This window comes from Anas acuta, chromosome 1 (assembly GCF_963932015.1).
Source record: "Anas acuta chromosome 1, bAnaAcu1.1, whole genome shotgun sequence".
NCBI classification, from domain to species: Eukaryota; Metazoa; Chordata; class Aves; order Anseriformes; family Anatidae; genus Anas; species Anas acuta.
In genome coordinates, this window is record NC_088979.1 from 146711425 (window position 1) to 146999782 (window position 288358).

At 38.3% G+C, this 288358-nt stretch overlaps 4 protein-coding genes and 4 long non-coding RNA genes across 11 annotated transcripts; 4 read left to right on the forward strand and 4 right to left on the reverse strand.

Moving 5' to 3' along the window:
• Positions 1 to 262: 262 nt before the first annotated feature.
• On the forward strand, positions 263 to 1916 carry LOC137850259 (uncharacterized). Its single transcript, XR_011092408.1, has 3 exons — positions 263 to 620; positions 741 to 803; positions 1300 to 1916. It is a non-coding gene; the product is annotated as an uncharacterized lncRNA (long non-coding RNA).
• A 12120-nt stretch (positions 1917 to 14036) lies between these two features.
• Positions 14037 to 73107, reverse strand: IGF1 (insulin like growth factor 1). Its single transcript, XM_068664051.1, has 4 exons — positions 72820 to 73107; positions 68291 to 68447; positions 32875 to 33056; positions 14037 to 22399 (listed from the first exon to the last, which is right to left on the reverse strand). Exons 1-4 carry the CDS (start codon positions 72880 to 72882, stop codon positions 22340 to 22342), a joined length of 462 nt encoding a protein of 153 aa, XP_068520152.1. The 5' UTR covers positions 72883 to 73107; the 3' UTR covers positions 14037 to 22339.
• LOC137846234 (uncharacterized) lies at positions 15221 to 125775 on the forward strand. Of its 3 annotated transcripts, none has more exons than XR_011090429.1 (5): positions 15221 to 15361; positions 42247 to 42314; positions 42739 to 42812; positions 45518 to 45704; positions 121042 to 125775. It is a non-coding gene; the product is annotated as an uncharacterized lncRNA (long non-coding RNA). The 3 variants fall into 3 exon arrangements; XR_011090430.1 differs by lacking the exon at positions 121042 to 125775 and adding an exon at positions 38002 to 38123 and having other exon boundaries at positions 15229 to 15361; positions 45518 to 50789; XR_011090428.1 differs by lacking the exon at positions 121042 to 125775 and having other exon boundaries at positions 45518 to 50789.
• LOC137846225 (uncharacterized) lies at positions 80761 to 90913 on the reverse strand. Its single transcript, XR_011090426.1, has 2 exons — positions 90460 to 90913; positions 80761 to 88863 (listed from the first exon to the last, which is right to left on the reverse strand). It is a non-coding gene; the product is annotated as an uncharacterized lncRNA (long non-coding RNA).
• Positions 125776 to 183998: 58223 nt separating the features above from the next.
• Positions 183999 to 282817, forward strand: LOC137846258 (uncharacterized). Of its 2 annotated transcripts, XR_011090433.1 has the most exons (7): positions 183999 to 184307; positions 185565 to 185592; positions 187428 to 187538; positions 222208 to 222341; positions 274556 to 274639; positions 274972 to 279173; positions 280464 to 282817. It is a non-coding gene; the product is annotated as an uncharacterized lncRNA (long non-coding RNA). The 2 variants fall into 2 exon arrangements; XR_011090434.1 differs by lacking the exons at positions 274556 to 274639; positions 274972 to 279173; positions 280464 to 282817 and adding an exon at positions 244900 to 248440 and having other exon boundaries at positions 184019 to 184307.
• Positions 197877 to 236165, reverse strand: LOC137846254 (tyrosine 3-monooxygenase-like). Its single transcript, XM_068664109.1, has 12 exons — positions 233784 to 236165; positions 232679 to 232853; positions 230807 to 230895; positions 227408 to 227475; positions 226161 to 226211; positions 221998 to 222143; positions 215952 to 216087; positions 215193 to 215262; positions 213436 to 213492; positions 210836 to 210931; positions 205085 to 205218; positions 197877 to 203574 (listed from the first exon to the last, which is right to left on the reverse strand). Exons 1-12 carry the CDS (start codon positions 233979 to 233981, stop codon positions 203415 to 203417), a joined length of 1380 nt encoding a protein of 459 aa, XP_068520210.1. The 5' UTR covers positions 233982 to 236165; the 3' UTR covers positions 197877 to 203414.
• PAH (phenylalanine hydroxylase) lies at positions 236295 to 276585 on the reverse strand. Its single transcript, XM_068664082.1, has 13 exons — positions 276447 to 276585; positions 272142 to 272249; positions 262222 to 262405; positions 255915 to 256003; positions 253700 to 253767; positions 250671 to 250867; positions 250094 to 250229; positions 248449 to 248518; positions 245572 to 245628; positions 244460 to 244555; positions 243970 to 244103; positions 240834 to 240949; positions 236295 to 240201 (listed from the first exon to the last, which is right to left on the reverse strand). Exons 1-13 carry the CDS (start codon positions 276486 to 276488, stop codon positions 240158 to 240160), a joined length of 1341 nt encoding a protein of 446 aa, XP_068520183.1. The 5' UTR covers positions 276489 to 276585; the 3' UTR covers positions 236295 to 240157.
• A 1656-nt stretch (positions 282818 to 284473) lies between the features above and the next one.
• On the forward strand, positions 284474 to 287110 carry ASCL1 (achaete-scute family bHLH transcription factor 1). The gene is made up of 2 exons (XM_068664096.1): positions 284474 to 285796; positions 285934 to 287110. The coding sequence occupies exon 1, from the start codon at positions 285117 to 285119 to the stop codon at positions 285759 to 285761; it is 645 nt and encodes a 214-aa protein (XP_068520197.1). The 5' UTR covers positions 284474 to 285116; the 3' UTR covers positions 285762 to 285796; positions 285934 to 287110.
• Positions 287111 to 288358: the final 1248 nt, after the last annotated feature.

Here is a 288358-nt window from a genome sequence, read left to right on the forward strand (position 1 = left end):
TAGTGTTTGTGGCTCACCCTGTTCACACAATCATTTCCTCTTGGTTGATAATCTTTTCTTCCCTCCCTCAAAATGGCCTAAAAACATTTCCTCTTTTTACCTTTTCCAGCAATTCTGCTTTACTTAAAAACAATAAAAATATATATATTAAAAAAAATTAAATCTTTCACATTGGAAGCCTTATCTCTTTACAGCCAAATGCTTTAAGGTCAGGTGAATGCAGGGAACTGAAAGTGTTCAGTAAATGTCAACAGCTGGGGCTATTCAGAATTGCCCCAGGAAACTGGGCTCCCATTTCTTATTAGAAGACTTTGTGAGGACTTCATCTCTAGTTCTTGGACCTTTAAATTTGTTGCTGTTTGTTAATATATAATATGAAAATGCTTTTTTATTTAAGTGTTTTAAAATTCCAGCAAAACCACTGACAGAAGCTATCTATGTTTTTCCCTAATTTTGGTTTTCAGTAACACTGTATCATATTTCTGAGTAGCTTCCCTTCTTCAAAATTGTTGGCCCCTGAACTATTTGTAACTTCTCAGGATAAACGTTTGTCTATCCTATTAAATGCTGCAAGTTTGAATTCTTAACTGCCATCCTCTCTGCGCTTTCAACAGATAAAGGTCTGTGAGTGACAAGAAATATAACCTCAAGTGAAAAGAACCAGGCAAAAGGCGTTACATAGGGCTTGCATATAGTAGCAAGTGCTAAATCTTAAGATTTTTACTCTGTCTTTAATTCAGCTGCTTCCTTAGGAGATGTCTCATTCTGGTCAAGAATCTTAGAATTTCATCCTGCAGAAATAGGTAAGAAAATAGGTTTTCAGACTATTTCTTGCAAATTTATACACCCACAAATTAAAGCACTTAAGAAATGATAGAAAAAATATTTTTTTTTTTCCTTGGAGTATGCCTTAAAAGTTTTATTATATTATGCAAATTGCAGTATCTATCTCTCTCTATATATATATAAAAGATACGTTATGAAATAAATCAAGGCGTTGTGATTTTCTAAGTATTCAGAATTAGGGATACTGCATCCTCACTTTTTTTCTTGTTGATTTGAAAATGCAGATACGTGAATTTTATCTCATTTTATTGTTGGTACATTCCCTTGCATTCTAAAAGTAACTGAAATGAGGCCAGTTAACTGTATCCATTACATGCCTTGTCATGGGATACAGAAAGGATAAAATAATGTAAAAATAACTTTTTGTCTTCTCATTCTTGATTCAAATGTAAAATATTTACCAGTTCATTAGAATTTATCTTCTTTCTTACTTTTTTTTTTTTTTTTTTCCAGCAATTGCTCCTATTTTCTGAAGAGTTGGAAGTAAATGTCTCAAGCACACAAGAACAACTCTTTTTTGCCAAGTCTCTTAAAGTCCATAGTGTCTCCCCACCCTTTGGTGGACTCTCTTGTCATTACTTTTTTTTTTTTTTAATTTATAGTAGTTTTATAAGAATGAAGAAGATTACCGGGTTTTAATTAAGCAAATTTAGGTATGGCTATAGTGATGGTTTTTACGTAAATTATTGGATTCTGCTATTTGACATTCTTCATATGAAATTTGAAATAACACTTTTTTTAACAAACATAGTCTTATTTTCAAAAAACACTTAAGTAAATGGTTAAATTCCTTTTTTTTTTTTTTTTTTTTTTCCTTTTTCTTTTGCCTATGTGTTTATGAGCTTTGCTAACGTGGGGAATGTGATGACAGTATTATTCATATAATTTCTTTTGTCAGCTACACAGTTCTCCATATCTGTCTTGCATCAATCACGCTAAGCCAAAATCTGTGATTTCTAATAAGTAAAGTTCTTGACTGTGCAAGAAGTTTTGCTCAATTTAAGACCTGAAGCATTTGGCCTGTATTTTTTCCTGTATTAAAGAACCTCATCATGTTTACATGAAGTAAACCCAGTATTCTTTTCTTTTCTACTGGTTTTCCTTTCCAGGATCCCCTTTCCTCTAAGACACCTGGCATGTAAAATTGGCTGACTGGAGTTTTGCAGAGTGCATGAGTCTTGGAATGAAACTCCAAAGCTCAGTGCCATATCATGAGTGTGTTTTTCATAATGTCAGGAAGGATGAATTTCCAGTTTATTCTTGTGCACAGACTCAAGATTTTTCTTTTAACAGTGCCTTGACCAGTTGTCATGTGTAGGATATAAACCTCTAATTGGTAATGTAGACAGAGCAATCACTTGTTCAATTATTCAGTCTCAAAACAATACCCCAAAACTGAAATGGTTGCTTTTTTCTCTGAACTGAATGACATGAATGCATTCAGAATTACTGCAGTGGATTTTTTCCACAGTTATGTTTATACTTACCTGTTATAAGGTTGGTGGACTGTAGAAATGCTTGCTTTGCAGAATAATAATATCTTTTTTGTAAAACTAACAAAGCCAAACTGCAGTCAACCAAAGGACATTCTTTACTTTCATTAGTATCAAAAGTTCCCATTGATCATGTTAGATTTTTCATAGGGTTCTTATGCAGGCTTATAGCTGGGCTATTTTTAGTTTTCTATTAGGAAAAAAATGTACATTTGAAATATTCAGAGCTGCTGTCACCTAATGTACATTGCACATCCAAGTGGTATTATTCTGTTAGTCAGACTTGCATTACATTTGAGCTGTCATACATTCAGCTATACTGAAGTCAGGGAGCTGCAGCTCCTATCAAAACTCTCTTGAGGTTCTGTGTCTGTCATATTAGACATTCAGGTGAGTGCCAAATTCACTGAAGCTAACAGAGCTGAATATATTGAGGCTACAATTGCTGCAACAAGTTAAGTGAAGTAAAGCTACAGAGCAAGTGGGAGTAGAGGGGACCAAAATAAGAAGGTAGAGCTGTAAGCAAGCAAGCAGAGAAAAATTTGTTCAAATCAATGAGAGGAACCAAATGTGGTGTGCTTAAGCTTCCTTCGACATAGTCTGGTCAGTCATCCCTGGTATATACTTTCCCCATGCATCAGTTTCTCCCTGATATCACTGTACCTCTTTCTTGTTCGCAGCAACCTGATATTTTCTATTATTTAGTTTCCCACTCCACTGGTTTATTTCACTTTCCTTTCCTGTCTGTTTTTCCTTTATTCTACATTATGCAAAAATTAAAAAGCTTTTGGCTGCTTCACATCCATTGGATCTCCAAGGGGAGAAACAAGATGATTTTTTTCCAATCGACAACAAATGTAACAGTGAAGTACCCTTCTAGCTGCAAATATATTTACTCTGGCACTGTGATAAGTGTGTTTAAACTTTTAGGATTTCCATTGCTATGAAGGTGAAGAACTTGCATTGATTTCTGTGTTATTGAAAGGCGACAAGCACTTAAAAACAATATTTTAGAGACCAGAACTTTTTGCATGCTGAGCGTAGACTTGAGTGCTTTCTGAGAATTTGCACTGGTGACTGAACCCAAATTAATATTTGCCATAGAAAAAATACTGAATGAAGCTGAAATCTGTGCCTCTTTCAAATTTCAGCTACAGCTTCAGCACAAAGAAAATTGTTCCTTGTTTGTCAGATATAAATTAAGGCTTACTATGTTACATTTCACTACAGTTCAGAGCAACATTTTTTAAAGATTTGAAGAAAGTTAATGTACAGTTCCTGGTATGTTGTTTTAATTAGCATATAACGTATCTTCATCAGGAAACTGTATAAGTAGTTGAATAAATCTTGTTTGCTAAAGATGATTTTTTTTTTTTTTTATTGTATCATTAAATCTATGTGTAAAGTATTAGAACACTTTTTTTCTTCAGTGTGGTCTTTTTGTATTAGTATGTGAGAAATTCCTCAGTGGCGGAGTTATAATTTTGGTTCCAAAGCATCATGCTACACAAGTGATGAGGCTTTCTAAATTGCTATATCAGGAGGCTTGTCATGATTTCTCCATCCTAGATTTTGTGCTAATAGGAAGGTTAAACAATAATATTTAAAATAGTTGTCATGTTTTTCTCAAACTTTGAGTAGATATTTACAAAGTAATTTATCATTTCCAGAGTACCAGAGAACATATTCTCACATATCAAGTGACTTTTTTGTAAATTTGGAATCAGTACAACTGTAAAAACTAATCAGATGGCAGGCCAGGATCCTGTGAGATTCACAGAGGATGTAAGAATTTTAACAGGATATAGCGTATGGCTGGCTTGATGTATAAAGGAATTAGAAAACATTTACCATCAACATTTAAAAACTATGATAATCATCTTCCATACATATGTTGTAGATTTTAAAAGATTTGTCTCATTTAATTGTAGACATTTAGATGTTCGTGCTGCTTCTGTTGACAGTAAAAAGAAGAATCTCAGTGGGAAAGTTCATCCTATGTACAGCAGGACAAAATGATGATACTTTCAGAGACTTTTTAGGCATCTTCTGTTGCATACAGAGAAGGCCTGGAAAGTGAAATTATCAATGCTGACATGTAGGTGAAAGGTATAAGTTTGAATTCACAGAGGAGAGATATGGAAATTTCTTGTAAATTCCTCTCTCTATTTTCTCTCTAGTGAGTCAAGTAGATGCTAATATAAAGCTAAAAGTTATTGTTAGCAGAAATGGATCCTAATATAGAAATCAGAAATTACTTCAGTCTCCCATAGTGTCTCAAATTCTAGAGTTGGAGGTGTACATTTTCTAATATGGATGGCCAAAATTACTACTTTAAACCCAGAGCTCTAATTTGGCATTTAGAGATTTCCCTGGATCTGCAGCATTTGTCTTTGAGTTCACATTATGAATTAGCTCCTCTGTATGATCTAGAACATCAAAATGAGATTTTTAAAACTTCTTTTTTATCACCTGAAAATGATGATTTGTCAATACATAAACTACACACATAATACTTCATGTCAAAATGTTTTTTTGAATGACAAATTAAATTCTTGAAATGTTCCATACTATATTTTCCATATGTAAGATTGGGGCAGTAGTCTGATTCTTATTTATTTTATTTATTTATTTATTTTAAGTAAGAAAATGTGCACTATAATTTTTTACTTATGAATCTGATCTTCTTCAGATTTTTAATTTAATGTGAGAAAAAGTTTTCCTTCAGTCAATAATCAGATGCTTACATGTTTTTACATTGCTTTCTCCCTAACACAATATGTAAACAGACAAGTCATTTTCAGGGCTTTAAAATGATCAAAATCTTATTCCTTTTCTGAGGAAAGTGCATGATAAACAATTGACACATGAATTTTGTGTATCATCTTTTTCCTGTTCAAAAACTGTCCAAGTCTCATTTGATTAAGCATAAAAAACCTTTGTGAATGCCAGTAAGAGTATGGATGAATATTCAGTTTTTTTTTTTTTATTTCTGTTTGTATCTTGATACATTATTAAATTGTCTGTTAGTCTTCTTATATGAATATAGGTTTATTCTCCATAGACTTAAGGAGTTGTTTTCATGCTGAGATTTTTTTAAGCATTTCGTTTTTCAATTAAAGTTGGAAACTTTAGTCAGATAGTAATTTAGTGCATACTTTTTAGAGACTGTTTGTCTGTGGCAACCTTCTCTTTTCTCCTTCATAATTACATTGCAAAACTTACCAACCACGTTGTGATTAGAAGAGGGGTCTCAGCAGTGATTCACAAAGTATTTGTTTGTTATCTTCTTGAATTAGCCTGTTTTTCTGGTTTTGACTGTTTTAAAGCTTTTACCCTTTTGCTGAATGGTAATATCTATAGTGTAGCCCTACTGAAAGAACAAGTGTTGAGAAATACGGGGTAGTTGCCGATTCCTCCCAATTCAATGTCACTTGTCTGCTTACATGATGTAAATTCTTAATTCTTATTATCTAGCCATTGATTTCTCAAGAGATTATTAAAGAGAGATACCAAGCCCCTTTACCACCTCTTGTGGTAGCTGAATGTTTTACCAGGAGACCAATGAGGCTATGTTTTTGCAGAAGAGTAATAAAAGTTAACCTGCTCACGAATATCTACATAACCTAGATTTCAGTCCAAAGAGCTGCATAGAAGAGTTTACAGTGTTCAAAAAAGAACAATGACTCTTTTTGTTTGGAGGACTTTTTAAGAAGTCTGTGATAAATTAAGATTAACACTATGTAGTGCTTTCAATATGGCTTCCACAATAATGTCAGAACACTAGTTTTGGAGCCTCCACCAATTGGAGACTTCCAGGCCTAACTTTAAAATTGGTATGCTGAAAGTTGCATAAATATATTCCATATATATATAGACATGATGTGCTTACATAACACTATGTTCAAATGAATGTAATGGCTTAATTTTTCTTTGAAGTTACTTTGAAAAGTATGGGTTAATTTATCTAAGTATTTTAGTACACAGGTTAAACTCTTTATTGACAAAGTTGAATCAGCGGCTTCAAGCTACTGAAACACAATATAATATTAAAGAAGAAGGTAGCAAATTTATGTGTATGAAGTAGCATTGTCCCATAATATATAATAGATAATCTGTATGTAACTAGAAAGGGATGTCATAAACATTTCAAAGACCTTGATATTACTTCCTATTGATTTTAGTAAGTTTATCATCAGAGCTATCTTACATATGAGGCTTTATTTCCCAAGTCTAGAATAATGGAATACCTGTAACAAGATACTTGTTTTTAACAGACTTGGAATTCTCAAATGCTGCACTTGGTTCTGTTATATTTTTGAACAAATTAACTAGAATTTTGTCCTTCACTTTCCTCTGATGCAAAATGAAGATAATTCTGCTTCATTTTCTTCTGAAAAACAATCTGAGATGTTCCTTAAGTAGAAAGAATTATTCATTCATGATCTCATAACGTAATTATCTGTGCTAGTTGCTGTCATTTTTTTTATGTTATGTTCAAATTATATGGCATACCACCTTGATAATAAGTTCAGTCTTCAGTAATCTGAGGCACCACATGACACTTTTCTAAACTGAGAGTTTTAGAGGGGCTTTCATCGTAGGGTATTATGTAATTACTGTTATGTTTCAGCTTTTACAATTTTGCACGTGGTCTTTCAGTTTCCTGAAACTTTTGAGGTTAACATTTTTCTTTCTTTCTTTTTTTTTTTTTCCTCTTTTCTCTTCCCATGTATTATCTCTAGTTATATGTAACTAGATTATGTAACTACATTAGAGATTATGTTTTCATGTAATGTCCTTTTAAAATAGAAGGGATACAGCACTGGCTATTTTCTTCTCATTGCTTTTATTGCCAGGCCTTAGCTCTTTACAGTCATGGTCCATGAAAGTTTGAAATGTGTACACTTAAACTGGACAAGTAATAGCTGTTCCTGTGTTAGGGGGCAAGCTGGATAGGAAAGAATCCTCCCTATTATTAGAAATTCTTGAAGAATGTTTTTATCCAAATTTTGAACAGAATATTTTAGAGTGGGATAGACATTCCAAATGCAAGTTACATTTGATTCATTGCATTGTTGACCTGATAGATTTATGAACCTTTCAAAGTTTTATCTTACATTACATTTTTACCAGCTTTTTGTGCAGTGCAGTATTCCTCACCTACATAAGCTTGTGCTTATGTAAGTCCATGTAATTCTAAAAAACTGATAAATTTTACAGTTGCTTGAGTTAATCTCCCCAAAATTCAGAATCTGTTAATCAGTAAGAAAACAGGATCAGGTTAATGGGATTATGTTTTCATGTAATGTCCTTTTAAAATAGAAGGAACACAGCACTGGCTATTTTCTTCTCATTGCTTTTATTGCCAGGCCTTAGCTCTTTACAGTCATGGTCCATGAAAGTTTGAAATGTTTTCATAATACAAAAATATTGTCACTTTCAATTTGTTAACTAGATACTCTTGGGTACGAGAACTTTATGAGCTTGCCTGAAGTAATGAGAAATTTGTGGTGGAAAAAGAGCAGAACCCTTTATAACTTAATGAAGTGTTCATATCCCAAAACTCCAGCAATTTTCAGGAATACTGTTCCAGATCTTATTAGCTGATTGCCTTCAAAGAAAAGGTATGTGTGCTTGCTTTTGCCACACACTGTAGAGAGAATGGGAAAAATCCTGTGCAATTGAATGTAGTAAGACCTGTGGACCACTTGTACTATGCAGGTAGTTAAGAAAAAGTGGAGAATATATTTGTGAAGAGGATGGAAGGAAAACATTGTGCCTTCTTGCTCTGGTAATTTTCCTTTGCCTGCAGGGAAGTTGAAGTTAGAGGTAGCTGGAAGTAGTTCTAAGTGATGATAATGCTAGGAGTATCTAAATCGAAGTAAATTCTTAGATGCTCTTGATTGTTACCATTTCAAATGCTTGAGGGAATTTAAGGAACAACAATAACAAATCAGAAAGAAATCAAAGATCCTGGAGAAGCACCATAGTGGCATGGGTTAAACACTGATTTGCTAATCAGGGTACCAGGGTCAATCTGATACTTGGAGGCTGAATGATACTGGGGAAGTTGTTCTGTCCAACCAAAATAGAATTAAAACATTGCCATTCATTTCCCCCATTTGAGGATTCTTTGGAAATTTTCAGCTTTAAGTGAATAAATTATTGTTTTTATCTGCTGCTGGGAAGCTTGAAGGAGTAGTGAGCACTGCAAAGGGGAGGACAAAGCTTCTTCCTCATGACCTAGACTTACTGTCTCAAGCAGAAGCCAGATAGCATGGAAAATACTCTCTCGAGAGATTCTCTGTATGTATAATTACTAGAGCATAAGGGATGGGGAAAGAATGTTTGGCACTAACAATTTTTTGTACAAAGAAACATGCGCAGTCATGAATCAACATTTGAAAAAGAGAGAAATAAGGTGCTTACAGTACCAATGAATGCTTGAGATGTGCCCAAAGGGATGGTTTTAGAAGAAGATACATAACAAATTACATTTTCTGAGGTAATAAATTGCCAATACATTGGAAAAGTGCTTTCAGATGAAACATTAACTACACACTTACAGAATATTCTTATCTCAGATATGTTGTATTAGCTAAATGGGATTATAAGGTATCTTCTAGGAGGCTAACTTTAATAAATGGCATTGGCAGCTGCTTCATTAAGACAGTCACCTGAAAATCATACTTTGTCAAAAAATCCAGCTGTGTAAAAAAATTAAGTCTGTCCGTTTTTAGGAGGCAGTGCAAAAACGTTTCCCTGTAAAAATCCTCTTTCAAAAAACAGAGGAAATACATGGAATAGATGTTTTTTGCATTAGATAAGAGAAAAAAGGAAGAAGTAAAGGAGCAGGGAAAAGAAGTAGGGCAGCATACATAAGAATGATAACTAGGAAAATAAAATCAAATAAAGGAATTTACACCCTGACATGGCAAAGAATTGAAAGTTATGTGAAATATAGGAAGCATGAAGTTTATACTTTGTTATTAATTTGAAAGACATACAGCAATTTAAAGTTCTTAAATAAAATGAGGCTTAAATATGCCTCTTATTAAATATGATTGAAAAACCTTAGTGAAGGAAGTAAAAAGAGAAGCAAGAGAGAGCAAAAGCATAAAGAATAAAACACAGTTGCATAGGTTTCTGTTGAAGTAGCTAAAGGCATATTATGCATTAATGAATAAATATATACCTGTATAATATAATAGATTATATTATAGATATCTATTATATTATAATAGCTAAAATATAGGAGTAGACTTACAATACATGACATGGACAAAGACTCATGAAGGTATAATATCATTTTCATAATATAGGTTTTATTAAGGAGAAACATTGATTTAAATGACAAATTTCTTGTCTCACTGGAGTCCTTGGGTAGTGATAGGGTTAGTACACTGCAAGTTCAGCTATTAAGTTACCTTGTATCTGTGGTTACAGACAGCATGGACACTGACATAGAAAGAGCATAAAGTGAAACTTTATGGAGGAGGAGATGTTCTAATATTAACTGAAGCTGTTGGTGTTTTGGCTGGCATATCAATAAAAAGTTTGTATTTGACCTAAGTTTAAAAACTGCATAAAAAATTCATGCTTTTTGGATAGAAAAAGAACAGCAGGAAATGTGTTTAACAGTAAGTTGTATTTGCAGAAAAAGCTAATTCAAGTGTTTTGTCTGAAGTCAATTGCTTGTTTATTGATTACTGAAACAATAATGGGATGTGCTTAATAAACCAGTATAGGACTGTGTTCAGCATGCTAAATTACCAAAAAATTTACTGACTGATTTGGCTTTAAGAGCCAGGAATGAGTTATGTCTACTAAAAAATATTTGAAGCTGGGAAGTACCAGCAATGATAATGATATACAGATGAAGATCTGCAGGAAAGGCAAAAATAATATAAAGTCTTTTCAGAAAACCAAGGATTAGAAGAACATGAAATTAAGAAATGTATCTCTGTAGCATAGTGTGAATAAAGATTCTGAAGTCAAGAGTATACAAACATAGGTAACAGACCAATGTAATGTGAACTAGAATACAAATTTTGGATGTGATGGAAACATAAACTATTTGAAAGAATTAAAGAAAATAGATATCTGAATTGACAACACCTAGGCCAAAATTGTACAAAAATCAAGAACTTTCTTTGAGCTTATTAATGGAGGAAAAAATAAATTTCCCTGCTCTATATGCTTTTAACATAAAAGACCTGCAAGTGATTAGCAGTATTGTGATGTGTTGTACTTCCCTCACCTGTAATCCAAAGTGGGATCTGGATACCACCCTGTATAATGTTTTAAGTCTTAAAAGCCTTGATTTTATTAAGTCTTTAAGCCTTGATCTTATTGAGAGGCTCAGGAAATGCTTAACGGTGTAGTATCAGGAACCCCAAAAATGCTGACTTTTTTTTTTTTTTTTTTTTCCCAAAATTGCAAGATAATTGCAATATGTGTAGAAGGGAAATCTGATTTGATTCCATTTTCAGCCTGAAGGGTTTGACACACTTCTTGACATAGTTGACATAGTGCCCAACTCTGGGCAGACTTAACCAGGGATGCCACCCACTAGATTAGGTTGCCCAGGGCCTCCTCCACCATGGTCTTGAACACCTCCAGGGATGGAGCATCCACAGCTTCCCCGGGCAGCCTGTGCCAGTGCCTTTTCCTGCTTCTATTGAAGCAGGTCACTATGTAGCAAGAATACATGTATGATATATGGAAGAGAAGGGAAAAAAATAATACAAACAAAAGCAAAAAGAATGAATAAATCTTAGAGAATAGAGTACATTCTGAGGAGAGTATTGGGGGGCCTGATGGCTGGTGCAAAGACAGTACATTTTAATTGAAATGGTTAATTTAATTTATGGTAAATTCAATTTAATTGAAATGGTTGTTGTATTAAAGGTTAAGACCAAACACTCCCCAAACAAACAAAACTAAGCCTGTGGTAATCTGGAAATCCTGCTTTCATCTTTGTTTTATCTCAGTTTGACTAATGCTTCTCTTCCTGTTCTAATCAGTTGCTTCTCTACATTTTGGTTGTCAAAATATAGACATGACATTTGACTTCTTTTCAGAAAGACTGCATAAAATCTGTGTGCCACTGATATGTAGCACACCATGTGCAAGCTGTTACAAATGTTAATAGCTCGTCACCCTCTCAGTTGGTAAAACATACTTCTCAGAGGTAGCTACTTTTCACTGAGATGAAAGGTTTAGAATCATTACTAATCAACGTAATCTAGATATTTAACAGAGACATAGTAAGTAAAAACATAAATTCTTAAGCCACAATTAAGGTAATTTATGTATAAAGATATTTTAAACCAACCAACACTAAGACAGTAAGGGAAAAAAACTCAAGTAGCTGAATAAACTTTCCCAAGGAAAAAAAAAATCAGTTTAAATTTACATACACAATATCGACTTTATACTAGTAAAATATGAATTTCTTCCATGACATTTTAAACAGCTGCTATTGATAGTCCTAATTCTTACTAAGCTTCCGGAAGTCCTCTTGCCTCTAAGTAGCAATTGATTTGTAGATTGGTTTTTATCCTTAGCTGTGATCCAAAACCAGTTTCAATTTTGGGAGATAAATAAGATAATTCCCCAGTAAGCCAATAACCAAACCTGGTTAATCTGCAAGAGCTCTGTAATCAAATGTTCTATAAATTAAATTACCTGTATCTGAGGAAATGCACAATTGGAGAAAAGAGCTGGCCGCTAAGGCTTTGATTTGTGTGAATTATTAGTCATTGCTTCAACATTTTCTTAATCCCTGTGGAGTGTTTTTATTTTGGTTGTGTTAACATTGACATACAGTCATATTTATTAACAAGTACATGCTGTTCATGCAGGATTGGAAACTTGTGGTAATGTATGCAATACATACATTTAAAAATTATTTAATTTGTGATTAAGTTTATATACAGATGGATTTTTAAATTGTTTCTTAGCCATGTTGCCAAATCTATAAATTGCTGTGGCCTCTGTATCTCATTATCAGACAGCAAGAATTAAAATACGTTTATTATTGTTGGGTGAATATTTTTTCACTGAAATCTCCATACGTTTCTCAAGTACTATGAACGACAATGTGGGTTTAAAAATTATTGGCTGTGAATATTTGAATATAAAATAGAGAATTTTGTGTGAAAGGTATTACTTTAGGGGTTGTGGACTTACAGAATGTGTACTTAGATAATAGGACAGCTACTGTGCCAGTAGGGTAACAATATAAGAATATGGGAAATCAGAGTGAAGATAAGATAGGGAAAGCAGTCCAGGAAACTGTTTCACACTGTAGCCAAACTGAATGTCCAGGGAAAAACACTAGAAGAAGGCAATATGTAGTGAAACTTTCCTACCCTTGATTTTTTTATAATTCAGGGACTTCCTGAGCCAGAGGCTTTTCTGTGTGTGTCTTATTTGCATTTGTAGTGGTTAGGCTGTCCACAAGCCTCCCAGAACCATGAGTCTACTAGCAGAATATCTGTGGGTGAAACATTACCCACAACAAAAGAAAGAAGACAGAATTATGGAGTACTTAAGCCAAATGGAGATACCCAAGCACTTGTGCCAGATGGGATACATACAAGGGAGTTATGTAGTATTGTTGTGAGGTTGCTCTCCATCATATTAGAAAGGTCATGACAGTTGTGGGAGACATTTGATGACTGAAAAAAAAAAAGCAAATATTGCACCCATCTGAGACAACCAAGACCTGGGGAGCTCAGGTTGGCGTCACTCCCAGGGAAAGTTACAGAAAAAATCTTGGAAGCTGTTTTCATGCACATGAAGGATATGAAGATGACTGGGAACAGGTAGCATTTATCAAGGCAACCTGATTGCTTTAATATTGCCATAAACTTAGTGTTCTTACAGTTTACCCCTTTTCTGTCTAGGCAAATTTGAATAGCATGGGCCCTGGAAACAGATAGCAGCAGGATTACACATACGGTCCCCCTCCACCACTGACTGGCCAGTTTTCCTACTTTCTTTCTCTCTCTGTCTCTCCCCCTATCCCTCTCTTTTTAAGTTAGTAGTGTGCATATATGAACTTATATGAATATCCCTCTCATTCCATGACAGCTTAGTGTTTATAAAATCTTTTGAGGCAGGACCTCATTTACAAGTATTTTTTAAATCCAAGATCACTCTGCATGCTTGTTCTTTCTTCTACAGAACTCCCAGCAGATTTGAGGCATAACTTCACAACAATCATCTTCCTTTTTCTGCAAGATGCCATATAATATTTATTCACATACCTCCAGATTACATTCTTGAGAACAGCTGAACTGACAGAGATATAAGGCATACTTTAGTACCCCCTTGGAAATCTTTGAAAGATTCAGTATATGTTACCTAGTTCTCATATATCAAGGAGCTTTTGAATAAGTGGCTATGTACATGTGTTCAGATACCATTTTTTTCCTGTTCATTCATGACCTTTCATTTTGCCTATAGATTCCATAATTCCTTCTGGTGACACTTTATTTTTTCAAGGCTCTTGAGCCACCATTTAACTTTCTATGTCAGTTCTATCTTGGTAGTGAAGCCTGCTCATTCTGTTAGGTGTGTCCTGGTTTTGGTGTATTTTGAGAATTGAAATGTCAGAGATGTCAGAGAAGAAAAAAGAAAACTAAATTACTGCAAAATCTATGTGGTGGAGGAATTTTCAAGACATTTTTTATTAACCATAATCCTTTATTAGACCTCACAGAGGTGTAAGCTATACATACAAATACATTAGAAAGATACCCTCTTAACAGTAATGCTTCACATTTTGGACCTGATACCAAGAGGGCTGCAAACATTTCAGTACATTCTACAAACCAAAGGGTGCATTAGCCTTTATGTATACAGAGTGACAAAGCCCTTTACTGAAATCAAAGTAGATAAAAGTGAAAATCAGTCAACTACCTCTTCCAACCTTTACCTACCATAAAAGCATATAAAAGCCTTTAAAAGCATGAATACACTATTATTTATGGAGCAGAGTTTAGTGTTGTAGACAGCTTGTAGAGAGAGGGGAAGAGAGTCATCAAGATGGCATTACATGAACTGCAAACTAGCAAAAATTCTTGATAATTTTTTATATTTGTACATATTAGGAGCTCTGTTTTTTTGATTTATTGGTCATTACTAGAAAAGCTTTTAAGTGCTAAATGGGGAGAATAGCGCAACAAAGACATTGTTGAGGTATTTGGGGGATTCTGCAACACAATGATGTTACATACACAGTATGAAATATTATTTGTCATCAAGTAGTGACATTGTATTATGAGTAAGCACAAGAAAATAAAAAAGAAAGAATAAATCCAGTTAGAACTTTAATAGAGAGTTTAAATTGGTTTTAGTTAATGAACACTTAACACTTGTCACTGTTTGGTGATAATGACTTGAAATGTTAATAGTAGCATTATTCAGTAGTGAAATCAGAAATTCATGTATCCACATTCATGCTTGCATCATGGAAACCCCAGTTTTAGTCAGGATACCAGCTGAAGCCCAACAGTGAAGAAAGTGGGGATAGTTAATATTTCTATTTGGAAGGGTTACGTCCAGAAAAATAAGTGCTATAGTTCATTTAGCACTTTTGCATGTCTTATGCAAATAATTTGGTAGGAGAAAAAGCCCATGTATGATATCATTATCAGCAGCAGGTGGTGCTGCTTCTTCTAGTTTAATTGTTTCCTAAAATCCTGAGGATTGATAAACATGTTTAATATTCAACCCAAAGATTCCAAGCATTATGAAACTAAAATGGCACAATCACATTCTGATAAAAGCAACATGAAATATCAGACTACAGATAAAGTCGTTCAGAATATTATGAAGTATCAGTATGCTTTCAGTGGAGCACTTTATGACTGTTGTTTGGTGAGACAATTTAATCAGGCAACTATTATGATTATACAACTTTAACAATATATATTTTTTTCATCTTGCACTGGATTTCTATAGAATTCATTCAAACTAATTCTGTAGAAATGTTTATGAATCAAAAGGTAAGTTTTATCTACTGTATCATGCAGTGTAGCTTGCATGTGCTTTATTATATTCAAACTTGTCTCTATGTGGAAATAGTGAAGAGTATTATATTTCTTATATAGTATTTATTTCAAGTTGATTTGAAATTCTAATCTAAAATTAAAAAATAATAATAAAAAAGGAAAACAAAAAAAAAAAAGTGGAATTCATCCTGTGCAGGAAAGAAGGCCATTGTGCCTTACATTGATAGCACTTTAGTCTACTGGTCTTGGATTCTTTGCCTTTGATCATCACTGAAGTGGACTTTTTCATACCACAAAATTGGTTAATGACAATAAACCAGGAAAAATGGAACATTCATTTGATTTTAAAATGTACAAAGTTACATATTTCACTACAAAACACAAATTTCATGAAATCAATTGTAATTATAGTTATCTGGTTAAACCTTTCTTTAATACAAGAGAACATGAAGCATGATCCTATTTACCAAGATAGAAGGCAGTTGTTTTTGTTCATCAGGTATTTTGTTGTTGCTTCTCAGGCAATGAGATGGTAGTAACGAATGTAAAATACAGTAAGGTAGAATGTCTTTGATTTAATTAAAAAATGGTTCATACCTTTAAAAGGTGAAAAACTAAAATAAAATATCAACCAACCATATTTATGCTGTTTCTTAAGAACATGTATCAAGTGTGAATGTAAATATTGTAAATGGGTGTATATAATATTTTTTTGTGGGAAAGAATATTTAGCAGCAGAAGTATGTTCATGATTTTATGACTATTGTGAGCCAAGGTGGCAAAATAAAAAGTTATTGAAGAGATATCAAAATAGTTACAAAAATTTGAATACAGGAATTTACAGTACTAAGTCTTTTCCACTTCTCAAATATTTAAGGGTAATACAGGGAGACATGTTCTACTTACAAAGAGTATCTAATTGACAACTAAATAATTGAAGTCATGTTATTAAATGTCAGAAATCTTCATTCTTCTCTGTTTGTATTACCCATTATTATTACTTTGAAGGGATGCTTATACTTCAATAATCTCACTTAACAGAAGTGAGATTTCATTCTTGAGAAGAATGAAATAAAATTCCTAAGTCTATATTTTCAAAATAAAGTACTCAGAGTTTGTATTTTACATCCATACTCAAACAGATTAATAGATTTGCATGATGACAGCAGAGAAGTGTCTTAAAATCAGGTGTGAAAAACAAATATAGGATCTAACTTGTAACACCCATATTACGCAATGTTCTTCTCTTCTAAAATTAGATTCCAATTGGATTATTGAATATAATCCATAAGTAATGTGTGAAAAACAATAAATTCAACTTCTGCATGAGAGGAAAAAGAGGAAAAGCATAATAGACATGCACACACACATGCACATACACATACATTATAACAATTTATATATATATACATATATATAAATATACATATATATATATACACACATACACACACATTTTATGCAACTAATGTAAGATTTCCTAATGTAATATAAGCATCAGAGAGGTCCTTCTTGTTTTGGTCTCTGCTAGACTGGTATCTCTTTACTGTACTATATGTAATCAAGTTTCAGATATTCTTATAACACCCTTCATGTAAAAAAAAAAAAAAAAAAAAAAAAAAAAAAGATTTATATATCAGATACTGTGCGTTTGGACAGTTTAAGTCCAGTAGAATATTACAATGCCGTGACAAGCAAAATGTATAGTGTAAGTTTAGAATGAGTAAAAGCTTTGTGTTAATGACTTTTTTCCTCTTTTAAAACTGAATCTTAATCCAGTTACTTTTTGTAATGCTACTTCCACACATGAATTGGATAATTAGTAATCCCATGAAGGCAAATTCTTTATTTTTCGTGGATTGTACCCAAGTGGAAAAATCTTAATCACTTGAAGGCCTCATCTCCTCCTCCTTACCCCTGCCCCCCAAAATCAAAACAAAGTGAAGCAAAGCAAAACACCCCCCCTAAACAAACAGACAAACAATAAAACTTATTTTGCAATAGTGTTTTAACAAGATTTGCTGGGGGACGGGGAGGGACGAATTAATGTTGGTTTTGTATAGAAGTTTGGCATTTGGAAGACTTGCTTTTACTGAACAGTATCCTTAAAAGAGGGACCAGTATAGGTTGAGTCCCCAAATAAATTATTAGTATTCCTTTTCAGACTAAAAATAAAACATTTTAAATATATTGATTATACCTTCATCAGAACATCAGTATTCTATCTAGCCTATAGGTTCCAAGAATCTCTATTTGGGCTTAACTTACTATCATTTAAAACAAAACAAAACAAAACAATGAAATGTGTAATTTTGCACATTAAGATGTTCATAGTGACCACATAAACTTAAAAAAAAAAAAAAATAAAATTCACAGACTGTTAGCCATATATTTCAACTTTTTCTCACAATTTGAAACTGGTGAGAATTAAAAATAACATCAGTTTCACGTTAGGAACATTTTGTTCTTCATTCTTTGTCAACATCAAATGCATTTCTTTGTCCTATTTTTTTTTAAGAATATTTACTTTTGGGGGCATGCCATGAATGAGAAGGTAATCAAGTATAAAGAAAAACTTGTGCTCAATGAAAATCTTGACTGTATCATGCCACTGACTTTAAGCCAAACTCAACACTGATTTCACTCTAGAGTGTGGCTTAAAAATCTTTGGTACAATACAGGATATCCAGTAGTCTGAACAGGCTTTCATTCATATCCATTGTTCCCTGACTTTAAATGCTTTTCTTCATCTGTATTTCAGACTTGGAGTAAAGATTCAGAACTGCATTTCAAGTCTATGAATTTTTGTGGCATTTTGACTTTGTGGCATTATTCCTGCCCCATCTCCATTAAGATTTCTTTGCCATTTTCAAGTGATAAAAAGTTGAAAAGTTATGGCTAGTTGTATTTCTATTTTAATAACCATATCTATATAATTGTAATTTTCATACATTAAAAAAATATTTATGCTTTCTTTTATATTTTAGTCAAGTACTTTCTTAAACAAAACAATAGCACCACTTTGGCATTTTTGGCCAAATCAGTAAAAGGTAAAGCAAATATGCATACGCTTTTCTGAACTTGTCTTATCATGCACTTGCTTGTTAAAACAGAGCCGAGAAGACACGGTGCTTGCTTGGCCTAAAATCTTCCTTAATCAACATCCTTGATGCTAACTCAAAAAGCAGTTTATGGCGCAACTGGAAACTACTTACGAATGGAATTTACTTCTGTAAAGAAAGCTTACCACTAATTTACTTGTTTATCTCAGAAAAGGTATTGGGAATGTAATCTGTCTCAGAAAAAATATAGCTACTTTACTATATGTACAGGGACCAAAAGCAGTATCCCATTATTTGATTTTCTTTTCTTTCATTAAATGGTACAAATCAGACTCATAAAAGTCTTTCACACATGTGTACGTGTACATTTACAGGAGAATATAGAATTTATTCACTTGCCATTGAAACACTTAATGATTAATTATGGTTACTATGGAGACAAGGCTCATATTTTGCTATCTTGATGAAAAATATACATTAACTTCAGTGGGTTTAGATGTGAAGTCCATTTTGATCTAACTGAAAATAATGAAGCTTAATTCACTTTTTTTTTTTTTTTTTTAACTTCTGCACATTAGCAACATTCTGTGTGATAATTGGAGTTTTATGTCAATTCTAGAATGCAAAAATCTGTGACTTCTGTCATGTTTTACATGACATGGAAGGATGGCCAGTGGGATTTTCTTTATCACTTAAGTGATTTATGAGAATAAATTGTATCCAGTGGGAGCCCTGTTCCTAAATAACTGGAGTGCTTTTGAAAATCCAGCTGAACCCATCAATTTCTCTAATTAAGAAGTTTTTCAAGTCAGGCTACTTGTACATTTGGGAGGGAGATGTTTTGGCTCATATTTCAACTTCTTTAAGTAGAGGATTTATTGAGATTATTAAGATCATGCAGCCCCTTTCTTTCACACTGATTGGTATATCATGTGCTCACTGCCATATGACTGGAGAATTCTCATGCAAGTATGCATTTTCCATCTATGCATTCTCACCTCTACAGTGGTAGATTTAGTGTCCATTTTGTGATTTTTTATTTTTTATCTTCTAGCAATGCCAAGTGTTGGTTTTGAAGTTTCATTTGAAGCTATTCATTATTTGCTGTTGTTTCCTTCAATAATTGTAATTTGTTTAGATGGTTGTCAAATTCTGATGTCAGGTATTGCTATGAAAGACATTCTCAATGGAGATACATGATGGCATGAATGTGATTGCATGAATCTCAGGATGAGAACAAAATTTGGGTTAATTTACAGGAATTAAATGGCAAATAGCTATAGCTATTCAGAAAATCTTCTTAACATTGCATAAGCAAAAAGTTACCTATGAAGAAATTTTCCACCACAGAGATCTGAAAATTGCTTTTTGTGCTCATGGCTTTCCTCCCTCCTCCTCACAGAACTTCAGAACAGGTAGGGACAGAAGGAGTCAAGGCACACAAAATGGAAGTATGTATTATGTTTGTGACTTCAAAATAATGTGTTATTCTTAGAATGCGTTTAAGAATTCTTAACAGCTATTGAAATTAAAACCACTTCCCTCTCCATCCCTCCCACCAAAAAAAAATGTCTGTTAAGGGCTGTGATAGGTATCAGAATTGTTACCTCCTTGTATTGAATTGGTAGTAAATAATTTAGGTTACCGTTCCCACCTACTTCTCTGTACCTTCTTCCTTTTTTCAACATACCTATCTCAGTCAGTGACAGCTGTGGCAGATTCTTTTTATTCATTTACTGTTCTGCTTTTACAATGTGATAGCAGCCTATTGTGCATATAAACATGCATTTCACAGAAAGTAGAGGGCTTAAAGAATTACACAGGAATACATTGCACTTTTCTTGGAAAAAATATGAAACCCAGATTTCCTAAGGGAATAAAATGGGAACAAGCAAATAATTTGTTAGACTTTTAAGACCTAAATTTTTTATGTTTCACAAGAAACTATTAAAGAGCTGTAAAACATACAACCTACAGAAATTCTTCTCATTTGTATTTTAATCAATTCAGTCATCTACTCCCTTGCATGTAGTAGAAGGTTAGGCAAGTTTGAGCCTTTGAAGAGAAATATTGCCTTTACAGATCTGATCTAACATCTCCCTAATTGCTTCCTTTATACATTATTCTCTATGCCTTCTTTAGAGCTGACAAAGGGATTCTTCTTCCCTTGTCTGAGCTTGCTTGTGTGCAGGGTGGTGAGATGGAAGAAGTCATGTGGAACCATGCACAGGATGGAGCCATGCATTCTTCCCTGCCTCCTCTTCCTTTCTCACATACAGATTTTTGTTGTTCACCCTGGGACACTGTTGGCTATCTATCCACCTTTATTGCATGGCTAACCTAGCTATGAATTGATTTACAAAAGTGGGGCATAGGAAACAGTACTATTCAAGTTAGAAACAGTGCATTACATACCAAGGTTTTATGACAGAGATTATCTGGAAATATGTATGTGTCTCCTGTAAGAATGCATGAAATGCTAGCTTAAGTAGCAGTCTGAAGGATGTTATGGTTCATGTCTTCTTGAAGACTTTCAACACTAATTTTGTGATTAGATTAGCTTTTTCTGATTTACAGAGAGATGCAGTGGCCTAATTAACAGTCAATTCAGTCACATCAGATTTTGGGAAGAACTGAAATGGTAAAGAACATGATTAACCTTCTGTTACTTTTGAAGAGAATGCTGGTATTTGAGAAAGATTTAGGCCCTGGCACACTACACTTTGAAGTCATTTGAGGACTGTTTTATCATCTTCTCTGACCCTAGTCATCTATAATTCTGTTCATATAACTGTAAGAGAAAACACTACCATTTAAACATCTAAAAGGAAAAAAGCAAAATATCTTTTTTTCTTTTTTTTTTTTCTTTTTTTTTTTTTTTTTAAGACGGGAAAGTTATTTTCATATTGGAATCTAAAGCCATTTTAGTTCATTTAAATGAATATTCTTAAAACTATTTTTTTTTTTTTATTATTCTTTGGCTTCATATTTCCATATTTGCTTTTACCTATTACCGTTTTGGCCAGACCCTTTCATATAACAAACTATAAAATAGCACCGTTGTACTATAAAACAGAGATTTTTACATACTGTTTGATATATGTGTATTACTGATATGCTAAATTTTACATACTGCATTATATGGAGGAAGAAAGAAGTTACCTATACTGTTGCAAATAATTACCTGGAAGAATCATTAATGGTTTGAGAGCCTATGTATGCTTTAACTGCTTTTAAAATCTTTTGTCTCACAAATTGCAATTAACTGCATCTTTGCAAGAGAAAGAAAAATAAAACTGTATTAAAACAAATGTATTTATAACCCATATTCTGTCAAAATGCCACAGATGGAATTAATGGATGTTTAAAACTGTATATGTTACCTTACTGCTGCTGTTACTGGGAATGTCAAACTGTGCAAATATGAAGGGGTAGACAAACAATGTTATCAGACACTGTAAAACAAACAGCCTGTTGCTTGTATAGAAGTGCAAATAAAAAAAACACCACTTAGACAAGGCTGATGAATGACTCCAGCAGCCAGTGTTCATAGGTTAATTTAGTGCAATTGGATCCATCAAAGGCCCATAAATTTGTAGGCTTTTGAGGGGCACAGGACTTTAAGAGATTTTGTGCAGGACATTTAAAACAGGTTAACAAACAGTAATATATCAACCACAGAATATGTTAGCTCTGGGCTGGTTAAAATGTTCTGTTCTCTAAAAGACTTAATATTGGAATGTTTAGTTGCATTGTTCACTGGGAGAATGCCCATTGGTTGAGATTGCATCAAGCTTTTTAACCATAGTTTTTTTTTTTTAAGTCTTCTGATGTTTAACAAATAATTTATTTACAGCAAAGTATCCTGCAGATGGCACATTCATTCTTCATTCTTGTGGATGGCATGTTCTTACATTCTGTAGTTTCTGTTTCCTGTGTTCCCTCTACTTGTATTCTTCAAATGCACTTCCTGAAGATGTAAAAGAAAAGAAAAAAAAAATTATTCCAGATGGGTTTAAATTTTCTGTATTCTGAATGACCACACAACATAGATTAGTGAGAAAACAGTTATCCTGGTTATCCTGAATGCAATGCTGGAGTTATTAGAGCCCTTCTGCCAGTTCACAGAGAACTTGACTATACAAAATTTCTGTACTCTCATTTCCCCATTCTTCTAGGCATAAACATCTTGATTGGTGTCATTGTTGATTTGAGTAGTTACAACATTAACTATATTTTGCATAGTAAGGGTATACAGAGAAACCTTACCATACCGAAACCGTTACTTTGGAGCATTTTGGAAGAGGAAATCTCTTCATACTGGAATCTGGATGGGCTTAGATATGCAGTAGGTACCAAAAATTCTCTTTCTTTTAGAACAACGATATTTGAAAAAGGAGGATGCATAGGGGCCAGGGAAGTTTAAATTTGCAACTACAGGATTTATGGATCCTCCTGGGCTTTGGTACCTAGTGAGTAGAGGTTTTCAAAATTGCTGAGTGGGACTGTTACCTACATGTTGCATAAACTGCGTATTAGATGTGTAAGGTTTCTGTTGGATAAGGCCTTCAGTGGGGTAAAAAGTGTGGGTTCATTGCAGGATCTGCAGCCAAATCAGTTGTATTTTCATAACCAGAGTGATGTGTCAGGCAAATCAAGAGGGCTTTGGAATGAACAATGCCCTCATTTCACTCTTTCCATACACAGGCCAGGTTCCAGAAACACTGAACATTGCAATATACATCTTTAGGTTTGATTTTCTCATTTACCATGCTGGTAAATATTAGCTGGACTCAAATCTTTTCCCATTATGTACCAGACTAGAGGCAGAATTAGCAAGTGACTCTCCATATTTATAGTCCTCATCAGAAGTAAAATTTTTGGTTAACAGAAATTATTAAAAGTCTGTTGTCCTTAAAAATAAATAAATAAATAAATAAAAAGACATACATAAAAAATCTCCCTGAGAAAGGCTTCTGTTGCTCTACCACTGTATTGTCTTCTATTTTAGCTGTAGAAAAAGAAATGTAATCTCCTCTAAACTTTTAAAAGTATTGGAAATATTATCTGCTTTTCCAATAGACAGAAGGAAGATGGGAGCTGATTTGGTGTATTATGGTAGCTTGTTTTTGTTGTTTTTTTAATGATTCCTATATACAATATTCTATATACAAGTTTTCCATTGGCTTGTGGTGTCTATTAAACTTAAAATAAATCATAAACTGACAAAGGATCACAAAACTTAAGCTCGCATACAGCTTCTTGATTGTCAGTGGCTTTAAATAGTGTTCTGATGGGTATGAGTTAAATTACTATTTTTAGAATATAAAGCCAAACCAAACTAAACCAACAAAACCAACAAGCACTATATTAATCATACCACCACCAAGTCATAACATTGAGCCAAACTAAAAATTATCATCACTGACAAGCCAAATCTGTTAATAATAAAGTATTCATAACGAAGAAATTTCTTTGTTGGAAATCTGTTATTGTAGATGTTCTTATCCCAAAATCCAACACTAAATGAGAAAGAGATGAATCATCTAGTCACTATTTCTGTGATCAGTTCAATAGGATATGGGCTTTGGCTTGTCTTCATCAAATTTTACTTCTAGCATTATGGAATAATTTTCTTGGGATGGGTTGAATATAGAAACAAAAACTTCAACAGAACTCTGCTTATCCAAAAATTATCATTATTATCACCCCTCCTCCCCCCTCCCACACACAAACACACACACACACACGTTGTTTGGTCACTTGTTTCTCTTCCAGTTTTTCTAAAACTACCCTTCTGTCTTTAGTTTTCCCTAATTTGTACCTTAGTTTTGACCTTGAAGCACTCATTCTGGATGAACCCTTCAATTTTCACTGATTTTCACTTAAAGCATCATTGCAGCACTTCCAATGAGTCTTACACTGCTAAGGATCCTGCCTTATGCTACAATGGTTTGTTTAACATTTTTTTCAATGATCTATGTGACAGGATCAAGTGCAACCTCGGTAAGTTTGCCGACAACACCAAGGTGGGTAGAAATGTTGATCTGTTTGAGGGTAGGAAATCTCTGCAGAGGGATCTGGATAGGCTGGATAAATTGGTCAAGCCTATTGGCATGACATTAAACTAGAGTAAGTGCTGAGTACTGCGTGAGTGACTGGAAAGCTGCTCAGCAGAAAAGGACTTGGGGGTGCTGGTCAATGGCCACCTGATCATGAGGCAGCAGTGTGCTGAGGTGGCCAGGAAGGCCAGTGGTTCCTGTCCTGCAACAGCAATAGCATGGCCAGAAAGACTAGGGAGGTGTTTGTCCCCCTGAACTTGCCACTGGTGAGACTGCACTTCAGATAATGTCTTCAGTTTTGGGCCCCTCACCACAAGAAGGATACTGGCTTGCTCGAGCATATGCAGAGAAGAGCAACAAAGCTGGTGAAGGGACTAGAAAACAGGAATTGTGAGGGGTGGCTGAGGGAGCTGGAGCTGCTTAGAGAAGCAAAGGATGACGGGAGAGCCCATCATTCTCTACAAATACCCGAAACGAGGCTGCAGCAAGGAGGTGTCTGTCTATTTTCTCAGGTGACAAGTGAGAGGATGTGGGGAAATGGCCTCAAATTGTGCAAGGGGACGTTTAGAATGGATATTAGAAAGAACTTCTTTATGGAGAGGGTGATCAAGCACTGGAAAGGGATGACCAGGAAGGTAGTGGAGTCCCTGTCCCTCAAGGTATATAAGAGATGTATGGATGTGGTACCAAGGGACATAGTTTAGTGATGGGACTCAGTAGGTCAGACTGATGGTTCAACTTGTTGATCTGGGTGGTCTTTTCCAAACGAGATGATTCTATGATTCTAAGTGTTTATCTCATAACAATGCACTAAGAAGATGGTAATTACTTGACTCATCTGCCTTGTTTTTTCCTCATAGTAACAAAGCAAAATAGAATCATAGAATATCCTGAGTTGGAAGGGACCCTTAAGGATCATCAAGTCCAACTCTTGACATATAGAATAGCCTTATCACTGCTGGCCCTAGGTTCTCCCTTTTGAGGAAAGCTCACCAGGATACAGGAAAAGAATTATAAACTACATGCTATTTGAAAAAAGTGATATATTCTTAAAGGCTGCATACTCATGATCTATAAGAAGGAAATTGAGAGCCTTATTATAAAACAACAGCTATTTTGCATTTAAGTGATAAATTCTCTCTGATAATGTTTTCTGACTTCAAAATGGCTTAACCATTGAAATAAAGCAAATACCATGACACAGCAGGGTTTCAGCTCTGGCATGTAGATGGCAAAAGAGCTGTCATAACACACAGGGTAGCTTTGAAATTGAGGGGAGATTGCAGTTTGCTTTTAGAGTAGTTAATCTCCTGGAATCAATGTTTTGATCCATAAATACATAGAAGTGGCACTGTTGGTGGTAGCATTAACATGCATGCAGGAAAGTCCTTTGACACATCTAACATATTTTTTCAAAGTACACAATGTTGAGACTATTGAAAACAAGTGTGAATGCCTGAAATTTGCATTTACTCTGCTATAGAAAATTGTGCCTTATTTCTCTAGTCTTTGAAAAAGTAATTAAAAATAAATTAATGATCATGTCCTCTGGTCTGATATTTAGATCTGGACAAAGACAGTAAGCATGTTAAGATGCCAGTTGCAAAACGTCAACTTTGCATAAGTGTTTGTGAACAGAGAAGTACAGACTTTAAGCCTACCACCTTAAACATGGATTTTTGGAGACAGTGCAGCATTAACATTAGGATAACGACTGCCCCGCTAACAATGAAGGTCATTTAACTAAGATGAAGGTTACTGGGAAGCATACAGTATCAATCCTATACTATTAGGATGGACTTTCAAACCTCATATTAGCATTAAAAGATCTCTTGCTTTATTGATAATAGATGCGAGGTATAATGTTTGTAGTTTTGTTTAAGATATGATATCTTAGCAGTGAGCGAAAGTCGATCTGAAAGCTTTTTAGTTTTGTGGGCAGTGTGGTCAATAACAAAATAATAAGACTAAAGTAAGCAATGTGTGGAAATAATTTTCTGAAGTGAAAAAGGCCAAGTTCTGCTTTCAATTTTTTTTTTTTTGAAATTACTGAAGTGAAGAAGCCAACTTCTATCTGCTACACCTAAAGCTTCCCTCGCTGTCTTTGATGTACAGTAGCATGGATGTACAACAAATTAGGATTTGCCATTGTGCATATTTTGGTCTGTAAATGTACCTGTGAGTTGATAGAGAGCCAATTACAGAAGATACTGGCAATCTTAGAAAGAATAATGTGAAATAATGCAATATGCTATTTTCTTAATGACATTTTCATAAAGTAAAAATATTAACATATTTACCCCTCTTTCTCAGTTCTGCTTAGTATTTATTTAAATTTGATGATTGGATAAAATCTGAAAGGATTTTAGCTAGCATCTGATCTTTTGCGAGAAACCAGTTCCTGTTGGTACTTCGTTGATAATACATTTATGTGTATTTTCCACAAATAAGGCTTAAAGAAGGATAAGGAATAAAAATTTGAGGAAGACCAAAATTATATCATGAGGTACGCCTCTTTGGTCTTTTTGCTTAGGGTGCAAGGTAAGGACATGAAATTACCTGAAATTACTTTGTTTTGTTTTGTTTTGTTTTGTTTTCTTTCCTTCTTCTTTATTTACTGGATTTAACCAGCCTTTGCAGTATTGACTTCATGTGTTAATTCTCAAAGTATCTTGTAGTCTTATTGGTAAGAACTTTTTGCCACTGGTTTTATGACACTGCTTAATTCCAATTCACAGTCTTCCTTTCTATACACAATTATTGTGGAAATAGCTTGATTTCCTTTTCTTGAACAGAGAACAGTTGTTTTTCAAAGCTCTGTTCACCAGTTTTCCAAACTGCTGTTAAAACTCATTTCACTTAAGGATAAATAGACTCAAAAAAAATATTTTTTTTTAGCATTTCTCAGAAAATAGAATAATGAAAGAAAGAAAAGCTAGATGAAACCATGTACATTGAAGATAAAATATTAATTCTCCTTCTTGTTCCTCTTTCACACAGCTTAAAATACGAGACATACACTTAGTGTAAAAACAGATTAAACCATTACTCTGCCTTCCAGTTCAAAACCTGAAAGTTTCTCCCTCTTCCTTACTCACTAGCTGATACAAATACATCAGTATTTGCTCATTAAATGAGATTCTAATCTGAAAATAAGGTCAGCAATTGCTCTCATAGTTTTAGGAGGAAGAAAAAATCTTGATCTATAACGTCCTTTGGTTTTACACCTATTCTCTTTGTTAAAAGTTCAGGAACATCTCTCTTAGTTTTAGAAATGTGCTGATATATGATTAACGTATGTCCTCTTTATGAATGTTTGTTTATATATATAACTAACTGCATATATAACTAACTGCAACAGAGGTAGATTTTTATAATGGATTTGTAATATGCAGTTGATTTCCTATTTTTAACCATTCTGGTGAGATGAATAGCTAGTACATATCTAAGTATCTTATTTTTAACACTAATAATTCTAACAAAGCTTTTAAAAGAGAATTCAAGTAATGAGCAAATGAACAAAGCAAGCTTTGGATAAACCGAATTCATGAGTAATCATTTAATGACTGGAAAAGACATCCTGGAAACTGTTTGGATTGTTCAATCAAATGTTCACATTTCCCTTATTCTTTAAAAGAATAAGGAATTACTTGCTGGATTCTGATCCTGCTAAATTTTACTATTTGTTTAAATATGCAAATATTTTCATAAATATTATTTCTATGGAATTTTAACTGTTTGGTTTACTGGGATCTTGTTTTCGAATACTATCATAATTAATGATAAGTTCACCTTATCATTAATAATTAATGATAGTTCACCTTAAAAAAGGTGAACTACTGAATTTCAGTAGCTTTGGTTAGAAGCAAAAGGGATTTTAAAGTGATATTAAATTCTGTGAAATTCAAGGTATTGTGGAGGCTGAAAATAGTTTAATGAAGGTCAATTAAACAAAAAATAAAATAAAAATAGAGCTGCAGTAAACCAAAAAGCTTTATTTTGAGATTAAAATGTTTTCCTCTGGAAAAATAAATAAATAAATAAATAAATCAATTCTAGCAGTTCCATTGTGAAAAATCTGACTTTTGCTTTTCAAAACATTTTTTTTTAATTCAATATAATAATGAGACATAGAAAAACTCATGAATATTAGTAATATAAAGCATACAAATCAAATTAAATAAACAAAAGAAAAGAAAAGTCTTTATGGTCTTGGCCTTAGCATTGCAGTGGAATATAAGATAATTCTATTTCCCTTCCCTAAACAGTCCAGAACAGTTGACCTGAACATTTTTAATTTATTATTTTTTTCACTCTGAACACTAAAGTGTAAATCAAGTTAAATCACTTAGCTTTTCTTTAAAAACTTATTGGAGAAACCAATTTAATTACTTCTAGTTCTTACATATTTTATGCCATTTCTGTATTTCTGGACAGCTGCTGTTGTACTGAGGACTCTCAATGATCAGGGCAACATATTCTAGAACACAGAGTATGTTGAATGGAGATTATAGGGATAGAGCCTATTCTGTTTTACCATTGCAGCTCACGTTCAGAAGAGAACCAACAGATATAGAGTAAACAGCTTACTAAGTCTTAGCCCGCTGTGTTGGTTTTGCATAATTGCTGTTGCAGATATGATTTTTACATCTACATATGATGGCTACTGGAAAAAAAATTATTTTTACATTTTCTCATTGACCAACCATTGTCCAGTTGCCACCAAAAAATAGGAAATAACATCTCTTCTGTTTCAGCTTCAGAGCATTTAAAAGCAGAGCTGCTACTTCACTATGGACTATCATGTTCCCCAGCTTGTATCAGTTGTTAATTTGAAGGCTCAAAATGCATTTCAAATTGCAATATATTTTTTTTTTCATTACACACAGCTGCTGACCCAGGCAGGTTTGGTGACCCCTGTAGGCTACGACTGAAAGAGCATAAAATATTTCTGGGAATAGTGGAGATACTTCTTTTGAAGTAGGGCACACATGCTCTAGTGAGAGTTTGGTATCTTTTAGATAGACGTCTGAGAAGGATGTTTGACTGCTGGGCACTAACAAAAACTACATATTTCTGTAGTTCACAACTTCCTTAAGGCCCATAGTGCTGAAATCCAGCTGGAAAGATAATCTGAGTTATCCCATCTGTTCACTAGAGACTTTGGAGTGGTTAGCCTGTAGCTACAGCATTGTGCTCTGAAGCATACTTCATTTCTCTGTGCAAGCAATTATGCATGTCTGGTGCATTCATTGGCTGCCCCAGTTTAAGGTAATTTTGGTGTAGGCTGACTGTGAAAGAGCAATTAGAGAGATGGTGGAAGCTGGCTATCTAAATTAGGATAGAGTTAAGGTTGGATATGTGCTCTATTGTTTACAGCAGCTGTGGCAATAACAAAGTGCTTCTAAATACTTTATTTTTATTTTTGGTGAATCAGTGAAGCATGTTTTGTGTAATATGTATATTAATTATTTGGTTTTTAGCTTGCAATATACCTATATATTTATTTGTGAATAAAGGTCTTAGAACAGGAGAAATAACAACCCTGTAGAGAAAGAAATATTTTGTTTGTTAGCTACAAACAAAACTCTACACACACAGTCTCTGTAATTGGATTAAATCTGTTTTTTGATGTTGGCCTTACATCAGCAAATAGGCATTTGGGGATTCCCAGGCCACAATAACCATTCAGTGCCTACCCCTCATCACTGAGATTTGTGTGCGTAGTGTAGTACATTTGTTTGTAATGAAATGACTAAAGATCAGCATCAGTATGACTTATAAACAGAACAACCCTCCTCTACTGAAATACGCTTACTGAGGTTCTACCAAATTATACATAGGAGGAATGATCTGTTCAGGGACTTAAGAAGCTAGGCTGTCTATAAAAACACTTAAACCAAAGCCAAAATCCATGATTTTTCTATTAAAATGGATTATGAGCAGATGCCAAATAAAAACTACATTGGAAGCATGAAAGGCAAGAAAACCTGATTGTGTACAAAATCAGATGTTCTGTGTGACAGAACATATTATATGGTTCAGTTAATCCTGCCTTAAATGCTATACTGAAATAAGGAAATGCAGAGATCACATACACATATATTATCTTACATATATAATTCTCTATATATTTATAAGATTTATGCCTTATGTATAAGATAATATTCACAGAGAAAATATTCTAAAGCAGAACAAAAAATTGTTCAGCTTGGAAAAATAATTTGTCTTTGGTATTTTGTTGTTGTTGTTGTTAAAATCAGTAAATATCAATGTTATGAATCAGCTAAATATAATATATATATAAATATATAGTTTTATATAACACTGGGGGAGCCTATCTAAAAAAAAGCATGGCATTGTCTTTCTTTAATGGAGGCCTGTACACGGCAAAAAGAAAAATGAAAGAAAAAACAATTATTTGAGAATATGTATTAGAGCCTTTTCACATAGTTTTTTAATGCATTGTTTCATTTAACTATATTTTCCTTATTTACCATAAATCTGAATTATACTTCCTCCTACTGCTTCTGTATTTTTTATTTCCTCAATCTAATTTTACCCATGAACAGAGGTTAAGGATTTTTTTTTCCATCAGATTTCTATTATTTTATTGCCAATTTCCCTTCAAGAAGCACTTATAATTTTTCTGCTTCTATTCACCTCTCTCCTTTTCCTGTACATATTCTTCAATAGTTTTCTTTAATGTGAATTTTGCTCTAGTTTTGTTTTCTCTTCCCTTACCTCAAAATTCTGTGTTTTATGTGTGATGCAACATGTTTTATTCAGTCCTTCAACATTTCTCACTTTTTGAGCCTTTAATCCTTTTCTTTTATTTTCCTCTGCTCTACATTGCTTTTTAGTGTCCCTTTCACCTCTTGTCTTCTCTCCTTTTCATTTCCTGGATGCTTTTTTCCTGCATCTAAGTTGTCTCAATTACTACATACTCCCTCTTATTTTTTTCCCACGTACAGTTCCCTTTTGAACACCCCCTTCTCTGCTGCTGCTCCAAGATGCAAAGCCTTTCTTCTGACCCTTCTAGTTCATAAAGAAAATATTTCCCTGTCTGTCCTTTTACCAAAAAAGAAAAAGACATCTATCTAAAGAATGGCATAATTCTTAGCCCGCCATGGAAAGTGTTATGTTAGTTGTATCTATCAAAGGGCTAACAGGTATCTCCTCTCCTTTCACTTGGCGTTGCAGAATGTTTTACCAATCACCAAAGTAACAAGTATGGGAGGAAGTACGGAGATTACTGGCCAAGCTTGTTTTCATCTTTCTTTTCATCTTTCTTTTTCCACAAGACTTAGATATCTGTGTGCCCAGATAGGAATAAACCACAGGGTTTTCTTGTCCATTGTTGAGCTCTACCTGATGTAGACTTCACTTGTTGTCATGTGAGTCTTTTGAGATACTCATGTCTGAGGTGATACTTCCCAAGAAGAAGCATTCCTTTAAAAGGTTTAACACTCTTGAGGAAGAGGTGAAATGGATTCCCTTTTATAGATTAGTTTATATGAAAGAAATGGATGCTGGAACTATTACAACTGTGAACAAAAATAAAATATGTCACTGGAGGCTTACAGAAGATGACCGATAATATGTAAAACAGATACTCAGAACTCAAATGGAAGAGACAGTTGGGAGAGAGCTTAATGGTAGCCTATTCTAAGATCTGTTACCTAAACTACAGGTTCTGTTGAAGATAAATGAGATTTAACTACATATATGTACAGTATCTAATACAGCAAGGTGAAATATCTGGATACACTGAACTCCAGAACTATACAAATTATACCAATGAATATTTGAAGTGCTTGGAGAACATACATTTTTATCATTAAATCATTAAAATTAAGTATGTAATGAGTGTAGTGACTATCAAATTCATTTAGTTCAGGTACATAAAAAAATAAAAACTCAAAATAATGATGAAAGAGAAAAAAAAAAAGACTGTTCATTTACACAATGAAATGAATAACAGAAGCACTTATGACCACTCATTCTACCTCTTCCTTAGAAAGAAGGATGAGTGAGTAGTTTGTGGATAGATGAGTATATAAACACTCAGTTTGATTTCTTTTTGAAGGAATTTTTAGGTGCTATTTATGATTGGATGATGGGAGTAGTTGTCAGTTAATACCCAGAAACAGGAAAAGCTCTCATAATTACTAGCTTAGCAAATCCACTTTTTTATTCTAAGAGGTGAGATAGAACACTTTATCTCCTCCTTATTTCCTACCATGTATTTTTTTCCAAAAATACACTAATTGTTATTGTCCCTAGCAGGTAGAACACATCAGTTGTTTGCTACGTTACCAGCCTTGACACAATTTTCCTTTCCTAAAATAGATAGAGCATTTTATTTTTTGGCCTGGCCTACCTTCTGTGCTTTTGGCATATCAGTGTGGCGCTGAGCACGTACAGAGCGTGCAGACTTAGGTGGCTTTATTGGAGCACAGTACATCTCCAGCCTCCTCAGGTCACAACTCTGGAAGCAGCATTCATCCACTATTCCCTTGTGGTGTAAGCGTCTACTGCTGGATCCATACCCTGTAGGCTTACCTATTCAAAACACAAATGGAAAGTTTTTATGTTAGAAAGAAAATGCAAAGATCTCAGCAGCATTCATATTAAGTTGCATTATTTTAACTGAATCACCAATGACAGTTGTAGAGGCTGCCTGTGTGTATCTGTTCTAAAACAATGTCCTTAGATACAGCTTCCAAAGATATTCCTGGAAATGGCCAGCTTGGATCTTTGTCTATGGATAGCTGCTACTTAAGCATTTGAGCAAACTTACATCTTCTTAGAAGAGTATTATTAAAACATTTTCTTGAACTGTCTTGGCATTGAAAATTGAGAGGAAGGAAGCTGTAATCTGGCAGTTAGAAGCCTTGCAAAGGGAATTTACTTTTTAGCTTTTGGATGAAATCTAATTATTGAGCTGATTGAGGTAGCTGGTGTTATGCCTGTGCAGTAGGCAAGTATTTTCTATTGAAAAAGGCTTCATTGAGCCACTATATGAAGACAGAGTATGCTCCAAAGGGGAAATAAATATTATATACAACTGCATAGGGTCTAAGATCTGCAAGCTCAAAAACCAATGGGAAACAGGAAATGAGGTAACTCAGTAACTAATGATATGCAGCAAAAATAGGGTGATGGTTGATGGAACAGATACAGACAGTGTTTAATATTATATAGCTTTACACAAGATGGAAAATTGGACTGACAGAACATTATTGTTCCTGTGTTTTGTGTTTTTACAGGGCATCTGTGGGAAATACTTGTTTTGTTTTGTTTTGTTTTGTTTTTTAATTGCATTTTTCACTCAGCTACAGTAAAGGGTGACATTTTCATTTACAGAACTGTCAAACTCTCTCTCTCTCTCTCTTTTTTTTTCTTTTCCCTGGGATTTCTGATTTCTTTAGTAACTAGAGATTTCACTGCCATACTATGCAAAGATTACACACCCATTATTTCCTGGACTTGTTTGAATAAAACCCAGTTGGATGTGTGGTTGTTCTATTATATGAGAAATGAATGAACAGTAAATTCACACATGCACACACACACACACACACACAAAAAGCATTTGCTGACTTACTACATCTATTTTTAAATTCTGGTAGAATTTGGTTTCAGACAGTAAAATTCTGAAAAGATTAAATGTTTTGTTTTGACATTTTCAGCATTAAATGTTTCCATTTAGAGATGATACACATTGGATAAAACTCCAAAATATGGAAAAAAGGAAAGAATATTGCACCAAAATCCAAGAAAAATGAAGTAACTTGATTCAGTCAGCTCAACCGTTTTCTTTTATTTTCTTTCTTTCTTTCTTTCCTTCTTTCTTTCCTTCTTTCTCTTTCCTTCTTTCCTTCTTTCCTTCTTTCCTTCTTTCCTTCTTTCTCTCTCTCTCTCTCTTTCTCTCTTTCTCTCTCTCCCTTCCTTCCTTCCTTCCCTCCCTTTCTCCCCTTTCACTTCTTTCTTTCTTTCTTCTCTTCATTTTTATCATTGTGACTCAAATCTATTTAAATCTATTATTTACAGGATTTGGCAAGGAATTCAGTTTTAAGAAATTACTCGAGCTAAATAAAGGAAAAGAGCAAATCAACAAAGATGGAAATTCAGTTTCTCTTTGAGAAATTCTTGCCTCTTATGCTTATACAGCAAATTCTAGATTAATATCTGTGTACCTGGTCTGCAGTTGTCAATTTGAAGACAACAACTGCATTTTGCAATTCTCTGTGATTAAAACATATGTCCACTGACAAAGAACCCTTGAGGCCTCAGTACATCCGTAAATGAAAAGACCTCTAGTGGTAAAGTATGTCTAACATTTTAGCCAGCAGTACAGTCAGCTAAGAACTAACTATCCCCATGAGCTTTGTAAACCCAGACAATAGGTTTTTAAATGTCTTTTTCCAGGGACTATAAATTAAACAAAAAGAAAAACATGCTTACTTGGTATATTGCAATCCACTGAGGACCTCTATACTGTACATTGTCTGCTAAATAATTTGTTTCATAAGACTAAAGAGAATAGCAAGCCAGGAGTAGATTACGGTAATATTTTGATTTGTGTGTGTGCGTTGTTTTCTGTGTATCACTGGAAAGATACAGAGTTGGTGGTTTCTGTTTTTGTTGTTGTTTGTTTGTTTGTTTGTTTGTTTTGGTGTCTTTTTTGTTTTGTTTTGTTTTCCAGACCATTTTCACTCACTGAGTTATAAGCTACAAGTTTTTCCCTGGAAATATTTCTAAAGCCTATTAATTCTCATAGCCTAACACTTTTGAAATTCAGCAGTCGTGATAAAATCTGGAGTGTTGTTACTGTGTTGGACACCCGGAGCTCTTCAACATTTTGTCTTACTCCCATTTAAAACATCTAAGGGCAAATTCTGTTCCTGTATATGAAGGTGTAACTTCTCTTAATAGATCCAGCTGAACTGGCACGAACTGTTGATTAGTTAAGCTCACCTTTCTTTTCTCAGTCTACCAATTTGTCATAAACAAATACATCGTACAAGCAGATCAAGGGAGGTGATTGTTCCCCTCTATTCTGCCGTCATGAGGCCCCACCTGGAGTACTGCATCTTGTTCTGGGACCCCCAGAACAAAAAAGATGTAGACCTGTTAAAGTGAGTCCAGGAGAGGGTCACAAAGATGATTAGAGGGCTGGAGCACCACCACTCCTATGAAGAAAGGCTGAGAGAGCTGGGGATGTTCAGCCTGGAGAAGAGAAAGCTCTGGCCACTGCACTGTGGCCTTTCAGTACTTAAAGGGGTCTAACAGAAAGGATGGAGGGAGACTCTTCTCAGATAAATTATAGGGCAAGGGGGAATGGTCTTAAACCTTTAAAGGAGAATAGATTTGTATTAGATATTCAAAATTCTTCACTGTAGGGGTAGTGAGGCACTGGAACAGGTTGCCAAGAGAAGTTGTGGATGTCCCATCCCTGGAGGTGTTCAAGGCCAGGTCGGATGGGGCCTTGGTCAACATGATCAAGTGGGTAGCAGGCATCCCTGCCTGTGGCAGGGGGCTTGAAACTATTTGATCTTTGAGGTCCCTTCTAACCCAAGCCATTCTATGATTCTATGATTTTTCTTTTGAATGGTATTTCACATAAGCTAATAGGCATTTAGGTTTGGTTGATCCATTGACATGCTGTAATCATGTGTTTACTATTATCATCCCATGACTGATAATAGTAAAAATAAAGAGGGACAGACTATTTATTAGTTTCAACTGGCTTTCCGTGATCTTTCTACCTAGAAAACTGTCAAGCCAATAGCATATTTTAGGATTAATATTATTTTGCACTTTTAAGAATCACACAGATGTCAGATCCTCATGACATTCATAATAGATAGACAATGTTATCAGTGACAAAATTTAAAGTCAATAAGATGAAATATCTGTGCTAAGAACTTCCACAGGGTAACAACAGAACTTGATAGTAGAAGTCTTTCCTCCATGAGTAGCTAGACTCTAACTTGCAAAGTCATTTTGTAAAACAAGTGTTCTTGTTCTTTACTGAAGCCAATTATTTACTCTATAGAGCACTTACTAGGGTAATTTTTCTTAGTGGTATATTTTGGTCAGCATGTTCCTCTAGGAAGAAATATTGGCTGATAGCAGCATATTTATGGGATCCATTTGTATAAGGAAGGTTTATAATGGGAATAATGAAAGGAAATGTAAAGTTTCAAAAGTCTCAAAAAATTGTTACCTCTTTTGTTATTTAACATTGTTAACATTTAGCATTTAAATAAGCCAAAGATGAACTGGTTGGTAGAGGTGATCTTTTTTGGAAAGTCCTTCATCCTTTTTAATAATCAGTAGTTGTTCCCAATTTGTCCATGCCAAGCCTATACTTACACAACTTTACCTGTGTTTTGCCATTTAAAATTTTGCTCAATTATGTATTCTGATGCATTTTTTCCTTAATTATTTTTTTTTTACTGAAGGCATATGAAAAAAAGCAGTGATATGCAATGGGATATATAGCATTCTGTGAGTGTATCAGTATTGTTTGTATTGTGAAATCTATGACCTTCTGGTAAATATGGTCATTTTCACAGCAATACATTTGATTTGACTATACATGAAGTAGAAGAACTATGGGATGTACTGTACCTTTAATAATATATCTCATTCATTTGTGTATCATGTCTTCCCATCCACATTTATTTGTCTTCCCAAACTTTAAAATGTCCTAAGTTTTATTCACATCTAGCTACTGACTTGTGTGATCATATGCAATTTATTTTACCCTTCAGTATCTGAATATCTGTTTATAAAGTTGATAAAATACCTTGAATTGCCCATGAAGCACTACCTGCCTTATTTAGTAATCAGTAGCAACATTCCTCCCATGTAATTGTATGTTTAAATAGTTAATGCAGATCCTGAATTTTAGAATCTTTCAGGTAAAATTTCAGCATACTTCAAAATTATTTTTACTTTAGCCAGACCAAAGACAAGTTCTTCTTTATGACAGAATGTTCATTTTATCAAGAAGGATATAATGTCCTACAGCAGTTTTAAAAACCTCTATGGAAAATGTAATGAGTTTGGAATTAAATCACTAACACATCAGTGACGTGGTCAGTAATGAAACAGCATTTATTTATAGACTGAAATATTCATGTATTGCATGGCGTACTAGCTACTCATCCTTCATTAAAAGAATAATATAAATATTGTGAAGTTAAATGATATTATTTAACTTTCCCTTTAAAAAAGTTTTCCTAAGGTTTTTGAAAGACCTACCTAATCAAATATCCTTAAATTCTGTAGGAAATAGAAACTGATATTATCTGAAGTGCTGTATAGCAGGTAAATAAAGTGAATAGAAATTAATAGGAAAAAATGATTATTTTTCAGTAATCATTATTCTGGGCTGTACTTTTCAGAAGTGTCTAGTGCCTACATTAATTTAAGATCAATAAATTTGAAATTACTGCTGTCCTCTTACGTGCTGCTGTGTATATCATTACTACAGGCAAAGATGAGATCAAGAATTACAAGGAATTACTATCACTTCTGCAAGTATTATTGGTACTCTGCTCATCTTCTTCTTGAAGGACTACAGGATCAAAATGGTCCCAGCTGATCATTATCAAAGTATGTATGCAGATCTAAGAAAATGTTCAAGCTCCTGCGCAGTTAGTTGGACTAAAGCACATATTCAACATTAAGAACACGCCTGAGTGATCTCCTACACAGGGACTAATTTAACTAACAACTTAATCTGTAGACTGAAATCCATATGAATAAATAAATGGCTGTGTGTTCTGCACATTTTATATCAGTATTCTATTCCTTAATTTTTGATGATACTGCTTTAAAATACTGACTGATCCGTCTGTGTCAATATACTGGGCACCCATATAGCTCATTCTCATCCTTCTGACACAGTTTCATTGCTGCCTTCCAGCTGTTATCAAAAAGTTCCTTATATTTACTCAACCTTCAAAGTGCTGCCTGTGGACATATAACAGTCCTAGGCATTCCTTTTTGCTGATGTACACTGATTTCCTTGGAGGTTTCTTTCCTTTTTTGTCAGTTGCAGGCTCAAAAGAGGTCTCATATCATGTAGGTCAAAGTTTACTTAATAGAATTTTTGGCTCTCATTTAATCTACTGTACCAAATATGTGAATGTTTCTTTCCATGTGCTACAAGCAGATACAAAGTTTAGTCACACTGTTCTGAAGTTCACTGAAAGCAGGCCAAGTTCCAGAATTATAATAGTTAAACAGCTGGCTTCTATACTAACAGCACTTCCCTTTAAATAATGCAAAGCCAGTGGAGTAATTCAGTAGGGCTGGTTTATGCTTGATTTCTTTGTTTTCTTCCCACCCCCCAACTTCAAATATTTCATTGATGCTACCATTGCTTCTGCTAGACTGATGGCCTCAATGTTAGAAGCACTGGTGTAGGTGGACTATAAAAGTTTCAATTGTCAAACTACCTAGACATTCTTTAGAGAATTAAAATCTACTGTTGTAACACTAGCATGAGGAAATGACATGAGAAACAGCCCAGAATAAACACAAAACTAAACTATTTTTAGAGGACTCTAGAAAAAAACTGTGGTATTGTGTCCTCGAGGTTTTATGTGACTCTTTATATGTGCTGTACATAGTGTCTTTTTCAGCCCAGGAGTAGAACTCAAGAATGCTGTTTAGACTGTAATTCAGAAAAATATAATAAATCTGAAAAACAGTGAACCATATTCCTAACCTACTAATAGAGTCAACATTTGGTTATAACTGCAGCTTTTAAAGTAACATGAAAGGCTATTGACCTACTAGTGTACAGTGATCTTGTGGATTTTCTTTTTGACCAGAGAATCTCGATATGTTTCTTATAAAATATCAGGGTAATATAATTTGTACAATGTTGAAGCACTGACAGCAGTTTTGGGGTGTTTCTGTAAGTGATCCTCCAAAATGGTGTGATAACAAGCTCTTTTTCTCATTTACCAGTATGTCCAATTTGTAGCCTACAATATCTGTATGTATATAGGCATACTGAGGGGCAGTAGGTCAGCCAGAGAGAATTTGTCCATGCCTGAACAATGATGAGGCTCTCTACTGCTATATTGCAATGTAGAACTACAACATCTTGTACACTGGATCCAGGCTGGGAGCTGGTGGCTTGAAGTATTTTTGACTTCCAGGTAGTGTCGGCCTTTTGGTGGCAAATAGGGATGCTGAGTTTGCCGTTCATTTTACCCAGTTTCACTATCTGAAAATTAGGGGTCTAGTTTAAGGTAGTCAACAGGCAGGTATGTCTGAGTGGCTTAGAATGTTTTGGATGCATGACTCAAAATTAATTGTCCTCTGAAAGACCCTGTGTTCTTTCTTTGACTAGATATAAAGCTACCTGATCTTCTCTTAGATTATACACATAACCTCTAGGTAACTGAAGTCAAACAAGATGATTTTTCAGTTACCTCTAGGTAACTGAAGTCAAACAAGATGATTTCCATTGCAAGTGTTTTGTCCTAAATCACAAAATATGCTGCTGGTGGAGTATGAATCCATTTCCATTTCCATTTTAGCAATTAAATATGATGACCCATATTTGTTCCAAAAAGCATTCCATCCAGTCTGCCATTTAATCATGTATCTCCATGCCTCTTTTACTATGTTTTGTACAGTAGGGCTAGTATCCTTCCCTATTGTGCATTATAAATAAATGTGTATGCAAAATATGTGTGTTGATATCACTTTTAATCTCCTCACGATCTTAGACAAATGATTTAATATTATATCAGGAATACTTCTTGAGAGTACTCTGGAATTTCGAATCAGTATTTGGAAAATTATGAGTCAATGTTCAATCAGTGGGAAATGCCTTTATTTTGATACTTCTATGAAGTATTGAAACAAACATACAAGCAAGCAAAAAACAAATTTTATGACCTGTTGTAAAGTGCCTTAACAGAAATACCTTATGATTTCAACTTTGCAAAGTAGGCAATCTGATTTTCATGTAAATAAGTTGCATGTATTTTGAAGCTACAATATTTAATATTTAGCTTCTATTTTCCTTCAATGTTTTGTCAGTGCCAAAAAAATAATTATGCTTAGACTGATTTTTGTTTGTATTCATCAAAATAAGCATATATTAGCATTTATAAATGCTCAATGAATGGATGATCTAGCTCTGAAGTCTAATTTAATATGCATGAGAATAGAGGAAAAGCTTTATCAGTATGCACAAGTAAAATCTTCATGAAAGCGTATGCACTTGTTAATAGTGAGATATTGCAAGAGAGCTACTGCTTTGTAGAATGTTGGATCACACTAATTACTGAGTCAAGAAGGCAAGAAGATCTTTACTTGCTGTTAAGGTCCTTGTCCTTTAAAATACTAGGCAAGTAAGACAGGCAAAGCATAGGCGCTCAATTAATACTCCTCTATAAGAGAAATCTATTAAGTCTTGACTTAATTACTCAAGGAGAATTTTCCCTGAGTAATTAACATTTATAAGCTGCACCTTATGAAAAACTGAAAACTCTAACATTCCAAGTGGTGAATAAAACAACTATTTCACTTTAGTAAAGTTCGTTAGCCAGCAAATGTAGATTTATCCCAAAAGGTGTCTTAATTTTAAATTTGTGTGTCTTTGTTTACCAGGTAGTCTGTTACACAGTAGAAGAAGGCTGACTTTTCATTTAGAAATACTCTTTCAGAAGCATTTTTTTCTTCATTGTATATTAAATTGAAAAATAAAAATAAAAATAAATAATAATAATAAAAATAAAAATCTTCTTTCCCTAAACTTATTTCCAAGGTACAGCACTTATAACAATTTACTCTCACATGCAGCTGCACTGTACTTTGCTCTCTTTATGGAACTGCTGCTTTGGAGGCCATGAAGCACACTAAGCATATGATAGAGCCATTATGCTTCCTTCACACAGTAGTTCCTAAGCCAGTTGCAACGTGTGAAGAGAAAGACCTATAGTTTTTTGAGTATTGCACTGGGATATGAAATGGAAATTTTAGAGTTTAGAATTCTTTTGAGGAAAAAAAAAAAAAAAGAGCAGAAAGAGTGGGAAACAATATAATGTATTATTTTACACCAATTCAGTGCTCTAGAGGGTGAAAACCTTGCCAACCTAGCACAATTTACAAGCCTACGTCAGATTCCAGGGCTGGAAAGTGCCAGATGCTGCCAAAAAATATATACTTTGGCAAGGGAAATGCTTTGCTGGACAGAAATTCACTACTGCAAGAATGGGCAGGTTTATCGAGGTTTAGGACAAGATAATTAGAAACCAGTAGGTCATTGCTACATTTGGATATTTCCCACTATAGTGCATCCAGGAGGACAACAGTAATACAGTCATCCATCCATAATGAGAACACGTTCTTTCTTTTTCTTGTATATGCTCTCACAATAAATAATTACTACTTACCCTTGTGTGTGGTAGAAGGATGATCAATGACCTTCCATGCCTTTCTTATCTCATAGCCAATGTAAAATTCTGATTTATTTGGATTGTCAAATGAATAAAAATGCAAAAAGTGTAATTGGGTGAAATTCTAGCATCAATGAAGTCATTGGGAAATCTTTTAGTGCAGCCAGGATTATGAATCAGGTGCCAGAAGCTACTTATATAGAACCTGATCCAAAATCTATTAAAATCAATGAAAGACTTCCACTGCCCCTAGTGGGCTTGGCGTCAAGCTGATAATGAACAATTGCTTGATTTGCCTTCCAATCTTACAGTTCAGTTCATCTTAGTGGCATCTGGAGATATTTGCATGGAGTGGATGTGATGTGATTCCCTGAAGGAGGTAAGAACAAAAGAATCCTGATGTACAACGTGAAACTGAATGACTGTTTCCCGGAGTTAATCCTACTGACTGCATAACAAACAATACAATGTTTTGCAGTGTGTAACCAGGATTTTATCAAGGTACTTATTCTCAGCTGTATTCTGGGAAATGAAAGCAAATAATAAATGACAAACATGGCACTCTTATTCCTGCATCAACTAGTCAGAGGGAGAAAGTTTGAATGGCTGTTGCATAATACTGAAATTAAATCTCTCTTCTCTATCTTTCACTGTATCCATGGGTGCAGCTATTGTCACACATTACAATTTCTATTTCTACTTATATGACAGTAGTCCTTCCAGGGTGTAAGCAATTAGGAGGAGGCCACTGTTATCTAATCTATTATAGAGACAGATGTTGACGTTTTTCTTTCCCTCATTAGAAACAATATGACACCAGAAAAGAGGGAGAAAGAAGACACTAGGAAGGGCATGGCTCACTTCTCACTCATACTAGGTTTGTATTTGTCTAATACAGTTAACTTCAGCAGATTTACTCCAATATGTGCTAAGTTCTGGAACTATAGGCTCTGTTTACTGAGATCTGATATCATTGTGAAGGGCTTTGTCAGCAAGAAGCATCCAACCTTGTACACTACTCTATGAAGCAATCGAGAATAAGAAATAATCAAGATTCAGCTTTGTACTTGTGCAGTAATTTGGAAAGTATTGTCTGAGTCTTGTTTAGACTTTCAGTAATTGAACCTTTCTCTAGAAGCCAGAAGCATTAATTACTTTAAAAAAAAAATAATAAGCACAGGTAAGATGACAATGTTTTTTATGAAAGTTAAGCATGTAGTTTTCTTATGGCCAACGTTGCAAATGTGAAAACTTATATCTAATGGTCTGCTACTTTTGGGCTATTGGGATACTTTTACTCGTGAAGGTTGAATTTCAAGTTTCCTGATTACCGAGGACAAATTAACCACTGCATTCTGAAGGGGAATTAAGACAGAAAGATTAGGAGTTAGATTCTTTTATCTTCACTGATGTTTAACAGTACTTTATCCTAAATAAAGAGAGCTCTTTGCACAGAAAGATACTACTTAGTTTCAGGAATATTTATGGAATCTAGCTATCAATTCTTTGCACGGGAGAAAGCTGTGACAGTGCCAGGAACTGAACCTACATCAATTTAAGCACTAGGCCAATGTCTTAACCATATACCTGTCTTCCATTAACCTTACTTTTGACTTGTTCGGTCATGTAAAAATCTAATCTTGAAAGAAAGCATTCTTTTGAGGTCATGATGCTCCTGTTAACATGTCTAATGAGATAAAAGAAAAAGTGAAACTTTCCAGTGAAGTACATAGTCATTAGGGAGTGAGGATGAAGTCACTGGGGTGAGAGAGGGACAGTGAGTTGTATCTGGAAACAACAGCTAGCTAAAGCTAGCTGAAATATACTACTATGCTTGATTCACCTTTCACTCACACTGTTTTTTTACCAGTTTTAGCTCCATTTTTTTTTGTTAGTGATTTAATACTGCAATAGGAGCTAGGAGGATAAGTTCCAGTGACAGGGACATAAAGAAAAAGAAGGCAGTGCTGAATAATAAATGAAACTACTCTTATTCTCCTTGACAACCAAGCACACCTTCTTATTACTGAAGACATGCAGAGAGATCATAATCAAAGTAATGCTGATATAGTGCAGGCAGAAATTGGTTCCAGGATAGCATCTTATATACCAAAACTACAGTTTCTGTAGGATCATTGAAGATAGAAGGGCTTATAGGCAGTAAAGTTTTATATGAAGCAAACAGGCAGTAATCCTATCAAGGAATCAAGTTCAGCAGAAAATAAGTGGGGTGAATAAGTATGCTTACAGTGGTAGTCTTTTTAATTTATCTTATTATTACACTAATATGTAAGCTTAGTAGTGACTGTAAATGTTAACATTTTTAGGTGTGCTTCAGTCTACAGAATCATTCTTCCCAACGTGGCCAGTGACTTTGCATGTCATTATGTCCACTTCACATTGAGCATATTTTTGTTCAGGAGCTATGGTTTTCTTGGAAAAAAATAACATACAAAAACCCACAAAACTTGTCTTATGCTTACTTGGCCAGTGGAGGGCCTACATGGTATCACAGAAAATGAAAAAGTAGAATCAAGTGAATGTCATGAAGTATATTTCTAAAGAATCTTTTATTCCTGTATTGTTCATTAGAAATTACAGTCATTTTTAATTCTCAAGCATTTAACACCTATAGTTTAAAATGCTACTAGATCTCAAAGCATGATGGATTTTGAATAAAATTGTTGATTCTCTGGAAACAGATTTTGAGTTGTGCCTGAAAGTATTTCTTGGATATAGACATCAGTATTAAGGCCTTTTCAAATATTTTTGTTGAGTCTTTTGATATTTAATTTTGCATTTGCAAGTTATTAGCTGTATTTGAGATTAATAATCTAGTATTCAAACATGACATTAAGAGTCAAGCAGTACACCGCAAATTGGATTTTGGGCATACTCTGTTGGTACCCAAAACTTTACTTAATAAGATCATAAATATTTTCAAACACCTCTTCTTAAGTAGATAATTGTAGTTAGTTCTACAATTAAATCTGATATTGATATATATATACCAAATCAAATAGCTAGAAACAATACTTCCACACCAAAAAAAATGTAATCCCTGTAATATCTTTTTTGCTTCTTCTGTCTAATTTCTTACAACTAAAGGAATGGGCTAGTGTCCAGAGGAGGTTAAGTCATTTTCAACTGTAACAGACACACAGCTAGAAAGCTTTTTTATTTTTTAATAACACATTCAAATTAATTTTATCATTAGGCACTCAAATTTCATAACAAAACAGAATAATCTCTAATATATGTTTCCTCAGACTGTGCCTCCTGAAATCGCTATTGTGTAATTGTGATAATACTTGCAATCTCCTGAACTTTTAGCATTTATACACTCAGAGTGTGGTTGCAGAGGCTGACAGCATGGTGTTTCTCTCTCTTAGTCATTTAGTATCAAAACTGCTTAGAGTTCTTTCCATTCAGAGTAATTTTTGGATAAAATACGACTGTTGCTCTCACAGAAACTTTGGTCAAAATGTATACTAAATGAAAGTTTTCTGTGGTTTGGGAAAGTTGGATTAATTTTTTCCCCTTGTTTTTCATTTTACATTCCTCTGAACTCCTTTTTCCTAGCCAGAAAAGGAGGTGCCGAAATAACCTAAAGAGGCTGTGCAGCCTGGCTGGAAGAGAGAAGAGAAGTTCAGCAAGTTTAGTGAGAGCGGCTGTTCCTGTGAGATTTCCAGCCGAAGGGCCTTAACCAGGATGACACTAATTCTGCAGATCTCATTCTCCTCATTTGTGAAACTCAGAAAAGTTTCAGGTTAGCATCCAGGATAAAATCATAATTGGAAGTAAAATGAAGTCAATTTCACAGTTACATTTGTCTAAAATGAGTCTGTTTTCTCTCCTCAGCTTCTAAATGATTGTCTAAACTGCATCTCTTGTGATTTTGCTTAATTATATGCAATCTCTCCTCATCTGTCATTTGCTTATGCTTCTCATACATTCCATCTCGTCTTCTTTGTAATATCACTTAATAACTTTTCTAATGAATTTCCTAAATTCATTCCAGCATTCTAGGTATCTTTGTTTATGCCTCTAGCAGTTAGACAGCAGGTCATTAAATAAGTTGTTATCAATTTAAACTTCATAATTGTTTTAACTTCCCATCCAGCATCATAAAACTGCTATGCAGTCAACTGTGATCACTCTAAAGATTAAAACTACAAAAATAAACTACTGCATAAAGTTTTCTCTATACAACTTAAAAGCAAAATTTTTTGTAGAACAGATAAATTTAACATATATCACATTTAGAATTAGTGACAATGAAATACAGTGAACATAAGTGTCATCTTTGCTGTGCGTGTGTGTGTGTTTTTTTCTCTATTTTTCCTAATCTTAGTGATAAAAAGTATAAACCAAAAGTCTGGTGCAGGAAATAGCTGCATAGCATTGACCTGGATGAGACTGAATCTCTCTCTCTCTCTACTTGTCTGTCTTTTGTTGTGTGCATGACTCTGATCTTTTGCCAGCAGCTGCTATGCAGCTTTTGCATAGAATACCACTGGTACTACTGTGGTGTGTGTTGCCCCAGTAATGGCTTTTTGTGTTTTCAGCTGTATATAAAATGAGAATATTGCATGAATTATATGCTGTGGTGACATATATATAGAATTGTTTCTATGTCATAGGAGATAGAGAGATGGAGCTGTTGTAATGGAGTAGTATCACTAGCCAATAGATCTGATCACTGGAATTTCCTGGGTATTAATTGTATTCTAGAGTGCACTGATTAGACCTCCAGAAGATTTGTGTGATTGGCACAGAAGAGATAAAATTTAACCTGGTATTGAGGGTTTACAAAAAGGCTTCCTATTCTTCAAATGCATTGTGAAAATAGTTCTTGATGTGAAGGTGTAATAAAAAATCAAACGGTCCCTGACAGGGACCGTTGTTTACTTCTGTATCGTTCTCAAGGTTTTGTAGTATTTCACTTCGACTGGCTTTGGCCATGTAAACCTCTGGCCCCTAAACGTTAAGGGCCAGGAGATTTGACACCCGTTGCACCTGCAGGCCCTCGTGTGGGGCTGGAAGGCCCGAGGCTGGCAGTGGCCTTGCTGCGGGCAGCCGGGCCACGCTAGGGGGCTCCGGCGCCATTCGGTTGCTGCCACCCGCGGCTGCAAAGGGAAGGGGACAGAGAAGGGGAAAGAGAAAGGGAAGGAGAAGGAGAAAGGAAAAGGGAAGGTGAAGGCCCAGTATAAGGCTGTGCCCGAGCTGCAGATACACTGCGGCCTTATGGGTAGTGTGAGAGTGGCCTGTTGAAACTCAGCCTTATCCTCCTCACCGCAGGGGTGTTAAGAAGAGAAACACTAGGGAGATGCTGCTGAGCAAAGGGGAGTCAGGATTCATTCCCTGATCTGTTTATAGGTACAGATGGGAATGGTAAATGCCATATTCAATCCAGCTGGCAAACTGGAACATGTCTTGAACTTTTCTTGAACATGTCTTGAACACTTCCCAGAATCATGTTCACAAAGATTTCTGGAGGCTATTAAAAATCAAGTAAACTTGTCTTTGTATTGTTCAAGTGGCAGAGTTACTTTAATTCAAGTAGTGGGACCAGTACTTTTACACACTGAAGTAAACACTTGTGCTACCACTGCACCTTACAATAGTTTTCCTGTCAGTATTTGGATCTTGTACTGCAGTCGCTCAAGTAACAGACAAGAAGTAGAAAGTGAGAAGAAAGCCAAACTGTTAGAGGAAGGCAGCCCCCTGTGATAAATCCTCCTTTTTAGATTGGATCATTCAGATCATTTTTATTTGTAAATATAGTTCTGGAATTTGAAAAATGAGTTGGTAGGGTATATTTGCAAATCAGGAAGTAAAACACTTCTCAAATATCTGTCCTGCATGCTGTCCTTTGACCTCCTTTCTACATTATTAATAGCTTCTTAATTGTCTATGCAGAAATCCCTTATTATTAATCAGGGTAGGCTTTCTTAATTTCTAGTTTAAATGAAAAATTATGGTGGAAAATCATCAAATGTACAGACAGAATCTATCAGTGTGGTATAGCTCAGTAACCTTTTATGAGCTTTTGAAATAACTGAACCATAGCCTGTGCAACTGCTTGTGTGGTAAACACTGTTGTCCATTCAAGTAATGATACCAGAAATTGTTCCCCAAACACAGAGTTATGTTGATATTTTAAAATACTGCTACTGATCTCCACAGCTTAAGCACTTAAGCTCTACCCTGCTCTTTGTCAGCTTCGTGCTTGGGAAATGTCACTGGAGTGACAGCTGGTGGAGTGAAGGCAAAGAGCAGAGAGGAAGCACTGAAAAATGCTTGGAACAAGTCTCTGTTATTGAGAGAAAAGATACTGGAAATACAGAAAGCAGTATATGGCTTAAAATCCACCCTATGGATGTGTAAAAGAAAGGACTAGATGTAATGAAACATATCTGCACAGTGTGTGGTATATTTAACAGAACTCCTTGCCATTCTTCAATTACAGCAGCAACAAGGAAGATTATCCTTTTCCCTACTCCAGGATGACGTCACTGTACTGATAAGTAGGACTTAGGAAAGGTTTATGTTCTTAGCACTAGAATTAAAAAATATAATGCGCCTTTTAATATCATAATTTCTAGATCTACCAACTTTCAATGTTTTATCTTGCGAGATCATTAGGAAATTCAGAAATCATTTCCCTTTGGTTTGAGAGAAGCAGAGAGGGGTGATCTAAGGATAAATAAACTCTGTTAGTGTGCTACCATACCTCTGTATCGCATCTGGCAAGTATCCACAATGTTTCAAACTAATATGCTGTAAAATTGCTAAGAAGAGAAGTCTTTAAAAATTTATACATATCAACATGTCAATGTTGAACCTGGTAGTAATTATTGAGTACTATATTTGTTTCCTAATAGAACAGACATTCTTAATTTATTATTTCACATTGTAATTTTTCACATTAGACACCATAGTGGCTGAATGAATGATAAAATGAATAATAAAATATCAGTGATAGGACACTTGTTCTTTCCTTTTATTCCAAAGAAACTAGACATTGTTGCACCATGTCCCATATCTTGCTTAGATTCATTTTGATTCATTTCCTAAGAAAAATTGCTGAAACCTTTCCAGATTTCTTCATGGACCATTCGTTCATTATTGTCTCAGTGCTCTGAGACAATTATATAAAATCATACTTAGTGGATGTAGAAGAAAAAAAATAATTAAGGGTTAGTTCTTCTGGGTATGGCATCTGGTATGGCTCAAGCTGGAATCAGCAAGGGGCAGCCCAATCCCTAAGGAACAATTCGTACTGTCATATTGCACACAGAGTGTGTAAGTGTTTGAAAATTAAATATTTCTGCAAAAGAAAACTAAATATCCCATAACACTATCAACAACTGAGCAGCAGAACGCTGCTCAGGATAAAGTCTGGTAATCATAGATATGAATTATGACTGTTTGGCACCATAACATTGCTAGTGACACTAATAGTTGGAGCAGGTAGCAACACCTAAACCTCAGTTTGCCTGAAGCTTTCTAATACTAATCTCTACAACTTTGAGTTGCTATAATTTAACCAAACCTAACTGTCTGGGTTTCAAACCTTTTACATTGTGCATTTTTGATAGGATTTTCAGGTTTTTGTTGTTCTTCTTGTAAAGGATGGGAGAAAGAAAGGTGTAGCTAAAACCAATGAGTAGTTTCTGACAATAAGATTAAAAGAATGCTGATATTAAAAATTAACCTCTTCTTATTTAAAGTGTATGGCTGTTTTATTGAATAACCCTTGTACTTCCAGGATGTTAAGGTGGAATTTAGGGAGGAAGCAATAAGAAAATTACTCTGTTTCAGATATGTGCACTTAGGTTCTGCATGTTTAAATTCACCTAAAAATTGCAGATTTCCAAGGTTCTGAGTTACTTATCAGTAGAGTTAGTTGTATAGATGTAAGTATAGGTATTTATCAATTCAGTCTAAGTATCAGTTCAATTCTCTGAAGAGCTGGGCTAATGCAAGAAGTTTTGTTTTTATACCTCCCTCATGATAATTTCAAGGCATTATCATCTGGCAACTCTTCTGTTAGAATGGCTGCCATCATTCATTACTGCTACCATAATTATAGCAGCGGTCTGATACAGACTTTTCTCCACCAGGTGTTGAGGTGAGGTTTCTCTTAAAAACATTCTTTCTTGGTCTGTGTTGAGATTAAAGTTAAAAAAGATGTAGCTACTTTGAGGTTAGGTGGACTGGTGTAGGCACTTCTAAAAAGATCCTGCACAGTCTGCTTCACAGTCTGCACTAATCAGGACTGCAAGACTGGTACTTATATAGCTATTCACTGACATACAATTGCTAGTACACAGCGCAATCACTGCCCAACCCAGAAAAATTGGATGCAGTTGCATGTGCTGTGCGTTTGTTAGAGGAGAACTGTCCTTGAAACCTGGTTCAAACATGATTCACTCTCAAAGGAATCAAAGTCCTAGTTCAGGTAAGGTAGCTGCCAAATACAGAACTTTAATAGTAACTTTTAAAGGCCCCTCTGTCTTAATTTACATTTTCTTCTGATCCATCATTATTACCTCTTCTCAGAAAAAAAAAATTCTATCTTGCTTGATACAGTTTTCTCTTACTGCTAATTCTTGCCTTCATTTCTTCTGCACACAATTCTTATGTACAATGACTGCTTTTAAAATAAATACACTACAGTATTGACTGCTTTAATTGAATAATGGAGATATCAAAGCTCAGACAATGGCTTTTTTTCTTTTTTCTTTTTTTTTTTCCCCATCATTCTTGCCTTCAGAAATACTGAAACCTTTTGAGCAGAGTTTCTATAAAATTCAAAAGAGTAAAACTCTCAAATAATTTTCCTAAATCAAAAATATTTTGCAATTCTGAAAAAATAATACCTTCAAAAGTTAATTAACACAATATTGACCGAGATCTAACAAATAGCCTACTTACAGAGAAGTCACTGACTTCAGGGAAGTTAACCTGTTGGGAATATTGATAGAAACAGGGCTAGGAAAAGAGCATGCAAGGCAAGTGGGCTCTTCTCTGAGGCAACTCCTGGTTTATTGCCTCATCTCTGTGTTAGTATTGGCAGAATGTTGTGGAGAATGAAAAGAAATTGCTTAGTAGGCTTTACCACTTTACTGAGAGGATGGGAAGAAAGTTGTGTGAAAGTGGAATGTGTGGGGAATTAGAGTGACAGCACACTGTTTTGTCACTGGCAGATGTCTGCTGGGCTTTACCACTTTATTCGGGTGGTACAGTTCAGTTGTTATGACACATCCAGGAAGAAAAACAGAAAATGGGAGCTGGAAGCCTGGAGAAAATTGAATGATGATGACTCAGAACTTACACCCCGAAGTAAAATGAAGATTGAAACACCACACCAATTTGCTTAGCAGAGTAATCTGAAGCACACATGAAGAAATGAGCTTCCGATTTATTGAAGCTTTGCACTGATCTTCAGATGAAAGGGGTAATATTAGAAAGCTAGAGTTAAGGTGAAAGGCAAGGATGATTGCAGATAAATTGCAATCTGAGCTTATGTTTTTACTGCCATTCTCTTTTCAGTAAGCTCTTTTTGTTCCATGTGTCATCAGCCCTGCATCTGCTTCTGCTGAAATCCAAGGAAAAGTCTTTCAGTGCCTAGAAGTGTTATGGTTTGCTTGTTTGGGTAGGAGAATCGGTCTCCTGTAGCCTACGAACCTTGTGCCATATACTTGCAATAGGCAGTGGGACCTTCTGGGGTGATCTACTTAACTTGCCATGAAGTTTTATGTAACTGTTATAGTGTTGTTTAAAAAAGGTTTCAGGGATTCTCTGCAGTAGTATGGCATACATTAACTTCTGACTTGAAAGCAGGAGCCAATTTTTATCCCTTATGTAAACAGATACATTTTTACTGTATTTACTGAACTGTCTTTCTATGTGTGATAAACTATTACCTGAAATTTATTACCTTCCCTGTAATGTGGCATTTTGCTTAACATTTTAACACTTCTAGTGGTTGAGTTATATAAGGGTAAGTGTCTAAAAAAGTAGTGCTTGGATGGATCTGAATGGTTACCTTAATCAGTGGATTTTAAAACATTTGAAAGGTGAATAAACATCATTGCCTCATTTTCACACATGGTGAAAGTAAGACAAATACAGATAAGACACTTTGGTCAAGGTTTTTTAAGTTAGCTAGTGCTAGAGCTAGAAATAGCTATGGCCCTCCCATCTGCTTTTTTCTTTATCTGCTGCCTATCTAGAGGAGTGCTTGATCTGTCCTCTGAAGTATAAAAAGTGAGAGACAGCTTACACCAACTGGGCGTTTAGTATTCAGAATTCCTACTTCTGGATTCATGGATTGCATAGAAAGGGACTATGTTCACCATAATAGTATGCTCCTGGACATTTCAACATCTCACTGCTTATTGTTATAGGCGCAAAATTGATAAATATTTTTTCTGTACTTACAAGAAATTGGTTAGCAACAAAAAGATCATCTTATGTAGCATATGAATAAATCAAGTGAATGCAGGTTTTATACTGGAAGTAATCTGTGTCCAGAAATCTTTTGAACTTTACATAGCAGTTACTGCCAAGTGTTGAAAGACCATATGGTTATTTATGTATTTAGTGTCACTAGAGAAATTCAGGTCCTTTTGTTCATGCTAAAGAAACTCTAATTCAGTCTCTCCCAGGTGATGGTGTTGTAAGAGGCACGTTGTCCCTTATCTTGTTAAAGCATAGTCTCAAAACTCCTTGAATATTGTGCACCATTAGAGGTACAGTAAGCCTTTATTTCATATATTTATATGTCATAGGGAAAGACAATACCAGTGGTCTCCTATGTGCATCATCAAGAGGGCAGTGGATACATAACACCTCCACTGATGACTGTGGTCACACAGGGTCAATGAGTCCAACAGAGCGTCTCTGAAAAACAGTCCCAATATACTGATGTTCAAGAAGGAAAGGTAGTACGGGTAACACCAGATACTGCCTGCCACATGTCACTGGAAGCAAAGAACATGTCGTTTCCTTTACTAATACCTGGCAGTGCTGAAGTCTGTTTATCAGCAGCCACTTGGCAATGAAAACTGTGCCCGGTCAGTGCTTTGTTGCTGCCCTGTAGAGCTTCTGCCCTGGAATTTCTGCAGCCTACGGGAATTAGGTGATTTCCATTGCTGCAATGGCAGCAGAAAGAGGCTCTTGATGCTTTTGAAAGGTTTGAAGAAAAGGAGAGGAGGATTCTTAGTATCTGTTCTCCATTGTTTGTGGTGGTGGAGCCTCACATATACTAGGCTAAGTTGACCATTTACTCATACCATTTGCTCAGCACTTTGGGAGCTTGGTGCTGTTTGTTTCTGTGTGCATTTAGGTGCGCTTTGGCCTACTTGTAGTGTAAAAGCCCAAGCTTATTGGTGTCCATTAAAGTGATCAGTTGTACTGGTGATTCCTGTCTGACTCTAAGCTTCCAGTGTTGATGTTGGCTTAACAAGCTTTACATTCTCTTTCTCTCTTCTAAAAAATATAAAGAGCTCAAGTTTCAAATAAATCTCCCAAATTGTACGCTATTTAACATCTGACTGTTGAGGTTTTAAGCTGCTGAATGCTCACATAATGCATTTTAGAAAGTGACTTTGAGTTATGAGGTTATGAGTTACACAACAACATGATGTCAGCCTTCTGACTGGAGTCATGGTATTTAGCAATGCTGCTTGGACAGGAATGTTCACACACAGAAGCCTGTCCAACAGTTCTAAGAATTTTATATCTTTTGAAGTATTCAATGTATTTCTTTACGTGTTAAAGCACTGGCCTTCCAAACCCTTGTTTTTGTTTTCCAGTAATCTCAGTGAACTTGGGGTCATTGGATTGCTTGCTTTCTCACTGGCTGCACTGAAGTCAAACAGCCATCAGCTAAATTACTAGAGTTCAAGCGTGTCTAAAATGAATTCAAAGCAGTGCTTTAAAATAGCATTATGGCTCCTCTTTCTGCCTGGCATGAGGATATAATGTAAACTGAAGAGGTAGAGGTGGTTCAGAGAAAAGGTGTATTTTCTCTACTGACTCAAAATAAGAAGAATGTGACTTTCAGATTTCAACTGCCTATTTCAGCTATAATATTTCTGTGAGTGTAGTTGTTTCACTAAACAAAGAAAAAAAAAATATCTACTGTTGATACAGAATTAGGTCTTAGTTTTCCTAGCCATCTCTTTCCATCTGTTGAGACTGTACAGAACCAGCAAAATGAATACTTTAACAAAATCTTATAAATCTTATATATCTTTTAAATCTATACTGGCAATATAGCAGTAATATACTATCAGTTCCTTTGTCTGAAAAAAAGTCAAGTCAAGGACAGTTAGGATGGACTTAACCAACAAAATCGTATTTATCTGTTTAGGTTGTTCGGTTTTCCCAATGGTTTTTGGAGTGCTCATCATACAGTGTGGGGAAAGCAGGAAGAAAGAGCAAATTGTCACACAAAGTGGATTTTATTTTTTTTTAAATCAAGTTACTGTCCATTACCAGCAAAACTTGGTATATGAAAACCATTTTATTCCTATAGCTTTCCTATAGCTGTTGTTGAGAAATGCACTGGTAGTCTCTGCTAATATCTACACCATAAAATTACTTGAATGAATTCACATCTGATTGGTAGTTTCAGTAGACTTTCCATAAATGGATAAGCCTAGTTGATGTTGTCACTAGTGAAGATAGAAAGTTACTTATTCCAGCTAAAGGCTTAGAGTGTAACTCTGAGAGGGGTTTACACAATGACGGCACACTATGAATTTTTGTGAACAACCATGGGGCTTTTCTCTACCAAATTGCATCAGATGAATTACATAGCTGAAAAGGAAAATTAAAGTTTTTTGTATTGTTTATCATGTATTCATTTAAAATCAGATCTCTAGACCAAGAGATTTCAATTAGTTAAAATTTTAAATGATTTTGTACTGAATTGTTTTTATCACCAGCCACTTGGCAATGAAAACTGTTCCTGGTCAGTGCTTGCTGATGCCCTGCACAGTGTCTGGCATTTCTGCAACTCAGAAATGAGGTAATTTCTGTTGCTACAATGGCAGCAGGAAGAGGCTCATGATGCTTTGGAAGGGTGTTTAGGTTTGAATAAAATTAGAGGAAGATTTGGTTGCTTTTGATTCCAGCTCTCTTATCAAAAATGCTTTGTTAGTTCAGGTAGGATAGAGCATATTTCCCCTATATAAAGGGACACTACTATGTGACTGTATCTCTAGGTTAAATTCACTGACATTTGTATTCTGTTTTGAACATACAGAGCATGAGCAGAAATTTTATAAATACTTTGCAAAATGGATCCTTGCCATTTCCAATTGGATGTACAATTAATAGACGAAAAACCTTATAAATGGTCAGATAAACAGGTCATTTCCTGAGAAATTGTGGGATATAATATATTTATCTGAGTACAACAATCAAATACTTCTGCGATAAGCACTCTGGAAGAGTTTATGAGGAAAATATTAATTGTTTTATCTGTACTATTTGGATCCTGGAAATCACTAGGGCACAAGACCAGCTATTACCTAATGAAAACATAATAAATATTTGAATGGTTCTCCCAAAAATCACGCATCCTCTGTAACTATGAACACATTTATTTTTATTTTTTATTAAAAAGACTGTAATCATTTAATGACAGGCTATAACATTAAACTGATTTGCCTGTGGACATGTGAAGTGACAAAATTAAGGCTAACATCTCCTGATTTTAAGGGATTCATAGGACCAGTTTCAGTCATTAACTTTTTCATTAAGCTCTACTGTTTGAGTTACAGCAGATATTAAAAAATGCATTTAATTCATTCACTCCTGCATTAGTTATGGTTACACAAGTAAATGCCTTTTCATGAAAAAATGTGGATTCTCCTAGTCCTTACGCTACACTGTATATAGAATTACTGTAATAAATTTAGATGCTGTCAGATGCTGTCACTGCAGTGGAAACTAAGTCTAAGTCAGAAGTATGTGGAATTCCAAAATAAGACCTCTTGTGAACATAACTCCTAAAGAATTTTGTAAGATTTAATTATAGTTTTCAGTTTAGAAGACAAAGCAAACAACAAAATATGAATTATCTCCAAGTTCATGTAATGATAATTGTTTTTCTCATGTTCATTCTTTATCCCATACTGTTTGTGATCCCCATTCAGTCTTTGGCATCTTGGAAATGAGGTTAGTAGAAAGGTAGCATTTATAGTCCCTATTAACCACAGTCAGTTTCAGAATGCCTCTTAGAATATTTATTCAGATTCAGCCTTCATTATTTTTAGCTCACTTGGGAAATTATTAGCTTTCATCTGATGCTTCACGTACTTATGCTAGAAATAAGAAGATTTCATACTAAGCGTATTAGTATGTTTCACGTCAGAGAGGAAGCTAAGTCATTATGCCAATTCTTATTTTAAAGGGCTTTTACTAGTAAAAGCTTTTTCACAAGCATTCAATAAGGTCCATAAGCAAAATTTAAAGAAGTGGCTAAGGACTCTGACTCCTATTTCCAAAGACACTGAAGAGATCAAAAACACAGGTATTTGCTTAGGAGGAGTCTAAAAAAAATTGTCTAGGGCCATCTATTACAGGTTTTTGTGAAAGTTAGACACAATCTCCCTTGAAAATCTCTCAAGTGTCCATTTGCATCTCTAGTGCCTAAAAAACATTGAAAATCTGCTTCATCTGCCTTTGGGAACCTCCAAGGTCTCACTGACTTTTCATGAGACCCATACTCATTTTTGAAAACAGATCAACACTTCTAAAAAGTTAGGCCTTAATCTTTTAGATATATGCACCTGGCTGCCACAAAACCCAGACCAATTTAGGCATCTCAGCAAGCACTAATACATGAAGAACTGGTATTTTTTAATAGTTTATGTCATGCATAAATGGTAAATGAACTTTAAAATTACACTATGAACCTCTCATGCTGATTTGAAATAATGTTAAATATAAGTTTTTTTGCATGTGTGTATTTGCCCTCTTCCCATCAGGCACGAGTGTCTATTGATCACATAAGAAAAACCCTATTTGTTATATTATATACAGAGGGAAAAATATCAAAAGTCAAACTGGTAGTTCCTAGGAAAACAGATGACTGGTTTGAATACAGTCAAGGGAAAATATTTGTGGTACAATGGTGCTTATGGCCAAAAGACTTAGGAAAATCAATGATCAATGTTTTCTTTAGTGAACATGGATAATTCCTCAAATTAACTCACGCTATACTCAATGAATTGAGCCAAAGCCAATTAAGTCAGCAGATACCCTTGAGTTATTATGCATTGATTCTTGACTGTGGATTGTGAAGTGAAGAAAACCCTGGACAAGGCCAGCCTAGATTATTAGCATCACATACTAAATAAAATAAATAAATAAAAATAATAATAATAAAAAGGTTTCTTAAATTTAAAATATATATATATTTTATTTTTGAAGATCCATTTCCCCAAACCAACATCTGGACTGTGCTTTTAGTCATGTGGTCTGAATTTTTGGGTAGAACTGTGTGGTGTCAGGAGTTGGACTTGACAATCCTTATGGGTCCCTTCCAACTCAGGATATTCTATGATTCTATGGTTCTTGGTTGGGGCTTAATGTCTAATTTATTCAAAAATATCAGAGTATAAGTTTATATTTAAAAGGAGCAGCAGACAATAATAATAATATCACCACTTATAATTTCTGCTCATTTTATTAGGCTTCATCTTGATGATAATAGGAGATAGTTGTCTCTTACAGTATCAACTGCTACTGCTTTCAAAAACTAAAATACAGTGACTATGTAACAAAATTATAGTAGGTCACTTAAAGCCACTGGAAGTACAGTTGTAGAATTTTATTCCATTGTTTGTAAAAAGAAAAGTAAGAGTCAAATTATATTAAAATATATTCCTACTGTTTTTTGAAATATTATACTGTTTAGACCCCTACACTTTCTGAAATAATTGTATCTTGGTATAGCTATATTTTCTACTGTATCTAATTCCTTACATAAAGGTAGAATTTTAGAAGTGTATGGAAATCATTCATATGAGTATCTCATTACAAGATCAACCCTCATGATTTTTAGATCTAGAAGTCCTGTTCACATAATTGTGAAGTGAGAGAACAATGTGGAAACACTACCCTCATTTCTACTCTCTTTCCCTCAAGCCAGACTAACTGGTACAATGCATAATATTAAGGCTAACCTGAAATAAATTAAATTGTGTACCTATTTTTTCATACCAAATATAAATCATCCTCTCTGTTTGTTTATTTGTTTTTGTCCTGTTCTCTGAATGTCTTAAAATAATACAAGTTGACAGTTTCTCAAGATTTAAACAACCTGAAGTACAACTCCTACACTCATAGCTAGTTTGGAAATCTTAAACTTAAGGAAGGTAATGGAATGCAATTATCTCTGGAGTGATTCTATACTGTTCTTCTGTTGCCTTGGATGAAGAGAGTAACTCAAGCAAGAAAGGTAGAAGAACATTTGTGTTCTTAATTCAACTCGGTGGATGTCTAACTTACTTAGGCAAAGTTCTATCTTATTTATTTCAGTCATATATTTTCTTTTATAGCTAAGCTCAATATGTCATCAGTAGCTATTGTTTAAATCTTCAGATTGCTTTATCACTGAGAATCTCAAAACAGTACTTGAACACCATTCTGTGTTCTTTCTCCATCATGGTACTTTATGGCACAGCACTCTAATGGAGAAATTGCACCATTAAAGACCTACAATTTTCATGTTTAGATGTCACTCTAGGTTTTAAATATTATTATTGTCTGAATGTCTTAGAAAACTGCTAGGCCACATATATTCACAGGACAAAGAATGGATTAGTGTGACCAGCAGTGTAAAAAACTGCTTCATTATCTATGTATGGATAAGTGTACCTTCTCTCGTGATGCAGGAATAAAATAAGAATGTGTCAATTATTATGATGTATAAGAGTATATTCCATCTATTATATCAAGAAAGAAAGGATAGATAGGCTTTTCCTTTTTACTGTATCAGAGTACAGTCTCCAGCAGAATACACACTTAGTCAAATTAATGACTTGGTAGTTCTTAAAGGAGGCCAAAGATGCAAGCCTAACCTGTGTTACCTGCATGAGGTACATTCTGTGTCACTGCTGAATTGCATTATATCATGGTAGCTAAAATGAGCTTGGGATTTGCTTTGATCTAAAATCTGGTCCATATGAGTGTACCCCTATCTCCACTTCAGAGTTTGGTGATGTGTGGCTTTAAATAGATTAATTCCACCAAATGTAGGCTCTTAACGGAGGGTCCTTATTCAATTAACTAATTTAAGGATGCAGTTACTATAGCTCATTTACTTAATTTAGCAGAGAAGAACAGGTATGTTCCATGGCATATCTATAACTTACAGAAAGCTCTGAAAGATTCAAACTCCTTTCACAGACTAGAATAGGCTTGAGTGGGTTCCTAACTCTGATATCTCATTTAAAAGCCTAAAAGCAGATGGAGTGAATGTGAACTAGGATCTCCTCATGTGTGGTGGACCAAGCTCTTGATCCCTCAAAAAAAATCTTGATCCCTCAAAAAGTTTCAGTCTGTATATTGATAAATGACAATTAAATGTTTCTCACCAGCTGTCTAGAAAGAACTAAATTTAAAATAAACTTTTGTCTGAAAAGTGAAAGAAAAAATACGATCATCAATATAAAATACAAATGAGAGGTTTTCTAATTCCTCTGTCCTTCTCCATATGAATCACAGAGGAATAACATCACCTATTCTTCCTACGTTTCTACCCTCCCTTTAAAAGAAAAAAAAAAAAAAAAAAAAAAAGTCAGAAGGAATAACTTCATTTTGCTGAATTTAAAAATGTAAATAGGGTCATAATGCAAATGGTTTCAGCAATATATCTGTTTTCATTCAGTGCCCATTGATTTAGAGTATAATGCCAGAAGCAATTAGAAAAAAAAAACACATAAGTGTTCTAAAATCAAGTATGGATGGTGTTTTTGTGTTTCATCTTAGCTATATATTTCAGGAATAAACATGTCTTTTATTCAGGGCATGTATTTGCCAATAATACATCTGATTAAACTAGGAAAATTAGACATACTATCAGTAGCTTGCTCCCAAATTACACAAGAAGAAATTAGATACATTTTCAGTAGCTTGCTCTCAAATCTCTTCAGTCTATGAGTCACCAGATTCTTCCTGCCAAACTAAATATGTCTGTGAAAGGCTGGAAACTTTAATGGAAAGAAACATAAAACTTGAAATACGTAGGAAAAACTAAGTTTTTTCATGGAAGACCTGTTGACTAGTAATTCAGGAATTCAGGGGATGTAGAAACAAATTATTACATCTTACTTGACTACAGAAGTTTCAAGGTATAAAGTGTATTCATTTTAAACTTGCAATGTTAACCTGAAATAGATGTCCTTATTAGCTTTCATGTAACCTAAAGTAATCAATGAAGAGTTACAAGAAGAAGCTATAAAAATTTCATTGTAATAGTAGAAGCTTTTATCCAGTCATTTTTAGTGTCTGAGCTAAAAGAAATCTTCAGTATAGTTAATGCAAGTCTGAAAAAAACTCTTTAAAAATATTATTTTAAATACTGACTTGTTAAATACAGAGTTTGTGCGTGTAATTTAAGATTTTGTCCATTGCCTTAGTAGGAGATGGCTGTTAATGAAAATTCAGATGAAGTCAAAACAATTTTCAGTGGTATTTACTTTCCTTAGAAGCTGCTGTTTATAGTGGCTGGGGTGTTACTTTGGAGATAGAAATAGTTACTAGGTATTGTTAGAATATTTATTTTCTGAAATAAAACCATTTTGTTCACAGAACTGAGCTGAATCAGAATGGTCTGAGCCAACCCCTTCTTTTTTCTGCTTACTCAGCCTTGTACACATTTCTTTTCATCACACAAAAACACAATATAAACAAATATTTGTATACGAAAAAAGTCATATAGTTTCAGATTTGGGTGTGGGCCATAGGTTTCTAAAGGTAGTGCTTTAACAGGACACTCATTCCCTACTTCTACAGCTTTACGGGAACATAAGGAAATGAAAAGGTCTGCTGTTTGCAGACAGCAAACCCCACAGCATTCTCTTACTCCACAACAATTGCATTTCATAGACAGGAAATCTGAGATCACAGCTGAATTTCAGAAATAAGATTGTAAATAGATAAATGTGCCGTAGACTCAGAAATAAGAAAGATGAGCCCTAACAGGTATAAATTTGTGTTATTTCTATGATATATGGAAGCTGATCAGTTTTAATTAGGAAAAGATTTGGTGTGAGGTAAGCAAACAACTTACATGCTGTCTTTTAAGAGCAAGAACATTGAAAACACATTAAAGCTGACTGTACATTGGATTCAATCAGAAAATACAGCAAGTGTCTAAGACTTGTGTCTGCTTCAGATTTTGTAGGAATTTAAGTTTACTAAAGGAATTCAAAGCAGTTCTCTAAGGAATTCCAAAACACTTTTCCAGGAATTGGCATTGGAGAAGCAATCAGAAATTTAACCTACAAATCGCTCGGATAAAATCGACAAGATAAGCTCACCTGTGCAATTTGTTTAATTCTTAACGATGCTGAAACAAAGATAGCATTTCAATTTTCTTACTTTTTGCTTATAGTAAGAAAAGCAATTTATACTATTATTCTGAAACTTGTGTGTTAGGCAGTGTCTAAGGTGCCTTTTGATTGAAGTAAGCAACTTTTACTGACAGTGACAATGTAGAATTTTCTATATGTTGAAGTTGCATAAGAATCAGCATACACTGTGCCTCTCCAAAGGCTATGGATGTGTTAAAATTCTTGTTTTCAGAACCTCATTTACTAAAGCAAACATGAAATGTATCTGTCAATTAAACAATCGACCAAGTACTTGGGCTGTATCTTGTGCAGTAACTTTACATGAAACATAACAGCAAAAAAAAAAAAAAAAAAGTATGAAGTGAAGGCCTTTTCTTCCTCTTGACATGGAAGATCCTGCAGTTATTAACAGGGATAAATTAACATAAAATCTTCAACTAGCATACATTTGTGGTATTGCTTTCTTTCATCTAAATTTTTAGAATGAGAAATGAATTAACCATTGGTTACTGCTTTCATGTGTTGTCATATTTTTCATCAAGTTAAGCTTGTAACACAAGGAACTGTTGACATTTGGGTATGGGTTTATAAATAAGTTCATGGGCATCTTTTTTCAGCAAAGCTCTGAAATGAAAATGGCTTTAAGTCTCTACTTCATTTTCGGTGATGTGAGAGAGTTTGGAACAGATGTATAAAAGCTGAAGTGCTGAATAAGCTTTAGAGAAATGGCTGTATGAACTTCCTTCTTTGAACGAGTACTCTGTATAGATTGCCCTAGATGCTGAAGTAGTTAATGCAAAAGGTTTTAATTAAGAGACTGTGGTTCTGGTAAAGTGAATAATTTGCTTCGTGACAGTTCCTGCTGTTGATCAAATATTGAAAATGTGTTATTAATACCAGGACAAATGAAGAGGTCCATATGAAAAGGTTTTGGCCAATTACATAAAGTATATGCCAGAATTGGAGTCAGTGAAGGGTTTTTCTTGGTATTTAAGATTCAGTGGAAAAGTAAGAGGGGCAGCTATGCCAAGAATTAATGCTGATCTTGCCAAGTGCTTCTTTGAGTGACTTTATCCAACATGAGACTAAACATTGTATTAAATATGCATATAGCTAACAGCAGTTAAGGAATCAAATGTCAAATAACAGCTTTCTGCTATTTGAGATCAAATTTGAAACTTGGTCTACTGCATAGATAAACACAAACGTCATAAAATGCATTAGCATCTCCTATGTCTAACAGCTAATAAGGATATATAAATTTAATGTCTGGAGGACCTGTACTTATTTGGTTTGGTAGTAGGGACCTCTTGCTTCAGTATGAAATTTTGATCAATGGTTTGCTTCCGCTCAGTTCATTTAAAATTATTACTGCAGTCCCCTAATGAAATCCTTGGGGACCAGAGAAGAACCAGCTGTAGAGGAAACCTCTATGTAGAGACTAACTTTTTTCTGTTTTGGAGGCTAAATATTCCCAGACTCCCTCTCTGATGTATGGAAAGAGTAGGTGGAACCTCTCTCTCTGTTGTTACAGGGGTTGCTTAAGATTAACACTTCCTAGCCTTTCTTAATGCAGTAAAAAAGGACAAAATTCTTTTAAAGACTGGCATATTTCCCAAGAAGTTCCTCAATTCTACAGGGGGGAAAAAAGCAAACGTGTCAGTTATTTGACCATACAGCGATTATCACTCTGGATGCCACAGCCACAGACTTGTGTCAATAACTGTGCCCGTATTTCTGGTTCCTTGAGCAGTTACCGTCTGGACCTGGCTAAAGCCAGCCTTAGTTCCTTTCCAGACTACAGCTTTCCTGTAAGACATAAGGAACCTGGGGATAAAAATTGAGGAATACATTGAAGTCTTCCATGTTCACAAGATTTGGACATGGATGCGGCACGTAGCCAGACTAAGGAACTTAAAAACGTTCTCAGATCTTCCTGTGTGAACATGGCCAGGATGATTAGCATTTCTTTGCAGAGTTTTGTAAGACTGTCACTGAAACTGTAGACTATGTCTACTGCAACTTTTCAGCACTCCACTTCTGGGCTGGTAATATTAACGTTCCTTTCAATCAGGGACACACAGAGGAGCTAATGACTCATAGTTCCTACAGGTATGGAGTAGTTAAAGAACTGAGTGCCATGCCATCTCTTGTAATTACAATGATAGGTTTGACAAGCCTAGAAACTTTAATAACATCTTAAAAGCAGACTTCCCAACATAAACAAGAAGTAGTTAAAGGGAAATGGAAGAAGCAACAAGATTGCCTGTTGCTAGGCCCCTTATTTCCTCCTCTTTAAGGCAGCAGTTCCTCTATAGATATGTTAGTTCTACAAAGCAGTAAGATTCCACAACGACTCTAATTGCTCAAAGTTATGTTCACTGTCTTTTCCTGATTTCTGATTATTATAACTGAGTACTTTTATGCTGCTCACAGTTGGGGATATTCCCAAGGATGCTGCACAATTATGATTGTCTCAGTGTTACTAATAAGTAGTAAAAATATGTCCAGGTTCATCCTCAAAGCAGCTGACACTGTGAGCCTTATTCTTGAAACCAGAAAAGCCTGTGTCTTTTATGAGATTTGTACTTGTATGTATGGAAGCATGTGCCAGGTTATTCTCCACAAGCTGAAGAGTATCAGAGGAACTAGATGGTGTCAGGTATCTAAATTCAGCTTTTCCTTTTCTATGCAAGTAGTGCTTCAGGGGATGCTCTTTAAGCCCAAACTGTTTTTTAATTTTTTAACATTTTTTTTTTTTTAATTTGTGAAATTGATACTCTGTCCAATTGCTTCAAATAACTATTGCCATCTAAGCTGGCCTTTAGAAATTAAAATGACGAAAAATATCCAAAGAAATAAGAAATCTATTTCTTTATTGGCATTCACATATACTGTTAGCTAAAGTAGTATCCATTTAGGGGGAAAGGAAAATGCATATTTTCAAAGGAGAAATAACTGGATAAAAAAAGAATATAGCATTTGCTCCTTAGAGCAAACTACACTTACTGTCTTTTCTCGGGAAACAACATGAGCTAGAATGAATGACTGTCTATCAAATTCAAGTTGTATGAAGAAAAAATATCTTTTAACCTCTTTTTTGATTAACATATAAATTCTTGTGATAAGACTAGACTATTCAAGCAAAATTTGACCCCTTCCTGAGCTATCTTTTCTGTATGTTTTCTGTAATCTGTACTTTCAGTTTTTCCTGTAATCTGTACTTTCAGTTTTTCCTACACTCTTTGCCTTCAGCATTTTTATTTTTATTTTTTTTTGTAATAACAGTGGGGTAGTAGACCTTTCTAGGCATTAACATTCAAATGAACATGTCAGGCATCCCACTTTGTTTCATGACTGTTAAATCCAGTTTTTGATATTGAAGGAGCATTAACTGAGAAGAGTTGTGTCTAAGTGTAGCCACTTGTTTTCTTTTGGAGGTTCAGCTACAAGGAACAGCAAGCTGTGGCCAGGCTCCCTGTTGGTTGGCTTCTCCTAACATAAGCTAGTGCATGGGAACTTTAATGACAGAAGTTCTACTAGAGAGATGTTGCTAGATAGGTGGCAACAAAACTTCTCTTCACTGGTGAATCCTGTGAGGGGGAAGAAGCTGTCCAAGAAATAGCCAGTGCTGGCTGGAGTTAATTGTGACCAAGAGAAAAAGCAGATGTTCTGTTTCAGGTTTTCTGCAGTGTCCTCCCCTAAATAACTTAAAAAATACTCCTTGCTAGTCCACCATGAAAAACAGGAGTGATAGAAACAGCTTTTGACTTCCACTTGAAGTCAATAATTGTTTTTGTGTTTGGGAGGCAGCTGGGGCATCTCTTCAAAATCTGTGAAGAATTTCCTAGCTAGGAAAGTTAGTTTTCATGGGCAGAGTAGACTATATAAAGAAAAAAAAATCTTTTAGTCCTTGCACTAGATGTAGTCTTGTGGTTGTGGAGTACAGAGTTTCAACATAACGTAACACAATTAATTCTTCTTTGTTTCCACCCACAACTCCCAAAGAATAGTCAGAAGCTTTGACCTTGAATCTGAACCAGGAGTTCCACCTCAGCCAAAAGGTATTCTTTATGTTTGGAGTCTCTAGTGAAGAAAACCTTCTCTCACAGCTATTTCCTGAGTGAGTTAAAGGCAAACATAACCATTGATTATACTTTATATAAAGGAACAAGAGAATGAGAATAGAAGGCTTAAAATGCAATTTAAATTGACATGCACTTCACTGTAAAAGAAAAAGGTTCACTGGATTTTTACTTCTACAAATGATGTAGTCTTTTTTAAAGTATCATGAAACAGAGAAACATTTATAGCTTCCAGTAATATGTTGTATATGGAGTATATTTGGTTAAAAAACTTGCTATCCTCACAACAGTGTTACTGGACTTACTTTTCTATAGTTCTATATTTTAGATTAAGATTTAACAAATAAGAGGATAAAGGCTAAAACAGATTAAATGACTACTTCGTGAATCAGAAGTAGAGTCAGGCATGAGGCACACATTACTTAGCACCCAACAACTTTGCATTAACTTCATAAAATTCCCATTGAATCTTGTGATTGTATTCTGTTAAATACAAGACTTTCCTAAAACATGTTGGTCATTCATTTGTAAAATCTTCCATAGGCATCCGTACCAAATAAGGTAAAACTTCTTGGTGTCAACAATTGTATTAATTTCAATTGAAAACTCAGAAGGTAGGCACACACCGAAGAAAACTAGAGTGCCTTTACTGATGCCAAACAAAACTCAGCATTGGAGGGGTTATGAACTCCTTTAAAACTTCAGAAACCCACCTTCTTTCAAGTAAGGGTCATCTAGCTCAGGGAGTGTAGAGATGTGAAACAAATTGTGTAAGTTTAGAGCAACTGAGTTTTAAAACAGAGAGTTTTTGCTGATTTTTCACAATTTTTTATCTAAAGGAACACAAAGAGTATACAATTGTTGTCAGGTTGTTTGGCAGTGCCGGCCATTTTTGCAGTAAGCAAGTGTGATAGTTCTCTGAACAAGTGGCAAACATTTTGCCAGGAGACAAATAACTGGAAAAACATCTAAGATACAAGCACAGTTAAAAAAAATGCTCTTCTGTTCTAACGATATATTGTTTCATTGTTTTCTGGTGTAGGAACAAGAAGGGGAGAAGAAAGTCTTCCATTACATTCCTTCTAACTACAAAAAGAAAGTATATGTAGGCTACTCAAATAGCCCATTAGCAGTAACTCAGCTGCTGATAAATGTAACAGATTATGGTGTTCAAATGAACAAATAAAGAACTGGTGAAAAATGTATGTTGCTTTATGAGAGATTCTAGTATATTTGATATTGTGTACAGCATCAGCATGCTAAGTTAAGCAGCACTGAAGAGCAGATGCTGATTTCTGATAGCTAACACATTGAATACAGAAAAGAAGGGTTCTTTAATGAATTACTGTGCATATACAAAGCTAAGGCTCCCGGTTTCAAAGGGTAAACTTTAATAGAAAGTCTGAAAAAGAAATTGAAAAAGTTAGCAACTTGTTTTGTAGAGACTGTGTGGATTTTCTATAAATTGGAGGTCCAAGAACCTGGATTTCCTCAATTCTATTTTTATTGCAAGCAAGGAGAAAAATCTTGAAAGCAATAACTCCATGAGTAGAAATGAATAGGGATGGTGTGGGGGGAAACTGATCAGAAAAACAAAAGTGGTATCTTGGAAGGCAAGAATTATTAGGATGAAATGAGGATTGAAAAAGATGGTGTTTTTTTATTTGTTTGTTTGTTTATTTGTTTTGAAGGGGAACTGAAGTCCTGAAAGACAGATAACTTTGGACAAGAATAACCAGTTATACCGTATTGTTAGGAGTAAACACTAGCATCAGAGGCTCTAAAAGCACAAGTTCGTACATGTTTCGAATAAGTATATTCATGAATGAGTTAAATGAATGAGCTACATGTTTCATTAATTGTATGATATATGAATAACAAATAGCAGATAATTAGAAATAGATTTTCATTATTTATGAATTGTGTACTTCTTGATTTTGATAACACTTGTAAGAAGCTACTAAGAGCTTTGCACAATCTAAAACGCAACAAAGGAAAAGGATTGTGACATTTACTTTCCAAGTATAGGTCTTGCTCCAAAAAGTTATTCAAATACTAATGTATCCACACTATTACAGACTTTATCTATCATCTGTAGTGGAATTATTCTTTATTATCTCATCATGAGTGCATTTTACTTCACCTGTACTTAACTGATATAGAATGTGGATACTTGGATGCAGTATCATTCCGCTTACTGCTTTCCAGCTTTTCATTTTTCAAACCAGATGTTGAAGCTTAGTGTGTTTTAGTATGATACAATGTGTACTTAAACTGTTTACAAGTCATCTGACATAATAGGTACATGCAGTTCTGCCTCATGAATATCTTGGGTCTAGTGTGTCCTTTTATTCCCTTAATTTCAGAGGCAGGTCAGCAGAAAACAGTAACATAGCAGGTGGGATAGCAGCATCTGGGAAGCAGTTAAAAACAATGACATGTCTGAAAAGTAAAATGCATCAAAATCTCATTGAGATTGATCATGACACCTCTGTTCTTTACTGAGTCTTCATTGTCATTGAAGACTTGGGCATCTCTGAGATAGAGGATACTAGTGACACTTGGCAGCTTGGTTTGATAATTCCTATGTTTGCTTAGAGCAGTTACAAACTCTAACAGATTACATGGAAAAACTTAGGAGTTGAACGAAAAGGTTGACTTACTGAAGTAAAAGCCTCTGTCTCCACATACGAACTGAAGAGCATCAACCAGCTCAGCACCACACAGTGTTTCTGGGCCAGCAGCAACAGAACTGGTTAAGGTAAGCAAACACAGGCCAAGGTAGAAGAAATGAATGTAGGACACAGTATGCATCTTCACCTGCCAAGGAACAAAAGTACTGTGTCAGAGTTTCCCAATAGATTCCTAAAGAAAATTACTCCTGCACCCTTGGGAGTTGAGAATGCATATGTACTGTAATTTGTTAGACAATAAACACAGTATAAGGGTAGGCCTCACCATGAGGTTGCAACTCTACACATTTTAGAATATACATTTTGCAAACTGATGACTTACGTTATTGAGTAGTCTTGGTTCACATTCACAGGCAGTTAGAAAACGTTGTAGGAATTATGATTTATGCTCTTGACAAAGGAGGATATGGAATAGTACATATTCCAGGCAAAGGGATCTGGGAAGCCTAGAACAATTAGGGTAAGGAAGACTAGACAACCTTGAGTTGTTTTGTTTGGGTCCATGTAGTCTAAGAGGGAATATGACAGCTATCTGCCAATGTACTAGGGGATGTGGAAGTGGTATGTGACAGACAAGTTATTTAAACTTAAAAAACATCACTGGAATAAGAATAAATGGCTGTAAATAACATGGAGGGAAAATTGGTCCAAGAGAAAGAGGTTTTTTAATTATTAGAACTCTGTGGTTCTCCAGACACCTTAAAAATGAAAATATGAGCACAAAATGAAAGACATTTTAAGGTAGAGCTTGCTAAAGTTACAGAAGAGTCATGTGGAACCTTCCAGAGGAGGGGACCAGACTGAATGATTCTTCCTGTCCTCTGTTACTAGCAAGTAAACATTTGGAAGCATTCAAGAAATTAAGAGCAGAACTAGTTAAGGACTTTTATTTGTATTTGATAGAAACAGGTATACTTTCACTGTCTGCTTAGGTCAGGTTTGGCTATGAGGTGTGAACACAGGTGATGATTTTTTTCTCACTTGCATTTGGTTACAAACTGTTCTTTTTCTGGACTTATGATTGAAGAAGAGTCAATCCTTAGTGGGTGTAAATTTACACCATTCCATTTGTCTACTTCCTTTTGTATCAATGTATATCAACATGTCAAATAAGATAGCATTTTTCAAATAGTAGGAAAATATATATCTATTTAGTATCAAGACAGTGAAGAATGTGCTTAATGCATATTCTGAACTGATTTAGGTCATTTGCCAAAAATGTTAGTTTTAAAGAGTGTAAATCTGCATTTAATTTCATTCTATTGCAAGGCTGATGTTAGTATTGCAGTCAGGTAAGAAGTTACAAATCATTATTGCTTGGCTTAAAATTGGCTTGTGTTAGTAGACAAGTGCAAAGAACTGGGATAAAGTGATCAATCTCCTGAAGTTTCTTTCAGGGTTTCGGGGACTCTTTCCCTGATTTTTTTTCACTAAGCTTTTGAAAAAATGATGAAACTATCTTTTGTCTGTTCATATGAAAGTTGATTCAGTGAGGTATTGAGCTTTCTCTAGTTTAAGTCAATAATTTTCAAGATTTTTTTTTTTCTTGGCAAGGGATCTTAGCATCTTGCTGGATGAGTCCCCTATTCCAACTTAAGTCAAAGCTGAATAAGAGAAAAATTAGGAAGTCAGAATGTATCCCCCTTTTTTCATGATAATATTTCCACTGTGAAAATAATGAGCAAATCTAATCTCAGGATATATCATAAAAAGAAAGAATAATTATTTTTCCATTCACAACGGTCGTTAGACAACTTTGCCATGGGAAGAAAAAAAAAAAAGAAAAAAGTTTTAATGCATGGACATGACTTCAATGACAGATGGAAGAAGGTTAGATGAATGAATAATGATAACACACAACATTATTTCCTGTAATGATTCCATATCTTAACAACATCATTTTCTTTTTTCCCTTGCCATATTTTTTAATTTTTAAGATGAATGTGATGCACCTGCAGTTTAAGATGGTTCCCAGTTCCTAGTTCTGAGGAGGTAAAGCAGAAAACTGTTTAGCACACAGGCTCAGAAGGCTGAAAGACATTACAAATACAAGAACATTATGTATTTAACAGTTTGTTCTTGTATAACATTTGGTCCAGAAATAAACATAAATCTTAGACATTTAACAATTTTGTATTTTTTTAAGTCTTTTCAGCTGGGTTACATTTTAAGATAAATATCAGCACTGAACTACAACAAAACAGATTATCAACTGTTTTTCCTTTAGTGGAGGCCAAAAAGGCTGCACAGTATAAACCACAGAGAATTTCTACACTTTATCCTCAAATTTAAAAGCAGTCAAGAACTTGCAAACAAGTAAAAACTTTTTATTGGGGGAGGTGGGGGGGGGGGGGGGGGGTAGACACACGTGTTTCTACAGCTCAATCTTTCTTTAAAAAATAAAATTATTAAGTGCTGTTTCATCAAAACTAATTCCAAAACATAGTTTAAGACTTTAACTTTACCTCATCATTTTAATTAAACATAACATTAGTTGATTCAATATGTTTGTGGTAAAATCACAGTTCCCATTATGTCTGAGGGGAATATTCTTAAGAAAATACAAAGTTGTAATCCAATATTGCTTCAGGTCCTTTGCAAACAGGCAGAGTACTTGCAGTGTCCCAAGTCTAACTAGAAAGTTGAGAGTTTAAAAAGAAAATGCATTGGCATGTGGGTGGGGTTTATTGAAGAATCTAATTACATTTGGAAATTGAATACAGGTTCAGGATGAGCCTGGTTAAGCACTTCTTTTAGTTGCATAGAATGACTGACCATATTTTCACAGCTGGAATTTCCTCTTTTTTTAGTAAAATAACCAGCTTTTGCTGCATTCCTCTTTTAATAGTCCAGAAGAGTGGCACCACAGAGGAATGTCATATATGAACACTCTACATCTCTTTTGCATCTTAATTCTTATATACAAGTCCACTTCTTAGTACAAACTATCATTTGGCACAAGTTGTGCATAAGGATTCTTCACATCCCTGGTCATTTTAATAGCATATAAGGACACATGCAATAATTATAAATATCTAGAAGCGGGCAACATTTTTATGGATAGTATATGCTATAGAAAAAATCAGGTTATATTCATTTTGATATGAAGCTGTTGGATCTAATTATTGAGTCATAGTAAGACAAGTAACTAGTATGTAGTAATAGTGTTCACTAGCAATTATTACATATTTATAAAGCATATGTACTTCAGAATGGATCAAGGTTTAAATACTGCTAACCTTGATTTAAAAAAATCAGGGCTACATCTTAACCTAAATCAATATGTTCCCCTGCTTCCAAGGAAGCTTGGCAGGAAGCACTAGCTGAGGAACCAGCATATTACTTTTATATCTCTTAATGCTTTGCTCATAACCTTAAAAAAAGTCATCTTCACCTTTCAAGTACATTGGAAAGGATGCCTGTTTGAACATTAAGAGAATGGTTTAATCCATTGCAATTACAGACCTGCTCTTCTAAATCACATTAAGGAATGGGGTAAGTGTCTTTAAGTGTAAGACATTCTAAAAAAAAAATAATTAGGCCCCAAGCAATTAAAAGAGAAGAACTCTGTTAACTGCATAAGGGTGCTTACAAACCCCTAAAGAAAAATAATAATAATAAAAAAAAGTTCTTGAAGAATATAAATTTGCTGATAATGGAAAGTTGAACTAGGGCCAATTGAGAGAAACAGAGGTCAAGGCACCTTCTGAAGCCAAATTTACCTAATGACAGCTTATATTAATGAGTAGAAATTCTAGGGTCATAACATGAAACTTCATATGCAAACTTTCCTGAAGCAGCCCTCCCTACAAGGGAAAACTTGGAGAAGAACATGTAGAAGAATTTCCATTTTCTTTATATACAGTTGCTTAAGCTATACAAATATGCAAGGTCAGCAAGAGTTGCAGCTGGGTTCTAATGTAGAAAACAAACAGAACTTCAAATTTACTTTTAATTTATGAAAGCAAAAAAAAAATAAAAAAAATCCAAGTAAATGCAACAATACTGCCAGAAAATTGCTGCAAGGACAACATCACTTAAAAGTTTCAGTGTCAAAGCATGAAGATTTTATTTATAATTGTGTATATTAAAACTGCAGAAACTTAACATGTGTACAATGCCTATTTTCCTATAAAAACCTGCACCTGCAGAAAATAGCTAAAAGTTCTTGTCCAAAAGCATTAATTAACAATATAGACAATGATGTAATTGGACCCTTTAATAATGACATAACTGAAATATTGTGAAGTTCTCTGAATAGAAGTGACATTTAAGACATATATCTGCAATAGTTTACCCTTACAGTTATCTATGTAATTGCAACTATTACATACAGCCATTTTCCAGATCACATAAAATTGCATGTTCAGCAATTTATAAATAATTCTTAGTACTAAAATAATGTTATTGAAAAGTGCAGAATACTCTTCAAACCAGAAGCAGACAATACACAGTAAAATAAAACTAAAAAATTATTTGAAATAGTAATAAAGATTTACCTTCAAGAAATCACAAAAGCAGCACTTAACTAATTGTGTTGAAAGACTGTTGATTTTTTCCATTGCTTCTTAAAAGTGCAAAGTCTGGAAATGAATTTGTTAGCAGTAATGATGAGAAAAAAGAAATCCAGAGAGATGTGAGATGTTGAGAGCAATGTCACATTTCAATATTGAGGACTTTATTCCATTGCGCAGGCTCTATCTGCTCTGATTTTAGCAGTGACAGTGAGATTTAGCAAACAGAAGAGGGATTTAGAGAAAATCCTCACATTTATCTACATTACACAGACACTGTAGACAGGAAACAGCTGGGGGAGCATTTGCCTTCTCTCTCTCTCCCTCTTCTGGCAAAGTTACCGAGTAAGGACTTTTTTGGGCATGGTGACAAATAACATCATACCTTTGCATTTTAAAACTAGAGCACAGAAGCATATTTTTTTCCCTTTAAAAGAATGTGAATTAGTGACTGAGGGGTTAGCAGACAAAAAAAAAGCTTATGCTGCCACGAAAAATAAGAAAATGTATTCTGGTTAACTTTCCAATGGCTATGTGTATATTTGTATTTTTGTGTGCGTGTCTGCATTTCAAATACACAAAAACTTACATAGGTAAGGGCATTGTTTGTATACCTTTGCATTCCTCCCTCCATCTCTACATGTTTTATTTATGCACAGAGACACAGATATTTTATTTATTTATTTTAACATAGAGAGACAGAGTCAATCTACTATTTTTTTACTGCATATTTACGTTATTAAACTTGGCACGCCTATATGCTGAGTAACAATTAAACCCTCCAACTCTCTGTGCTATTAACCCTAAAATAACAGCTTGCAATTTGCTAAAAGTAAAATAATTGTTGAGCACTACTTGTAAATAGGGCAAAATTGCTTTGTGATTTTTTAGCAACCACACAGAAGACATATAATTTCCTAGAATTTACAGTACTATGAATGTAGTAACACAAGAAGTACAGCTTCAAGGGCTTCTATGACTTTTATTTTAAATGTTCTGTTGTAATTATAAAGTGATTTTCTCCCCTTTTAGTAGTCATCTTCATAGTTACTCTTGATTATTTAAGTGACTCTGGAAAAGAGAGAATTCAAACTAACTTACTTTGTTAGTTCTGTAATACCTAACTTTTGCCTTTTTATTTTTCCTCAATTATGAGTATATTATAAATAACACCAGCTGGCCAGCAACATGCTCTCACGGGTTATGATGTCATTCAAATCCCTCAACTGTGTTAGTGGCTTGCAATGTGCTCCAAGCCAGCTGTTTTTCTATTTATAATGTATGCTTGCATTTCAATGCTTAGCTATTGAGAATAAAGTTGTGATGCTGTTTTATGGATACAATTTGTACTTGTTAGCCTTTGATTTTGGAAGACGGCATTTTAAAAGTAGAGGATTAAATAAGACTGAAGCCAAATACATGTCACAGACAGTTGCATGTTGAGGTGCTAGCTGTACTCTATTATTGAAAATAACAATTGAGATCATATTGGCCTAGGTCCACTGTCAGTTTTCAGATCCACCTTGAACTATATGGTACTTGCCAGGCAGAAAGGACACGATTAGTTATTGGTGTCCTCTACAAATGGCTAATACTCAGCTCTGTGTATTTTTAAGCTGTGTATGGTTAGCTAAGCTGATTGCTCTTTGGAAGGGGTTTCCTCTAATGTAGTATAATGGTAGAATCACTGGGGGCTTTGAGGAAAGTTTGTTTAGTTGAGGTAATACCAACTACAATTTCAAGTATTCTAACACACATTTGTACTGCAGGCCCTCTGTTTTAATATCTTGTTTTAGAGTTCATTGAACTCCACACATGTTCTACACGTACCTTGAGGATACCCAATGTAACTCACAGCACATGTATCATTTATTTCACCAGCCTATAAGAGGATGTGGGAAGTACATACTACAGAGGGGTGCATGTAATTCTTCTTGCTTTTTCTTTTGAAATAACAGAAGGAATCCACACATTTATCAATTCCCCACTGCCTAAGTTTCAAACCCTCATTTCACTGTTTTGTTTTTTTTTTCTCTCAGGTTTTACTACACCTGTCTTGGTCATGACAGCAGCACGCAGTAGAAGATGGAACTTTTGGCTTTCATGGTAGCCAAAGAATCGTGTTGTCTATAACTGTTGATTCTGTTTCTTCCCAAGAAGTCATTCTGAACTCCAAACCCTCATTCTAGCCATCCAATCTCACTTTCCAAAGCGCTTCACTTCTGTCAATTAGTTGTTGTTTTAAAGTGATACTGTGAAAAGATGGGAAAAGAGAATACTTTCCAGATTTTTGGTAGTAATTTTTTAGATAGTCAGCTCAGTGCTTTTATTATTTATTTATTTATTTATTTATTTTCTAGAGAATGAAACATTCCTCAGGACATATTTATCTGAGGATCACTACTTTCCTAAAATATAGCTTCTCTTCTGATTGTAGTATTATAGCCAGTATAGAAGTGTACTGACTACTGGAGATTTTTTAATTTCTTCTTTTTTAAATATAATAGCTTTTGAATTATAAACAATTCAGAATAAGTAACGTATGATTTACTACTTAGTGACTGAGTGTAGTTGTACCTGCAAGCTACAGAATGTGCAGTAGGCATAAAAATGCTCACAAAATATAATCAGCTCACTAAAATAAAATAAAATAAAATAAAATAAAATAAAACAAAACAAAACAAAATGGAACGGGTATAGTTATTCGATATCAAAAGACACTTGCATGGATATCTTTGGTTTCTTAACTATACCTCATAGTGATCTAATATCCATAAAGATTTATGAAGTATGTGAGATAATTAGATATTTAGGAGTTTATATGTTCTCATTCTCATTATCTTTAATACTCCTATGATTCTATTAACATGCTGTAACGCTGTAATGCTCATTTTTTAGTCTTTCCAGGGAGAACTCTGTTTTATACAAGACAGCTAACAAAACTGTAATTAATCAATTACCTGAATTAATACATTATGCCTTTTAAAATTCTTCCTTAAAAGGCAGGAACATTGCCACAATGCCTGAAAAATCCAAACTATAGTAAGGCAGCCAGCATGACATCCTCTTGCACTTTCCTGTATTGGATCAATGTTACCTACATCCAGTTATTTGCTATCTGTAACAGTTGTTTCTCTTATTATATTGGGATTATAAGTCTTCTGGAACTAAGATAGAATTGACACTACCTTTTTAGGGCTAAGAGCATGGGGGAAGACAAGATGAAAGAAGACAATTAGCACAGTGGTTGGTGAAGAGATGTTCTTTATTGTATGAATATAGCAGTGATAATATCATATTTATTATGTTTTAAAAGCATTCATCCTGCGCAGAATAGACACAAATGCAATGAGATACAGTGAAGAGGTTTTTGATCCATACCGAATGCCGTGGTAATGTGTCCCCTGTTCCTCCCAAAAGGCAGAAGACCCTTGTGCAGGAATGATGTCTTATCAGTCTTCCCTTAGCCTATCGACTGGCTACTGAATTCAGTTCATCAGGTTAATGGGAACTGTGTATATTATATATATATATATATATATATATATATATATGTTTAACTTTTTGAGGTCCCAATCGTGATGCTAAGCACTAAAGGCAGTATTTGTCTAAACCTAGGCATTTACTGTCATTTTGAGTGTTGTGGGATATCCTGCATGTCTTCCAGCTTCCACTACAGAAGGATGTGTATTTCCCTGAGGTCTCTGTGTCATATCTGCTGATCCCATGTAGATTTCTTGGATACTTTGGATCATCTCAGATGGCCTTCAACACCTGTGTTTAGGCAACTGAACCCCACAAGGCGGCCTTATTTTGGCATGCTGATCTGAGATTCTTGTAAGTACAGTCTTTGGCCTGAGTATTACCTTTGGCTTCTTCATAAATAGGGATACAATGTCTTCTGTTATTTACTATTTTTGTGATCCATTTCTGAAGAGGTTTTAAAGTGGAGAATGTAACATTTCACTGAATTTCGGCATGATGTGAATGTATTTTCCTTATTCTTTGCTTAGCCTCCAACATAAGGCCTTTTGGTTTGGAGCTGTCTCTTTTTATTTGCTTCATAAATCATCTTGCTTGCTTTTGGATAAGATAGAATGTTATTTACAGTGTTAGTATTATTTCCTGAAACACACAAATGATTGTTTAGCTCTTACAGTCTCTAGTGAATTATTTGTAAAATATTATGTTTGCTATTGGAGAAGTTTAGCTTTCTTTTCTAGGAAACAACTGTGGAGAAAGGGGTGAAAGGGAGTATTTTATGAATATGGAATGTTGCACTGAAGTTAGTGATAAGCCAGGTATATGGTGGAAAAATCCTTTCATCCAGTTAAAAGAAAATAGGAATTCAAGAAATGAATTATTCTCGTAATTCATTTGAGCTAAGTAAATGTATAAAAACAAAACAAACAAACAAAAAAACTTTTTCTTCTGGTAGCCTAAGTAGCATCATCACTACATGAAAAACAAGGTACAAATTTGATGGGCAGAATGAAGGTGTGCAATTTCAGCCATCATTACATTGGCAGTATTGAAGGCAGACTAAGGAGAACAGCAGTGCCTTGAAAAGCATTTTCTCTTTAGGGCAAAACAGGGAATGTGGAAGTTTCATGATTAAATGAGGATCAAGTAAACTGAAGCCTTTTATATTCATAGATCAAGAAAAACGTGTTTTAAGAGGAGCATGAATGTGTGAGTCCAGAATTTCTGTTTATGAGTTACTACTTATGAGTAATAGCAGAACAATTGGTGTTAAGAACAGTCAAAATTAACACATGGGTCATCTGTGAACTGAAATATTGAGTACTATGATAATTTTAATTTATCATATAAATTATTATGTATATACACTATTATGTATATTGTTTGCATAATTTAAATACTTAAATTTAAAAAATAGTGGAAGTGACATTTATTATTACTAAATGGCATGAGATGATGTATAGCTTACTGGCAAAACAAAAATACAAAATATGAAAATTAATGTAAAGTAAACAAAACTAGAAAGCCCAAACAAAATGTGTTTCAACATTTTTGAAAGCATATTTTTTATTTTATTTTTTTTTTATTTTCTGTTTTGTGGGAAATTTTGAAATAGTTTGTTCTGATTCAGAATAACCAGAATACCAGAATTTTCCATTAAACTGGAAATTCCCAGTTTCAGCTGTCTGTATTCTGGCTCTCCCTTTCCCAATGTTAAGCACTGAATAGATCATCTTTGCTCCAAAAAGTTGCTTTTTTTATTTTTTTTTTTATTTCTAAGGGAAGCAAAAAGTCAGATTTAACAAAGAAAGAAAATTGGGAAATATGACTGCATAAGCACTATGCTTGCATACAGAGAAAGAAGGCAAAACAAGTGAGAATTATGATGACCTGGAATGTGTGTGTGTGTAGCTTCCTGGTAGATGAAGGATGATTTCCACTGCCACTTATACGTCTCTGTCGCCCAGAGAAAAATGCATGGCTGTAGATATTTCTTTCATTTCCTAAACTTTTACCTCCACATTTAGATGAATTCTGAAGACATACTTGTTTTCCTGAGTCATCACAAGGATGTATCTGTTGATCATACATTTTTATAAAATAAAGCCTAGCAGATATATTTTATGGTGTTAAATATGCACATGACTTCTAAAGTCTGTGTGTGATGTTTTTTGATTTTTTTTTTCCTGCTTCAGAAAGGACTGTAAAAGAGAACAAACTGAATATTGTAAATTTTATCACAGGTAGGTTGCATATTTCCCCACATACCAGATGGTATGAGAACATGGCAAAAATACCTGTACATTTTATCTTGACCTGAAGAGATCTTTCATAAATAACAATAAGGAATATTTTACATCTATACCTTTCCTGCAAGCAAACACCACTTAGAGATGAAATAAGATGTCTCTAAACAAAAAACTAACATTCACTTAGTCCATTTTTAATTTATTTAAACTACATTTATTCTGGCTTTTAGTGAGTTGCTTAGGACTCTTTCTTCTGTGTTCAGTTTTCTTCACTCCCATGATTTACTACACACAAGTGGCTTATCTCATAAAATTTATACAGTGTTTTGTGGACTGAAGCCAGTACGTTCTGCATCTTCAAAGACTAAGCCCCTTTATTGACATTTTTATTTTTTTTTTCTTCAAATAGAAAATAAAGATACATCGGTCACCTCTAATTTGACCTATTAGCTACAATGATCCTCAGGTTTATTTTTATCAAAACATTAAGAGCTAATGAAAAATTAACAGAAACCCATAAATAACTTCACCTAATTATAACTTACAGATTTTGATCAACTCTGCTTTCATTAAGAAACTACTGAATAATTTATTTAACTACTGAGCTACTGAAATTGCTGAAATTCTAATGACTGTAAGAAAGAACTCACAGAATGACAGAATTGCCACAAATAAAAGCTATGTTGATTCTTATTGATGTATGCCTCACTGTAATAAAGAGCTAACCACTGCCATTTAAAGCTTTGATTTCAATCTATATGGTAGCCATAGCATATACCAACTATCTCTGCAACTGTTACTGCATTGTATGCAATATTTTCTCATCAAACGACCAAATCACAATTCCTTTCCATCTTTCCAAATAATTTCTAAAACAGAGTATGTTGGACTGTAGCAGAATTAGACTCTGCATTTAGCAAAATAGAAGGAGTGCATCTACCTTAACTCATGCATGGATTTTATGATTCTGAACAATAACCGCTTAGTAAGTGTAACGTATTTTTCACCCCTTTATTTTCATCAGCTTTGATTCACTATTTTGTCATTGGTTATACTTTTAGTTTTTCTGAACAGTGATGGTTGCTTAGGCCATTGAGGCCATTTTTGTCTGTGGTCTCAGATTTCAGTGCATCCTGCACATGAATGCATTAAAACAAATGAAAATGCTTCTTTGATAAGATATTGATATCTAATAGATCTTGAATATGAGTGTGTTGAACTTGGCTCATATTATCATTTGCACCCCCGCATTACTGTATTACCTTAAGCCACTTGAGCCATCACTCCAATCGGTTCTCTATTTTCCCATCTGTAAAATAGGATCAGCAGTTCTGAAATGCTTTGTGATGTGCTTTGAAGCTTGTAGACAGAAAACAGAGCAAACCATGCTATGAATTTTTTGAAAAACATCATGGTGGCCAGAACAACACATCTGTACATTTATAGGAAGTGAAAGTTGCTGCATAGCCCTGCGCTTATTATGTCTCTGTCATCTTCCAAAAGTGTTAAGCACAGCTGGAAGAATTCCCAACAGATGCTTCCTTTTACTTATTTTCTTATTTTTCCTTTTACACTCTTCACAAGTGTTCTTGTCAAATACCTTATTTGACAATTTTTTTCTGAAATAATTTATTGTTTATTATATTATACTAACACTACTTTATTCCTTGTCAGGTATAGGCAACAATTTAGTAAATAAATTTTAGTCCACACATCTGATTTATTAGTGTCCTGATTCTCAGGCTCATTGGTATGAAAATTTGTTTTCAGTTCCTCAGCCTGCCCATGGGTTGAGCCATGCCCCTGTAAAGGAAAAAAAAAAAAAAAAAAAAAAAAAAAAGCAAAGAGGCTACTGCCTCTTAGATTGCTTTCTAGTGGTAGCAGCGTTGGTTGGCTTCTTTTGATGGTAATAGGTGGTTACCATTTAAGATTGGCAAGATTTCTTTGAATCTTACTTAACCTTTCCAAAATATTTAACCTAGTTTCCTTCAGTGTTATGTGGAATATCTGATAGATCTTTAAAAAAAAATAAAAAAGTCACAAATCCAGAATGTTTTGTCACATCCAAAAACACACAGAAAAAGTAAGAAAACAAGAGCTTTATCATGCTCTGTAGGCAAGCTCTGTAAGAAGTATCAAGGGATAGAAGTTTAGATGTTGGAGATAAATGAGACTCATAAGTGAACTGACTTCATTGTTTAGTATTTTAATTGTTGGTGGTTTTTTGTTTGTTTGTTTGTTTGTTTGTTTCAGAAAAGATTGAGAGAGGGAGTACACTTATCTATTTACTTAACTATATCTGTTATCTATTTAAACAGGGCTTTTATTTTTCACTACTTCCATTTTACAGCTATCACATCTTCAATCCTTATTTTTCTTGCATGCCTTTTTGTTACATAGCACATTTTATAGATCAAAGATTATTATTGTTTTTATAGAGAAGTGTTGCTGTTTAAAATCTTTCTTTTTATGGGCAACAACATCATTATAACAAAGTACTTAATATTGGTGCAATTTTGAGAGGCTTCCAAATATCAGTGTTTGGAATTAACTCCTTTAAGAGTTGAAAACTGTAGCAGTTTGAGTAGCAGATTTTATCATTGGAACGACAATCTTTATTTATGTTTAAATCAATATGTTTTTTCTTTATTTTTGTATTTCTGTTTCTATTATTTTGTTTCTTGACAGAAAGAAAAATATACATATAAGCATTCTGTCTACCTATACGTTGTACTGATTGTGGTTTTTTTTATAGTTCTCTATAATTTCATGAATGCTTCAGATTTTTACCAAACCCAATAAAGGTGGATGATATAAGTAGACATTTCAACAGCATTGAGTCCTATCTAGTGGTGGTGACAAACACTGTTGATAACCTGTCAGTTTTCAGTTTATGAATTTTTTAATATTATCTGCTTTTCTTTACATGTGAAGTGTTTAGGCTGTGTTTCTATAACACTAGATCTATATGCTAATGGGTCATTTAGAAATACAAGTCTGAGCCACATCAGCTGTGGATCACATTTTAGCTGAACAAGGCAGAGCAGATTCAGTGTTGATTTGGTTTGTGCTGGGTGCAGAAGGAGACATGATATTTTATTCTTCATAGCAGTAGAGGGGTGCCAGCAATTCTTACATGAGCTGGCATAAAGACTGCAGGTACAAAATTAACCTGTCAAAACTTAAGCAAATTTTAACAGGCACAGTGAAGTTTGTTTGAAGCTTTGTGTCATGTAAGCTTGGAATATTTTTGTATAGTATTACAGCAGTAACACCCAATATACTAATCAATGAACCACGGACATTATAGCAAGATTGAAACATACTGTCTTAGAATGCATTGCTTTTTTGTAGTTTAAAATTTATCTTTCAATCCTTCTTGCAGAAGATTAATTACAGTGTTCTCATATGCTTGTTAAGTTTCTGTTTCTTGTATTCTAATCTTTTTGTTGTGAAAGATTAAAAACTGATCATCTTTATTTTCTGCTATTCTTATTCTATAAACATATATTGTTTATATGGCAACAAAAGTGTGCTAGATCCTTTTCTGTCTACTTTTTGTTATGATTGGTACATATGAATCTATTCGTATTGTAATACACATAAAACACTATGTTCAGTGTAAAACATTATGTTCTTTTTTTTTTTTTTTTTTTACTGATACTTCTGGAACAGGATTTGTTTGTTTTGCCAGTATTTCTTCCATTGAAAACATTGCTACTATATAAAAATTATATCCTTTACCCTCTAACTTAAAAAGAGGGATTTTACTGTTGAAAAATCAAGCACATTATATGAAAAAAAAAAAATAAAAATCTACTTTTGCACCTGAGCCCTTTAATCAGTCCCCACTGTTCATTCAGTTTCTTCCCTGAAGAAGAGAGGATTTCTTTGGGGGAAATATTATGTGGTCATGTAATTACAGGTTAATAAGAGGCTGGAATCAAGGCAATATGAGCAGCCACATGTTTGGCATTGCCCAGACCACTTTCCAGTCTTGCTAAACATCCATCTGAACAGCAAAGATGCCATTTCTTGGGCTTTGAGAATGAAATTCACTCCTTTTGCTCATGCTTCATTCTCCATGCCACAAAATTACCATTTAGTACAATTCTTATTGCTTCTCCATCACTGCACATGGCATATAGTGCCCAAAGACATGAAAAATAGCCTGTGGAAAACAGGCCTGTGGCAACATCAGTGATGCTGGTTCTGGAGGCTATGCTTGCACTTGACAGAGCAGGCAACCTCGACACTGCCTTTCTTTGGAAACCACAGCAAGGAAGAGTACATACTCAGTTCTTGACTAAAGGCTCAGGATGTGTACAAGATGTGCATCTGAACGTGGGAGCTTAGATGTACTTCTCAGTTTCACTGTCCATGTGTAGTCTCAGGAACCTCACTGACTAAACATTGTCCGGGAAACAGACTCATGTATTCTCACATGGCTCAGCCTTCCAATTGACTGAGGCATGCATTACATGACCTTGTATTTTAAAAGATTTGAAGTGATCCAGATGCACTGTGTACTAACTACTTGTACTTACTAACTACTACTGGATTTTTGTGGCTGTCAGGTGGATTGAGAAGTCATCACTCCAAACATATAACATCCTTTCAGAGTTCAGAAGCCACATGGCCTTTGGCTATAATATCACTATAAATGATGAACTAACTGAGGTGTTTTTGTGATTTACCTGGGATGTTCTGCTAAGAATATCTGTTTGTTGAAATAAATGGTTTAGATGATACAGTTGTTCTCCTTAAAGGTGTGTAGGGATACACCGGTGCCAAAAAAGCAGGTTTGTAACAGATGTTAATGATAGATCCTAGGTCCCTGATTTTATCCCTGCAGTTACAGATGGCTATGTTTTTCTTTCCTTCCTGTATTGTAGTGATACGCCATGCTGTGCATAGTAAAAATGGCTGTCACTTTCCACTGGGGCTTTAGACAAGGAGACATTTTTAACATCCTTATAGAACCTTCAAGACACATACTGATTATGATTATTTATGGATTTATTTTAAAATTAATGTAGTCTGTTTTTAATATTAATCATATATGATACCCTTTTAAAGGCAGTGTTTGAATAATAGGAACAGAATGATTTAATTAAAAAAAAAAAAAAAAGAGAGAAAAAGAAAAAGAAGAAAAAAAAAAAGAAGAAGAAGAAAAACTAAAAAAAATAAAAGCTTTTGTCTTCATCCAAGCTGATTCATGGCTTACTACCTACAGACCTGTAAATATACTTACATATATGCTTAAATACTATTCAGTGTGATAAGGGAAACTAAATCTACCCTCAGATTAACTACAGGAATTGGTAAATCATCTTAAATTTAATGAAAATATTCTCAAAATCATGTTTTAAAATACAGTATCTTAAATATACACGATGTGAACATTTCAGTTGATTCATGTGTTATAAGAACCAGCTGAAGTTCATGATGTAACCATGTTAACACTTTTTAATAGCTTTTTGAGAACACAACACAATTGTGTTAATGATAATCAGTTAAAGACTCTATTTGTTCCAGATGTTACTTTCCTAAGGGGAAGAAAGAAAAAGAAAAAAAAAAAAAAAAAGATTAAATAAAAGAAAAAGAATTTCTTCTGTGTCCCTGTTTAATATCAGCTACCCAAAAAGTCCCAATGTAAACCTAATCTCTTTTTTTAGATAACATACTAGTAAGCCATAGCTTGATTTGAATAAGTGAATAGAATTGTGAAAGAAACAGAGATGCCTAGAAAAGCATTTTCTTTTTTCTGGCATGGGTCTTTAGTTCCCAGTGGCCTACAGTCCCACACCACAAAATCACTATAATTGGCATGGCTGGCAACTTATTCTCTCATTGTCAAACAGATCCTTTACAGTAAATTTGTAGGAACTCGAAAATTGAGTTAATACCAAAAGCATAAAAAGGAAAAAAGAAAGCAAGCCACACACAGATTCAAGTGTACCATCACATAGTGATTTTTGATAAAGCATAAAATTAAGTGACCTATATTAACAACAAAAATATTTGTTAGTTGCTTATATTTAAGAGGTTTCTCCAAGAGAAACTTAATATTCAGTGCCTCACTGCCAACATGGGAATGTTTTACTAGACTTACGTTAGATAGACATGTCCCAACTTGTTCAAAATGTTAAATAACTGCACATTGGTTATAACTTCAGGAAAGAAATAAAGGTTTTGCAAGGTGATGAAACATGATTTATACTTATATATGTGTGTGTGTGTGTATATATATGTGCATGTGTTATAGTAGTAGCTGGGAATTATTTTCAATCATTACAATAGGCTGGAGGAAATACCTTTTTCTTGGACTTTACCTCCCTTCATGGTCTAGGAAAAGTTATGATGGCCCAGAAGCTCTCCTGCACTAAAGCAAGCTCAAAAAACGAAGAAAGTTATTAATGCATCCTAGATTTCTACAGTTATGTAGCTCCTCTAAAATGTTCCAGAGAATCTCTCCAGTAAGGATAGCTCAGGGAGGGGACATGTACAAGGCTGCAGTGGCTATCACATGATTCTCAATCATTCACGTTCACAGGATGTCCTTGGGATACAGTCTCTTGTAACATCTCTTGTAAGGATACTTGCTCTCTTCTTTGCTCTACATGTATATCACTCTCTATGGTCTGTCATGCTGCCTTTTGTTAGAGAGCCTTCTCAGTGCTTCCCTTCAACATTGTCATTGATTTTTGTGTGACTACATGATAGGAAAGGAGCAAGGGAGGAAGCAGGATGCTCCAAGGAAGGAGGTGAACCTACTGCCCAGAGACAAAGAAACACCATTCTGCCTTCTGCATGTATGGTCACTGGATCTTGAGTACTGTGTCCCTATGGCCAGTGCTCATTCTAGTCTTAGCTTCAGATTATATCTGGGTAACTGGGTAACAGCATTTACTCAGTTCTGCCCAACTGTGTCTTGGTCATTCTGGGCATTCATTGTGAGCATCCTTTGTAATATTATACAATGAGACTGCAAGGAATTTAGCTCCAGGGAATGGCTGCCCTCATTCTGTTGAGTTTTCCTCTGGTTCACTTAAAGCACAGAGGCATTGCCTATGAAGCAGGTGGATTGGCCATGTGGAGAGAGCTATAAGGATCATTCAGAACTATGGAGTTCTTGAAAAAGCCTGTCAGGAGAGCGTGGACTGCCACTTTTTATTCCAACCCAGTGAAGATCTTGACCTTGGTAGACACAAAATAAGGGAAGTTTAGCATCTTTATCAACATATATTGGTCATTAGAACAAAATAATAGATTATCTTCATAAACAGCAAAAACAGGTTTTGTAGTTAAGTGTAAAAGTAATTTCTGCTTTCCAATTTAAGCAGATTGTATTAGACTTACAGGAAGAGAGGGAGGCTTAAAAAGTAGTGAACCCTTCATGACAGATCTTATGACAGATTTTTTTTTCCTCTGTTGTAAAACTAGAAAACTACCAATAACCAGAAGGTGTTTATGGTCAGAATTTACACGAAAATGCTATCCATATTAATTTCATTCAGATTAGATATTGAACTTTTTATGGAAATAGTGCCCTTCAAGGGCTACCTTGTTTGGATGCTTTCACAGTGTTAATGACTTTTTGCAAGTTGATGAGGGAAAAACAGAAAATTGAATATGGGTGAGATAATGATAAGGGTTTTCAAAGCATGTAAGAAAAAAAAATGTCCAATAAGAGCATCATGTGCTTCTGGAAGAACAATAGATGAAGAGTGAGTGACTTCTCAATTGTAGAGGTTGTTGACTTCTCCACTGTGTGTTCATTAAAAAATGCCCAACATCATGGTTTCTATATTCTACTGCAAATACATCCTGCCTTACATAAACAACAACAAAACAACAAATGAACAAACAAACAAGCAAAAAGTAACAACAAACTGAGGAGTCAAGGAAGAGTTACTTCTCCATGTCTGTAAGTCACCCTTTGGGAAACCTGTACCTAGCAATTACTTTACTGTTCAGTGTTGAGGATGTTCTGGATGCCTCCCCCTCTTCTTGGTCAGGTGGGTAAAATCACTCGCCCGGACTCCCCATTTTTTTTATATATAGAACTACAGCAAACAGGTGAGCTAACTGGATGGGTGCAGCCGAGTGCTTAATCATATTAACAGTCTATACTGACTATTTACTTTTTCTGAATGGTGATCTTATCTGCCAAGACTGCCCTTGTGGCTTGGTGGGAAGAGGACTGTGGCTATATAGGTAGGAGTGATGTTCCACTGTCATTATCTGCAAAGGCATCCTTAGGATAGACCTTGGTATCTGCCTCATTGCATTTCTCCTCCCAGGGAATGATGAAGTCCACTTGCTCATGCTTATCTCTGAGGACCTGATTATGCCTTTCTCCCTGTTGTGAATGTGTTGTATCCAAAGGATAAATGCCTGCCTTATGAGTTTGGTCTGTTCAGCAGGGTTTCTGAAGGGCTATATCTTGTATAGCAGCAAGGGTGTTTAGGCAGTCTGATACGACATTGTAACGGGACCAACTAGCCTTTGTGATTTGATGCTTTTGGAATAAAGGCTAGAGAGCAGAATATCTTAGCTGTGTAAGGAACTCAGAGTATGCTGGAGGACAGCTCTCAGTTTGACATAAAGGAGATTCAAAGTGCCAGACAATGTGGGCAGTCGGAGAATTTGGTCTTGAGTGTGCTGCTGAAACTCCAACAAGACAAACTGTAACTGCAACACAGCAGTTGACTCGACTCGTTCTGGCCGTAGCCCTGGCATGGCTGTTTTAACATGTGCCAAGCTGATTATAGTCTGCAGGAGACTATGTGCCAATTGAGAATTGCTGGAAGGCAGGCCAACATCAAAACAGTTAGAGGGTAAACTGCTTGTTGACTTTGTGAGTGACTTCTGGGAAGACGGGCAGCCTCTGGCAGCCTCTGAAATTGTTGAGAATGGAAGGAAGTAGTGTCCTCTCAGAAATGCAGTTTGGGGTGGTTATGAGAAAAATAACCCTTGTTTCTCTTTGAGAAGAGAGTTGTGGGAAAGATAGAGTGAGTTCATAGACTTGCTGTGGGGGAAGGGAATGAAGAAACTTGCTGGTTTAGTTAGGAAATGAGTTAGTTTTTCCTTGCTCACTCCAGTTCCATCCAGAGGATTGGGGCCCTATATGAGCCAATGAAGTCAGGGTGGTTTGGAATAGATTGTGCTTCCTTGGCTACAACTAGATAAGCCAAGAAGGGAAGGTTTTTATGTCCACAAATTTAGTAAAAATGGGCACATATCATGCAGATACCCTTTGACTTAATTCTTTCTGCAGGTAGTAGGTTGACCAATGCACCTCATTTGTTCATTGCCAGTCTTCTTAATAGGGTATGAAATTCATAAGCTCTAGCTGTATTTCTTGGCCTCATTCTGTGCTTAAAAGTGTTACAGATGAAGCAGGAGGTGATAGGTAAACTTGTGGCATTTAAATCCAGGCACTTATTCAATATGAAATGTACTTTGTTCATTAAATCAATCTCTCTCTGAGTATTTTTCCTTCTGCCCTCAATTCTCGGTATCACTACAACTAAAAGTTGTAGTGTCTGCATGTTTTTAAAATAAACAGAAAAATCCTTGATGGTGCTGGACTAGATGTTCCTGATAACATGTTGCCAACAGAAAAGTTCTCATCCTTGAAGAAAGTTTTTCAAGTGGTCATGACACTCTCAATCATGTAAGCTTCTCTTCAGAACAGACATTCGGTGCCCTCAAATGACTCTTCAGACTTGGCTTAGAAACAGGCTGACACAAAAGGGGCTAATTAACACACACATTTTCATGTGGAGGAATCTGTTTCCAAACAGATTTTTACCAGCAATATAGCTGACGAGCTGAATCTGCTAGGGCTGTTTCTTCCGTCCAATTTGAATGAAAATGGAAACAAGGGATAGGAGAGACATTTCATTCCAGTGATGATACAGACATGATGAATTCCTCTGAGCTGAACTTATGTCATGTTAAATTTCTTCTTAAACAAACCAAGGCATAAATTATTAGATGAAACAATTTAAAATATAGATGAATGTTGCATGTGCTACGTACATTGTCACAGAAAATGTCTTAGATATTCTTTCTAGAGAAGAGGCAGAAAGGTGGCCCTACATTATATCACTGGCTTAGAATCATGAAGGCAACAAAAAAATTTCATTTCTGCCATAGACTTCGTATCTGTAGACTTCATTCTGTATAGACTTCACATTCTTCTGTTTCACATCATAATAGTGATTGCAGTAGTACAGCCCTGCTCTGCACAGAGGCTTACGGCAGCATGCACACCTGTCCTGGCAATCTTGAAAGAACAGTGAGACAAAAGTGGTGAATTTGGTAGAATACAGAAATCAAATACCAGTGCCTCCACCCTCTCTCACCCCCCACATGTTGTTTAGGAGCTGTCATCCATAACTTGCAGGGACTCAGGTTCTCCTACTTACTTTCAGATGTTCCCTGTCCTTCTGGGATTGATTCTGAACCAATCACTATTTTACTGTCATCATTATGGGAAATTATATATGCCTCTCTTCCCACCATAGCAGCAACTACCAAGTGTTAATAGCTAATTGCTCCAGACTAATCCACTGCAAACACCCTTGTATCTGGCTGGGTATTGTAGTGGCTGTTAGTAAAGGGCTCTGAAGATAAGAACAGATTTTCACATGTTTTAGTGCATCACAAGGAGTCCATTGTAACATTGTGCCCTTTGGATTAACATTAGAGAAATGTTGGTGGGTTTTTGTGGTTGGTTTTTTTTTTTTTTTCATTTTTTTTTCAGTTTATCAAAGGAAAATTAAAGTTCCTTAGACATCAGTTACATTACATCTGAGCTTTTAATCATACTGACAAGAACAGATAAAGAATTTGAGCTGAAGAATGTTTTTACAGACTTAATGTTGGATTGCTGGTATTTAACTCTGGGTAAGCTACTGATTTTTAAAGGGGAGAGTTTTATCTCACCAAAGATATATACTTCTGTATCATTTCAGTTTAAAATATTCTATCCCATCTATATCTATATATTCACCCCATATGGCAGACTGGATTTTTTTTTTCTCTAATTCCAAAGACTATTAAACAATTTTCTAGAAATGGCTCATTCAGAAATCAGCTTGTTTTGCATCCATCAACACAAGAAACTCAAACACAGGTTTAGGGGAGAAAAAAAATGCTGGTTCTCAGTTACACTGCCTGGGTAGTCTTATTCCATATGGAACTCTACTTGCAGCATTACCAAATATTAACATATTGAAACCTATTATGAATGGGTACTGGACCAACTCCCAGAAAAACCCTTAAGAAAGTCTTAATGAAAAAAATGCCAAATGTGAAGCTTCTCTATATGAAAATAAGAAAATGCTAGGTAAAAATAATATGCATACAAAAGTCAATCTCATTTGTAAGTAAATTATTGTACAGTTATTTGGGATTATAGGCTTTTCCACATCTGACCAATAGAAAAATGAACAAGCAAGTTAAAGGTCTAGAAAAAAGCATGCTGGACAAACAGCTGGTGGTAATTATAAGACTATGGCAAGCTATCAACAGTGTAGATGTTACTTTCAGTTTGGAGCCAAAGGGACAGGAGGCAGTTAAAAAAATGCTCTGCAGAGAAGGAGTAGGAAATAGCTGTGAATATACTAACTTAAAGGGCCACCTTAAAAACAGAATTAGGAATAAGTAAAGAGCATACAAGGAATAGAAAATATATACATCCAAAAAAAAAAAAAAAGCACATTCTTAGAGGCAGAAGTATAGGAATAGATTGAGAGTTGTCCAAAGCCAAGATTTATCTGATAATACTAAAAACAAAACAAAACAAAACAAAAACAAGCAACCACCACCAACAACAAAACAACAACAACAACAACAACAACAAAAACGCAACACTTACCAAATTCTTATCTAACTCTTCTCTTTTACTGTTCCTATAGTGGTCTTGTTGAAACTTTTTTTCTTTCTTGCCATGTCATCTTCTCTTTTCTCCTCTTCAATTTGCAGTACAGCAAATACTTTGGTAACTGACTGTAGTTCTCCTGTGATTTGTGTTCTTTTTTTTTTTTTTTTTTTTTTTCTGACTACTGTGTACTGCCATGCATTGTCAGCTTCCTTGCCTTCTTTAAGATAAATTCTTCTTTTCATTGCTGTACTAACTGCAACAAGCTGGAGTATTTGAGATGGTGAATTTCAGGTGTAAATTGGTATACAAAAGCTTTTCCTTGGAAATGACTTGCTTCTAATTAAACAATACTTTGTCCAATCATTGAAAGACATAGGTGACATCTTGTGCCAGCAAAAGTATTCAGAATTAATATTAAGAGTCTAAAAGCCCAAAGCCCAATGGAATATAGATCTGTATGTCATGGCCACTGAAGAAGTGATAACTGAAATACTGAGATGTATCAGTGGTATAATTAGCCTAGGAAGAAGGACAGTAAGGATTGTACTTTTATGCTGCTTTAAAATAGTGCAGTACAGTACTTCAAAAATAACATGAAAGAAAAACTCAGAACAAACATGACTGGTTCTTTATATAACAGCATAGGTATTCACTGGAAGTCTAACATTTATGTTTTTTGAACAGGCTCATCCATTTGATATTTCTCATGGTCTTTACTCAACAGAATATTTTTATAGTCAGTAAACAGATATCATTAAATAGCTGTCAGGACTGGAATTACTCATCTTTAAGTTTCCATCCAACTTTTGGTCCAATGATGTAAGATGTAGTAAGTGTAGGAAGAGATTTAAGTAGTTTGCTCTTTCAGGAAGAATATTTTTTTAATGTGTGAACTCTTAAAAATGTAAGCAAGAGTGACCAGTCCTAGGCCCTGGAGGATCTATAAGATGACTGTTGTTCCCTCATTCAGAACCAAAGAAAATGATAGTGAGAGAAGGCCAATACTCATCTGTACAAGAAAAGGGGAAGGACAATGAAAGAGACTACAACCTGTCACTAAGTCTCATCTTAAGCAGCTGATGCAAAGAGACTTGTAGCTCCCCAGTTTAGTTACAATGTGAAAAATAAACTTGTATTTTAGTTGAATTTGGACTTGCAGAATTTCTGATATGCACTATACTGTCAAACTAGTTGTTTATTTTTTTCCCACTTTTTAAAAATGATTACCTGTTTAGTTTACACAGTACAATTTTTGCCTATTGGAACCACTGGTTCCAAAACCTGTCTCTGAAATTTCACAGCTCTGAAATTTCAGTTTATGATTTGAACAACAGAAGAAGGCATCGGCTATAAATGTGAATATTTTTAGCATAACATCTTACTGAAAATCCTATACAAACACTACAAAAGCTTTTAACAATTAATCTTGTAGACTGTTGAAAGAAAATGTTGAGACATGGGGAAAAAAAAAAAAAAAGACTGTTTAACTTTTTCTGTTGTATACTGAGCATGTAAGTACTCCTCTGTTTGGGAGGTGTCAAGTTTAGCATGCTATCTAACCACAGACCTTTATAGTGGTTTAGGTCTAAATTTGACCCAAGTGCATGTTTAGCCAGATGTCATTTGCGATTACTGGAATTTGAACTGACTTTCAGATAAACCACAAACCTGGATGAATGAATGTTGTTCCAGATGCATTATCTCCTAATCCTAAAGAAAATAAGATTTCAGATGAAAGGAGTATAGAACTTTTCTTTGTATGAGCTTTAAAAGCTAAGGCTAATCCTGAGATCATTGAAAAGCTTTAACTTACCACTGTGTGAAATTTTAGCCAAACAGAACTTAAGAGCCTTAATACCTTTAGAATCACCTCAAATTAGCAAAATAATATTCAAAATTAATTGAATTGGTTCAATGAACTTGAAACCTAAAAAATGTTCTCGCCTTAAAACACTTTAATAAACTACTATGAGGTTTTTAGCTTGTGTTGCTCTAGCAACATCTTGATAATATGGAATATTCTTCATCATGGGGAACACTACATATTGTGTTATCTAGAAAGATCACAGAGATACTACAATTCAATAAAACCTCTACATAAAGACTTTTACTGAATGTCTGGAGGAAAAGGAACTGGAAGAGAGTGAATGTTTTAGGAATTTTATCTTATCTCCAGTCAATTAGCAGTAAATAAATAAATAGTACAGTTATGAGTATATGTGTATTGCATGAGTGTTGCTGCCCCTTAGACTTCTGTGCTGCAGAAGGCAGTCTAAGCTACCTGGTTAGTTCACAGAATCACAGAATTTACCAACTTGTAACTCCTTAGAGAGTGTGGGTGACACACAGTATCCCAGATGACACAAAAATAGAACAGCAGCGAAAGCCTTGTATCTTCTGTACAGCTGAAGATCCACTACTGTTAATGCATTCCTATTATCTTTGATCCCAGATCAGGTTACAGTGTATTAACATGCTATCATCTGTCAGCTGAGCTGTGGCAAATGTAAGTGGGTCTTCTTAGGCTGTAGCATGAGCAATAATGTGTCTCAGTTGAAGTTGTTTTCTTTGTGGACTAAGTGAATTCACTGTACCCTCTCTTTGTTTTTAAGTGTGAACAGGCAGAGAAGACTGCAGGTTGTCTGATAATTTGTCAAGCAAGTCGATTGTTTATCTGAGTCCTTATTTAGAGATATCCTAGGCATTCTAAAATATTTTATGCCTGGTAGAGCTTATGAAGCAAGCTGATTTCTGTGCAGATACAGTAATTCACAAAAATATGCCATTTTTCTTAATGGTAGAGCATTTTAATAGATTACTGGGATCAAAACAAGAGAAAAGAATATATATCTGCCTAAAAGAGCATGAGGAGTGTTGGTTTCCCTAGTATCACCAATGTGATTAATGTTTTTTCAACTCCAGTTGTGAAAGCAGACATAGAATGAACAGTTTTAGAGGTATGGGAAACAGTGACATGGGATAAGTATGCAAGAACTGAAAATCAGTTGTGCTGAAGACATTACTGCTAATATCTTAGAAAAATATTTGGCTCTTCTCATGGTACATGTGTCTTTGAGATGTCTGTATTAGCCAAATGATGAAGAATTAGCCAGCCTACTATAGTTAGCTAATTTGTACAGGTTTGTGTCAAAAAATAATGATATTGTTTTCTTTTGGGAATTTGACACCATGTTATAGATATTTTAGAGTGTATGAATGAACTATCTTTTTGATGTCAAATGGCAATCTTCAGTAATGGCCAACATTGTTATAATGAGGATCAGAGATCTGAGTATTTATTCCTTCCAACTATACTCTTTCTGGATGAGAAGTGAAAGTCTGCTAACAATATACTCAATTATTCGCTTACCCTTCTTTACATTCAACCTGTGGCAGCTAAGTGTGTAGATACCTGATGGGAGGAAGTAAAAAAGACAAACCCATACTCTTCTCAGTGGTATCTTGTAAAAAGATAATAAGCCATGAACACAGACTGAAACATGGGATTTATGGCTGGAAAAAGTTGCCCAGAAAGATTGTAGGCTCTCCATTGCTGTAGATAACCTGACTGGACTTATTACTGAACAACCTGCTCAGAGTATGGGAGTCGTGGAGGAAAGTAGAGCAGCTGATATTGTTAGATGATTGATAGACAATCTCTAGAGGTCCCTTCCAACTTCAGTGATTCTGTGAAATCACTTTTAAGAACTATGCATCCCATACAATATCCAAAGGCACTAACATGTCTGTGTAAAATGTCATGACTCACATGACTGAAACAATCAGAGAATGTGTCTGACAAGGCAAAATATTATTTTCTGAAACACACTGTGTGAGAATTTAGCTTTCACCTTTTACCTGGTGCCTGAGGTTGTGACTAATCAGTTGGGTACACAGAGAGGAGAGAAGCGTGGTTAAGGTAGTTGTTTGGAAGAAGATTATTGTATTTCCTCTTCTAGCCTATGAGAAGTTTTTAGCAGTTGTCTATTGTTTATAGGAAACAATATACGGGGCCTGTGAAGAAGAAATTCTTGAGCATTCTTCATTTTCCCTGAGCTAACAGTCCTACAGGCTACATAGACCACATACATTGATTAATTGATAAATGAGATAGTTAATATTTGCCTTTTGATAGATAAGACTTCTGCTAAACTGACATCTTCATTCCCTATCATACCTTTCAAGGTATCTCAAAAACATAGAAGAGCTACATTTCTCATTCTCAGTATTGACTTGTTGGGGACAAAATACTCATTTCTTGGATAGATACATATAGCTGGGAAAAGCATACAGTTATTATTAACTTGGCTCAAGTCACAATCATGATGTTCAAAACTAGACAGTACATCTACAAATATCTTGCTTTTTTCACTATCTGAAGTTTTATATGTTTTAACTTCGAGCAATAAATGTGTCACTCATCCAGAAGCCTCATCCAGAAGTCTTAGTTGGCACACACTCCATTATACCAAATAATACTAAATAATGAAGAAGAATGTAGACTGATTATTAATGCAAAATGACTTGAAAAATCAAATGAATAGAATGACAAAAATAGATTAAATAATTGTGAGTCTCAGAAAGGATGTTAAAATGTACATCTTACATAAATCAAAAATGAAGTGTATACGACACAGAATGAGTCATCCTGTGAATAATGGGAAGATGAATTCAAATGTTATTTGCCAGTAGTAATAGACGGTACCACTCTGGTTCTGCCAATCTGCTAAATAATAATAATGGACCTAATACAGGAAGTCCGTAGGAGTTTTACTTGGCTAAGGAATGTAGCATAGAGCACTAGAAAAGTAATGAATTTAAATAAGAAGCATCTATTGTGTTGGCCCACATTCTAATCCTGCCTCTAGCGAATGAAATGGCAAAGTGTTTATTAGTATCACTGGGAGCAGGGAAGAACCCCCTCTCCTCTGATATGAATTCAGTCTTTTGTTAGCAACAAAGTAAAGTACAAGATAATCTGCAAATAGCCCATAACATTCTATTTTTGCTCAAAATGTCAAAAACTTTAATGTACATTTTTAGTATTGTCCATGAATGAAGAGCTAAGAAAGCATGTTGTTCTTTTTAGAGTCAGAACATTTTTAATTTTTTATCATACGCCACAGTATACATGAAATTAGTAACAAGTTTATAGAATAAGTTCCTTCAAAAAATAGCATACAGATGACACCAAATTATCAAATCTGAATAATATAACTAGGTATAGTTACATCCATTGCTGAATTTGGATATTTCTTGAATATTTTATTATTGAATTAGAAATTGGAAGCTTAAAATCAAATATGCATTTCCATATGAATTTCTGGTTAAGGATAGGATACTGCTTACAAGTCTTCATATTTTCTATTGTTTTTAGTGGTATCTGGATTGGGTCAGTTTTTAAAAGCTTCCCTCTTTCCCTCTCATACTAGGGTGAAAAAACTGTCACAATTGCTGCTGCTTTATTGTGCTTATGGAAGTGAGTTCTCAAATTTTAGCTTGCCATTGCTCAAGAAAAAAAAAATAAATAGTGGCATGCTTTTAGTTCACTGAGAGAAGAAAAAACATCAGAGAAGTAAAAAGAGACTAGAAAGACAAAGGGGAAATAAATTTGGCAAAAAATATCTTGAAGAGCAGAAAGGTCAGAACAGGAGGGAAAGCTTGGAGGAGACAGATGTGCTTGGGAACAAAAAGGGTAAATGCAATTTCTGGAGTAGAGCGAAGGCTTGGACTCATTAAAGCAGAGCAAAACAATCAAGGAGACTTTGGGGAGAAAAGACAGCAATCACACCTTGGAAGGAAAAAAAAAAAAAAAAAAAAGAAAAGGAGAAACTGGGAAGTGGGCCTGAAAGAAGAGAGCAGGGGAGAGTTGAGAAATGAGGTTTGGGGAGAAGAGATAGGGCTTTGCAAGGATGGAGTTAAGCAAAAATATTGCTAAAGGCTCCAACTCTGTGAAATGTCAGCCAAGGTGGCTGTCTGTAAATCTTTGGGTTTATTTATTTGTCTTGCCACAATATGTAAAGGAATTTATTTAGTTAGTGAAACACATTTTTATTGCATTCTGCAGTCTATTCTCCCTTCCGTGTACATGCTAATGGGAAATTGTTGAATAAATTGATGGGAGAACAGATGTCTCTTAGTAGTTTTCCATTGACAATTTTTTCTCGCTATTTAGAATTTTTAAGAATATGCAAACTTTTGGAAAAGACCACATAGAATGTACCTAATACATACAGCCTAGAAACACAGAAATTCATACCTAGCTGTGAAACATAGAGGACTAATAAATCACTAGATGATATAACTCTGAGTCATTTAATCTCTAACGTGGTCAGATTGACTGTCAGTGATGTTACTCCAAGAGAAAGTGCTCTCCTATGTGAAAAGTGACTGCACACTGCATTCCCAAAGAGTATCTTGGACAGTGAATTAAGCAGACAGAGCAGGCATGGATTCAGCTAATACTGGAATAGGTTAATCGGACTTCAATTATGGTGGCTTCAAAGAAGTAAAGAATTTACAGAAAAAGTAAAGGACTTCTGCTATCAGTATAGTTCTTCCATTGAAAGCTATAAAGTTTTGTAGATTTTTTTCCAGCTACACATACATAACCGGATATATCCCATTTGGAAAAGAATTTGCTTCCTTTTGTCATAACAATTATTATCTCACTCTTCAGGTAGAATGGCTGAAAGCAGCAGAACCCCTTGAGAAGTAACATATTGTTTTTCATATTAAGATGAGGAAGAAATAATGTGTTAAAAAAACTTCTTTCTTCATTTTCCTTTTTTTTTTTTTTTTTTTTTTTTTCAGCACAGTGTATCAGCACAGTGCTTTGAAAAGTTCCCTCCCTTGTTTAATCTGATTGTTGGCTTCTGTTACCATACTTTAGACTGAGCTAAGCCAAAGCAACCTAAATCCCAACGAATCTGCAGTATCTCATGTACTAAAACCCATAGTTTTGCAAGGGTTTCATAACTGGCTAACTGTGTAAGAACATTGTCTGTACCTGTTGGTGAATCTGTACATTCTGAAGACAAAAATCAGGAAAGCAAAATGTCTTCAGAACTACAAAAACATGATTTTTCTTCTGTGACAGTTTTTATTGTATTTTGGATAGGGATGTTATGAATCAAAGATTAACGTCCTCCTGTACTTAGAAAAAACACCTACTCTGGCATCCTTCCTAACCATGTTGTCTCCTTCTGTTTTATATATATAGTTTATATATATATATATATATATATATATATACATATATATATATATATAAGTTCTTATATATATATATATATAAGTTCTTATATATATATATATATATATATATATATATATATATATATATATAAAAGTTCTTAGTCCCTTGTCTACGTTACATTCACAAAAACACATGAAAAATAATATGAAAAGGGGGAGGATTGCACAACTTTTAGTTTGATGTCATGTGGGTAAGGAGTGCAAGCCATGCCCAAAAAGTAGAAGGAGAAGGGTTTACTGCCATGTTACTGAGTGGAAGGAAGGGCAGATTTACGTGCAGGAATTGTTAGGTTAAATGTGCTGAATGAGCTGCCATGAACAGAGTGATTTCTGGCAACTTTTAAGAAATCTGCTGCTGGCTGGTAAAATGAAGCCATAGGCTTTATATCAAAAAGAGGGAAACTGCCTGTTTGGAGTCCATTTAAATGCTAGCTATTGGAAAGGGTGTTTGTTTGTCTTTTGCAACCCAGGATGAGCAATGTCCTGAACTATTAATTTAAAATTTGGCTCCAGGAAAGATTTTTCATTATTTTGACTAGTTTCAGGTGGATGCAATCCTTATTTTGAATTTCGGCACCTTGGGGTACCCATCTCAAAATAAACTCCAGCAACTTACGTGTGGTGTGCATGACAGTAAATGACTGATGCACAGAAGAGGCATGTATCATAAGACTTGCCTTGCAATTGACCTCTCTGAGACTTTATCCACAGCCTCCCATAGGGATCTGAGTGAATACTAGACCCCCTACAGGTCAGAGAGTTCTGCCAACTTGCATCAAGTTTACATTAAAACAAGAAAGGAAAAATAAATTCTCAAACCTTTCAAATGGAGAAACATTTTTTGAATTAAGATTTATTACTTGGTTTCATAATCTGTTGCTTGACAGCGGCTGGCTATACAAAGTGTGGAGTCTATTGGATTAGTTTATATAACAGATGGTTCTGTTTTCAAATTTACTCCAAATGTTCAGATGCTTTAGTAAATTAATATTTCCCATCTGATAATACGCCATGGGCTCAGCTTTAATCTTTGGTCTTTCAACAAAAGAAGAGTTAATAAAGACTACTGGGAATCATTGACACTTGATTTGAAAATGACAGCCTGGGGAGTGGAAGGATTATGGTAAAACGTATAAGCAATGGCAGTAAGAGTATTGTACAGAGGTTTTAGCTAAAATCACAGTATATTCAGTGCTGAAGTTTATTTCTCAAAATGTTTTTATGGGAAGATTTCAAAACCTGTTTCATGTGTTAGACAGGAGTGTATGTTCCTCACACCAAACAAAAGATTCACTTGTTTAAAATACAGTCTTGAAAGTGCAGAAGGAAAGCAAGACCAGGCCAATAAATTCATTAGACCTCACAAGAGTTCTGTAAAATGTCTGAGATAATCAGTGTAACACAATACACTATGAGAAATATATAATTGTAATAAATGGGTCATCTTTACATGTTTTTGTATCATTGGAAGAAAAAAAAAAATGAAAGGGAAGCCAACTTCTAAAGACTCGCAGGCTGTAAACCGTATTGTCTATTTCTTAGTCAGTAGACATGTAGAGTTGTTCTATAGCTGCAGAGCCTTATATAAATTTTCAACAATTTACTTTCTTTACCTAAATTAACAAATAAAAATGATAACAAAGGGATACTAAAAAAATAGGTACTGTAAAAAGTGGAGTTACTGTTTCAACATAAATTTGTTTACTGTACCTCCATATGGTATGATATGTTTCAATTACTTAGCACTTTTAATTACATAGCCAAATCCTACTTCTTCCTACAGAACTCCAGCTTCATTCATGGCTATGACACGTGGTGCTCTCTGAAAATTGGTCTTTGTTCAGTAATTCTTCACAGTTTCATTTTTCAGTGTAGGATCCTATGCATTATTTATCATGTGCCATCCAAACCTCATCCTGAATATAAAACTTTCTCTGTGGACAGAAATATTTCTTCTAGGCTCTTGCATTAATAAAACTGGATAAGTTCAAAATAAGTATCTGAACTTAGAGTGGATTCCAGATACCTGGAGTTGTGTGATCAGACTCTGCATGTGATGCAAAGGGAGAGTGAAAATTGAGGAGACAATGTAGACTAACTATCAAGTTCAGTAGGTGGCTGTCCCAGGAGGACAGCCCATAAAGCATTATTGAAGACAAAATCCTTTCCGCCTTGGAAACTCTAAGAATCTTATTGAAGGGTACATCTTTGCACTTTAGACATAAGTCCTATCACCCTTGGTGAGGTATCCTAAGTTCTTACTTACAGTAAAGAGCTGGCAACGTTATTCTTTCCAACTTTGACTAGAGGATGCAGCAACAGAGTAGAGGGTACTGTTTTGGTGATGACAGTGATTCAATAGTTTGTTATTTTAGCATTCATTTGACATGTCAGAAATCCAGGTTTAGTGAATTTCCATCTCTGATGGAGGAATCAAATTTCTACTCAACAGCTATTGCACTGTGCATTCAAGTTTCACCTCATCAGGCAAGAAAGAGGACAAGGTGAAACAAAATTTCTTATGTGCAGTTAGGGAGCATGCAGCTGAGAATGAGGGAGGAAATGAGTGAGCAGCTGCTGCCTAAGACAGGCAATATCTGTTTAGCTTTTTTCCCTAGTAAGTAATCCTTTACAAATATGAAGAATCTACAGTGGCATTGAGGACTTCCTAATCCATCCTGAAGCCTACTTGTTCAGAAAGGTTATACTCATCATGCTTCCATGGTATGGTACACTTCTAAAAGGAAACAGTGCTTCTATCCTCCCTTCCTAGCATGACCTGAAAACCTGCTATGTGGAAGTGGGAAATTTTGTCTGTACCTCCTACATTTCCAAGAAGTGCTGCATGACTAGACTATCAGGTAACAGGAGGCACAACGTTCTTGGCCAGTTATGTTTCAGCAGAAGTCAATGGGCGTCACCCTTTTAATAGACACAGATGGGAGTTTCTACATTCAAAGAAGGCTTAGGAATGGGTGTATATTGAATTAAATCCTATTAACGGTGACATACCTCTCTGTGAAAATGCAGAAGCAGAATTATAGGTACTTGTTACACTTTGAGGTAATTGAGACTCTTGTGGAGACTAGACGTAGAATGGGTGGATATTGAAATGAGTATTACAGAATCTCAGAATTAGAAGTAGGCTCTGGCTTATATCTATGTGAAGAACTTATGCAATTATTTTAGTCCTTTCAGCCTGTCTGTAGCACTTTAAAACTATTAATAATTTTATTTCAGCAATAATCTTGTTCAGTGGAGACTGTTATCGTCATAGTTTATGCAATGAACTATGACACAGACTGTATCTGATATAGTCAAAGAACATAAAAGAGTCTGACATAGTCAGTTGGCGTTGTAAGAACAGCCTAAGTGAAGTGTAGAGTTGATCTTGGTCCCAGTGACCTCAGTTAGAGCAGAGAGAGTTCAGCACACTTGCTGTGTGGTATCACACTGGGCAACAAACAAAAAGCAACGATCTTGTTGACTTCAGAAAATTTCAGATTACATGACTTTCCCAGAAGTACCTAAGAGCTGAAGCAGCATCTGAGACAGAAAAGCTGAGACAGAGAAGCTTTAACTGCTGTAGCCTTGAGGACATCCTTTTGTCACCTACATGACCCAGTCTCCATATTATACTTTATAGCAAGACTCTGGTAGCTCTTCACATTCACCAGAGAGTATTGAGCATGATGAATTAAAAAAGGTCTGGCTTCACTTGGAAGAGCTGTGTCATTGCGGACATGGGTTGTATCCATATGCCCAAGAAAGTCACATCATAACTGCATAAAGCAATTTGCATTTCAGTAACAATACAGGAACAAAAATTAGACTGAAAAACCACTGAATTACCAATCCTGTGAAATTCTGTGGATCCTCACATGAGTCATCAGTGGGGCTGTTTTCTTTTTTTTTTTTTTTTTAAATATGTAACATCTGTTTAGCACTTGAACTAACGAAGTAATTTGTAGTAGCAGAAGGCTTTTATCTTCCACTAGGGGGGAATGGATGCACATACTTTGCTGGTGAATTTAACAAATCTTTGCTAACTTATGTAGAAATTATGAGGCTTGGGTGTAGTAGATTAACTGCTGTCCTAGGACAAAAATTGGGGAAGTCATAGTCTTTAAAAAAAATAAAATCACACCCCAAGAATGCCTAGTTTCTTTTTATCTGTTTCTGGATTTCTGAGGACTTTGGGATATGCTTGGGTAAAACTTTTTTTTTTTTTTATAAAAAAGGGCTTTAAGGAAAACACCAAGTGTTACAAAATGCACAGTAAAAGAGTCTGAGTAGGTGAAATTTAGTAACATTTTTGGTGACTGAAAGCAGGGTCATCAGTTCAGAACTCCTGAGCAGCCTCAACTGTAGGTAGACATCAGTTCCAGTACTACAGATAATGCCTCAAAGCCTCCTCGTGCTACTCCTCACTACAGTCAATAGCAGCTTACCTGCCAAACTGTCCCAGTGGTTTCTGCATTGAATTATTGTGAAGCAAAGGTGACAGGACCTGACATTTACTTAATAATTCCAAAATCAATAATGATGTGAAGATCCCAGTTCTGGGACATAGAGTTGCCAAAGTCGGGAGGGCTTTTGTCAAAGTAAGAGCTCTAGAGTTTCGGTCTCAGCCAGGCCCTCATTCCTGTGATGTGCTGAGGGCTGTTGGCTCCCTAATGGTCTTGGCTATGCATGCCGTTCTGACTGTGTCACCTCAGGCCTCAATTACTGTTCTCAATTTTTATTTTCCCTATCCCTGTTCATTCTTCTATTAATTCCAGTTCTCCTCCCTCCCTCTCCCTCATGGTGATGAATTTTCATTCACTGTGGGCCTCTCCAATTCCCACTGAAGTCAATGAGAGTTTTGCCATTGACTTCCGTGGGAAAAAGATCAGGCCCTTCCTATTCTTTCTCTCTCTTCACCCACCCACAGCTGTCGTCTATCTATTCTTATGCTGCTGCTCTAGGTTTTTTTAATTCTCTGTCCAATATTATAATCTTCATATTTTTTTAATATTTCTCTGGCCTCTTTATGCACTGTAATCTGAACCTTTTGCTATTTAACCTCCCTAACGTTTCACACACCCATTCCCCTGTCCCTCTTTCATTTTGTTTCTTTTCCAGATTTTGGCTTTCCTATTTTAACCTCTCTGACTGAAATAGGAAACAGAAAAATAAACGAAAATACTAAGAACTTTATACAGTAGCTGGGTGAGGCATTGGTTTGGATTCATCAAAGGGTATTCGTTTTTCAAATTTTAATAGCCTAGATAGGAATCTTGTTCATTATTCATCTCTGTTAGAATTGTAATGAAAAGCTGCAGTGGGGGGAATTAAACTTCTAGACAGATGCTTCATAAATAAAGAAACATTTCATAAATATCAAATTATGCCACTGTCTTAGCATGTGCAGGTTCTCTGTCATTATAGAAATGTGATAATTATCTCTGATTATTCATTATAATTTAAGAATGGATAATGAGTAGAAAATGAAGGAGAGAGATTCCTGTAGCATTGAAATTTTACCTTTTCTTAACCTGAGTTTTAGGGGCTTTTGCAGTATTAACTCAGCACTCATTTCAGCAGAGACAATTAGTATGTGGTGAAGTAACATCTCTCTTCAACAGTACATTTAACTGTATGTTTCACTGGCTGCTGAATAATACTTCTTCCTTGCAACAGGCTCTTTGTCTTTGAATATCACGCTATTCCCACTGGTGCTATGATAGGTATGGTCAATATTAAAACTTATTTTGCTGTTGTTTTCAAATATTTGATAGACAGAATTAAATAATTAATTTTCTCAGTTTTGTTTTGTATTCCAGACAGAAATAATCAATTCAATGCCTAAATAGGTTTCTGACAGGCAGCAGCAATACAAAGTTCTCATACTCTGTCATGCCAAAGTGCCTCCTTTTTACCTGAGGGTCCGCTTGAGGAAAAAGAGCAGAAACGAATCTCCAGGATCCAGCCATTCAGTGAAACTTCCACTGGAAAGGCTTCCATCATGTTTTTGTTTGTTTTGTTTTGTTTTTGTTTTGTTTTCTTTGTGTGACAATAAGTATTTGACAGACATCATCTACTAACTTATAAAAGGAATTGAACTACTCTTGGAATGCTCTGTGGTGGAGAATATATTTCTGTTACCACCTGCCTAATCTGGATTAGAATGTGGGTCAACTTTAAAAGATACATGAGCAGGTAATGATACCATCAGTAGTGATGGAAGTTCATTTGAAGTTTCCAGAGTGGTGGATGCCATTTTTTAGAATTCTGGAAAGTATGATGAAAGGCCTAAAGGTAAAGTAAAGGAATAAGAGAAGAGTTTGGTGTAGGAAAATGCCTCTTTGCATTCACAAAGAGGTAACAGAATACGTTAACGTATCTGCACTAGCTCAGCTGAGTTAGTACAAGTAGCACAGGTGACAAAGTACAAAGAGTAATGCCAATGTGCAGAAAATTGTACATCTGTCTTCTCTTTTCACAAGGCTAGAAGCTATCTTACTTATTTGTTTTTCCACATAGCATACCTGTCAACTCTTCCTTCCTCTTCTCTCACCTTCACACATACAGACTGTCAGCCTCTACTTAATTTTTTCTCCACTCTGGAAAACTTACGTGTAGTAATTAGTAATTATAAAGAAATTTGCATTTTTTCTGATAGGATGCTACCCTAGCTTCAGGAACAACTAAGGAAAAGATGCTGAAAGCCAGCCTTTCTCCTCTTAGTATAGGGATTGCAACAATCAGAAACTAGTCTGTTCATGAATCGCATCCCAGATGTTAACCTTATAAAGGAGTTCTCAGATTGGAGAACATCTAACTCCTGTTGGGTGCCTTCACACCCATATATTCAGCATCCACACACTATTCTCCACTGCCATCTGTAAATCATGTGATCACATCAGCTGTCAGAAATATGCCCTGCTTACTTTCCATTTGTAGCAACCAGGCCTGAAATTGCTGTTAGTTACAGCTGTCATAAGTGATCAAATATAAAGAATCTGTTTAAAATCTGAAACTGAGGATTAGAGTAGTCTTAATCATGTTAAATTGCCAGAATTTGTGAAAAGGAGGCTCATGACTCCTGGACATGGATGTTCTAGAAAATCATGTTGGAAGAGACTTTGAGAGACCATCTAGTCATACTCTTTGCAACCAGATGCTGTGAATGGCAGATGGAACATGAAACAGCTTCATGATTACTCATTTCAGAGGCAGGTTGTCACTAGGCACAGAAGACTTTTCAATGGACATGATACATGAACTAAAAAGGTTGAGAAACATTGCATTTTAGTTCAGTATTCTTTTCCTCAGCAAATTTCATGATCCTCAAACCACTCTTGGCGGAACTTTTTTAAGCATTTTTCTCTTTTACACTTAATAGACTTTTATTTCACAGCAAAAATTCTTATTCCTTGTCTGTATGATATCTAAAACATAAATAGATCTTTTACAATTCAGTTAAGATTGTTATAGAATAACAGGGTGCAAATCTTACCATACGCTGTAAGATATCATACAAAATCTGTATGCATACAATATTTCAATATCATGTGATCAGATAGGAGAACATTATTCATCATGAAATTACTTGGGAAGTAAACAGAGATCATTTTTTTGTGTGTGTGCAAAGTGCTGTAACAGTTACCTCTTACCCAAGTATTACCTAAAGTTCTATTTTGTGAATTGAAGACAAGTTTCAATTATGCATCAACTGCATGTGATATTCCTTTATCATATTAGTGTATAACTATAGCACTAGACTCATCCTTGTATTGTAATAATGTTAAGATTTGGTGTGTACAAAGGTGTTCTTAGGTATTGTGTAATTCTAAACTATGTGTTAGGGTCTAGTCAACACTTTTGTGGATTTAAATGCAAATGGTCTGGCATTTAATTTTTATTAATCACATAGTACTTTGGACGTTCTCAGAGTCTGATCTTTTCATCCTGAGCTTATTTGATCTTCATCCAAGTAACCAGCATAATTCAGTATTCTCCCAGGATATAATATTATAGTTTGCAAAGTGATTGTTAAATGCATTAATAATTTCAATGGGATCGTTAATAACACCTCTTGTCAGTGACCTAGCCTGGATAATAACTTTCTTGTGACTTGCATGAAGTATTTTTTTTTCTAGGGGGAGGCGTATCTTTTTCCAGACATTTCTAGATGTCTTTCAGTTGTTTTCCAGTGACTGAAATAGCTTTTAACCGTGGTATGTCTTGAGGTTTATGCATTCATTTCTAAGAAAATGTGATAATTGGTTAACCAACCATTCCCCTGTAGTTGGCCTGATTGCTTAACCTAACAACTCCACCAATATTTGCTGTAAATAACAATAATTATATGTATTTTTCATTATAATGTCCTGTTATAGAAATTTAAGGCATCAAGTGTCTATTTGCATAAGTCATATAATAATATTAAAATAGTATATCAAAGAAATCTTTTTGGGATAGTGAAAATTAATTTGGCAGAATTTCAGTTTGTAAGAGTGATGTGTCATCATTGTTAGTATTTTCACATTGGGATAGTCACATGATTTCAAAGGGCAATTTTATGGCTGTTGGTGTACAGTTTAGAACCTCAAAACACACTGTAACTTGGAGAAAGCCATCTCCAGAAATCACATTTATCTCCCTGTTTTCCCTTGTCAGTTTGATATACTGCTTTCTTACAGTATTTCATTTTGCAGATCACTGTATCTTCCTGCAATGACACCAAGCTGTGTAGTGGCTAATGAATGCCACATTGTCTGTATTACTCTCTTGTTTTCCTTGTGGGTAATACAGAAAGTGTACCTACTTGTCTGCAAAGAGATCACCACTGTTAACAAATGATCACCTTGGTACGATGTGTATCAATGGAGCCATTGACCAGGGTGACATCCTTTATCAAAGAAAGTGGGTTAAGAAGATTAGTTGTGAGAACAACAATATAAACTGGTAAAACAATGAGTAAGAAATCCCTGCCAAACATTGACATAACTAGTGAGCAACCTATTCCATAGTAGTTGCCTGTGTGCCTGGTCTGCTGTGAGAAAGATGGTTTCTACTCTGGAAAATGAGAAAGTCCTTAGGCAGAGCTGCTTGTAATGGTCCTTCACTGAAACATACTCAGGTTACTGTTCTCTGCTCTCTACCTTCACATGATACTTTGAGTGTTGTGTAACTAGTAGGCAGGTTTTATTATGAATTATCTATAGCAGTCACACCTCTGACTGTTTTTGTAGAAACTGAAAGGTGAGAATGGGGTCCGTAACGGTAGATTACAACATTTACTAATCTTGGACAGCAAATGAAGCAGCTAAGCTAACACAAAGCTGATTATGTGTGCAGTACCACTTATTTTACCATGTCTCTAGACTCAGAAATGTTAATAACATTTTTCAGGTGCATATTGTTATTACTTTCATGCATCCAGGGTAAAATCTGAAATGTTTCTTACCTAGAGATCTCAAGAAAGGCCCCGAAAAAGAGAGGGCACCTAGATGTAGCAGGAGAATATGCTTAAAAATATTATTAGAGTAAGTTCTTTTCTTTGGTGAAAGAAAAGTGTTAGGAAAATGCTGAAGAGTAGTGTTACAAGCTGAAGAATGAAGACTCTCTGAATAAGAAAAGATTATGAAAGGTGTGTGAGAGAGAAGACTGAGATGTCTAAGGGAGCATTGTTTCCAGAATGGAAAGAAACTGAGGATGTAATCACAGGTATCCTAACAGATGCACTTGCACAGAGATGCTCTAGGCATTTACAGTGAGGAAAATATATTGGAAAGGAGTCAGAGAAGGGGTTGGAAGAGGGAAATGGTACAGCTATTTCCATAAGCTTTCAAAAAATTTCTGTGGAACAAACAAGTAGTCTACAGTTAATCCTTAAAGAACATTTAAATGGAAAAGAGAAATTCCAGTTGGATAGTTCCAGAAACAACAATTACAAGAGAAGACAAAACAAAGAAAAAATACTCAGCATTTGTGTGTAATCAACTTTTTAGAATTGATTCTCTGTCAAGTTGCAACCTTGAGAAGCCACTTAAATGTCAGCAAAAACAGCTTGATTCTCCATTCTAGCTAATGACATGCATATCTGAGGAGGAAAAAAAAAAAAAAAAAAAAAAAAAAGAGAGAGATCTCAAAGTGGCTTGGGCAGATTTGGGGTTATCCTTAACTTGGAGACTTGGAGCTATTATTCTTCAGTCCATTCCCTAGGTCAAGTTAGAGTCACCCATAAGAGTCTATCTTAAGTCAGCAACCAGTGGGTGTAACTGAGCTGGTTATAACAGCTGGGGAATGCAGGCATTCATACAATGACTGTGTCATTGTATGCATTGGCATAAGTATCACTCTAGGAACTTTGCCCTATTGCGCTTAACATCTTCCCTTACCTTTTCCAGAAGTAAAAATCCATCATTGGCTGGTTTGGAGGTCACTTTACTCTTCTGAAACATTCTGGAGAAGCATGGCCTAAACATAACAGAAGGGTTCCCAAATCACTGAAGGAAGATTTTCCAACAAACTCAAGCTAGGATAATGATCAGAAGAGGGGAAAGGAGGCTATGAAATCTGTCTTTGTGTTACGCAGCCCCTATAAGGTGTTGATTATGCATTATAATTATGCATTATAGCTTCACTCCTGTGAAGTCCTGTGTCCTATAACTTAAGAATTTCTTAGCATGACAGCAAACTGGGTAAGTACTTATCTCCCCTCTTCAGATGAGAGGCTGAAACTTAGGTTGTTAGTATTACAGAATCATAGAAATTAAAGATGGAAAAATTTTATTAGATCATCTACAGTAGTTCATCATCTTGCCAATACAAGCATTTTACTATAGAACAATGATTCCTTGCCCAAAGCCACAGAGAGAATCAGTGTCAGAGCCAGGATTAAAACTCAAGGAGTTTCTGGCTCGCTGTTCTCTACTCAGACTGCTTGAGCATACTGCAGAAAAGCTAGATTGTCCAAACATTAACAGAAAACAGCAGGGATGATTTGATTAATTCAGTTTAGTTGCTAAAAGGCCTGTAGTGGTTTTGATTAGCCCTTGGGTCCTCACAAGGCTTTGGGGGGTATGTGTGTTAAATTTCCTTTTACCAGTATATTATCTAGAAGATCTTGAAGTGATATGTGTTCTTGAGAAATGTGCAATCAAAACACTACTTCAAGCTAAACCCCATGAATATCTGGATCTCTATCTTTATGATAAATAGGTCAGACTTAGTCCTGTTAGCTCTTGAAGGCAGGATCTGTGTTTTTTTATAACATCCATACAGTTCCTTACTGAACTCTTTAAACAGTACTGTCACATAAGTTATTAATAATTAATACTTATCTACTGGACATGAGAGATAAAGTTTGAAATTGTTTCTGAGATGTAGCTTCACTTGTTCATAAGCAGTTGCACTGATGGATTCTATATGCTTAGAGCACAGAGCTATTTGTGAGTATCAGTTGTTCTATATTCCATTTATTTTTTGCAAGGATGTGTATTATACAGGAAACGTTTATTATAATTGTTGTTATTACTATTATCAGCATTATTATTATTGCATAGTACTCAATGTTAATATATGCTCATGTAGCATCTATAGAAAGCACACTTAAAACATCAGCATACCTGGACAACAATATTTTCACTTCAACACCGGAATTTCTCATACACAGGTTTCTACAGCACAAGTATTATCAGTAGGACTGGAAACACTGCCTAATATTAAAGTTTTCAGGTGTGTCTCTTTATAAAATCTTGTTTTAATTAGCTAAACTTTAACTATTTAAGTGAAATTTTCAGTGGTATGTATCTATCTCAGACAGGATTTCTTGGAGCAAATTTTATTACAAATAGTCCACAAGTTTCTAAGAAACCAAGGGGAAGAAAAAAAAACCACACTATTTTACTGAGAAGATTTGAATCACTATGTTTTGCTGCAGGGATAGAGAATTTTTCAAAAGGTGATCTTTATATTGGGTGTCTGTCTTTTTTTTTTCTGCTTTGTACAAAAATTTCAGAATGTTATGAGTTGTTCTGGCTGATACTTTTCTTCACTTGACTTCTTCCCATTTAAAATGAATCTTTCCACTGATCTGATTCTGTTTACTCTTGAACATGAATGTTTTTACCACTTTAGTGCTCATTGGGTACTTCCTATTTGTCAGGTGGCTTCTCAGTAACTAATAAATGAGTTTCACATTGCATTTTAGCAGAGATCTGAGAATGAGTGGTTACATGCTGTGGCAATGCAAAAGATAATGAGAAGTATCTCTCTGCATGTAGCTAAGGTTGTGCTTTCACAATCACTTGAAGATGATCTAAGTACATGCTTCTGCCAAAAGTGGTGACCTCACCTATCCTCAGACAATGGTGGGCGTAGTTGTGCTCTTTGACTTTTAGAGAACTAACCCAGATGCAGACTGCTAACTTTTTGTCTGAATTAGTTTGCTGACCATGTGTCCATGTGAATGCTAGCACAGGAGTGGGAGAAAGAATTCCTGCCTACAACAGGGACAGAGAAGGTAGCTCATTTAGTCAGAAGCTGACATTATCTTAAACGAATAATAACCTAATAGCCATGTTCTTCTCACCTATCCTTCAACAATATATAATCTTTGAATTCAGTCAACAGTTCATTAATACAGAGATTAGTTGATAAGATGTGACTGGTGAACACCAAATACTTTCAGATCTACCACTGGTGGTTTTTATCTGGTGTTATTGGTAAAAAAAATATTAGAAATTACCATAAATGTTTTGTTGTATGCCTGTACTTCCTTTGTCTAATTACAGACCACCTGAATTACAAATATTTCACAATGAAAGATGGGATTCATCTTACTTTAGATGTCTGTAATGTAAACATGAACAACATGGAGGCTGACCAAGGTGGCCCCCTTTAATAATCCAAGTCATGTTACAGGGACATTTAGACTGAGACCTGTTTTCAGGAATCTGTATTTGGAAGGATTGATCATGCTGTAGAATTTTTTATCTCATTCTGTTGAACAACAACAAAAAATAATCTGCAAATGAGTAGTCACATGACAACATATACATTACATGAGATGAAGCCAACAAAAAGCAAGACATCTAACCTGGTGAACTCAGGGACTGGCTAGGAAGAAGATTTGGTCACAGACTGGGACTGGCTGGGAAATGGATGATGCAGCTGGGAATAAATGGGAGTGAAGGCAAGAACAACCATTAAGAACAACCAAATACCGGCTTCCTTAGTCTCCTATGTTAGTGATCTGTGCCATACAGAAAGATGTTTCGGCCTTACTTGTAATTCTACTGGGTATCAAAACAGTGTCAGGTGATGTGTATTGCCAATTTTGTAATGTGATATTTTTGTTTGTTTGTTTAAATAGGCATTTATTCAAAGTTAAGCACTCAAAAGAATTGCCATTAAGTTCACCCCTAAGTGATCATCATCCATGCTACACTTTCCATAAGATGCAAATCTCAGATGTGAGTTCAGATTATTCTTTTTCAGGAGCAGCACATTTTCCTGAATTTAAAGGTTGGAAAGCACACTGTTATAATGTAATAGCAAAAAGTGTTGTAAGTAACTTGAAAGGATTTACAAGTAGAAATGTACATAACAGTCTCTAAAAGCTTTATAAGGTAGCGTGTTTTTTTTTAATTGTTTGTTTCTTTGTTTGTTTCTTTGTTTGTTTTTCCAAACTAGATTTAACATCTAACTATCTACAGTAATATATTCATGCTTTGTTTGGTTTCATATATCATGGACCAACTGTATCAGAAGTCTATTTTATTATCCCAAATTAGGAAAACTTTAAGAATCCATTGAACAGAGGCCAAAGCAGCAATTTTAATATTCAGTTCAATTAAATGATATTTTAAATATAAAATGTAGAAATATATTAATTAAAAGTGAGTAATATTTAAGAAATAAACATCTGACTTCTTGGCTGGGCATTTCCAAACTTCCAAACTGCCATGTAACTAACAGTAACTTTAGTTAGATTTAAATATGTTAGATTAAAAGTATTATGCATAGGAACATGAGGCATAAGAAAAACTTCAGCATATGAGAATGGGAGATGGTCCCAATGAAAAGCAAATCTGTAAGTATTATATAATATAATTCCCTGGCTGCAGTTGAAGATCATGCCATTGTTTCTAAATAGCTCAGAGAGTCCTCCCTGTGTCAGTGCAAAGCATTGTTAAATTTTAATATTACTTCTGTGGTGCTCAGTTTTTGAGTTTTCTTGGCATACTTCACTGAGGCAGAGGAATGCTTAAGGCTAAAAATGAATAACTTAATTAGAGTAGGGCCTTCTATTACTGGGCCAAATTCTGAGGCCTTCAACTGAGCAGAACTCCCAGTAATTTGAGTGGAACTTTTGTTCAATTGACTGCATAACTTGGATTTTTGTCCCATATTAACCTCTGCTAGATTAGTCCCATTGCAAGATACACAGGGAAAGACATCTTAATCATGAGGAGCTGTGTCTTAAAGCGGGTCACCAACAGCCCTCCTCTAAAAGAGATTTTATGTTCTAGCTTTAGCTTAATTGAATATTCTCACATTCTGGTGATGCAGGGTACCTCTTTTATAATAGCTGAGGATCTCTTTCTGCGTTATTATTGCTGTGTTCTGGGATAGAAAGAGTAAAATTCTTGAGTGTTTCTCAGTAAAGGCAAATTCCAGTTGGAAATGACTTGCATATTCTTGTAAAATGATTGGTTTTGTTAATCCAACTAACTACCTCAAATTATCTGTAATTTCATAAGAGCGAGACACTGGGAAATTTTGTTGAGCTGCACTCGAGGATGGTTGTATTTCTGTGATGGATAAAGCAGGATTTTCTCCCTCCACTTCTGTTTATGACAGTTAGTAAACAATATGATCTTGAATACTTCTGGAAGAAAGGAATAGTGCTGCAAGATATATTGTTTTAAAGATTCTAAGGCTTCTAATGTGGCTGCATACATTGTTACTTTGCTCTCAAAGCAGAAATACCTTATGTGAGAACTGTTATTAGCATTTTTTTCCTTTTTTTTTTTTTTCTTGCTTAAGGAATTTGTTATTAAAGAATGTAAAGGAGAAAAACAGCCAGTTCTTTGTCAAATGTCAGCTTTTGTGAAAGTAAGGGTAAGATTTTCAGAAGTCCTCAAACTTACTTCACATTCCATCTTCTCTAGTCAGCATAAAAAATCATATTAACTTTGATGGAATTTAGACCACAATGAAAACAATAATTAGAAGTTTTATAAAATTAGAAAATTTCAACTTTCATTTTCATCTGTGTGTCTCCTAAACTGACATTTGTGGGAATTTTTCCCTTCTGTTTTTCACTGCATTATGACTGATGTTATGAGAATCTCAATCTAAATTTTATCTTTATAACCTTAGCATTAAACCCCTTTTGATGGATTTAGATAAAATGTTTTAAGACATTTTTTTTAATGCAATGACTTAAAGAGGTGAAAAATTTGACTATAAGACTTGTATGTGATTTGCTATTATCTTGATAATCCAAAATTTGAACCTTAATTTATTCTTATTTTTTAAGCTTCAATTTCTAGCTATTAGTTCTTCCTTATTTATTTATTCATTTATTTATAATTGAAAAATAAATCCACTGTTGAAAGTATTCAAATTTAATCACTAATAAATTATTATCAGGTCACCTAGTTAATTTCTATTAGACACATTAACTAGATTGAACTTTTCTGTCATTCTAACTTTCCAAATCATGATTAATTCTTATTTTTCTAGTTTGTTTTGTTGTTGTTGTTGTTGTTGTTGTTGTTGTTGTTGTTTTTTGTTGTTTTTTTTTAAGTGGGCATCAGAATTGCACACACTATTCCAGTAATGGCCTCACTGGAGAGAATCAAATGTGAAAATTGCTACAGAATGCATTATTCAAATGTTACTGTGATAAAGGCCAGATAGCACCTAGCTACCCTGATAGATACAAAAGCTGTAATAACATTCCATTCCAAGCTTTCATTGGTTTTGGTTCCTGTGATTCTATGCACTCGCCACGTTCATTTTACTCTAAGTTTTGGTTACTCCAAAACTGAAAAGTGAAACTCATGCCAGCCCACAGTTCTCCCCCTTTCTGTACCCTTAATTTTGCATTGAAGCTATGCAAAAATATGCATTTTTGTTATATTTATTTAAAACAAAAATATTTTGGCACAACTGCGCTGAAAACTGGGTCATGACTTGTTCAGAATATTTACAGCCCTTTCAAGGAACATAGGTTTTATTTAGGGCTTGTAATGAATTCAGAATTTAAAAGAGTTTCGGGTCACAGTTGTAAATATTGTCCTGAACTAAATAACTGTACTTTTTAATGTTTCAAGATATGTTAATATAAGTTTTTGTTTTGTTTTGTTTTCCTGGTGAGTTATTGATTGAAGATATATATATATATATATATTTAATATTAATATTTTGGCATTTGAAAGGGAAGTGAAAGATTGAATGTAGTTCATTTCAATTAATTTTATTTAATTTTTTAACCCTTTTTAAAAACTTTTTTATTTTAACTTTATTTTAAACTTTGTTGCAAAAATGACTCAATAGAGAATTAAACTGAGGTCTGCTTTTCAATACCATTTGTGACAGTGATTTCCCCAAAACATTGCCTTATACAAATTGAGTTCACCATGTTCAGGCTGAGGACTCTTGGCAAAGTCACATTAGCTTAACAAGTGACCATGCATCAGCAGAGCAACAGTTAGAGCATGGGGGCATGTTTTCTGCTCAAACAAATAGATATAATTCAACATGAATATTTAGGCACAGAGTGAAATTACAGAGGCTTTGTTCAGTCTTTGTTGCTGATCTTGTGTATCCTCTTATCCTGTGTCAGTCATATACTAACCCAACCTATCTTAAGCCTCAGGAAAAAGATTAAACAGACATAGACATATACAAGCAGTTCCAACAAAGGACATGAAGATAATTTAGGGATTGAAGCATCTGACATATGAGGAGAAACTGAGAGGGCTGAGATTATTTAGTCCAAAGAAAGCTTAGGTGGATCTTATCAAAGTGTATAAATACCTAAATGGAGTGAATAAAAAAGGATGAAGCTAGAACCTTCTTAGTCATATCCTGTGACAGGATAGGAGGAAAAGGACATGAAATGAAGCATAGGAAATTCAGATTAAATAAACAAATTATTATTATTTATTTGTTATTTGTTTTGAATATGAAGCATAAGAATTCTGGTTAAACATAAGCATAGGAAATTCTGATTATACATAAGAAATATATATATATACATATGTTAGAGAGAGTGGTCGAGCACTGGAACAGGTTGCCCAGAGAAGCTGTGGATTCTTCATCCCTGTAGATACTCAAAACATGACTGGACATGGGCCTAAGCAATCTGCTCTAAACTCACTCTGCACTGATGAGAGGTATTAGACTAGATTAGACCAGAGGTGCCTTCTGACCTCATTAGTTCTGTCAATCTATGAAATTATATAGGTGAGATATCCCTTCTGGTGTTTTTTTTCCAGAGCTCTATTCATATTTTCCCCAAATGGACCCACACCAAACGTCTGCATTATGGTTCCACAGTAATATATGTATGTGCTTTAAATTTCCCTTTATCTCAGTAGTCCTTAGCAGCTGTTTCTAGCTCAACCATTTCTAGCACACTTCCCCACTGCACACGTTTTCCATCCACTACCTGCTTAGGGTAGAACTCCACTGTCAAACTTTCATAGACTGTATTAGATATTTGATATTATATATTGAAGTATTGATGTTGTAGGCATCTCAGCTTCATTTCTTCAGAGATACACATTACTTCTTACATGACGAGTCAGAAAAATCATGAGCTACCTCTTCTATTTTATCTGTAGAAAATGGTAAATGACAGTTTTTCCTTCATGGCAGGCTGAAATTTGCTGGATTGGTGGAACAACTCATAAATATTTGCTAAAATAATTCAGAGGTTGATCAAATCTAAAAGGAAATGCTGAATATGTACAGCTCAAGATAGCAAACGTAATAAAGCATAGAGTGTTGCAGAAAGCAATCACTCTTCACTTTCACAAGTGTAAGACATAGGTAGAGCTAAATAAACCTGCACATGTGTTTTTTCTTCTCCATCCTCACAGCTTCAACTAAGACATACTGTTCTTCGGCAAGTCATACTGTTCATTGGTATCAGAAAAAAATATCTTCTAATCCTATAGTTAGTCAGCAATTTGTAGTTATTTCTTCTTCTCATCTCTTAACCTGATATTACTTTTTTAATTCAATATTTTTGTTAAATCTTATCACTTTGATCAAACAATCACATACTTTCCATTAGAGAGTCATTACTGTTTATCAACGCACATTGCTTCATTTGTGTTTTGGCAGCTATCTTTAGCATATTCAGATATCAAGCCACTATGCTCACCTGCTTACTCAGTAGCGAACTGGGTACATTCACAGGTTGCCACCGTATTCTTACAATTCCCAGAAAATATTTGCAGAAGTTAACTATTTGAAGTCCATGAATACGATTCATGAAGTTAATCAGGTGAAAAGACGCATGCATTCTATTATTAACATTTGATGTAAGGATCTGGCTTGTTGCTCATATAATCTTCCTTTCCATGAGAAGGCTTTGTCAACTCTTGCTAAATTGGCAAACCCTATCTTGCACAGACAAATGCCAGTTTTTGTGCTGATCCTTGTAAACCAAAACCATCATGTTTCATGGAGCTCTCTTCATATCTGTTATAATACCTAAACAAATGGGGTGAGTTGAGGACAGTGTTGCAGCCCTAACTCTGAATTTCCTAGCTTTTGTGGGCTTAAGTCATACCCTTAATGTTATTTGAAAGTATTTTTTTGTGGTTTAATATATACTATAACTTGTTCTTTTGTGACAACTGGATTTATACTGGCTTCATCCCTAATACCACTGGAAACTGGAAGCAGGTCATAGTGTGAGCCTGCCTTCCAAATATTTTAAACAGAAAGTCACCATTCTGTACTCATTGCTCTTGTTCTCCAATAAAAGTCCTGTTTTCCATATTAATTAGAATGATACCTCTTATGTCAATACCACATCCAATGTGTAGACTATTTATCCGCCTGAATGTTAAAGGTGAACAAATGAACAAAAATCTCTTTGTGTTTTTTTCTCCTTTCTTTGTTATTCATATGAAAAGGTTTAGTTTTAATGGGGGGAAAAAAAAAAAAAAGTTTTTTTTCTTACATTAGTAATTCTTTTCTTGTCTAACTTGACTTTCCTTGGTTGATTTCTTAGTTGCTCTATGCTGTGTACAAACATTTTAATGCTACATGCTGTGTTCATGTTGACAAAAGTTTGATTGTGTCAACCTATAAACAGCTTTTAATATGTCTTCACATTACAACTATAAGCTTTAATGAGTGCCTGAGTAACATTATGTCACAGAACAAAATAAGTTCCTGGTTACGTATGAATGTTGACGTACTTCCTGTGTGGAAGTTTTGCCTCCTAATGATTGCTCAGGTCACAGATCTGAACTTTTATATTGGAAGTTGAATTGAGTAGCAGAATGCTCTTCTAAATATGTACAAACATTTGTGTTTGTTTTGGAGATAAATACTTTTCTTGTCAGTTCACCTGGGTAGGACTGACTGACTGCAGAGCAAAATACATTCCAAACCCGTATGATTCTCCATAGAGGAGGAAGATGTTGGTTCCCTCCAATCAGGAGGAGATCCCTGTTTCACATGAACCAAAGGAATGGAGACATCTGTGGAAGAAAATGAGTGAGGGGAACAGGACAGGAGAACCGGAGAAGCTTGAGAACTGAAGATCTTGAAGAGGCCCTTGGTATTACTTTTCTCCTTATACAGTGAGGAAGTGGTGGTTCCAAATGCAAGGTTCACTCCACCACTATGCCATAGTCTCTTTCCTTCCCAGGGAGTGATTTTATGGTCACTATAATCAAACATGTCACTGAAATGGGCAGTCCCTCCCTTCCTAGACTTCTGACTGTGTATTCCCGACTTGCCATCTCCCCTATCCAGGCATTAGGGAGAGACCATTGATTCAGTAAGTCACCTCAGGGAACCAAGCTGGCTGTAGATGGACCCTTTTTTTCCTACCTTTTCACCATCCAACTTGCATATGAAATGGAATAAAAAAAGTATGAAACTTCATCCTCATTTGCACTGATATAGCTATATGGGTGGGTTGTTTGTTTTTTTTGTTTGTTTGTTTGTTTGCTTGTTTGTTTTTTGGTTCATTTCCATGATCTGTTTACAGCACAAAGCCAAAAACACCTGAGATAAGAATGAGGGAAAACTGAACAGGAATATAATATTTTTTCTTTACCACTGAATAAGCTGTAACATTCACATAACATTTATACAGCCACAGAGAGAAGCCGGATAAGAGGAAGCATTCTAGACACAGAGAGAGCAGAAAGGATCTTGGATAGCTTACCTGCTCTCTGTCTGACCAAAAACTTTGCTGAAGTGACTTTTGTAACACAAAAGCTTTGGTCATATATACAGAAAGTCAATAAACACTGGCTTATTTTTGGAAAGGCAACTGATGTTGGTAAAATTACTTGATTCCTTATCTTTTCATAAAGGTGTATGTCACCATTTCCAAGCAGACTGAGGCAATATTTTAGGAGCTGTGATTATCAGGCCTGTTCTCAAAAGACGCAGAAGACCTTACCACTGTGCCAAACACTGGCTAAAAGGGATTACTCGGAACACTGTGTTAGGGCTATTGTAACAAGAGAAATGCCTTTTACACAGATTTGGCTATCAGCTCAGCGATGTCTTATTTAATTAAGGAGTGCTTAAGAAAGCTTCGTTTTTGCAGCTGTCTTATTTTTTCCCCATTAAAATTAACCAGTATAAAAACAGTCCTTTGTTGTTTGATGTAGTTTTCACTTTGCAGAACATTTGTAATAGGAGGGATGAACAATGTTGTTTGTTTGTTTTGTTTGTTTTTCTCTTGAAATTTAGAGTTGCGAAATGTGATAGTAGGCATTTGACAAATTGTGTTAATCTTTTGTTGCCTTTTTGGAATGCTTTTTTTTCTCATGTAATCTCAGGTCCACGTACTTACCCCTTATATCTACCTTATGCAAAGAAGTCACACTGTTTTGTATAATATGTGGGAATATGAAACAAATATAAAACAGTAAGCCACATGTCACAGGATCTATCACCCTGTTTGGTGGCTGGCAGAATGTGTGAGGCTCTGGCTATCCTATACTGACCAGATAACTTCCTACTAACATTGATGCAAACTGGGTTAATCTTAAAGCTGTTTCATCTATATTGCTTTGCTGAGAATTACAGAAGTTCACAAGACTGTGAATTTGCCATAAATAAGGTAATATCCCAAAAGGGATATCTTCTCAGATTCTCAAAATTGGAAGACCTCACCAAAATGACATTGGCCATGTTGCAGCTAGTGCATAATAGTAACGTAGTTCGCTTGCTTCTTCTCTTAGAGCCAGGTCATCTCACTATGATTGGCAAAAGTATTACATATATACACATCTTGTCTCCCTTTTTGTGACCTCTAAATAGCAAAAAGCTAAAGACTATTGGGAGTTCATGCTTTCTACCTCCAAATACAGCACTGAAGACTGTGTAATGAGTTTGGTGTACGTATGTGTATATGTAGGTTTGTCAATATGTACACATATAAAAACATACATGCACACACACAGAGTTTAGTTTTAACTTACATTAAAGTGTGTAAGTGTATTTGTGAGACGGGAACTAACAAAATGCATAATGAAGTCCCAGCTCCTCCTAAAATTTGAGAACAGAAAGCCCTTTTCCAAGCTTTCATGTATGGAAATACCAGATGAGTCAATGGGTGTTCTCCATGATAGGAGCTTCCAGGACTTTCTCTATGTCAGCAGCATTGCCTTATAACATATTTTTAAAGTTTGCCCATCATCCACAGCCACCACTGAATTAAATTTTGGTGCTCAGTAGCCCTGAAACTGGGCTGATGGCTTAAATGATTCTTCAGGAAAGACAGTCACGCAGAAACAGTTTAGAAAATTAACATCTGGCATTTGGGTTAATATGAGATTTGCTCAAGGTGACAATTCCTGGTAAAAATTATCCTGGAGAGGAAAAATCAAAAAGAAAAAAAAAAAAAGAAAGAAAGAAAGAAAGAAAACCTGACTTACTCATAGTGTAATAACACTGTGCTTTTAAAATGTTTTTAACCACAAACAGTTTGGAGCAACCAACTGCAATCTATTAAGTTTCAGCTCACAGGGATTTTATTTTTTCCTCAACCCTTTATTGTACGTTGTATAAGTATTTATAGGAAATTCACAAATCTACTGACTTTATGAGAAATATGTAGCTTTCTGTGGAGAAACCAAATAACACCCAATTATAGCTCCTAAGGTAGATCTCGGAAATTAAAGAAAATTTTCACTGTTAATTGATGTATATGTTCTACAGTATTATTTTTCATTGTCCTGGGAGTTATTTCCTTTTAACTTCAAGGACAAATCCAGATTGATTTATAAAAGTAACACTGTGTAGGACACTGGAACTTTTATCTCATTTCTTGCTTTAGGACAAATCAAGCAAAACTTTTCTTAGAAAGTATATCTATGCAGAACAATACATTTTTCAATACCTAGCTTATATATGGCAAAGATTACATATAAAATACATTTATCCATCTTGAATATTAGCAATATTTTAATCCCGTACTGGTATTTATAACCATAATACTTCTTTATCCACACAGACCATTCAGAGGTTTCAATGAGAACTGAAACCTGTTTATCTCAGCAACAATGGAGCTAATCTGTTTTTGCAAATGAATAAAAAATCCAGTAAATTTTTCTTGCAATAACATCGTCATGTATTTTTCCATCTCAGTTTTAGGATGTGGTTATGTTTTCTGATGTGCAGTAAACTATGCTGTTTGGCTAATCAAAAAGTCAAAAAGTGATGAAATCTAATGACTAAATCCCATGCTTCATGGACTTGCCCATTATCTGTTACTATACTTTCATGGATTTATTAAATATTTTATAGCTGAGGCTTAGCTATAGCACATAGTATCATACTATGTTAGGATAGCAGTTATTGTATCTAGAAATAGAAGTCTGTTTAATGGCTGCAAGTGTTGTATAATGCTGCTTGGAAGCTAGTTAGAGGCAAACAATGTTTGCTTTGAGACTGTGATGGTTTCAAGCCTTATTAAAGGATTCATCTTGTATTCTTCCTGCCCCTGTTATTCCTTTTTTGTTGTTGTTATGCTGGACATAAGCAGATAATTTTTTCACAAGATGAAGCCTCTATTGAAGATTGTTTGTTTTATTTTCCTGTCAGGTATGCTATCAAAACAACATTGTCAGAAGACAGAAGAGATGGGGGTGTGGAGGTGAAGATTTGCCATTTCCTCACATGGTGGGGCTTGTTCCTCTAACTAACAAGTCTGAGATTGCAGGAACAGAAGAAAAATGAGCTACTTAGTGAACCAAGTGTCAATAGTATAACACCTGGGAGAAGAGACAGTGGGAATGGGAGACGGATCTAGCTTGGTAATCACTGATGATTTTGTCACCTAATCCTGAAAAAAACTATCTTCAGTTTGGGCTAACTGATGGAATCTGGTCCTGTGAAGATTTAAAAGAAAACATAGGTAGTGGACTGCAGTACTTGGGAGCGTCTCTGCCTACTACATTTGTCAAGAGGATATTGTTGGGCTTGGTTTCTATTTTATGCAAACATTGATGGGATATTATTTCAGATGATGGGCATTGAGCCTACTCTGTAATTTGGGGATGTGCTAGAATTTGTCTCTTTTAAGATTGAGTGCAAATATTGTTTTATAAACTGTGGATAATCAAGCAATAATTAATTAATTAATAATGAATAAATGGGAGATCAGCTCTTCTCCAATAAGGAACTGAACCAGTATTAGCCTGATGTGGACTGATCAAATGTCACCTGTACTATGTATTCCAGCTAAAAACAAAAGAAGCACTTTCTTGAGTTTTAAAAATAAATTACTATCTCAGTCCTTATGTAAATTCTCACAGTTTCAATGGATTTGAGGGAATTACAAGATTAATTCTGTTATTTGAAGATACACAGCAGTAGAAAAGTATCTGGAGTTTGTGTTAATTTATCTAACAATATGTTACGACAAAATTCTTACCTGTTTGGTATTGATGGTGTTTAAGAATCTAGAATCCATATTCTAGATTCTAGAATATAGACTGTGTCCTAAATGTTTACTTAGGTATAGGTACCTCTGAATTACAAACTTAAATCCTACAGGTGTCACAGAACTCATGGTCCATAGATCTGAGTCTACACTGACCTGAAAGTAGGTGCCATAAAAGGCCTGGAATTGAAAATACAATCCTTCATGATTATTTTTGTATGTTAGGTGCATCCTTGAAACTGAATCTAATCACTGCTGGGAAAGAGGAAATTTTGTTATAGCATATATTAAAGATTCTCTGTGTAACAGAGTTTGTGGTTCTTAAGCCTTTGACCCTCCCATTTACTTTGCTAGGGGTAAATTCAGACAGGAATTTATGTCTGCTACAGAGTGGCAGGAACAATCAGAAATTAAGACCATCCACAACATTCTAGACTCTCCAGATTAAACCTGATGCATATTTTGCAGGAACAAAAGTACGAGTAAGTGTTAAAATTAATTACTAATACTACTGGAATTTATCATATTAATAGAATAAACTAATTAAATTATTCTAGTAATAATGAAGATATTCTAGCATATGACATTGTCTTACAGTTCATGGGGCTTGGCATATTGGAGAATGAAGCCAAAAAATGTACTTCAGAATACTTTGGAAGCATGACATATGCAGAACATCATATTCATGCTGTAAAGCTTATCTGATATCTCCAAAAGATTTCTAGGAACTGTGTTCCTGGGTATATAAAGGTGTTAAAAATCTTCTTCTGATACTAAGATATCTGGAAGAAGGGGAAAGTTCAGGGACTCAAGAAGACAGACAGGGTGATTAACCTCAGCTGCCAAGAGTGATTTGGAGTCTTTTGAAGACTCATTCTGAGAAATAAACCATACTGATTTGATTAGATTAAAAAGGTCTGACAGATTAATTTAAAGCAATCTATACCAACCTTATTGGATGAAAAGGTGACATGTATTCTGGAATAGGACCTGTATTAGATAAAGAGACAGGTGAAATGACCTGAGTAGTTTAATGAGGCTCTCCAATCCTTCTGTATGTGTTCCTCAAGTAGATGATGATTGCCTGCCTGATAAACTAGATTTGCACATAAATTCTTCATTGCTTTATGAATTGATTTCTCGGTATCTTTTACTGTTCTATGCAGATAACTAACATTGTGACAAATGGCTGTGAACTTATTAGACCTGTCATTGTCCCAGAGAAAGCATGGGTAGAGGTTCTTCCCTGAAGTCAGACTAGCAGAAATTATCTCAAAGACCTGCAGCCTCAATTTCCTCCTGGATGGAGGGAAAATATAGGCTTCTGTAACAAAAAGAAAATGGTAGTATTTCAAGATTTAAGACTTAGAAAGGACCACTGAAAGACACACAAATGGATTAAAGGTGCATTAAACTCAGAAACTGTTAAAGAAGTACTCTGGGACACACCCATCCATGAGGATTTTTTGGAAAGAAAGGATTTTGGAAGGAGGTAAGATAAAACAAGGGTTAGATGGCTGAATGTTCTGAATGTGCCTCCCAGTTTTTATAGAATGATATAACTGAACTGTGTTTAACTCAGTTTAAATTTTTACTTTGTGGTTGACCTTTTCCAGATTAATGACACAGTTTCAGTGGTAGGACACAGGAGATTTGCCAGTTGAAGTGATTAAGTAAAAACATTAAGAGAAACTATATATATTGTTGCCTAGCAGAGAACCAAAACATTTTTTTCATGAAAGCCACATGAACTTATTTTCCAGGTCTTAAAAATGGCTGTGCATGGGACATCAATAGAAAGGAACTGGCAGAGAGAAGTGATTTGTAGTAGTTGCACTTTGGATGGTGATGATAATTATTACAATATCCCCAAATACTTCTCATATGAAAAATATATATACATATTTGAAAAATAGTGCCAGAGTATTAAGGTCACACTCCAGCTAGATACCTTGAAACATTCTTCGCTACTGAGTTTAATTACTGTCTCTTTCAGATCTTTCTACCAATTTCCAGATGTTACCTTAAATCTGATATAGATAAATGAAGGCTCTTAATCTTTTCCCTGTTAATCCCTTTTACCTTCTCTGTAGTCAATATGAATAACACCAATCTGCTTGCTCAGTCCCAGACCCTTGGCATAACCTTTGGGTTGGGCTTTATTCCAGACTTCCACATCCAGGTTCCACCTGCGTCTTTGCCCTCTGAGGCCTCCATTCTGGGCTGGGATGAATCTGTCTCTGAACACGTCTGTCTGTGCACCCTAATTATACCTAGACAACAAAAGCATATAGTTTGGGTTAGATTAATTTTTAGTGGACCATAGATGAATAAAGCAAATGTCCATATGAGATAATGAAGGTGATGATAATCAAAGATTTAGCGACATGATATAATAGCAAAACATGGAATACAAGAGATGATCTGGTGAAGGAACTTTTAGGAACATTTTGAAAGTCTAGGCAACAATATTTGTTTTTATTCTATCACGAGTTGATAACTTTCTCTCTTTTTTAATTTTTAAAAAAAAAAAAAAAAAAAAAAAGAAACACATATCCACAATTTTTGAACCTACCTCTGGATTCAGCTCCCAAGCTCTGGAAACACCAAACAACTCTAGAACAGAATGCATGTGTTGGAGGAATAGGTGGAGAAAAGAAGTAAACTAAAGTGTGAGTATTCAAACAACACTGCAGCATTTACACTAGACAAGGAATGGGGACAGTAAATAAAAACTAAGTTGGAAGATCTTGCTAACTTTTGCTAGTAGAGGGAATGAGCTGAATGTGGCAGTTCAGATTTTCTTCAGTTCTCAAAGACTTTGAACTGTGAGAGTAGTTCACCACCCCTGTAGAGTAGGATGTGTTAATGCCCTAGTAAGCAGATTTGGTATCCTATTGCTTCTGAATCAATCAATTTTGTAAAATACCAGGGCAATTCCTTCCTTTAGGTGACACTGGAAGCTAATAGTCTTTTAATAGAAACATTTTATTTTTGAAATATGAAATCATTTGGTATAAGAACTGAGTAAGTATCTGTTCATTTCATGTTTATGACAAACAAGGACTGAAATTACGTGTGAAAGAAAGAGGGGAACTTGCTTGTGTATTGTATTGTATTGTAATTTGCTTGTGTATTGTATTTTAAATGCTCTATTATATTTCTGTGTGAAAAGAAAAGGGCTTATAATAATATTTTTTTAATTTTTTAATTCTATGTAAATGATAAAAATATAAACTTCTTTCTTAAGCAAGAATTACTCAGTTAACTTGTCCTCTCATTTCTTTGAAACTTGATTCCAACCAAGACCATCTGTCCTTTCCTAAAGGTTTTCAAGTAGCTAAAGTAGCTTCCTCTTTTTTTTTTTTTATTATTTTTTTCCTTTTTTTTTTTTGTTTTGTTGGGTTATTTATATTTAAAAAATATTTTGATATTGGTGCATTTAGCAGACTGAAAATACAGTTGTTGTATCCCCCATAAAGGTAACTATAGAATATGTGCATGCAAGGAATGTATTTAAGAATTATATTTAGTCTGCACCAGGAATATATCTAGTGCACAATCATGTATCTTGTGAATGAGTGTTGTAATTCCTCCTCAAATGGAATTCTTTCTTCTTGATAATTGCCACTTCAATGTAACCAAAAGTAATTGTAGGCTGGTGGAGCCAGAGAATTCAATTTCATTAACACCAAGGCTATAAATATGAGGTATCAGTTTGTATTTGCAGATTATTTTTTGTTTTGCTTGTGTGGATTACACTTAAAATTAAAAAGGACTTTTATTTATTTGAAAGAGGCTGTGAATGTTATTATGTAGATTACCTGAATGAATACAATTTATTTAGGCAGACAAGTAACGTACATTTATCTTGTGTTTCCAGATATTTTCCTGTTCTCTGGCAATTTGAAAAATAAAATTCTCATCTGCCTGTTTAAAATGTATTGGTCTACATCATGCTATGATAAACAAACAATCTATATGAAGTCTGATTTTTATTTTATTTTTTTTTACTTTTTGAATAAATATTCTAAAGAGCTGTGTTGTCTAGATATCCAAAATCTCTATGTGCTATTCACTGCAAAGGTTAACCCAATTTCAGAAAGACTGGAGTTGTTAGATTTCACGGGCATTACTTAAGTAAAATTACCATCTAAGTGAAATGGGAAAACATCACATGAAAAACAAACAAAACTGTCTTGTAAAAAGATGTCTTAATCCCAAATGAAACAAGAATATCATTTAGTCCAGTTAAAAATCGAGGTGAAAAATTGGAAGAAATTTGCAGGGAACTTTGCCATTTTGTTTTACAGAAAGTGAATGGATATGTTCCCATTTCTGTGGAAAATTTTGGAGGTACCTCACATAATTTATAATTGATTTTCCACTAAACTGTTGAAAAATCTTTTTTTACTTCTGCTACTAAAGTGCAGCACCAGCAAAAATCCACAGAACATCTTGGCAAATTCTTCAGAAATTAACTCTACCTCAAAAACTTGAAAGTATGATGTCTTTTTTTATTATTATTATTATTATTATTTTTTATTTTGAAAAAAAGAATACCCTGAGTGTGTGGAATACATTAGTTCCATAATTCAGTAAAAGGCTATAGTACTGTAGTTATAGAAATACATTTTAGCAGAACTTTTCAAATTGGACTTTAAGGTAAACTTTGTACTTTTTAGATTTGAAATATAATAGCACCTTTTTAGAGTTCTTGGACCTAATCTGTGTCTTAGATGCCATGTATCAACAAGTGTCAAGCCTGCAGTTGGTTTGCTGTTTCCTAGATTTCTGAAAGTCTGGATATTAAAAATTCTTAAAGAATCATCTAATGGGTTTTATTATAATATAATGAATCTTTTAGTTCAGAGTTGTTGGCAATTTTCTATAGCACCAAATAATGTTTTATGATCTGAAGAGCAGTAAAGGAAATCACAGGTTTTGTTTACTGTATGAGAACTTTGCCTACAACTTGAACGTAGTACAGGGAGCCGTTAGAATTAACTTTAATTAACAACTTCACCAGGACGATTAAAATCAAGGAAAATGGCTTATCCTTTCCTCTAAAGTATAGTTCTAGCTGCCCTGTTTGAGGTCCCATGTTTAACACAGAAGGGAGCGAGGGGTATGCTTTTATTGCTCACATTGTAACTGTACTTTGGAGAAAGCAGTCTTCAGCTAAAGCTAAAAGTCCTTTGGAAGTAAACAGGCGTTGCTGCTGATGAAAGTGGGACCAGCATTTCCCCCTCAGGTTCCACAAAAACTAACCTGGAACCATTCCCAATGCAGCATTCTCATTTTTCAAAACTATCTCCACAGCATCATTTGCAAAATGACTTACTCCATAGGCTTCAGAAACAGTTAAATGTAAGGGTTTCACTTGCTGTCACAAGGTACAGACAATAAGCTACTCTTTATCTCCTAAACGCTTTAAGAATATGTTTAGTTTAGCTGTAGTATTAGATCTTAGCATTGCTTTGCTAAGAAAAACCGTCTATGGTGTACATGATTACTTTCACTGCTAATAAATTTATACATTTCACTTGTCAGTGGTGAGATTTTCAGATAGTCTTTAAAGAAATATGTCTATTTTCTGTCAATTTAATTCCATTATATACCTTGAAATGCACTATTTAAGAGACATATATATACTTATGTTTCTTATTTTCTAACGGCTAATATTAGATTATGTATTTTATGATGCTAAGACCTAGCTTCATCCAAGTTTATTTTCAAATAGAAATGCCTATTTCTATCTGTGTCTTAATAGAGATTTGAGGATGGATATTGTCATGTTTTATGAATTGAAAACCTTCAAATACATGGTAGAATATTAACAGAAAATTCTCAACTGAAATGCTAATTTACTGACAATATCATATACACATGACATCCAAGACAATATTGACTACCTTCTGTATGTATATGTTGCTTAAAGCATATGAATTATAGCAAGTTTTGTACTTCAAACAGAAAACATCTGGTTTAGAGATCATTTAGAATTAACAAGTGAATTCCTGCCTTCAAGATTGATTGTTTAGTGACTAATTTTGAAAAAAAAATCCTTCTTGATCTTTAATATAAAATTTGGGTATTTTTTTCCTTGTAGTGACTAGTCTGTCTTCTATACCAGGTATAGTTATTATTTATACCTTTGGTCCCAGGAATAAATATTAGCTTGAATGAGGTCACTCATTTAAGCTTTAAACATTTGTTTATAGGATGCAGATCAACTGAGCTTCATCATATTCAAGATAACTCCTGTCATCTTGACAAGGATAAGACAAGGATGAAATCATACCTCAGGTTAACAATCTGTTCTAGTATTATTTCAGGTTTCAAACTGGTTTCCACAGAATCTTCCATCCTCTACAATATGTTATAATGATTCAAGCTTTCTATGCTCAGAAATTTCTGCTACAGTGTACTTTGGCTGTGAAGCTTCTCACGCTGGTATTTATAAATGTGACATGGTTCCATTTACTAAAACCACAGTGGAAGCTCATTTGATTTATATATCTTATTTACAATTATGTAGGCTGCTAATTCTACTTTAAATTTTCTGAGCTGTAAGCCTTGATGGATACCATAAAAATGGTCTTTTGGGTTATTAATTGATTAATTCTAGAATAATCTGATGCTATCATATAATTAAATTGTTCCGTATGTTCACAAAGACAGGGAAAATTAGCAGCAATAGAACTCTCATCCCTTCCTCCCTCTATTCAAAAAAAGAACATTATATCCATTTTCAAATTACCATATCCCAAGGGAAAGTTTCTGTGTAACTTCTATTTTCCCCTCCACAAAAGAAAAAAAAAAAAAAAAAAAAAAAAAAAAAAAAAGTGGACAGTTAAAAATGAAGGGTTCCTGAACATGACTTCAGTACACAGGAAAATACACCAGTCTGAATTATCTTCCTTTTTTACCTCTCATATTTTCACCAGCTCTATTGCCCCTCTTTAATTTCACCTTGCCTTCACCTTTATTATTCTTTTCTGCTACACACTTTACAAATACTGTCCTATTCTTTTGGAGTCAGTTGTCCTCTTTGACCCAAATTTATACCCAATATTAAAATTCTGCAATGTGATTTGAGATGCGGAAAGAAAATCATTTGTGTTTTGTACAGGGACAAATAAATTATTTTCACTTACTCATGTGCTATAGAAGTTGAAAGTAGAAATAGCTTAAGATCTTTTGACATGTTAGAGATACTGTAAGAAAATTCTGACATTTTCTATTATAGGTTGCTTTTTTAATTGTTTATAACCTTGCTAAGATTAAACTGCTGAGGTTGGCATTTTGTTGTCTGACGGGCCAGATTTGTTCATTGTAACTTTCATTTTCTCTGAATATGTTTTATACATTCTTGTTTTATGCTTGACAATGTTTTATCCATGACAATGATCATGAGTCCACACTTTGAAGCAGGGACTTGTTATTTGCTAGAACTGTCTGAGTTTTAGATATGGGCCTTTTGCTATACCTCAAAAATTTGTCCAGCTTTGGCCAACTTGCTGTTCTCTGATTAGTCTTAATTTACACATCCTTAGTTTTGCTAATGGATTTTCACACACATTTTATCAATATTCACTATGCCTTAGGCATGCCATGTCTGCTCAGAGAACCAATTAACCATTAAAACTGCTTGAAACATCTTCAATCACATTGAGAAAATGATTCTAATGGATTCCCCATGCAGTTGTTTCCAGGACGCAGCATGATGAACAGTGTCTACAACATGCAACATTTTAGTGCTTTCTATGCTAGCTTGAGATGACTGTCTATATCTGCATTGGACAGTGAAATACTTGCCTCTATATAGGGCTGTACGGCACTTCTATCAATCCTGGGTTAACTAGTAACAGTTTAGGTATCTGCATTATTCTACCTTACCTGCTGTTTGTCCACAGCCTTCCTGTATTCACTATACGCTTACTCTTGCTCCTGAAACATCACGAGTAAGGCAGAGGGGAGAAAGGGTATTCAAGAAAGAACAGAGGAGACTAAGGCTGTACTGTCAGAATCTTGGAGGAGGAGGGAGAACAGCTTCATGGGGAGAGCATGTAGGTGAGCTGAGCAGGAAAGTCTCTACAGACTGGGACAGAAAGGCGTATAAACACAAGCAAATGCCTGAGAGATTCTAGTCCCTGCATTCCTGTGTTGCCTGTTAAGTAGGTATGGAAACCCTTAGAAGACATCATGTCTCGGCATTCATTAGTGTCAAGCTCAGAGAGAGGGTGAGAAGTTTCTACTTTTGCCATTTACTGCGTTAGCTCAGGTCATAGATGACTGTGTTGTAATACTAAATGTTGTGACGCAGTTGAGGACCAATAGACTACTTCAGGTTGGACCTCTAGGTTTTAAGGTAAATTTCAGGAAATGACAGTAAAAAATACTGCATGTGTGTAAGAATCAAAAAGTCAAATACTTTGAAGTTGTGTTCACATTGAAGATGTTTGCTCTGTATTCAGTACACTTGTGTTTGTGTATTGCAATGATGCTTTTAACTATGCTTTTGAATGTTAAACACTTTTTGTTGTTCTACTGATGAGGCAAATTTATTAATAAATAGTAGGACAAAAGCTGAATATTTTGACTGTTAGAAAGCATGGATTAAATGGCATTGGATTCTGTATATCCAAATAAGATGTAATTTAGATTTTTTTGATGAGAACATTGCTTTACTGTGTCTGACAAATGACAGGGAAACATTTTTTTACATTCCGTTCAAATGATCACCTTCAAGTTTCTGTGACAATTGCTTAAAATGAACAGGACAGCCCATATTTTTCAGAGCTATTGTTTCACAGTCCCATTATCCTCCAGAAGAAAAAGAATGGCTTTGTAAAATAAGCATGTTGGGTATTTGATATTTTGCTAACAATGAGATCTAGACAAAAACTGAGGTACTGGTTTACAAGTATAGAAAACACATATTGTAGCTACTAGACTGCAGGATGCATAAACTCTCTGTTTTACCAAGTATGCATTGCTACACAAGTAGATGAGCAAGGTAAAACACTTGGTGCTGTGGACATCCATATAGAAGTCATTGATGGCATACACATTCCAACTGGTGTCTAGCCCATGACAACTAAGATTATACAAAACCACAAAGGCTTTCATTCAGCTCTCCTATGGCCTTGCAGGACCACCAAGGAAACATTTACAGTCATCTAGAAATGCTTCATAGAAAGGCTTGACAATGGCCATGTTTTCTGCAACTCTGGCCTCGGACTGAAAATGGACGTTAAGACTTCTTGCTACAGCAGGGACAGGATCATTCCTGGCATTTGGGTACCTTCGCATTACTGGAGACACTGCATATCCCTGCAGTGCTGGAACCTGGGGGAGCATCTAGATAAACATGTAGCCCATCTGTGGTTTGTATTCTTACCATGTCTGCTTTGAAAAAGAATGTCATTTTATGTGTGGCAGAGCAGGCAAAAACATTTCCATCAACCTCCAGATAACTGGTACTTGCTGTGTCCAATATAACCTCTGTGAGAACAGGGTGAGTGGGTTTTTTTGGCAGCTGTATACATAGCTCTTCACAGCAACTGAGAGGTGCTGGCACTCATGTCTGGGACACTATTTGTGCCTTCACTGCTGATTGACATGACCACACTGAGTGTCCAGAAGCTGACTGTGTGAGATAAGGGGAGTGAGATAGGCTGCTTGTCGATGCTTTTTCTTCTGTGACAAATGACTGCATGAATGGAAAGTAATTGCATACAATATCTGTCCCTCTTTAGCTCTCCTCTCCTTTCTGCCATTCTTTCCCTGGTGGCACTTCATCCACTATTCATTTTGAGCAAGCATCCTCACTGATTCTGCATGCCCTGATAAACAGCAGTCAGTGCAGTCACTTATGATCCTTCCTGCAATTCAGTGCATGCCTGTGACTTCTGTCCAAACAGTACTCTGAAAACTTTACAGGCCTTGGCCTGAACACTTACTGCGAACAACAACAAAAAAAAGTAGTTGACAAGGTGCTTTTGATTGCCCTTCTTTCACTAGGATATATGGCAGGAGAGATATGGATATGAGGACAGGGAAGCTATCATTTGGCTTTGCATGACTGAGGAAGACTTTAGAAAAAAGATGTCTGAACAGAGTCATCTGATTCCTCTCTGTGCAGCAGAAAGGTGCCCTCAAAAAAATCCTTTCTGCCCTCATTGAAACAAGACCTTCTCTCCTGTCCCCCCTATTTTCAGTACCTCATTGAAATGATTAATCTGTCCTGTATTTATGCTTTTGGCTGAAACACCTATTCCTAGAGCTGCTACACCCTTCCAGACACCCCGCTACACCCTTAACGATGGGCCATTAACACTCCATGGTTTGCATACACTGCCTTAAAGGTCCTCACAGTGGGACCTCCTCTGTCCCAGCACTACCTCCATCCTCCCACTCACGATGCATTCAGCAGCCAAGCTCTCTGCATGCCTATTCCCCTGCAAAGTCAGAGAGGGACCACTGTTCAACAGGCCATGGCCCAGGCATGTATCTTTAAGCAACAGCCAAAAATCTGAGTGGGAGGAACACCTGCAGCTCAATGGGTTGGCAAATGTGTTCAAACAACAAAAAAAATTATATTCCCTGAGAGGGCAAACATGACCCAAAACTTGTCAGAAGATGAAGAGGGAAGGAGATTTGGGGGTGGGGGAGTGGATAGGAAAAAAGAGAGAGACAGAGAGAGAGGAAAAAAAAGAAGGAAGTGGGGGATCCAATATGCCAACCACTCAGATATTCCTTCATAAGGTAATGTGGTGCACTAGGGAATGAAAATACCTCCCCTCTCCTCCCACCACCCCCCCCCCCCAAAAAAAAAAAAAAAAAAAAAAGCAAATAAACAATGAGACAGATATTATATACTCATGATTACTGGGAGAGCTGGAGATGCCCCAGCAGATGCCCTATTTTGTGAAGTATGCCGACATACCTTGCTCTCCTTGGGTCAATTTGGATGCCTAAGCAATGTGTTTCTGAGGACTGAGGATAGACTTGTCAGGGGGATGGGGATCCCTTGTCAGGGTTCAGCTAACCTCTGGTGTCTCCTGCATCTGGCTTGCCTGTTGCAACCTAGGAGCATGGAGACATACCTATCCCATGGGAGACCAGAGGTGTGCCACAGGAGACACTGCTCACATAATTTCTCCAGAGCTTCCTGCTCTCAAGCCTCTGGGCAAGTGTGCAGCAATTTGGTGCCTAGGTGGTCCAGGAACTGCTGTGGGGTCTGCTGCTACTAGCTCTTCTTCCCATCATCTTCAGCACTCTCAGTCCTCACTGCAGGTCACTGAAGATACGCATCTGGGACTGCCTCCTGCCCGTGTCAGTGAAGGAGGAAGGGCTGCCACTAGGAGATCTTCACCATTGGACTATGCAGCGCTAAGGAAAGCAAGTCTATTAGTCCTTGATACCCTGTGAAGGTCCAGAAAAGTTCTCTGTTGCTTATAGACCTTCTTTACACCAGCAAGAGGTGTTAAATCTTGTGTCCTGTTGTTTTTACAAAGGGGAATGGTATTTGGACCATACAGCCTTGGAGGACTGCATTGCCATGACATGCTTTGTGAGTGGCTTTTTTTGGTCACTAAGACAGAAAGGGGCAGTCATACAGGGTGAGGAATAGATTCTGACAGAGCAAGTTGCTGAGAGCATGACTGAATTATATGCAAAGATATTAAAGCCTCTATAGAGAAATCAAAAATCGTGGGATTGGAGGGCTGGAGGGGACCTCAGGAGGTCATCCAGTTCAATGTCTGCCAGAAAATTATATTGGTAATTTAGAGATTTCCTCAGCTAATCTCTTTAGTACTCTTGAGCCTAAAATATAAAAGCTTGTGGGGTTGTAAATGATTAATTTTCAAGAAGGGTCAGAAAGAAGACCCTAGCAATTACAGGCCTGTCAGTCTCACATCAGTGACTGGTAAAATCATGGAGAAGATGGTTCTCGAACGTATTGAGGCGCACCTGGGGACAAAGCAGTCATTGGTCCCAGCCAGCATGGGTTTGTGAAGGGTAGGTCCTGCCTAACTAACCTGATTTCCTTTTATGATAAGATCACCCGTATGGTAGACCAAGGGAAACCAGCTGATGTGATTTTTTTGGACTTCAGCAAGGCTTTTGACACGGTTTCCCATAGGATCCTACTGGACAAAATGTCCAGCATACAGCTAAATAAAAACATCATATGATGGGTGAGCAATTGGCTAACGGGCAGGGCCCAAAGGGTTATGGTGAATGGGGCTGCATCAGGCTGGCGGGCGGTCACCAGTGGGGTCCCTCAAGGCTCCATTTTAGGGCCGGTACTTTTCAATATTTTTATAAACGATCTGGATGTAGGAATAGAAGGCATTTTGAGCAAGTTTGCTGATGACACCAAACTTGGAGGAGTTGTGGACTCGAATGAGGGTGGAAAGGCCTTGCAGAGGGATCTGGATAGGTTGGAGAGCTGGGCGATCGCCAACCGCATGAAGTTCAATAAGAGCAAGTGCCGGGTCCTGCACCTGGGACGGGGAAACCCTGGCTGCACGTACAGACTGGGCGATGAGACGCTGGAGAGCAGCCTAGAAGAGAGGGATCTGGGGGTCGTGGTAGACAACAAGTTGAATATGAGCCGGCAGTGTGCCCTGGCAGCCAGGAGGGCCAACCGTGTCCTGGGGTGCATCAAGCACGGCATCGCTAGTAGGTCGAGGGAGGTGATTGTCCCGCTCTACTCTGCGCTGGTGCGGCCTCACCTCGAGTACTGTGTGCAGTTCTGGGCACCACAGTATAAAAAGGACATGAAACTGTTGGAGAGTGTCCAGAGGAGGGCTACGAAGATGGTGAAAGGCCTGGAGGGGAAGACGTACGAGGAACGGCTGAGGGCACTGGGCCTGTTCAGCCTGGAGAAGAGGAGGCTGAGGGGAGACCTCATCGCAGTCTACAACTTCCTCGTAAGGGGGTGTCGAGAGGCAGGAGACCTTTTCTCCATTAACACCAGCGACAGGACCCGCGGGAATGGAGTTAAGCTGAGGCAGGGGAAGTTTAGGCTGGACATCAGGAAGGGGTTCTTCACAGAGAGAGTGGTTGCACACTGGAACAGGCTCCCCAGGGAAGTGGTCACTGCACCGAGCCTGACTGAATTTAAGAAGAGATTGGACTGTGCACTTAGTCACATGGTCTGAACTTGGGTAGACCTGTGCGGTCTCAAGAGTTGGACTTGATGATCCTTAAGGGTCCCTTCCAACTCAGGATATTCTATGATTCTATGAATTATCACACAGACTGCCTCATATCCTCCTTTGTTACACATGGTGAATTTTCTATCAGTGATACTTTAAGTAGATCTACAACTTGATTCATACCAAATGCCACTGAAATACCTATTGAACATTTCTGCTTTTCCTTGATCACACTTCACCATCTTGCTGTCCGAATCTTGCTATTGATTTATAATTCATTCACTGAGTTCATTTCTTCTATAATGTTTTTTAAATGCCTTACCATTTTAAATTTTTTGCTTTATAACCCATTCATTTGACTTACTGACTTAATTACTCACTTATTTCAATTTGTGGTTTATAATCATTCTCATTTCATTGCTTTTTAATTCCATATCCATATATGCATGCACACATGTGCATATACACATGTACCATATGTTTATGTATGTATGTATAAATACAAAACTTCTAGCATTGCTTTCACAAGGAAAAATACCTTCTTGGCTCAAGTATCTTTGTTTTTGATTTTGAGAATCTTGGTTTCTTGGGCATCCAGCAAGATATTCCTGAACAATTCCCAGTTGTTTTAGCACTTCTTCTGTTAAATGCATGTTCCCAACTATAATCTCAGCTATTCCTCTAACTTCCAATAATTGCAGGTTTTAAAAGATCCAAGAGATATTTCAGGTTGGTGACATATCCTGTTTGCACTTAATAAATCAAACCTCATTTCATTAGGCAATTTTTCAATTTTTATAGAAGCCATTAACTGTTCCTTATTTATCATAATGAGGTCTATTATGGTGAGTAATTGATAATGGACATTATTGAGTTACTTGATATCCCATGCAGGAATTTCTGTGTTAAGAAAGAAGTAATTTCTTTTAGAGATTTCTGGAGGTTTCTTGCCATCTGTATGGACTGAGAAAATGATCTGCAGGATGAAAGACACTTATGGTAAAATAGTTTTTCTTTTTAACTTTAATAGCCAGATTTTTGAGGAGAGGTTGTCCCATATTTTTGTGAAATATGGCAGTCTCTTGTTGTGACCACCTAGCTTGATTTTGTTAGTTTAGATAATTAATATTTAAACCATAAACACTGTGGAGTCTGCACAGTCATCCATGAGTTTCTAATAATGAACAGGATATTGGATGCAAAATGTCACCACTGTCCAACCTGGTTTTCCACTGTACCTTTTAAGGAACACATTAGACGTGAAATGCAATCTTCCAAAACCCAAGGGGCCTACTCCTTCAAGTTTATCTATTACTAATCACATAATTTGTCTTGTCCTGCAGGACTGCTTCCAACTACTGTTATTGACTCTCTAGGCACCAAACAATAGTATTCATAATACCTCTCAGCATACTAGTTTGCTTTTAGGTTTCTTATAAAAAATGATGCTTTTAGTTGGTTTATGTGCTTGGATAGGTATATCTTATTCTTTCAACATGATTCTCTCTTTTCATGTAGTTTGAGTAGATTAAGTTTTCTTGACTACTTTGTCTGTCATCCAGAAGATTGGTATTATTTTGCTGAGACAAAGGCCATAAAGTCATGTGCTCTACTCTTTTGTTAAAGGTTACCTTTAGAGGTTACTATGTTACAGAACCAAAATCTTCCCTTACTTCACCCACTACCCCAACTATTGAACTCCATTATCTTCTGTCAGTTTTCTAATCTCACTTGAAAAACAGCTAAAATTTTGAAGTATCAGCTGGTCTAGCTTTTTTCAGCTTTTCTCAGCTCCCTGGTTGATTAACATTCTTAGTGGCTGAAAATCACCTGAAATAAATAAATACCCCTAATTTCAAAGCAATGCCTTTAGTGTTTCCTGTTGGACGGGAGAAATTATCCTGTTATCTGTGCTGTATTGTGGGATACATCCTAGGCCCAGGCCCAGGATAGTGCTGGGGGCACTTCCGAGTACCCTCGTTTGAACTGAACATCATCTCTCCAAGTTTTCTTCCATTAAACTAATTAATTATTTCACACAGACTGTACTTTTCCAGTGTCTTACTCAGTACCAGGTTGTTATTTGACACAGCTGGGACAACAGACTTCAGAAACTGTTAAAATTGGCGGTAACCTGTGACATTATTATTTGTCATTGGAAGACTGGACAATCTGCTGTGATATTGACCTATCTGTTCCATTGGGAAATCCAATATATATATACAGTATATGAACTTCAGTATAATGGATTTCTCTTCCATTTTGGCTACTAGGTTGTACTTCGTATAGATTAAATCATTTCTCTTTACAAGCAAGATACAGATTATGCTAGATTTGGCATTGCTCATAGACTGTTCAACTTTGTTGCTATAGCAAAACCACATGTATACAGCAAAGGTTGTAAACAGTATTTTGCAAATTCTGATGGAAACTCTGCTGCTAGATCTTCTAGTTATACTTCAGTGTCTGCATTAACTAGCTCTTATTCACCATTTAGTCAGTCCCATCCTGTGTCAAGAATTGTCAGTGAAGCTCAAACTCTAGACAAAGTTCACATGCTTCTGGTAGTGTGTGTGAAAATCAATGATGCGTCCCTGTAATTGCTTATAGAAGATACAAAGAGGACAATTTTTCTGGGCTATATACTCATCTCTTTCCTCTCATGTCGGCAGACTGTTCAAACTCCATCTTTGGTCTGTCCCTGTTTGTTGCCCCGCCTGCTCTATAGACTGGTTCTGTTCCTTGTTGTGGAAGCATTTTGAAATCCTTATTCCTTTGTTTTCTGTGAGGCAAGATTTATAGGGAAGGTAATATTCTTTATTAGACCATTTGATTCATTTGGAAAAAATGGACATTCTTGCGGGGTCAGAGTCCCTTCATTACACTTGTTTTCTGCCTGCTTAGTTTTTCCATTTCTGAAAGCTCTGCTTAGAGAAAGGAGGCCTGCTCATTTTGTCCTTTTGAGTTGCTACATTTTCTTCCAGTGTAATAGAGAGAACACATGTACTTGTGCTCTTTTGTGGAGATTTGTGTGCTTGTTTTTCCAAAATCCAAAATAAAAATAATAAAAAAAAAAAAATTTAGGCCAAACATCTGTATTTTGGCCCCAGTATATGGAAACCTCACTCCCTCCAGGTTTTTTGGAAAAAGTCCTGGACTGATATGATCAACTTCTTTTTCTTAAAGGAAAAATAAAAATCTGATGTACCAGTTAGTTACAAGGCAGAGAAAGACCCTATGGAGAATAACAAAGTATATGTATTGATTTAAAAATGAAAAATAGAAACATTCCAAATATTTACAAATTATTTCTTCTGCTACTTACCCCCTAGGTAACAGAGAAATGATCTGTGTTGGGTAAGAGACTGTAGATTGTGAATAATTTTAAGGTCCAATGCAGCTCTGAATTCCAGACCCATCCAACTTCTCAGATGTCTAGCAGAGTTTATGTAAGTTTTGACTGAGTTAAATACCAATATATTTTTGTTTGACAGCATGACCTATACATTGTGGGCAAAGAGTTCTTGCACTCTTCTAGTAATCTCATTCTATGCTTTTTCAGTCTGTTTACTTCTCCCTGAAATGATCATGACCTTCTGCCAGATTTTCTTGAAGGTTATGCTAATCTTTATTGGCAAGAGAAACAGTAGCTGGAACAAAAAAAGTGAAAGAGAATGCCACATGAGAATGAACAGCATGCAGAGCGTGAGAAGTTTCTGCAATAGCTGGAACTGGAGCAGCTTTGTCAGCATGCAGTCCCTGGAGCAGTAAGTGGGGATGTACAGACTGAAATATCCTAGAATGAAATCTTAATTATTTTTCTGGTACTCAGTAAGGTATTTGGGATAAATCCTTTGCTAAGGCAGGTGGGGGCATCTCGGGTACTTTGTATGAAATTTTGCCCATTTCATGCAGTCCCTCATTTGGCTCCCTAGGGTGTTTCTTTTTTTTTTTGTTTAAATCAAAATGAATGTGTATATCTGTCTGTCTGAAAAAAATTAGAAAGATCTCCGTAGCCTTATCTCTCTTGCCTGAGTGTTTTGCGTTAAACACACATAGAAATGGCAAATGTGTTTATGAGCAGGGTCAGAATAACTTCCCCATAAAACTTTCTGACCTGATCTCAAATAACCACAGCTTAAAATATTGCCAAAATTAAGCTACCTCATGTTAGATTCATACTGCTCAGTGTATTTAATGATGGGAGCAATCTCATGGAGTTGGGGGGAAGGGGTTAATGATACTACTTTTGAGAGGGTGGAACTGCTGCTGCTGCTTCCTAGTAGATCCCCAGCATTGCAGTTTAAGCTACTTCAGGCTCTTCAACATTACAACATCTGTAGCATGGTTCAGGGCCAAAATGCAAACAGTTATGTCACATCTACTTTACAAGATGGAACATGGTTTAACCAAGTTGAGGGACAAGCATGCTGTAACGAGGCCCCACAATATGTTTGTTTTTGTGGAGCAGATGAACCCTAAATTAGTACCAGATGTCAGTACTAGACCTGCTGTATAGGGAACACAGCAGGGAACTAGCAATTATGTAGGAGCCACTGTGAGGCCATATTTAAGGTTGCATTCAGTTTTTCACTTACAGTGAGAACTCAGTCTTTTCCTCTTACAGTAAAGCACCATATTGTTCCTTCCAGTGTAGGTTCATGAGTGTATCAACTGTGGAATGCTGAAGTGTCTTGTGCGCTCAATCCAAGGTACTTTTTGCCTTTGCAGTGCTCAAACAGCCTATATATTCTCTATTTCTATTTGAGCTCTGATCATGAAAAGTGGTGTGAGCTTCTTCCTTCTTGGTTTGCTTCTACTGCCTTTGGCTTCAGATGTAGCTCTGCTCACATCACGGGCTGCAATGTTTTTGGCCTTGCAATCATTTTTCTGTCATTTTGCTTGTTAGTTTGTTCATTAGTTACTTAGCAATTTTCTTTGTTTGCCTGGCCTTTTTTTGTTGCCAAGACCTTCCCTCTTGGCAAACAAGGAAAAAAGGGAGATTTTTCAGTTTGAGTTAAGCCATGTGTCTTCCAATGGCCTTTAGTTCTCTGTTTCAGAACACTTTAGTTCCCTACCCTCTATGCCTTTTATGTGACAAGTCTTCAGGCTTGCACCTTTCATCACTTGTGTTGAGGATGTGTCCTTACTGTTAGGAAAAAAATCTGTTCTGGAGATTCTGCTACCTCAAAGCCCTTCTCTAGGAAAGATCTTGACAGCAGTCACTTGATCTTGCCTGTGCACATCTTCAGACACCAGCGGGACAATTCCAAAGTCAATTCCGAAATCAAGGACTCTACTCTTTTGTGTCCCATTAGTGTCTTAGCAGTTTTTCTTTGGTGAAACAGAATGAATGTCTGGGAGTTCGAGGAAGGTAATTCACTACAATATCTTCAAATTAATGTCCCTTTTTCTTCCTTGCTTTTTAACTTCCATAACTTGATGGTCCCACAGATTGGATTAAACGAGTTACAGAACTATAATATCCTTAGAAGATGTTATTGTTGCATATTAATATAGGGGAGCTATGGAAACAAATACTGCCTCAGAAGGGAAGTGGGTTCACCTTCAATGTAAGAGATGATAAATTTTAAGAATGCACAGTAGAGTTTCAGTAAAAGAGGAATCTGAAAAGAAAACATCTCTACCAAGATTTGAAGGATCTTGTTCTGGATCTAAATTTTGATAATGGTTCTTTTAGCACACAAAGGAGGTAGAGAAGTTCTTGTTTCCTCTTGCAGGTAATCATACTTCCCATGCTAGAGCTCAGCATGTCTTAATACAAGCTCCTTATACAAGGAGCTTGCCAAATTCTAATTCCATGGAATACTGGTCATCAGTGTAGATTAATGGAAAGACTTAAGGACTTTTCAGGGTTAGAGAAAAACAGGCATAACATTAATGTTGGTGAAACATATTGTGCAATTCACCCTGAGCAAATGCTTCCCAACCAGGGGATTAAAGAGCTGGATTTCTGATACTTCTGCTAATTAAATGAATGGGAGGGTATTCTGAATACTGGTCTCTTGGATGATCTTCCAGTCGATAACCATGCAGAGGAATGAGACTGGGGAATAGGGGAGATATAGGCTTGTACAATGTTCTCTCTTTTAAAACCCATGGCACAATTACAATACACTGTAACATAAAATTAGTCCTGGAGCAGTTAAATGTTTTGAGCTCACGTAACACCTAACAGCTCACTTAAATTTTGAATTGTCTGTAAGAAAGAAAAGAGGAAACTCCCTAAATAGGTTGCTGTCAGTGTCTCAGATGTTTTTGCTTTGGCTATTGTAAGCTTCTCCTGTCTGGCCCCATGATTCCTCTATTCTCTGCTTCACATCTGTCCTGAATATTTCTGTTAAAGTCATATTTGTTTCCTCCCACACATTAGCACTCCATTGATTTCCTGTCACTTGCCATGTCAAATTCAAGCTGTTTATCTTTACCTACAACGCCTTTATTGTGTGCCCTCGCCTATACATCCAGCTTCATTTCCTCTGACACCCCCTCCCACATCCCTTATCTGGAAATGATCTCAGTTCACAGGATTTGTAGCTTAAGAAATAAAAGACTGGAGTGAAATTGCCTTTAATCAAAACCCTAGTCTCTATAGTAAGTCATACCTGCTTAACTGAAGGTATGATTTTACACCCGGGCAATATATTCAAAACTGGACAATGTTCTTTGAGGTTGTTCCTTTTATCATTGTTTAAGCTTGTCATACATACATTAGTTTGCATTGGCATGTGGAAGCTGTGCTGTAAAACTAACTTGAGAGTTGGTATGGCCATTGAAGAAAAAAAAAAAAAGTAAGTTTCTTCCACTGTAAATTTTTGAGATTTCAAAAGAAAAAAGAAAAATACTAAATATTGAAGGAAAGCTCTCAAACCATTGCTAGAAATGGGAAAGATCTGCATCAGGAGCATAACAGTCAGTCATGTTAAGAAGCTTGATTTCTTGTAAATCAAGTGGAAGAAAGTCTTGATCCTGGGTGTTTTCTGATTTTTCACACTTTCCTTATTTACTAAGTCATTTATTGGTCCAGAGTCTGGAGAGAAGCTGCCTCTTCCTCTCTCATTCAATTCTTTTTCCTAACTTCCCAGCATGTCCCTTCTACTCTTTGCCTTTTCTCTTAACTGCATTTACAAGCATGGTATGGAAGAAATGGGTATGTAAGCAATATTAAGACAGGACTGGTATAAAGAAGAGCCTTGCATGGTACTTCTTACTAATTGTAGCTCTGCATTTTGCCCAGGGATCAGTTCCAGTGTAGCGATCTAATTTCCTTATTACCTTCTATGCCTGCCTTTGTAGATAGGTAAACCAATCTTTCTTATGTACTAATATGCAATATTTCTTCTACCCAATTTGTGGAGTCATTGTATCTGGTCAATTCAGCATAACAACTAACATGCAAAATAAACATTTACATTTCACTATGGTTTTTCCCACAGTGAAATCTGTGGGGGACACTGTCCTTTCTCTCCTGTCTTCACTGAAACAGAAGGCTACACCTACATGTACACAGGTAGTACTTCAACTCCTAGTATCTCCCTATTCATAGTCAAATCACCTAAATGTTTGTATGTAGGTTTTATTTTTAAGACCTGTTGATTCTTTTTCTCATTCACAAGAAGATACACATTTGGGCAGTCTTTTCATGTTTAGAGAAGAGTCAAGCAAAGGCTGAATAAATTTAACACCTTTTTTCTTAAAAATCTGCAAAATGTGTCACAAGGTGTAAGGAAGAAGACTATTTTCATGACACTCACTCTTGGTAGGGGTGGCTTTATGTCTACAGTTCTCCTGCAATAAAGCAGATGAATGGACAAGCCAAGAACATAGTGCATACTGCACATGCATGTGCATGCTACTTTGATGGTTATGGTGGTTTTGTTTTTTCTTTTTTTCTGATTTTAGGTGTTTGTTTCAAGACGGAAGATGAAAACAAATGACCCTGTCTTATTAAAGACACAATAGGTCAAATTTATCCACAATGTTAATGTGCTTTAACTTCATTAGTTCTGAGCTTGCAGTGAGTGTTTTTCCATCACATTTATCCCAGTATCAACAGAGATAAAGCAAGTTGAGGGAGAAGGGGTGGGGGATAAAGCAGAGGCCAAGGGCAGGGAGATTTTCGTGCAGCCTCTCAAACACATTGATTGTAGTTTGGGATTTTTCAAAGCTGCACATGTTGAGTAATATCTGCCAATAAACACAGCTCAGTGGGTGAGAAATCTGTCTGCCTCTTGCTGAGGATTAGAAGAGAAAAGACACCAAATGAGCAATTTCTTCACATGTGGGTCATGCCCCTCACTGGGGTACTTGCCCCTGACCTAATCCTGTTCTACTTTGTCTCTCTCACTCCCTCCTGTCTTCCTTCCCCCTTCTACTCCTCCACTGCTGCACTACTGGTGGTCTGGTGCATGCTGCACAGATGTTTTCCCCATGCTATTATAAGATTATTTTTCAAGTGGCTTCTTGGAACAGATGTTCCAGTGTGTGCATTCTCCTTCCCTTGGCTGAAAGTGCTCTGTGCAAAGAGCAGATTGCATTGCTGCTCTCCTTTTGATCTAAAGAGCGAGAGAGAAAAAAAAATCCCACACAAATGATGCTGGTTTTCATTTCAGGCTGCTTGGCAATGTTGCACCTGGGTGTGTGTCTCCTGCTTCTTTTCTCCCCCATCACTAGTGCTGCTTGCAGATGTTTTTTTCTGAGCCTTTCTTCTTCAGCCCATTTTTTTCCCTCTGTGACCCAATATTTTACTCCCACTGCTTTTAAATTTTCTTTCATCTAATACTCTGGTATTCGTGCTTCTAAAATCATTCTCTGACCCATTGCCAGCACCTCATCTTCATCTTCTCCTTCCTTTAGCAACTCCAGGACTGTTAGGATGGATTAGTCTCATGCGTTTGGGTACAAGGCCTGTCCCCTCTTTAGTCTTTTCATTTTGAGTTCAGATTCATTGTTGATGTTCTCCTTCATTGCCCCAGTGAATTCACCTGACTATTGCTGCTTCTACTTTTCATTTTATTTCTCCCATTGGGTCAAGAGCATTTTCAAGAGTAAGAGGCCTTGCAATGTCCAAGGACCATCTTTTTCAAGTGCCACTTAATTTATAGATTCAACAAAGGTATGACACAAGAAGATTGTGAAATATATGCTATATTATAGGATATTGTAGCTAGGCTTAACTCTCTGAAACTCATCTTCTGGGATTAAAAGTAAATAAATAAATCTTTATTTGATCATATCCAGTCTTTTAAATAGGCAGTATATCAGCTTCAACTCCATGTGTTGGCCTTCCTGAAAAAGTTCAGCTTACATGAATTCAGTCTTTGGGGAGAAAAATAAATATTGCAAATCTTTTCTGAGCCAATGAGATAGAATTTGAGAGTGGGTTCCTAACCTATTATTAATCAACTTCAGTTGATTCAGGATGATTTATATCTGAAAAGAAATTGGTTTGGATATGTGTTCAAAAGAAATAGGCCCATTTCTTGTTTTGATGTAGCTAGCACTGTATGAACCCATTACTTCTTTTTCAAATGTCCTCTTATAGAAAAGTCCTGCAGATTTAATAGGGAATGATAACCTTGCATAAGAATGCATAGGATTCTCTAATAGGAAAATTATTCTTTGTTGCATTCACAGACTGTCCTACATTCCTCCAAAAATGTTAATATTCTTTGTTGATTTATGGTCATGTAGAGAATTTTCTCTAAAACTGGGGTAGACTTGCTAGGCATCATACCTTCCTAGGGAATATTTAAACAATACTTACAATCTTGTGAACCCTTCCCTTCTCTATCTTCCCTTGTTTGATGGTTCTACTGCACTGTACTGCAGTGTGTATCAGCTAAAAAAAAATAAGTAAACAAATAAATAAATAAATGGAAGGATACATGACCAGTTAAATAAGCCACAGCTTTGGCAACATTTCCGAAATGTTGCCAAACTACTCACGCCTGTGACCTAAGTATGCAAGCACAGCTTATATTTGCGATTCATCACCAATCCAAATAATCCATTACAGGTAAATGAGACTGTTTTCATTCACATTTGGGACCAGTTTGTCACACATCCTCCTTCTCTTAAAACTTGGAAAATTGGCCTTTTAATACTACTGAGGGCAGCTACTTCTCATTAGCCTCGCATTCTGCACTGAGGTATTAGAAAGTTGTCGTGGCCTTCTCTGTACTGGTGGTGTCTAAAAGGGTTGTGAAAGGAAGAGGGTAAAGAAGGAAAACAACATTTTAATGCTGATTTTCAACAGATTTATGAAAAAAAATCATATGACACAAAGCATGTTATAGCAGGAAACAGGATTCTCACGGGAGAGTCCTATTTCCTCACTTTTCAATGTGTTTGGTGTAGCAAGTGACACTGTAAACATAGTTATATCTAACATGAACCCAAATTTTGGAGAAAAAAAATAATATATATATTATTCCTGTCAAAAAATAAATAAATAAAAAAGTCAAAAAAATGCTGAAAAACAGCCACATAGAAACCACCTAGGCCATTTCTTCTGACCCAAGGCCAGACCTGTAATTCTGGACAAATGTTTTTTTGCCTTCTTCTTAAAATTCTCTGTTAACAGAGATGTTACGGGTTGACCACCCTATTCCAGACAGCTCAACCACTGAACCACTGCTACCATTCACAGAGCGTTTCAAGTGCTGAATGACATCTGTGGTTGCCATTTTACAGGCACCTGCAGTAAACTTTCTTCATAAACTCAAGGCAGTAGTAGACATATCTAGAGTACATCTGCTGGGCTTTTTTGAACCTCTGACTTATATGTGAATCTATTATCTTAAAACTTGTATGAGGAGGCAGGGGTTGCTTTGGTTTGGTTTTGTTCATTTACATTAAACGATAGAGAGAAAAGTTTAGATGTCTTTATCTTCTTTTAACAAATTAAAATTTATATAATTATGTAAAATGAACTTTTTTTTTCCTCTTTTTCTTTGCCTTTCAGCATATCTAAAAATAAAAACCTGTGCAGTTAATATTTTTAAAATGTGCAAAAATTCACTGTCCGTGATAGTAATCTCTAGCTGACAAGGTTCTCTGTGAGTATGGTGTTTTAGCTGCTTTTCTTCTCATCATTATTCAAAAAATCAGGGGGACTAGACAGGGTTTTAGGCAGATCCTGCTGTTTAAACTGTACCTTTCTGGAAGATGGAATCACAGAGGGCTCTGATGAAGAGACATACCTCTATAATAGATTTCATCCTTGCTTCAGGGCTCAAGGAGTAGTTCAGTTTAAACACTCTTGACATTAACTGATCTTTACTGAACAGAAAATGTGAAAAAATGTGAAAAAACAAGATTCCACTTGTGGCTGATCTGTGTAGGGTAAACAACAATGAACAGCAGGAATCAAAACCAGCACAGCCCCTAGAACTGCTTGGAGGTTTGCTACCACTTTTTATGAGAATTTAGACAAAGTCATAATCTAACCTGAAGCTATTGGCAGTTGTCTAGGTTTTAATAAATTACCAGGTATTTTATGACTTCATTCTGTCCATTCAGTTGTTTTTAATACTTATATTGTCCAAGTTTTATGATATACTTCCATATATGTCAGTTCGAGAGTCCTTTTCAGGATAAACTGTGTTTCTCTGCCATGTGTAGAAATAACCAAATGGAGGGTGCACAGAGGATGGAGCCAGGCTCTTCTCAGTAGTACCCAGTGCCAGGACAAGAGGCAATGGGTCCAAGCTGGAATATAGAAAGCCCCCTTTGAACATCAAGAAGCACCATGATGGTGACAGAGCACTGGTCTAGGTTTCCCAGAGAGGCTGTGGAGTCTCCCTGCTTGGAGAGCTTCAAAGCCACCTGGAAAAGGTCCTGGGCAACCAGCTCTAGGTGTCTGCTTGAGCAGGGGGTTGCATCAGATGGCTTCCAGAGGTCCCTTCCAACCTCAAACATTTTGTGATTCTGTGACTCTGTAAGGTGTCTTTCCAAAAGCACTCAGCTAATGAAGGGCAGGACAGAGTGCTGGCAGCTCTCAGTCACAAAAATGAAGAGCATAGATCCCAAGTGTATGAAGTGAACATTTCAAGGAAGCTTTTATGTGGAAAATTCTATCCTCTACCATCCTAATTTTTAACAACGTTGGAGAACAACAACAAGGAAAAAAAGTCAAGAAAATATTAATAACATAAGACTGTAGAGAGTAACTTGAAATAACTCTGTGTATTGATTAACAGTTATACCTGAGAGTACTTTGAAAGAAGATCGAAACCTTGTTTCATTTCACCTGGGAAGGGGAGAAGGGGCAAAGTGATTGTAGTTAAAGTTAAGGAAAAAGGAAGTGTTGACCTAATGTGGAGTTTTGAACTCCAGTCCCTGAAGTGTAAAGAATAGTCCTCTTGGGCAGACTTTCATTTACTTCTGATAACTTTGTATCAGAGCCTCTGTCACAGATACAACTAAAAATATATAGGCACCATAGAACCCAGTCCAACAGTTTACAGGCTGTGGAGTCCCAAAGACCTAAATTTATCTTTCATAGTGACAGGTTTCTGTTTTTGAACTGAAATCTGTGCTATGCCTTTCTGAGGCAGAAAGAAAATTTTTGCTCAGACCAGCATTCTGACAAATATGATGTTCAGAATATAATGTTCCTGAAAGGTATAAGAAAGGATATTTGTTGCTACCATCATTAAGTTTGTCCTTTCTGTTTTGTTCTTTTGTTCTATAATTGCCTTTTTTAGTCTGTATGCATATTTTAACACCTACACCTTGTTGTGGCTTCAAGGTTATGGCTTTAACAGAGGCCTAAAAGACTGACTCTCACTAAGTCAGATTTGACATCCCTGTCTATCTTTTATTCTACATAAAGTGACTTCCACACTACCTATCCATAGCTTCCTGAGCCTTCCCAGGTAACCCATTCCTGCACTGTAGAATGGGCTTTGATGTGACTTGGCTTTGCTTAGAAGTAGGCTGCTAATTTTGCTTTGTAATTGCAACTACATATCAAATAGGAACAAATATGGTTAACAAAAATAAAATATAAATAATGGATAAATAATAATAAAAAATAAATAAATAAATAAATAAATAATAAAAAATAAATAAAAAAGATAATTAAAAAAAAAATGAAAAAAAAAAAGATTGCAATGATAAACCAAGATGAAGTTCTATATTCCAGAAAGTTTTCCTATTCCACCATTCTGGACACCCCCTTTCCTTCTTAGATAGTGTTGGATATTAGAAGCCTCTCTGTTTCCCACCTGCCTCTGCATACCACATCTTTGTCACACTCATCTCCAGACATTCTTCCTATTCCCATATTCTTTTTCTTACTCCTGCATAGCTCTGGACATAACTTTTCTCTTTTCCAAGCAAGCTGATCTCGTATCAGCACCAACACTAATCTTACTGGAACAGTGTCACCCCTAGAGGTGTGAGAGTGGGATCTAAAAAATAATAGTGTTAAAATGTAACATGGGGAACACAGGCAAGTGGGCAGGAATAAGGCACATCTAATCTACAGGAATTCTTGTGTCATTAGTATCCTATATGTTGTCCTAGAGAGTCATTTATAAATAGTTCTTTAGTCACTAGATGGGAAATATTTTAATCACAAACCTTAGTCTCTAAGCTTCTGTGTCCCTTCTTCCTGGACAAACATATGACAAATGATTAATATTAAACCAAACATTGTTCATTTAACAGATAACTGAAAAACGTATTATTGGTTAAAGGCTCTGTTTGGGAGCAGTGTTTTAGAATGGAACATGTAATAAAATGGGAGTAAACCCAAGTGGCATCATAGAGCATTAGGCTGAGGCTGAGGCTGGTAACAACTGCAGTCAGTCAGCTAGGGAAGGCTGTTAGAATTTACAAAGAGATGAGAACAGGTCTGTTTGATTTGGAAGTCAGGTTTTAAGCCATATTTTTTGATTGCACAATTGTTAGAATTTAACTCTTATTTAACAAGTAGACTTCAGCATTTGAAGTTGCAAAGTCCATCTGTTCAAAGTCTTCTCACAGGATCTTTTCCTCCTGGCCGGGAAGTCTTAAAAAATAACCTTTTCTTGTCACTGCAGTGCAGTTGATTTTGAAGATGCGAATGGCACTGCAGAAGTCTCCCTTTCCAAGGGACAGCCAAAACTTCCTTGGCTCACCTGCCAGCTCAGTTCTGACTTGTGTGTCACACATCTGTCTGCTCACACCACACTGTTGGACCACTACTGAGTTTATGGGAATATTTGTGACCACTCTTAATTGAGATGAAGGCAGCAGCCAACAGCAGGCAAATATCATCTGTCTGAGAGATATATGCACTCTCTTTTATAAAAGTGCATTATTGTTTCTGGCACTTCCTAGATGTCTGAGCTCAAGTGCTGGAGAATGTGAGGGTGGGACATTGTGACTCAGCTGTTTGCTGTATAGCATTCATTAATATGTTGTATATTTTTCTTGTAAGAACAGTTATAAATAGTTTTGTAGTGATCAGATGGGAAACAGTAAGCATAATCCTTACTCAGCATCACTGGGGAATAAGCTTCCCACCACTTTCTTTCTCTGACACCCTTGTGGTTTCCCAACTGCTTTTTCTACCAGGACGGTGCCTCCTGCCCAGTGCTGGCAGTGCAGGCACTCCTCGCCTAATGGGGTGAACAGGAGGGCAAAGAACCAGGAGGAATGCAGGGAGCCTGACTCTACCCTGTATCCACATGCCAGCTAGATCAAATGGCTATAGGTCTGATTCAGGGTCCTCTGAAGTCCAGGCAAATATTTGTATTGATTTCAGTGGCTCTGGATCAGCACTTGTGTACACAAATGAAAGTAAGCTTTTTTTTCCAAAAGGGGACAAAGTCATATTTTCCTTTCATAGAGAGAAAGGGAGTGTTGATGCCATCTTCCCTGCTCTGCCCCTGGGGCAGTCCATATAGATATTGCTGTGCATCTTGGTCAGTCATTAGTGTTCTAGCTGATCCCTAGACAGTCATTCTCATGTGTACCCCTCCCTTCTTGTCATTACAAAGCAGAAGGGAATGATGCACAAAGTTTGCCCAGTAGTTTTGAATGTGGAAGGGGTAATCTAAGACCAGAAACATTTCATGGAATGTGCCAGTTCCAAATGAGGGAAAATTTAAACCTTCATTACCCAAGGTAGCTGTAAGTGAGTGTGACAATGCCTTCATTCTTTAAAAGTGCATTCCACTTGTGCCATCATGCAATTTCTGTTTTTGTTTTGTTTTGTTTTGTTTTTAAAGCCCTTGTACCTGAAAGTTTTGTTGTTTAATTGATTTTTTTTCTTGGAAGAATATAGATAAGGAACTCACAAGCAAATAAACACTGAGGCTACAGTCCAGGTAAGTTCACTATTTCACAAGTCATTTAAGTTCACGTTCTTGCATCTCTTTGTGTGCATCCTCCCTTGGCATGATGTAGAATGCAGTTTATTTTCAAGAGTTAATATCTGTGGCATGTTGTAGGCATCAGCATCAGTGCAAAAATATGTAATAAGGCCAAGCCCCAGGGACCAGCATGATTTAGAAAGAAGGGCTTTATAGTCCATGATTTGTCAGTTTGATTGGCTGCTGCTGAGGTAATGGTCTGTGTTTAATCCAGCTTCTTGACTTTAATTCTGTGGTTTCAAAGTCTATCTCAAATGCTGGTCAAGCCTCTCACTATAAAATCTTGCTTTGAAATTTCAAATGTGATAACTTTCTTTTGCATGTCGTCAAAGTCATAATGAAATAGAAATTAATATGTCAGTAATTATATGGATTTAAAAAAACTATTCTATATTGTCATTTTTCAGCCAGAAAGAAAAGGTGTGAAGAGTCACTCTTTTTACTTCTGAAATGCAAAAAAGTTCAGTTATTCTACTCTTGGAGTATGTTTCTAATGATCACTTTTGGTTGGACTCTAGAATGAATCTCTGGATCAAGTGCTTCTAAATAAAAATAATATTGTTTGCGAGTAAAACATACAGTTACAGAGCTTTTATAACTTCTGCAATGTCTTCATAAGTGATGGTATTTTGACTAATGCTAATGCAATGTCTCTTGATCAATAAAATAAAATTTTCCAGGTATTTATGGAATGTCAATCCTATTTGGGGCAAAGATCTTCTAAGTGGTTATCCTCCTGAAAAAAACACCCAGTCAGAGCTACTAGAAGAAGAAGGCAAAGGTCTTTGCACTGTCAAGGTGCAAAGGGAAGGTGTTGTAGGTATACCTGTCTTCTTCACAGAGTATAAGCATGAGCCTTGATGTTGAACTTACCTCACTTTTCCATTGGAGAGAGTTTACATCCATTTAAAGTTTCTTGATGTTTCTGAAATGGGTCAGAATTTTGATATAGTAGAGTCAGAGGTTGCAGTGGTGAGGTGCAAATATATCCAAAAAAAGGGGGGGAGGGGGGGCATTGTCAGTTGTATAGTAAAAGTTTAGATTTTCTGCAATGCTACCTATCACTGAAAACATGTCCTAAACCTGGCTTCATTTAAAGTGCCCTAAAGGCCTGCACTGTGAATACAGACAGGGCATTTCAGCCAAATACCATAATGAGAGCAGTGCTTGGGAACACTCTGTTTTAGCAGAGTGAATGTGACCAAATGGTAATTCACTAAGACTGCCAGAATCCTAATGATTTCTAAAAGAGTGATTTTAGAGAGGCAAACGATATATTACTGTGGCAAAATTCTTGTACTGCCTTATCCAACTGTCTTAGATCACAGTCTGTGTGCGTAAGGGGCAAAAATAGATGTTAAAAATAATGTAAAAAATCTCTAGTATATCTCAAAAAAAGATCGTAATGATGATGGGAAATAAAAGTGAAATATGAATTTATTTGACTATGAGATTACACATTGGAAGGAGGGTGACAGTAGTAACCTATTGTGTCACTGAACACAGCTCAGTGTGTGCTGTTAATAATGAACAATTACAGAGTCTTCTGGAAAAATTTAAGAGACATGGCCATAAATCTGGTTCAAGAAGAACACTGAAGATTGGCTAAATGTCACAGAGTTCTAATCTGTCTGGGGTGTCTGGAGATAAGTCAGAGCTGGACTGTACTCTGGTCTAATGTAGTCTGGACTGTACTCTGGTCTAATGTAGCCTTGCGGAGAAGTAGAAATGGCCATATTGTCATTATTTGGGTCTTGGTTCAGGGCACAGGACCAAAATGTCACTCCTGACTCCTTGCCACAAGTGAGTGGAAAAGGGAAGGGTTGAAGTTTTGGTTATGTCTCACCTCCATGCATTCACAGTTGCCTGAATATCCTTGCAAAATTATATTCCAGTAAGACTATAGCAACCTTCTACTTTCCTAGTGCTATTCAGGTATACATTGGTCCCTGCCCTCTTTTCATCTAAGGGGAAGACATTAGTGCTGCATTTAAAATATATATTGCATAAAGTAACTGTATATTCATAATATGAAACCATGGCCTTTTTAATTAATGTACTTTAAGAAGACTAAATCTCAGTATACATTTCATCAGCACATTTATTTAAAAATAATGTCTACCAGGGTGACTGTTTCCAGTTCCTGGTACGATGGGCTTATTATGAGCACAGAACTTTTCTCCCAGAAATGCTCTGTGTGATGTTTTTGTTTGTTTGTTTGGTTGGTTGGTTGGTTTTGGTCTGTATGTGTGTGTGTGAAAAAAGAGCAAGGTATTCAACAGATACTCCTAAATGTTGAAGTCTTCTGAAGGTCTGAAGTGAGAGGGAAGGACATGGGCTTTTCTGAAATATATTCTCTAAATCAATATTGAGGAATGACAATTTCTATTCACATTGAAGATATCTTTCCAGTAAATCCAGCCTTTTAGTAGGGTTTGAACAGGCTCATCCATGAGGAATATTTCTGATTTACTCTAAATAGGAGAAGAGCTGAAATGAGGAACTCATCCTGTAATGCAACAGGACATAGTTTGCAAGGCCAGCTACAATTGCTCACATCCAAGGTAGGCCAGATAAATACCTGTAGTAATTACTCAGCAAGGACAAACTTGCACGGAATGGGGAGAAGATAACTCTGGCAGCAGTTTTGGACAAGTAAGATATGGGCCACCAAGGCATTAATAAGACTATTAATCAAGACTAATGGTTTGCAGAGTGTAAATCACTCCTCCCACAAATAAATATAAGGATGCTAAGAATTGTAAAATTCATCTAATAATTAAAAGTAGAGTAATTATTAGAGTAATAATTAAGAGTAACTCAGAATAAGGTTCCAACAGTACTGTAAATTGATTAACTGAGATAGATCGCAGTTTTAAGATTTTGAAAATGAGAATTAGAAGGGAGAACTGAGCTGAATGGTCTGGAGCCTCTAGAATGAAACCTTTGAAGAAAACTAAATTCAGGGTCTATTTCACACCTCAAGAATGTGTGAAATAGAAGTACATGGCTAGACTTGGGTCTTTTGTAGGAAATTATTTAGAATTCTTTTCCCCCTTCCCTTAATATTATGTTGTTGAGTAAATTACATGTATCCCTGTCACTTATTGGGAAACTAAGGCCCAGAAGTTCTTCTTTGCTAAACAGTGTTTTTTTCTGTTTGTTTGTTTGTTTGTTTGTTTGTTTGTTTTTCTTCTGGGACAAAACTTTGCTATATTGCTACGTTAGTATCATTTTAAAATGTTCTTCCTAACACTGAAGTATTTAAATTCTATCTATGAATACAAAAATCAGTGCAAGCATATTTAGGTGACATGGAACTAGTGAATTCAAGTGGAAGATGCTTCATTTGTGTGAGTAAAAGTGTATTTTTAAAATAATAATAATAGTAATATTTAAAGTGAAGATTAAAATAATGCATCTGTAATTGCACTGTTTTTCATGTTGAAAAATCAAAATGTTTTAGATATTGGACAGATATGTAGGACAATACAATCTTATTTTCATGCTACAAAATCTATGAGTGTTTTTTCTTATGTGAGCAACTGCATTTCAATATGTAAGACGGGTTCTGCAGACACTTCAGGATGCAACTTTGTTTAGGAGGGTCACTGTTTCAAATGAGTTGCATACTTGGGGTCAAATTCCTACAAAGGGGTACAAAAGCTATTAGTTAATCACATATATAATACATTCAGTGTAACTGCTCAGATATGGACAGACATTTATGAGTCTAAGAATTTGCAGGAGTGGATTGTAAGATCTAGATTTTATTTTAGATCCCTGTTGTGTTTATTACTTTGTCTGTCCAAAATGAAATGTATGTTTTAGCTGTTAGTCTGAATCTTGCAAGTACTTAATACATGTTTAATTTCACTGTTTCTGAAAAAGTTTTAAGGTATGTTAATATAAGAAAGATAAGGTTCTCCGGGGGAGGGTGAAAACCTGACCTTCTCATTGAATCCCTATTGGTATCAGCAGAGTCAAGATTTGCACCACTATCCCTGATATATAGGCTTCTATAAGCCACAAGGAGTGCATACATACTCTCCAGTTTTGTATTTTGTTTCAGACCTTGTTTCGGACCTTGTTTTCTGGCATATTTCCACTTTAAAACCAAGAGACAGAATGCTTATAGGAAGTAACAGCTATCTCATTTACTGCCTGGATGGTCATAATAACGGGTCAGTAATCAGAGGAAGAGCACTGAATGGTTGTTGTATAGAAGGGATATATCTGTGAATAACATTTTAGTTGGCACATCCTTAAAAGACATACAGATTGCTAATTGCCACAGCTGATTGCAATGCTCTGTTTGAATAAAGAAAATGAAGGCTGGCTGCCTCAAGGCACGCTGGGAACATGAAACCATTTAGGAAGTCTGTAAGAGGATTATCATGACCAAATCTTTGATTGTCTTTAACCTCAACAGTGAAGGAGTTTAGATTTATTTATTTATTTATTTATTTATTTATTTATTTATTTATTTATTTATTTCATCTTGAAGCATATAATTGTGCAATAATTCTAGGGGGAAGGGGCTTCTGAACCCGGATCAGGTCATTCTTTCAAGATCCAGCCAAGTCTTGAAAGTCTCCAACCTCCTAAGCATCTTGGCCTGTTGTTTGACTGTGCTAATACAGAACATTTCTTTGAGGATGTAGGAACTGCTGGGCTGCTTTTATATGCTTTCTTGGGGTACACAGGAAACCAGAAAAAGTCTTTCCTGGAAGACAATGTTGAAAGCAGTGTGAGAAGCTCAGTGCATCCTGTTCTTAAGGGTGGTAGGAGCTGGGGTGTGGAGCAACTGTAGGTCACAATGGGTATGATTATTCACTATTGTGGTATATCTGTTTTCTTCAGAATAGGTTTTTGTGATGCCAACAGTGCCTGGAGAGTAATTTTCAAAATAGCGCAAGTGAAATATCAAATAGTTAACAGAAAGGTTAGTGGCTACTTAACTTAAAACTGCAGAACTGTACATATGCAGCAAAGATAAAAGGAGTATATATAACAAAAATTATGGTACCATAGCAGTGTTAAACAGACATCACTCAGGTTTTAAATCAGTGGAAAAGAAGGTTGAATGTAATTCTAACAACCCAGAGATGGTTAGCAGATCTATTGAATGGGTCTTAAGTTGTCTTAAAAATGTGTGAATAATGGAATGGTGTGAAAAGTGCTAAGAATGTAACACTGTGCATCAATACACATCTTATTCTTCTGCTAAAACATATATGCAGTGCAAACAATCCCTTCAGTACCTTGTGGAGGACAGTGAAAGTTTAGCAGAATTAGAATGCACTGAGTGAAGTGAAGGTATGGTTACCATATACAAATACTGGGGGCAAAACTATCAAAAGTTATCTCTTAACCTGTGAAAAAAGCTGAGAAGGCAAACCTAGATTATTATTATTACTTAACTTTTATTCTTACCCTCTCTCCCCTCCATCCCCAGCCTATGTTTTTGCCATCTTAATTTAGAAGCTTCTCCTTGGGCAGATAAGTTCAAGCACTTTCTATGCAGGATTCTGATGACACATATGATGTATTAAAATCTCTTTGGAAGTAATGATTGACGATGTGCTTACCTGGGACACTATTTATTGTCTTATAAAAATCTATGTAATGTGTGCCCAGAAAAAAATCCCTAAATTGAGTGAGAACTAATATCCAATTGGGATGAGTAAGATTGGTTATTTAGGACACATACAACTATTTGTGCATTGTGACAAAAGAATTCAACTGTTCATAAGTAAGGTAATTGGAAAGATGAAGGTAAAGTGGAAAGACTTCAAAAGAAGGCTACCCGGAGATGTACAAACACATTACTATTTCCAAGCAAACATATTCCCTGATTTATCATAAATATTCAACTGAGCTTACTGCCGATGGACAATACAGAATGCTGCTGTGATTACAGGAGGATAGGGTTGAGGAGCTGAAACTAATTTTTCTCAGTTTAACAAAGAATACAAATTGATACAAGTTTATATGGATCAGAGACTGCCTTTCTGAAAGAAGACTGATCAAGGGCGTATCATTTCAACACAGACTTAACTGCAGCAGAACTATATATCCAGACTGGGAAATACAACTGCTGGTTATTGGTTTGGTTTATGGGTGGCTTCATGAGTATGTTTATAAATCACTTAAGGTAAAAACAGACCATATAACACAGGAATTTATATGAACAAAATCTACTATACAAATAGCCTTTTTAACCTCAGAAAGTGTCCATGAAATTGAAAAAAAAATCCTTCCCTTTGAGATCCAAGCTTGAAAAGGGCATGATTAGAATATCCATGATTAGGAGAGGAAACATGAAGTGGTCTATGAGGGCTCTTTTCAGGAAGGTCCTTGCCTAAGCACAGCTTTATGCAAAGGTGTTAGAAATGTAATAGAATATGCTGAGATCAGGAGGACATCACTAGGTAATGTCAACGTGTCCCTGTTGGAGAAGTGCTAATGGAATTTTAAATCATCTTTTCTGCTCCTTAGGCCTCATAATGTGTGGTTTTCTTCACTCCAAGGACCCAAGTACATTATCTGATTTTTAAGCATTAATATATTTATAGGAAACAGAATACCAAAAAACAAACAAGTGGAAGTCATGGGAAGACCTCACTCACTTTTGTCTAAACCTGATTCATAATTTGTTTGAATTATATATATATATATATATATATATAATGAAAAAGCTCTTGTTCAAAGGCTTTAAATTGTTGTATGTCTCATCTCATCAAGAAACCATTTATAAACTTGTAGTATAATCCCTTCCCTCTCCCATCCTGGACCCCCCTGCCCCTCCAGGCCCCTCTCTCAGCCCTCCCCTCCCCTCCCCCCCCCAAATACGCACACTGGATTCCAGATGAGTTAATAACTGATCATGTTCAACACTCCATAAATTTCTTCTATTTTCAGCCAACCAGTTTTGAATATTTGCATGGGTTAGCAGAAATAGTTTGGTTATGAGAATATATTCTGGAGAGTTTAACAAATTTATTCACATGAAACATTATTGCAAAACATATCATACATCTCTCTGTACAAAGATGATGTTAGAGACTTAGGGGAAGAAGAACAAAAGTTTCAGTGCCAGAATGTAATGGGTTCCTTGAACTGAAGGTGGTTAACTGTGCTTAGCCAAAAGAACTATATATCAAGAATGACAAATAGAGCAGAAAACTTACTCCAAGAATGTACAATAATTATGGTTAGCATGTCTGAGAATATTTCAAGGAAAGCAACGGGACTTCTGCTAAGGGAATAGGTTGATGATCTGAACAATGCCCTTTCTTATAAGCACTCATGATGGTTAGTACTCTCAGAAGAGAGAACACCAGGAGACAGTGGCTTTTTGTTTCTTGAGTACAAATGTAAAGAAACCAGTGCAGCCATTAGAAATGGAAAGCTACAGGAACAGTAAGTATGAACCCCAATGTGTGCTTCTGCTTTTAGAGTTGGATAGGAATCCATGGGTTTCTGAGTGTATGGCGGCACTATGATGATAAAAATTGCAAGTGATCATTGATAACAGAGAGCCAAAAGGCAACAGTACAACCTGTTTATGGGGGTGGGAAATTGAGATTTTTTTTTTTTTTTTTTTGCCCCATCTTCTATAGATATTGATTTGTGCTTAACTAAGTGGTTGAATTCATCTGTGGTACTTGTTGGTCATGGTTTTGACACTTGCTTTTTTTTTTTATCTGAGTCTTCCAAAATTCAAAAACATCTGGAGGGGAAGGGGATATAATTTAGCTACTAAATCCAGTGACCAAGCCCATATCCTATGTCTAATGCCAGGAAATACCAGCACTCTTTTGTGCTACATTACAATGTCTAATATGCTGAAAGAATATTGTCTTTCATTAAATGAAACAATCTTTCAGCAGCTCCTCAAATAAGTCATATAACCAATAATTTTTTGTTGCACAAACAGGGCTGAGATACAGTTCAGAATCCTAGTCCTGCTTAGTGGCTAATCTGCATGTTGTTGCCTTCATATTACTGGTGCTGCCTGGAAGAGGACTACCAGTGCCATGCAATCAAAGATATTCATGTGAATGAACTCTAAGTTGTTAGTATTTCCTCTGATATGTCACATCCCTTTGAATACAACAGTGCACTTATTTGAAAATAAAACCCCAAACAAAAACCAACTTGTTTCCAGCCTTCGGTGGTGTTATGACTCTTCCACTTCTCAGGTTAAAATAACTTTGCCTAAATAATCTCAATTATTTTCCAAAATATGTTATATCCAGACACAAGTACACATTGGCTGGATACAAGTACAAACTGAGAGTCAAATGGCCTGAAGAAAGGGATGTGGGGGCTCTGCTTGGCAGTGGGCTCAACATGAGCCAGTAGTGTGCCCTAGCAGCCATGAGGGCAAACTGCATTTTGGGTGTGTTAGACACAGCATAGCCAGCCAGTCAAAAAAGGTTGTTTTCCTGCTATATTTAGTACTGGTGTGACTTCACCTTGAATATTGCATGCAGTTCTGGACTCCACAATATAAAAAGGGTATTAGTGTACTTGGATGTGTCCAGAGGAGAGCAACAAAGTTGGTAAAGGGCTGGAAGGCAAGTTCTGTGAGGAGAGGCTGAGGACACTTGGGTCGTCCAGTACGGAGAGTAGAAGGATCAGAGGTGACCCCATTGCTCTTTGCAAGGTCCTGAGGAGGTGAAGTGCTGGCTTTTTCTCCCTGATAACTGGTGGTAGGACATGTGGGAATAATACAAAGCTGCACCAGGGCATGTTCATACTGGATATTAGGGAAATATTTATTTACCATGGGGGTGGTCAAACACTGGAATAGACTTCCTAGTGAGGTCATTAATATCTCATGTCTGTCAGTGTTCAAAAGGCATTTGGATAATGCTCTTAATAATGCTTTAACATTTGGTTAGCCCTGAACTGGTCAGACAATTGGACATAATAGTATTTTAGGTCCCTTCCAAATGAACTATTCTGTAGTAGCAAGTAATTGCTCATATTGCAATTTTTTTTTGCATTATAATTAACATTTTTAATGTTGCAATAAGAGTTTATTGGAAAAGACTATTTCAAAGTGTACCTCTATGGTCTTCTGCAGAGCACTGAACTTCTCATGTGTACATTGATGTTTTCTGAAAACCTCTAATATTAAATAAAGTCAAAACTTGACATTCTATTAAAAATTTGTAGTCATTAGAAAACAAGATGACTACATTCTATTCTATTTTCTAATGTAGTCATTAGAAAATAAGAGAATTCAGAAGATATTTTCTGCTCACAAATAAAAATGGAATAAACATTTTCTCCCTTACAGACATAACTACGTAATTGGAAATTATGGTCATGATGGATTCAGAAAGGTTGGTGTAGTAATTTGTCCTTACCAACAAGGCAGCAATACTAACAACAACTCTAATGAAGAAACCAGTGTCTTTAACACGGACAATAAACTTTGAGGAAAAGTGAATTTAGATTTCAGATAAATGTCTTAACAATTGATTCTATATATCTAAATTGCTGTGTGCTACAGCACCACAGATTTCAGTCTTCAAATGGCAGAATTTGTCTTATACCAGTTAAAAAGTGTTTTGATATATCCTGATTAGTTATCTGTCTGCAAATTCTGAAATTTTAGCAAAGCAGTGAAAATTTGACTTGCAGTCTAGGAGATGTAGGTTACTTTTGGAGCCAATGAAGTAACCTGGATAGTATTTGTAAGGATCGAATTGGATTTTGTATTGGATTAGACAAAATATATCTGCCCAAGTCTTCTCTCTCTGGCAGTGTCTAATGGCAGATAATTCTACTGCTATAACTCCGATACAGAAGCTTGCAGCCCCAGAGACTGTATCTTATTATTTATTGCAGCTTGAATTATTTGCATTTCTGTAAGGCTCTCATAACACTTCATGAACACACTTTTGCACTTCTTTGTAAATACTTCAACGAGTTCCACACTTTAATTACACATTAATAAAATACTTCTTAGTTCAATGGGTAGTTAACGCTGTAGTTTGGCCCCTGTCAATGAACAATGACTGATTGTGACTTACAGAAGTTCTGTGTCTTTAACTGTTATTTGTCTCTTTTTCAAGACCAAAGAGTTTTAGGTTGATTTACCCTCAGACATAGGCTACCCTGTGTTGTTGATCCTTCTTGTCTTTTTGTTCTGTTTTGTACTGTTTCTAGTTCTGGCATATTCTTTTTGAGGAGAGGTGACCAGAACCATTCACATGGTGGCTTTATAATGTTTTCTGTTTTGATATTGACAGCAGATGCTTAAGTGAATTAGAGTAAGATATCATACAGAATGACTGTAGTTAGCTAGTTAGCTAGTCTTTTTGTTGGTTAGAAAACAGCAAAGACTAACCCTAATTCTCTTATCCACTTTATTGTGTGGGCCTGCATTTTTCAGTTTTGGGGGGAAAATGGTTGAATAAAGAAATGAACTCCTAAAACTAGAGAAGCAATGTGAAACTGTGGCCTAAGAAATAATCTGCATTAGAATTGCAGGAAGAGTTACTTTTTTGTAACTTTGGGGAGGAGGTGAGGGAGTGAGTGGGGGGAGTAGAAATTCAGTGTTTGAACCCAAAATAAATAAGTACTTGTAGTCAGCCCCAAATCAAATTTTTGTGTGAGTTAAAACATCGAAACAAATAGTTTTGCCAGTAGAAATGCTCAACCCTGTATGGAGAAAATAGTTTCAGGGTTTTTAGGGTCTGATCTCAACGGCAGAGGTTCTCAACAAATATTCACTCTTTGCACCATATGCTTTCATGACCCATTGTAACCCTGCATCCTGTTGCTGTGAATAGGAATAAAGCCCTTCCTATACATGTTTTCATTTTTCCTGTTTCTGAAAGAAATGAGACGTTGTTTAACAGCAAATCTAATTTGGATGTGATTATTACTGTTGAGAGAATAAGTGGCTGGCTGGCTGGGTAGGGAGCCAAAAAAGGTTTCTAACTACAAGCAAAGAGAACAAGATGGGACTCAGCAACTCCATGCCCTTGCCAAAAGGGCAACACTGGGCTTAAGCGAAGGTCTTTCTTGCAGGCATAAAGAAAACATCATCACGTAACTAATCTGTGGCATTCTCCAATACACGATATGGTCCCAAAAGACCTGTAAGCATGTCAAGCATGTGTGAAAAGGTCATAAGCATGTAATGCTAGCATGTAATGAGGTCTGCAGAAAAAACACAGGATTATGGAGTTGTTCTTTTGTTTTTTCTTTTCTTTTTTTTTTTTTTTTTTTAATTTATTTATTTTTGTATCTCCAGAAAAGCAACAGGTTCTTTTTTTTTTTTTTTTTCCTGAGGGCAAAGACTTGGATGCTCTGCTCTGTTGTTCACAAGTGTCCTCTTGACTGTGAATGGTTTGAAGTAACTGGGGAAAAAGGATGAGTTGCTGTGTGAGAATCCCCTTCATCTTCCCCATCTTCTTAATGAGAAGTCAATAACCATACAAGAACTGCATGATTATAAGGTGGGAGGTGGTGGGGAAGAGAGTGAGGAAAGCAGGATATAGGAATTATTTTTTTTTGTGCTGCCCCACCCTATCCTTGTAAAGAACCACATTGACAAGAACAGCCAGCAAACTATAAGATCTTAGGCTCAGATAGGGAAGATTTTTAACTCCACCCTGAAATTCCTGAGTTTGTGCAGTCCCCAGATTCCTAGGTTCCTTGGAAATTTTCTTTGGCAAAGGTTTTAATGACAATGTAGAACAAGTGCAAGTTAATATAACAGAAGACTGCCAAGAAGTGTCCAGTGTATTGCGGTCAATAGGTTGTATAACCTCCATTATTCCAAAAGAGATGTTTCACTTTAGGCACAGTGGGCTTGTTCTGGGTCAGTCACAGTCTTTCTTCAATGCTTACATCTCCCCTGCATGCTTACATCACTACACTTGCAAAGAATCTTTTCAAATTGTACCATAGTTTGTACAGAGCCAGTAGCTATTGTACATGCCTAGAGTACAACTGTGAACACTATCCCCCAGTTAGGTTGAAAGGGAGAGTGTTCAGGAGTAACTCTCTCGGGAGTGACTGGATAGGTAAGTGTTACTTATAAAAATAGAAAACATTACTTGCAAAAAGAACTGTAATTTCCTGCATGCATCTGTTAATTTATAATTACAAAGAAGTCATTTAAATTATGTAAACAGTCTGGGAATACTTTTTTTTTAGAAAATTCAACCAGAAATCAAAATTGGGTGTACTTTTTAATATTCTTTAATAATAATAATAATAATAATAATAATAATAATAATAATAATAATAATAATAATAATAATAAAACTGAACTCCTCCTACAGAAATGCTATTGTAAAAAATAGTTTTGCCAGATCCCCAATTTTATATCACAGAATTTCAATAACAATGGAAAAGTAAAAATCAAACAGCCCAAAGAACAAGAAAGATCAAATGAAATCTATGAAGTGAATCTCTTAAAATGGAAGAGGGAGCTGAAATTCTATAAAGAAAAAAAAAATATTAAGCTGTGTGGCACACAACGGAATATTTGGGGAGTGTACCAAGACTTGTCTATGTCTTGTTGATTTGCTCTGAAACTGCTAAACAGCTAATGAAGCAAAAGTTCAACTCAAAAAGTTTAATCTAGAGCTGACTGAAAAAAACATTTGGAGCAAAACACTTCAATATAAAATGGCTTTTTTCCAAAACCAGAACTTTCAGGAAAAGTTTTATTTTTTTTTTTATTGGAAGCAAATATTTTGGTCTTCTGTTCCCCTTTTCTTTTCTCTTCCTGCTTTCTCCTGCCACTGAATATAATGTAAAGACTAATGCGTAGGATTACTCACTCCCAAAATTTTCATTTTTTACTCTTTTTCATTTGTGACCTTCCAAAACATTCTCAACTATGGAAATGTTAGAGAGTAACAACAACAACAAAAAGGCTTGTAACCATGTAACTTTTCCACAAGAGAAGGCTTTGAAGATTGTAGGATAGCAAATATGCTTTCTTCTGAATAACCTTAGTGATGTTCACTGAAAATGATAGGCTTAAAAATACAAGATGCATTTAAAATCTTATAAAACCATACTTCAAGCCATATATGTAATAGCAATATCAATATCTTTTGTAAAACTTTTTCCATTTTTCCCAGCATCATACATTTTAATGTTAGGCAGTATCGCCATATTATCCGGTTTTCCTGTACATGCCATTGCATGTCACCAGTTAGTCCTGTTTGAGCTTATAACTGTGCCCCATTACTGTGGGACCTTCTGGGATTGCTAGTGAACCTCTATTTTGTTCATAACCTCTATAAGGATGCTCTTGACCAGTTCCTGAAACTTTAATAGCAATAGAATTGAATAGCAAGGTCATGCTGACAGAAACATTTGATGCAGACCCCCCAGAGAAGGACAAACTAATTGCTGCTGGAGCTTCTTGAGTGACAGGTGTCAGAGCATGAATGTGCCAAGCCAGCCTCTCACCACATCACTACAAATCTCAAAGTTTGCCAGGCTTTCTAAACTGCTGATTGGCAAATAACTACTGCACAGCACCATTGTCATGGTCCCACCAAAGTAAAATCTACTGACACTGATGGAAGAATTCTTTGGCTTCCCTTAGCTGTGAACAACTTGTGTGTTCACCACCATTTGAGGATGGCTAGTGTCAGGTCTGGGAGAAGAGTCAAGGGGCACAAACACAACAGACAATGGCGCGGAGCTCTGGTTTTGAAACAGGAAAGACTTTTGCAGCATTCTAGATTTTATAGAATGAGTGCAGGAAAAGTATGTCAAGAGATGGCAACAAGTAGCTGTGAAACTAGGAAGAAGTCCAAGAGTGATTCTAGATTTTAAACAATGTATGATCAAGATTAAAGGCTAAAGGAAGAAGACAATCTCAAAGGAGTAAAAGAACAAGAGCTTTTTGTAGTTGTGAGGAAGGAGGGGGAAAATATGTAGGAGAAGAGCATTTAAAGTAGAGAAACATAACATAGGAAAGAAAAGTAATGATTTGAGAAATGTGTGTCAAAGTTGATTCAGAAATAATAGCTTTGAGTAGGTGTGAAGGGAAGAAAAAAGATCGCAAAGGAAGTGGCAGGGAATACAGAAAACACATGGGGATGAAAAAAGTATGAAGCTCAGAGAAATATAACAAGGAATTGTAAGGAGGAATGTTTTGGGGTAAAAGGCAGGCTGATGTAGGCATGTAAAAAAGCCATTATCTTTTTTTCCCCTTTTTTCTTTGTCTTTGCAATTGTTTACATTCCACTGAGGACAGTGGGATCTTTCTATCCCTGTCATTGCTGCTGATACTACCTCTGGCTTGGTTGGTTCGATAGCCATACGTGGTGGTTTTACTGTGGACAGGAATCAAGCCTACACTGACTCTAGAAAATTCAGAAATGCCAGGGAATGTTCCTGAGAACTGAAGAACACTTTTCTCTATTAAATTGTTGGCATGGATGCTGACAATATTCTGACCCAGGTCAGATAGCACTGTCCTTGACCATTCCCAAGGATGGTTCGGGAATTAGTTCATGCCAAAGGTAGTTCCAAGTAGGCAGTTTGAGGCGGGTGAGGGATATGAATGGCATTGAGGCAGCTTGCTCTCTGCCAGATGTCCTTTGGGCCAGGGAACATTTCTTAGCACATTTAGTTTATAGCATGGACGCAGCCAAAGAGTGCATTTCTTTAAATGAGAGGATGCACTCACTTCTTACCTTAGAGCAAGGTTAGAGCAAGGTTGGCTTCCTTTAGATAGGAAAAGGTAAAAAAGTTTAAAGCTACTGGAAGAGCAGCCCCAAGTCTGAGTACAAGAGGCAAGATACACCAAGCAGCAGAAGCACCTCTAGGCAATGGAAGAATGGTGAGTTGTGGAATTAGATGTGCCAGTAGAAATCTTGAGGTGAGGGGCAGAGGTGACTGAGTAGAAGATGGAGCTGTGTCTGGATGCATTGAAACAATTGACTTCCATACTCAAGAGTATTAGTGCTGCGTTTGAACAGATGATACAACACATGGAGTTATGTCCATGTTCACACTCATAGGCAATAAGGCATAATATTGTGAATGAAAGTGGGTGGTGTTTCTTGCTTAGTGTCTTCTCTAGTTGCTATGTTCATGAAAATGCATGTGGTGAATTCTGGTGCTATATGCAGGACACTCAGTTTAGAAATGACTTAGTTCTACGATGAAACATGCAAAAGCTTAACTTGCAAATTGGCAAAAGATATCATGGAGACCTGGAGATTAGGTACAACTAAACCTGAAATTACACAGTTTTCAGGTTTCTTTTCACCTACTGTTAGCATTAGTCAATGCCCATGACATGTTGAAGATGGAAGATGCTTTATAAACTTAATGCATTTACAATTTATTTAATTTTATTGGCTCATATCATTGGTTCTTTTGTATCTAGAAACAACTAGTCAGATGAAATAAAACGTTTAATTAAAAAAAAAAAAAAGTTTGTTAATGCAAATAGCACATCAATGAAGACAGTATCTTATTGGGCCAGAAGTGTTGTTCTTTGTAAGCAAGCAGAACCTACAGGAAGATCCTGAACTTTTGTAGAATGTCAGAGTGTTTAACAATGGAGCAATGTGCTGTGATTTTTGTCAAAATCCTCTGGACTTGTGTTCTCCATCTGTTTCCATTCAGGTCAAGTGCACATGCTTCTCATTTATTACTGTCTGTCGTCTGCATGACAGGAACACCTAGAGGCCCCACCTGAGATCAGCTCCTGCCAGTCCTAGATACTGTACAGAGACTGACTCAAACAGTTTACAGTCCAAATGGCTATGACAAAAAAAAAAAAAAAAAAAAAAAAAGTAAAATGGATTCAGGTGGAAGATCAAGAGCTGCAATGCAAGCACATTATGATGAAATCCTGTCCTTGTGTCAGTAAAAGTTTCATTTCCATATAACCTGGATTTGTACCCCAGCTGACTTGTCCAAATTGTCCAAAACTACAGAGGAAGTCTGCATCAGAGACAGGAATTGAACTCTGAGTCCTCCAGTGACACCATCCTTCCTGCCAAAGGCGTAAAATGATTTAGGCATGCTCCATGCATGGCTCTCTGAATGAAATTAAGGGAAGCTATATTCATGGAAGGTCTACAGTCTTGGGCCATTTATTTCTGCTGCATGCTTTCCCTTCACATCTTCATTCTGATCACGAGATGAATAAACTCAGCAGGTTCACAAAGAAGGCATATATGAATCTTTTACAGCTGGACTGTGAGTTTAGGGTTGGAATAAGTCCAAAGCCTCAAAAGGAAATTCAGTTGAAATGACCAAGTTTTGCCTGGTTTGGGGTCAAAACCTAGTGAAAACAACACTTCAGATGGTTTCTGTATAAAAACATGAAGCCACCCAGGTTTATAGAAAACCACCTCAAATTTTCTTGCTGTGAAGCCAGGTTCAGAAAGAAGGCATGGAAAATTGAGTAATACTGCCCAAGTTCCAGGTTAATGGCAAAGGTTCAAAATATTTTAAACCTGCTCCATTCTAGATTCATTTCACTTCTAAAACTTGGCATATATCCAACAGCTACCTGAAATGGTACCAAGACACTTCCCAATTATTCATAGTCTCTTCAACCAGTTTAGTATTTGCTAAACTTTTTGCTCTGTTTTGTGACGTCTACGTTACAGCTCCTTCCTCAGGGACTCACGTTGATACTGTCAGAAAGCTCCTGACTTCCAGTGTCCCTTGGTGTTTAAGTTTCAATAATTTAAATTCTAGATAGGTTCAAGCAAAGGAGATAAAATACTGAGGTTTAAATTAAATACAGTCTGAGTGTTCTCCTCAATGACATACCACCACCATGTGTCAGTGAAAATACACAGTTATAAAAATACAGCAAACCAGTTACTTTGGTAAAGCTATAGCTCATGAAGTCTTGTTCTTGCAACAGTTGATAGTGGTCAAATTTAGCTTGGGTATTCTACGAGACCTTTATGTTCTCAGTGCAATGTGAGATAGCAATCCTTCCTGTGGACTGAAACTTTATGGTATTAGATAGTGAATTAAAGATATGCAAACAATGATGTACTAGCCAATTTTGTATTGCAAGAGCCCTAGAAAATAACACTTACCTCTCAAGACAGAAGGGTCCTGGTTCAAATCACACTGAAAATACATGCACTTCGGTTCTTCATCAAATGTGAGCATGTGTACACTGCTTTAGTCTGGAGTAGACAGTCACTAGCTTTTAATCAAGTCAAATGAAAAAAATGCTATGTTTTCTATAAAGTCTTTCTCTGTAGGAAACTCTGAATGATGAAACAATAATGCAGCATTCAAAAAAGAAAGAATTGGAACTCACTAAATGTGTTTAAAAGCTCTTTGAAAAAAAAAGAAGTTGTGTTCACAGACATACTTGAAGAGTTCTGGTGTCCCATGGTGCCTGATATCTGTGATAACCTAAGAAAAACTACTCATCATGCTATTCCTGCAATATTCTCCTTTAAATCTTTTCCACCACAAATGTAAATCAGGATAGTAATGTTATTCAAGGAATAAAACACAAAAAATAACTACTACTGCATAAGGCAACACACCAGTAATTGTGTGTGTGAATTTTTAGTAGTTGCCTAGTTGTCGTTAGCCTTTTCTGAACGGAGAAGAGTTTTCATTCAAAAATAAACACTGTTTCAGTTTTATTTAAAGCCTGCTAAAGTTAGCAGTGGTTATCACATTATATGAGTACCATTCCTCTTTTATAATACTGGGAAACAAAGATGCAAGAGAAAGTAAAAAGGAGGATATATGTTTCAAGTCAACTATCTGATACCTAACCTTGAAAGGAGAGGCTCATCTTAGAATCAGTTTACTTATATTTGTATTATGTTTGCTGTCAGATGTACAATAGCTGGTAGGACACAGGTGACCTAGGAAGTTGCCTGGAGTTAGATCCTACAAAAATTACAAAGGAGGAATCATGTCCAATCTATGAGAGATTGATAAATGTTTTGATAAGAAAACTTTGATTTCATTTCAGTGCTACCATCTGGTGGGCAAAATGCAGACAGCAAAAATCACTTTGTTATTACACTGGAACATTCTGATACAGTGAGTTTTTGTTTTACTTTGTGAAGGAAACATAAGATATTATTAAAACAACTTGAACATCTGGTTTGGGGATAAAGTCATTTTGCAGTGCTGCTGCCAAGCCTCAGGGCCAAGCACAAAGAGAACAACCTTCCCTTCCAGCCTCTCCATAATGCTTAACACCAAACTGTAAAATTTCGTGTCCAACACAAATGAAGAACAAACTATACTGAAGCTATGGCTGTGCATGTCTAGAGAAATTCACCTGATAGCTGGAATGTCAGAGAACTATAAGAGATTAAAACTGCAGAATTACAAAAGCCAACAGCAGGGAAAGAGAATCTAGTTTATTTTACCATGGGTAAGTTAAAGACTAAGTTACATCAGGCATTCTGAGAAAAAGAAGAGGAAAGGAAAGTCACTAGGAAATCTTTGTAATTATGTATTGAAAGGCTCTGCTGAGATGCCTTAATGAAGAGCAGTGCTGTTTTCTTTGGTACACTTAGAACTTGCAATGAGAAGGTGGAAACATGGGGCAGATCTGACCTTCTGCAACTACTGCCTAAACTTTGAGGATCTGGAAGAGAAGTGACTGATCGTGTGTACTCTGTTCAGCCATCTGTACACACCCAATGTCGAACTGTTGTTTAAAATGTGATTGAAATGTGATTGAAATGTGATTGAAGTTGTATCATGCCATCTAGGATCATGGTAACCTTTTATCTGGTATAAATTTATGAAAATATAATCCAGTTTAGCAAAATTTAATCAATAATGCTTTTGTTGATGGTGTGTTTGTTGTTGTTGTTGTTGTTGTTGTTGTTGTTGTTGTTTTGTTTTGTTTTGTTTTGAGCAGGCGTGAATATGCCATTGCTGCTTTCAGAGTTTGATACATGAAATTCTTTGGTTTGACTCAGCAGACTTTATATAGTAATCTTCTGTGTTTAGCTGCTGATGGTGTTATTTTTTGAGTTTTAGGTAATGTAAATCTGCTACTCCAGAAGGTCAGCCAGTAGGTGACTTAATGTCTCTAAGAACTTCCACTAATGAGTACAACAGTAATTCATGATAACTTCAAGCTTGGTAAGAAAGTTCACAGAGATCTGGTCAAGCATTCAAAAACTTCAGCTTCATCAGGAAATTTGTACTGCAGTTGAATGGGAATAAATAACCATTTTCTTAGATTTGTCTCATATATTGCTCGTCCGAGTTCCTGCCAGCTTGTCTGCTAGAACAAATATCCATTCTTCCAGTATAGATTAAAGTGAATTCTATTTCTCCTACTACAGTCTTGGCTCTTGACTTACAAATGATAATGATCAAATGCAAGAAAGACTGAGATCAGTTACTATATTATATGTAAAGAAATGGAAACATTTTTTTTTTGACTCTTCATAAAATATGTTTCTGAGCTTTGAGCACCTCTACACATTTCATGTTGAAAAGGCAAAAAAAATAATTAGAAATTACAAGATTTTAATGCCAGAAGGGCAGAACAGAACAGCTGCTGTCCATTTAATCTGATTTCCTATAGCAGATATTTGAAGAGAATATGGAAGTTCATTGTGGCTTTGGGTTGTTTTGTTTCGCTTTGCTTGTTAGCTTTTTTTTTTTTTTTCCCTTAATACAAGCTTATTATCTTTATTTGTGGAAAGTTCTCCTTTTGCAGTATCCCAGAAAAGAAACTGCTCCTACTGAGACCTCCTATACATAGGATATGACACAATTCTGCTGCTCCAAGTGCACTGCAATTTTGGGGGGCCAATGCTTTTTGGAACAACTTTTGCAAAATGCTGAACTTGAAAGGACCTCGGAGGCAACCTGGGGGATTGCTACTGTGCACTTTCCCTGGGATTATCTGTCCACTAGGCATCTACTCTTCATACTTCATCATACTCTTCTCTGGGCTAGGCAAAACTTCCCTGAGCCTGTTCAGACATTTGTGGCACTGTACAGACCCAGTTAACCTAGGAGGCAATATTTTGTTTTCCCTTATAGCAAAGCCACCTCAAAACTGTTGAGCCCAGAAAAGGAGCTACTGCAATCTAGTATGACATGATCTTCCCACTGTGGGAAGCATGGCTGCATGTCTCCCAGGACTGTGACTTCAGGGGGATCTGGGAATCTGGAGCAGCTGCCATACACCAGAGGCAGCATCCTGATTCCAATACCAGCCCTCATCTCCAGCTGAATTCAAAGCTTAGTATATGCTTTAACTCCCATACAGATGGGGTCTTTGTCAGAGAGGCAACTGATTTTGCCTCTCTTTAAACTGAATTATACTGGATTCCTATCTTTCCCCCTTTATTTCAAGCCTTTCTTGTATAACACAAGCCATAAAGTATTCCCTAGGAATTCCTTTAACATATTTCTTCCTTTTGATTGCCATGGTATCTTTTAGAAGGAGATCCAGTTCTAATTTGAAGACCTGATCTCATAAGTTTTTCTTCCCCTCCTCAACATTCAGTGACCCTGATACATATGTGTGTAAGTATTTATTTATTTCTTGGCTTAGAGATAGAATAGTGTATTGCCAGGGAAAAGACATAAATAGCATGCCCAAAAGAAAAGAATGAAAAGAAAACTGTAAGGATTCCTTACTCATATTTTAGTGCCTCTTCAAGAAAAAATGTTTTTGACACTTCTCACAGCTTTTGGCTTACTCTTGTGGCAGTTTACAATAACCATTTTGAGGTAACTGTTCTTTACAGAAAAGGACTGGATAAAGCAACTCTATCAGGATAGGATACTTGTAGTACTGTAGGATCAACATTCCTTTGAGATGACTCAGGAAAACTGCTAGGTTTTCCCTTTCAGTGTGCAGTTTTTTCTGATGACCCACACAGATATGAGTACATGAAGGTTGTCCTGGGCTCTGCTCTTCCATCTGTGATCTGTTTGCCACCACTGGAATGACCTGCTCCTTCACAAAGCTATTCTGACCTTCATATTTTCTTTATCACAGACCACAGTGGTATCAGTCTTGCTTTCAGTATCAGTGTTAAGAATGCTCAGAGATATTCCCAAAAGAGGCATATGGGGCTGCTTACTTCCTCCACAGGAGATCCAAGTTAATTTTTAAACTGAAATGAGAGCAACAAAGATGGAGTCCAGTAAAGACATGTCGATATGTCTAGCAATACTGGATTTGGGAGAAGCAATTTCCTGTATTTAATGTTTTAGCATGCTGAGTGGTGAATGACTATTTTCAATAACAGCACTTTTTTTTTTTTTTTTTTTTTTTCCTAGTGGAAGATCATTCCCTTTTCATACAGCAGCTGTTTCCTACATGATGACTTTAAGGCTGCACACATTACAGAGAGGTATTTAAAGTGACAATGGCTGGATGTGCTTCAAATATGTCAGAAAAGAACCCTACTGGCCCTCAAAGTGCCTCGAGTGGGTAGCATGGCATCAGAAGGTGTAGAATTGTATTCCTTTCAGTTAGAAACCATTAGTCCATGTAACCTGGCCTTTTTTTTATTAATCTGTGCATTAGCAATAATTTCACATGCATTCTGACAGTTCCCTAGGCTTGCCTGGTTGAAGGGTTCCTTCTGCCAGATTTTTCAGCATGTTTTCTAGAGCCCCTCTCTGGGGGATCAGTCCCACCTCTGTTATGTCAGGCACTTACCTCAGTAAGTTATCAGAGCTTATACAATATTCCCCAGCAGGCTTCACTCTGGGCAGGCTGTCTCTGGAAAACACTAAGGATTCATGTTATAGTCCTTTTAGAAGCTATGGCAATATAAGGTTTAGAGTGATAGTGGGTATTGAGAATTTGATTTCTCCAGTGTTATTGATGTATATATATCAACATATATGTATATTAGTTTATTCCTCATTCATCTTTTTGTTTGTTAGTGATAGTATCCATTCATGTTATGAACTCTGAATGCTCTTATGATCCTTTTGTAGCCAGCAATGATGTCTGGCACTAGAATATTTGATTATGGACAGCAGAAGAGAAAGTGAAAATGTAACCTTCCTATAGAAATAGTAGAAATTTCATAGGAGAAGACATTGAGTATACAGATTACAGGAGAACTCTCCCATGTAACTGGCTGGCTTTCTAGACCTTTGCAATTTACAATTAATGGCACTAGGTCACCATTTACCTTCTTTTGCTGATTTTTTTTTTGAGTAGTACCACAGCATCATGAGTGAAATCCTTGAATTCCTGCACTCACTTTTCCAAGACCCAGTAGACTCTAGAGAAATCATCAACCTAGTAGAATCATAGACAGGTTTGGGTTGGAAGAAACTTAAGGATCATCTAGTTCCAAACTTTCTGCCATGGGCAGTGGACACCTTCCTCTAAACCAGGTTGCCCAAGGCCCTATCCAACCTGGCTTTAAACACTTCCAGGGATGAGCATCTACAGTGCTTCTGGGCAACCTGTTCCAGTGCCTCATCATCCTCTGAGTAAATAATTTCTTCTTTATATCTAATCTAAATCTACCTTTTTTTTCTTTCTTTCTTTCTTTTTTTTTTTTTTTTTTTTAAGTCTAAAGACATTACTCTTTGTCCTATCACTAGACTCCCTAACAAAGAGTTCCTCTCATGCTTTCTTGTAGGCCCCCTCTAGGTACTGGATGGCTGCAATGAGCAGCCCATTCTCCCCAGAGCCTTCCCTTCTCCAGGCTGAACAACCCCAATTCCCTCAGCCTGGCATTTCACCATACCTGTGGAACATGTTCTAAAGATTTTCATGAGTTTACCATTACAATTCATCTCTACAGATGGAAAAAAGAAAAGGCATTTTTGAAAGTTCTGTGGCCACTAATCCCTGCTTTGGGGCAGAACTGGTTATGACTTGACATTTTCAAATGTGAGGTTCCCCAGTGTCTGAAAGCTGCTCCCTGCACTGCTGTGATGGGACAAGGCAAAGCTTAGAGTTTCACTTTCTTTTCATTAGAACACCATTCCCATGAGTCCAAACTGTCAGTGGTATAATACAGGCAGAGTATATTCCTATTGAAGTAGATTATTATGTTTGCATGTTGTCAGTAAGAACTAAACCATGGCATTTTATACCCTTCTATTGAGAAGCTGGGTCCCTTTTTACAGTAACAGAAAAACCTCGTGTTTGTTGATTCATGGGAAATATAATGAATGGGTAGGACCAAATCTTAAATGAGAGGTAATTCTGTTTTTGGAAAGACAGTTAAAAGCTGATCTTCACTGGTCAAGTCTTCTGTGTTATGCTACCTGATTAACCCTCTACCACATCATGATTCTCATCCAGCTGGGAGAAACCAACCTTTTCTTACTTATTTAGAAGATGCAGATAGTCCCAGTAAAATCAGAGCATCTGTCTTTGCATTCTTAACCATGTTTACTGGAACTGGGCCTTGTGCATTAAAATCCTGTTGGAACACAGACGGTTACATTAAAGGACTAAAGAAAAACAAAGGATATGTCAAAAAAAAAAAAAAACAAAAAAAAACGGACCTCTCACAACAGGTTTCATTAGTGTTTAAGTCAACTCTTGGCACTCAAAACTCCTGAGGTGAACATTTGCATATGTTATGTATATATGAGCTTCTATTAAGACTAAAACACACAAGCCTTCTGACACTGTACTTGCAATTCTACATGGCTTTCCCTGTGCCTTTTTGCGTTGAAATCAGTTAAAACCTGAATCCAGGACAGAAACGTTGCCTTTCTTTAAATATTAAAAGTAAGCTTGATTATTTATTTCTTACTACTAATTAATTCAAAACACTGAAGAACTCTTTTTTTTTTTTCCTTTGGAAGTTCGTAATCCAGAGTAAAAAAAAAGAATTATGGTGCGTTGCATACAATCTGGTATATTTGGCAGAATTTTTCCTTGGTTTCAGCATCATTCTTTGCTCCCTAGGTAGCGTGTGGTCTAAATGAAGCCTTCAAAATAGAGCCTGTACACAAGCTGAACTTCTGATCTACACTTCATGCTTCAGGCTAGTTTCTTTTGGAAGGTTTAATTCAAAAGGTTTAATTCAAAAGAAGTGAATAAAAACTACTACAGACTTCATTGAACTTGGTACCAGGAATAGTCCCAGACATCTGTAATGCAGACAGTAGACAAAACTGCAAGTAAGCAACTAAACTTAATAAATAAATAAATAAATAAATAAATAAAAATTATAGACAATACATTTCCATAAAGGCAAGATAAAGTTCAAAGAGAAAGCTAGACTCAGACATTCAGTTATGAGTGATTTATGACTGTACTGGAGAAATATTTAAATATGACAGTTCCCATGCAGATAAATAAAATGCATTTCAATATCCTTATGTTAGTCTCTGTTTATGTGAGTTTATGCCAGAAGTCAGTCGAATGATAAGGATTTGCTACTGCAAATAACTAAAAATTAATCCAGATGTTGGTGTTGGTTCTTAAGGGAGTAGAAAGTAGATACATTGAAGGCAATGAAGCTGCTGTTGATGGTTTCTTATCTTTAGTATTACATTTTATAATGTGTGGTAGGGATGAAAGCAGTGTACAGAATGGATGAATGATATTTAAATACTTGGTACGGGGCAGTAAGAAGGAAACAGATTTTGTATTGGATGGTGGACAATCTTAAAGCATCCTGGCAACCTTCAGTTCTTATGCCAAATTTGGGTCCAGTCCTGTTTAACGTCTTCGTTGATGATCTGGATGAAGGGGTAGAGTGCACTCCCTCAGTAAATTCACGGATGACACAAAACTGGGGGAGTGACTGATTCACCAGCAGGCTGTGCAGCCATCCAGTGGGACCTTGGCAAGCTGGAGAGGTGGGCTAACCAGAATCTCATGAAGTTTAACAAGGAAATGCACAGAGTCCTGTGCCTGGAGAGGAACAACCCTTAGCACCAGAAGGAACAACCCTAGGCACCAGCACATGCTGGAGGTCACCCAGCATGAAAAGGACCTAGGAGTCCTGGTATACACCAAGTTGAGTCAGAAATATGCCCTTGCTACTAAGAAGGCTAACACCATTCTTAGTTGAATTGCCAGCAAGTCAAGAGATGTGATCCTTCTGCTCTTCTCAGGATTGGTGAGGCCACACTTAGAATACTGTGCCCAGTTCTGTTCCTGCGCACACACACACCCCCAGTACAAAAGAGACCCAGACACACTGAAGAGACAGTCCAACAGAGGGCCACCAAGATGGTCAAAGGACTGGAGCACCTCTTCTCTGAGGAGAGGCTGAGAGAGTTGGGACTGTTCAGCCTGGAGAAGAGGAGGCTCAGGGGCAACCTTACCAATGTCTATAAATACTTGAAGGGTGGGTGCAAAGAATACAGAGCTAGGCTCTTTTTCAGTGGTGCTCAGTGCCAGCACAAGTGGCAATGGGCACAAACAAGTGGCTCCATCTGAATATCAGGAAGCTCTCCTTTACTGTGCAGGAGATGGAGCACTGGCTCTGGCTGCTGAGAGAAGTTGCAGAGTCTCCCTCATTGGAGATCTTCAAAAGCCATCTGGACATAGTCCTGGACAACCAGTTGTAGGTGGCCCTGCTTGAGCAAGGGGGTTGGACCAGAGGACTTCCAGAGGTCCCTTCCATCTTAGATCATTCTGTAATCTTTGATTATTCTGTAAGTTCACATCTTTATTTAAAAATATGATTCTGTTTAAGCCTTTTTAAGGGAAAACTGAAGTGGTTCTGCTGTTAAGGGTTGCTTTTTGGCCATATCTGGAAAAAAAAAAAAAAAAAAAAAAAAAGGATTGCTTTTCTTTGTCAGCCTAAATACTACGTTGCAATATGGGATGAGATGTGATCCACTTGACTCTACTATAGATTATGGGATAGTGCAGGGCCAAAACAACTGCTCCTTCCTAGTGCACAAGAGGAAGGCTACTACTGATGGAGCATAACTTCCTGGGAACAATGCAAGCTGGGGGTACCATTCAGTCAGATAAAAGCACCAGTTAGTGCTTTTGAATCAGATTTGCTGAAGTAGAAACAGCAATATCAGCTAAAAGAGGCCACAAGGGGCAGAGAGTAGAGAACACAGGGAGATGAACACCAAAGCTCCATTCATTCTTCCAAAAGTTTGAAACCTAATTCCAGCCTAAATTTAGTCCTAGCCAATCAAAAATCATTGACACAGTTACTGTGTTTAGGTTTTTGAATTTCTTCTCTGTATCTAGTTCTGCAGCTTCTCTTACGTCCGATGAACTTAGAGAATCATTGGATCATCTGAGAGCCTTTGTTTTGCTAGGTTGAACATGCTGCTGTTTCAGGTCCTCTCCTGTGAGGCAGGCTCTGATCTGGGAGACTGTTCTCTGTACCTGCTTCATTTTGAATATGCCTTTGTTGCAGATGGGTGGTCAGAATTGTATTGTGTTCATAACGGAGCTTTGCCAAAGCCTTTCACAATGGCATTAATACTTCCCTTTCTTTAGTAAGACATGCTAGATTCATAGCTGTCATCTTCTTTGTGGCAGCATCTTGTTAATGACTTGTCGTCAAACCTTTCCCTCTTCTCCTATCCTCATAAAAGTTGTAGCTGTAAACTGTAAGAAAGATTTCATTGCAAGGTTATGCTTGAATATTGCTGTAAAAATTTCCAATGAGAAGTTCCTTCTGTTTGTATTTTTCATGTAAACTCTGACCTCAGTAGCCGAAAGATTTTAATAGGTGCGATATTTATGGGTAAACAGTCAAACAAGTAAAGTTGGTGTTTTGTTGTTGTTGTTGTTGTTTGGTTGGTTGGTTGGTTTTGTTTCCTTCCTGTTTTTCATCCTGTGAGTATCACAAAAGATGCAGGCAGTAAGAAGAGCAGAGTCAAACTATGATAGATGGTCCCACTACCTCCATTTTGGAAGCTGAAAAGGAGTCACCAGATGAGTAGCAGCACCATGTTATTTAGATGACCCACATCTTCCTTACAACCATTTAACTCAGTGGCTGGGATGACACCAGTAAACTACAGAATGCTCTGATGGAAAGTCCTTACATAGTGACAACAACTATGGATGAGATTGCAAGTGGTGCCTGCTCAACCCTGTGTGCCCTCCCTCTCCCAGCTACCTGTAGGAGCTAACTGGGTCAGCAGAGTTATTTCTGAACAGGCTCAGTGCCTATTCGTAAGGAATACACAAAAACTCACAGGCATGTGTAGTGGGTTTACGTGGCAAAGTTTTGGTAGCAGGGGGCCATAGGGGTGGTTTCTGTGAGAAAGATCTAGAAGCTGCCCCATGTTTGGGAAGGGCCCCATTGTTTTCCAGAGCTGAGCCAATAAACAATGTTGTTTTGCGCCTCTGTGAGAGCATATTTAAGACAGGGAAAAAACGCTGCGCCACACAGCAGCTGGGAGAGTGAAGGGAGTGAGGAACAGCCTTGCAGGCATTAAGGTCAGTGTAGAAGGAGGGGAAGAGGTACTCCAGGCGCTGGAGCAGAAGTCCCCTGCGGCCTGTGGTGAGGACCATGGTGAAGCAGGATGTCCCCCTGCAGCCCATGGAGTACCATGGTGGAGCAGGGTTCCACACTGCAGCCCGTGGAGGAGACCACGCAGGAGCAGGTGACCTGGCAGGAGCTGCTGCCCTTGGGGGAGCCAGGTTGGAGCAGTTTTCTCCTGAGGGATGGACCCCGTGGTACGGACCCATATCTGGAGCAGCTCTGGAAGAGCTGCTGCCTGTGGGAAGCCCATGCCAGATCAGTTCATCAAGGACTGTATCCCGTGGGTGGGACCCCACAGCACAGGGGACGAGAGTGACCGAGAAGGAGCAGCAGAGAAGAAGCGCTGTAGACTGACCATAACCCCCATTCCCCCGTTCCCCTGCGCCGCTTGAGAGGAGGAGGTGGAAGAGGGTGGATGGGGGGGAAGGTGCTTTTGTTTTTTTTTTTTCCTTTGTTTCTCACTTCTCTCGCTTGTTAGTAATAGGCAATAAATCTTACTATCTCCTTATGCTGAGTCTGTTTTGCCCGTTACAATAATTACTGAGTGATTTTCTCATCCTTGTCTCAACCTTTGAGCCCTTTTCACATATTTTCTCCCCATTCCTCTTTGAGGAGGGGGAGTGAGAGAGCGGCTGTGGTGGAGCTCAGCTGTCCACTCAAGCGGAACCACGACAGCATGACAGTACAGAAAAGCCAAACTGCAGTGGGGGTTTCCCCATTCTCTCACTAGCATAAACCTTGATGTTCCCTGCTATCCCAAAACACCATTTCCTCCCTAATGGGCCCCAAACCCCACCTCTCAAATTTGTGATTCCAGGATGCCTATACAACTACAGAGTTGTGGGCCATATGACAATTAGTCTTATGTCTAAGAAAAATGTTTAAATTAGGTTGTGTCATTGCCTGTCCAGGGGGGTGGAACTAGGTGATCTTTACAGATCCCTTCCAACACAATCTGTTCTGTTCCTAGGCTTTTATGGAACTGGTCTGTGTTGTTCTGCACATCACAGACTTGATAATTGCCATAACCCTGAGTTTGGGACATTTGGGTAATTACTACCAACACTAGCTGATATTTCCATCAGAATGCTGCCAGGAATACCTGGTTCCTGCTTGATGTAAGGCCTGAGATGGTTTACCTGTATTTGTAGAGGATAAATGTCCATATTGCTAGCAAGGAATATAGAGACAGTTTTCCACTAACAGGAAAGGTGAGTCCCTGAAGAGACAGGCTGGATTTTTTCTTAGTCTCTAAAGACACTTTCCTCTCTCCCTTAACCACAGAATGACAGGCATTTCCCAGACTACTTCTGTGTATCCCTCTCCAATGAAAGTACAGGAAACCAAAAGGAAACAGCTACTAGGTCAGCCCTGAGGATGGCACAGGACTGGCAGCACCTACTCCCCTCTACATTTGCCTAACTCTTCACTGGTTAAGCCCACACAATCCTCTGCACATAAATTCCAGTGTTCAAGACTTAAAATCTAGATGCAATAAGCCCTAATTAAGATCCTAGGAACAGATTAGGTGGAACCATTAGTATTCACAAGAAATCCATTAGAAATTCATTAGGAATAGAGTTTATCTCCTCAAAGCCTATTGGTATATTAATGCAGTTCTTACTACTACTATAGCCACCAGTAATAATAAACATCACAGCTTATACAGTATCTAAAGGACACCTACGGCTAATATAAAATATCACATATATTTTGGATAATTTTTCAATCGGTAATTAACCTACTGCCTGTCTGCCTCCTTTGGGCATTTGTTGTTGATGCTGGTTATCTTGCCACTGTAGCCAAAGTTGTTCTTCGAGGCATGATTCTTTGTCTTCCTCTCACGATTCATGTGGTTTGGTTTCCATTTGTTTTTTCCTGTGGGTGGAAAATTCAGCCATCAGCAACAACTTACACTTTTTTATTTAAGACACACAGCTCTGTTTTGTGGTAAGACCACTGTGTGTGTGCAAAAGTAGCTTTACTGTTATGCGCATGCTCCCATGATCCTAGAATATTTATTCAAGTCCCTCAGTAGTTTCTTTGCCACCTCAGGGTCCCTGCTTACCCTGTTTAAAGCTCCCAGAGGACTGTTTCTATGGCTGAGGAGCAGTAAGAGTATAAAGGTCTGTCCAGTTACAGTATAGTTATCTCGCTACCCTACCCAAGGCAGGCAGATGATCACAATGCTACTATATCCCCATTTGCCATCCTCTATATTACAGGAATCTTTCCAAAGGCTGTGAAGCCAGGTGTGAGATGTGTTTATGTCACTGGCCTGCAGTACAGTAGTCTTGCTGGAGCTGGCAGCCTGGCCTGGATTATGAGTGTATTCTGAGAGGCAGGCAATTCAGAAACTCAGGAGCCACTTCTCTGTGTGCTGGCCACAATTCCTGCTTCCCCTGCCAATATGCTTATGGTTTGGCATTTGTAGACACACCACAGCTGTCCAGTTGATAAACTGACACACTCTGGGTGGCCCTCATCTCCTGAGATTTTACAACTGCTGTTTGCTCCACCAGACATGAATTGAAGTCTTCCAAACTCTCCCACAGAGACTTTCCTGGTACTCTGGTGTCAAGTTCAGAACAAGAATCTGGAGCAGACATTTCATTCCTAATAGCACTTGTTTTCCTACACTGCTGCTCTCCTTCAGCTAACCGGTGCCTGTGATGACCCCACACTTTTATTCACTGATTTGGCTTGTTCAGAAGTAGTGAGGAGTATACAGTGTTCCTCCCACCCAGGAGCCCTCTACCCCTAAAGGAAAAAGGACTGTGTATGTTCTACAGTCAAATCCAGGATTACAGATCAAATGTGTTCCTGCACGTGCATATTTGTAAAATTATTGTATCAGTTTCTTGTGTTTCCTGAATGCTTGTCCAGGTGAAAGAAATAGATACCATCTACCTGTGTACAGTAAAACACCATTGAAAAACTCAATGTGCCTAGCAGAGATCTGGAGAAATACAACTCCTGGGTTGTCTGCATTTAAGGTAAATTCTTCAGTAGTTTATCGTTATCTGTCTTGATCTCTCACGCAGTACTTGCTTTATTCACACATTATTCCTGGAATATATAACTGTTTCATCTAGTAGAAAAGGAGAATTTTTGTTTTAACAGCTTCTATACAAGTTGATGTTTCAAGCACAAGGAGCTGAAATAGTTTCATACTTAAGAGGCCACCATCAGAATCTTGTCAGCATTGTTCTTTTCTATCTCTCACATAATGAGATTCAGGTAACAGTGAAAATAGATTTATGGATAAATCTAATTGCGTGCCAAGTTGACACCACAGTAGAGCAACTGTTGGATTGCCGACAGAAGGAGAGGTATTCATTTCCGTTTGCTTCTGCAGTAGATTCATTGAAATGTGTTAGCTCAGCTGTGTGCATATATGCTGATGTAATCAAGCCAGGTGCATGCACAGGATTTTCTAATAGGAGGTGGAGATGAGTCTGGATCATGTATAGAGGAGATGGAGAGCTGTGCAGGATGTTTAAAGGTCACGAGGATGCTTAATATTTTGTACCAGACACATGAGGAGGGAAAATAGCATACGAGGGCACAGAGTCATCAATGCATTGAATGGCAAGAGGGGTATGGGTTAGACATTTAAAGGCATGGAGTTCCAGATCATGTTTGGTGCAAGGGATAGGAGAGGGAACACTCAGCCCCCTTGTGAGTTTAGGTAGGAAAGGCTAGAGGGACTCGTTCTACTTAAAGATAGGGAACAGAGTAAGGATTAGCTAGGGAACATTTTACTGTGCTACTTGGACCTGACCAGACTTTTTAGTAGGCAAATGTGTTTACTGGGTCATGTTGCTTCCAGCAGAACAGACCCAGAAAGAGCTCTTGTAAAATGTATAATTTTTAATTTATTTTTTTGTCATACAAATACTGTATTCAGTCTGCTGTTTTTCAAGGGAATGTGGTTTCCCTTTGCCTTCAAAGCAAAGAGAGACAGACAGAACAAGGGTGTACAAGAGGACATGCAGATAAACAAGGCTGAGCTTGTAGAGAAATCTTTCCAGCTTGATTCTTGCCACCGGAGACTTGTATACAGTTAAACTTCCTCGATATCCTCTTAGATTGTATAAATGAAAAAGGCATTACATAAAGTGCCAGCATTTTTCTCTTTTTCACTTTAAGAACCACCCTTGTGTGACAGTTGTAAAGAATTTAGTAGGGTTGGCTCTAATAAGTTTCTGCAGATAGTACTCTGAAAATACAGACAAGGAGGAAATGATGATCTTTTGTCTGTTTTTGTTTTTAAACAATTATAGAATTCTACAAAAGGGATAAAACTCTTTTTAAAAGCTTTAAGGGGTACTGTGGAAAATCTTTCAGTTTTCATTACATTCTATTAAGCTTTCAGTATAGAGGAGATGCTGTCAGATATTTTCAGTGGAAGCGGGTATGTGTTTTTAGGTCTTGCCAAAATCTAGTTGGATTATGTGCTTAATCCCCAACCTTCCTATGATCTGATAACTACAGACTGCTTCACTTTTGCATTCTTAATAACAGACCACTACTTTGACAGAGACTGTGACTCCATCCCTCAAAGAAATATAATTTTGCCGTGTGGCCATGGGAAGCCTGTTTGTCTGAGTACATGCCCATTGACAGAAGAGTTGAATGAGTCATGTGCCTTCAGGCTGGTCATAAAATACACCACTTTTCCTCTGCCATCACAAATGTCCTTCGACCACCTCAAGCAATAATTCCATACATTCACTTTTACTTCTAGATCACAACTTCAGTCTCTTGATATTGTCAGGTCCTGAACGGCTTCAGTTAGGGATCCCAATGGAAGTGGTATGTGGGAAAGAAGAAATATAATTTTTCTGAGTTTAGTAAGTTTTGTGACCCATGAATATTTGCAAGAAATACAAATCTAGTCAATTAACTTCCATCTGAGATGGAGGTCAAAGATCATGTTCTCCCAAAGAAGCAAATTTTGACATACCGTGTAATGGACATGTATTTATTTATTTATTTATTTATTTATTTATTATTTATTTTAATCTAGAGGCCACCACTCTAGTACTCATCACTGATCTCCATGGAAGATGTGCATGGCCTCCTACAGTGGACCTCTGTCAGCAAGTCACATATGCAAGCCCTGTCTCTTACCTGCTCTACATCAGCTCTCTCTTGTTCTCCCATGGGATTACTCAAAATCAACTGAATTATGCAACAAAAACTGACCAACGTTTTTATTGGAAAATACAATTATTATGAAGGCCTTTGCATAATAATTCCAGGACTAGCTTTTCCCTCCATCTTCCAAGAAATTCAATAGCTAAAGATTATTACACTTCTACACTCCGTAGACACTGACTTTTCCAGATCAGTGACCATTCCCTTGAAAGTTTTCGTCTGCCACTGAATGTTTACAGTGACTTTGGAAACAGTTTATTCTATTGCTTTTTACCTATACCAATCTGGTATTACCAATGTTGCTCTCAAGATCAAATTTATAGCAGCATTTATCTTCATGAGTATCACCGATAACCTCTTAAGTAAATGTCTTCATAAATGACAATCTTTGTCACAGTCACTTGGAGGAGAGCAGTACCATAGACACATGCATACACACTCTGCAGCTGAGAAAAAAAAAAAAAAAAAAAAAAAAAAAAAAGAAAACAGAAAAGAAAAAGAGAAGCTCTTCTCAGCACTCTTCTTCATGTATTTTTTTGTAGCCAAAAACTAGAGTGGGAAAGGAAAAGATAACATCTGAGTTGGGATGACCAAAGTACATAGAGAGAACAATTTAGTCTCTTAAAACAATAAAAGAAGTTAGATTCCAGTAGTAATTCAAGTGAAGGCAGGGGGTTGAGCCACATCCAAATATCTATGCAGTCCCAGTGACCCAAGCTATCACATGTGATATACCTCACTTCTTTATTTTCTTGTTTATTCTGAATGACTACAAGGGCACTTGATGTGATAAAACACGGACAATGTCCTGAGTTCAGCTGGAGAGAGTCAGGATATTATCTTTCTGGAGCTTCTCCCTGTAGTAATGATGATACCCGTTTTGGGGTTAATTTTCTGTTGAATAAGCACGTCAGGTTTTAAGGCACTGGTCCAGACTGTAAACAAGTCAGTCTCTTTGGAGCCTGCTTTGGCAGCTCTGCTGAGGTTACTATTTGTATTAAAATATTTGCTAACCTATTCTTCATAAAGCCAGGTATGTTTCTGTGAAATGGAGAGGCAATGTTGACATTTGTCCTCCTGCCAGCAGCAGCAATCAGGTTACCTTGTTATCTCAGCTAACCCTCCCCCATGCTGATGTACTAAATAAGGGACTGTCGAAGCTCTGTCCCAAGGCATTTCAGCTCCATGGTCACAGCTCTGAGTATCTGTGCAAAAGGCAGGAGCAGCTTGGTCCCATCCCTCCAGTGGGACCTTAGTGCAGAGAAAAATCGGTGACAGAAAGCTCTCGAATGTAAGTTTTACATAAGGTAGAGGTTTTCATCTGTGGCTGACAAGCTATTTAAAGCACTAAGGAGGCCTCAAGATGGAGATAAGTGGTGCACATGGATACATGGACACTAGAATAATTTGGATGCATTTAAAATTTGGGATAGACAAGGAATTTGTCTCATCCCCAAGCTTTTTGGATCTGTGGCTACATTTTGGTTCTCTGCTTGTACAGAGATTTCTATAGCAAGACTGTAACCCAACTATAATAAATCATTGTAATAGCTCTGTTCATATTACAAAGTTGGGGAGTAGAAAGCAAACAATCTAAACAATGTAGGACCACCACAATTACTTCAATTGTTTTTATAGGTTACCCATAAAACTGTGGGCACTTTTCAGGCATAGAAAAAACATAGACTTGATTTAGATCTTATAGCCCAAGGCTCCAGCCCCTCGCACTTTCAAAATTCCCATTGATTGCAGTAATAGATCTAGGATAAAATGCAGGAAATCCAGAATTATTTATGCTCTTGGATTAAATGAGGTGTTTATAAGAAGAAAAAGGATTAGCTTCTGGGGGACAGAAGGTTGCTGTCTCTTCTGTATAGATGTGTAGTCTGAAGACATGGGAGGTTCTCCCATTTGCCATTGGGTAATTAGTGATATCTTTATTCTGCTTAGCTTTCCTGTTCTCCATGTCATTTCATTTGAAATACAGTCTGAGTTATGATGAAGAAATATTAAAAATAAGCAAGGTTTATTCTTAATAATAATTAAAAAGTAAATAAATCAGACACGGACCCTATTGTCTGATTTTTAAATTATGGGAGAATTACACCCACAAGGCAGGTTACTTTTATGTTGAAATAGTTAAGATTTTCAGAGCACCTGGGGCTGGCCTCATCATGCTTCCACCAAAGTGAAAGGTTAAAGCTTCTACTCACTTCAGTAGGAACAAAAGCAGATAAATGATGAGTATGTTTGGGAGCAATCCCTGTCAAGCAATTACGATTCAGCATTCTGCTGGCCAGATTCTCAAGTGATTTATCAACTAATGAAAGCTGATATGAATTCATTTTACTCAGTGTAGCTGGATCAATTTATATCTGACCTTCTCTTCCGGGAATTCCTAATTACAATATTGATGTAACAATGATGGGCTTAGTATACAGGCAAAACTAGCTCTGTGGGAAGAGGTGATATGTTTGTTGCTCCATCTTCTATTGCTGGCCAAATAGACAATCTTCAGAGTATTTAAAAAACCCTTTTTCCATTTCAGACCTGAAGTTTGACCCATATTTCTGAAGGTATGCTTGTTTTTATCTAATGGTATTAGTTCGACTGATGGAAGATATCATCCTCCTCCAGAAACCTAGATATGGAAATTTCTGCAAGACATGACTGTCTGTTGCAGAACTTTGTCAAGTATCTGTCTAACACAGGATAGCCTCCTTTTTTTCTTTTTTCTTTTCTTTTCTTTTCTTTTCTTCTCTTTTCTTTTCTTTTCTTTTCTTTTCTTTTCTTTTCTTTTCTTTTCTTTTCTTTTCTTTTCTTTTCTTTTCTTTTCTTTTCTTTTCTTTTCTCTTTTCTTTTCTTTTCTTTTCTTTTCTTTTCTTTTCTTTTCTTTTCTTTTCTTTTCTTTTCTTTTCTTTTCTTTTTTCTTTTCTTTTCTTTTCTTTTCTTTTCTTTTCTTTTCTTTTCTTTTCTTTTCTTTTCTTTTCTTTTCTTTTCTCTTCTCTTCTCTTCTCTTTTCTTTTCTTTTCTTTTCTTTTCTTTTCTTTTCTTTTCTTTTCTTTTCTTTTCTTTTCTTTTCTTTTCTTTTCTTTTCTTTTCTTTTCTTTTCTTTTCTTTTCTTTTCTTTTCTTTTCTTTTTTCTTTTTCACTCACTATACACTGCTGTTAATTTCTGCCCCTCTTCTCATCTTCACCCAACTTCTGCTCATCCCCATCCATTATGGTTCCCTTCCTCTAATCATCATGCTGAACTCTTATTTAACTTTTTCCCTTATTTGGTGGTATGGATGGGCTTGCTCTACAAAAGACAAAGTACTCCACAATATTATTGTGTTTTGACATTTTTTGATTCTCATGTAATTATAGGCTGAGTTACTTTGATATGGACCTGATCCAACATCTTAGTATTTTATTGGTTTGTATACTGTCAGTGTTAAAAGTGGCTTTTTTCTTTTAAAGTGACAAACTTCCCTTGTTTTTCCCATCTTGTTTTCATTAGCTTTTCTTGACAGTAGGTCAGGTTAGGTGCTTTGCCATCTCTGCTGCTTCTGTCATCTCCTAATGTCGAAACTGACTTTTACAGGCAGTTGTTCTTATCTTTCAGCTTTCAGAGCAATGTTTGTATGTGGGGTAGATTTTTTTTTTTTTCTCTCACTGTCTTTTTTCTGTCTCTGCTTCTTGTCTTTTTGGTTTGTCTTTGGCTTTTGTCTTTCTGTTTTTTTGGCTCAGCCGTTCAGTAGCAGAGGCAAAGTTATTGTTAGTTCTGGCTGAGAGAAAATACAAGATGGAGAGATGTTTCTTTCCTCCACAGTTTAGTTTACTGCAAGATCTTCCTGATTTTGAATCCTACCCTGACTTTTTCAGCTGAAATTAATCCACCTGAAATTGCACAGGCAAACTTCCATGTCGGACTACATTTTTTTTTTTTCTTTCATGAAAACTTGCCTGATACTAGGCAAAACATTTGGGAGATACAGAGACATTTTTAAAAGTGGGGTGATCTCACTTTTTGGATAATTTCCTAATGTTTAGTTTAAATAAATGTCATGACTCAAAACTGTCTTGACCAAGAAACTCCAAATTTGGTTTACTTTGTTGTCCCTGGCAAGAATAGGTATTTTGGACTCTTTTGGGAAGGTGGGGGTGTGGGGCAGTTATAATTTAAATATTAGTTACAACAATGTCTACATACATTAGAAACACAGCATTTTTCTTAATACCACATTCTAACTTGTGTGTTGTCTATAAACCACATACCAAAAGCCTTTGTGCTCTTTAAGCAGTATGCAGTATACACTCTTTAGGAAGCATATAGAGAAAGGCTACCAGATGCCTGAACAGTTGCTTTTCTATCAATCATGCGGGATTTAAGAAATACTCAGTTTGAAGCTTCTTCTGATCTCCACAGGAGTTTCTACAGAGTCTGTCAACTCCGTGGTCATCTTCAGGATTCTTCTGGCTGTGAAGACTGATCCGTGACTCTCTGGGTATATCCCCGTTCCTAGCCTACCATTTGCATGTGAGTATGCAGTATGCATTAACCATGGCTATTTAAGAAGCACTTTGACATTTCTCTTAAACCCCACAGTGCTGAAATATGAAATTTCCCTCGTCTAGAAGCAATGCCAATGAAAGACCAATTGTTAAAAAGACAGGTGGGGAGGTAGATGTGCTCATAGAAAAAAGGGTAGTCTTGAAAGAATGTCATATTTTGAACTCCTCAGTTAATGGCAAATTAGCATACACTAGGTACAAAATAAGGGTAAACAGGCCTTAAACATTTTTATAAAGGCAATTATTTTGTTATGCCTGAATCTCAGTATACTCAAAGGCAAATGAGCCTGCCGTGTAAGCTCTGCACAGCCTCTACATATTCTGATCCATAATTCCTGGAGTCCCAAGTCTGACTGGGTGTTCTGGGGTGTTCTGCTCTTAACCAGAACTGATGTGGGTCAGGCAAGTATTTCATTAACTGGTATTACTATGGCATACACTGGAAGAGCTGAAGGGCAAGCTTTGATTCCACTGACTTCAAGGCAGCAGACTTGGTCTCAAGTTGCAAACAAGTGCCAGAAGGGAGAAAGAGTCTGGTCACGGCAGCAGGAAAGGCAACAGAAGCTGCAAAACCCACCCAAGACAGGCAAATTCTCTCTTTACTAAGCTCCTTGCTGTCACAGAGAGACAGCTACTGGTGCTCAAGTGAGGTTAGGTAAGGTAAGTCTGCATTACAAAACCATTCTGTCCACCATGTAGAGAAATGCTGAAGCATTTAAAAATTTCTCTAATAGCAGTACCTTTATTCACAATGAGGCTGGAAGGCCATACCACTTAGTAAAGCCAGACTCCAGACCAGTAAACCAGTAAAACCATAATCCACACTGATTCAGAGTTTAAATAGTCACAGCAATGAGATCAAACTATCAAAATAAAATCCACTTCCCAAAAAAGGAGACTAACAAACCTCCAAGACATCACATTGAAAGCTTTTATTTTGAACATCACAATTGCCATAGAGAAAGTAGTGAAAATGATTCAGCACTTGGGATGGGGCAATTCTGGATGTATGTTTTGGGCACCACAATATAAAAATAACATGAAACTGTTAGAGAGTGTCCCAAAGGAGGGCAACAAAGGTGGTGAAGAATCTAGAGGGCAAGAAGTATGAGGTGCAGCTGAAGTCCCTTGGTTTGTTCAGCCCCGAGCACAGCAGGCTGAGGAGAGGCCTCACGGTGGCCTGCAGCTCCCTCACGAGGGGAGCGGAGGGGCAGGCGCTGAGCTCTGCTCTCTGGGGACAGCGACAGGACCCAAGGGAACGGCATGGAGCTGGGACAGGGGAGGGTCAGTCTGGGGGTTAGGGAAAGGTTCTGCACCCAGAGGGTGGTCGGGCACTGGGACAGGCTCCCCAAGGCAGTGGTCAAGGCACCGAGTTACTGGAGTTCATGAAGTATTTAGGCAAAGCATTAGACATTCTCAGACTTAGGGTTTAATTTTTAGATTGTCCTTCATGGAGCCAGGAGTTGGACTTGATAATCCTTATGGGTCCCTTCCAACTCAGGATATTCTGTTACTCTATGGATATGAAATGCTGTTTCTGAAATCCCTTGCAGAGCAGTGAATTGCTGAGGAAGATAAGGCTTCTTCTGAAATGAATGTACTTCTATATTTCAGGCCCAATATCAGTGTTCCACTCTGAAGGAATGAGAAACATTTAATTAACTAATGAAGTGGGTAATGGGTAGAGACTCATTAGTCAGCAGTAGAGACTTTCTGCACTCCAGTGATTAGTTTTGGGATAATTTTTTCCAGGTGAAAGCTAATCAAAGCTAATAAATCTAAGTTCATCTTCTGAGAAATATTTTACCTTTGGGAAGGAGATTTTTTTAATGTGTTAGGATTTTCTAAAACACAGACTATATCACTCTTCTTCAAAAAACAGTGTTTGCTGTTTCTTTCAAACACCATCGGAAAGCAACATCTCTTTGGGGAGAAAAGATCATTGTCTAGAGAAAAGAATACTTTGGTAAGACAAGAGGTCTCTAGCCAAATATGACAATAGTCAACATGCTTCCTTGTGTACTTCACAGTTAAGAAATCTCATTGAAAGTTCGAAAGATTGGATTAAATTCCTCTTGGATTTCCTGTGATAATCTCAGTTGGATCATCTGCTCTTACGTGTTAGAGATCAACAATGTCTGACTCTGTTAAGGAAAATTGACATTTATTAGACACAACTTTCCTTTACAGACCTTCCTCATCTGGCTGGGAAAACACATGCTATTAAAAGGGCTGCCTTACAGCTAAGAAGAATTTTGTATAGAGAACCAAAAAATAATATCAGACAGGAAAGAGCAAACTGCATTAGCCTTTTACCTCAAGGAAAACAAAAAACAACAACAACATTAAAAAGTGATTTTTTTTTTTTTTTTTTGAGTTGGCTTCTCTGTTCATACATCAGGGTCCATTTAGCCTATACTGCAATTTCAGTTCTTATTAGCAAAGGTTAAATTCATCGTGCCTTGCATTACTGCAGGATGTGGTTTGAAACATTCTTATGTTATCCAAATTCTTTACCAAAACTGTCAGAAGTGTTTGTATAGAATTGTCTTTTTCAGCAGGTTTGTGCCAGTCTGAAGGTCCACATGGAGGTTCATGACAAATAATTTGGTGAACTTAAGGGCCAGACTCCTTGGATATAGGCTTTTACTTCAGGAGTTGTCTTGTCTTTTGGTATTGAGGGATAGAACATCAGTCAAATGGACTAGTACTTCTTTTGGACACAAAAGTTATTCTTTGCATTTGTTGTTTGTATTTTTATTGAGTTTCCCCATCAGCTGTTTTTAAGATCATCTATAGTTTGAGAAGGGAGCTTATATGTTTCCTGTGTTAGAAGCTAAGTAGACAAGTACTAAATCGTCAGCTAATAGAGGTCATCCTACCTTTACTGATATTCAGTTCACTCATCTAAGGATCTGTTCTGGTCTATGTGAAGTCAGTGGAAATTCTGCTGTTGACTTTAGAGGACCAGATTTCACTCTCTATTTTAAATATTTAAACAACTATATTTAGAAATTGTGACCTTGGTGAGAGCTTTGAAAACACCTGATAAAGGAAATGAGTTTGTGATGTGTTGTTCCATGTAGTGAAAATGCATACATTGTCCTTTTGTTTGGTTTAGTCTGTTTTTATAAAGTATTTGGGGATCTTGAAGATAAATACATAAATTTGAGTAGTTTAGTCGGCTACCTAAGCAAGTGTAGTGATCTCTTTTGGGCTAGAGCTTTTTGTTTTCTGTATCTCTAATCCAGAAGCTCTCTTGTGAAGATTTACCTTTATGACAGAGGCAAAGCTTGCTAATTCTGTCTGTTAGCAGATGTGGATTTTGCTTGGGCTAGGTTAAGTGACTGATAGTGATCTGTCATGACTCAAACACAAGTATGGAAGAAAGTTTGTGCTGGCTCCCCTGAAAGAATGCCTTTGCTGATTTTTATAGGTTTCATCCAAAACCCAATAAGAGAACTCTTCAGTGCCATTAGAGAAAGACAAGCATTTCCAAGAAAAAGGAAAAAATGAATATCTGCATTTTCAGCAGTGACCAGTGTTGGTTATTCCTCAGTTTTGAAGTTCACAAACAGAGAATTCAAAGGAAACTTTGGAAGGAAGTCCAAATGAAAAGGGGCCCCAATTTCAGGTTGATGGTATTTTCTGCTATTTAAACTCCTCTTTTGATGTATCTCCAGTCAGGCATCTGAATCACTAGTCATTTTAGAACTCTCCGGCTCATTCTTTTCTTTATTCCTCATCTTTTTTCCTCTTCTCTTTTGTATTAAGGTCAAATCCTGCTTCTCCTGATGCCAATAATAAAACTCCCATTGATTTCAACATGAGCAGGAAATATGCAGTTTGCTATTTACCACAACCACCACAATGAATCTCTGGGAAGAATTCATTTACATTCATTCCAACGATACCATGAAAAATGGGCTCTTGCTATTTTATCACATCCAAACTGTTGCTCTAACTCTAACATCCTAGCTGTTGCTAACAAGTCAGTGATGATTTGTAAACCAACAATTTATGGTAACCACATTCCATCCCCATTATGATGTGTGGTTTGGAAATGGAAAAGTAATCAAGACCTCCTGTTAAGAGACTTTATTTCAGTTGAATGTTTCTGTAAATAAAAGCATTTTGAAAGGATCATTGCTATATATTTCTAACTCCAAATTGTTCATTTGATCTAGGCCCCATCTACACTCCAAATTCCTGCCAGGCTCTGTCTGTCAGGAGTGTGAGATCCCCAACAGTGGCATGAGCATGCTGGCAAAATTGTTTCCATCAGTATAAGTATTTTCACTCAATTGGATAGTTTCACTAGACTGGAACAGCAGTTCCATTTCTTGGAGACAGCTATGTCCATTCCTTGGAATACTTTATAATATTTTATCAGCAGACTATAAGGGTACACTGACATAAATAAATGCCTCCTACTACTGTTACAGTAATAGATGAAAAATTACAGTCAGACCCATGGTATGTAGTAATGCCCTTGGGAACTGAGAGCCTGCGTAGTTTTGTGCAACACTTTGTCTTGGTCATAAGGATTGTGGGCAATCACTGTGACACTAAGTAGGACTTTCCAGCACTTTGATGGGAGACCACCTAGAATTACTGGTAAATAGGCTCAAATAAGGGAATTTTGTTCAAGTACAAGGTTCTGGTACCAAATACATTGAAAACATTCTTTTGATCTCTTTGACACTAACATACACTATCTTTCAACCCTGCGTAAGAAGCCTGCAACCTGGATTTGAGGTGAGAGTCAATATTTGTGGTAACCTGCTAAAGGAGTTATCAAATTAAGGAGTCTACAGACTGCCCTAGTTAATCAGCAGTAACTATGATGCAATATGAAGATAGAGACCATGGTAATTAGGAGTTAAAGCTCTCATCCTACCTCTTCTTTGGCAAAAAATCTCTACTCAGCTTACACATTCCCCTGGGGGAAATCTGTCACTTCAGAGGGTTTATATGAATGCTCTGATTTTTTGTTGAATAAAAACCTGTCTACTAAAAATTATTCACGAAATTACTTGTATTTTGTGACCTAAGAAGAGTTTTTGAACAGGTATGAATCGTCACGAGGTATCTTTTTCGCTTGTCCATATTGTAATAATGGTATAAAGAATTAGGAAATACTTTGTTATTAAATAACTTTCTACATAGTAATTATCATAACATCAGTATGAAATACATATTTTAAAGATTTTAAAGGACGTTTTACCCTGTGTTGTATGACAGACTAAATAATAAGACACAAATCCTGGCAAGAGAGCTCACTCACCATGGGGAACTACAGCCACAGATCCATGATACAAAGTGTTCATGGGCTAAACTCCAGTTTAATGTGTTCTTTCCCACTCCTGACCCTCTGCTGCAAGCACAATGCCTTCTCGTTTGTGGCAGCACAACAGTTCATGAGTCTGTGTTGTGAACCAGACCTCTGAAATTTGGCTGAAAAAAGCAGTATGTGTGAGAGAAAGAAGAATAATATTGAAGTAGTTTTTTGATCTTTCACAGTTGTGCTGCAAGATGTGGTGGGCAACAATGAGCAGTGGAAAATGCAGAGAAGTTGTAGATGAGACTGAAGCCAACAGTGTCATTGCCAAAGCAAAACTATAACATAATGTAGCTTTAGAAAAGAGCCTAAATATTTCCTTAAACAGATTACCAAGAGATGGTCCTACAAGCTGCTAGATATGAATTCTGCTGGGTCTTGAAAAGACAAGTTCTGCAATACATTGCTCCGCAGCCAGAGAGCCACTCAAGTGTGATGTTAGGGCCAACTGCAGCCCAACTGGTTTCTTCCCCCTTGAGTGTGATTTGATAATATCTGAACTCATCAGTTCTGGAAAGAAGGCAAAATCTCAAAGCTGAGTTGCATGATTTTATCCCTACAACTCATTCTTTCCACTTAGCCCTATTAGGCATGGAGTAGATTTTTGTAAAACTTCTTTATTTGTATAAATATTTGCTATCTCCATGTATATGCCTTTGACCTAATATATCATGCTGTTCTTCAGTTAGAAAGTTAACAAAATGAAGAACATTTTCAACATTTGTCCAGTAGTAGGAGACTGTCAGATAACTGGTCGAAAATTTAGTCATCCACCATCTTTATATTAATGTTAATGCTACGCTACCACCTTGTGGACAAAAGGTAAATAGCACAGAGCTGCTCTACGCTCGGGTACACCGTCCCTATGAAATATGGCACGCGTTGGGAAGGTGGCTGTAAGGCAGCCTAGGTGGCAAGGGCAGTACAGACTGAGCTAGTTTAGGATCTGAGAAATCAATAGAAGCCAAACTGATTGTGAAAATCTGCTGGAGCTCTGAAGTGTGGTAGCAGGTGAATGGTACCCCTCAATGGGATATGACAGTCTGATTCTCCCCTAAGGTATCGAGAGAAACACGTAGGTATGAAATCATGTTCCTGAGATACTAGTGTACCAATATCTTTATATAGCAACTCCTCTGACTGCTCTCAAATGCAACCCTCAGAGCTGCCTGCAGCTTCCTTGACTGTCTTCTATATGCTAGCTCAGATGACAAGTCATTTGGCAGTGTATCACCTTACAGTCTCAGATCCTCCATAGTTTTCTCTCCACGTGCAGGGATTGCAACAGCTCTCTTGAATTTCAGTGCTGTGCTTCAGTGAAGAGCAGGAATCATAATACCAATTCAAAATCCATTTACTGAGCATGTTATTAATAATATTATTAATGTAATTAATAATTAATTATTATTGGTAGCCTCTTCATCCCATCAGGATATACCTATGGTACTTAACAGATTCCAAGAGAAGTATGTTCAAAACTGTCACATTCACTTTTCCCTAAAACTGAAGAAATCTCCTTGTATGTCTGAACCTGCACAACCAGGAGATGTGCCATCTGATGTCCTTCCTCATACATAAACTACAGATAGATCTGAAAAACAAACATCACTCAGACACTTCAAATACATGCCAGAGATGATTGGCATGGGTCTTAATGTGGCTGAAGGCAAAGCCTCTTGGAGAGCGGAGGGGGTCTGCGTCACTTGATAGTCAATATGATAGAGATTCAGATTTACACTAATGCCAAGTTCTCTCTGCAGTCTAATGTGGTACATGAATGCAGACTGAGGCTTTTTACATTTGGCATACATGTCCAAAAAGAAAAAAAAAAATATTTGACACTACAGAGCAAGCCTTCCTCAATTGTTTTGCATGAAAAGTTAGTTGTCCATTGGATTAAGCACATGAACATGTGTCTTGAACATGGCAAGAAATTGCTTTAACAGACAGCATAATTCTTTGTGATTTCCTTCTTTCTCATTTTCCCCATCCTCTAAACCTTCATAAGACAGTTTGAGTGTTTTTTTAAGGCTCACCTTTTTCAAGATCAAGAATTGCACATCTTGACATGTAGGAATGATCGCATGAGGTACCCTGCATGGATGAAACAAGGAGTTTCAGACAAAACTAAAACATAAAAAAGGAACATGTGAAAGGTGGAATTAGTATCAGGAAACCACATCTGGAGTGTTGCGTCCAGTTCTGGGATCCCCAGTAAGAGGACAAGGACATACTGAAGCAAGTCTGCGGAAGTGATTCAGGGAGTATCTTATATACAGGAAAACATTGAGGGAGCTGAGACTGTTCAGCCTGGGAAAAAGAAGGTTCAGTGGCATCTTATCAGTGTGTGCAAATATCTGATGTGGAGAGTAAAGAAGACATAGACAGGCTTTTTTGTTGGTGTCCTGTCAAAGCACAAGAGGCAAATGGGCACAGACTGAAGTACAGGAAACTCCATTTAAACATAAAAGGCTTTTTTACTGTGAGAGTGTTTGAATACTAGAACAAGCTGCCCAGAAAGGTTGTGTAGTCTCTGCTCTTGGAGATAGTCAAAACCTGGCTGGACACATTACTGAGCATCCTGTTCTAGTTGACCCTGCTCTCACTAGGGGGTTGGACTGTGCAAACTCAGAGGTGCCTTCCAAACTCAGTGTGAGTCTGTTCAGCAATATCTTCTTATAACAGACACTATTCTCACATGAGCAATGCTGCTGTGTTCATCTTCTTGTTCCCTTTTTGGCAGAGATGGAAAAAAAAAAAAAAAAACTTTTTCATTCTGCTTTCAGAATAACATCCAGCCCACAGGTACTGTGGCACACGAATGAGTCCTTATGCTCTCTTCAGCTGTTTTCCTTGTCCTACATCTCATTTTCCCAAAGAAGCTTATTGAAGCATCACAGCTCCCTTTCGGCCCCAGCTTCCATCTTATGGGGAGATGGGAAAGAGAATCATTCTTTCAGTATGGCAGAAGCACAGAGTAAGCTTAGCTGTCTTTTGCAACAGCTCTATGAGTATTGTCTGTTATTTCAGAATTAGATCCCGTTCCTCTTGTTCTGCCTCAAGCACAGCAAAATTGTTGCACAAATATACTATGAGTATAGGACTCTCTCCTGGTTAGGCCTCTCCTGTTTTTCCTTTTCTCCTCTCTTCCACTGAGAATGTCAGCTAGCTTAAAGTGCAGCAGGACAGACCAATAATGTGAAATGACACAGGTGTCATGGAGAAATGGGTAATGTACCAAAGACCTTGCTCTTAAATATGTATTAATTTCATCTACTGAGATCTTGCTGGAGATAGATTTTCATGTTGTGCTGAAAATAACTCTTTTACAGAGGGTGGAAGTCTGGTAATGTGATAAATGCTGAACCTGCTTTTCTCTGGAGACAAAATCATAGCAGAACACTCTGTGATGATGTTGGAAGAAGAATTCAGATTTCTTGTTGGTCTTTGTTGGTGTCCCTATCCATGGAACTATATTTTTGCTCACTTCTACAAGTTGGATTCCTATTTTAAAGAATAGTCTCCTTGCTTCAATTTTCTTAAATGATATAATTTATTTTCCCATCTTGCACACAAATATAAACAGGATTCCATAATTTCAAAATAGATATATTAGACAGCACAAAACCTGAGCTTTCTTTCATGAGTTATACTCAGCATACTGGACCATGATACTCCATGTAGTATAGCCTAAGATAGCTCTACTGAAACTAGTGGAGCGGTCCCATTTTATTTTATCTTATGATAGGGAACTAAACCATCAGGGGGAATCATACTGAGCCAAGTTCTCTGTAATAACTAATTTTCTTCAGCTGTTAGTCAACACCTAAAGGCTTTAGTAAACTAGTGGAATGTAAAGAACTATTTGCAGAAATTAAACAAGAAGGTTTTCTTGTAGCCTATCATTGTCATGTAAGCACTAAACAGTGAGGTGCTCTGTAATTTTCTGTGTAATTATATAATTGCTTCTTTGCTTCATGTTTTCATTCTGGTTCATGGGCAAATGGAGATGTCAAGGCAATAGGAAAGTCAATTTTCTTCACACATTTTTTTTACTTTTTATTTTTTATTCTTTCTTAAACACCATTAAGCCAAGCAAGATAGCATTGCAAAAAATAATGATATATCATAAATTACTGAGAAAATGTGCTTGGATGGTTTGCCCACAACCCAAGGAAGCTATACCATAAATCCTTTACCATGTCAGTGATGGGGTGAAATTGTTTCCAAATTGTGTATGCACTTGATAGCCATATTAGATGATAGCTTTCTAAAACAAAGCCCATTCTAGTAACTTTTGGCTTGCTTCTTGCTCACAGATGAAGACTGGTAATTGGAAAAACGCTACAACAAACAATATTGACTAGCGAGTTTCTTTTAGGAAACTTCCTCCTCACGCTCCCTGCAGCTAATACAGTGTTGCATAGAGCTAAAATTCAGAATCAGTTACAAAGCTTGCCTTTGTAGGACACCAGAGACACAAGAGTTGAGTGAAATCATTTTGTTTACTGAGATTTAAACTGAGAAATATGAACTAATGCAAGAGTCAGAACAAAATTGAAATATCTGAAGTGCAAGACTTAAACACTGTACAAAATTCATATCATCATCCAACACACATTCCATTTCTAACCCATCAGTTTTGGGATTCATTCAGGAAATACTTAAAAACAGGCTTTTTTTTTTTTTTTATGGGTTCTGTTGAGAATGTTTCTAGCACTTGTACAAAACCTAATGATGATCATCTGTGTCATCTTGTGAGGCATTCTTGAAACACAGCATTTGTTAATTAACAAATAATAGGTATTTTCCTTCTGTGAGTTCATTTTAATTGGCTATTTATGGCAGAGTATTTAAGTGTTCCTGTCTACCACTTCAAGGAATATTTCTATAGTGTTGATTTTTTTTTTCTCCCCTCTGTCAGTAAATATAAGTGTATGAAATGCAACACAGAAATACGACTGTAAATTGATCCTTTATTTTTACTTCCACATTAAGTACTACTTTATTCAATAGGAATTTTGCTGTTTATTCAGAATTTATAACTGTCTTCACCAAAGTGAAAAGCATATCCTATTTTATGGCATGCCAGCTTCAAACTCCATGACAGCAGAAGTAGACCCAGTAGCTGAAAATGGTACCCAAAAATGCTACAACACAGATAATTCAGATATTGAAGTTCCAGACTGAAGGATTTTTCCAGTTAGTTTACCTGACAGGTATTATGTGCCATGTTTTATCATTAGCAGTTTATGTTTGAAACTGTCATGAGTAACTTTGTGAAAGATGTACTTTGAAGACAAACACTGTTAGTTGTAGGTGGAAGTAGAGATTTGTTTTGGATATGTTGGGTGACAGCTGTCACTCTTTTACCCAAATGTAAACATTTCGCGAGGTTAATTGCCTTCAGCAAGGGCCAAGTTGAAACTCAGGAGGGCCCATTTTTTCCTCAAGTTCTACCCAAAACCCAGGGAAAATAATAATAAATTTTCCTGTGTTTGGTGACGTAATTTTCCCTGTTGGCAAGCACAAGTAACAGAGATTAGCAAACAGCATTTTAAATAAAGGGAGAAAAGAAAACTCATGAGAAAATAGTTAAGTGGAGTGGAAGATAGTACTGTATAGCTCTAGCAATACCAAATTTGCAGTCTTCTGCTGGGGAGGCACTGCTTTGCCAGCTGCTTTTTTTCCCCTTCTAAGGTAGTCTTCACTCAAAGTTTAGGATTATTGAGTTTTGCAGGGCAGCAAGGCCGGGGCAACTTCAGCTTTCCCATGCACCATGGAGAAATACTCTTTTCCAAGACCTCTTTTCTACTTGCTAACCTTTGTACCCCATACTGAAAGCAAATGCCTTAGATAAGGCTAACACTCCTCAGTCACAGTTAAAAAGGCGTAACTGACTTTGATTTCTCTACAGTCTTGCAGTTACAAACTTTTCTCCTTTATGCTAAACTTCCTTTTTTTTTTTTTTTCCTCAAACATTGAAACAACATATGCAAAACAAACATGTTTTGGGACTGTCTACCAGTCCTTTCCATTTATTGCTCCTTTGCTCTCCCAGTTGTCAGCCAGACTCCTCTTCTAGTTTGGCTTTCTTTCCCCTGAGGAATTCTTGTGGTGGGAGAGAGTGCCAGAGATTTGCTTTCACATTGGGCCTCAGCCACCAGTGTTACCCAAAGTTAATGTATATTTAATACGAGACAGACAGTAACCCTTTCTGCCAGCCTCTGACCATGCACCAGATGGAGAATGCTGCGAAGTAATGTCCTCTAACTAAATCTAAAAGCCCATGTATCAACTCCTGATTAGTGGTAGGGTGAGATTACTAGGGATGTATGTCTATACCCCTCTGTTTCTTTGCCAGTTGGAATTTATCCATGCTGTTGGATATCTACAGAAGCAGACTCCAGAGAACCTTCTGTTTTTGCAGTAAGGCAAAGCTACTAGAGGTTTTTTTCTAGTAGCTTTATTTCCTGCTTCAAACAGTCATGTAACACTTCTGTCTGTGACTGATGGTCATGATTTACTGGATACGAAGTTGTAACTTCTCCACAGTGGCTGTAAGATGATCTTCAGGTGTGTAGCTGCACATTGAATGAATTTAAGTTGCTTTAGGAATACGCTATCATTTTCATGGAAGTTTGATTTTTTATATTTGTTTATTTGTTTCTTCCTTCATGGGTCAGCAGAGACCCAATGTAATATAGTACTTTCTTTCTGGGAAGGTCTTTTGTTTTTTTGTTTAATTGATTTTGGGATTTCTTTAATCAGTTAAATACGGTTTTAAGTTCATCAGGTAGTAAAAAGGTTGAAATACTAAAGGAGCCAGAGAGAAGTGATTGAGAAGGTCTTTTTGAGGATGACAGTTCTGCCTTGTAATACAATACTGTTTCTCATGGGAGTGGGTGGGAGGCCTGCCTAAATTTCCTCTTCCTGTTCTGCCAAATTCCCCAAATTGCATAACTATGTATTCTCCCTACGCAGTGGTACCCTTGGCATCCCTAGTAAATCTGCAGGGAAGCAGGGAAGCAGCTGGAGGCTTGAGGGTGGACCAAAATTGGTAGAGGACAGACTTGGTTAGCCAAAAAACAAAACAAACCCAAACCCACGAACCAAATTTACTAACTCTCCCATGTATAACAGAACAACACAATACAGATTTAATAACATACACTATTTTGCTCTAAATGCACTCCATCTAGGAAAAATAAGTTTATCGGGATAAGCAAAGGACCCATGGGGAGTTCATCAGTTCAGTTTCAAGTCACAGGATGTGTTTTACTTGGCTTTGGAGCCTTCTTGTGCAAGATTAATGTGAAACTGCTGAAATGCAAACTGACAAAAAGACATATTTTTACTGGTTGGTGCTTTTTCCTTTGTGCCTTTATTTTCATTGGGAGGCCCGATCAGTGCCTTCCCCATCACCCCTGTCTTAGACCAACAAGAGTATGAAGTACTTCTTGGCTTCTGTGAAGAAATGAAAGAATGGTTGTTGGAAGAGCAGCCTGACCAGTGTACCTCATAAGGATGTAACCCTGAAGTCTTTTGCGTTGTAATATCACTGAATAAGAGGAGAAGAATTTGGACCTCATTAAAGAGGAGTGTCAATCATAACTATCCAGGGGTAAGGTTTGCTTGAGTAAGAAAGGAAAGATTTGCCTCCTTTGGAAAAATATTTCTGGCTCTTAACAATTCAAGTAGTTCAATTCATTACTTTTGAAGCTTTGCTAAGCTGTACTGGAGCCTACCCTAGCCATGTATGCAGACCGAATATCATTAAGACAATAAAAAAGCAAGTACACCCACAGAGGTTTTGATAATCCTGCTCTGACTTTCTGTACACAGCACCTTAATAGGCTCAGTACTGTCACTGGGATTATTCAAGAGATCAGGTACTACTCAGCATGTGTAATGGTTGGAGAATCTGGCTCCAAATGGTTTCTTTTTCTCTCATTGCTACAGGAACTGGAAAAGACAAGGGTGCGTGGGCGGGCCTGGAGTCCCTCCAAGGAAAGTGTGAGGCCTTGGGCAAAACAAATCCATCAGGTCTCTCATTTCTTCCAAATATAGGTCTGTTCTGAGCGATAGCCAAACTCAAGTATAAACTCCACATTCAACCATTTCAGAGGGAATACATGAAAAAGACCCTATGGCCTACAGAATCCATCTATAGAAAATATTTTGATAGTTCTTCCGCTCTGGCATTATCTTCCACTTAAAAAGAAAGAAAAAGAAAACACACAAAACTGGAGCACATGGTTCAATTTTCAGTGTAAAATAACTGGTTGATGAAAATAATATTTCTGAAAACAATCTGTTGTGAGCTATCAAGCGTTTTTGCCTATGTACCATTTGGCAGGAAGTACACAGATAAATTATTACAATATGTAACAAAACAAATTGCTCTGAAGAGAAACAGTATTTGTGTGTGTGTATAAGTGGGATAAGTAGAATTAAATCCATAAAAGTATGTTGAGCGTTCATCATTCATCACAGCAGAAATACCCTGGAAGCAAAAGAACTCACTTCAGCTCTGTCCCTGTCTGAATCTCTAGCAAAAGAGGTTTTACAATATGCAAAATTTTTCCTGAAGTAAAACAGAAAAATCCTATATTTCAATTAAAAAGAAAGAGCTCAGGATGTTCCTGCTGCTGAGAGAAAGGGGTCTCACAGATATTTTGCCAAGACAGTTCCAAATTTGTCAGGCATCACCACATTTTAATAAAATGGAGCCATTGCAGCAGCTCCCTAGGTCTTGAATACTCTATTAGTGCCCATGGGAGAATTTTCTGAAGTGCTTATGGACATGAAGATTTAAGAGACAAAATCCCATTAACTTCCAATAAGACTGTTTCTTTAGAGCCTGGCACATGTACAAATTACAGTGAGATAAGCTCTGTATGAAATAACAGCATGCAAATTGCTCTGTTGTGACTTTCTGTGTACATGCTGTTATCCCACAGTGACCAGTTAAGGCAGAGTTGATGACTCCTTTTCCATCAAGAGCCAAACCACCTCACATTTACATCAGAGTTCAGGCCATGTATGCTGGCAGTTAGTGGATAGCAGTGGACAAGCTGCAAGCTTGCTCTCTGCCTTATCCTAAATACACTTTTGAAAATACAAGTAGGGTTTCTTAGCTGCACGGGATAAATCTACATTGACGTCTGTGGATTACTGTCACCCAACTTCAGCCATGAGATCCACATTGCCCCTACTTATGTCATACCCACAGCCTGCTTCAATGTTGTCTGTTTGTGCTGCTGCTAAGCAGAGAGGGAATCCTTCCAGGCATGAGCCTCCTTTTCTTTTCCCAGACTAGTCTCTATTTGTAGATAGTGGAGGAAGGAAGGATTCTAAAACTGCATGAAAGTCTGGAAAAGGCAATTAAAGGATTGTTTCTGTAAAACATGACCTACAGAGTGGAGATAAATTTCAGGCACATCTGAGAAAGGAACTAGAGCAGGAAGCAAGATGAGTTGGATTACGTGACTGGTATTGTATCCATAGCAAGGCTATATGGCTACTTTTGTTTGATCTTAGGATTTGCTCCATCAATAATAAATATACTTCAATTTTTGGTTATTACTAAAAGTCATTATAATGCCAATGAAAAACAAAAATCTTTAAATGTGTTTAGGACTATCTGCATCACATGATCTACACCTACATCAATGGGACTCGCTCTATTTCTTATAGGCTTCTTTGAAAATATTTTCATACATTCATCTTTCCTCTCTCCAGAATCCAAAATTCTTTTTCAAATCAAGCAGGTATGCCACAGAGCCACAGAATCACAGAAATCAGATTTTCTGCCCTTTTTGCTTTTTTTTTTTTTTTTTTTTTAATCCAAGAATACATATTCTGTGTTCTCAAATATGACAGGAAATTATTTTGCCACATTTGAAAGCTACTGAAAAATAAGACTGTCTAAAAAATGAATAGCAAGCAGAAGTAAAAGGTCCCTCTTACAAACTCTTGCATTTGTACATTGTAAAGGAGTCATTCATAGTTTGTGAACACAATAGCTGATAGTAATTGCTAGCAGAAATGAGCTAGCTGCAAGGACTGTAGGCAGCTGGCCAGCCTTAAAGATTGTGATCTTGTCATTTAAGCAAGAAGTAAAAGATTTTGTGACAGAAGAGTTACTGAGTTATTTTGTGACCAATAACTTCAAAAGGCAGCAGGTGAACAAAAAACCTGTAAAGGTCCAATAATAACAGGTAAGTACACACCAAACAGCTGCAGCTTATATCACCTACCGAAAACTGGAGTAATTTGAGCTTTTTTGTCATTTAAATATACTCAGTAGGAATGCATTAATGTGGCTAAGTCAGCAGCCTAAATTACAGTGAAAAGATTAGCTTGAGAGAGCTGTTTGTGGGTTAAAGATGCATGCAGCTGCATGTTTGCATGCATCTACAACTTCATCACTAAATCTTCAAGTGCTGCAACTGCCTACATATATATCAGTTCCAGGTGAGATGTACTGCTGCAGTTTTAAGAGAGATTTTCAAGGGCCAGGCAGAGATTTTTCAGGTCCTCTTCCATTTGACTGAGTGCCCTCTTGACTTTCTGTGGTGTGTTCAGAATCTCTACGCTGCTGGTGAATGGATCATAGTGCAAAGAAAAGGGCTTCTTGATCTTCATTGAGTAGTTTCTGTGGGGGAAGGAGACAGATCTGCTAGTTCAGAACCCACTTCTCCACATATAAAACCTGCAGGAACTAATTTATCCATATGTAGGCATGGATTTATCAGGGTAGCCCTGGCTACTGTGACACCCTCATCACTGTCACTCCATAAGGTTTTCTGGTGCATTATATCCTCCCCACAGCTGAACTACTTGCAGCCCAAAAGATCTGCAGTGCCTGCCTCTCAGCATGGCTGGCTCAGATCCGTCTGTGCTCTTACAGCTCTACGTTAACACAGTTCAGAGTTATTACAACCACAAGCTAGAGGAATGCAGAAACACAGCATGTCTGCTGCCTTCACTTCCAAGAAATAACCTGGAGTAGCTCTTTCTGCATAAAATCCTAAAAACCTATCCATACTAGGCATACTGGACTATTTTGCCATCTCTCTTGAAAGGAAAAAAAAATATTAAAAAAATTGCTTGCCATTTTTGACAATGTTTCCATTAAGTACATGCTGGTAGGAACCCCCTGTACTGATGTTGCCTTATGTTTTCCATTCTGACAGATTCTTGTGCCTTCAGTTATTTTGAGCAGCTTTGGCTGAGCAACCATCCTGAAAAAATGTATGAAAAACTTTAAGTTTGAGAATGGTGTTTTCCTTGTCCTTTTAAGTTCTTTTCAGGTCTGCCTGAGTCAAAAGCTCTTGAAAATCTCTCTTCTGCCAGTGAGTTCTCAGCTGCATTTTAGCACAGTGCCAAGATAATAGCTAAATCTGAACCCGCAGATTTAAGATGAGGAGCCTAATTTGCTATTGTTATAACCTCAGCAGACAGTGTTTTGGGGCAGGAGGTGGGGGAGGTTGGGAAGAAATCTGGCCCAAGTTCTCCTCTTCTAATAAATTTCTCATTTCAGCTCCTGCATGCTCCCCAGTAGCGCCAGCTAGAATTGCTCTTGTTATTCTAACTGTTGGAGATTGAGGCCCAGAATGTTAAACCCTTTTTAAAAACAACAACTTATTACATAACAGTCACAGAAATGCATTTAGAAACACCTCAAGCTAATTTGAAATAATATTATTTAGATTGCAGTCAACTACTTGGTAGAAATCAGTCTGCCTGTGAACGCTGATTCTGCATTCTTGCACAGATATAATCAGAGGAGAAAGGCAATCTTGTTTTTAAGACCCCTGCTAATCCATGTTAATTCCCAAGTCTGCTATAAAATTTCTGTGTGACCTTGGGTAAGTCAGTTCTTCACGACCTCCCATTTGTCTGGAATACCGCATAGGCACCCTATTTGTGGGATTGCACTCTACTCTCACTGTTCAGTTGCAGAATTTACCTCAGAAGTTGATAAGATGAAGTATTGCTGAGACAAAGCATTGGACAGGATATAGCAATACTTAGCTATGGCTTTTTATGAAGTTTTTCTCAGATAAACACTTTCACATCTAAAAAAGCCACTGTGCAGCAGAAATGTGTGTTCAAGCTGGTGTGTGCAACGCCCCCTCCCCCCCACCAGTGAAGTTACTTACTGGAGCTTGGCCTTGGCATCTTCAAAACTTTCTGCTATGAAATAGACAGGCTGGAAGGCTTGATCCTGATACGGGTGAACTGCAGTCACTTCTGGATCAAAAGGCTTGTATTCTGGCTTGTTTGATAAAGCGTACTTTGTAACAGGAACAATGAAGGTTAGAATAGGTAAATGAACATAGCAAGAATCAGTCTCTACTGGGCTGTGAAATACTCATGGAATAGCTAAAGGCAGTATCAATTCATTTTCTTTCACAGGTGAAAGCTGTTTTTCATAAATAGTAGTTAAAATCAATAAGTTTTAAAAAGAAGAAGAAGAAGAAGAAGAAGAAGAAGAAGAAGAAGAAGAAGAAGAAGAAGAAGAAGAAGAAGAAGAAGAAGAAGAAGAAGAAGAAGAAGAAGAAGAAGAAGAAGAAGAAGAAATTTTCTTTATTACACTGATGTATTATTGGATACCATATACACATTCACAAACAGGGAGGGTGAAGTCTACGCTATAATATAAAATATAAATATCTACCAAAATATAAATATCTATCAGAAAAAATAATCTCAGCATCATGCTGTTTTCTCAGCCAATAGCACAGAAGAGTCTGCACGCTATTTTGAAGTCCCCAGACCATGTTACGAAGCTCACATTTCCTGCTGCAATGAAAAACAGAATGATCTTGGTATTTTCTGCACAGCTCCCATGACATTTAAGCAGCACTAAAGTGTCCCTGAAAGCCAAGCTATAATTGTACACTATACTCTGCATGTGTATGTTTGTGATTTGGGCCCATGGAGTTTCTTCTGTAAGTTCTGCTTGGGTTCTTCTACATTTTACCCTCAGGCAGATGGTAGGATCATAGAAGCTAATTCTGTCCACACTGCAGTCTGTAGGCACCTTTACAATTTGTATAGACATACTGGAAAACCCTTTAAACCAGCCAGCAGCAGAGATGGTGGCAGTGTGATTTCATAGGTATTAGTATTGGTAGTTTAGTACCTGTGCAGGGTCCTAGGAAGGCAGCACAGCTAAGGTTCAGAAAAAGTCCCTGCACAGTTTGTCTGCCTCTGCAACCCGAGTCAGATAGGTTAATGCTAGCTCAGTTACAGTGCCATTTGAACTGTGCTGTAGATGTGCCTCAAAGCTGGTCTGGCCTCCAGTTAACCATGATGGTGAGTCCCATGGCCACTTCAGTGAAATGCCCTGTATATAAACAAAAAGGAAAAAGGCAACTCCTCTCAGGCAAAACCAAGACCTTTTTTTCCATCCTCAGCCTGTACAGTGGGCCCCCATATACCTACAGACATCTTATAGTACCAGCCCATTTTTGCTGTCTGCCTGTTTGTCTTTCTCTCTTTTTCCCCAGTCTTCAGAAGGCTCCTTTCACTATTTCACAATGCAATCGCCAACTCCCATGATACTTGTAAAGGGCTGGTAAACTGGGTGATGCTTTTCAAGACTTTGTTCAGACAGTACCCTTAAGCACATTTTTAGATGTTTTACTGAACTGAGCCTGAACTCTCCATCATTGGAGGCCTGCCTTAACCAGTAGGTCAATTTGCTGCAGAACTGGTGCAGAAATTCATATACACTTAAAAAAAATATATATATGTATATATATATATATATATATATATGTATATATGTATATATATAAAATGCTAAAAGATGGTGTTTTTCCTGTTCTTCATTTGCAGTGTGTAATTGAAGAATAAACCTTGGAGAGCACTCATACAGTCTAAGATGGATGGTATACACAAACATAAGGCTGCTCTTATAATCTTAGAAGCTCAGGGGACTAATGGGAAAAGATTTTAGAAACTCAAAACCTGACAGGGGTCCCGCTATGCTGTCAGTGCTGAAGCAGAGCTGAAATCCCATTGATTTTAGTGGAAGTTCTGCTTGAAACCGGATGGCCTGAAAGGCCTCTACAAGTTAAGTACTTGTTGTGCTGCAAGAAAAGCATATGTAGCACTGACTGCTGCCAGAAGTGTGGTATGAGCCATAAGATTTTACAGTATGTAGGACAGAGTCCAGCTGAGTGTTAACAGGAGAAGCATTTTGGATAATGCAGAACAGCTGACAGAATATAGTGAAATAAACAGTGCAATACCAAGAGCTATTGGGGAGGAATTCTTACAGTTCAGAAGAGGCAAGGTTGGCCAGCAGTCAGACCCATTACAACTGTTCAGTTTAGACTTGGGTATGGTTATCCTGTCCTTTCCAATACCTAGCTGCTGTCTTTAAATGATTTTTTAGACAACATGGATTTAAGTGCAAGTACCTTGCAGAGGGTGTTTCATCTCTACCTCTTGTTATCTGCCTTTCCCTATGTTGTTCCCCAGGTTTGGGCAAGATAAGCTCATACATAGAAAATAACTACCCAAAGTTGACTTCAAACTGGTCAGAGGGGGTGCTGTGGAGAAAAGGAAAACATTTTGAAGACTTTGTAGTCAGGATGTGGTTCCTTGGGTTACAGTCATACACTCACAGACAGCCAGTCCAGGCTGCAGTTCAGGGATGTTCCTAGACTCCTTGCTGATGCTTAATTCTCAATAATATTAGCTTTATGTTACACCACTCACCCTTTCCAGCTGGTTAGATGTTATCTTCTTGCAGCCAACCATCTGGCCTTAATAACTCATGCCTTTATTGGCTCCTTAGTGCCCAAATCACCCTGCTATAACTGATCTGGAAGCCTCCAGTGATGAGGAAGCCCCTCCTTTGCCCAGCTTACTGCATGTGTCTCCATGATTACACAACCTGCAGTAAGCCTGGCTGTGCCACTTTTGCTGAGCCTCTAGATGATATGAAATTGAGTTTGGGGACTCCACACATAAGCCCACGTCTGGACTGACACTGAGAAAGCTGGCAGATAATTATCAGGAAGGACAATGTCTTTCTCCCAAGCAAGAGTGAAGCTTATCCAGACCTTTCTTAAGATCTAATCTAAGACTGCAAAATGAGCTCTTTAAGGAACTAAAGGCTATCGTTAGTGTCACTATCTTCCAGTCCAAGTTCAAGGAACATTTTTTATCTCATCTCTAACAAAACTGCCTAACCACTGCTGTATTTCTAAAACAAACAAACAAAAAACAAACAACAACAAAAAACATAAACAAACAAACAAACAAAACCCACACCCTTCTACTGAAATAGACACTGCATTACACATATTTCCTCTCTTCAGGTGTGAAAGAAACAGTTTGTATATTTTTTCACGTTTCAAGTATAACACCTCAGCACTTCAGTGACACTGTCATGGATTCTATACTGAAGTTAGAATTAAACACTTACAAACACTACAACGACTAAATGGAACCATTTCGGGTTTTCAGTTTTGTTCCAAATAAAAATTCATGAGGTGAATCAGCCAGCCCTCTAAGGAAACTTCAGCACTTAAGGCCATAGATATAAATAATTTGTGTACATGAAGTTTCAGGTGCTCAAGGTGAATTGCACAGAAACTACTAATCTGCTGTCCAAAAAGCTACACAGATAAACTTCCAGAGCTTACATAAGGATTGTACATGGCGCATAGCATTATTTCTGATCAGCTGCTTGCCCATCTTAGGTGTTACATGAAAAGCAGACACACTTTTGGAAGGGGTTAGGAGGGAATCCTTCTTCATTACCTTTTGAGTATAAATGCCATCACATCTGTATATAATTTCAGAAATAAGATGGATGAAGACCCAGGTGAACCCAGCTGTATCAAAAATTTATCTTGCAGCATTACCCTTCAACTACTGATAATAAAAGTAAAGACAAGAATCAGACATTTATCAACTCAAGGACAATTATCACTCCTATAGTCAACCTTACAGGCAGGGAATCTGAGATGCACTTCTACTTTTGTGCTATATGGCACAGTTTTGTGAACAAGCAATGCTTGACTACTACTTTAATCCAAAGTGGAACAGCTTATTGGTGTCTGGTGAAGAAAAGGGCAGAAAGAGAGGAGGAAGAGCACAAGTCTGGTACATGCAATTCCAGACACTAAAGCTGAGTGTTTCTGACATGACTTTTACTTTCAAGTGTGTCAAAAGAAAACAGAAAATAAGGTAACTTGATTCAGATAGATTCTGTGGGAATATTACTATGAAAGCTGCGTAAATATACGAGACATGATTACAGGTGCCATTTAGTAAATGCATACGATTTAAAGCTACAATGTAAAGTATTCAGGCAGACAGACTAGAATAAATGCTGCCTTTACCTGTGCTTTCATATTGGACCTTCTTGGTTTTACCAGATAAAAAACAGCAAATCTAAGTATCCTGCTTACTAGCTCTAAATACCAAGGGAGTCTCAGAAAAATAGTAGCATCAGCCTTACCCTAGAATAGACAGATACTCAAACTAAATGCTTCACTCTGGAGACTAATTTGTAGGTGATCTGGTTGATCAGTTTGAAGATAATATACATTTCACTGTTTTAAAGATGAGTGCTCATGAGCAGTCAGGCACAAGATCAGGTTGCTGTGCAAAAAGAAGGCATTCTCATTTATCTATAGGGGTAGTGAGCATGCAGATCTCAGTTTTCCAATCCAGAAAGCTCTGCAAATCTTATACAACTGAATTTGCTAACAAAACTCTCCAAATTTCAAGTGTCGGAAGAAAAATGATGCTAAACTCACTGGTGGTAAAATGACGCATGATGTCTGTGAGGGTTTCCCTTTCTATAGGTAACTCTCAGCTGCACCTCTGTTGTGACTCCTATAAATGCATTGAGATACACTAGTGGGTGGTTTCATCCTTCCTCTACTTGACTGGGAGCAGGACTGACCTGTATAGCTTTAGGAGAGTTTTATACTGTTTTTAGTGTTACAACAATCTGTCTCTAGCCATGGAAGTCAAAGGCATGCTAATCCAAAGCCATGGTTCCATATGAATGTATCATGTAGCTAGGTGGTAGGTTGATGCATCAATATAGACACATCTGTAGTTTGTGTGTATATATCTCCCATGAAAATTTTGATACTTAGTTTATAAATAAGCTTGAAAAGAGCACCCTCCACATCCCCACCTTTGGTCCTTACTACTACCAAAAATCATCCAGTATTTGCATAACTTGAAGCAATTGAGACCTAATGATACCAGTTCAGGGCTTTTGCACCTATAAACTGATCATGTGCTTCAGTGTTCTGAAAAACTGAGGGGAAAAAAAATGTCCCTCCTACCAACTGTTTGTATGAAGGAGGTGAAACCCATGACCTTTCTGTAAAAGTATACACTCTTTCCACAGTTTATCTCTCCAGTACAGTATTCAGCCTGCATACAGATTTTCATCTATATAAAATTCAAGCTACAATTAGTTTTGAAATGTATATATGAATGTAAAATCCAGTCAGTCACTGCTTTTTTGACGTATATGTGCATAAAGGTCAATGCTGTGGATGAAGTTAGCGGTTCATAATAGGCATAATATTGCCCTCTAGTGAGTAATACAGAAAAGTACAGAAAACTTTTACGTTGAAGTTAATTCTGCATCACTACTCGATAGGAGCAGTAAGAAACAAACCTAATACTTTATAGGTTGAGTGTTTCATTGAATTTCATCTCTCTAGGTTGAAGACAGGTAGTCCTACAGCATTTTGTCCCCTACTCGGTAGCCTCCTGAGAGGAAGAACAAATTTCTTTGCAGAAGAAAAAAGCAGTATTTTAAATCATATTGCTGTATGTGAGGAAATATTTTGCTTTTACCAGATAATTTAGAGAACTGGATTACAGAAGTATTTTCATACCAAATGCATGACACATACCATAAGCTCCCCATAAGATGAAAGCAGTCCTGCCCCATAAGCTCTGATGGATCCATTTTGCTTGCAGAGACCAAACTCCACAGTAAACCAATAAAGCTGATAACAAGAACAATTTGTGAAAATCACAGTCTCAAGAGGCAATTCAATTTTAAGCTTTTCATTTTTCCTTCCTTCTAATGTATTTTATCCCTAGTCCTTAATGTTTTTGTATCTTCAAATTTTACAGCTATATATTTTAAGTAAATTACTTTTTCTCTTCAACATATAACACACACAAAAATCACAATACATATTTTTTCAAAACTTGCCATTCTTTCCATTCTCACTCTCTCCAAAAATAAAAAGAAAAAACTGCTAACGATACTATCTGTTTTTAAATAAATTAGCTTTGAGCTGCCTTATAGTTGAAAACTGACAGTTTTCACTACATACTCCCAAAAGCACAGGTAGACACACCCACAGAGGGTTCAAGACCTTAGAAAGGTCCTTGAAAAGGCAGTTCCCTTCCTCCTTTCTCTAGCATTCATCAGAACTGAGGAATGACTTATTCCTTAGCAGTAATGTACCCTTTAAGATTATACGAATTCCATCGTCATCTTGCTGCAATAGAAAATAAAGATGCATTTTTTTTTTTCTTGCAATAAAGCACGACTGGGACCATACTTCCTTTACCTGCTGGACAGTGATGGGATAAAAGCAATTGTTGGCTCTGGTAACCTATTAGCCCTTCCTTTATTATACCATCTAAGGAAATGAACAGTGGAAGAACAATTCTGCACAGCTTGACCCCTAAGCTGATGGATAGTTGTTGTGCAAAACATGGAAAACAAAATACAACTCAAGAATATGGTTTTGTGCTGCAACTCTTCCGGGTCACTTTAGGGACACAAGAGACACATAGCTCTTTGCTGCTTCATTTGCAGGGTTCAGGTTAGCATTCTCAGCATCCTTCTCAAAGAATTGCAAGCACTTCACAAAATAATGTGAAACTATATTCTGTCTATGTTGTCACTCTCTTTCACTTTCTTTCCCCAACCTTCTTTGATATGCATCTTCTGATTTTGATGATTTTGGGGTTTAGCCTACAAATTTACAACTAAAGAAGCAGCATGCCAAGATGTTTCTTTTTGCAAAACTCAGAGCTGCTTTTACTAAAATTCCAGTGATAATTCTCCATTATTCTTGTGTTAATAATCTTGATTCTTACTATTTCCAGTGAAAAGCCTTTCAAGTATCTCATGATTTTGCAGAAAGTGACAGTGAGACATGGGACAATGCTCTCGGAGAAGGATTTTTTAATTTATTTATTGTTTTTAAGTGGTTCCTTAGATATCATTTATTTGGCTCTTAGTGAGGTTCTTTTGGTTCTTAGTGTCTTAACAGGGTACAAGACATAGTATTTGTGGCCCACTGTGGAGAACGTGACTACTGTTAACTTTCCATCTCTTGTGTATGGATCCACCTGCTTAGAAAACTCATGGAACTGAAGGAACTAATGTCATTTCAACATTTGTTGTACGTATGTTATAGACCATGAAAAAAGTCATGATTCTTTTAAGAAACTCTTAGGTAGCTTAGATATTGCCATATTACCTAAGATAGATAACTCTTTGTAATGAATGGAGAATGATAGGGACTTCTAGAGAGAAACAAGAATTTATGGTAGACATCTATGTCTCGGTAGAGAAAGCATTAAAAGTTCTCTATTTTCACTTTCTGATGAAGAAACATTAAAAAGGAGCCTAGATTAGATGTCTGAACTTTTTATAAAAAAAAAAAAATGAAGATTGAGTGGTTAATCCAGAATATGTTTACTGTTCTGAATACATGAATGGTACTTAGTAAATGCTATTCTCACAAATTCTGAACTGCACGTAACTCTTTAAAAAAGGTTCCTTTGTTCTACCTCCCTAAACCCCAGATGACACTGAAAATTTCAGATCTAGCACCCATTGTTCTGCTAACTTTACCCTTTAAGACTCTTTTCTTCCCCTGAAAAAAATAATCATGACAGTGAAATAGCTGCTATTATCGGAAAAAAAAAAATAAAATAAAAAATCTGGCCTCCAGCATATTTTCAGACTAAGATGGGAGCTACAGGTTGCATGAGTCATTCTCACAGATTGTATACAGCCTAGGGATTCAGAACCAAGTGAGAGTACCTGCTGCCAAAGAGCTCACCTATTTCGTGAGATTAGCAAATAAAGGGCACCCTGAATTCTGATTGCCCCCTGCACCATCGAGTATACATATAATCACATCGAGTATACAGTCAATTAGATGAATCTATAAAGTGAGTCAGAACCCTCCCATTGCTGAAACTGTAGAGGCTCAGCTTCAGGAACATACTCTTATGGCAGCAAAAAGTGTAAGTATTTCCTCAAAGTGGAATCATGTGCTTCTGGGCTCCCTTGGAGGGACTCCAGCTCCTGCTCCAGCACCTCCCTAGCCTGTGGATGAGGAGAAGACAATTCTGCTGCTGCTCCTATTTTTGTGTAGCTAAGCTGAGACACTAAAGAAGAGCCTTCCCTGAACAGTGAGGAATATGAAGTGAGTTCTTTGGTTTTTGCCTCTGATACTAAACTGCTGTCTGTACTTACTGTGGCTAGTTTCTCAATCTCTGTTTCAGATGATCCAAGAGAAGCCAGTCCAATATCCTAAAGCAAGTAAGCAAGCAGTCAGTGTTACACCAGTGTGATTATTCAGCCCAAGGGAGAGAAAGAGGGGAAGGGGGAGGACCACATCATTTCTAGCATGAATAGCATGAACTATTCATTGTTTTTGTCACCCAAAATGACCTTCCATGGCTTCCAGGATGCCTACCTCTCCCTGGCCCCCAGCTACATACCACTGGGAGCCACATTAGATGAGTGTTTAATCCTCAGAGTTCTCTGTGTAAAGTTAACCATCTCTTGGCTTAATGCTGGACTATCTCAGGCACAGATTTGAAGGGAGGAATGAGAAGTAAGGACTGGAAGGTGGGTTTTATTTTTTCCATACCTTTTAGTCTCTCATTCTCTCTCTGACAGCCCTTATCGGTATGTCAGATACATGCAGGGAGGATGCTGTGTACTCACAACTATGTTCTCTGTTAATTACTGTTCCCACAATAATTTACTGTAGGTGTCTCCTCTTAACTATCCTGGGAGCTGTATTGTGCAGCAGACAAACAAAGCTATTCCCTATTCCTCATTCATCTTTTCATGTTGAATGGAATAAAAATGAATGTTTATGGGATGAATTTCAGCTGTGAAAATACTTTTTGAAAACGTGAAATGCAAATTGTGAAAATTAATGTTATTCCATGTTGTATAGTCTGTGTTACAGGCAGAGAAAGAGTAAAGATGAAAGGTTTGAGATTGCTATAATATCTTTTCTAAGGTGTCTTCAGTTCTGGTGTTGAACTGAACTGAGGAGAGTTCTTCCAAAGACAATTACAGACCTTGAGGATACTTTAAAAACTACTATATTGAATCTGATAATAGCCAATATATATGACCAGAATGGAAACTGGCATGTATCCAAGTTGATGCAATTGGAAACCACATATTGTGAGGTGAAGTGGCTTTATTTTCAGATATTCTATCAGGGATCAACATCATATAAGCCCTCTGCACTTATTGTCAGTTTCCACACTGGCCACTGATTGATAACCCTAGAATACGAGTTATCTTTATCCCTCTGCTATGGTTTTGAGGCACACGTATATTTCTGAAGTCTTTAGTTACACAAGGTCATTGAGTTCACTTGGGTCTGACACTGACAGCTCATACCAAATGGTCTCTTATGTACAAAGAAGCTCTGTTTTCTTTTTGGAGCCTCCTCGCCAGTGTGAGCAATGCTGTGAGAATCTGGTGAGTTGTAAAAGGAAAAACATCTCAAATGAAAGACATGGTGATGGACACAATTAAAGTATCATGTGAGATAAAAAATGTACATCCAGAGGCAGAGCCAGCTTAGGGGCGTGATGGCTGTTGGTGGTTGGGTTGGTTGGTGTGGCATCAGACAGGAAGCCTGGGGAATAAGATAGTCTATACAGCTCAAACAAGCAGCACTGCAGAGGCTCCACTGGCATCCTGCTGCAGGCTGACTTGGCTCTCCCACAGAGATGTCCCACAAACACTGCTTGCCCTTCCTTTTACAAAATGTCCACAGGGAGCAGTGCTCCACTGTGCACCACTCCCTTGGAGTATTTATCTCCTCAGGCACTGCTAGCCCACTACTGCTGGAGGTTGTGACTCAGACACACCCAAGTCTTAAAATAACATTTCAAGCACGGTGAGCTGCGTGCCTTTGAGGCATGTCTGGCCTGCTACCCAGAGCAATTGGTTAACAGCTAGCAGAACACGCTTCTTACCTGGGAGAATTGGGCAAACTCCTTATTGGCTAGCATGGGAACATGACCCAGCAACTCATGGCAGCAGTCTCTGGAAAACAAGTGACCTTCACATTTAATTAAAGTGGTTTGTATGTTTGTTTGTTTGTTTGTTCTCCCTGCTCTACGTGAACATCCTATGAAAGACTTTAGCCAACAGACCTCCCAAGGGAGCTAGTGTGAGGATTGCAACTGTTTTAGTTACTCTGCAGTAGGTGCCTCCGTACCTGGCCGAGCTTTGCAGAGAGTTTGACAAAGCATTTCCTTCTGCCATGGGGATCCAGCTGCCCCCCACTACACTGGCTATTGTCTCACTTGGGATGGCATGGGCAATAGTCTCCTATGTCACAACATCTTTGAAAAGACCCTGTTTTGTCCCAGCATACAACAAAAACGTCTGTGTGAACTTGTAATTTCTCATGAAATGTAATTGCTGCTGTCTGGCCAGCACTTACTGGGAGAGTTTCACAGCAGGGAATCAAACCCCAGCAGATGGTAAATGAAGGCAGGATGAAAAGATTAAACCAGATATTCTCCAGTCTTTTCCTTCTCCAGACAACTTTGTAAGAGAAACAGAGACCCACACCCTCTCATGCATGACTTCCCCCTCTAAAACTCCAGCTACCAGTTTCTCAGATTGTTTCATTCTGTGGAATACTGGATAGAGACCCAGAGTTTCTCCCAAGAGAATTATTTCCAACACATTCAAAGGACAGGATTTTGCCATGGTATCAAACTTACGGTTCTGGGGAATGCATAGGAGATGAGAAATGTCTTATATACTGGGTGCACTGGAAGACACGGAATGCCAGGCTGGCAAGGAAGTCACGAGCAGACAGCAGCCCTGCTACTGGTCTCAGCTGGAAACCTGTTCTTTCTGCAAAGGAAAGTGAGATAGAATTTAGGACTTGCTATGGTTACTTGCTTTACACACCCACTGCAGGTAAACAGTTGTAGTGGGCCTTCAGGTCCCGTTGCAGTAGCTCCTTCCACTGAAGGATAGTAGGAACATCCTGGCTTATCATTATCAACATGTACCTTTTGTCATTATGGGTCCAGTTAGGGTAACATAAAAACACCCAACTGCTCATCCTTCTCTGGAGGTATTTAAGGCCTGTCTGGATGACTACCTGGGCAGCCTGCTCTAAGGAATCTGCTTTGGTAGGGGGGTTGGACACGATGATCTTGGAAGGGACCTCGAGGTCCCTTCCAACCCCTTCAATTCTGTGATTCTGTGATTCTGTGTTTAGTCACACAGCAGTGATGTGAGGTACAGAAGTCCTACTAACCTCAGTTTACATTTCTAGCATGTTAACACACATTTGTCATGTCAATGATGTGTCTGAGGTCACACATGATCACTGTGGTCAAGCAGGGAACAGAACCTGCATTTTCAGTCCTTGGTTAGCTTACTAATCCTAGGGTTCTCTCTCATTTCCTCCACAGCATGTGGAAAAGATGATAAACAGGAGTTTGGTAAGGGACGCTCCCCAACTCTACCCTTGTCTGAGAGCACCTGGCTCTTCTGTGATGCTTGTTCACTATTTAAGCTGGACCTGTGGAATTTCTTATTCCCTAGTATGAAATCTCTGGTACCTCACACACTTGAAGATAAGGGTAGATAAACAATGAGTCTGACCCAGTCTAGGCAATTCCTCTATTCATCAATGCACCTGGTTCAAAATGCCCCAGCAGTAGAATTGGAGCATACTATTCAACTTCTAAATTTGTCAGTGCATGCTGATACAAACTGCATAAACTATCTCAACCCTGGCAAGCCTCCCTGTCAATTTTAGCTTTCGGTCTGAACTTCATTAGAACAGGAACACTCAGGAGAAAGAGCAAAAAGGTCCTTGTTAGAGATGATGCTGGAATTTGGCCTTTAGCCATTTAATGTCAGATTTTTTATTAGCTATTTTTAGCTACTTTTATTTTTAGCTATATTAGCTACTTTTCCCCTCTGATTTTTTCACCATTATATTTGCCTAGAACGGACTACATACCCTTCCAGTGATGTGATAATACACATTTTGCTCCACAGGTGTCCATAGAAGAGGTCAGAAACAACACTTTTGCACTTGGATTTTACCTTGTGCTATCAATATTATCCCTGAGCATCCTGTATTACTGTGAAAGGTCTTTGAGAGATGACTGGCAAAATAAACTGTCCTATGGTCAACTGAATGCGTAATCTTCTTTTCCATGGGAAACATGTTGGTGGTCTGCAAAGCTAAGAAAATTGAAAATCACTGCTTTTAAAGAGAGCCAATGGTAATCTTTTTGAAGTCCTATATTCAAAATCTGTGTTGCATTCTCAGCTCCCATAAATGACATTTCATCCGCTTTAAAGCATAAAACTGCATTTTAAAAAATTCAGAAATGGCTTTTTTCTCCCTTTGCTATCCATATCCTATTGTGTCATGAAGCCTGGAACCTAATTTATTTTATGTAAACAAACAAAAAAATCCCACCCAGAAACCAAGCCATTTACAAGATTTGTTTTGGTTTGGTTTTTAATGTTTCTTCCAGCATTTCTTGTCTTGCTCTGTCTGGCTATTAGCACTTTTCTCAGAAAGAAACAGAGAGAGAGAGAGAGAGAATGAAAGAGAATGAAAGAGAAGGAGAGAGAGAAAGAGGAAGAAGGGAAGGGAAGGGAAGGGAAGGGAAGGGAAGGGAAGGGAAGGGAAGGGAAGGGAAGGGAAGGGAAGGGAAGGGAAGGGAAGGGAAGGGAAGGGAAGGGAAGGGAAGGGAAGGGAAGGGAAGGGAAGGGAAGGGAAGGGAAGGGAAGGGAAGGGAAGGGAAGGGAAGGGAAGGGAAGGGAAGGGAAGGGAAGGGAAGGGAAGGGAAGGGAAGGGAAGGGAAGGGAAGGGAAGGGAAGGGAAGGGAAGGGAAGGGAAGGGAAGGGAAGGGAAGGGAAGGGAAGGGAAGGGAAGGGAAGGGAAGGGAAGGGAAGGGAAGGGAAGGGAAGGGAAGGGAAGGGAAGGGAAGGGAAGGGAGATAAAAAGGCCTTATTTGAAGAGATAGAAATGACAAAACATCTCAAACTGTCCATGACAAAAAAAAAATGAGTGGACAGTAAGGAATTTTTCTACCTGACCGTGTGAGGGACTAGGTGGCTAGTGTTTACCATGCTTATCTTCTATTCCTTGACCATATTAAAAAGATAATTGGTACAAAACTGACAAAAAAGATGAACAGCAAATAAATCTATGGAGATTATGTCTTTTTCTATATGCTGACCAAAAGCATCAGAGTTAACCAGGGAACTGAAAGTGTTTGCAAAGCTGCTTCCTGTTCTCCTCCCTCCCCACTTAGGAAAGCAAGGTGCTATGGGGAATAGAAGACCATCAAATAGGTCTCTATGTGGACTGTCCAGGAGCTAGAATAAAAAGGGTATTCCCTTTCTGCTGACAACATACTAAGCCAATCAGAAAGAACATGAAAAGCTCAGAGTCTGATAATCTTTGGACTACATTCTGAGTCTGAGTGAAATGGTAACTGCACCATCTGAAAAATATATCAGACCATTACCAAGCCTTGGAGTAACTCAGTTTTGGAAGGGCTATGAGAAAGTCTAGGCAAATTTATATTGTTCTAGCATCCATGTTGAAGGAGCAGAAAAGAAATGAAAATTACAGCATATGTTCCCTGAGATGCCCTTTTAAATACAGGCCAATGAATCAGACAGTCTGCTGATGGAACAGGATTGGCAAGTTGCCTTCAGAAGCCATAGAAAAAAAAAAAAAAAAAAGTTTTCTGCTGAAGGTATTATCTGCAAAATCTGAACTTTTATTTCATTAGTGTACAATAAAACCAGAAATCAGCAGAGAACTGGGGGTGTGGCTGCTTGGACCTGCTGCCCAAAGGTCTCTGAAATCAGAAAGAGTTGAAAAGAAGGTCTCAAACAGTTGACCTAATGTGATCTGTAAGGCTTAATTCTTGGCCTAGAAAAACTTGTGCATACAGGCCTGCGTGTTGTAGTGTGAGCTTGCCTGAGTTCACTGGCTGTAATTTCTTCCAGCTGTGGAGGACAATGAATGTCTAAATCCAAACTTCATTCCTAGAAAGAAAGAAGTGCTTAGGTTCCTCTAGTTAACCCTTTAAGAAAAATTCTTGCCCTGTTAAACTGTCACATGCTTAACCTTTTAAATTCCCTTTAGGCAATTATGGAATACTTATGATGTAGGGTTCATTTCTGTTTAAACCAACCTCACTACCAGACTAGTTAACACTTGACAGATCTTGTAGTTCAACTTACATTAAAGTGAGAGGGGATCACTTGGCAGAGTTCACAGACATTGCTGTGTAAAAAAAAAAAAAAAAAAGGAAGTTCATTTGGCTGTCTGGGCTGTCTATAGCATGATAGTTTTCCCTGCAGGATATTCATCTCTCTCTCTGCATTTCCATTTATTATATAGTTTATTATACAAGGGCTTATCATCTCATATACTAAAGAATAGTCCAGTCCTTAGAGGCAGTGTTCAGTAAAGATGCATGCTGGGATTTACATCCTAACTGGGAGTGGGACAGTTCAGGGCTCATCCAGAGCTAACCAGTGGAAGGACAAATTGCACAATGGAACTCCACTCATGGAGATGGGGTGAAATTCATCCACTGTATGCCATGGTAGTAGGTGAAATTCATCCACTAATTGCCAAGAAACTTTGGGAGACCTCACAGCCTAAAGGTTGCTTGAAGTTTAGTTGGGTGAACACTGCACACCCATAGCACAGGAAGAAGCCTGAGTACAGTGTTGATTCATGAGCTGTAGGAATAAATATTCTGGCCTTGCTGAAGATTGTGGTAAAAGCCACCCAGATTAATAATAAATGATCTTATTAGAGGGAATCATTGAAGATAAGGAGGATATCAATTCCAAGCACCATAAAATGGGTCTAAAATAGCTTACCAACTCTTAAATATGTCTATCTTTAACATAGTTCTTTTGAACCAACTTTGTTCTGTCTATGCTTCATAAAGCCTCCATGCTGAGCTACATATCATCTTGGTTTTATCTAAAGTTTAAGGAGGGTAGGACTGGCACTTTAGGGAGTCATTCTATCCTTTGGATTGAATGTCATTCTATTCCTTGGACACTCATGCCAGGATGGAATAAAGTGTCTCTGACATGCCTGATTCTCATTCTCAGTCAGAGAAGTAATTTGGACAATTAGCTTACAGTAGCCATGCCGTGTTTGAAACAGTCGAGTTGAAACTCACTGTGAAAATTTTCCCAGCCATTGGTAGTAGAATTTTCAGAATGACTATTTTTAGTGCTCTTTTTTTTTTTTTTTTTTTTTTTTCCCTCAGGAAAATTTGTATAGCATAGAGAAAATTTAGAACTTGAGCCTACAAAAGAAGTAAGTAGACCCAAACTCGAGATAGTCAAATACTGTCAACCAATATGAGCAATAGAAATAATACTATGAGAGGATATTCTTACATTGTCCTAAACTTTCCCACTTTGAAATCATCTGATTCAGTCCAAGGGTATGAATATTTGTGGTAATCAGACCAGTATCATGTGATTTCTGAAGCTCCCTGCTGTCAGCTACTGTGTAAATGAGATGATATAAGCTACTTAATGAGAAAAATATTTATAAGCCCAATTACTACAGGAGGGATGGCTAAATGGATAGGAAAATATGTGAAAAAAAAAATACAGGAAAAAATCCATAATACACATAGAAATTCCTACAACTGGTTGGTGCTGGCATCTTCGTGAGAGTCGTATTTCATATTCCATCCCTCCATTCCCTCACACTAAAATATTTGTCATCAAACAGTTTAATTTTCCCTAAAATTAGCAGTGTTGTGGAAACCTATTCAGCAACAGAAATCTCAATCAAGCTAACTAGCGTCACCTACTGATATGTGGAGCAGGTCATTTGATTTCCTGAGTACTCTATTTAAACTGAATTTATTTAAAGTTAAGCCATAGTTTTTATTTATTTATTTTGGCGTAGTGAGCAGTTATTCTCCACTCTCTGGAATATATCATTTTCACTCAAGAAGAGCAAGGAGGTTTCAAAGACAGGCTTTCTTTAGTTGTTTCTTTAGTGTTCAGCCTGTGGCTTCATAATAATAATGCAGGCTCTCTTTCTTTCCAGCCCTATATTAGCCTGCCCACAACTAACAATGGGTAGGTCAGCCCTGCAATCATATAGGTTCTTCTGCCTGAGGCCAAATCTTCATGCAGTTATAGCCTAGCACCATGACTTTTCTGCTCTCCTGCACACTAGGTGCCAAACAGTTTAGACTGGTATGTGGGGTCATAGGGACAGAAAGAAGCAGTGGTGTTGCAAGGAAGCTGCTTTTGTATCGACTAGCAGGACCTCCTGGAAATTGTGTTCCTCTAGCACATGTTGCCATCCTGTCTCAAGCAACAGAAAGAAAAAAAAAAAAAAGAAAAAAAAAAAGTGGACCTGAGAGGTATTTACCTGTAGTTGTGTTTGGGTCTTACTTACAGCTTAGTTGTAGAAGTGATACAGCAAAACCCACAGAAAAACTGTGTGATGAAGTCATGCTAAGAAGTGAGCATGGTGGTATTGGAATTAGCTGTTTAGTGCTACACCAACTGTAGTCACTGACAGAACAAACAAACTCAGTCACAACTCGGTCCCTAGATATGCCTTGTATCAATGTCTTACTAACAGTCACCTTGCAGAGGGAAGTCCAACAGCTAACCAGCCCTGGTTACCATCTTGTGTACACAGCTTGAGTGTACATGTGGTGTACATAAATATCCAGGAAACTTTAGAATAAGCCATAGTTCAAAATGACTGGCCTTTTAAAAATCTGGAGACATCCTGAAGTTGAGGTATGTTGTCCTCTTGGTAACCACAGTATTTCTCCAACTGCTGGAAAGCATCTAGGTATTGTGTGCAAGCATGAGTAGGGTAGAGGCTGCTCAGCTTTCTGTAGACTTCTCTCCTGAAAAGCAAGAGCCATATAGCATGACCCACCTCAGTAAAGTATTTTTCTGCTCTACCTACAGATCCAGAGAGACATAGACCCCTAGCATAAGTATGAGTCTAAAAATGTGGGCCTGGGACACCTGGTGCTTCAACGATGAGGTATGGACAGATATAACTATGCTTGGGGCATTTTGTTTCACTTTTCCTTCATAAGGTGGGTTCTGTTCCACAAATTTGCTTTATCCCTTAATATACCCTAATTCTAATTAGGTTTCTAATACTGGTTTGGAAACATCAACTAGAAATAAAGGTATCAGAGGCACCACAGGAGCCACAGAGAGAAAAGTGAAGCTGTGGCCTTCTGCATTATACTATTTACGGGTGGAATAAGTCAGGTATTTGCTCTCTAAATGAAAGTTCAGCTTGAAATGCTAGTCCCTCTACCGCCATGTCCAGCCTGACTGCTAGCCCTAAAAAATCACATTTTCTGATACTGAAGAGTACATCTGTACAGGCAAAGAGGTTCATACTGTTGTAGTTCAAAAAGTCTGCCATGAGCTATGTATTTGAAACACATGACAACTTCTTGAAGCATTTAGCTCATCATAAGAAAGGAGACAGGCTGAAAAAAAATGATGTAACCAGCTTTTGTCACAGGTTTCAAGCCTCTTTCAGACTTGATGGTGCTTGGTCCTAGAGCTGTGTTTTGGAATACATTTAGCTGTTACAAAATAAACAAGTAGTAATAGGATGGCCAGAAACTTATAGAAATGGCTATTTTTGTTCAGACATAGCCCTAGGGTGTTAAAAATTTTATAAACATTGTTTTATGAAAATTGAGATCATTTTTGGAAGTGCTGGCTATGGAAAATGACCTTTTGTTGTTTTTGTTTTTATTTTTATTTTATTATTTTTATTTTTGTGTGTTTGTGATGCTATTGTTGCTATGGAGGTGATAGCCAGTCTCTAATGGCTCTCTCCATTTGTACAAATGACTTACACAGTGTGGGAGTAATGAACCAGAATGAAAGGAAACAACATAAAACAAAACAAAGCAAAAGTTAGGAGGAATAAAAATAAAAGAACAGAGGGAAACAGTGGCTGCTGTCACTATTGCAAAAGCCGCAGGAGACTGGGCCATTTCCATGGAAGAATTAGGAAAAAATTAGGATGACTAGAGTTCAAATGTTGCCCTGCCTTATTCCCCATAGAATACTACTGACTTCAGTGGGATTGCATAGGATCTGAACCAGTACACAGTTCATCCCAGACTGGAGTCTAAAGAGGGCAGGCTTGTTTACACTTCTGCACATATGGTCTCTTTTATCAAAGTATCACTCTACTGTTTGTCCAAACATTGTCTACCACAGAAACATAGACAGTCTCAGAGAGTAGTGATGAATTATCCAAAGTCAAGCATCTGTCCTTTCTAAGTAGCTCTAAGGCAATCATCTAAGTTTACTCCAAAGTCAGTAGAGAGTAGCAGATATTTCCAAAGGACAGTTTAGCTTGCGCTAATATAGTGTCGATGTCTTACCATGTGGAAGCGCTAGTCTGGCTGTAAAGGATCTTAGCTCATTGGCCACCTTTCAGAAAACTGAGGTAGAATGAAAATATGACTACAGTAGGTCTCTCCTATTTATAAAAACAACAGCAACAACAAACAAACAATAGTAGAGCCCAGGAATACGTCTTCAGTGGGTGTTTGGGGCAAACCACTACCAACAACAACAAAAGGAAAAACAAACAAACAACTAACAACAACAACAATCTTCACATGCTTAAGTGGTAGTGACTCTGACCCTGTATGGGGATTTGGTTCTCTATCATCACATTGTTTTCAACATCCATTGTCTCCACAATCAGAAGACGATTAAGCTGCTATTTGAGGGTCATCCATTCCAGAGAAGGAAAGAGAAAGTTTTGAAAGTGTGGGCTATGCAACACTCCAGAAAGAAGCTTTCTATTGAAGGATGGAGCCAGTCACATGAAAGACTTTAAAGTCAATGCTTGTAGTTTGCATAAATACCCTTATTCTTTTAGATAAAAAGTGGTAATACTCTGCTTTTTTTATGAAGACGTGACAGGTGCATCCCCATAATTTTGGTTAAGATTCTCACTTTTTCTTGTGATAGCTTTTACCCACAAGACATCTTCTATGACTACTTAGTTTCACAACCTTCCAAGAGTGCTGCTTAAAAACACAAACTCAGCTCATCTCTACCCTCTGTTTTCTGAAAGTCATATTTCTGCACTTGATTAGTTTTCATTTTTATAACCATGTTGCTACAAACTGAAGGCATCCAACAACTCTTCAGAGTGAACACCAAGGGAATTTTGGTCTGTGCTACAAATTTCCCTTTCAATTGCACTGAGCTCAATTAAGTTGTGCTGTAATGCAGCTGACCTCAGGGCACAGCCGCAGGGAGCTGTGATAACCATTGAGAGGTCTAATTTTGGAAACAGCTTCACATAACAAGACAACCTGGGTTGCTGGGACTGGTTGTTTGGGGAAATAGGCAGATACTGCTTTAAAGGTCTGTTCTGTTACCACAGTGGGACTAATTCTAGGTGGAGAAGGGCAGGAATGACGGAGGTTGGCAACAAAAGGGAAAAACAGGAAAGAACACAAAATTAAATTTTCTTAAATATGACTTTTCCACACACCATCCCATGCCAAGATTGCTGGCTGGTGGTAGCAATCATGAGCATGACACTGACTATCAATCTTTGACAATTGAAAGATGCTATAAAAACTTATTTGAGCTTAATAAAAATGTGATTGCCTGGGTGAGTTGGATGCAAGGTTTCTGTGATTGTGGACAACACCCCTCAAGCTTTCTATGGCACAATAAATTTTATTTAAAGTTAAATAATCATTGAAACAGATGGGATGCCCCTGTGGTTGAGGTCCTGGCATGAGAGATTTAGAATATGGATTTAATTTCCAGCATTGACATTAACTTCCTGTATAATTTGGGGCAAATCAGTTAAGCTCTCACTTTTTCAATTCCACAGTTAAAAATATTGCTATCACTGTCCCCTTCTCCCACCTTTAGGCTAACTTTCTATTTATGTTGTAAACGTATCTGAACAAAGACTCTATTATGTGCACATATGGTACCTTCCACAATCCTGGGGCCCTCCTCTTAATTTGGGGCATTTGGATATATTTCTGTTTGTATTATCGTACAAATGTATAATTATTGGCACTTACTGAGAGTTATTAAACAGTGGGAGAAAGTGGAACCTGAGGTATATGAGATAAGAACTCCCCTTTCTTTCAGATCTACCACTAATTTCATGTAAAGTCTGCAAACATACTGTGAATTGAATGAATGTTTGGCATTTTTTTAAGTGGCAAATCTTCAGGAGAAGCAAAGACCTAATAAAGACATGCTGCACCCACGTAAAAGTAACTTGCCCATCATTTCATATGACCTCAAAGACAATGCAAATAATGTATTCTGGAAGGACATTCCAAAGTTTCCTTCACCATCAGTTCAAGAGAATGACGCTTATTCATGTTAACAGCAAAGAATATTTGCAGAAGAACAGTGAAGGCTGGTCTGTCCTATTAATATTGGATTAGCCACATCCTGTGAGTGAGCTGCTATTCCATGAGTGGGCACTTTATCTTGGTAACAGATTTGGAGAGGCAATAGTTCTGTCACCACCAGATGCATGATTAATTAGAAGTCAATTAAAAGAAATCCAGGGAGGAATCAAGGTTGCTCTTGAAGGTTAAGATATTCTACTAGAAGCTCCAGGTGTTTTGTAACTTCTGATATCTTGATGTGATTGGCAGGCAGGGAGATGGTCAAGAAAACATGTTTTGCTCTATAAAGCAAATAGTTAGGGCCAGCCTAGAGAATGAGTTTCTGCAAAACAAACGAGCAAAAGGGAACACTTTATCATGGAGTAAAATTTGAGGTTTCTAAATGTGTCTTCAAAATAATTGTCTCATATTGCCTGTCTTTCCTGACACTGCAATGGAATGGCCCAGGATTCAGAGTTTAAGTAACAAACTCACCAAGTTGCAGTCTCCTGTGCTGTGTACTCAATGCGAGGCAAAGGGTCCCCTCTGTAATTAAGAGGAAATAATGCATGTTTCTAAAGCAGTTTTCAAATTCAGTCACACAAAGATCACTTCTTATCTTGGTAGACTCTAATGTGTGTACTTTCTCCCCTGTTCAGTGTGGGGAGGAAACAGAAGAACATGGTAAGAAAGGAAGCCATGTTCTGCTTCATAGAAGAAAAAAAACAGGCCTTCAGGCTTAACCTTATCTCCGTTGAAGGCAATCAAGCAACCACCTTACATTGCGTGTCTGGATGATCCATCCATGAGGACGTGGATGGATGGTGGCACAGTACTATCATCAAACTCATCGGCAAAGATCTGTCCAGGCATACACTGCATGCTTATTATTTAGTCCGCTGATGAAAGGTCTTATCTCCAGTTCTTCACTATTACTTCTCCAATAGTTCGGTCAGTTCAGTCTGTGCTCTTGTGCTGTTTTCTGCTAGGCTAGCTGTGATATATAGTGGCAATGAGAAAACTATAGTCAAATAGAATTCTCTTCAGATCTCCTGACTTGGAAGATTTTACCATTTCTTGGACACCATGAGGCTGATAATCCACAACCAGTTCTAACAATTTATTTAACTCTGCCAGACAGCAGTGAGATTCTGAAGTTTTACCCAGAAAGATGGGAACACTTTCAATCATGCACATGGGAGATTAGAGGTTTTTAGGCTTTTTCCTCTTTCAATTAGAAAAGACAATTGCCCTGTAGCTCTGATAGCATTTCTTCAGTTAGGGAGATTTTGGTTGGGAATGGTAATCTACATGGACTTGGCCATTTTGTCAAACAAATATAGTAGTAAATTTATTTTCTTTGTCAAAAATATGTACTAAAAATTTGCCAAGGAATGTCCTAAAAATTGTTCCTCATAGTTCCTTGAAAAAGATTAGCCTCATCTTAGGAGCTTGTCCTAGAAGGAACTGCAAGGTTGAAATGAAAGACCTATATGGAGAAATTACCCCTGCTAAGACACTGAATGAGATGTGAATACAACCCTATGACTTTTAAGATGTGTTTATTGTGTTGTGAGAAAAGTCTGCATTGTATGGAGGTAAAGTTTCTATGTCTAAATTCTCTTTTCTAATAGATAGCCCGACTGATACATCACTAAAAGATTAAGGTTTCCCTTGCACATGAGAATGTCTGAAAGCACACAGTGATAGTTTAAGTGCCTCTTCAGCAGTCTTGTACTTACGCTCTGTAATTATAGGCAAGGTCAGCAAAGAATGCCCTCCGTTTCCTGTACTCCAGGTCAGTGTATCCCTGAGTTAAAACATAATTCAAAAAAAGTTTCACATTAAGAGAGATTTCTGGGCATGAATAAATATGCTGGCAGAAGCATTCAAAATAACTAGGCCTCAGTTAGGTTGTTTTCTCTGAGGCAATGAATCTTGATCCTTATGAACAGGCAAGCCAAAGTCTGCACTCAGTTACATCCATGACATTTTGCTGAAAATTTTGGGCCTGTGACCAGAAAGGAAAGTAACATGGCTTGGTAGGAAGGTTTTGGAGTTGTTCATAAACACTGCATCACTTACCACTAAACTTAAAGTCAAATTTTAATGAAAATCACATTAAAAAAAAAAAAAAAAAAGTAATTGAATTGGAGGTGTCTCTTCTGCTGGGAGGGAATTGAGTCTCCAAGTCATTGCTCTCCTGTGCTAAGCACAAAGGTTTCGGTACTGGAATGTGATGTGCATAATGGTACCAAGCCCAGTATAACCTCACCAGAGAAAGTACACTGCACCTGCATGATGCTCTGCACTCTGGAAAAAGAAGGGGTATTCATTGGCTAGAAATCACTGGAGTCACCAGTGAATCTACGGGAAGTATATGTATTCATCTGAATCTCCTTTTGCCCATTTATTGCCATGTTATAATAAAGGCAGATTCAGTGGTGTCTGTTCAAAAGGGCAATTTACTTATTAAAAGCAATAATTCCCTCCCCTCCCTCCCTGTCCCACCTCCCCTGCAATGTTTACTAGAAATGGAGTTTCAAGCAGGGGTCTCCAGCTATTAAATACGAATAGACATGTGGAATCAAATTCCTTTGAATTTTACATCATTCATAATAGGAATAAAATCTGAAATCTGGCACTGTATTACAAATATAACTCATAAAGCAGCGTTGATCAGCATCACTGTACAAATATTTATTATTCTAAAATATTCAGAACTTACTGGAACCACTTTACATTCTACAAGCCAACTTTCTCCCTTAGGTTTATTCACATAATTTTCAGTGTAGCAATAATACCAGTAATACTGCAGTTAATGAGTATTGTGTGCGTGAATCTGAGCAAAGAACTGGATCCCAAGAGCAAGTTTATTTTTTGTCATGTGTTATGGAAAACATGGTCATTCAAATGCCACCCTTGCTTGTCAGTAGCTACAATGTGTCCATGCAAAACACATGAAAAAGCCATTTGGCCAGAGTCTTGGTGCTATGACCTCTCAGCTTTGTCCCTGCAAGAGGAGCCTCCCCAAGGAAGCACCATACAGGTGTCAGGGTGCCCCAGCAACTGGTGTCATGGCTCTTCCAGCCATTAAAGAGGCAGTAAAGAACAAAGCAGAACGGTTGAGATGGATAGCCCAAACTACCTATTCAGCAGTTAAATGTATATGCAAAATCTCTGCTGAGCCAGCTGTGGACATTAACGTTTGGTACTTTCCTTTAACCTGTCCACATTGAGCCATGGTCAGCAGCACAGTAACTGAGGCTGACTTGTGCCCCTGCCTGACACAGATGAATGATTTCCAGTGCCTGAGCTAACTTGTTTCAAGTTTAGGTATTTCTACATTGCATCGCATTCTGCAGTGGTGACTGATCCCCACTCAGCACTTCAGTAACTCTACACCACTCATGCTTTCTCTCACCCTCTTCAGTACTCACACCTTCTCTTTGGCAAAGTAAAAGTAGAATGTAGATAGATTCAAGTAATTCCCAATGTGTATTCATTAATCTCATGGGAAACAACCTCAGAGATAGCTCAGGAAAAAACATAGGCAAATACTTGGAATATTTCTAACAGAAAGATGCAAAGAAGAAAGAAAGATAGAATCACAGAATCATAGAATATCCTGAGTTGGAAGGCACCCACATGGATCATTGAGTCTAACTCCTGGCTGATGTCCTGGTTAAGCATGATATGAAGCTCTCCTAGAGATTTCTAGATTAATAAGTCAAAAATAGGAGATAGACCAGATTTTTTTATTTATTTTTTAAGCTACCATACAGAGCTGTACATAGGTAACTATCTAAAGATAGTGCAGGTTACTAAAAGGGTCTAAATAGAATTCAGATATTTAAAGAAGGGAAGGATGAAATCACATAGGTTCCATTAGCACCCATCTAAATCTTCTTTGCACATTTCAGCGCAAAGCCTGTGTTTTTTCCTTTTCATGCTTCACTTCTACATGATGTTTTGCAGAACACTTCACAGCAGTTCCAAGACCTACCTTGGCAATCAGCAAAAGGTCCTACAGTTCGCCTTATTTGTCTGTACCTAACTCTTATATCTTGTCTATGCTAAAGCTGCAAATCATTGCTAGTTGTTCTCAGTACTTTGTCTTAGAATTATCTTCACTGGAGCAATACTCTCCAGTGCATTTTTTATCTTCCTTTTCTATATTTTTTGCATATGGCAGGGCTAAGATTACATACATGTAACTGTTATGAGTAAAGCCCTTTCTGTGGCCCATTCTTAACCAAAACCTACTGCCTGAATCCAAGGGAAAGCCTATCACAAACATTCTAACAATATTTTGCAAACAGAGCAGTATCCATAAATACTGCCCAAATCCTGGTTTCAAAAACCTTGGGAAAAGTCAGATATAAATAAGGGTTTTACTCTTTGAAACTTGTTTCCAATTTAAACTTCAGGTGCTTATCTCAGTAGGAATCACTAGACATTTTGAGCTTCTTCAGTCACATTTAAATCTCAGTTCCAGTATTCTGTCCACGAATCAGTGCTGCCATGTATTTATCTTACTTTCTGTCTAGACAATGTTTGCAAGTTTAAACATCTTACTTCTCTCTGTGGGATCTGAGGATCTGGTATTTATTAGTGACTAGCTCTTTGCTGCTTGTCCTCATTACCATCCACTGTACATCTGCACTTGAATGAGATTCCTGGCATTAGCAAAATTGAAAAGGCAAATATAAAGTGTTTGAAAGGTTGAGGCATAGAAAACACAAAACATGGAAGGGTGGGGAACTTGACTGTTAAGTGGACCAGCTAATACAAAGTGGGCATAATTCAAATATAACGGGTGAAATAATAAACAAGAGATTTTTTTTTTAAACTAAACAATGAAAGGTAAACACATGCTAAAGACTATATTGCATAGAAATGACTGTATCATGTGCCTATTGTTAATGCTATTTGCCTTGGAGAATCAGAGCCAATAAGTTTTTCTCATTAGATTATTCATTCTGAAATCCTAGACTCCACTGAAAATCAACCTTTATCTGGCCCTTTTTTGCTGTCCTTTCCTGGGTATTTCTTTACTTCTAAAATTCTAAAAAAAAAAAAAACTGCATAGTTTCTTTCTGAAAAACAAACCAACAGTAACCCAGTAACCTCAAACTTACAGGGTGACTATGGTCCAAACTAGGATCATATGTGGTGATCAGATGGTGACACTTGTCCAGATCTTGGATTTTTCTGGGGAACCAGGGCACTTAAAAGAAAGTAGAAAGAATTAAATGAGATAGGATCAAATAATTTAGAAGAGACACAGAAAATAGAAGTTATGATGAAGATTGCAAACTTTAATTTCATCAATGAATATCTAAATACTCATATGTATATCAGTTATTGAGTTCCATTTTGCTGACCAAGCTGGCAGACTGGATGAAAAATGATTCAAAACTAACTAGTTATGATAAGACATCAGTTTTAATTAACAGAAACAATATCTAAAGACAAAAATATTTCACCTTAGACCTAATGAGATGTTCTGTTTGACACAGCACAAGAAGTTTCTTTCTGTGTTTTTGGTTTCAAAAAATATTTTAATCTTGCCTAAAAAGTATCCTTAAATTTTCATATTTCTAAAAGTGAAAACAGCATTTTAAAAGGAAAATGTGAACTTTCTAGAAACAAAACAAGCCAAGAAGTATCTTGACTTCATTTTTTTCCCCTCTCTCTCTCTTTTTTTTTTTTTTTCCAAGCAAAAATTAATCAAGCATTATCTGAATTTCCAAATAGTTTACTTCTCCTGAAGAGGGGACCTTTTCTGGTGACTAAAAGCATATTCGTACAGTACCCATTTTAATTTCAAGCACTTATAACCAATTAATTAAAAATCAACAACAGGGGAAAGGCAAAGTTAATGCTGCTTTCTGAGATCAGACTAATGTTGAGATCAGACTTTTGTTACAGCTGAGAAAAAGTCCTCTGGGGATTGCCTGAACCTGATACTTGACAAGAGGACACCAGCTATCTCTGTACTGAATGGAATATTTAACTTTAGTCCTATTAAATTACATCCAAGCACTGCAAGTGCACAAACGTACAAGGCTACAAAAGTACACAGATGCTGGGAAATACCAGCTCTATCATGCTGTTATAGTCAATGCTGCAATAAGAAAGAAATACAAGTCAGACAGGTTTCTTACATCACCCTTTATTTATTTTTATTTTTTTGTCTTTGGCTTTGGCTCTGCTAGTGGTTCTATATGCAAGTCCCTTGTCATTCCATTTGTGACCGTGTCTACTCAAAACCTATACCTGATCATGAGTCATCCAGTGTATATCCCCATATGCATCTTGCCTATCCTCTGCTAAGTCCTGGGAGAGGGCAGACAGGCTAAATGAGAGGGGAGGAAGGACTGTAGCAGAATCCTTGACCTTGTTACAGAAGTGCATGCAGCCAGTAAAACAGAGATGGTGCTGACAGATTGACTGTCTCTGTCTTTGCTTCATAGAAGCAGAGGTAACCGCTGCTTTTCTCCACTTCTTTTGGTTGGTACCAAGTTCTTTTGAGTTAAAGCCATCAAAGCAGGGCATTGTCCCATCGCTTTCCTTAAGCAAACTCCTTGGGAGTACATGCAAATGAAAAGTTCAGGCTATCTACCATATTATTGCATTCCCATCAAGTGTCTGTGGTCACTCCTAAGAGCCTCATAGCTCTCAGTTCTCTGTCCAGGTCTCAGCCCACAGTCCTCCTGTCACTGGAGAGTTTCCAGTTTCACCTGAGCTTCATGTTTTGCTGCTCTATCCTTCTCAGCTCCCTACTTGATGGAACACTTTTCTCACCTCAGTTTCACTAGCCATGCCAAAATGCCCCCCTTTCCACACCATTGGGAATGGTCCCAAGGTAAACAGTCACATGCTGAAGAAAAGTGAATGTATGTTCACTTGTTTACCTGACTGATTGAATTAATACTGTTAAGAGAAAGCTAAAAAAACCTACTCTAAATAGAAACAAAACAGCACTAACATATGCATATGTTTCTTACCTTTGTCTTCTCTGCCAGTTTTCACATCCTCTGCTGCTCTCTTTAAGGACGTGATAAGGATATTAACATCAGCACTTTGAACTTCACATTCAACAAAAATGTCAAGATCATCAGCAGAGTTCTTGGGCTTTTTGGCTTTCCTGGTTTCAAAGTGATGGATCTGAGTTTCAAACATCTGCAAGAGCCAGATGTTGATATGAGGCTTGTCAAAAGACTGAAAAGCCAAATAAATCTAGAAGCACTTATACAATATCTTTAAAAGATGACTAAAAGAGGTATTAACAAGAAGTACATGTTAAGCAATGAAGCCTAGAAATGCCCAGTTTAGAAGGAGCTAAAATACATGCAGGGCTAAACTGTAAACACAGTAGAATTACATAGAGAGAGATGGAGATGAAAGATGGGATACTGTTGATTGTGGCATTTCATCTGTGTAGAAATAGCAAATGAGTGATTGGGTAACCCTTGAGAGCCTGGCAAAATGAAAGCAGATCTATTGATGTATAATAACACCATAATCATTAAATAATTGCAAACAATTAAAAATAAGTAACAAATAAAATACTTTTCTTTTGAGATATTCGTTTTCACAGATGAGTGAGCACCTGGTAGGGGTACTTCATGTGCCCAGAATATATAATGCGTATATGGTTTACAGCTCTTGTGTTCTCTATGTCTCCTGCCAAATATGCAGGAAAAATCACTGGCTTCTAACAACACCACAGTCAGTACTTGAAATGCTGGCCTGTTTTTTAGTCATGGCTGGCCACCACAATTGCTAGAAACAGACAATAGACTGGTATCTGCTATGAACCGTTCTTGCATAAAATGACGATTCTTCTAAATGATTGTGTCTAGCTGCTTCCTCCCTGCAGAGCGCTATCCTCCATCTAGAGAGGCCAGTCAAGCTCTCTAAGCCTCTGAAGCACAATAGGGACAAGAAGGAAGGGAGAAAGCAGACGGAGGCATAACTCGGGGGCACAGGCAAGCAGAAGGACAGCAGTAAGAGAGGGGGAGATGCAGAGTAGGAGAGGTGAAGGCAATAGGGACAGAAGAGGTGGGTCAGTGGAGAAAGGGGATGGTAGGTGAGTGGCAGGGTCTCTACCTCAAAGACTTTGGCTGCCCTGGAGAGCTCAGTCTTCCTCACATTGCAGAGGGTGAGGGTCAGGATGAGAGTGGCTCCACCATCCTCCTTGCTGGAGTCAAGGCTGCCTTGCCTGTTCAAGGATTGTATGCTGCGCATCACCTTCTCCTTGCTGGCCTCTTCCCTTTGGCCTGAGATCACCCCAAAGTCAGTCTTCATTAGGAGCCAGAGCAGAAGACTGCAACTGCAAGATGTTCAGTGAAAACTTCCTGAGGTTGTGTGTAGTTCTACCAGAGTAATGGCTGGGGATTGTGATGGGACTGGAGATGCAGTGGGACTACGTGGGTGGTGAGACCAGAGCTGCCAGATGGCAGTGATGCAAGCTGGTTCCTACTGTGTTGGATGTAGAACCACTTATGTCAGCCATGCCAGACACATCAAGGGAAACTGCCTGCGTAGGATCTGCGTAAGAGCCCAAGATAACCCCCCTCTTCTGGATAACTTCAAAGCAGGGCCCTCCCCCTCTGTTTGAAGGTGTCTGCAAGCCATTCACCCCTGGAGATGGGCTCCTTTGAGGAGAGGCAATTAGCCTGAGTACCATTTATATTTCCTAGTCTGGACTGCCCTACACCGTTTCTCAGATAGCGCTTCCTCCCCATTCTCTCTTATCTCAATGGGGACCCATCTGCATTGGCCATGCCCCCAGAGAATCAAACAGGCTCTTGCCGCACTTCCTAGTCCAATCCAAGCGGTGTCCCCTTTGCACTGACACAATTGTGGGAGTGCCAGAAAGATCTATCTGAATCAAAATCAAATCTCATTGCCTACTTCTGAGCTCTTCCTGCCCACAGGCTGACCTGTCCTTCTCTAGCCCCACATAGGCTGAGTGCAGTCTGCCCATTAAGCTGGCATCTTAGCTGGCTTCCCAAGTTATAGCGTGCCCCTGTGAAAGTCATCTTGTAGGCCCAAAAGGAAGGCCAGCCACTGTTTTGTCCTCCCTTCACAAATGGAGCCATTTTCTGTGTGATCCTTAGCTGGTCCTGGATGGGTCTCACACCTCAGTAATGAATTTCTCTTAGCTCCTCCCTGGCCTGGGAAGTTAAATATGACCTGGAGACCGTGGCCACACTGCATTTCTCCTTAGCCCATGAGGCCAGGGAAGACCTCAATCCTCCTAGCTATTCCCTGGCCAAGACAGACAAACCCAGGGCAAATTTCAGAGCACCATGCCAGGAAGGCAGGTCTCAGCGTCCTCAGGAACACCCATCCACCCAGACCTAGGGAACCCTGGGCTCTGCAGGGTGGATGAGTGCCAGCCTGGGAAGCAGGGTCCTCACAGCTGTGCATGGCCCAAGACCAGGTGTCACAGGGCCTGGCACTGCCCACAGGACAGGCAAGGCTGGCCACTGGCTGAGATCCTGAACCCAGCCAGGCTTCAGGATCTGGCAACTTCGTCTGACATGGGCTGCCCCCAATCCTACACCCCTGGCCCTGCTTATGTCCCAAAGAGGCATGTCAGAGAGGTCTGTGCAGAGCCCACAGAAGCACCAGGCTTAACTGCATCTGTAAACTGAATAGGATAGGGAAGGTGGGGGGAAGAAAGTAGGCTTCGAGGGGGGGAAAATGCTGTTCCCACACCCGTGTTACCATAGTAGAGGTGGCAAGGCTGGGCATGAAGGAGCTGAGACAAGTCTGACTGTCTGAATCCAGACTGGGCCTTCCCCATGGAAAGTGGGTTCATGCATCCCCACATTCAGGTCACATGGCACAAACGACAAGTGGCACAAGCTCTATTTTTCCAGCCTTTTTCCTGAGTCCTTGCACTGCAGGTGAAAGCCCTAGGTCTTGAGATGTATGGCTATGGCACTGGTCACAAGCATTAAGAGGGCAGAACCATCAGGCTCTTATGGTTGTCTTAACAACCTAGTGTCAGAGTCCCATATCTCCATACTTGTACAACATGAAGCAGAATGGTCCTGTGTATATAAATTGAGGTTTCTCAGTAGACCCAGACTGGCATCATAAGCCACCTTAGACAGTTAGAGCACAATAAACAAAGCTTGCAGTGCAGCTTTGTAGCCCATTGCAGATCCAGCACAGAAAGATGTGGGTCCCAAGTGGTAACATGTCCTTCCCCAGCCAGTGAATGCTCTACTACCACCTTGGATCCACACTCGGGACAGGCCCAGAAAGGCTCCATACATGGTTTCCTGGTGTAAGTCAGCTTTCCTAGGACATCCCATTGCCAGAGTGTTGGTTTCAGCACTTTTGGGGACCTCTAGGAGTACAGGAGGAGAGGTTTCAGGTTGAATGTTGCAGTTTAAAGGGCTATGCAAGGACAGAAACACAGTGTGTTCCACAGGGACAGGCAGCTTCTCCTTGCAGAAAGTAAGTCTCTCCAACCCCAAAAGCCAGTAGGTTTATCCTCTCCTGTGCCCTGAGAGGGAAGCCATGGCTGATCACCACAGACAAGCTGTCCATTTTTGAACTGTTCCCATATCTCTACCATGTATGAACACAATGCTATTCATATGAGTTGGATGTGGCATTAACATTTATTTTTATTTTTATTTAGGTTATTTAAATGGTTACATTTCAACATTAAAAAAGTTTTCTCTGCCAATTGCCAGCATGGTTTGAAGAGCAGCAAAGTGACAGGCTTTAAAAGAATGAACTCCTGTGCGCTCTTCCTGTGCTTAACCCCTCTTTCAAGATTTTCTGCATCCTTTAAGGAATAAAACATCCCTACTGCAAGGCTGCTGTCAGATCTAGGCATCTTAAGATGCCCAGAGGAGACCACATCCCTATATAACTTCATGCTGATGACTTCCTGCCTCCAACACCATCACTGGCCTTGGCCAAGGTCACTGCAAAGGAAGAGGGCCTCATGAGAGGGTTCTTTGGTTACCTGAAACAAAGCTTGGAGACAAGGACATTAAGAAATGTGAGCATGGTAAGACAGAACTGAAGAAGTTTACCTAAAAGGTAAGCTTGGGATGGGTTAGTCAGTGTAGCATACAAAGATGTACAGAGTATGCAAAGGTAAAGTAATATGTTGCTGTATATTTCTAGGTAATTACACACATCAAGGGACTTTTTTTTCAAATCTCTGCTTCCTGTTAAAGCTCCATGATCTTGTCAGGATGAGTGAAACTCAGTCACTGCAGGTTAGCCTTTTTTTAATTGGAGCACACCTCAGATGGTCTTTCTCTCTCCCCTGTGTATTTACTTCTGATTAACTTGGGTGTTTAACTTACCTATAAGATTTATATTGTCCAGATAAATCAAAGAGCATTTTGCTACACAGTTTTAATTTTCTTTAGCGTGGAAATAAGAAGTGGCCCATAAAGAAGTATCATTTTAAATGAAATTTACTTTGTATTATTTAAAGCACATTAAAACTGTTATTTTTCTTCAAGAAAATCTATTCTCAGTATATGTCCTCTACTTTTCAAATACTAAGCATTTAACTTTTTCTCATCTCTGAGTCTTTCTGAACAGCTATGTGATGATGCTTTGGCTGAGCTATTGTTCATTTACACCTACATTAATGGACTCAGAATCAGACTTGTGTCATCAATGTTCTTTAACCATTCCACCTGCACATAAAAGACAATCATGAATCCTGTGTTCTTAACATTTCCATCGATTTACCACTGCTATCATGCAGAACAGAAATCAAAAGCAGAGGAGCTTGGAAAGCTGCCTGTGGATTAGTTTGAAAGACTTCACCCTTGGGATGAAATTGTCTTTTTTGGTACAGAGTTACCTTATGGGTCCTATTATATAAAGAGAGAAAAATATGGGTTATTTTCACACTGAAAATACATGCCAAGAACTGAAAATTCTACATAGACCTTGTCATAGGAACAAAAAAAAAAAAAAAAAAAAAAAAAAAGAAGAAAGATACAGAGATAAAAAAGCTTACTTCAAAGCACCTAAATGATTCCATTTTGCATAAGTATACTTCTACAGAAAAGGTTTCCAGCTGGTATCCATAGATTAATGTTATTAGCCACCATAAATATAATGGAAACAGCTGTACTTTCTGTCTTCCTAGAGGATGATGCTTACACTGAAGCTCCACTGATTTTCAATCTATAAATACAAGAGTAGTACAATAGTAGGTACTGAACTTATGAATTTTCAAATCCCCCTTCATCTTTGGATCTTCTAACAGAAATATGACTCTTGAATCATGTTGGTATCATAATGCAGTACTGTTTCAAGGTGGAAATACTGTTCTGCATTTCTTTGGTTGATTCAGTTCCAATATACAAGTGCTGATCTCTTTTCTTCAACTGGGGAGCTACAGGAAGGTATTATACAATGTGGACCAGTCCAAGAGAGCATTTAGCTGTCTTGAATGAAAGTTATTGGAGAAAATACAGAAATAGGCTTCTGAACATCAAAGCTCTTCTATCTCTATGGCTCATCTGGGTTAAACTAGAAACACGCTTGTTTCGATTTTCTGCCTCAGTCAAGCTATACTCCAGGCAGAACAAAAGTGCTTTAACAAAAGGAGATTTAAACTCAGGTGGGGGAAGGGAGGAGACTCCAAAAAGCATAATGATTGAAGATTTGTCTTGAATTATTCTGTCTGTGAATTTGAATACATTCAGATTGGGGACACAGGCTAACCCGTGTCTCCTATAGCGTTGGTGGGGACTCTAGCCACAGACACGGTGAATTAGGAATCAGAAGGCTCTGATATCTTCAGCTGCATTAAAAGACACAATTCTCCTTCATTTCCAACAGGAAGGGTATTGTTATCCACCTGGATTATGAGCCCAAAAAGTTTGGAGATACCTTGCAGCGGTGCTGAATAAAGCACCCACTCTCAGGACACATACTATACAAGGTAACCTTCACACCTCAGCTTTCCTCAGTGAGTAGCTGAGTAAGTCAGTTTAGAAAGCTCTCCCCTTTCTGTCAGCTTGTTGAATCAGCTCTAAGACAATTATGTTACACAAGGTTACAGCCATCACAGCTCTAAGACTGGGCTAATAAGGCCTTGATGACATGCTAAAACTTCTGCATTATTTTTTATTTGCACAGAGTATTGGCAAAGTGACCTAGCATCCAACAGCAAAAAGCCACACAGATGTGTCTTTTGGTAACTGTTCTCTGAAAAGGCCTTTTTGTGGGTACTGTACTGAGGCATGGACCCCATGCTCTGGATAAGCAGTCTCAGTGCCTTGCTTAGGGACTCCATTCTGCAAATCAATGACAGAACACAGCATAAAGTATTCTTGACCTACACAGACCTTTTTGGGATTAATCATTGTGCAAATACAGTATATTTGTGTGTGGCAATACATCTTTGTTAATGAAGCTGCAGCATATTTGCTGTTTTTTCTACTAGCATCTATGCTGTTTATCAATGGCAACATCACACTTCTAGAAAAAAAAATATTTCACGATAGAGGTGCTCATGTGTAAATGCAGTACAGTTTCACCAAGGGAAGGTCAAACTCTACAGGGCCAAACAGCATGTGTATATTCCCTGAAACATGTAGAGTTTAGGATTTCATGGAGAATATGCACAAATGTAAGGGACTGAGGGAAAGATTAATGTGAGAGAAAAAGGGTGGATTAGTCTGTGTTAGATATTACCATCCAGTCACTGTGCCAAGTGTGGTAATGCAACCCCATGTCTGCAGCAGATTGTAGTTCTGCATGGTGGAGATCTCCTCCTTCTGCCAACCTTTGGCACAAGAGATACAGAGGGTTTCCCTAGATTCCCAGAACTAAGTTGATGTTTATGCTTTAGTCAGAAAAAAAAATGGATTAGCGTTTGAAGGCCAAAAGAGGCAAGGGTCACCTGCAAATGTCTCTTTCTCCTTTGAAGACAGGATGAAGTAGTTGGGGTTGTTCAGCCTGGAGAAGAGAAGGCTCTGGGGAGACCTCACAGCAGCCTTCCAGTGCCTAAAGGGGTCCTGGAGGAAAGCTGGGGAGGAACTCTTTGTCAGGGAGTGTAGTGAAAGGACAGGAGGTAATGGCTTTAAACTAAAAGAAGGTAGGTTTTGATTAGATATAAAGAAGAACTTCTTAACTATGAGCATGGTGAGGCACTGGAACAGGTTGCCCAGAGAAGCTGTAGATGCTCCATCCCTGGAAGTGCTCAAGGACAGGTTGGATGAGGGTTTGAGCAACCTGGTCTAGTGGGAGATGTCCCTGCCCATGGCAGGGGGATTGGAAATAGGTGGTCTTTAAGGCTCATTCCAACCCAAACCATTCTCTGATTCTTTGTCTGATAATCTGTGATAATTAAGATATATGACAAGCATTCAAGCAGTACACAGGAAAATAGACTGAGGCTAAGTGAAGATGGGTATTTGTATATGGCAGCTTCTATACTGTAGCTGATGATTAGTATGAGTTATAGACAATCTTCATTTTATCTTCTGAAGAGCATTGCAAAGGATCCCCATCTCACCTGCAAAGGAAATAATCACAGTAATTAATCCTACAGTTATCCCATTTCTAAAACCCCTGTATATATTCACCATTTATATTCATTCCGTAAAAAAAAAAAAAAAAAAAAAAAAAAAACAGTTGAGCAAATAAATGCTGGATTGGACACATTTATGAGGGTCATAATGAAGTAGAGGTTTTAAAGTCAGTCCTTCTTCACCTTCATCAGCCATACAAGGTTGGCTTGCAGGAATAGGAATGCTGGCTCTTAGCAGGCCAGTCAATATTAAAAATATTCCACATCAGGGAAAAAGCTAGGATGACAAAAGAAAATATGACTAAGCCAAGCTTTCCCTTTACTTCCTTGCTGAAAACAACTAGAACCTCAGGTCAGAATCCATCACCCTCTGGCCTTTCCTAGCACCTCCAGTAAAACTGGAAATTTCAGATGTAACAAACTATAGTCAAGTGGAAGTGCTGTTTGGAAGTTTAGCTAGAATTAGGAAGGAATTTTTGCACCATAAAGGAGATGTTTGATGACTGAACTTGGTCAAGCTCAAAGCACAAAAGGCAACCAGACAAAATCTGCTTTGTGGTTACTATTTCTGATTCAAGCTCTGAGGAATTCAAGCTAACAAATGTGTGGTTCCTTACTGTTGATGGTGTCAGCTAAATTCTTCAGCTGCTTTGCGTTGTCCAGGACTTCGATTCTCTGGGTGTAGGGATTGTACCGAACAGAGAAAGGACGAGGGATCGTCTGAGCAAATTTCCTGAGGGAAAATACAAAAACACATGCAAACCTGAAAAGCTCCTATTTTCAGTAACTCTCTTTTTTGGTTGGTATATGCATTTGCTGGTAAGGGTAATAAGAAAATCTGTGAAAGGAAATAACTGAAATTCCTGCTGAGTGAGCTGAGACCTACAGCATTCTGTAACATGCTTGAATGTTCATTTATCCTTACCACCTTTGTTTTTCCCAAACAGGCCTAATTATGCTATTGGCATGTCAACACTGCTCCTGATATAGTCCAACTACATAGCTACTAGGATTTGCCAAACTTTAAAACTTCTTTTTCCTTTCAGGAATGCAAAAGATAGGAATCCTGATCCATGTTTACAATTTCTGGGAAAGCAAGGACAAGTATCTATGCCATTCTGGCATATCATGGAGCAAACAGACTTAATTTCTGGCATTGTTAGTAGAGGCACACAGGTCATTGCAAATATAGGAGATAGTCAGTGGAGTGAAGTTGCAGTCTTATTCTCAGCTGCAAAATAGTTAATTCCACAGCAAAAGCAGTAAGAATTCAGTATCTTGGGAAAATACTAATTTGCATAACCACAGAACTGTAGAAAGGAAGACTCTGAGTGGGAAGAGATGGTCAGAGCTATTGTTCCAGACTCCTTGCAGACCCCAGCAGGATACTGGCTTATATATCTGCTTCAGATTACTGAAGTTATTGCTGAAAGAGGAAGGAAAGCACGCAGGAATTGATTATGGAACCCCACTATACGGACTGTGACTCATCATGTTAAATCCCATAGGCCCAGAAGAGTGGAATATGCTGGATGCCACCTCCACTTTGCTCCTTCAGTTTAGTCCTAATTATTATCAGCTAAAACTCTTGTTTCAAACAGATTTCAGTGTGAGCAGGCCACAAGGTGTGACAGTAAAAAAAATTTAGGTTGGCTATGATGAAAGTGTTTTTCTAAGGGGACAGATCCACTTTAGAAGACAGTCTTCCTAAATCTCAGCTGAAAGTAAGATTCTTATTAGGAAATGAATTTCTTATTAGGAGATGAATATCTCAATACGAAATTTCCAGGTCAGCCTTGGAAGAATTTTTCAGGGAGGTTTTCTGTTACACACACACACAAATGTGCACCCAGGCATAACCTGCCAACACAGGCATTGGACCAACCTGTTCACCTCTTTCAGTTTAACCAGTTCTCCAATTTGATCTTTGAAACAAATAAAGAAGCCCCAAGATCCTTTTTATAGAGCAATGCAACATCTTACGTTTTTTTAAAGGAGCTTGCTTATCAGTTCTTATCAGTTCATTTCAGTGAGAAGAAGTACATAGAGAAGATAGAAAATGTATGCAGGATATTAATAGCATAAACCAGAAGAGAAAGCTATCTTTCTCAATTATTGGCCCAGAGCAAATGGTAGGAGTAGAGGCTGTAGGTTTATGATGACTGAGGAAAAAGCAGAGGAGGTAGCTAGGAAGACCCAGAAGCTGAGGAGCCTAGGACAGCAAAATGTTTTGGGTCTTGGTATGTGTTCATCTGTGAGAGAGAGAGAAAGAAAGAAGAGATGGCAGGTCTGAAACAAGTCCCTCTATGGCATCTCATGTGAAAGATTTGTTGAGTGTGAACAAGGCTAACCCCCAGTGGTTTGGCTAACATCCAGAAAGAATGTTGTTGTTGTTTTTAAACAAAAATAGAAATATTGCTGTGAGGTGGAACCCAAGCTGAACCACAAATGCAGTCTGAGCCAGTCCTGTTTCAAGAACCAGAACTGAACCTGGGCCATTACTTCAAAGTCTTGTTGAACTGGAACTGAATTTGTGTTTGAGTCACAGATGACTGAAACATTTACTGTGTAGCCCTGTAGGCTCGTAAACACACTGCTGGTAACAAGCTGGAGGCTCTGTATTAAGCTAACAACAGAGGTCTCGGGTTGAAGGTTATTAGGTTGGCTTGGACATTTTTTTTTTTAGCTGTAATAGCAATTGTCTAATGACCATGTAGCTATTACCTAATTTGTTTTAGTTTAGCTCAATTCTGAATAATTGCGTGCTATAATGCCTACTGTTAATAATTTCCATATAGGCAGGAATACCATGTAGTTGTGCTGTATAGAGTGAACTAAGTCTGGCCCTAAAGTAATAATGAAACATAAAGAACTACTGTCATGGGATGATAACAGGCCTTAAAGGCATGAGCATAGGATGATGCTGTGGTCCCTGGGCTATCAGGCTATTAGCAACTCTCCAACTCCCCACTGGTCAGTTACTCATAGTAACTTAAGAGCTGAGGAAAAAAAAATAAAGACCTAAAATAATATTTATCATACATCTGTTAAGTCAGAAGTAAAACATATTTTCAGAACAATGTAGAAAAAGTAAGATATAAAGAATATTAGAGAACATAAAAATGGCCCTGAACACACTTTGGACTCAGGAGAAAGAAACAAAGCATCAAGAATATCAACACCTTCCTCCTCCTCACAAAAGAGAGAAAGAAACTATTTTCATTAGTATCACAGCTCTGCCCTGAAGACCTCAACAGATGCTGATTACTTGACAACTCCACCCACCACCACCACCAGACTGAAACCATTGATTTTAGGACACAAAAGAAATTGTAAGGGTGGGCATAAATTCAGTAGAAAAGGAGAATATACTGGGAGATTATTTTTTATAACAAATTTTAACTATAGCAATGTTAAAGAGACTTATATCTGTTAATTAGCTAGCTTTGAACCTATGTGTTACTATCAGTGCAATTGGACTTATAATGTATTTTTATATGTATTTTTGTTATACTGATGAAACTCAATTAGGATAAGCAGAAATTCTTGGCTTCATATAAAAGGCATGTTCCCTTCATTCCCCGTAACAAAATTTTTAGTGTAACAACTCCTAAGTCTCTTTGAGCACTGAAGAATTTATTATGAAGCCTCTCAAAACAATACCTGTCAACCCAATACCTGTTATGACAATGAGTTCCATTGTGTTTGCAGAGGTCGAGAAATTGCATCATATATATGGAATGACTGGATTACCTTAGCTTTTCTTTTGCGTCTTTAAAACTTTCAGCAACAAAGTAGACAGGCTGGAACTCAGTAACAGGGTACTTCTGCACAGCAGTCTTCTCCAGGACAAGAGGCTGAATCTCAGGTTTACTTGATAAACAGTACTATGAGCAAAAGGGTAAGAAGTTTGTTTCAGTTTAAAAGTTCTTTAATTTGCTGTGAGAGAAAGATAGAGCTACTGAATACCACCCGGTTTCTCAAAGGGAAGACTTGCTGCTGTGGAATACCAATGACACAGTGACTTACTAGGAAAGAAGCAGCTATGAGCCCTTTGTCTATAAATACACTGACACATCTATTAGGTAGAGCACTTCAGTGAACTATGACATTATATGCTACTTGTGTGCACAAAGTATGAAGGAAAATAAGGGTTTGAACATATCTGGAAGAGAAAATTGAGCAATTATAAAAACCCAGGTATGAACAATGTATCATCTTCAAAATGTTTTATAGAACACACCTGTAGCTCCCCAAATGAAGACAGCAGCCCTGCACCATATGCCTTTAGTGAATCACCTTCCTTACATAGTCCAAACTCCACTGTAAACCAATAAACCTAGAAAGAAATTTAGAGAGAAGCATATGATTCCTTGATCAAATGGGCAGGGACGCATCATTGATTTGAATGCATTTAGAATTTGCTTTTCTATTTAAAATATTGCAGTGTGTCAAATATCAACTGCATTAATACAATAAACATCCTCACAGACTGAAATTCTTCTTCTGGAAGGGCCACGGTGCAAATTGAGCTTCCTGACAAATGCAGTTGTGTTTTACTGTGCCTACATTTGTCAGCAGAGCAGAGACAATGAAACTATAGCAATAAAATTTCATTTGGTCTGGCCAACTCAGTTAAGTTTGAACCTTTGATGATATAAGTTTGTTTCCTGTTTTACACAGAGGGCATCTAGCTGCAGCAGCACAGAGGGAATGAGCTGTTAGTGCAATAGAAGACATCATTGTGTGGCCTACCTTGACTTTTTGGTCTGCTACTATGTGTTTGAAAGGATATGTGCCCTGCCTCACAAAAACTACTTCATCTATCAGAAACAGCAAAGATGCTGCAGTACTCTGCCAGGTGAGCTGGCACTGGGGACACTAATCTCATAGGCTAATGAGATCACTAGTCTCATCTAGATCGTTAGGTCACTAATCTCGTCTCTCTCTCTCCTGATTTTCATTTGGAGTCACAGAGCAGGATTCAGGTAAAGCATTAACTTATCTGCCCAGCAGGGCAGAAGAAAAGGAACACTAGCAGGTAGAACAGCTAAGGAAGCTGTCTCCCGAAATTCACTGGGGGCATGTAGTAACATGTAATCTCCTCTTGCCTAATATGTTTGTGCTGGAGGAAGTCTTGTCTGGCCCTCTGTGTTTAATCACAACTGTCACTTTGAATAAGTGGTGCCAAAATTATTTTTCTTTAATGTAACTGTTTCAGGGTGGGGTTTTCCAATTATGGACTTCACTCTGTTCCCATTCAACTCTATGGGAGTTCTATCAGTGACTTCAGTGGCAGCAGAATTAAACAACACAGGGTGCTTTGGAAGACTGGGCCCTCATTTATTAAATTACCGTAGCAAGTTTCTCGATGAAATCATCTGGAGCTCCCAGAGATGCCAGTCCAATTTCCTGTAACAATAAACCATTATTCTTCAAGCCATTTATTGCAAACATTCTTCCTGTCTTGTCTTATGTAATTTCTCACATTTTAAATGTTACCATCACTTATTACCACACACAAATGTTTACAGGACATATTCCTATCGTGCAACATCAATTTTAAACCAGAACTCTCTCCAGAAATGAACAAAAGGGTCCTGTCTAAATGTCATTTACAAGGCATAGTTCTTTGTGCTTGGTACAAAAGCCATTGAAGTCAAATAAAATTCTCCTTTTGCTTTGACAGACTTTTGATCAAGCCCACAATGCACACCCAAGAGAATGATACAGTCAAAAGAAGATAAATCAATCACATCTATACTGCTTAAATATTTATTTTTGCTTTGATGGGTCCGGATTGCAGGAGGTTTCTTGCAGCCTTGAAAGACATGTTTGTTTATTTGTGTTTTTTTCCTGAATGACAGGGCATGATTTGAAAGAGCTCATTCATACCTTGGGAGGTAATAGAAACTTTCCCAGGAGGCATGCTATAGCTGGATTCAGAAGCTACATGAGACTGTATATAACCAGGTACCTTTCTCACTTTGCTCCAGTGAGGACTGCACAATGTAAAATCAGAGCCCCCACTCCCAGTACCCTTTCCCAAACCAAAAGCATTAGTGCAGCTATTGTCAAATATGTCAAATCCCAATAAGCCAAAGTGCAGTAGGGGCTATTTTGAAGGAATCCCTGGTCCTGGGGAAATGCAGAGCCTGCAGTCAATACTGAGTGCTAATAGCTACAGCAGGTTAATTTCTGTCTTGTGAGCAGGTTGTTACATAAAGGCTATGTCCCTTTCTTTCCCTTCTTCCATACTTCCATCTTTCTGTCCTTCTTGACCTCCCATCCTTCTATCCTCAATCCTTCTTTCTGTCTTTATTTCTGTCTCTCTTTGTCTTTCTCTTCCTTCTTTTCTTCCTTCCTTCCTTCCTTCCTTCCTTCCTTCCTTCCTTCCTGTCTGTCTGTCTGTTTTTTCTTGTTTTTCTGGTAAGATGCAGCCTAAATTTACTCCTTCCCTGAGGTTTGGCTTCTTTTCCAGAGACATTAACACTAGCAAAGAGAAAGCTCTTCTCCAGCCGTCTCACACATTTGCAAATGGGACAGTTCCTCACTTGACATCCTCTGTGATAGACTTCTCTGTGACTTCAACAGAAAAATAAGTAAATAAATAAATAAAAATTCTTCACTTTCCCTAACGTTTGGGCTACAAGATGGAGCAATAACTCATTTGAATCACGAGCCATTTAACTTTCCCCAGAAGGATCAACATCTACAGAGAAGGTTTTAGATGAATTCTTTACAAAGGATTTGCCTGTAAAAAACAACCCACACAAGACAAACGTTTGGCGTATGGGTACATAAGTTCACACATGTGATTTGTGTCTAGATTTCAAGCAGTAAATAAATCCTGATTCACAGCCTTCATGACATCAGCTGTTGTCAGAAATGCAGCAATGCTCTCCCCTATGTTCCAGTTTGTTTCTTTACTACTCTTAGGAAGCTACCAACTGCAAACATACATCATTTCAATGGAATAGAAACATTAAGGTTGGAAAAGACTTCCAAGATCATCTGGTCCAACCATCCTCCTACAACCAATGTCACCCACTAAATCATGTCCCTAACCACCAAGTCCAACCTTTCCTTGAACACCCCCAGGGACAGTGACACCACCACTTCTTTGGTTAACCCGTTCCAATGCCTGACTGCTCTTCTGAGAAGAAATGTCTCCTAATTTCCAACCTAAACCTCCCCTGGTGCAACTTGAGGCCATTCCCTGTAGTCCTATCACTAGTTACCCGTGAGAACAGGCCAACCCTCAGCCCCCCACACCTTCCTTTCAGGTAGTTGTAGAGAGCAATAAGGTCTGCCCTGAGCCTCCTCTTCTCCAGACTAAACAACCCCGGTTCCCTCAGCCACTCCTCACAGGACTCGTGCTCCAGACCCTTCACCAACTTCGTAGCCCTTCTCTGGATATGCTCCAGGGCCTCAGTGTCCTTCTTGTACTGAGGGGCCCAAAGCTGAACACAGCACTCAAGGTGAGGCCTCACCAGAACAGAGTACAGGAGGAAGATCACTTCCCTGGTCCTACTGGCTGCACCATTCCTGATACAAGCCAGGATGCCATTGGCCTTCTTGGCCACCTGGGCACACTGCTGTCTCATGTTCAGGTGAGCATTGACCAACATCCCCAGATCCTTTTCCTTTGCACAGATTTCCAGCCACTCTGGCCCAAGTCTGTAGTGCTGCATAGGTTGTTGTGGCCAAACTGCAGGACCTGGCACTCAGCCATGTTGAACCTCATCCCATTGACCTCTGCCCATCAACCCATCTACTTTAGGTCCCTCTGCAGGTCCTTCCTACCCTCCAGCAGATCAACACTTCCCCACTTCCCCACAGCTTGGTGTTGTCTGCAGATTTATTGAGGGTGCACTCAATTCCCTCATCCAAATCAACAGTAAAGATATTAAAGAGGATGGGCCCCAAAACCGCCCCCTGGGGAACACCAATGGTGACTGGTCACCAGCTGGATTTAACTCCATTCATCACCACTCTCTGGAATACCTATCCATGACAATCTCAGATGACAAAACAGAAAGGAAAATAGTTAATACCATCTGCTATTTGGAAAAGGAGACTCAGTTGACCTCAGTCACTCTTAGACAATAAGCTTAAAGGTGAATTTCCCTCCACACCATCCCATCCCTTGTAGCTATTATTTCATCCTCTGAATTGCCTCAGCTCTGGTGTGTTCAGTTATAAAAATAGCATAACTGCTGAATAACTTACCTGAGAAAACTGAGCAAAACTGGGATCAGCAAAAAGAGGCACATGTCCTAGCAGCTCATGGCAAATATCACTGCAGGAAAACATGACATCTGAATAACTTTAATTTAGGCAAAGTCCAGCCCTAGAGTCCACGTATAGTCAGGAGTGCAGGGCATGCACTCCTATCAGCAAATAATGCTCAGGACTCATAGGCAAACATTTTTGCTCTAACTCGACTCTTGTGAGGTCAAGGTTTGCACTCTCAAGGCTTTTTAGAGGTTTTATCCTCACAGATGCCTCAGAGGAAGGATAGTGTATTATTTGTTTTCCTTTTGGAAGAAAACTGTCCTTTCAACTGTTCAGGAAGATATCATCCCACCAAAGGAAATGTGCTTTTCACTCTCAAGGGCAGGAAATAGCTCTAAATGCAGCTCAGGCAACTAAGACAACTCACCGTAGTGTCAACATACACATCAGGAGCTCAACCCCAGCCCCTGTTCAGGTCCAGAGCCTCACACTAAGAGATGGGAACTCACTTTTCCTGGGGTAGGACTCCTTTCACTACAAGTTGAAGTTGGCAGCTGAACAGGTGTGTTTGGGGAAGAGCTCACCTAGGGACTGCTAGAGTTTTCAAAGACCCAGAAGCAGTTTAGTGAGACAGAAAGGCAAGATGGATGAGACGCTCCCAGGAAGGCAAGGTCTGTGGAAGACTTCTATAGGGCAGATTTGAAGAGCAGATATTCTTGAAGAGCAGATTTTCAAGGAGATGTATGCCCAGGAGAACAGCCCAGTCAATAAGAATTAAGCTGGGGATTTGAGAGGCAAGGGACTCAGAGGAAAAGATGTAAGCCACACTGTGAAAGATGTCGTTCACTGGACCCTTCTGGAGACAGTGCAAGACTTGCAGGCACTGCATAACAGCAGCAGCAGGGGCTGTAGTAAGGCTTTCCACTCTGCAGTCAGTCCCTATTTGCCTGGGCATTTTGTGAGGAGAGGAGAGCAAGGCAGATTTCAGTGTGGCTTTGTGCAGGATGGGAATAGGGTGAAGAGACGCAAGCAGAAAAATCAGAAGAATAAGGAGTGGAAAAATGGAGGGGAAAGGGAGGATGTGGGAAGAAGTAGAGAGAAAAAAATTATTATGGATGTGGAGGAAGAATTGCAGTAATAAAAAGCAGAGGAAGAAGATAACTTTTTTTTTTTTTTTTAATAGCAAGTGGAGAAGGACAGGGACAGGCAGAAATTTTACAATATAAAACTGAAAAAGAGAAGGGGTCACTGATCTGGGCTTCCTCTATCTTGCTGCCAGAAGCTTGCTTGCAACATGTTGAGTCATTCCTGCACTAGATTTCACACCACTGCTTTGGGTGTTAATAGCTAAGTTAAATGCTTTTGTATGCTCCTCTCCCGACTCCCAGCCACCACACAAGCATGTCTTCAGTTAGTAGAACTGTCTGATCAATCCCAGAACAACTTGCAGAAGAGGATACAGCTTACTAAAAAGACTAGAAATCTTCCAAAAATGTTTTCAGAAGAGTGCAGTCACTTGGCTGCTTTCCATTAACTGTTCCCAGGAGTGCTCTGGAGTCCCTCATGGTTATTATCAGTTGGCCTGACCCTATTGCTAGTCTGCTATGACTTTATGTACTTTCTGTGCCAAAGTACTTACGGCTCTGGTGTGTACATAGGTTTCGACGCATGGCGAATATACTGTGTAGAGTGAAATACTCGGAATGCCAAACCAGCCAAGAAATCCCGAGAGGAGAGCAAGCCTGCAACAGGACGCAGGCGAAATCCAGTGCAGGCTGAAGAGACAGAAAGGTGGCATGTTAAAAGCAGCTGCTGTACTTGATTTATCCTTGTCTGGACTCCTCACAGTAGAAGAAAGTTAATTGTTTTCTTTGCCCTCACTATGTTTTCTATGCCCTCACTATGTAAATAGAGTTTAGTTGTGAAAGAGCAGGGAATTTTCTACCCATGTGTACCAGCATCATAGTACCTGAACATCCATACCAATGTATTTCTGAAAGTTTTCAAGAGGGACCTGAGGCACAGGCTAAAGAATGTGCCCAAGTGCTCACACAAAGCCTACAATTGAGCAGATACTGCTTGTCCATCTGTGAAAACACCACCCCTGCTGACAGAAGAGGCATGCTTATATATATATATATATAAATATATATATATACACACGTATACATGTGTTTTGTTTGTTTGTTTGTTTTTTTTATATGCTTCAAACTTACTCTGCAAGAATTTTGAAATATCTTCAAGCTGGGGAATGTTATCCTCCCGGTAGCCACAGTACTTCTCTAGCAGTGGGAACACATGGTTATGTTCATAACAAGCATGAGTTGGATAGAGACTCTTCAGCTCCCTGAAGACGGTGCCCCATGTTTTCTTTTCTTCTTCTGTGTAGGTGACTCGAGGAATAGGTTGGCCACTGAAAACAAATACGGATATTCTCCATAGGAGTGACATAAAAAGTGTCCTATGCCACCGGCATCATACTCAGGAGCTCTACATAGGGTGGTCAGGAGCTGCTGGTACAGGAAGGGAGATGCCTTTTCTTTGACATGGAGGTGCAAAGGGAGTCTCACTTGCCCCTAGGCACTGACTGAGAAGAACTCTACCAACCTCAGGTGCGATACTGGCCTTTAGCCAACCCCTTGCATTACTGTGATACAAATAAATTAGTGCTTATTTTTCTTATCAAGACATTCTTCTAAAAATATTCTCTGGCTGATGGTTTCAATTTCTTTCAATTTCTAACCATGGAACAGCTGTTGTATTTCTTGCTCTAATGCACACTATATTAATTGTCTTTGTTACAACAGGGAAACCACCAGCTCCAGAAAAGTCTGTTTCATGGCAGTCAGAGAAATTCTGAGCTGTGCTTTATGCTACAACAGATGCAGACTTCAGCCAGTTTGACCCTTTTTTTTTTTTTAATTGTAATGAGTAATTTTGTGTCAAATCCCACCCTCAGGCCTCCATGTACTTAGCTCATGTTGAAGCTAGCACGAATTAGACAATCCCAAGCAATGTGTTTTGGCCTCCTGTGAATAGTCAATTTCTTAGCAATAATGATAGGGCCATAGGTGAATCCAACAGCTTTGAAAAATCAAAGGGTTTTAAGTAACTTAATAGGGTTAACATCACTGCTGGAATAATGCCGGAGCTTTCCAAGCCCCAGAGACCCATTGTTAAACTATCGATGACACCCTACCATCTCCTACCCCCTCATTTTCCCCTTGAGCCTCAGGGCAGCTCCTCTGGAGTACCATAATTTTCTGCATCTCTGTATCAGCCCTTCTTTGATTTGTGGAGCTTTAAACATCACATTGAATTACGAGGATTGCTTGGGGATTTTTGTTCCTATAACACTCCTAAGTAATCCTAAGTAATCCTCAGCCACCTTCCAGAGCTACAGGGGAAAATTATTGGCTTAAAAACTTTTCAAATTTCAATTAAAAAATTACAAGAATAAACAGGGCCAGAAGCTAAGGAAGGCAGAAGAAAAAGGCAAGCTAAAGGCAAAGAAGAGACAACTCAGGGAAATGAGGCATTCAACAAAAATGACAGGTAGATGTACCAAGAAAGAAGGCAAAAGAGCAAAGGCAGAGAGGAGCAAAGAAAGCAGAGAGACACAAACAGGAGGACAAAAGAAGTGCAAAAGAGGGGGGACACAGAAGAAGATTAAATTGATAAGGAGAAGTGTGAAAAAACTGACCACAGACCTACCTCACCTTTGTAGCTGACTTCACAAGCTATGCATTTTGCTTTTTCAGATACTTTCCATAATGCCTCATAGTTTTGATTGTCCCTCTCTTCCTGCCCAGTTCTCTGTGCCCCTGTCTCTCCCTTGCAAGAGACACTCCCTTGGCCTCTGCTCTCCTGCTGCAGACCCTGTAAGTCATCTGCCATGTGTAGCACCCAGGGCAAGAAGATTACTCATTTGGTTCTTCCTGAATCAGCATCCAAAGTCACTGAATACACGTACTTTCTTTCCACAAGACCCAAAAGCCCAAATGTGGGCTTTCACACTCTGTTCATTACTCTGTTAGTGAAAGACCTTATTGAAAAGTCCAAGAACTTCACAGAGGTCCAAGCCTGTGTAGCCTTCAATGTGTCTGAGGATCTGGATAACAGACTAAATATTAAGCAGTTGTATCTTGGAATATAATGGTTTCATCCTCCTAAGCTGTTTTGCTGGTTTCAGGTTGAATACTGGAGGAGGGGTGGTTTAGAAGATGTGGGTATTATCTTATTTTTGTTTTATTTCTCTAGGATTTAATGAAAGCCTACAAACTAGACACTAGAATTTGCTATCTGTTAAGCAGGAAAGGTGAATCTTCTACGGGATACATATAAATGGAAACTAGATCCATTCATATTTGGCCACAAAGCCTTATCCAATTTTTTGAGCCACAAAATGGGCTCCTGACTTTTTTCACCTGACTTTTTTCACTTTGCATCAATCAGACCAATTTTGTCTCATTTTATGAGCATTATGAGCTTTTTGGCTCAGAGACTATCTTTTCATCACAGTCCTGTGCAAAGTGGATCCCTAAATGTACAACATATGTTACCTTATCCTTTGCAATCACAATTTTTACCAGTCTCAGCAAGAGTCAGGCCCAGTATTACTGATGTAAATGTGTGAGTGGCTCTGGGAGCAGAATTTTATCTCCTCCAGATTTGATCACTGAAAGCAATCAAGCAAGCCTGTTCTAAATGAATTTATCATCTCTATTCATTTATTTTTCTTGGGAAATGAGAGCCCAAATTGCTGATTGCAGCTGGGTCAGACATGATAAAAGTAGAGTATCAGGCACTGGATTAGCATCAGAACCATAAGTTATTCATTATTTTAATAGTGCATGCAGCTCCTGCTTTAATGTAAATGATAGGCACTCCTCCCCCAGTCCCAGTTTAATGGGGAGGATACCAGAAGCAGCTTTATTCAATGCTCAGGTCTTTGTAGTAGCAACTGAGTCTGCTGCTCAATTAGACAACAAAGCCAGGGGAAGAGGGGTGTTGTGGGGAAAGAGGGGAGGCGATGTTCTCATCTGAATGTGTGCCTGCAACAATTTACTTTTGTTTTACTGCTATTTGGGAAAAAAAACATGAACAGGAAGATTTAAACACATGCCAGAGAAAAGCCAGCAGCAGGAGGATGCTTGTGGAAAAACGGGGACTGCCAGCAGGACAAGAGCTCCAGGAGAGAACAGGAGATATAGGCTAGCTTTTTGCCCACACACTGAGCACTCACTGTCTGTAGTTGTAGGCGATGTCTGCAAACTCCTTCCTCCGGGCCCGGTACACAGGATCTTTGAACCCCTAAAGAGAAACAGTGACATTCAGTCCCTGTGTAAGTGCAGGTGGTAAACAGCCTTCCTCCTGCTGAGCACCCTTGGGCATGGCTGGTCCAAGGGAGCAGCAAGCTGCCTGGGGAGCGACAGAAGTGTAGCAGGAGGTGTGGGAAGCTGCCTCCATCCTTCCTGGCTCCCCTACACCCGGCTTGCAAAGGGCACTGCTCCTTCCCTGTCTGCAGGGCAGCTGTTCAGCTGCAGCCTTCCAGCCCTTCTCACCCTCAAGCCCTTTTGTTTTGTCATTTCCAAATGCTACGAAAAAGGGAAACACTCTCCTTTACAACACAGGCAGGGTGCTACCACAAGAGCAATGCACCATATAAACAGCCCTCAGATAAAAACGCCCTTCTGGTTTGTCATGAAACTTGTCGCAGTTGCCAGCACAGCTTGGCTGGTCTAGAGAAGCAGAGCTAAACCATATTAGAAACACACTCATCAGTTCAGGCAGACCTTTTAGGTATTTTTTTCAGCATGAACAATATTTCAAGGTGCTTGTTTTCAAAATGTTAGAAGAATGGTAAGCACCTAGCTAACCAAAAAGCCCTATTAGTGCTACAAAATCAATCATTTGAAGGGGAAATGATTACAATAGAGAATGTGTAATAGACTTTGTGGTTGTCAGTTTGACCTTTGCAGCTAATTATCTGTATTACCAGAGATAAGAAATATAATCTATAAATCTTCTCCTGGAATAACCATTCTCCTGTCCCAATGTGCCATTTATTATAGGTTCCTCAGGGCTAGGAGTGTCTTCACCACCTAAAGTAGAGAAATGTCCTTCCCAGATAGAAGACATTTCTGCAAGGCAAATAGCAACAACCCTGTGGGCACTGCTTCAGTTCATGAATGCACCTCAGAGGTGCATGGCACAACAGGACTGATTGGCCACGAAACACAACCAGGTACAGGAGATAGCTAAAGCACTGTGCAGATCAAAGAGTGCTAGGCAAACAAAGGCAGCCAATAGCCTAAAAAAATGCACTGTCCTGGATTAACCTGGTATTTGTGGTTAAATCCCAACACAGGCTCTTTTAATTTATTTATTTCTGCACACTGTGTGCTGTCTTGCCTATTTACCGCAGCAGTTGGGCTTCTTTTTTAAGGTAACCTGGATAAAACTGCTCACAAAATAATTCTAGGAACTGAAGCAGAGATGCTTTATTCCTTTTCATATCTATATATATTATTTTTTTCAAATACAGTCTTGGTCTATTCCCACATGACACACAAGGGGGCCATTGACTCAGTGTATCTCCTTTCATTCTGCCTTTCATACGACTGCACTGAATATCATGAATCATTGTATATGATACATAACACATCTTGAATTAAGCAATAGGTAGTGAATGACTAATCACCTCATCTCAATTAAACTAATAGCAGCAATTTTTGTTGCGCTGCATGTAATTTATTTATAATCATCCTATCTCAATTAAACTAATAGCAGCAATTTCTGTTGCTCTGCGTGGAACTCGGTGTGTTTTGACAAATGAAAATAAGTTGTTGTTTGCTTGGAGAGGGAGTAGAAGCAGCAAGTATTCTTGTATTTGGAAGAGCTGAAAAACCACTGAAGTAATTTTTTTTATCAACTAGGCCAGCGAACAAAACTATCTGACACTACCATTTAAACCACAAACTTTTTGAAACAATGACTTTTCCTTTTGTTCTTTCTCATCATACAAAAATCATGACAGATTTAACAACCACATAACAATGCACAAGCTCAATCGTGACCAACCACGAAAAAGCACTCTTCCTATCTCCAGGATATAATATGCTGCTCCTGAAGTTTTTGTTACTAGTGATTCACTGAGTCTGAAGTCAGCATCAGAGCCATGCGGGAAAACCAGAAGTGTTCCTGTGGTGGCCTTGTGCTCTGTGATGTCTGTGACTCTTCATGTCTACTAGTATTTGTTTAAATTAAAGCAACTTTTGGTCTGCTCAGCTTCATAGCAGGGATTGGGCTGATTCTAACCCTAGAAATGTGGTACCTTTCTTGTCCAAAAGCCTGAGACTTAGTCTGCTATATTTGTCTTAAGGAAGAGCAAGTGTAAATCAGAAAAACATCAATCCCCAAACTAGAAACATGTTAAAAAGCAAAGCTCTGTTTCTTACAGGATGGTCAGCATCCAGTTCTGCTCCATAGCTTAGAATCTGATTGGCAAATCTGTCCAGCTCCTGGATACTTCTTGGGAACCATGGTACTGCAAAACAGAAAAGAAACAGAGACTGGTATGCTTCTTTGTTACTTGGTTAGGGACGTCCTTTTGGTCTTTCCATTTCTTCATCATAAAAATAAATATGTAGGGGTCAAACTTCTGACAGCATTGGCCTTTCCTTGTAGTAGAAGGCAAGAGCAAACCCTGCAAATTTTCTTGAATTTGTGGCTGTTTTGTGCTGTTGGAATAATACAGAGCATCAGGAATGTCTAGCCCTTGGCACAGAGCTGGTTTGTAATGTTTATGATTTTCTGTTTATTATTCTGCTTTCTTGGCTTACCCAAACAGTATTTTTTCCAGATTATCCTTGCTTTCACAGTAGCTAGAATCAGCCATTTCAAAGGAACAGCAAGAAATCCCACAATAAGATGGATACAAGACTATTTGACCCCCTGAAAATCTCTGTCTAAGACTTACTTGGTGGGCTCACTTAGGCTAGGATGATGAAATAAAATGATAAATGTCAGCCTGATAACTCAGACTAGCATTGTATTACTGCATTTAAAGCTTGATTATTTCATTTGATGTTAACTAGTTCCTGCACACAGACTTCATTTGTCCTTACCTTCTACAGGACACCTAGGATTTTATAGCTCCCTGTCATTTCCTCCATCTATCATCCTTCAACCTGGCTGACACCTTGCCTATGTATTTCTAGCACAGTTCTTGTATTTCTTGTATTTCTTGCCTGTTCTTGAGCACTCTCATCACTTTTCTACGTACTGCTTTCAGTTCTGCCATACTTTTGCTGAGGAACAGGAACAGGCCCGTTTAAAGTTGCACCCCATGCTCAGACCCTGTAATCATGTTCCATGTGCTCTCTATACCATATAAAAATCAACTCCATGGACCATGAGGCTAATAACACCCAATGCTCTGTTGCTTTAAGCCCAAGGTCTCTCAGAAGTCTATAAATAAAATGTTGGCAATTCATTTAGTGACTTTCTTGTGTGAACAGGGGTGACTTGCTCAGACAGAGTTAGCAAAACTGCTCTTTGCTCTGTGTGGCTCTGCTCAGCTGGGAGCGCTGCCTCTGAGCCCTACCTTCCTCCCCATTTGATTTGTGTTTTGTCCCAGGTGAACCTGATTCCTAGGAAAAGCTTCCCTCTGAGGATGGAGCCCCTGAGCAGTCTGCCAGCAGCTGCTACACAAGCTCCCCACAGTGCTTTGCTGACATGGCTCATCCTGGACGCTGACAGACCACCTATGGGATAAGAGGATAACTCTGCCTCCTGGACTATTCAGCCTTGCTCTTTCTGCTGCACTTCACAGCACGGAGGGTACTTGTGGTGCTGCGTTTCTGTGAGACACCTGCACCTAGCGGCTGGAGTGGCGCGGGGAGCTCCTTTTGTGGCCACAGCTCAGCCCCACACAGATGGCTTGCTCCCCTGACTTGCTGTCCCACCACCAGCCTGGCTCCAGCCAGCCTGGCTCTATCCAACGCTTCTGCTGCAAGCCGTAAGACTCATTTCCAGCAGGCCGGGCAATGCAGGGGCCTCCCCTAGCTCCTTAGTCCTTTCTGCTGTGCCTCCCCTTCTTCCTCCCAGCAAAAGTGGGCTTTGGTACCTGCTTTCAAGCTGCACAGCCTTCTGCTTTGCCCTGACGGACAGACCAGCACAAGTCACTAGATGGCAGCAGCAGGCCCAGGAAAACCCTCCTCAAGTGACTGCTGAGTTTATTGCTAGTTCTCTTCTCCACCTTTCTGTTAGTAACCTTCCTGCGCCTCCAGCCCCTCGAGTTAAAACAGTGTGAGGGTGATTAGAAACAGGGGTGTCTGAGTTCTAGAGAGGAGTCAGTAGAGACATACCTCATGAATGATGAGCCCACCCTACCCTCTTGCCCCTATTTTCCGTACACACAGCAGGGCAGGGGGTTCATCTCCTAGCTCTGGCAGTGGCCTTTACATGAAGGTAGGGGGATTGCTTCGCTGCTTTGTGCTTCAGACTCACCACTGCCAGGGAAGCTGACATTCACTATCATCAGTGAAGCATCCTGATAAATGTTTTGGGCACTGGAAAAAAAGTTGTCTGAGAGCCCACAGCAAAGCACTTGTCAGTGTTCAAGTGAGGAATCACTATTCTCAGGGAAGCATCATGATCTGAAGGGTCCAGACTGTGCAGACAAACCAGTGGAGGCTGAGGTCTGCAGTGGATTTCAGCAATGATATCTGTAGGGATTTGCTGCCTGGGGTCAAAAAGGTCTAGGTGGGCAGAGTTTGAAATATTCCAGCTTCAGGAAGCCATAGAATAGATGTATAAGAATGAATTGTTTTCATTAAACATATTTTATTCTTAAGCTTCCCAAAGCACTTGGTGCAGAGGTTGTAATAAACTCTGGGACAGACTGACGCACTGTCAGTTTCAGACATGGAGATGGGTGGCTTGCTTTTCCTCTATGTAGGTACAGCAGCCTGTATAGGTACTGAACCTATTTTCAGCAGATTTCTGCCCACCTCCCAGCCCCCCCAGACACTGGTGACAGCTCCAGGAGTGCTGCTCTGAGAGCTGCTCTGGGTGAAAAGGCTCAAGCTGTAAAAGAATCATGAAGATTCTTTGAGCTATTTGCACCAGCATAGCTGGACTTTAGTCCTGAACATTCTCAGCTCTTGTGGCAACAAGAATCAAAGATGCTGAGCATAGCCCTGGCCCAGCCACCAAGCCCATACAACCCTGGCAACAGGCACCAGGATGCAAAAGAGCTACTGCGTCTTCTGTGTAGCTGTGGTGTGCCGGGAGGCTGACCCCAGCCCCCCCTGCAACTATTGAAAAGATCAAATCAAATTATCCCCTGGCTGAATCTCTCCCATATTTTGTTTGCGACATCCTCCTCCAGCCCCGTTCACCAGACTCGCTGTCTGTCTGCACGGCCATTAATGAATTGCCAGAGCAAGCTGTTGCAACACTGGGCCTCTGTGAAGGTCCGAGGAGCAAACGTGGGCTGATCAGTAATAAATATTGATTTGTCTGTAAGTGAAACGGCAGCATTTATGGGATTGTGCTGGACACCCAAGTGGTGACCAAATTACCATGGGGTCAAATGCTTAGCAGAATGCTAATAAGCCATTTATATGAGGGGCAGCAAAGCAGGGGCAGTGAGGACTTCTGCAGAACTCCTCCATTTGGACCATTGTGAGGAGGGTCAAAGACAGGTCTATGCAATTTATAGCAGTTCAAGGCCCAGGTTTAGCCCTTTTTTAAACAGTCCCAAATGCTTTGGCCAGCCTCAGGGTTTAGCAAACAAGGACCCTACAGAACATCAGCCTCCAGTCTGTCTCAGAAATGCAATAAATTGTCTGCATTTGCCTAATGCTGCAACAGAATAATATTTAATTATTTTTATTCATGGGCTCCAAGTGGTCTGCAGATATCTAGCTTGTTTCCAAAAAGAGCTATGAAGAGATGCACTGTGTTTTCAGAACAAATCTTCCCATCTCTACAAAAGGCTTTTGGCCCAGTGACTGCTAGACCACCTCGAGTTCTGAAATTACCTTTGGATTTATGGCATTTTGCTGGCCTGCTCACAGCTAAAATTATACTGTCAATCCGCCTCCTATTTGTAACTCTTTGGGTTTGTAAAGGGAAACCAAAACTATATTTTGCTTTTGAGAGAGTAAAGACTATTAAAATAAAAAATAAAAAATAAAAAATAAAATAAAAAATAAAAAAAAGAGTGTTCAGGTTAAAAAAGAAGGGGGGGGGGGGGGGGGGGGAGTTTTCATTAGCACTTTGGCCAAAAAAGAATACATATATGTTTAATGCTAAGCTATTCAGGAGGGGAAAGGCCAGTAATTTCCTTTGACTTTCCGCAAAGCACTGCTCCAGGAATGGCACTGTGTGCTTCCTATGGGAAACTGAGTAAAAGAAGAGTTTTTGTTCAAATCATGAGCGTGAGCTAAGTGAATCCCTAACAAGGAAGGACTGAAAGCATCTTTAGGCAGTGGTGAGAGAACTGGTCCCGTGGGACCCCAGACTGGCTCCAAGAGAAAACATTCCCAGCTTTACCTGCCAACCTATCAGAGCATGAAGATATCCCCATGAACCATCTGCCTGAAATTTTGCTCCCTGGAGGTGTATTGCTCTCATTCTGTGCTTTGGGAATAATATTTCACAAAAGCATGTCTGTAGATTACAACCAGATTTGCCAGGAGGATACATTTGAAAGGCAGGCTGACCTAAAAGGCACCATGAGGCCTATTAATTGTTAATGCCATCACAGATAAAGGACAACATCTTACCACTCTTCCTACAGTTCAGTCTGCTCCCATTTCAGTCTGCCCATGTAGCTGCCTCAGCCCAGAATTTGCCACCCACAGTTCATCCCCTAAGCAGTGCTTCTTTGACCTTTCGAATATGGCTCTTTGGGGATTTCAGTTTGACTGGACCCTTACTACCCATGAGAGAAGCTGAAATTGAAAGAAAAAAAGAAAAAGGAAAAGGGTAAGAAGAAATATCAATCTTCCTCTCTTTCCTTGGCAGTAAGTTGCTCCCACTTTATGCTATTTCTGAGTTATTGGAACTAACAAACAAACACAAGTTATCCTCTCCAACGGAAGGGGATCAAGTCCCTTTCTGCAGCACTGACAGGATAATCTAACTCAAAAAAATGCTTTGATCAACACAGTAACATGCAGTGAAACTTAATCCTACAGCAGACCATGGGAGTTCTGACTTCTGTGAGGTCAGAATTTCAGTCACTAAACCTTCCTGGCTGATATTTAGAGCTGCATCTCTTTCTGACTCTGGCTTCTGTTTATATATAACTTCAACGTCTTCTTAACAGTAACTAGAAAAACAAAATAATGGTAAATCCTGCTAGGCCGTATAGATTTCTCCTGGAAATAAAAAATCCCCAAAGAGAAAACGTCTTTGATTTGACATGATCATAAATCAGCTAATCAACCCTTTGTCCCTCTATGTCATGAATGGAGAGAACTGACTCCAAAGAGTATTTGCCTTCTTCTTTTTCATCTTCAAATGCAATGTCATGGGGAAGACACAAAGGAGATGGTAAAAGGATTACCAGCACTGATCTCACAAAGGTATTAATGTTCTTTCATGTTGTTCCTAGGAAGGAAGAGGAAGATCCAGATCTAAAGTATTTAAAGTCTGAAATCCTATTAAAATCACATCTGTTATCTGAAGAGGCATTTAAGTATGTCTCAGACTGGGTGCTGGGCAGCCACCTCTGTACCAAGCAGCCTCAACTCCATCAAAAATTAGGAGTGTGTACAACTCAGAAAATCTTATTTCCATCCAAAGGCAGGATTACTACTGGTCTCCCCAGGATTTCTTCCAGCAAAGAAGAATTATGGTCCCACTGAAGTGGGTGGCAGAGCCTACCTAATTTCTATAGCAGGAGTGAGGGGGATCCCCAAGCAAAAACAGTGGAGATGTGGACAGTGTTGGACTCGCGTGCAACTGTGCAAAGGAGAGCAGGGGAAGCTGGCCACTGCTGGGGACTTTTCCTCCCCTCTCAACTCAGCCCAGTGGTTCATGGGCCCCAAAAGGAAGGAGCTTCAGAGGCCTGCTGACAGAACTCATGAGATTGAAATTGGAAAGTAAATCCAGGTGTTCAAAGGGGTGTACCAGCCCCAGGGAGCACAGGAGGGTAAGCCCTCCCCTTGTCCCTGGAGGATGCATGGGACAGGGCTCTTGTCACCTATGCTCACAAGGTTTGTGCCATGGTGATTTGTGAGGTCCCAGAGACATTTGTTAAGGGGGAGGCACTGCAACAGTCAGGGTTTTTGCTGTCACTTTTTGTTTTGTTATGCTGCCCTTTGTCAGCATCCTACCTGAGTAAGGAGAATCTGGAAGATGGCTGGACTTTGAAGGAAGGTTGCATTGAATAAACAGTTTGTAAAGAGTCAGCAAATGAGCAACGACTGGTGTATCAACCCACTGCAATACAGCAGTCTTTAAGGGACTGGGAGTGGTGTCAGCAAAACAAACAGATGAAAATATAATAGTGTAACAACAGTTGCCAGGAGACCTTGTCAAAATCATGGCCAAAAATGGAGAATGGCAATGTATAGTGACAGAAAATCTCCATATGAAAAAGCTTACAATATGGACAAAATAGACAGTGGGAGGGAAACTTAAGCATACAGGTCCAAAAGTAACTCCTTTGCTAGAAGAAAAAGAAGTAATTTAAGTATGTTACATAAATATTCCTTCTCAATATTATCCTTGCCAGTATATGCTTACCGGTGTCCTTCTTCTTGGTTCGTGAAAGCTCGTGCACCGTTGCACCAATATCATTTCTCAAAGACTTGATGATCTTGTCTAGTGCTGGCACATTCTTGCCTTCCAAATTAATGAAGAATTCATATTCATCTTTGTTGAGACGGGAAGGCCGAGACTCAATGTGTGTCAGGTTTATACCTTTTTCCTATGAGAAAGAGAGATCTTGGTTACACAGGGTTTGGGGGAAGAAATATGACATACAGGCTAGCTAAAATTCGTGTCAGTCAACAACCCATACCATACAGTACAAATAGCTCAAAAGCAGAGACTTTTCTCTGGTAGCCACTGGACTAAGGATTTTCAGAACAGGGAGAGAGATGAAAAGGAAAACTGAAAAGACTTACCCCTGTGCAGAGCATTAGCATAAGGACCATTTCTACACAAATCTTTGAAAAAGGTGACAGCAGGATACAAGTTGCAAATAGGCTTTGTATTGTAAATGGTGACACCAGTACTGTGAGTAGATATTGGGAACTTGTCTGTGTGGACAAGAACATTTCCACTGGATCAACACAAGAAATAGGAGTTTCACCTTCTTATGAGAAAGTGATTGCTGCATTTATGAGCATCTTTGAAGAAGGTTGGAAAAGCAAGGAGTGGACCATCCTGTGAGCTAAGCTTCTGCCAAGCCACTGCACAGTCACCTGCAAAGCCACCTGCACACACCTGTGAGCAAGTATTGGGCAGAGATCAAGCTAAACAGGGATCTGCACCAAAAAGGTAGCCCATGGTTATGGGAATAAAAACATATGTGTTTTAGGATCACAGAATCACAAAATTGCAGTCACTGATGGTGGATGGGTCTTCTGGAAATCTTCTAGTCCAAACCTCTGCTCAAGCAGGCTCCATGAAAGCCAGTTGTTTAGGACTGTTTCTAGCTGGGTTTTGAATGTCTCAACAGTTAGAGACTTCACTTCATAGCCTTTCTGGGCAACCTGCTTCAGAATCTGGTCACTCTTAAAGCACACACACACAAAATAAATACCTTTTTTTTTTTTTTTAATCACAGAAAGTCAAATTCTATCTCAACAAAGATCTTCACTGACAAGCAGCAGTGCCTCCTAGCTCTCAAGAAAGGGACTATTGGCAACCATAGCTGTGACAACTACGGCCTGTTGGTACCTGACTTCAGTTGCTGCCATAACAATGGTAAAGCAATAGGTAACTAAAAATCATATTCACCCAGTCATGACTCTGTGATCTAAGTGCAAGCCCAGGAAAATAGAGCTCAGTTTAGCTAAACTTCTGAGGTTTTCCTGAGCACTGTAATTCGAATATAAAAATATTATTTTTTTTTTTTTTGAGAAAAACCTTTTAAATAGATTTCAGTCAGTGCTGACCTTTCTTCAGGCTCCCACTGCAGCTGCAACCTTGGCTGGGTCAGTCCTTCTGTCCCTCGCAAGGAACAGAGTTAACCCCATGAGGAAATTTTGGCCTGAAGAGCAACCCCAGAAGTGCCAGAGGAGCTGACACATGGTGCTCAGCAGCCCTGGAAAAGCTTCTGTTTTGCTGCTTTCAGGCTTAGGAAGACCCTAACCTACATGGGGTGAACTGACAGTCCCCACTGGTGTCAGTGTCAAACCTCTACAGTGGGGTCAGGATTTCATCCATGAAGAAACGCTGCAAGGATCTATTTGTGACCTGCAGGGAAGAAAGAGGGAGCCTTTTTTTTTTTTTCTCCCTCTAGCTTGAGCTTCTCAAGCACTTTAAGGTTTTCTTTGCTGCTCTCAGTGCTTGCACAGTGCAGGGGGGCATCTGGCTATCAGCAGCAAAGGCCTTATTCACTCCACCACAAAAGGCAGTTTATTACTTGGTAGGAAACAGCATGCATGTCATTCCTCTGTTTCCTGAGTGTCGCACGCTACAGATGAACTTAAATTGTTTGGCTAGATACCAATACAATAAGTTGAAAAGGTCAAAAGCGCATTCACCACCAACTGCTGCTCTTGAGAGATGCTGTCCTCGTGGGGCTGTCTGCAGGCAGAGAATGGCTGTCACTGTGCTGGGCCCCGAGGACAATTTGTTTTAGGCCTCCAAAGCCCCTTTTCACAAAAGAACTGTGCATTGTACCCTCAGCTTGGTAAGGCACTGGGTGGTGGAGCAGCCGGGAGCTGGAAGCTCAAATGACTCCAAGCTGGAAAGCTTTGGGCAGAGTGCAGGCATGGAGGGGTCCCGGCCCCTTCAGCACAGCCGTGCTGCAGAGATGGGTGCAGCACCACAGAGCTGGCAACCATCCAGCAGAGCCACCCACAGAGGTGGAGAGTGGGCACAAAACGCCCCCCTGAGCAAAGGTTGGGCCAGGCACACCTAAGAGGGGGATTAAAAAAGAACTACAAAAAAAAAAAAAAAAAAAAAAAAAAAAAAAAAAAAAAAACAGGGAAGAAGGAACTATGTAGAGAGTCACCTCTTTTTTTTTACACCTGGGATGAGTACGATAGCTTTCCTGCAGGGTGTGAAGCCATTTCAGCTGGTTATTCAGGGAGTGCTTGCAACTCAGCAACATGCAAAACTCTTTATCTCTTTGTGATGAGGCTTCAGGACATAGCAGCAGAGCAGCTGAAGGGAGAACCCTTCTGGTGACTGTTTTTAAAGCAAGAGTTCAGCAGCGTACATCCCTTAACTGGTGCTGTCACAGAAGCATGCTCTCATATGCTGCATATTGCTAATAAGCAATACCCAATTTCAAAATATTTACAGTGGCTCTGTTACTAGCGTTGCTTTACAAATCTCAATTTCATTCTAGTCCAACTACTCCATCTAGTGTTTAGTCTTCACAGCTTCACATTATTCAAAACTTTTGTATCCTCAGTATTGCCAAATCCTGCAATTGCATCATATTTCTCAGAGTAGTCAATGTTTTATTTGAAGCTCCAACTTCTGGAGCCAAACGGTTACCATAGAAAGGTGGTGGGGGAATTTTTTAGTTTATTTGCTTGTTTTGACCAGTTTTCAGTCTCTCTGTGTTTTTAGTAGTTTGAAATCTTAACAACATATGTCCTCAAAGTACAGATAAGAAGTTTGAATTTATTTATTTGATGAGACTCCATGATTTCTGAGTTAATTTTTGTTGATGAAACCTAACTCCAGGTGTTGGAAGATCTGGCCTGTCACATATTTGGGCTTTGATTTACATCCAAACTGTTAACACTTCTGCCTTTCCTATTTTAGAACTGGTAGAAATCAGCTGAGCCCAAGGCTTGAGATTAGAGGCTTCATGCCTTTGCTGAATCTAACCTATTTTGTTCATCACACCTGCAAAATACTTGAAGCAGGTTGGTACTTCCCTGTTTCTATTTAGGTTTATGGACTGCATGAAGGGTGAGTCTCTTGTATCCTGTGATGCAGCCTCATACCTTCTGGAGTGCTTCTGAGCAGGTAGGAGGGTAGTTAGCTGCTCAATTTGTATTTAAGTAATAGTGTGAACATCACAAAACAGATTCTGCTTTGAGAACTGAGGGAACATTTAGGAGTAACACTTAACCAAGATCACAAGGGTACAGTATTGGCAGACCCCTTGAAGTTATCAGAAGTCACTCCAATTTTCTTGCTTTTTTTTCTTAAAACCTGCACTCCTGAGGGTAACAATTCTCAGCTTCCATTATTTGAATATCCACATTCACTGTGTTTCTTATTACTCCCCATTAGAAAAAAGTCTCAAGACATGCTCTCAGAGCTAAAAAAAAAAAAAAAAAAAAAAAAAAAAAAAAAAAAAAAATTGAAACTAAGCCTGTTTTGTGCAAGTCATGATTTTTCAATGACAGGGTTTAGCCATAGGGATGTTGATTCACAGCAGAGGTAATAGAAGACCTTGGGGGAGATTTCCCATTTCCCCGCCTACCATTCCCCACAGCTGGACCTCAGCCTTGGCTCCCTCTCAGAGGCCATGAAGCAACTCCAGCTTCTTCCCCAGATTATGGAGGAAATGTCTTACATGCAGCAGCAGCCACACAATGGCAGTAGATCCCCACACTACAGATATTATGCTACATCAACAATCTTGTGCAGGTCACTGGCAACAAAAATTGACTACTCCTTCTAAGAGATTAATGGCCTGATTGCTAGACAAGTTCTCTTTTCACAGCTACACTGGGAAACTCTGAGTGGGGACAGGTACTTCCTAAAAATGTTGTGGGCTACTGGTTCCCATGGCATTTTTACATCCTTTTGTTTATGCATTACTAAATGCTCCTGTACACGGTTGCTGAAACTAAGCAGAGCTGTGAAATGCATCCACAGACTGTTTATGTGAGTATTGTCATTGAGTAAGTTTGGCTTCATCAGGATACCCACATTATTACCAGATGAATATCAGCAACAGTGCTACAGCGCTGTTAATGAACATTCAGTGAAAACTTGAATGAAATCTCCCAGAACGAAGATTTACTCACATTTCCTGTTACAAGAAATTGATGTCTTGTTTTAACCCTTAACACAGACTAGTTCAGTGCTTCCAGAACAAGACTTTCAGAAGCATTGGTAGAAACTCAGTGCCTAATTTTCATAGATCAAAGAAGTTAGGAAGTCACAGAGGTGCCTTCAGCCACAGTTTCCCAAAGTAAAGACCAAGACACCTGTCATGTTTAGCTTTACTCTCCAAGGAACAGCTTCTCAGCTGAGCATAAAGTTTCCCCATCTTCTCCCTCACATCTGCCATGGTCTTCACTTCATGAACAAGCTTCAGGGGGCAAAGGGACCCAGAGGGGACCCTGCTAACATATGGCTCCAGCAGGCAGCTGGCCCTTAGTATCCATCACTTCTCACTTCTTCTCCAGCCCTAAAGTTTGCTATAAGGTGTTCAGCACAATAAAGCCACAAAATGCCTGGAGTGGGACAAACAAAAAAGCAAACAAGAACATGTGGCACTCCACAATCATATAGGAAAAGGGCACTCCTCTCTTTAAAATCTTGTCATATCAATCACTGTACCCAGGATCCCTGCTCCCCTGGCCTAGGAAACAGGAGAGCACAGTGTGAAAACATTGATTTGAAGCACTGAGTTTAGATGTACTAAAGACAGTCGTAGCTGTGGCTTATGCACACTGTGGTGGAGAGGCATGCCTGGCGTGTTCACCTATCAGTGCAGACACCTCCAACACACCCCCTGGCCAAAGTGACTGCCCGCCTCTCCTGATTTGGAAACAAAACGCTGCCGAGCCAATACCTACCCAAGGGATGAAGGGATATCTGTCACTTTGGACTTTCTGTTGAATAAAGTAAGCTACAATACAAAAAAAAAAAAAAAAAAAAAAAAAGGCACAGTCATCTTTGCTGGCTCTGAAAGCTCAGAGTCTTGTTCAGTGCATGTTTTAATCCCAGCCAGTCCTCCCATGGTGTAGTAATTTACTCTGAGAGTAAGAGTTCTACCTGATGCAAATCAGCGGGGCAGCTTGTGAGCTAGAGCCCTACTGACTGGAAGTAGCACTGGTGAAGGCTGGACCTTGTACTGGAGTCCTTCTCTGTTCTTGGGAAGGTCATGTCAGTGAAGAGGAGATGGAAGGCTCCTGTGTGATGGTGGGTTGAGCAAATATTTAATATTTTCCTACACAATGTTGGACACGTACTACAGCTGAGATGTCTGCTACTACTTGTAAAATAATCATAAAAAAAGACCTCAGAGGAAAATAATGTATTTATAAATTCATGTGGAAAAAAAATCAACTCAAAATAAGGGCAATCCTTTTTATATATTGAAATGCTTAGTTATAGTATTTTGTATAATAAATTATAAATTTAGATTTGGAAATACTGATCTTTTGGGGGAAGACTTTTTACTTTTTTTTCTTTCAAAATGGACTTTAAAAGAAAAAAAAGTGATCTCAATTTCAATAAGCTTTTATCACTAGAGAAAATAAACATTCACATCAATTGTAATCTTATCTTTCAATTTTGATAAGAAACCTGGAAGATTTCTGTCTGTTTCTGACCTGGACTTACACTCCGTAGCTTTCTTATTTGTGCAGTGAATCAAAAAACATAACTCCACAACGACTATGATTTGTCTTCCTGATTTTAAGCATGATATTTTGTTTATGTTATGTTCTGTGTCAGACAGATGTTAATTCCAGTTTTGGCTTCCTAGCTACCATCTTCTGTAATACCATAACTCAGACAAACAGTGTATGGCTGCACCAAGCAATGCCTTAGTTTATAGTCAAATTAAAATAAGGTCAGCGTAAGGGCTCTGCTGATGGGTTTATGCTGTCTCTACAGCCACTCTCAAGCCCACAAAGAGGACAGATTTTCCCAAGCAGAACCCATAGGGAAGCCGCATCCACACTGTGTTGGATAAAGATTATGTATAAAAAGGCTTTTCAAGTGAAAATAATTGGGTTTAATTATTTAACCAAAAAGCAAATCTTTACCACATGCCAATATACATACAGAATAGCTAGAGTGAAAGGAAAGTCGATTCAGTATTAATGATTTGTTTATTGCTAGACATGACTGAGCTGCTATTACATCTGTTTTTTCTTTTCAGAGGTTATGCTTAAGTCCAACACTGAAACACAGTAGAGAAAATGAATAAAGAGGAACATAGACATAATAAAGAAGATTTTGGACATAAAGCCAGCAGACATAAAGAGCTCAGTACATGGAGGAGATTCCTCAAGGAAAAAAAAAAAAAAAAAAAAAAAAAAATCCTTCAATCTACATAGTCCTCACTTTATCCACAATCTTGAGTGTAAGTGGGACCTCAAAAGAAAGCAAGAGTTTGGGTCTCTGAGCAAAAAGCAGATGTGAGAACAAGTGTCACTCTGTCAGCTGCATGAGCAACATTGAGGGATGTTTGTGCAAGACAAATAATAGATTATTCATCAAAACACAGTGAAATTCCCTTAAGCTTGATGTCACAGTTGTAATTCTGAATGCAAGTCTGTGCCAGGTGCATGTGCTCTGTAGCAACTGGCCTTCTGCCTTCACCTGCCTGCATAGGTGGCTCCCCTACCTTCAGTCCACCCAAAACAGGGGCTTACCCAGTTCACTGGGCTGTGTTTGGACACCACTTCCTTCTCTGGGAATTTTGCCTCCTGGTTGAACATGGATTACATCTAGACTGAGGAGCGGCCATGGTGCTTGATGTGCCACTCATCCTGGGCCCCATTATCCAGGCCTCCAGGCCCAATTGCGGGGCCGGGCTGTAGAACAGCACAGTTCCCCTCAGGTTCTTGCTCCAGTGGACACCGGGATAGGAGCTGATGCCTGGCCCAGTGCAACCTCAGCATGGAAATGGGGCATGGGCTGGCTGTGAGCCTGGTGGTGAGGAGGTACTCCTGCATCCTGGGCAGGGACACACGAGTGACAAGTTCTCCCAGAATAGCAGGAATTTTGCTCCAGCTGGAAAACCAAGGTGAGGATGAACCTCCCCATGTCCACATGAAGACTTGCTTTACAGAAAGGCAGCCTGGCTGCTGCTAGCACCGTGAGGTCTCCTCTTTGTTGGGTGTCTTCTCAAACCCTCATGTTGCAGTCTGAACCTTGCTTCTATGCCTTCTTTGCTCTCTTCAGAGAGGATTTCTTTTCAACACTTGCATATTTAAAGTTCTTTTAATTCTCTGCATTCCCCCCTCATGGCCCAGAGTAGTTCTGTAGGCTGTCTAGAAAAAAGGCAAAATCCTCAAAGAGGAATCCTCAAAGCGCAGGAGGCACGGCCCTTTAATAATTCCCAAGTGCCAGCTGGGAGGAAGAAAGGGTAGAGCCCTGTTCTCTGCCTACATTCCCACGCCTGAGACATCCCGACGGCCCGGGCAGCCCCAGCTGTGGTCAGGACCAGGGAGGGTCCAAATTCAGCGTGTGCGGCCAGCCCTCAGCCTCGGCACAAATAGCTCTGGAGGTACATCCCTCTGCAGGGACCAGCATCTGTGGTGCTGCTTCCACTCTGGGGAACAGTCTGATCGTATTTTGTGGCTTTTGTGTTTTGTTTCCTGTTTCATGTGGCTGTGTGAGGCAGCAACAGCCAAAAGAGACACATCTTCTCCCTGTGCCACCCCTCTTAGACTTACTCGCCACATTTCCTCGGGACAGTGCCAACGTGGTGGCTGTAACCCAGGGGACAAGGCTGGGGTCTCCCTCTCCAGACAAGCCCACCAACAGCGGGTCCGGACCAGCTCCTGTAGCTAACCTGGTTCTCACAGATGATTTTGTCAAGCAGGGAAGGGATACAAGAAGAAAATCTTCTGGAAGTTTTCCACCTTGTCCCCATTCTTATCTTCCTTTCAGAGCAGAGAGGGCATCACCTGTGTATCACCACCTTCCCCGGCTCTGCTGTAGGTGCCTCAGATCACAAAGTCTGCCCCCCTGAGACACCACGGTCATGGCCCAGCTGGGAAAGGGTGGAGGTTGTCTCAGCCATGTAGGCTCATCACTTACACACATGACAAGGTCCATCCATTTCCCAACAAGATTGCCAACAGAATTCAAATCTTGCCCAAGAGCACCTATGCCAGGCCTTTTGCAACCTTTGTGCTGGGGGAGGCTGCGAGTTGGCCCAGGAAGAATTGGCCTCATTGGGATGGGAATCTACCCGCCCAACAATGCAGAGCTCCTAAACCTGAACTTCCATCCCCCCTGTTGCCATCAGAGTTGCAGGGGAAAACCATGATTCAGCTTGCCTAGTTTGGGTACCTGTTTTGGGGCAAGAAGAGTCACATCCTAGATGCAGCTACTTCTCTCCCTCCTACACCAAATCCCATGCAGAAGAGTTGGTAATAATTTGCTTAGTAGATGGCAATCCATTTAACAAGAAATATCAACAGCCTTCCTTAGTTCATTTACACCTACTGCCAACATACAGACATTTTGTGGGACTGTGTTACAGTAGTCAGTTCACAGATTTAGACCAGCTCTGCTGTCATTAGCATGAAATCTCCTTTATCTTAATGATTCAAATATGGCCTATAACTCATAATTATTTTTTGTTTGTACTAATAGTGCACAAATCTTTCATTTCCCAGTCAGTTCAGTTTATGAATGGAAAGTATGCAGACCACAACTTATTACACTGTAGTATAGACAGAACTGCTTTCAGGCACAACTATCACGTGATGATGTTTGTCTTTTTTTTTTAAAAAAGTTGCAAAACCAATATAACAGAGTGTGGGAGCACAGAGTACACAGCTGTATGTGTTGCAATACAAGCATGCTGAATTACAAGGATTTCGTGCTTTTTAAACAGCATCCATGACATCTGGGAAATATTTCTTCAAGAATAAGTAGGCACACAATGTCCTGAAAGGTAAATGTCTCCTTGTTTCCCCCAAAGCTTTCCAACTCAGCCAGTTCATGAGTTCCTTGGGAGTGAATAAACTGCAAAATGCTGTCATTTTGGTGCTGTTTCAGAGGTACCCTCTGCCCCCTCTGTAGAAATACCAATACTGGAAAGTGGTGAGTTTGTTTATATCAGATGTACTGAGGTGGACAAGAGCTATGAGGACAGTTGCTCCCTCCAGTAGAAATGTTTCATGCCCCACAGCTCATGTTCGGGTTATATTTGCCTTTCTATACTATACATATACCTACCCAAATGCCAACCCCAGGTTATGACCTGATTCACTTCTATATCTTATTCTGGCAGTTACAGTGGAATACTTCCTTATTAAAAGTAGAAAAATGCAATTTTTTTTTCACCCTTGTGTCGGTTAAAGGTGGATGTTTTAAATTAAAAGCTAGAAATCTAACTTTTCACTTAAAAAGGCAACTTGAGCTCCAGGACTTTAAGTGATTTTAACTTCAGAAAAGATATGGTTCCTATTTACCCCATTATGACAATGAAACAGAATTAGCAATGTGATGATAAACACCCTGAGCAAAAGTTTCTGCAATGGAAAGATTTAAAGACATGGTCGGGTCTCCTGAAAAAAAAAAAAACAAAAAAAAACATTTACCTCAAATGTGCGCAGAACTTTAGCCAGTGCCCCGACTTCTTCTTTCAAAGAGAAGATCAAAGAAATAACACCATTTTTATTTGAGGGCTCTTCAATGTACATAGATTCCTGAAAGAAAAGGACAAGAAAACTTTTAAGTTCACCCCAGGGGCCAGGTTTGCCTTTCTCCACCATCATTTTGCACTGATTCTGTGATGTAGAGAGGACATACAGATGCTTTCAGTAGGAATCAAGGCAACTGTTGCTTTGAGGGACAGCTCTGGGGCTGCTCTTATTTATCACGGTAGAGGCACAAGACCCATTCTTGGAAACTATGTCCCATGTGTAAGGACGGTATTCAAAAATGGGGGAAAAATAGCCTAACTCCATTTCAGCCCTGCTTCACTTCTCAGGTATATCAAGCTCAGGGAAAACTGGAAACATTTCTGTACTTTGTTTTCAGCTATGGTGAAAGATCTTCAAGCTTCCTTTTCATTAATGCTCAGGATTAAGAAGAGCAAGGTAGATTAGCTCTGTGCAGAGATACAGGCCATGATCTGCATTTCCCTTCAGTTCTGTTTCCATCTTCCAGGTAACATCAGGAGAGGTGGTATTCACAAGAGGGATACGGAAATTGGTTTAAAAACAAAATAAGATATCACCACCACGCCCAAAAAAAAGGAGGGGGAAGAAAATGCTATCACAAATTTTAATTCTTCTGTAAATCCTGCAGTGATTAAAGATTCAGTTAGAACAAGACGTGTTTTCATTTATGTTTGTTCCTGACTCTTACTGATTTTCTGCTCTGCAAATTCCAAAACACAATTTCCAGTACTCCCAAGCAGGAGGAATGTTTGTTTTAATTGTTTTCATGTTTTAATATGTCTCTGTACACGTGTTTCACAAAACCTTGGTTATGTACAGAAGAGCTATTTCACCACTTTAGGAACAGGAAACTAAGTCATGGAGTGGGGCCAGTTTTTCAAAATTACCTGAGTACTTGACATGGAAGGTAACAGCCTGATGATTTCCAGAATTTCTTAACTTTTCCACTGTCAGCATAAATGGGCTAAAGTTGTGCTAGAGGAGGTTTAGGTTGGATATTAGGGAGAACTTCTTTACCAAAAGGGTTGTTAGGCATTGGAATGGGCTGCCCAGGGAAGTGGTTGAGTCACCATCGCTGGAGGTCTTTAAAAGATGGTTAGATGTAGAGTGTAGTGATATGGTTTAGTGGAGGACTTGTTAGTGTTAGGCCAGAGGTTGGACTAGGTGATCTTGGAGGTCTCTTCTAACCTAGATGATTCTGTGATTCTGTAAATCTGAAGCACAACCACCACAAACTTTTGGAAGTCACAGTAGGATCTTATTTGTGTGTCTGTGGCCTTGGGCAAATCACCCCTGGATGGCATTTCAAAGATCACACCAGACATCAGCAACACAGAGGGTTGTAACAGAGGCTGATGTAACAAGTCCTAGGTCAAGGCCTGACTAAAAGTATCCACCCTTTCTATTTTTCTTTATTAAGACCTACTTTTTCAGTCAGAGTCCATCCCCGCTTTAGCTATTGCTAAATTTAACATATAAATCAGAGCATAAAGAGTCTCAGTTCCCAAATATTGTCCTTAGAAATAGCAAAAGCAGTCTTTGTAGAAGACAGATTAATAATGAAATCCAGCTGCCCAAAAGCCATAAAACTCTTGGTGGGACTACATTTTCTGAGGCAATGTTATAATGAATTGCTTTTTTTTTTTTTTTTTTTTTTTGGAAAATAAATAATTCCTGATTCTTCAGGCTGACTTTTAGGCTGCTGCTAATGTGAACATGAAGTCTGACAACAGATTTTTCTACCTAGTTTTATTTCCAGCAGTCATGCAGATTATCTAAATGATTTCCATCCTTACACGGAAACTCTGGTGGGAACTGTAGTAGAAAGATTGGTCTTATGGACCAGAGGGAAGATTGTCACCTACTCAACTGTGCTATGTCTTGGAGTATCTCCCTATTCTCTGGTTTCTCAGCCAACCAGGGAGCTGGCCTTGCTCTTAGCTGGTAGGGACCAAGAGGAAAAGCAGTCAAGAATGGTGCAGCAGCTGGCTAATGAAAGCCATTTGACATCTGAGGCAACCACAAGGGAAAACAGTGACAGGAGTCTGTCAAAAAGCAAACAAAATGTCAGTAGCCTGGAAATTTTATTATAGTTAGCGTAACCAAAACTGTCATCCGAAATTGTGGTCCTGCATGGTTTGCTGTTACAATTTCTCCATCTCAACAAGTTAAATTCACCCTAAGGACAGAACTGAGTTACGCCAGTGTCTGCTTAGTGGGCCAAGAATTTGGTTTTCATGTTCTGCTCTAGAAATGTTTTAAAAGACTTGTAGTTACTTTTTTTAAATGTTCTTGCCAAGGCATGCCTCATGGAGCAGCTTCTGTTGCAGGTTCTCTTGACTCTGTGTGACAAAGGAAGAACTTGTGTTTTGAACATCAGCAGAGGATATAATACAAGGCTCAAGTCCTACAAGGTAACTTTGATATGAATTAATCTCTTTATACAGTGATAGATTCTCATTGGTCACTAGCCTTGATATGCTGAGATCGGCCACTTTTAGGCTATTCTCACTCATTTTCCCACGCTTGCAAATTGGTTTATGTTGTGCTAAAAAGTTGCAGAAGGCAGTAGGCACTAATTTTGTAAACATGGTGACAATTGCTTAACATTTTGCACATCTGCATGTGAATGTAGATCACTGGGATGGTCTTTGTACAAAAGTCAGTACATGCCTAAATCTGTCCAGAGAGGTGGAGGCTTTCAGTGCAAGAGGAAAGAAGACTAAAAGCATTATTTTCCTGACAGGTTCCCAGATCTTTTTGATATGTATGGAGGCAATATACATCAATAGACATTGGAGCCAATGCATCAACACAAATGCAGGCACTCACATGTATTGCTGAGCTTTTTGTCATATATATGCGTATTTTTTAACTGTTGATCATGGCTAATCTGATATGCATATGTGACCTATATGTGTATAAGAACCAGTTGACAAATACAGACAACCATTTCTGGACCTAGCAGTCTCTTACATCAGTGATGTGTAGATGCAGGGACAGTTTGCCTGAGTGCAATGCAAATCTATGTTCTTAATTAACTACTTCACACAGAGATTGATATTTCCTTTCTGACACATGGCAGTTTGGGAGGTCAATAATACAGACCTGTCAGCCTTCAAACTCATTTCTGAGTTGTTTAACCCTTCAGTGTGAATTCCAACACTGCTGAAGCTAGAGGAAGTTTTTTTCTGTAGTTTCAGAGAAAGTGAATAGTATACAAAATAGTATAGAAATAATAGAAATATAGAAAACTTTGAAAAAAAAATATTTCAATGGAAATAAGATTCCAAAGTTACTCTTAAAAATTGAACAAGTTTCCAAGCCATTTAGAGTCCATTTCTTAAGGTAGCTAGATGCTCAGCTCCCACAGATCTCACTGGGACCAAACGATTAGGCAACTTGGAGAAACAGCAAGGTGGAACAGTAGCGTATCCCTAGGGGAGTTCAACCTCAGCACATGAAGCAGTAGGAAACCAGGCTTCCTTGGCTGCTCTGTACCTAAAAAGACTTGTAGGAAATGAAGCCCGTTTTTTCATATCTTCCACAGCTTGTCCCCAGCTTCAGAGACATTGCACAGGACAGAATTCAGTCCTAATAATTAACCAGGCTGGCCTCAAATTATGTCACTTGCTCCTACATTATCTATAGTGCCTGTAATCAAAAGTCATAGGTTTCAGTACTTTCCTGTATTTTCCAAAATAAAGAGTTCAAAGTAAGTCAATAAACATCCAGGAAAAAAAAAAAAAAAAAAGAGCGGGGAGGGAATATATGTCAGAGTGCTAAAAGTTACCAAATAGCTCCACCAGAAGAGCACATAATTTCCCTAAACTAAAGAAGACAGCTTGTTCTCGTCACACAGGTTTAAGAGACCTCTAATTATTTGCTGGTCTTTTCTGCTGCTTCTTCTATTTGCCATGTACGCAAGGACACATTTACAGAGGTCCCCTGACCCTGATCTGTTGTCTCTCCTTCCTTTCCCCTGTTGGAATGTTTTCATTTTTGCTCTCACCACACATTTGTGAGCACAATTAACTCCAGACAAGCACGCCAGCTGCCAAAGGGAACAACGGTGGCATCCAAACACCAAAAACTGTTGAGACAGGCGTGTTGTTTCCTCCCATCTTGGGCATCTTAGAGAATGGGAAACAAGATTTGCAAGCATGGAGGGGCACAGAGGGACTCCCGGCGAACAGCAGGCACACAGGCCCCACTGCTTACCTGGAAAAGTTCGCCGTTCATCTTGCAGTGCTGCGCGTCCATGTTGCGGAGGCGGCGATGCCCACACAGGGAGGCTGCGGGTGAAGCCTTCTGACCTTACCGTGGTGGCCAGAGCTCTGTGCAAAGGTATTTAAAGTGGAGGAAGCGAGGCAAAGCCATCCCCTCCTCCAGCTCCCTCCCCCCAGATGCTGTGCCAAGGGGGCGTTCTCCCTCCACGCCCCCCACCCACCCAGCCCTGGCACATGGACAAGCCAGCCCCTTCGGTCCCCCCCAGCATGTAGCAGCTCTCCAGCATATTGTTTCTATCTGTGCCCAACGTGGACAAACGGCATGCTTTGAATTAGCAGCCTTCCTTCCCCTGATCAATGTCAGCCGCTGCTTTCATTCCTGTACATCAACGCTTTGACTTGGGTTCAGCCTTCCCCCTCGTCTGTTCCTGCGGCTGTGTGTGTGTTTAGCGACTGGTGGGTTTCCCTTCCATGTGATTGGAGATCAGATGTTCTCCAGGAACCTGTCTGCATGCCAGACACGGGGCACAACTCAGCAGCAGCTGGACTGTTTGTCTTTTAGTGAGGCCCTTTGGGCTGCATCCAAGAGGTCAGAGAGCAGGGGACAGCTCTGCACACCAGCCACTGGAGACAACAGAGGCCCAGTATAAAGCATTAAACAGGTGTTAACTTCATGAAACTTGCTCTGGGATATAGAACTCAACATGGAGAAAAGGAAGAAAAGGAGCAGGGAGGAGACAGAAGAAATGCAGAAGGTGCACATGTGCTTTTAGGTATGTCAACCATGGAGAGCTACAAGGGGAAGAGCGGGAACATGAATGAATTCGGAAATGGTTAGTAAAGGGTTGGTACAAACCAGCCAACACTTGGACTGGAATGAGTCACCAGAGAGACTGAAGGAATGAAGGAAAGTTATAGCCTGATACTAGAGGGCAGGTGAAAATAAAAAAAGAGAATGGTCAAGGTCTATTTTGTTATTTGGAAGGTTGAAGTCTACACTAAGACAGGCTATGTCACAGCAGGTAATCTTGCTGCATTTTTCTGATGAAGATAAATTCTGTGGAACATAAGAATCAGCCCTTCACAGTTATTTGAGCCTTGAGGGAAATTCTACTGCATGCTCCAGAACAAATTCAGACTGGTAGATTTTAACCAAGACTTGCCATGAATTATTTGTAATTATGAAATCCAGTAGCTGGAAATCTGATCAGTAGGGAGGCACTTGCAAGAATCTTGGTCCAAACCCATGTTCAACCCCATGACTATCAAGTCAGAATCCAGCCCAATGAAATTATGTACTGTATGATGTGCATCTGCAGTAACTCAGAGCTTTAGACACAAAACACATTTTTCAGAGAACGTTCTTCTTTGTCCATCCTATGGCCATATGCACAGGTAGAAAGTGACTTTCTGAGATGAACTGCAATCCTATGTTATAGGCTAACAGCAAGGTAGGCAACCAAATATAATATACATGTGCCACCCTGGACATTGCTGTCACCAAAGCATCAGGTTGGGGCAAGGAGAGGTGGTGCAGTAGGTGAAGGGCAGGTTGACCTTGCTACCAGTATTAAAACTACTGCTTTTGATCTGTTCATCCAACAGGTTCACTATGGGAGGCAGCATTTTGTGTCCTGTGTTTGTGCAGCACCCAGCACAGTTCTGTCGATGCCAGGGGCATTGAAGGCCACCTCGAAAAAAAAAAAAAAAAGTGAGATGAGGATGGTGATAACACTGATTATAGTAGTCCCTGTGTAGGACAGCTTCCAGTAACTGTTCTTGTTTGCTTTTTGCTTTGCCCACATGCCGTGCCTCTCTACATGGTATGTTTTTCAACTAGATTTTAAAACAGATACATGTCCTAAGTCTGACCAAAACAGCTATGTCAGCCAAAGTCATAATCTTTTTTTTTTTTTTCAATCATTTGTGCCTTCCTTTTTCTTTGTTTTTCTCTTTCTACTAACATTTGTTCTTTTTTTCCTTCTCTGAGGCTTTCACATGCACTGAGTCTTTTTCCTTTCTTCCATCCCTCTCCTCCCCCTTCCTTATGTTTTCCACTTTCTGTTCACTCTACCTTGACAATAAAGACAAAGTAAAGTGAAATACTAGATACACTAAATATTGCTCGTGCTCAATCCTTGTAATTTGTTTGTTGTTTTTTTTTATGACTCCTCCCACACTCTGTTTTTTCTATTTATATTGCAAGCTTATTTCTTATTGCTACATAATCATAATGATATCACTAGTGTGTTGCCACTGGTTCACTGTTTAATCAGCCTGGGCCTTCAGAAATTGCCTGGTAGCAAAAGGCATTAGCTGAGGGAAGCAAAGCTCCTTCTTGCTAGGAGGAATTCCCAAATTCTCTTGTTCTGGAGCAAAGTAGTGTGTGAGTTTGTGTGTGCATGCATGCACAAGCTAGCATTTACTCCAATGCCATTGCAGCATGAACACGATTGCATCAGTTCTGGTTACTTTGGACCATTTCTGAATCCAGATTTCCTGAGCGCTCTTTGAAGTCGTAGTTCAGCCCCCCAAGTGTAGGTTCATTGCCCTGCCATGATATTGCTAACTGGGATTTCCCACTTGCATTTCAAGTTGTCCCACGGCTCTGGTTCCACAGCCCCTGGGTGAGCACCTGAGCCTTGGGCTCTGCTGGTCCTGCTCTGGGCTCTTGCTGCAGCACCGTGCAACCCACTCCTTCCCTTCCAACCATGTGCAGGTAGGCACCGATGTCCTGCATTGCCTTCATCTGAAAGCACCTTCTGTCCCTCAGAAATGCACGCCCCACACACAGCCATTCCTGGCCGTGCTGCTCAGCCACAACTAAAAGGGCTCTTTGCACTGAAACTTGGCTGGTTCCCTGGACGGCATGCTGCAAGTTCAAAGGGCCACAGACTTTGGCTGCTTTTCAGACTGCTTTCTCCCCTTTCTGCCTTTAGGCAGAGTTTGGAGAGCAGCATCTTACCCGGAGCTGAGTTTTTTCTGGCTTGGGCAGGGATGCGAGGACACCGGGACTATCCTTGGCCTGCAGCTCCCTGCGGGTTCGGGGTGTCCCCATCGGGCTGAGTGAGCAGTGAGCGATGGAGAGGGGCTTTTCTAGAAGCTGCTGAAAAATTCCCAAATGATGATTGAATGAGGATGTGTGAACAAGGCAGAGGGGTGTCCCCGGTCGATATTCCCTAAGGATTTCCCAGAGGTCTCCCGGTGCAGCAGCTCCCTTTAGACACCAACCGAGCCTCCTATCCTCCCACCCTCCGGCTGCAAAACCTCCGGGCCATGTTCCCCGCTCCTGGCAAGAGCCGGGCTCGCCGCCCGCTCCTAGAAATGCCTCGGGCTTCCCCCTGCCAGCCCCGCTTACCCCCGCGGGTGGCCGGGAGGTGGCACTGTGTCCCCGCGACAGCGACCGACGGGTCGGGGACGGGGACTGGAATGGGGACAGGGAGGCGGCTGCACCCCCATGCCCCCCGGGGGGGGGGGGGTCCGCCTCCCAGGCTGCATGACCCCAACCCCTCTCCATCCCGCGGACTGCCACCTCGGAGGGGACAGCCTGGGGAACCCACCCCTACCGCCCTCCGCTCCTCCGTCCAAAATTTTCCTGTCCAAAAAGTGTGTGTTGGAGGGGTTGGGCGGCGGGGGGGGGGAGGAGAATGGGGATGGGGGGGGGGGGGTCAGCCCGGTGTGATTTATCCCGGCCGTGATGGACGCGGGACGCGTGGCCGCACAATGGGGCCACCGGCGGGCCAGGGGCAGCGCTCGGCGGGCGTGGGGCCGGGGGGCGGCAGCGCCCTGCGGGACCCGCGGAGGGGACATCGGGGACGGGAACGGACTGGGGTGGGCGGCTGGGGTGGCTGCTGCTTTCCCCCCCCCCTTCCTTTTTTTTTTTTTTTTCTCGCAGCCCTATATGCAAACTGTCACTTCAGGTTAGCACAAGACCTGATGTAGCTCATTAGCATGAGCTGTATCTAATATGCTTAAAACCTCTAATTATTTATTATGCCCTAATTGGCAGCCCAAGAAATGTCTCCAAAGTGATGAGGGTTCATCCCAAGGCGCCTTTTCGAGAAGAATTCAGCAGTGTCCCTGGTCAAACGTCATTTTTAATTCTTCATCGGTGGTGCAGGCTGTATTCCTCTGGTAGACGATACAACACCAGAAAACTCCTGCAACTTGCTGTCCCGGGAAGTAGCTTCCATCCACCCTGGGCAGGACGGGCAATAATTAGTCGCCAACACATTTTAATGCTCAAAGTCCTTCTTTCTTTAAAGGCATGCTTAGAAAGAGACATTTAAGTCTATCAAGTATGCAAAAATGTATGCAGATGCTCCTTGAAAATGGCTTACCCAAAGGAATAGTCACCAGGAAAAATCACTTTCCTACCTCCTAAAAGTAGGAAAGTTTTGAAAATTATATTCACATAGAAACTGTTTCAAAATAAGTTCACCACTCTGGGGTCCCCCGCCCCCTCCCCTGCCTCCTAATTGCCTTTTTTTTTTTCCTTCCAAGTCTGTATTATGTTTCTTTGGGTTGCGCCAACTATTTATTTATCTTTATTCTTTCCCTCTTTCTTTTCATTCATTATTCTCTCTCCCTCTCTTTTTTTTTCCTTGTGTGTGTGGCTTCTCGGTCTGATCTGTAGCTTGTTACCACCCACTGCACGCTCTCTCCTGCAGCCGAGGTGTTTCTATACAAACTTCAGCGTCCAGTTGTCATATTAATTATTACACTGAGTAATGACTGAAATAGTCAAAATAAGGGGAGACTCAAGAGAGCTTTTTCTTGCTGCTCAAAGATTCAGCAAAGAAGCCTTGCAACAAAGCACTAATTGGTCCCCAGAAATACTCTGACAAGGCATGGAAGATAGGTTTCATAAAGCCCAGCAATTGTGAAGGGGAAAAGATCCTTGAATAGACCCCACGCTTCTTTTCTAAACTCTCTTGCTGAGCAAAAAATGGACTGCTTCTTGAATACTGGACTGATCTTGAATGCTATACCCAGCAGAGAAAAAAATGCACCATTTATTGTAAGTTTTTTTCCAGCTATTCATGTGTTCTATGTGGAGAATAAGCTGGTTTTGTTTACCATGAAAGACCTTTTACTTTATTTTCACTCTTGGGGGGGAAGCTGGAAGAAGGGGGGGGGGGCGAGGGGAGGGAGAGAAACACATGTGCCCAAATCCAGACGAGCTGCCTACTGTAACAAAATGGAGTGTAACAAATCCTACAGAAGTCCCGAATGTATCGATTCTTTGAAGATCTATATAGATTAACGACTTTCGTTCTGCCTTTCCAAGACAGCATTTAATCATAACGTAAATGGCCTTTAAAAAAAGAAAAGGGGTGAAAAAAAGCATACCAAAGTGTTTTTTTTTTTTTTTTTTTTTAAAAAAAAAAAGGACTTCAAAAGACCTCATGAGTGTGGCACACAAAATTTAGGCACATAAAAAAGACACTATAAAGTAATGACAATTCAAGATTAAAAAAAGTAGAAGGAAAAAAAAAAAAGAAAAAAGAAAAAGGGGAAAGTCCAATAAGACCAATGAAAAGGGCAAGAGCTATTTATCATTATGTTAGAATTAAGAATTTCAAGGCGCAGGTGCAGGACTGTGCATACAAGTGGGTGGAGGCTGGGGACCCCGAAACACTATTTATTATCTATAAACCTGGCAGCCCCAGGCCCCTTACTCTGCGAAGTGAGCAGATCAGAAAGATGCCAAGATTGGCGTTACCTTAGACAACACGAAGGATGAGCTTGTTCCACTATGGCAGCAACTGGAGAGGGGCATGCTCAGTAAAGGGAGGAAAAGGCTCTTCCCCCATTGCCCCCCAGGCCCAGGGAGCCAGGGGAGAATGGAGCTTTGGAGGTGAAATTACATGCAAGTTATACGTGGTGACCTCTGGGACTCACGCCTTTTGCCTTTTTAAGAGCTCTTGTTCAGAGCCCTCTGAGACTCAAGAAAGGGGGACCCAGAAACTCTGGTCCATTTTGCCATTTGGGGAAAAGGGCAGGAATTTCCATGCCACAGTCTTTTCACACTAGTTCTGGCAGTGGACTACTCCATAAGTATTACTCTATGTACATATATAGTCTACAAGGCTGCAATCAATTTGGTACTTCATTTTCTGATCTCTGTTGCCACTTTCTAATGCCACTGGTGCATTGCTGTTCTCTCGCTCCTGTAACATCACAACGTGAAGCTGATGATGCAACTGCTACTTCCAGTGCAGTGAGGTCAGACAAGGGATGTCCCTGACTGAATCATCCAGAAAACTTGGAACTGAGAAGAGAGAGCTTCCTATGCAGAGACAATACTGAATGTTGCATGCCGGTTGTCCTGCCGAAAAGAAAATAAAATCATTTGGTAGATTTGGTGTTTGATGAGACAGCAAGCTAAAAATTAGAAAGATACTCGGTGGCCACTGAGGAGAACCCTGAAATAAACAGCATAACAGAGGTTAGACCAGAAACTGTCTTTTTCATCATGCATCTGCATTAAATGGTGCCATGCTAAATATTGCTAAGTTGGCAGGTGCATATTAATGTTCTGCCACACAGAGTTGCTGCTTATCGCTGTTAAAGCCACGTGCCCAGCAAGGGTCAGGGCTCCACAGGCAGAGGAGGTGATCTGTGCAGCCTCAGCTGCTGTAATTGAGGCCAGCAGCAGAGCAGGGCTTGTTTTTGCACTCATTTCCACTGACACCTGAACAGCTCAGGCTGTGCAGGTCCATTCCTGCCATGTTTTGAGGCTGGTGTGAGCATTGGGCATGACAACCACTTGCCAGGGACTCCCTAGAGCCATATCTCTTCCAGTGGCAAGGTGGTAAGGCAATGGTCCTACTTCTTTTGAGGGTTAGATTGTACGTATCTCTGAGTTTTCAGAGTGCAGAGGTGCTCAGAAAAAGGTGGGGATGATACAGCTGGAGACAGAAAAAGGAGTAACAAGCTTGAACAAACAGGTGGGTATGTGCAAGGCAGGAGGGCGAGGATAGAAAGATGTGCTGGGCTCCTCGCTGCTGCATGCACCAAGACCAGGGCCACCAACGTGTCCCAGTGCTGAGCCTGGCGGTGTCACCCAGGCCACCCACATTCCCACAGCCCCAGGGGACGGTGTGACCCCCAAGTCATGCCAGTTCCAAGCTCTCAGCCTCAGTGCTGCTTTTGCACAGTTAGACCTAAGCCTCAAGCAAGACTGCCTGGCAGCAGGGGGAATTTCCCCCTGCGTAGGGCAGGGCCACCCTGAATCCCCAGTTGCAAACAAATGCCGCTTGCATCGGGCAGCGAGCACACTGTGGCCTGGGGAATGGGCTGTGTGGCCAGGGGAGAGCTGTGTCTGCACATCCACCTGCTCGCCATGCTCAGCACACCCCGACTTTACGGTGCCCCACAAAAGAAACCTCCCGCTGCCGCGCTGACAGCCATAGGACATCCACTCTGGACTCATCCAAGTGCATGCACTTCCTTCTTTCCCTCCAGCCACACTCACCCCACGACCCCCCACCTTCCAAAAACCCACCTCGGGACTCCACACACACTCCTTCTCCCACCACCTCCCAGCTCCCTCCTCCTAACAGCCCACCACCGCGCACCTCCCTCCTCTCTCTTCCCGCACCCCCTCTTCCCCTCCTCAAATCCCCAAATCCCCAAATTTCACCCCCTAGACGGACCCGGTCCCCCCCACCCCGGGGCTCCCCATCCCCGCGCATCCCCGTGCGCGCCTCCTCCCGCCCCGTCGGGCCGCGCCCGCCGCCGCCGCCGCCGCCTCCTCCGCGGCCGCCGCCGCCGGCGCCCCGGCGCGGGTGTTTGCTCAGGGCCGGGAGCGCGGCACGCGCCGGGCGCACGCACTTGCAACAACAAAACCCGCCGGGGGTGGGGGCGGCGGGGCGGGGGGGAGGCGGGGGGAGACGGGCACCGAGGGAAAGGGGGGGAGAAAAGGAGGGGGAAAAGGGGGGGGAGAGGCGGGGCCGAGCCGGCGGCCAGCGCGTGTGCGGCGGGGCCCGAGGGCTGCGGGAGAGGGGGGGGGGGATGTAGAAAAGGGGGGGTGTTAGTGTGTGTGTGTGTGTGTGTGTGTGTGTGTGTATGTGTGGGTCCCCCCCCCCTCCTCCCCGCGCTGCAAAGGCGGCGGCGCTCGGCAAAGCCCGGGGAGCGTGGAAGGCGCAAGGTGCAGAGCGGGCGTGTGTGCGAGGGGGAGGGCGGGGGGGCAGCGAGTGTGTGTGTGTGTGTGTGTGTGTGTGTGTGTGTGTAGGAGAAGGGGGGGGTGGGGGGGGGCGAGCCCCGTCCGCCCCTTATAAGAGACACAATCCCCAGCCACTTTTTTGCAAAAGGGGCTTTGCAAAGCAGCCTGCGCACACGCGAGCGCCACGAGCCTCCCCGCGGCCGCCGCACGGAGGGCGAGAGGGAGGGGGGCGGGCAGAGCCGCCCGCGCTCCCCGGCCGCCCGCCCGGCACCGCCGCCCGCTCCCCTTTGTCGCCGCGGCCCCTCTCCCCCTGCCCGCCTTCTCCCGTCTCCTTCGCTAAGCGACCGCCGCCGGCTTTTTCCCCCCTTTTACACACGTCTCTCTTCTCCTTTTTATTTTATTTTAATTTTTTTTTTTTCCATCTTTTTGCCGCCGGGGGGCACGGGGAGCGGCCGCCCCCCCGCCTCGCACGACGCCCCCCGCCCCTCGCCCATGGCCAGCGGTAGCCCCGCCGGGATGGCGAGCGGCGCCGGGCAGCCTCCCTTCCTGCAGCCTGCCTGCTTCTTCGCCGCCGCCGTGGCCGCCGCAGCCGCCGCCGCCCCGCCGGGGGCGCCGCCGCCGCAGCTGAGCCCCGCGGGCGGGCAGCCGTCCCCGGGCGGCAAGCCGTCGGCGCCGCGGGCCGCCAAGCGGCAGCGCTCGGCCTCGCCGGAGCTGATGCGCTGCAAGCGGCGGCTGAACTTCAGCGGCTTCGGGTACAGCCTGCCGCAGCAGCAGCCGGCCGCCGTGGCGCGGCGCAACGAGCGGGAGCGCAACCGGGTGAAGCTGGTGAACCTGGGCTTCGCCACGCTGCGGGAGCACGTCCCCAACGGCGCGGCCAACAAGAAGATGAGCAAAGTGGAGACGCTGCGCTCCGCCGTCGAGTACATCCGCGCCCTGCAGCAGCTGCTCGACGAGCACGACGCCGTCAGCGCCGCCTTCCAGGCCGGCGTCCTGTCGCCCACCATCTCGCCCGGCTACTCGCACGACATGAACTCCATGGCGGGCTCCCCCGTCTCCTCCTACTCCTCCGACGAGGGCTCCTACGACCCGCTCAGCCCCGAGGAGCAGGAGCTGCTCGACTTCACCAGCTGGTTCTGAGCGCCCCCCGACGCCCCCCGCGCCCCCCGCGGCAGGTGGGTGCGCGCCCGCGGCCGGCCAGGGGGGCTCGGGGGGCGCGCAGCCGTCGGGGACGGGGAGGGGGGCGCGCAGCCGTCGGGGTCCCGCCTGGTCCCCGCGCGGCTCTGACCTCCTCTCTCTTTTCTCCTTACAGGCCGGTTGCAAAAAAAAAAAAAAAGGGAAAAATATCACGCACGCGGGCGCGGAAAGCCGCCGCCAAGCCAGGACCTGTTGCGTTTCGCTCTCCCCCGCCGTCGGAGGGCGGTGCGGGCACGTCTCCCGGCGGGACGCTGCGCCCCCCGCGCACAGCGCTGAGCGCCGCGGGGGCCCCTCGGGGCGGCCGGAGCCCGGCCGGCCCCTGCGCACCGCTCCCGGCCCCGCCAGCACCGAGAGAGCCCGGCGGAGCCGCTGTCCCCCCCCCCCCAAACCCCCCCGGGAACGGAGACCCCGGTCCCCCGCGGCCGGGCGCTGCGCTCCTCGGGGCTCTTCCTCCTGCTGCTTCCCCCCCGCCAGACGGGAGCCCCCCCTCCGCACCCCATCCCGGCCGCCTGCAGCCCCGCACAGCCCGGCCTTCCCTGCTCTGTGGACGAAGTTAGTTTGCTGGTGTTCGTGGAGATTTTGAAATTAAGCTATGCTGTACTCAAAGACACCCCCCCCCAACCCTCAAATCCCGGCTCTCCCCCTCCCCCCACCTCCGAGCTTTTCCTCTCGTTTTCATCATAGGATGCTTCCAATCTTTTTTTTTTTTTTTCTTTGTGAATTTTTTTATTATAAGAAAATCTATTTGTATCCACCCTGACCAGTTTGGGGATATATTAAGCTATTTTTGTACATAAGAGAGAGATTTATAGAGGTTTTGTACAAATGGTTTAAAATGTGTATATCTTGATACTTTTTTTAATATGTAATGCTTATTACCTCTTCATGTTTAGACGTGTAGTCGACATTACCTTACAACTGCCATTTTTGTATGTGGTTTTGTAAAGGACTTGGATTTCCTCCAGATGTACTTTAGCACCAACGTGTCTTACTTTATAGAAACTTTGTTAATGTATTAATAATGTTATTAAACAATGTTCAAAGTGAACAAAGTTTATGCAGCTATTGTCCAAACGCAAAATGGTAGCCATTTGTTTTTATATGCTGCCTTTTGAAGAAAAAAAAAAAAAAAAAAAAGAAAAAAAGAAAGAAAGAAGCAAAAAGCAAACAACAAAAAAAGTCCCTTATGCCACTGCCTTTTCTTACTGTTTTATTACAAACTTACAAAGGTCCTGTATAACCCTGTTTTATACAAACTAGTTTCGTAATAAAACTTTTTTTAATTAAAATGATCAGCTGCCTGCTGCATGTAATTTTTTTTTCTTTCTGCCATTGACAACAATGAATGTAAGGACAAAATGTTAAATGATGTTATGCCAGAGCTGAGTTGCATATGAAGTGTTTGTATCTGATGGATGTAACATATATATCTTTATCTATCTCTATATAAATATGCAAAGATCTCGCGCTATCACCATTGTTTTCTTGCCCTTCTGGGTTACAAACGTGTATCCAAATCAAAAGGCGAGGGGGTGATTAATGATTGCATTGTCCTTCCCGAAATCACTGCACATTAAAGAATTCCCCCAAAAGACCGGGTCCTAAAGAGAGGGCGCCCTGACCCCGTCCTCCGCAGCTCTCCCCCGGCGGGGCACGAAAACACGGGGGAAGGCGCAGCCGCCGCCGCCAATAACACGGGCGACTTTGTTGCCTCCGCGAAGATAGCGGCTGGATAAATAAAACCGTCGGGGGAAGACGGGAAGCGAGCGGCGAGGGGGGAGATGAAATGAAATAAATAAATAAAGTAGTAGAAATGGGTGGCAGCTCGGAGACACTGGTCTTTCTAAGCTTGTTATTCTACCCAAATAGCGTGATCTGCGTGTAAAAGTACCCAATTACCAAGACTCAAAAAGAAATTGGACCCCCCCCCCCCTTTTTTTTTTTTTTTTGGCTAGCCTGCTTGTTGTCAGTTAGCAAGGACGTGACCAGAATTCGCCTCCTCCTTTGCGCCTGGCTCCTGCATCACTTGCAAATTCAGTTTGCGTGCACCAAGCCAAGCGGAAAGCGAAGCGCAAAATGCATCTTACAAAAAAAAAAAAAAAAAAAAAAAAAAAGTGTGTGGGGGGGAGAGCCAGTGTGCCGTACGGAGTTACGTGCCTCCGAGCTGCAAGGGATGCGCCGGTTTGGAAAAGAGGAGGGAAAAACTTCGGTGCACCACCCGGGTTTTGGGGCTGTACGCCTGTAAATCAGTGTGCACACACGCGCGTCGTGCGGGCACACAGTGGCACAAACATCCACGCAAGGATCAGTGTCCAGGCCTCTCCGCATCGCCCCAAAAGTGTATTCCCCTTTGCCTCCTCGTCTCCTCCCCCACGGCCCGAAATGATCCATATGGGATTTAACCCGGGGAACCGGGGAAGGGGACTGGGGTCACGGATTCCCTCCTTGGTGCGGCACAAACACTCGTTGTTTTAACCGCTCGTGGAAGTAATGTTTAGTTATGAAAATAATAACCGTTATACGCCGCCGTCCGCTCTCCC

Coding starts and splice junctions, on each gene's coding strand:
- IGF1 (XM_068664051.1), bottom strand. CDS start 72,882: ATGGAAAAAATCAACAGTCTTTCAACACAATTAGTTAAGTGCTGCTTT. Junction 68,448..72,819: donor GCTTTTGTGATTTCTTGAAG/GTAAATCTTTAT, acceptor GTTCCTTGGCAG/GTGAAGATGCATACTGTGTC. Junction 33,057..68,290: donor AGACAGAGGCTTTTACTTCA/GTAAGTCAACCT, acceptor TGTTTTGAATAG/GTAAGCCTACAGGGTATGGA.
- LOC137846254 (XM_068664109.1), bottom strand. CDS start 233,981: ATGAAGACTGACTTTGGGGTGATCTCAGGCCAAAGGGAAGAGGCCAGC. Junction 227,476..230,806: donor GTTTGGACCATAGTCACCCT/GTAAGTTTGAGG, acceptor GTTTTAACTCAG/GGATACACTGACCTGGAGTA. Junction 210,932..213,435: donor AGATTGAGAAACTAGCCACA/GTAAGTACAGAC, acceptor TCTTGTTATCAG/CTTTATTGGTTTACTGTGGA.
- PAH (XM_068664082.1), bottom strand. CDS start 276,488: ATGGACGCGCAGCACTGCAAGATGAACGGCGAACTTTTCCAG. Junction 253,768..255,914: donor AACTGGATGCTGACCATCCT/GTAAGAAACAGA, acceptor GTTTCTCTTTAG/GGGTTCAAAGATCCTGTGTA. Junction 240,950..243,969: donor GACGCAAAAGAAAAGCTAAG/GTAATCCAGTCA, acceptor ATTTTCCCTCAG/GAAATTTGCTCAGACGATCC.
- ASCL1 (XM_068664096.1), top strand. CDS start 285,117: ATGGCCAGCGGTAGCCCCGCCGGGATGGCGAGCGGCGCCGGGCAGCCT.